At 39.2% G+C, this 216204-nt stretch overlaps 3 protein-coding genes across 6 annotated transcripts; all 3 read right to left on the reverse strand.

Annotated features, from left to right (window-relative positions):
• Positions 1-2694: 2694 nt before the first annotated feature.
• Positions 2695-13939, reverse strand: WNT16 (Wnt family member 16). The gene is made up of 4 exons (XM_036401108.1): positions 13711-13939; positions 13380-13618; positions 10940-11220; positions 2695-4473 (listed from the first exon to the last, which is right to left on the reverse strand). Exons 1-4 carry the CDS (start codon positions 13794-13796, stop codon positions 4009-4011), a joined length of 1071 nt encoding a protein of 356 aa, XP_036257001.1. The 5' UTR covers positions 13797-13939; the 3' UTR covers positions 2695-4008.
• A 16313-nt stretch (positions 13940-30252) lies between these two features.
• Positions 30253-174047, reverse strand: CPED1 (cadherin like and PC-esterase domain containing 1). Its single transcript, XM_054515002.1, has 23 exons — positions 173950-174047; positions 172989-173463; positions 160418-160604; positions 139668-139774; positions 137724-137799; positions 127681-127837; positions 125972-126137; positions 114627-114769; positions 113192-113264; positions 111488-111655; positions 110450-110554; positions 109250-109419; positions 103444-103511; positions 103072-103116; positions 101032-101218; positions 100051-100219; positions 54996-55113; positions 49669-49805; positions 39561-39781; positions 39198-39299; positions 38901-38988; positions 36937-37083; positions 30253-33355 (listed from the first exon to the last, which is right to left on the reverse strand). The coding sequence occupies exons 2-23, from the start codon at positions 173238-173240 to the stop codon at positions 33128-33130; spliced, it is 3114 nt and encodes a 1037-aa protein (XP_054370977.1). The 5' UTR covers positions 173241-173463; positions 173950-174047; the 3' UTR covers positions 30253-33127.
• A 15692-nt stretch (positions 174048-189739) lies between these two features.
• ING3 (inhibitor of growth family member 3) lies at positions 189740-206588 on the reverse strand. 4 transcript variants are annotated; one of them, XM_036401283.1, is made up of 12 exons: positions 206420-206588; positions 206182-206246; positions 202047-202147; positions 200625-200690; positions 198445-198541; positions 196218-196289; positions 195832-195948; positions 193743-193801; positions 193190-193380; positions 191866-192058; positions 191337-191375; positions 189740-190684 (listed from the first exon to the last, which is right to left on the reverse strand). In XM_036401283.1, exons 1-12 carry the CDS (start codon positions 206554-206556, stop codon positions 190568-190570), a joined length of 1254 nt encoding a protein of 417 aa, XP_036257176.1. In that variant the 5' UTR covers positions 206557-206588; the 3' UTR covers positions 189740-190567. The 4 variants fall into 4 exon arrangements, with proteins under 4 accessions (XP_036257176.1, XP_036257175.1, XP_036257177.1 ...); XM_036401282.1 differs by having other exon boundaries at positions 193743-193900; XM_036401284.1 differs by having other exon boundaries at positions 193743-193900; positions 206175-206246; positions 206420-206531.
• Between the last annotated feature and the right edge of the window lie 9616 nt (positions 206589-216204).

Below are 216204 nucleotides of genomic sequence, written 5' to 3' on the forward strand. Positions count from 1 at the left end.
TATTTTGCTCGGCGTGTTTTGCTTTCTAGATGTCTTACTGTAGCACTTAGTTTGCTCAAACATTTAATTGACTGCTAAATGCTTCATGTGTATGTAATGTCTCCTGAACTGTTTGGGTTTTCTGCAGTCTGAGTGTTTTTCAAGAATAAGTGTATTAATAAGAGGCCAGGTGGGTAATTTCAAAAGGGGAAATAATACTGCCACCATAAGTGCTGACTGACTGCTCTGTAAGGATGGGAAGGGCTGCAGTGCCTCCCTAACTGACTTGGGTCATGACTAAGGTGGATGCTAAGCAAAGGACTTTTTATTGATGAAATCCTCTTCAGTTTTAAGGCTGAAAGGCTGTAGCCTAGCCTGAATGCAAGGGGCCTGTTAAAGAAACTTGAAGAAACGAGTAAGGCTAGATGGGAACTTCGTGGCTGAAGCAGGAAGGTGCGAGAACAGCTCTTGACGTGTTCAGTGGTATCATGAGGTGTCAGTGGCTCCTGATGCTGTACAAGGGATGCAAGGGACGTTGCTTCTCACCCTCTGAGCACCAGGCCAGCAGGGCACCAACTCCTGAGCTTCAGCCACACCCTGCTCCTGGCTCCCTGGGGGCTGAAAAAGTGAACAATGGCAAGAGAGAACATGCTCTACTTGAGATGCTTCTTTGCATTTCTTGTAACATTAAAGCCACTTTTAGTTCCTCCTTGCTGCCTCTGCTGTTATCCCTTTCAAGATTCCAAAGATCTAAGGCATCCTTCATAGACTCAGGTTGAAACAGATTCCTCAGATATCATTTCCTGTGCTTAACTGTCCCTCTAGTAGGGTTGGCTCATGTGCTGTCCCCATCTTCTTAGCTGAAGATAATTACTTTTTAGCAAGTTAAAAATGGATGACTGTCCACTTAGGTATCTTTTTACATTCTTCCTTGCCCTATGGTTCTCCTCTCCAGAACACACAAACCAGTTCCTTTAATCTTGTATTTGAGTTGCTCTAATCTCTAAATCTGTAATCACCTGTTGCCTCAGAAAGGTCTGCTCCTTTCTGAGGGTGTTGTCCATAGCATGACACAGCTACAGGCTCATGCAAAGACATGAAGAAAGGCACTCCAGACTGAGGAGGAATCATGACTCCTCTTTGAGCTTGAGGGATGGCAGTAGAAGAGAGTGCTATCTTCTGTGGAACATAGCTTGCAAATGTTTTTGTCTACCAAATACTACATCAATGTTCTCTAATTATCCTTTTCAGCATTGAATGTTTAGCATTTTTTTATCAGTACACTCTCAAGTTCCCAGGTCTTTGCACCCCATTGAAATACTCGGTGGATTTCTTGATTTATGTCTTAATTCTCTAGATGCCTCTAAAGGACCTAACCCACCACATATATAACTACACCTTGTGTTTTGTAGTATATTATTTAATAAAATGAAGATCATCTGTTTATTGTCATTTGAAATATGCAGATATGAAAACTCTGTTTCAGGGAATTAGAATATATAGGGAGAGAGGTAGGGATCAGCAGAGAGCACTGTAATAGTCCAACTACATTGTCTGCTATGTAAAAAGCATGGAAATCACTCCAGCCTCTGGGAAGTTTCTGATCCCTTGAGGCAGCCAAAGCAGCTGCTTAATTCTCTTTCTCCTGCTGATCTTGCAATCAATAAACAGGAAAAAAAAAAACAAAAAAAACCTAAACAAAACAAAAGCCAAAACAGCAAACTACTGACTTTAAATAATATTTTAAGGTTATTTTAGGTGTCAAAAATTGTATTATCCCAAGTATGGTCTCAGCAGAGAGTATGGTATTGTTCTGTCAGGACTTAGTGCTGTTTGGTCATCTCCCATCCATGCTGCCAATCAGTCCTGTGGCACAGCCTGAGGAGCCTGTGGGTTTATTTTCACTGCTGAAACAACCAGGGCTCACAACTCTCTCTTCAGGGTCTTCCACAGTGAAATGTTCTCCCCATCCAAGTTTTCACAAAGAAGGTGTTGAAACCTCCTGTGACAGTGCCTTACTGGCATCCTGAGCACCCTTCCTCACAGACAGCAGATTTTTTTGTGGTCCCAAGATAATAATTTGGTCAGGCCAATGGAGATGGACTGGCCAAATGTGGAGTAAAGGTCTAAATAGCAGATAATGGACTTCATTGTTCCTGAACTGATGTTCCTAAAATAACCCACATAAGGCAGTGAAATACCACAACACAGAAGATTTTGTTTCCTTCTTCCTGACTTATACATCCAATAAAGAGTGACAGTTCAGAATCTGGTCACCATCTTTCCTGGAAAATGACTGATGACTAGGAAATGAATTCTTCAAAGTAACTTTGAAAGCCTCAGCCAAACTGTCCCAAGTTTCTAAAAACTGGCTGTTAGTATGGAAGAAGTTAAGGGATTGCAAACCCTTCCAATTTCCCTGGATTTCAGTGGGAGTACTTACTGCTGGAGCTGGGATTTCAGTGTTTGTAAAATGCATTTAAGAGAATAACAAAAAGAAAGTATGCAGAATACTAATTAACTGACCATTTAGAAAATCGTAGTGTTTCTCATCAGTGTGTACGAACTGCAATAGTTATAACCACCCTGATGATAAAAAACTCTAACATTGATGCAGTTCTCTGACTAATTTCCCCCAGCACATGCAAACAAAATTCAATTGAAGGTTACTACAATATTAACAAATATCTAACCAACAAATCTCAAGGGCTGTAGTCTTATCACATTAGTTGTGGAAACCTTTTACATAACTTGCATAATTTAAATATTTACAAAATATAAACTTTCTTGTCTTATCAAAAATAGTTCTTTGCACAATTAAACAACAGTAATCCTTTCACATGATGCTTTTTAAGCCAGGCATTAAATCACTGCATAAAAATAAACAACCTTTCACAGATGTAAAATAAAATTAAGCTAACATATTGAGACAGGGAAAGTGTTATCATTAACAGTTTAAATATTTTAGTGGTGTGAGCCAATCTATAAATTACATTGTGCATTGAACTTACTGAAGATGCAACCTAATGAAAAATTCTAGCTGCTGATTCTATAAAGAAAATCTGTTCTAAAAAATCCTTTGCTTTATGGCAGATTCCTTTGGGCTAAATCTCATGTGGTTAATTTTGATAATGATGGTGAACCACCAGTGAGATGGCTGAATGTGGCAGATTATTGCATAGAATTCAAGAGTGGGGTGACAACCAGCTGACTTGCAAAATGTGTGCTCAGATACTCAGGAAATGCCTGCAGAGGGTTTTATTTCCTTCAAATATAAAACTGAATTTCTGTCCCTTCTCAGACCTGTCCCTTGTGTGTTTGAAGGACAACCAGTTAAAAATCCTGAGGTTGCTGTTTGGTACCCCATTCACATTCACCAATCTGTGCTCCTGCCTCTCTCCCCAGGGCACAGCTTGACCCTCCTTTTCCAGGCAGACACTGCTGAGCTCTCTGCAGTCACACACGTTCCTCACTTCCCGATGCTTTTCGGCACATTTTGCAGAAGGCAGTTTTGTGAACGGCTGCAAAGCAAATGCTTCGTGCTCAACAGCTGAACTCTTTCCCTATCTTTGTGGATCTTTCTGAAGTCTGCAGAAATGAACTGTCTAGTCCCAGTTTTAAAAGCACAGACATAAGGACTATGAGAGTTTTACAAACTCTCTTGACTCTTCAGTCTCTGGCTAATGAGATCTTGAGATTTCTCCTCTTCGCCACACGGATCTTCAGGACATTGTGTCTATTAAATACTTGAAAAGTTCAGCATCTGTCTCTGCTCATGGAGTAACACGTTCAAATGTGTCATCAAGAGTCCTTTTTGGTGTTTAAGCTGTCCCTGCATGCAGCCTGATGTTTACCCAGCTGTCCTTTCAGTCGAGGCTCACTTGGACTACCCGTGGTGTGGCAGTACCTGTTCCCCCAGGCCGACCCCTCTGAAATCCCGCATGGTGACAGTGACTGCTGCCCCCGTGGCAGGGCAGCTGTGTGCAGCACACGGGCTGGCTGCTCTGGCCGTGTTTCCTGCACTCCACCTCACTTGCAGGTGTGTACATCGGTCATGGTCTCGCACCTCCTGCAGCGCACGTAGCAGCACCAGACGAACTTGCACTCGCAGCGCTCCACGTGCCGCACGACGTGGGTGTTGTACCCGCGCCCGCAGCACAGCAGGTTGCAGCCCTCGGGCCCCTGCGACGTGCGGTTACATTCTCTGCCCTGAGTGCCAGGGATCCCCAGTTTTTGGTCTTCCACGCAGTAATTGGGCGATTTGTTCACATACAGCAGGTCGTCTTTCCCAATTGGTATTTTTCTCTGGCTTTTCTCTTTCCTGCGTAGCTTTTTTTTCAGTCTGTCTGATATTTGTATGCTGTTTTCATACTTCTCCTTTAAAAACCGGCCAATCTTTTCAAAGGATGACATGGTTTTCCAACAAGTTTTCACTGCACAGGACCCAGAAACACCATGACAACGGCAATCCACAGACATCAGCTTTGCCACAGCCTGAAAGCAAAGGGAGAATGACATTTGGATGTGCTCTTTCATTCATCAGGAATGCTGCCTGACATCAGCAGCACAGAGGTCTTAAAGTATTTAATATTACAGCTGCCACTGCCATTTCCACAACAGGAAAGTCAGAGCACGTGTTAGGAACCTGGTTTCCAGCCCTGGACCCCCACTATGAGAGGCACGATCTTCAGACTTGCTTTTCATTTGCAGTTTGCAATGGCCATAATGTAGCAATATCGATCACAACAGTGAAAGCTGTGATTTCTGGATGGCTTTTCATTCTGGAGGATCCTAAATACCTGAATGACATGTCCTGTCATGGGCAAAAGGGTCTAGTGGGGAAAGCAAGGATAGGGCAGGTCATGGTACCCTTCCTATTTTGGAAGACACTGACTGGGCAAGTAAGTGTCCAGTTATGTTGCCTTTTAAGGGTACTTTACAGCTACCATGAAGACCACTAAACATTGACAACCCTGTTTGTAACTAAGGCCACAGGAATGGCTGGAGTCACACAACAGTGCCTGGGCAGCCAGTGTGGCTCAGCACCCAAAGCAGCACGGGAGGAGGCACCTGAGGGCAAACTGATGGAAGAGCAGGAAGATGCCCACATCTCCAGCCTTCAGAGAAAGTCTGTCAAAAGACCCACCATGGCTTAGCAGAGGTGTCTTTGGCTCAGGTAATCTGTAGTAAATCTCAGGTGCTTCTCACTTATAGTCTTAAGCCCTGTTCTTTTAATTTAGGCATAACTAGTTCTAGTACGAGTTCCTAGTGTTTCCAGTTTCATAATGGCTCCATTTAACACAGCTAGGTATTTGCACTCACTTTACTTTTATACCTGTCAATGTTTAAGCAAGATTTCCACAGTTACTGCCAACACTTAAATGAAATTCTTGCCAACAATAAATACTTAAATACTTAGATGAGTTACTTTTCCATGCCTGTGCAGAAGCAAGGGCTGGGCTGAACAGTAACTGTCTGACCAACAATGGGAATTGGAAGCCTGTGTTAAGCTTTTTGTACCACATAACAATTTTGGCACAGTTTATAGGATAATCAAGCCTCAAACAACTGGAATCTGTAAACAAGCAGCAACTTCCTTTATCTTGAGACTGACTCAAACACTCAGGAGACAATCAATACAATACTTCCTTCTCTAACATCTAATTGTCATCATATAAAATCATACAATTAGTCTTGTGACAACCCTCTAATGACAAACACTAGAGTTTGAAAAAGGCACTGAAAAATCACACATGTACAGATGTAGTACCAGATATCATAATTTTTGGTTTGTTTTACATTTGCATTAACATACCTTCTGGAGCCATCCTGTAGATTCATAAGGGCCATTGGTTAGTAGTGTGGAAAGCCCATGTTGCTATCTTCCATTTTACTAACCTTTCCCCCCTATTTAATTTCCACAATCAAAGCAATTGGGAAATTTAACAGTAAGTGTGGATTTTAAATTAACTCATAGTAAGTTTGTCTTGAAACTCCTCATGCATCAAGACCAATGCATATTGAAATTAATCCTCTTTGAAGGAACCAGTTTTACCAAAACATGGGGGAAAAAAAACCAAATCAACACCCCAACTACATGATGTTTATTAAATTTCATCCTAAGCCTTTGCTTATCCTACAGCCTCCACATATACTATAGACTAGCTGCTGTCAGTCTATGTCTTTCTGAAACTGAAATAAAAACATAGAAGAAAAATCTAGCATCCTCCTCTGGTTGCCCCTGAGAAAGCTGTTTCATTTGTGCCAGTTCCTAAGCCTTGATTCTGCAGTGAGATCTGATACCTGAAATCCTACCAAGCCCCACTGGCCCTCTGCAGGACCAGAAAAAAACTCAAGCCCCAGACTCCATATTGGTAACTCAGGCAGCACAAATGCCATCCTCAAAATTCCAAAATTCCAAGGCATACAGCAAATCAAATGAGCTATTTCTATTCTCTGTGCTAAACTGAGACTTTTCATCATGGTGACTGTGGTCACTGAAGTTTGGGATGAGTCCAGCATGGTTACTCCATTGGTTTCACCGGGCATTGAGGCCCCCGGCACATTCTGCCCCAAAGGTGTTGACTCAGTCTTGAGCTGGCATTTGCATAAAACTCTACAAACCTTAAAAAAACAGCATGACCAAAGTGTTTGCTTGGAGTCACATCTTTGGTGAATAAACAGGAATGATTTGTAGGTGGAGGTTACTGTGGAAGCCAAATATGCAAGACATTCACAAAAAACATTAGCAAGGAAGAGCAGGCATGTGCCCTTGACCTAGAACAGCCTTTACAAACTAAACCTGGCAAAGAGGTACTCGAAATACTGTACAGGAAATACTTCCACATGCTGTGGGCTGCTTTTGCAATGGGAGATTTTTCTCCACTACTGGAAGAAATAACAATATTGCAGCAAGCAAACTCTCACCCATGAGCACACACAGACTCTTTTAGTGGCAAATCAACTGCTAGATGGTAGATACTTACCATCTCTTCTACACAGACTAGTTTCTCTTTAGTAGACAGACTTGACCTTGCTCATATCTCAAGAATCTGTCAACAATGAAATCACTGGGTAGTCAGAATATGATTCATTAAGATGTAAGAGTGATTGGGGCAGATGAGAATTTAAAATACAAGGACAAAAAGTCTGTCAGAAGACAGATGACCTAATAAATGTGAATATCAAACACAATATCAAAAGATAAATTTTACACGCAACTTAAAAATAGAAAGGATTTAATGGCATTTTTCCAATTTTGAATGATAAGTTATTTTTGTCAAGTAACTAGAATTTCAAAGTAGTTTTAAATCATATTGTGCTAGTAGATTTGTAAGGTTACAGATGTAATCCTCATTTTCACTGCAGTATAATAAAGTACTTACTAAGGGCAGAAGGATCCAGAAATTGTCAGAGGAAGCTCTGCACATACCTGCTAGGTGCTAAGGGCCATGTGGGCAAGTAGTCCAGCAGATGACACTCAGAGCCTTTCTCTGAGGATGAATTAAACAAAAGTAGAGGGAGACAGAGTTTCGAAACAGGAGCAGAAATCGATGTTGACCTCTAGACTGATATCAGAATATAAAAATGTGGCATACATTAGCAGTGTATGAATGAACAGATGAATGAAAGAAACACAAATGTGATTCAGTGTCTTGCTTACCAGCTGCTAGGATGGCCAAATTTTAAGCTTGGAGTCCAATATACTTTAAGTTGCCAGCACAGGGAGATGACATTTTGCTTTGCCTGATCACAGAACATGCTACTGCATCTCAGTCTGTCACATAAACTTCAATGAAAAATCTCCCATAATTGAACAACTCACAAAATTTAGGGATTAGGCATCTCCTGATGGTGCAAGAAGACCTAAGATTGTACCTATAGAGCCAACATGGCCTTCAGGTGGGACACAGCTGCAGCATACCCCTGTGTCTCAGCAGTGCACGGTGACTGCAGAGTTACTGGGACCATGACTGACCACACAACCAGTGTTCTGTTTCACATTTTAGGTTCATATAGAGAATCTGTTCAGTTACTCATGAACTAGTGAGAGGATTTTCCATACGAAACAAAATTCCATGGAGAGCTTCAGAGGAGCACTGTCACAGAAACCTGGTGGATGGATGTGTCCTTCTGAGCAAGCTGGGACAGGCTTTCTTTGGTGGGCCATGGAACTGACTGATAGCTTGTGAGAAATGAGCAGAGTGGTGACTGAGCTGGGAGCACCAGCATTGTGGTCTGCCACAGACCCATCTGAGCAGCTCCTCCTGCCCCTATTGCCCCTCAGCCTTGGTGGTACAACACGCACAACAAAAGCGCAGGGTCAAGTGATGAACAGGGATGAACACTGCTCTTTTTTAAAATTAAACCTGAGAGAAAGATCATTTTTAAACTGCCTTCCTTTCACTGATCCAGTGCAATTAACAGAGGGAGCAGCATAGGGTGGGAATCTGTGGCTAGAACAGACAGATGGGGCAGAAAGCAGAGACTGATTTGCAGCAAAGAGTGTCAATGGAATCACAGTTTGACTACCCTCTAATGCCAGTTAATGCTTAACACATCCAAGCTGAGCTTTCTGTTTGCAGGCACTACTCTCAGCTGTGAGACAAGGACTGCCAGTACTTGTTTTGGCACAGGAACCAATGCCTGTAATCAAATGTCCCAGTTTCAGACACTGGTAGAACTAATATGATTATTCATGAAGACAAGCACATGTCCTACCAGAGGTGCACTTAAGAACAGTTCCAAACTTGGTGAGTCTCTTACCAATTCACAAGCATCAGTAAAAACAAACTCTCCAAACAGTTCCCACATCAAATAAATTTCCACAAGTGGAAAAGTGAGCAGAATTTTTCCAGCAGTGAAATAATACTAATACAATGATAGTGAACCCATATGTGCCTGACTCCCCACATCCTTTTGTACAAGGAGCAGAAGAGCCCAGCTCACATATGCACACCTAAGCACACTGAAAATTGCCGTGCTAAAGGATGATGAATGTTTATCTTGTAGCAGAATAAGAATGCAACCTGAACCTTCTGAGAGTTGGATTACTGGAGAACTCAAAAGATAAACAGTTTTAAAATTTTTATATGTCGATATGATAACTATGAGATGTGGAAGTATAAAATAACATTTTGTACTGAAACAAGAGATAACTAAGAGAATTCTGCACATACCAGTTCTCTTACTAACTCCAAACAAACACAGAAGTACTGTCCCTGGAAGACTGCTCTTGCAAGACACCAAACATGATAGTATTTATTACACAAGATCATCAAAAGATATCAAAACATCCTTCTTGTAAGCCCCAAAACATGAAGGCCAACATTTTCCAGCAAATCCTAGTTAAGATTTGAAAATACAAAATGAAGAGTTATGCTAAACTTCAGATAATATTGCTGCTAGAAATCCCAAGTACCAACAACAAACATTGATTTTTATTCTGGACAGTGATCAAAATATTTGATTTATCCTATATTTTGCCATTAAATTACAAAATACTTATGAATGGAAGCTGACTATATATATTTCTTCCTTAACTATCTTGCTCTAAAAATATGATAACAACTCTTTGCTCTTTCCTTAAAGAAATAATAATTGTATGTTCTGTTCCTCTTATTAACATCTCCTCCTACAAGAAACCAGTCACCTTTCCTTGGAGGTGATTTAGCTGACTGACATCTAATTAAACTCATAGCTTTTAGATCTCATCTTTTACTTAAGTTTAAAGTTTGCTTCAACTACTTCAGTTATAAATAGGGTCTTTGTCACCCAGAATCATGGAATGGTTTCAGTTGGAAGGAACCTGAAAGATTTTCTGCTTTTCCAACTATATAGTTTAAATGAAATAACACATATTACCTGTAAAAATTACTTCAAATTAAAGTAATTTTCAGTTATACCACCGTGGCTCTTATGATGGCTTACTATGGCTATTCCTTGTCTATGGCAGATAGGAAAGTTGATTGCAGTAAAACCCACTGATGCTACTTCCAGCTACAGGAAATTTCGGAGTCACAATGGAGTCCATCAATATGTGTAGTCAAAACCAGAGTTTTTCCCTTTCTTTTTTTCCCCTTTAGTTAAAGCTTGTCACTGAGCAGAACAGATTTAAAGTAATATGAGCCCAGATAGAACCATTAAGATGAAATCTCCAAGGTAAAGCAAAGAAAGTCATTTTAAAGGAAAAATAATACAAATCTCTGTCATTCCAGATGAAAGCTCCAAGCACTAGATTACAGGCTCATATCTTCCTGTACAGGCTATTGCTGCCCCCATTTTGCATCCTCTGCAGGATAGGAAGGAAAATGCAATGTCACACATCCAAACACACAGTTTTCCTCTGCAAGCCTGGGTTAGAAGTTCTTTGGACTGAAAAAAGCCACCCAAAATCAGTCTCCTTTCACTTCTTTGATGTATGTTCTAACCAATGAGCTACTTTGAAGGTGTCATTTCTATCCCATGTTTTTAAAGAAAATATTAACTCTTGATTTCTCCTCTGAACAATGCTAAACTTGCACTCTCAGGTGTGGACTGCAGACTGCAAGATGAGTAATGAGGCCCTGTGTCCAGCTGGCCTTCTCATTCAGTATTAGAGAGAATTATAAATGCAGGTCATGATAACAACAGAATAATCAGTGACAGAAATCATATCATATTATGATGATAACAGGACTATTTCAAGTTTGTAACTGAATATGAAATATCTAATTAAGATAAATTTACTATTTAAGCACTCATTTATTAATTATTTTGTGGATTTTATTTTAACATGCAGAAATCAGTTGGTTAAAACCAGCTCTGATTCTGAGCTTCTACATGCTTCTTTGGTGATGTTACTGCTGTTCTTGCCACTGGCCCCACGAATACCTGCAGCCAAGGCCCCACCTCCTCTGCCTGGCGTCGCTTTGCCAGCGAAGGTGATCGAGGGCTGCTGCCACACCCGAGCGACACCCACCTGCCTGCCAGCCTCGTTGTTGTGCAGGTCCATGGCCACCAGCCCGCTCTTGCCCGTCGCGTTCTTCAAAGGCACATCCAGGAACTTCCTGCTGAAGGACATTCCGTAGTGGATGTCGTCCGAGCAGCCTCCCCAGTGCCAGCCCTCGCTGGCGGAGCCGCCGTGCCGCAGGGTGACATCGCAGGAGCACTCGGTCATGTTCCCCGCGCTGCAGGAGCGCGTCACCGAGTGCACCAGCCCCGCCGCCGTCACCGCCGACACGAACGCCGTCTCCTTCGTGCCTGCACAGCGAGGCGAGCCAACATTACCCCACAACTGCCTCTGGTCACCTTCCTGGCGCCCACACCCCAAAACAGAGGTCCCCAAAGCCCAAACTGACCCCTCGCCCCATAATGGGATCCCCACACCCCAAAAGAGAGGTCCCCAAAGTCCCAAACTGACCCCTCGCCCCATAATGGGATCCCCACACCCCAAAAGAGAGGTCTCCAAAGCCCAAACTGACCCCTCGCCCCATAATGGGATCCCCACACCCCAAACTGCCCCCAAACCCCACACCGGGACCCCAAACCCCACACAGAGACCCCACGACCCACATGGGCTGCAGAAAGGAACTTTACAAGCCAGATGATTATTAAAAGTTAATAACAGTTAAAAGTTAAAAGTTTAGAGTCATCACAGCTTGGTCTGTAGTGTCAACTTGTTCAAAGCAGTGGATGTTCATACCCCAGAACGGCTTCAGGGCATGGCCTCTTCATATGGCCGTGCTATTAATGATGCTGTTTCTCACTACTGGTAATGGTACCAAATTTTGGTAACTTCTTTCTAAATCTGATTAGGAATTTTATTTGCCACAGAAATTTTCAAGCCAAATAATAAATGAAGAATCAAACTCCAAATGACCCACACATTCCAAACCCCTTACTCTTCACTCTGCTTTTCACTATTCATATTGATTTGAGGAAGAAAAGGTCAGTCTAAATCTCAGAGAAGCTGTCATGATCCCAGGTTACTTTGGTACAGGGCCAAAACTTACCTCATGCTAAATTTAGCAAACATTGATGTTCTTCTAATTCACAAAGGTTGCAAAGAGTCCCAAAAGTCTTAAACGAGGCAGAAATCAGCACAAAGATATTTTGGCCATGTGCTTTTCCTAGAAAAAGCTGGCCATGGGAAAGACAGCAGCATGAAAGGTCTTGTTAGACTGGCTTCTTAGGCCTGCCCCATTCTCTGAAACTTCTGGCATAATGTGGCACCCAGCCACATTTAACACATTACTGTGTAAGGCATACTCGAAGCAAATTGAATATCAATGAGTGGTCAATAAATGTAGCTGAAATTTTACTGAAATGGGCCAATTTTCACTGCTCGTGAAAATTATTCATTTCCAGTCTCCAATGTTTCTGCTCATGGGCAGGAAAATTCCTGTTTGTTTCTCCTGTTTGTATAAGTCTGTGGTGCTGGTACCATCATAAAAGGCTTCCACAGTCCACACTAGTGAAGCTGTGTGGGTGAAGAGTGGCACTCATTTATGAGTCTTCAGGAACAGTCCTTCCTGTTGAACAGAAGGACTAACACACATATGGCTCCATACAGTGGGGAAAACTCCCATTTTCTTTTTTTCCCCTTTCCTTTTTGGAATATGCACAATCTTTTATTCCTCACTTTATGTTTTCATGGTTAAAACTTGGGGGGTTTTACACTGCTTTAGTCCAAAGATTGCATGAACACAAAGTGAAGTACTACAAAACTTAAAATCACATCCATCACACAATCAGTGACCAGGGAGCTAAAAAAAAAAAACAAAAGTTGCAGAATCCTTGCAACTTGCAGGAAAGTTTTGGTGCGACATTTGATACAAAAAACCTCATCCTTGTTTCAGTGGAAATTCCAGTAATTTTATAGTTATTTTATGCAAAAAAGCACCTTTGGTTTCACTGTGCTGATCATTATCACATAACTGAGCACATATTATATATTTTAAAGCATGTCACATTGTATTTAGTGTCCTGAGCAGACATATTGCCTGCAAGTGACCTTTCTGAAACAATATGTCATAAGCCCACTTATTTAAGTAACTATGACACAAGGGGATAAACCCAACCGAAGTCTAAGAACAACAGTATTTCAATATAGCTAAGTGGATCTACCTACGGGCAGTGTCATCCACGGACGTACTACGCGAAAATTACAAGAAGCAGCAGCAGCGTTGCAAAGACAAGCGCAGGTTTGGTCCGCTCGGTGCATTTCGTGCTCCCGCGGTACCTCCCGGGACGGCGGCGGGCACCTCCCTGCCCGGCTCTGCCGAGGGGACGCACGGACGGTCCCCGCCGCGGCCCCGCGGGCTCCTGGCCGTGCAAACCCATTCCCCCGGGGCAGCCCGGTCCCCGCCCCGCCGAGCGGGCAGCGGTGCCTCGGGGCGGTCCCTCGGTCGCTCACTCACCGCTGCTCAGCTGCTGCCCGGGGCCGGCGCTGCCGCGGCGGGCGGCGGGCGGCGAGCGGCAGTCCCAGCGCTCGTGTCGGAACTGGCTGCGGCACTCCTGCAGCCCCAGGCGCGCTCCCTCCCGGATCGCGGCCATCAGCTCCGGCTTCTGCTCGCACAGGTCCTGCTGCCGGCGGCTCAGCGGAGGGCTGGCGCAGCCCGGCTTCTCGGGCCCGCCGGCGGCGGCGATGCCCAGCCACCTGCGGAGGCAGCGGCCCGTCAGCGCCGGGCCCCGACGGACACGAGGGGACGGGCTCGGCGCAGCCCTCCCACCCTGACCCCGGCTACTCACATCCAGGTGCTGCCGGCGGCGGGGCAGAGAGCGAGCAGCAGCGCCGCCCGCAGCAGGCTCGGTCCGAGGGGAGCCCCGCTCCCCATGGCAGCCGCATCCAGCCCCGCCGCGCTGCCGCCCCTGCCCGCGGCCCGCCCGGGCAGCAGGGACCGAGGGGGACCGTACCCAGGGGCACCCCCTACTCGGGTTTGTCACCCTCCAGGGACAGGGGACAGCTGGCGCGGCGAGCCCGGCCCGTCGGACGGCCCGCCTGGGGAGGCTGGGCTGGCAGGGCGGGCGGCGGGAGGGGACACATCGGGAGCGCTCGGTTCCCGTCAAGGTGAGAAAGTTGGGATTGATGTTTTCCCCGGCTCCTTCCCCGGCTGTGCCTCCCCGCCCGTGCATTGGCCGCCCGGGGGCCGGGGCGGGCCGGGGCGGGCCGGGCGGGGGCGCGGCGAGGGCTCCGCTGCACAAAGCGCGGCCCCGCACGGCTCCGCACGGCCCCGCTCCGCTGCACAAAGCACGGCCCCGCACGGCCCCGCACGGCCCCGCACGGCCCCGCTCCGCTGCACAAAGCGCGGCCCCGCACGGCCCCGCACGGCCCCGCACGGCCCCGCTCCGCTGCACAAAGCACGGCCCCGCTCGGCCCCGCTCGGCCCCGCACGGCCCCGCTCCGCTGCACAAAGCGCGGCCCCGCACGGCTCCGCACGGCCCCGCTCCGCTGCACAAGGCACGGCCCCGCACGGCCCCGCACGGCCCCGCTCCGCTGCACAAAGCACGGCCCCGCACGGCCCCGCACGGCCCCGCTCCGCTGCACAAAGCACGGCCCCGCACGGCCCCGCACGGCCGCGCCTCTGCGGTGCTGCCTCTTGGGCCGTGAGGCGCCCAGAGCGGCTGCGAGGGGTGTAGCGGGGTCCGGGCACAGCAGAGTGGAACTGAGGCAAAGGAAGGAACCCGTAGGTCTGCAGCGATTTAATCCACAGAAATGAGAGAGATGTTAACCCATCATAACATTCCCTACACTTTTTATTCCAATTTTCTAATGCTTTAGCAGTGTTAACTGAGTCAGCATCAGTATTCATTAGGACAGCATTTGTTCACTCCTGTTAACTTCAGTGAGACAGTCTTATCAACTTCTACCTTGATTGCTAGTCCTTAGTTACACATTAAAAGCCAATGAGTCAGCTGGCACCTGATGGAGAGCTGCTGTTGGCACTCTGGACTTTCAAGTCCTCTTTGATCACAATATATTGCTGCTTCCTTCTGTGTAAGCAAAACACCTGCACTAAAAATAATCTGGATAAAATGACAGATCTGTAAAACTTTGATTTGACACAGTTGTAGATTAGTGAAATAGCTCTTGTGGACTGACAATAGCTCCAAGTGAAGAACACAATAAATCATCTCAATGACAAATGAACTTTTTTATGAGTACAACATCTTGGGAAATAATCACGTAGATGTGCTGTTTTCCCTTGCCTTTTTCCCCCATGAACGTGCAGAGATGTTTTAAGAGCACAGTCTGTGGTCTATTTAGATCTAGAAAATGATGCCTCCTTCCCACTTCATGCTTATGTATCTGCTCTGAAAGTGTCTCCAAAGCATCATCAACTCTGGGCAGATTGCTCATGACCCCACTAGTTATTTGAACCTTTCAATATAACTTATTTTCCCTGCTCTGAATCTTAGTCTAGAGAACATCTGCTTGTGGTTGCAGAGGAACTTACCAGAGTGAGGGACATTGGAAAACAGGGAACCAGCCATGAAACAGGCCTGAACCAGCCAAAATGCGTGGGCTGTGTCAGAGAATTATCTAATTATTCCAGGACACATGGTTCATTTTATCCTCTTTGCTGCTTCCTGGCTCCATCTTCTAAAGTTAATTCAGAGCCTTGGTCTAGCAGACATGGATTCCTTATGTGCTGCTTTATCTGCTCTATGAATTTGTCACCTACTCTGAAATTATTTTTTCCTCCAGGTCTTTAAACAAGTTTCTTCTCTGTGGTTGTTTGTTTTGATTTTGTTGTTGCTGGGTTTTTTTAAAATTTATTAAAATTATCATAGATCTTTTGGTTCTAAATTCTTATATGTGAATTTTTCTAACGTAGCTACAGAACTTTATATACAAATAGCAATGTAAGATTTAAATTTTAAAAATATCGATTTCAAAAAGTCAATCCTATTTGTAGCATTTCCTATATGACCCCTTAAATAAATAAATCACCTTTCTGTTGGGTTCTCATGGGGATCTGATTTTATGTACATTTTTTGCTACAGTCGTCTTAGCCTAGTTAGGGAAACCCTTTGATTGTATACACTGTACAGTGAAACACTTGCAATTTGGAGGGCTGATGCTAAAGAAAAAGTAATAGTTATTGTAAGGGAATTCTTGACATCATCCAGTTCAATCTCTAGGAGTGACTGGAAGCAAACTACATTTTTCCATGACCATCTGATTAAAAAAGTTTGGGTTACAATGTGTTTGAATCCTAATCTCCCATCTGCCTTTCTTCCCATCTGTTTCCCTTACAGCCACTCCCCGTTTGCTGCCACAGCCGGGTTCCCAGCAGATCCCCATCCTCTGCCCTGCTGAGCTGTAGCTTCCTGCCTGCTCTTTACACCATCTCTCTGCTTTATTCCCTCCAGCAGCACTCTCTTCCCCAGGCAAAGGCAGCACGTGCAGCAGTGCTCCTGTTAGTCTGGAGCTCTGTGTCTGCATGCAGGTCAGTTGGCTACCAAGAGCAGAAGGGCAAACACTTTACCTTGCACATTATGTGCTTTGCAAATTGGCAAAGAGAAACAATTCAGAAATGCCTTGCTGATCTACCAAAATTTATTGTAATTTGTCAAATGTTTCTGAAGGCTGAAATTCTAATTAGCTGATGCTTCAGAGGCCTCTCTGCTGGAAGACCATTCACTCCATCACAGACAGCAACATGAGTGGGATGCAGAGACAGTGAAGCAGAATCCAAGCCAAGGTCAAGTGCCAAGATTCAGTGAACAAAACTTACTATAAATCAAGGAAGATAAATTTTACTTTCTGCTTATCTTGCTTTCTCTGGCCATGGTGGGGCTATCTATCGCCATTCATACTAAAATGCCCACATTTTTTTATTTTAAAAAAGAAGAAAATCAAATGTCGATAAAAGAAAATAAAGCTTTGAAAGCTTTGTTCAAATTATTATTCTTCTCCTGGAACTTCTGGTGCCCATTAGAGACATGAATAGAACAGAACAAACTGCATTATCCTACCTGTACATACAATGGGGTCATTATCCCCTTATCTAATAAAAATGAACAGAGGAAAACCTATATCAGTTGATACCTTCAGCTATGACTTTTATCACGTGTGGTGGCCAAGCTCAAAATCTGTACTTCTAAGACAAAAAGCACACTCTCAATCCCCCTCAGAGCTTGGCTGCACGATGTGCCACCACTCTGGGAACTGCAGGTCTTTGCATTGAAGGAACCTTGCAGGCAAAATAGTGGTACCCAGGCAGAGCCATTGCACCGTGGGGGTGGTGAGAGTACTGCCCCTCAGTGAGAAGGGACATGAGGGGAGATGTGCAGAGTCCCTGGGCTTCAGGGCAGGAGTCCTCGTGCTCTTAGTGCAGTGCTCCCTCACACTGCAGCATCTCTCTGCCAGGGGATTGTCTGTAGAGAGCTCTCAGGACTTCAATAAGGTCAGACTGGCAGTAGAAGTGAAGTTAGGAGAGGAAAACAGAGATGCTTCTTCTGCCTCACATGGCCTTCCAAGATCCCTCTACCCCTTGTCCAGGGGTTTAACATTCTTGCTGTTATTTATTATAATATTTATACCTGAAAATACGCACTTGCTTAATCAGACATTGCATGCTGAGTTCACAAATGACTGGGACAGCAATTAAAATGCACCCATCAGTGACATGTTGTCAGATGGAGACTTCACAAATAGACCTCAAAAACATGTAATGGTTCCAAAGCTACCCCTGAATATTATATTTATAGCTGCACAACACAGTACACAGAACCACACTTTCTATGTGCATGGATATATAATAAAAAAGGGAGAAGTAGCACCAGGAAGGTGAGGAAATGCTTCTCACAATCCCTTCTGTTATTGCCAAAGGATCCAGAAGAAAACCAGGCTTTCTGGAGCCCATAACTCTGGATAGTTGCTGAACCAATTGCTGAGCAGGTCTTCTGGCTGTCTGCATCTGCTGGTGATGTGCTGCCAGAAAGCTGGGGCTTAGAGACAGAGGGCTCAGTCTGACTTCAGAGTCTGATGTTTCAGACTCTAAATCTGGAGGCAGTGTCCTGGGCTTACCAATAATTACATGAGTGCTTGAGAATTGCTAATTTTCGGGGCAATCCTGGAACTAGGTGTGGGTTTCTTCTGAAGTGCTGTTAGCAAATTCCGTTCTCAACGTGGACCGTCTAAATGTAGGTATTTTCTAGAGTTACCCCAGGGAGATATTTTCAGCCTACTATTATTAAGTAAAATTCATCAAGGGAATGCTGCAAAGGCTCCAAAGCATAATGTGAAAGATGTGGGAATAAAATCCACTTAATAATTTAGATTTCACCCAGACTTTGCCTAAAGCTAAAATTAGTAGTAAAATTGTATTTGATAACAGTACCCCTATATGGCATCAATTAATTCCCCTGGTTGTTTTGACTATGATGAGAAATGCTCTTGGACACAGGACACAATGAAAAAAAGGAATTTTTCACTGACTTAAAGTTTGCTTAATGTTTTCTTTGCACTTAAAGGAAAATAATTTAAATTTTTTACTTTTTTGTTTTTTAAAAAAGTGCACGAGATCAAGTGGCTGAGATTAGAGTAGGTGCTGCTGGCTGGTGTTGCAGAACTTCTAGGGGGTAAATGTGCTGTTTGGTGAAAAGAGTAGCTCAAGTGCAGGAAAGAATCCAAGTTACTTCAGTGCACAGGGGACATCTGGAGGTATTCCTTATTTAGTTTTAAACCAGACTCCCCTGAGGATGTAATACCACTGCTTTGTTAATGTATGTGTAAGCTTCATACAGAATTTCCTGAGATAAGCAGGATCAGGTACTCTGTGTGTGTGTGCTTATGCATGTTCCTGGTGTGCACAGAAGCAGTGTGCTTGCTCCCAAAGAGGTCACTGAATTTTAGGTACAATACTGGTAGAGGAAGGAGGAAGAACTGCCCCCCTAGGAGCAGTGCTGTCTACATCACAATTTATATTCCCACCCCAGCTGATAATTTGCATTAACACTTTCCACAGGACCCTTTCAGAGATGTTTTTGTTACATCTCCTAATAGACACGATTCACACACACAGAACTGTCGCCATCCTGTGATGAGAGAAGTGAAAATCAGGGAGATATTTAATTTTCTGGTGTCAGAGGGTGCATCATCATCAAATCCATTATCAGGTACTTGGTTTCTCACTGCTAATTCAATTTCTAATGATCTACTTATTGTTTGAGTGAGGATAATGATAGAAACAAGAATCTACTCTGTAACTCTGTCGTAATACAAAGCTCTGTTTGTTATCTTCTCATTCATCACGGTATGAATATGTGCTTAATTTGCAAAGCATTTGGTCCAGTGGTCAGACTGCTTGCACCATTCATGTGAATTTACCTACAGGGCCAGTTTAAACAGAGGAAGCTTAGGAAGAAATGTGAAAGAATGATATTGTGTCAACAACCATGGAAGTAGTCCCTTTCTTCCCGTGTTGTAGTGGCAATGGGAAGAAATTAATGGGCCACTTTTTGAAGTTAAGAGCCATTCAAGTTATAGGACAGCATTTAAAACATTCCACGTTTAAATAATTAATTACACATTTCCCCCACCCCCAATTTCAATGATCTTTCCCATTTCAGTGCATGAATTTCATCTTTTGTGTCTCAGCATTTTTCCTTTATGTCCCCAATAATCCTTATTATACTTACCCCATTCCCACTTAGCACTTTTTGATTGATAAAATTGAAAAATATTAAAAAATGAAAACCATATTCAGTTACATTGTGAATAATCCAATGCCCATATAAAATTATATCTTTTCACTGCAGATCTTAAAAATCAAGGTGTAAGAAACTCCCTAGTAAGAAAGCAATCTGTCCCTTCATAAATGTTCACTTGAATATCAAATGGTTACACGATGCCTTGCACTTGCCTTGCACTTTTATAAGACTGTCAAAATTTTTGATTTGGTTAGATGACAAACATCAAATCCTTGTTTCAATCTGACTAAATCTTGCTAAGTCAGTGTTAGATGTTACCTGTTTCCTGAGCCACTTTGTTATTTCCTCTCCTCAGAGATTGCCTTCTTCTCTTTTTCTAACAATTTTTTCTTCTTTGACTCAGCCTGGCACTGGAGTGTGTGAACCCACTTAAACCTTTTAACACTGTTGTCAAAGAAAGTCTTTCAGCTTTGGAAACCTTACCCTTCTTATATTCCTGCAGCTGTGATATTCCCCCACTGTTGCATAAGACGGGGTAGTTGTGGTTTAAAATGTGTGTAGCCGTGGGCAAGATGCCAAAGTCTACAGGGTTTAGGCTGTCCCCAGCTAATTGAACTCTGCTAAACTGGCAAGTTATCAGAATAGCTGGGGTTTAACATCTCAGCAACCTTGTTATAGCATTGATCTGAATCATGCAAAAGTTAAGGGCATGGGGATAAAAGGAAATAGTTTAAATTGGTTTAAGATTTTTTTGTATTTTTTGTGCCTTTCCCACTGGTAGTTTCCTATTGTGCTTATAATTCATTACTTGAAAACTTCCTTTTACTCCTGTGTTCTGATATGTTTGAGCAGCTCAAAAACTGCAAAAACCTCCAGGGACCACCAGTGAAAATGATGTAGAGTGTAGAGCTTGAGAATCTGCAATTCCTCTGCTCCTGAGGAGTAGGAGAAGGAGTGAGGAGACATCAGTATTCCTTAGCATGGCACGGGCAGCAGCAGTCATGCCAAGGGATTCATCCTGGGGAGTAGAGCAAGGCACCTTTCAGGAGGTGATGCAGCCAGGTAGTCTTTGCTGGAAGAGACAAGCAGGAGGTCCATGGCCCAGTATTGCCCTGGAGTGTCCAGGTGATGCCAGGACTCCATAAACACCTCTGATGGAAGTGACTGAGTGCCTCAAAAGTGCAGCGGTCAACCCTGACTCCCAGAGTGGAGCTGGGCAATTTGTCACTCCCTCTGCCATTCCTTACCATCCTGCAGGGACAGGGCTGCTGCCCAGATGCCTGGAGTCTCTGGCTTGTTGTAGTTTCTAGGGCCTGTGAAAGATTCCCCAGACAAAGTGTAAAGGTGCTCACAAACACAGGTGCAAAATTAAGTGCCACAGTGCCCTAAATATCTGTTCTTAATAGTGCACAGAGTATTAAGTTTCTCTCCTGAATGAACAAATTATTTACAGCCTCAAAACCAAGTTAATGACATCTTCTGTCTAGAAAAAAGCATATTTCTGTAGTCTCAATGCACTCACAGCAAATGCTTTCAACCTCTGTTATTGCTCAGAAAATTCAGCTATGTTGTGATTCAAAATTTTTCTGCCATTTAGGTAGTGAAGGACAACTGGCAGGACCATCAAGTCCTTTAATTTTTCATTTCTGTAAATATAATCCATTCTATTTTCTAGTTATCCTCAGAAATTGCATTAGAATTTGCTTGGGCTCACTACTGCCCCAGCTGTGCTTGGTACTTTTGCATGTGAGAGTCTGACAGGTGCTTCATTACTGTTCCTGAGATTTTTCTTTTTATGTCTATGACTATTTCGGCAGAAGTGATTAGGAAATATTTTTGGATAATGAACTGGGAACATAAGCTTTGTGTTATTCCTCAAAATTATTTTCCAGTGCCAGACATGCCATTATCTGTGTTTTAATGGAACATACATCCTCCTCAGCTGCACTGTGGGAAGTGTTATCTGCAAGGATCCAGGAGAGTCCGTTTGGTCATGGACAAACATCATGATGATATACAACAGGCCTGGTCCACACCAAAAAAAAGGGATAACGAGCCTGTTTTCCAGAAATTACTATCTTCAGATCTTTACTTTATCTTGTGATTTCCAAGACTTGTTACACATCCATATCTGTTGGAACAAAGGGGAAGAAAGCCCTAGGGATTTTCTGTTTTTATTATCACACAGCTGACTTGGTTAGCATGCAAATCTAGTATCTCTGTGCACTTCCTGTTTATCTCATCCTCAGAGGATATGCCAATATCATAATATTGGCATGCTGGCCAATATTATAGGGCATTTAACTGGAAAGATTTTGAGACTGACTTGGTGATACTTGACTTGTGCTTTGAAGTACAACTTCATGGCCACATGTGATTAAAATCTTTCATGGCTGTAGAGGGAACTTGACAGTGTGATTCAGGTGCAAACATACATGAAAGGGAAGTCAATATATTTTGTTTCATTGCAGCTGTCACAAATTTTATATTATCACAGTTATGAAGAAATGAAGTACTATTTTTATTTTTACATTTGAGATTGAAGATGATATTGTTATCAATGTCAATGCTAATGTCTCCTTATGGTAAATGTAGATATTGAGAGTTAAGAATATACTGACAAAGACAAAACAAAAATATAAGCTGAATTTAAGGACAGAGAGTAAATACTGATCACATATCTTTACCAATAAAAAATACTTGTACTCTTATGGAAACTGGTGAAGGAAAAAACTAATCTAGCATAGCTCAAAGGGAATCCTAAATACAAAATGTTACGTGAATCATATGTATTCCAAATGGAAAGAAACATATTCTCAAATCTGATGATAAAATCTTCAGAGCTTGCAAATATTGCATATGGTCTCTATTTTATATCTGTTTCTACTTTCAAGGAATAAGTGACACTGTCTGTGCAGTATAAATAAAGCAGAAAAATAACTGTCTGGTGAATTAAGCTATATCAGACCATATTTACATCATATGAACTCAACAGTAAGTGTCTACTGGATTAGATCCCTGCTGCAATATTGGAGAACAAAGATTCATTGTATTATTTGTGGCTATAGAAGGGCTGTATATTAACTTTAAATTTACCTGCCTTACAAAAATAAGCAAATGGGCTTAAAAATATATATAATCAGCTGTTAAACTACTCCCTAGCTGCAGAATCTTTAACTTTCAGAAAGTGGCCAGGAACTATGGAAACAACTTTTTTATAGAAGCTTTAAGACCCTTAAAGCTGTATGCTGAGGTGATGTGTTACAAGGGGGACTGCTTTACAGTGTGACTCTTGAGACCACTTGTGCATGTGTGAGTGTGAGAGTTGGTGCAATCTACTCTCCAAATCCCAAATCTGCCATGTTACGGGAATACAGCTCCACCTATTTAAATCAGGGGTCTCCACCTCAACAAAACCAAACTTCCCTTCCTTTAGTACACTGTCCCTGTATTAGAATCGGCTAAAAAGGAGGCCATGGCTGTGTAAACTTAATTTTGCCTATACAGGCACAGGGGGTGGAAGATAAATGGACAGGTAGGACACATTTCTATGAAAATAAGAATTTGGTGAAATTAATTAGCTGGAGAATAAAATGAGGGAGATGGAGGAAGAGATGGATCTTGTAAGAGAAAATGATAAACTGAAATGCATTCCCTCCTTATTTTAGTTTTTGACCTCTTACAACTTTTGCTTCTAACAAGTTTTAGCTATGCAGTGGGCCTGTGTAAATACAGGCACCTTGTCTTGCTCACAAAGCCTTCACCCAAAATAAAGGTGATAGGTACCACAGCTCCACCAGCTGAGAACTGGACTCTAGTCAGCAGGCTAAGGTGATGTGTGGGGATTGGAAAATGAGGTTTGTCACTTGTTCAGAGACAGGGGAGATGAAGAAGTAAGGAAAATGATGGGAGTGGAAAGAAGGGCCAAAGGATTTTAAAGAGGAATATTCAAAGAAAGGCAGGAAAAGGAGAAGACTAGGAATGCTTTTGTTAGAGGATGATAATTACTTGTTGGCAGGATTCATCAAGATGTGCCAGGAGAATCCATGAATTCCTTGCATGCAGTCATGTTCATAAAGCCCGTGCACCTAAGTAAAGCATGAGCAAATCTGAAAATCTTTGGGCTTCAGAGGCTTGTCATTTTCTGACCATCTGGAGCATCTTGTTGGGGATATTTTTAAATAAAAATGTAACCAGTTGGAAAAAGGAGTCTAGACATGAACAGATCCACATATTGTACCTATGTGCAAGACACAGCATTGGATTCTTGGCTAGATGGCCGTAAAATATTTGTGGATCCAGCAAGCAGATGCATTGATTACAGTTCAATATGTGACCATAACAGGGAATCCTCTTAGGTACTTTCATAACAGTTGTTAAATCTGTCACAAATAACCTGGAAAGATATGGAGAATTTCTTCCGGATCTCTCTATTTTCTCCAAAAGTAACAAGATACCATGAATGAACAAGCCAGGATTGGACCTCAGATCACTATTTCAACTTGCACTGCCATCAATATTGATGTGTGATGAGAAAAAAAATCCCACAAATATTCCATCTGAAACAAAAAAAATAAGTCTAGATCCTTCAATATAACTTGGTGAAAGATTTGAAGACTCAAATCCCTATCTAAAACCTACTAGTGGTATGTCATAGCATTTTTACCAGAGCCCTCGTAAATCAAGCCTTGATTTTTCTTTCATTTTATATTGCAGTGCGCTGCCACTTGGACATTAGCCATACTTGTCACTTCAGCAACTTGTCTGGGGCTGAATTACTGTCAAACCATTAAATGTTCTGTAGGACTTTTCTCCTCAGATCCTCTATGCTCTGCGTAGAAAGCCTTTGCTCAGCAGAGGTAACGACAGCCTTGAACCAGGCAACAAACAGTCAGTGTGGTGTTTTCACTTACAAACATCCCAAAAAATGTGTGGTCAGGATGATGGAAAGGGACAGGACCATCCCAGCTTCCCCAAGCCCCAAAAGGAGGTAGAGACCTCATCATGGTGGACACCATGAGCAAGGCTATATCTTAAATTCCCAAGTGGAATAAACAGAAGCAAATCCACCTCAGGTAGCATTTCTTCTGAACACGAGAAGTCTTGCTAGATGCACAAGTGCTGCTCTTGTCTGGCACATGGCAGCCACTTTGTTTGCCAAAGACCGGGCTGTGCTACTGCACTGACTCTTTCCCTGTAGCTGCAGGACCATATTCTGTAGTGTTGAGATGGTGGTGCTGTTATTTGGGGGTTGAGAGCTTATAGTCAGCTCTGTACCTGTATAGAGCTCCCCACTATCAAAAGAGATTATCTGGAGTTTGTCTAGTCAAAACTAGAAATGACTGTGAACTTGAGGGCTGATATTCTGTCCTTCAGGCCTTAGGAAATAATTCCAGTGCCCAGGCTGCAGGAGCATGGAAGATGGCATAGCAGATACCAGATGTGGTAATTGCAGGGTTGTCTAGACAGACAGACACTTTGCTCCAGACTGGCTCCTGTGGAGTGATAGATCACTCATTTCGATGACTTGCATCTCTACTGAATTTTAATTAACAGAAGTGTGAGGAGCAGGTGTTAACTTGTTTTATAGATTCATTGTAGTCCCTCGGGCTCTCTAGACAGATATAGTTTCCAAACATTCAGAAGTTCCTGCTTCTGACCCTTTTAATCTCATTTACAAACTTGTATTTGTAGCAGGTATTTATTCACATTAAGAATATTACTTTGAAGCAAGGCATTTAAACCCCAGGAGGTGTGGACCAGTCCACCAACAGCACTTCAGTGGGGATGGATGAGCTTTTTCTGCATCTCACACACGGGGAGGCTGTCAGCTCCCTCCTGGCTCCAGTTCTCCATTTGCCTTTCCCCTCTATGTCTTCAGGGACATAGATTCACCCACAGATCTATAGAGCTGCCATTCACCCAGTCATAACTGCTATCTGACAGCCCCACTCAAACCATCTGATATTGCACAAGTTAGCTTGCACACTACAATTCAAAGAGGTCTCTCCTACACTGTATTGTTTTGAGCTAAGTGAGGTAGAGAGCAAGTACATGAAAAGCTACAAGCCGCACACAGAGCAGTAACGTTGGGGGTGTAATTGTGTGTGTGCTGTGCAGAGGTGCTAAGGGCACTAAATTCTTCATGGAGCCAATCTGGGGAATGTGGCCAAGGTTAGGCTCATTTTTTAATGCCTATTAGACATTTTCCTGCATAGTGGTCAGCAGTCCCTAAGTTACTTGGGCTCACAAGGTACTTCTGGTACAGAAATAAGTGCTAGAAGCTGGGGCCCTCAGATGCCAACCAGGTACCTACCTCTGATATTACCTCTAAACGTGAAAAATAATCTCTGTTGTTTCCTGGAGTTAGGTGCCTGTCAGTTTGGCTTTTCTCACAGAAACAGACATTCACCTAGCCCTCTTGTAAGGCAGCAGGTGGAGATTTGTTCTTCATTTACCCAAATGAAGGGTCTTAAACCTCTATATCCCATACTACCATGAAATGTTCTTGTCACCAGCAGGACTGGTGTCCCTCTGATCAGTGCACTATTAAACATACAAGCAGCTCCAGGAGCAGAGGTTGAACATGTTCCACATTATCCATGCTGAAAGCATCTCCTGGTGATGATGGTGGTGGCCTTGTAATCAATTTCATGCAGTAAAGGAGAAGAAGGGGGATGTAAAAACATCTCTTACCTACATAAGGAACCCCACAGACACATCTCTGTTGAACTGACATTCTTCTCTCAAAACTTTAGGCATCAATCAAAAAATCTGAGTTTCTTTAGGTTACCTTTACAGTAAAAAATACTGTAGAAATAATAGACACCTCTAGAGAATAATTCAGATTTTGGTCTTTCTGTGATAATTACAAAGAAGCCAAGTGTGACCACAACCATAATTACAATGCCTCTGTTAAATATGTAGAGTTAAGCAGGAAAGCAGGTTTTGGTTCCTGAGAACAGTCTCTAGATGCTGTTGTCCTTGACTTCCAGGCTGGCCTTGATCCAACAGGCAAGTTTTGAGTATGCCTGCAGGCTCTGCTGTATGCATTTCACAGCTGAAGGTGTGTTATTTTGATAACTCCATCAGGGCTACAGTGCTGAACTGTTCTAGAGACTGAGGAGCCCTGCATTAAGAGATTACTAGACCCTGAGTCCTTGTTATTGCACAGAAATGATGCAATGTAGAATTTAGGGATCTGTAATGGGTGGAGCAGTAAGACCTGTTATGATTTAACCTTTTACCCTCAGCAGTAAATCCTGTTGCATGTATGTGTTTTATAAGAACTGGGCAGGACACAGTATGAAAGGATGTTGAAACAGGATTTTACAGTAGCTAATAGATACCATTTGCTGCAAAGAGAACTCAACAAAGGCCCTGAGCTAAAAAAAAAAAAAAAACCAAAAAAAAAACCCCACATCAGTCCACAAAAATCATCTTTAAATTGTAATCACCCCAGTGAAAACTTGAGTAGAACTGTGATTCTCTGTTTCAAAGGAAGCTATTTGTGAGCTAGACCATGCTGGGTGCTCTAATGGCTTGCAAGGCCCAGTTTTCAAGGCTAAAGTGTTTTCTGTCCTGTTAGGATCAATAGGGATTGGCAGGTTTCTTTGAATACACTGAAGTATTAGAGCTATCATAACTAAAGCTTTTCTGTAAATATAAAGAAACTTTGGAGCTGGCATATGGAAGTAAAGGAAAAACACCATTCAGAAGTAATAAAACTTCTCTCATCTGTTAGATGATTTGACTACCATGTGGGAAGGTTACACAATCATTATCAGCCAGAGTAGAAATAGTGCTTGAAAATTCTTAGTCCCACAGAATCATAAAAGAAATATGGAAGTAGATAACAACAAGAAAAAAAGAAAATATAAAAGATGTTTTTGGATCGTGGCAAGTGAGAAACTCTGCCAAACACAGATCTGGTCTTCCAACCCTCACAATAATCCATATAATTTACTAACTTTAAAGGGCTCCTGACAACATTAATTTCACACACTTGATCTGCAGTGAGCTCTTAACTGCCTTGACTTTGTAAAGAGGTGTCAGTGTTGTCATTGTATTGCAAAAGTTCTATACCTTCTCAGTAATTTCTCATGGGCATCTCCTTGCAGCACTGACTCCAGCCCTCTTCACAGCACAACCAACAAACTCCATCTCTCTCCTCACCCAGCTAACCCACTCTTTTGTAGCACTCATCTTCTTATTGGACACAGCTGTGGCCTGTTAAGGGCAGGCCTGTTCCTAATCTTTGGTGATTAGTACAGCTGCAACTCCTCAGGTGTGACATTACCTTCTGCACTATCTTTATTTTCTTACATTCTATCCCCCCACATGTCTGAGTCATTTTTATTCCTTACTCAAGGATTTTAGTTGTGCAGTCTTCACCCAGAGTCTACTCAGCATCCTTAGAGCAGCACAGGAGCAGGTGGTGCAGGCAGACATTGAGCTGTCTGTTTTAACCACATAGACTGTCACTGCTCAAAACAGATTAAAAAATCACAATATTGAAAACACCATCTGCTGTGGGGATGCAGTCCCCACAATGAGGTATGGGAGGGAAATGCCCACTGCAGTGACTGTGTGAACACACCTCACTGTTAGGCAGGACCATGCAGAGCAGTTCACTCCCTTCATTTCAGGCATGCAATGGAAAAAAGTTTGCAAAAGCTGGGAAAACACCTCGGTATTTGAGTTTCAGCTGAAAGGGAGTGAATCCTGCTCCTCATTAGGGAAGTTCAGTACTAGAGGAAACCATAATAGATGCTGTGTTTCATAAAGACCTCAGATTTTATTTAAACATTTGCTTGATCTTCAGTTCATGGCTGCTTACTGTGGTGTCCCTTGCTAAGGCTGTTGAACATGCTTGAGGGCTTACAGGAAGGGCTGCCTGAAGGTGCTGAGAGCTGGTCCAACAGCCAGATGAAAAAACATAGAAATGGGACAAGTCCATCACAACAGAAACTTGTGCTGCAGAAGACCCTGTTGTGACCCCACAGGCTCATCTTGACCACTGCAGTTAATGACTTGAGTAGTTTTCTAGAACTCTCAGCTCCAGGTGCTGGCCTAGACTGACATGCAGCACTATTTTTAGTACAATCTAATCACAGGTGAGTAAGCCTAAAATACACAGTGTCTTTTTACTGTGTAGTCAGAGCTTTTCTGTTCAATGGATATTGTGAAGGTACCAGCAAGTACTTCAGGATATGTAGCAGCACCAATAAATATCTATGCCTGCATTTTACATGGACTGCTCTGGTGTTTGGAAGATTTACACAGGTAAAGATGGCAGTGGAGTTTGAAAGATGGATTTTTGCTTGGTAAAGGCAAGCTCCATGAAGAGCTAAGTGGTAGTGAAAACTACTTAATATAACACAGCTGTTTTAAATTCTTTGTACAGAGAAAACCACTGCCCTAGATAAGAGGCTTGCTCTACTCCTCCTATATTCTAGTGCTTTTGGGCTTGACAAAAATGTATTTTGAAGATTCAGACTGAATTTGCAACAATTATATCTCAGATTTCTAGAAGCTGCTAGTCTGACAAAACACAAATTTCTAAGGTCATCTGAAAGAAAGGCTGATGTGGAGTAGAGGAGGTGCAGATAGTCAGTGAGGTAAGACAAGCCAGATGCAAAGCTAGGAGGCAAACAAGAAGGTAAGACCATATTTTTCACGTGACCCTACAGAGACTTGTTTAGCAGTTTGGGCCTATGCCAAATAGTTCACTGCACCTCTAAAAATTGCTTTACTCTAAAAGAGTAATCTGAAGATCCCTGGACTGCAGTCAACTTAATATCACACATATCTGCATCTTCAAAGCATTCTCTCTGGCTCAACATAGCAACAGAATCATAACTATTAGTGGTTGTTTCAACCTTGAGGTAATTTGATGCCTCGCTACCCCACCCACTAGGCAAATAAACTTACTTTGATGTCCCTTTAATGTGTCACAGAAGAGAAAAATAAAGGCCTTGTATTTAACAGTGTGAAAGAGATTATTCTGAAGATTATAATTTTCAAATGAATACCACGAGTAACATTAAATGTTGTATTTGCAGCCCATTCTTTCAGCTCCCTGAAATCTGGCAACTCTGATGACAGAGAGGACTTGTCAAGGCATTTCCCTACAAAAAGGGAAAAAAAATTATTCCAAAGTCAGTCAGTTATTCTGAAGATATTTATTAAGATGGACTTGATCATGGTGGCCAGGTACCCTGCTCTAACCCAATTCACTGTTCAACAACTGTTCAACCTCTCTGGAGTTATATGAGAGGTGAGGAGTTGCAACTCACTGGACACTGGTAAATCATGCTCCAGCTGAAGGCATGCAATAATAACTGAGACAACTCCTCTGTATATCAGAGTGTTTATTTTGCAACACAGTTACATTGTTACTCCACCTGCAGCTTTAAGTATGTCCTAGTTCTGTTCTAAGCTCTGCCTGCTGCTGGGCAGACATTGAGCAGGAAACCCCACTTCTCAGAGTTCTTGTTCCCCAGCCTAAATATTTCAATCCTACCACTAATTCCAGGGCCATTCATGCCTGTATTAGGAGGTGGAACTCAATCTGACAACTAGGTCCTTTGCTATTTTAATGGCAAGTAATTGGACTAAGGTAGACATATGGACAATAGGAACACTTCCATGTTTATTCAGGCAAAATGTCACAGCAGATATAATAATTGTATAGTAAACTGTAGACAGCAACATGTGCTCTCACTGGAATTCAAACACAGTAATCCTTTTATTGTCTTAATCCATGAATTTTAATGCATATGAGCAAGCAATCCTTGCATGTGAATCTCAACTCCCATCTTTCACATAGATAGAGATACTAGATGTATTTTAAAGTTAAATAACAAAATGTAGCTTACTATCCTTTGTTTATTCCTAAGACTATGTGGATCATACATAGTGTTGGAAACAGCTTATTCAAAGAACTCATTTAAATAAAGATCAATTTGCAAATTGTACCAATGACTTTGTACAGACATATTAATGTACATAGACATGTAAAAAATACAAAACACACAGGTAAATATACACTTAATACATTTGAAAAATATCAAGATTTGGAAAACATTAAGACATCTGGGTGTACAGCACATGTAAACCATTTTGTGGTGAAACCAGAACTGATGAATTGCACATTCACTGATATCCACTAGAGTATAACAAAGTCAGCTCTTTTCTTTTCATCACTAAGCTGATGCTTCAGCAATAGATTTTTAGCTAAAAAAAAACCCATAAAAGCCCAGTTAATGGCTTAAAAACATTTGTGTACAGAACAATAACAGTAACAGCATGTGGATTTAAATGAGCTACAAAAAAAATCTTATAGAAGCAGAACTGTAATACACCTATCATTGATCATCTTAATACCAAAGACATCTGGCTGCACTTTGCATCTACTAATATTGATGATGATATTCTATCCTTTAGCTTTTAGGTTGTGCAGCTCTGGATTTCCACACCCAAGAGAATATATTACATCATTTGCATACAATTATTTTCTTTAGATAATGATATTGCTCAAAAGCAAATGTTGATATTTTCAGTATTTATGCACAGCTCCTGACCCATCTTTCACATAGATCTCCATGCCAGGGAAAACCTTACATTGAAATTTGGGGATATTTTCTGTAAGCAATCAGCAGCATATTATACAGAAACAGATATAATCACACCATTTCACTAATTTTGTCATTATCTAAGTTAGCATCTTCTTCAATATAGTGAAAGGTGCCTTAAATTAGGTATGCCAGATCCCATTTTGGAGGATATTCTCTATCACCTAGGATGCCAAACTCCATATTGCATGACAATTTCCTATTATAACTTTACATATCTTACCTGAAGAAGCACAAATTCACAAAACTACAGCTGGGCACACAAACTGTGGATAGATACAGAGTCTTAGGCAAATACTAAATGTTGTGTCATGAATTGCTAGCCCTACTTCTATACAGGGCAGCCCCTGTGTGCTACTAAGACAAATAAGATGGTGAGTACTTCCTTGCTATAATTTGTATCTTCCCTGACATTGTTTGTGGCTTCCTTTCCCAAAGAAGATGCTAGTAGAGGATTATATGTAAAATTGTGACAGGGAAACACGACACAGAACTCAGCAGATCCTTTGTTAGACTTGCGCCTACCTGGTTAAAACACCCTTTAATGCACAGTGGTAGAGTGGTGCCTTGATTGCCTGCTGTGTGACTGGGTGAATAAAAATCCATAACTGGAGAATTTTTAGGGACAGCAGTCTCGTGGTTGCCACTAGCCTGTCACCCATCTGCTGATCCTGGGCTGTGCACAGTTTCCCGTTGGGTACCACAGCTGTGAATGAGTGGGCTGCCAGCACTGCGGGAGGGGACCAACACACAGCTTCTCCCTGGGGTGTCACCCACAGAAGGCCTGCAAACTCTGGGGATGTAGCTGGGCTACAGAATGAAGCTGCAGTTCAGAGAAGGTCTGAACTGAAACTGGCTGGCTGTGCCAAGCAAGCGATGCTGGCAGTATATACTGCTGTCATCACTTCACATCACACACTTCCTATGATTGATAAATTACCTCATCCTGAGAATCTTACGTGTGCTTGAAGGGGGATTTTTGTTATGTTTGTGGTACTGGCTTCACACATTGGTAAGTATTTTATAAAAAGTCATTAAAGAAATGGCACTTCTGTGCAGGAAGAATACTTGATTAGCTTACAGGCCAAGGTAGACACTGAAGTACTTATCTAAGCATTCTTCCTACATATGGACACTCTCCTAAACTGGGACCATAAATAAATTAATGTTAACAAATTCACTATATTTACATGTTACATTGAGACAGTTTCAATCAGTCTCAAGTATAGGTAATTGATCTCCCTATTAGCTTCAGTACATGCAAAAAAATAGAGTACATATCTGTTCCATCTAAAATACAAAGAGATGTGTTTTCACTAAAAACACTAGAGTTCAAAACTCAGCATCACCAGTAAAATGCTAGTAGACATTTTCAGATTCTATAAACCAAGTGTCTAAACAGAAAAGGTTTAATATGGAAGGGAAACCTGTCCACATAAAATAAAACTCTTTCAAATGGAATGTAGTCAGTTTCTAAATACATTCAAATATTACAGTGTCTCTATAAACAGAAAACTAGATAGTGCTGAAGAACTAAAACAGCCCTTTCCAAATGTTCAAGTGAATATATAGGTCTCTTTTTGCTATCAATAATACACACTTGCTTGAACTACAGCTGTTCTAGTCTTTGGCAACAGTTCAAGTAACTTCCCCTCTTCTCTCCTTTGCAACCCTCCATCTTCCACTTTCACACAACAGAGTCATCAGGGCATATCTTAATTTCATAAGGTTTTTGGGAAAATACCACGTGTCCCAAACTCTCTTTGTGTGTATGCAGTCAGTCAAGGAAGCGTATCTTAATCCACCATGGTCCTTCAATTGTCCCTCAGGCAGTGGCACTTCTCTAGTCTTGGTGCTACATCCAAGAGAGGCTATGTGCTGACAAACTCCCTCTTACGTGCACAGAGCCTGCTGAGAAGGATTTCAGAATAAACTTGATTTATTGGACCTTGGACATGATAGGGGGACTGAGAATTTGTTGCATAGTCCTGCAGTTGTGATGCTGTGCTTTGACTGCCGAAATATTTCCCCAGCGTATAGTGCCCCGATAACGTCATTGTTATGTGTGGCCTTTCTTCAGAGGGATTGGATTTCACCACCTGCAAAAGAAATGACATATGTGAGTGCTTTCTGCCTGCACCTAGAAAGACAGACACACAGCTGTGTGTACAGAAATGCAGAAGCAGTTGTCCATGAAGTAGGTCCTGATACTTTTACTTAGAGGTGCAAGTTGCTCATAAACATTATTTTAATGGCCAACTTGTTATGTTGCAAACTAACTAAAGAGTAAGATCTTAATTTTTTAAATCTACATTCATAGGCCCATTATACTCAGTCATTTGACTTTGTAATGTCTCTGTGTATTAGACTCTGTTGCCTTCATCAGAGACAATTTACCCAAAACAAAACTCATGACTGCTCCAAATTGTAGAAAGGTTTAAATCTTGGTCTGGTACCAAGCACTTGAGGCACATATAAAGTGTCTCAGCTATGAGCCCTGTGAGAATGCCTCATTCTGACATCTTGATGCAAGCCTGGCCCAGCCTCACATTGAGATGAAAACCCTCGTGTGTTGTGTTTCTTCAAGAAGGGAGTTATGGAGCAATTTACATCCCTCTCCCCAGGACACCACAGGGACAGAACCACAACATGATTCAGTAACTTAGTGTTGAAGAATGCTTCACCTTGGCCCCTGAAATATGTATAAAGCTCTGGGATTATTGTGTTCAATTTGTATGGAATAAAAGCGTGTTCATGGGACTAACAAGAGAGAAAGTGAAAGGTATGGCTGTCAGGAGTTTAATGACTGGGGGCTGATCTCCAGTAAATGCTGAAGATCTTGTCTCAGTGAATACTCAGTCGCTGAAGAATAATGAAGTAGTTTTGAGAGAGACAGAACTTTAGAACCTTGCACATATGCAGGACAGAGGACCTCAGCCCAGGCAGTGGCAAACCCAGAGAATGCAGAAAAGGTGGTCAACTGATTTTTGAAATAGTATATCTATACTGACTTAATAGCTCTGACACCTATCAGTTTTCCTGTCAATCACAGCAGACACTTGAAAATGCAGAATTAATTTATTAATGCACATATTTATGCAGAAGCATGTTATCTTTTAAAAATATAATGTATATTTACTGTCACTGAACAATCAGAATCAACACTCATATGCAGTGAAGCTCATAATAAATGAAATAAATCATACAAAATTAGGTGTGAGTGAAGAAATAACATGGGCAAAGGCTTGAAAGACTGAGCAGAGAGACTTTGAGGGAGCTGGCAGAACTGAAAACAGATCAGGAATTATCCATGTAGAAAATTAATATATCCTCTGATCAATTTCATACAGCTAAGCCAAGGGCTATTATTTATTTTCATGCAATTACTGTAGGTTCATTTTTCTAAATTAGTGCCTTAGATCTTACAATTATTTCAAAATGATGCCACCTTGAACCAATCACCCAAACTGCATTCCTGTTAGGCATAATCTCCCAGGAATGCAATATAATGTTCACCCAGCCACCAGCAGCCAGCCACCTATTAAGATACAAAAATCCCAAGGTTGCTAATTTCTGTGTAGTGACTATTATTTCATTGCCATTAAAATAGGAAATCAATCTGAAATTTAAAATACCTTCTGTAATATTTGTATAGTGCTGACCAATGTCCATAAGCGTTTTCAAAGAATGAGGTAGATAAAAACCAAGTTCTCATGTGTGCATAGAACTAGAATTATGTTGGGCAGTAAGTGCCAGGGTTATGCAAGATATTTTGTCCCAGCTCAGTATAATCCCTTTGAAAATCCAGATCCCTTAGAAACCTGAGAAAAGATTGTAGAGTCTACAGAGATGGAGATTTCTGTGCTATCAGGGTCACCTGAGACCCTCTGAAATGGGTTGGTGGGAACTCAGTTCTTCAGGCCATTCAGAGGAAATAGCTTTCTCTTAGCCAGTTAGTGGGAGCTAAATGAGAACTGCTGGAAGCATTTCAGTTCTTGTTTTCTGACTGCACAGAATGGACAGTCCTCCATTCCTGCACAGCCATGTTTAGCTCAGATGTCATTTACACAGGGGTGTCATCTTCTGATACTTTAGGAATGTCAGTTTTTAAGAGAAAGAAAGCGAAAGTACAAAGCACGAGATTTAATCTATCTCATCTGGTTTCAGAAAACATGGAAAGTGCTGAGGTTTCACACAGTGTTCTTGGCTCTGTTCTTGGGGGCAAAATGTCATTTTCCTGGTGCAAACTGCTTCAGCACCTAATGAAACTCCACTTGCCAGGATGCAGAAATAAGCTGATGACAAAACTATTAAAACTAATGAAGTATCAAAAGAACTCAAGGACTTTATTTTTGCTTTCCTCAAAGATCAAGTCTGGTTTTTGGTGTATGATGGATTCTATTGGGCATATCTATGGCTCTTTCAGGCACAATCACTTCTCAAGGCTCATTAATAACAGCTCTGTGAGCCAAATTCTCTCCTGATCCTCCCCAGAAACACATACTCTGTTGAGATTCCTTCAGCAGAGAAGCAAACCAAATCTGCACATGAGCTCATACAAAATGATGGAGCAGTTCATGAAAAATGCTGATGACTGATCACGCCCTGCTGTTTTCTCCACAGAGTTCCATACAAAGCATTTGAAATATTTAATTTTGAAGCTCTTTGTTTCGCTCACAAGATCCTTGGAAATGGCAAACATCAGCAATGACCCACAAAAACATCAGCATCTGGGCTCTAGATAAAAAAGGCCAATACAACTGTCTTGGTAAAAAGGAGGGAAAGAAGCATTTGCTCCATGGGACTATTTATCAATCACATAAATATCTACTCTGTGACTTACTCCCTCTTTTCCAGCTTCATTTGGACTGAGCTATGTTTGTGCCTCTCAAGTGTGGAGCAGAGTGGATTAGCAGAATGGTTAACTAACCACACCTGCTGATGCTGGCCCCAGAGCAGGATAGAGGCCATGGCACTGGCCTGAAAACATGTGAGCTGCCCTGGAGCCTGAGGTGGAAACCAGCTGTGTGGTTGATGTGTGGCACATGAGCTTGTATGAGTCTGATAACACTCCCAAAAAAATTCTATAGACTTCAGTCAAGAAAGCAGGACTACCGGTGTGAGGGAGAACAATCAGTCTACACTTCTGTTTGTACAGTGGATCACTGTAACTACTGCAGATTATTTTTTCTCAGACATAAGAAAAGAGATATATAGCAGCAAGATTGGTTCTTCAATTTTAAGCTCCATTTTAGTTGTACTTATGGTATGAAGTGAGTGTGTCGAGCTGTTCAGTTAGGAATGCATCAGTCAAAAACCCATGAGACTGACTAAAAAGAGAAACTGAGTCCATGCAGAAGCAGCAGAGATATATAGCAAGTAACAAATAATACAAGAAGCAGGAAACTGTGCAACATCCTTTTATATGAGTTACCTTTGCAGAAGGGTATGGTTGTTCATTTTTATTTCGCCACTCCCGCAGTTCAGCATGTCCTTGGGTGGCCTTGCACTGGGAGCAGTGGTGGACAAGTGCCACCATGCAAACTGCTTTCCCCACAATTTGTATTCAGGCCTAAGTTTGAGTGACAGATGCTGACCTCACCATGAACCTTCTTGTTTCTAAGATCTAACAGTTAAAATATCTTAAATACCTGGGAATGATATAAGCGTAAACTATTACCTCATGGAAATGGCAGCCACACTTCCCTTGCAGGAATTCTTTGTAGCGTCCCATGGTGATGACAAAGGTGTCAACCACTTCATAGCCCAAATTTTTTGCTGTATCCAGAATAATCAAGTTTTCATTCCACAAGTTTTGCACTTCTGCCTGCATTCCAGATAAAATGTTGCAATGTCTTGTCAGAAGGACTGTTTAAAGGTTATTGCATCATGGAAAAAAATAGCAAAACTGCATTTTGAATGAGCAATTACATAATACTACAGACATGAATTACTATAAATTCACTCTCGAAAAAAGCTTCTACTCCAAGACTGATGTATGGTTTTTTTCAGAAATTATAATTACTTTTCAGTAGATGTGCAGCTTCCTTTATAGGAAGATTTCATGATTGTTTAAAATATAATTCTTGGGTAATGGTTTTTAACATGTACTTCGCTAATATGAGGTGTAATTCAGAAAAAAATTCCAATGATAAAGTTTGTCTGTAACAAATGTTGAAAATGCTCCTTTAAAGAAAAATTCAGCTTCAAATCAATTCATTGAGGCAGTTGCTTAGAAGGGACTATAGGGCCATAGGTATCTTAAATATGGTTACATTGAAGAACAGATTATTATTTCTGAATGTACTTTAGGAAGACCAAGAATAGAAAAAAAAGTTAATTATAAAGATGGCAAGGCAGTGGATTCAACGGGGCAGACAAAAGGCCTTTGAGAGTAGCTGGGTAATCCTGAAGCCTGGAGCATACAAACCACATGGGTAATTTGGCATATGATTCCAATATTGAAAGGGAAAAGAATGTTGGTTATGCACTGTAGCTGATTTCTGGAGTTTTGTAAATTTAATGAAGAAAAAGAAAAATTCTTAGGAAGCCTTTAATACTCTATCCATGCCTCACATACCCTGGATTGAAGCTCTTCATCCTACAACTGAACTTTGCTGGAAACTCTGATGGGAGCTATGAAAATGTTTCTTCATGTTGATGACAATAATTTCCTTACTTTATTCTATTGAGGTCCTCCAGGTAAGTTAAGAAAATTGTTTGAATCAATAAGAAGACCTTCAGTAGAGACAAGGCAGATAGGCAGTAGTAACAGGGCAGCCTCTGTAGCAAAGAGAAGGATGAGAGTAGCAGGAAGTCACACGCTGAATACAGCAGTGTGTTATGGTTGCAAAGAGATGTGGGCACTAGTTCCCAGTGCTCAAGGAGTGCTGTATGGAATCTGTGAAAGGCAGTAATTTTCTCTTTTCAACACCTGGGAATAACTGGAGCATGACACACAGCACTGGTAGGCATCATTTACTCCATTCTGCCTTCCAGTGCTTCTCATCCATGCATTTTGTGTGTGTTCAATAGAGAATCACTGTCCAAGTTGTAAATAAAAATAGTGAATTGAGTGAGTTGCACAGTGCATTGAAATGAGCACATTTGTTACTCTGAGAGTCTTGGGTATGATTTAAACTGACTGTAACATCTCATTAACATGCAAATAACAGGCTGGATTCACTGGTACATTCCAGCTGCTCTGTAGTGTTCTGGCTTCACAGGTGGGTTAAGATAGATTTATTGAGTTGTGCAAGCCAGACAAGTGAATTGGATCCAGCAGTAACCACGGAGGAAGCCTGGGGAGGGCCTGTGTGCAATGTAGTATGAGGAGCAATCTGCTTATCCCCAGAATGATCTCTCAATTTTGGCACCAGGATTCATACTGGAGCTTCTTCTGGTTCTTGGGACAGCTGACCACACATGGCATCTCAAATGGCTCTCTGATTGCAGCAGAATCCATGAAATAAGGAAATTGGTTTGAATCACTATCAAGCAGTATGAGCAAATACAAACATTAATCTGCCTTTGATCCACTTAGAATGTGTTCAGCAGACATAGTATATTTTGACCAGACAGCAAAATTAACAATGAAATGACAAGTCTTGCATGAAACTGCACTCAAAATGTACTGCAGCTTACCTGTGACAGAGAATGGATTCCATCCACTGGAAGGTGAAAGCCCATCCCTATGGATTTGACAATTACCAGGATATTTGATAGATTTTCCCTGTTTTGCAAATGAGGAAAAAACCAACAAGGACACACTTTTTACTTAAGACACACATCAAAAGACAATGCATGTTTTATTTTTTCAAAGTCACCTAAATACATGCCTATCAAAAAAAAAACAAATGAAAAGTTTGTATTTAATTTTTTTGTTGTTTCTCATAATTTACCATATCAAAAATTGGAATACCACCAAGTACATAGCATTACCTGCTCAACACCTTTTGGATAATTTGCAGGTGATTGGAATTAAGCCACTGAACACCGCCTACAATTAATACAGTCTGGTCTGTGTTCTCCAGGGGACGTGATCTGAAACCCAGAAAAGAAAAACATCACATGTTGCTTTAAACAGATGGCAAACATTTTAACTACTTTGCTTTGCATTTCACTGAACTGTATCTGGAACCCCGATCAGAGGCCTGATGTAATTTTCAGCTATTTTTTAACCACACAATATGATCTGTGCACCTTATGTTTTATTGTTTACTGACTTTAATTGTAAAACGTGTTAAACACATTTGTGAATAGAACAGTAATGCAAACGAGGGAGATACAGAGTTTGTGCAGTACCTCTGCAGCAGCTGTTCCAGTGCTTTTTCAAAAGTTGGTCTCTGGTTTGCATTCATCCAGAACTGAGGGTAGTAGGAGTAACTGATAAATGTTTTCCCCTCATTGATATTGTGATAACATTTAATATCATGAGTCTTCTGCCATTCCTGAAGAGTCTTATTCACTCTTTCAATTAGATAATACATCATCCCTCTGTTAGTTGAGTCACCTATAAAAAGAATCTTCAGATGGAAAAGGTATGACTTAGAAGTTGTACAGTACAGAAACCAAAAGCAAGGAAAAGAATACAGCTTGTTGGGAGGTTTTTAATGCTTCTTGTAATGTTCCAGAAATATCTTTGTGAACAGCCAGTACCCTGGCATCTTAATATTAAATTTGTCCTTTAGCAAAATCTGTGTGATTTGATTAATAACAAGCTTAATTATGTATATTAAATACAAAAAGTACAGGTCATAGATGGCTATAGCTGCAAAATTAGCCCTGCATCTTTCATCCTTGGTGATAATTTCTTTTGCTTAAGTTTATATTTATTTCTAATTGCTAGTACACAATTGCTCTCATGATTGCTTGCAGCTTCCTGATTTTTTTTTCCTACAGTTTTTCATGTGGTTTGCTCCTGCAAGGTGAGTATTGGTCTTCTATAAATGGGATTCATTAGAATTTGCACCAAACTAGCACACACACACCCCCACACCCACACACCCCATGAAGGATGCAGCTGCTGCCTTATTTGTAGAGATATGGTCTTTCTGCAGGTTCAAAGGGGAAAGAAAAGGGGGTTGTTTGGGTGGAGGATAATCTGAATGGAGTCCTGTCATGTGTGATGTGACCACCAGAAAGCATCATGGCCTGAAGGGAGTTAGAAATCCTGACAGATGTATGTTAAGTATAGCAGTCTCTGCTCAGCTACCCTGAACTTGCAAATGAATAAAGTCAAATTTGGGTTTGCTCCTACTCATTCTGTAGATTCTCTGAAAAAACAAACATCTCTGTATGGGTGACCACAGAACCTAAAGTGTTGTGGGAATTTTCTTTTAATGCTATTGCCCTATTTTGAGTGGCTAGGACCAGCATTTCCTTCTGATGAAGTAGGTAATAGAAGTCCAAAGAGTAGGAGAACCCAGGTTCACTGTAGTTTGCCAGTGGAACTGTGTGCAGAATGAATTACCCCAATCAGTTCAGACAGAAATCCACAATGAGGAGCAAACATGTAAAACTGGGATTAAGAAACCCCACAGAGCCATCACACAGTAACAGCCCTGTTCTCTGCACAGAAGAACTCAGCTTCTCCTACTTCCTCTGGCACTCAGATTGTTGGCATCCTGCAAGATGGGATTTTGTTGTTTCATTTCTTAATTTGATTTGAGTTTGATGTTTTACCACTTCCACCTTGAATATTTGATTATGCAAATAAAATTCAGACTGCACAAGATGACATGTTTAGGGATATATTTCCAAAGTTCTTTTTAGAGATTTTATGTGGTACAGGCATTTGGGACTACAATTATCTAACACATCTATCTATTCCCTTCAGGAATGTCATAGTTTTGAAAACTGATTTCACTTCCCACTATTAACCTATTGTGATTAAAAATAAGGAACAACAGGGTACCAATGATACTTCCCATAGAAGAGAAGGAATTTCAGATGAGCCTACCCTCATCTGATGTTAGGGCCAAGAACAGGCACAAGAATGCCTTCAACTTCCCATGACTTGCCTGCCCATTGTGGGCTGCAGAGAAGCCCTTGATAGATTATGTGTGGTAGCAAACAAATTAAAACTAGCACTGAGCTCACAGAGGCTCTTCTAACTCCTGTCCTGGACCTCTCAAAGCCTCTTCATAGAGGAAATTCTTAAACAGCTACTGTTCATGTTTGTATTGCACAAGCATTGCTCTCACACGCAAGGGGATTTCTGGCTTTTCACATTGTGTCAGAAGAAGCCTCTTTAAACAAGCATAACATGACTCACAGAAGTCAAGGATCCCTGGATCCATGGAAGGACTGATTGGATATCCTCTTTCCCTCTCTGACAGACACACACATGCATAAAATTATTTACAATTAGAAAGACAGTCCATGCTTAAAATATGTCCTAATTCTAAAGTAGGTTAACTTGAGGTTTTAAGCAAGAGTTTTTTTAGGTTGCAAAATCTCTTGATTCTCCAGCCTGCCTATATCCATGACAATTTAATCTCCATTTCATAAGCCCATCACTGGAGTATCTTGATGCATATCTATTTAAACAGCAGTTCTCAGATATTTGCAGGCAAGGACATCATGAGCTTGTAATGTGGGTGAGAACATTTCTGCAAAAACCCAACACATCATTAGCAGAATAACAAACAGGCCATACCAAGTTACACACATACAACAGTTGGTAGAACATGCAAGACTGCTTCTCTTCTAGTATCATATGACAAAATTTCGTTATCATAGCACATGGGAATTGCAAAGAAGCATATTCAGCTATTAATTACACAAAATTGGTAGACGGGATGTTTTTATCTCATTCTAGTGTGACTAGAATTCTCATAACTGTTTTCTCCTAACTATATTTGAACTAATCTCACCTACTACTGATTTAAAATAGCAGGACAACTTCCATGGGAAATAAAGAAGAAAAGAACCATGGCCAGTGTCAATGAACAGGATGCACAGGTGTCTTTTTTGCCAACATTGTGCATTCACTAGCAGGTGAGGTATGAAGAGTAATGCCAAACATTTCCTAAGTCTCAAATACTGCAGAGCATCAAAGATTAAGATCTCTTTCCCACTTTCTTTTTGTTATGTCAAAATTAGAGCAAAACACATACGCACATCCCAATCCACACTATTACATGATTTAGCATTTTAGGGCTTTGCAATTTTCCTATACCTACATAGGTACAAACAATGGACCCATGAATGAATTTTCAAGTCTTCCCTGGGTACCTTTTTGGCCAGGGTCTGGAGATGAAGGGCACTATGTGCAGTCATTTAGTAAACCCCTACCAGAAGAAACTTAAGATCATGTCTTAAAGGGGCAGCTCTAGTCTGGAAATGCCATGATGCTGGGCACCATATGAAAATATCAGGTGGGCCATAGCATATTACTGTTGTTGTTGTCCTGATGTTCTGAGATTGTGAAATAGGTGACAGAAGTCAGAGCAGATTCCTTTGGAACTAGATGAAACAGACAGCTGTTAAGGCCCTGACATACTTCTTCAAATACCATCACAAGACTGATGAGATTGCACTCAGCCTATTTCCAAATCAGGAATGAGAAAGACAGAAATACCACTCTGGGTAAAATACAGGTTGTACCACTAGGGAAATTAACCTAGACTTTTAGAAACAGTCAAGAATAGTCAAGACAGAGAATAGTCAAGACTTGCTTCAAGTGGGAAAGAAAGAAAGAAATGAGCCAAAGTGGACTTGTAGTTGTACAGAAAGACAGATCAAAAGGGGAGGTCATCCTCAAAGATGTCAGTCAATTAGAGTAATCAGATTAGTTTACAGTCATGAAGTCTTTAATTGTTCAAGTAGGTATGAGCCATATCAGGACTGTATCACTGGCATCAGAAAAATTTGTTTAATTCTGTCTTCCACGGTGAAATCACAGTTTTTTTGAAAGATATGAGAACTAGGACTGCAGTATGTAAAAGCTATGGTCTCTGCCCTCCAACTCTGAGGTCTGAAGTCTGCAGTCATCCTCTGGAGACTGTGTGCTAGGATTTTGAAGGGAATGCTCTCTCATAAATCTAAAGAAGATCTCAGATAGAAAGATAGGTGTGGATTTCTTGAAATGTGATGCACCCCAGGCTGGTGGATGCTTAGCACATCATCAGCACATCTGCATTCACACTGCATCCATTCATTAAGATTTGGTCTGTATCCAACCATCTGCTTATAACCATTGGTTCAACCATGACATGAGATGTGAAAATCCTGGAAAAAAACCCAAATTCTTCTTTTTCTTCTCCTCAAAAGAAAAAAAAAATTGGAGTGAACAAAGAGGAAATCTGTAGGTAATCCTACCCTCTTTTCAAACTGCCCTTGGGCAGAGCTGGCCAAATACATTTTGTTATGGTATGCAGGCCATCAGAAAGCATCTTTCAAAGTCCACCTTTTGCAAGTCAGCTTCATTTTTAGCAAATGCTTAGAAGACTCAAAGGCTAAAATAAGTGTTTAGCCTGAGGAAGAAAACCTATGTCCTTCAACTAACCCAAGAGTTCTGATGAATTAAAATAATCTCTCAATGTAATTGAACGTATGGTAACTAAAACCACATTAATTTCTATACATTTAGATGAACTCATTGTAGTTTCATGTCCCATGTAGTATTCAATATGTTCCAGGGATGGTTCTGTATTTATCTCTATGATAATAATGAAGAATTTGATGGTTTAGGTGTGTAGAGTAAGCCACCTCTCTCTTTTTACAAGTCTGGCACAAGACTTAGTCATGTACTGTTCAAGCTGATGGGGCAGTTGTCTGCAGGATGACTAAATGATCAAAGATAAGCTTATAATTTTACCATACAAAGAACAGCACTTCCACACAGACAGATGTTTTCACTGTCTTGTTGCAAATATTTCATGTGAAAAATTCCATTATAGCTTAAAGGAAAGATTGTGTAAGCATAGTGGAATTCACTTCTTAACCAGACTTATCATTAAAAATTAACCACACTTGGGAAATTTAAACACCTGTAAGTTCAAAACACTACTTAACTCTAAAATATTATTAAGAAATCATAAGTTAAAATTCCTGTTTTAACAGCTGAATTTTAAGTACTTCAGCAAATATTGCCTTTTCATATTTCCTGTTCTTAATTACACATGACTCAATGGTATTTTATTATAAGACTAAACTCTGGTTAGTATTTCTCAATGATAAGCAAAATATATATCCCTTCAGCTATTGAGACCAGCTTTCTATATACTGCTAATTGGATAAATAATAACCTGTTAGAACCCATTTTTAAAAGTACAAAATCAATCTTGTACAAAAATCAAAGCATTATCCTAATACATTTGTATATGTCTTACAGTAAAAAGTCATTAATCACACCTACAGAGAATTTTGTTAAGCCAACATAATACAGATATAATATTTTATTATGATATTTAATATTTTATTATGAAGAACAATTTATTTGATTCAATTAGGACATGTATATGGAATTCCCTAAGAATGAGACAGTCAGTATCTCATTACTCTTAAAGTGGAAGAGAAAAAAGACTACTGATATTAAAAGTGGACTGAAAGAAAATCTACTCAGCCAGAACAACCTTAACCTCAGCACTTCAATATTTTCCTGTTTACTATGTATGAAATACAAACATATGACTGACTATTCTTGCTAACACATCATAAAGCAAAAAAAGGCCTCATTAAACTGTTTCTGTGCATGTACATATTTTCTCATGTCTCCATCAGCTTGACTGTTATTGTTTCACTACAGGTGGTCTTATGTGTTTATGAAACCAAATGTCCTTGTTTTGGGTGGGATAGAATTAATTTTCTTCCTGGTAGCTGGTACAGTGCTGTGGTTTGGATTCAGGATAAGAATAATGTTGGTAACACACTGAGGGTTTTGCTGTTGCTGGGCAGCACTCACTGAGGGACTTTTCAGCTTCTCCTTCTTCCCCACCAGAGAGGAGAATGCCACGGGAAGCTGGGAGTGGACAGAGCCAGGACAGCTGACCCCAACTGGCCAAAGGAATATTTCAAACCATATGGCACCATGCTAAGCATTAAAAATGGGGGGAATTGGTTGGGAGGCAGCAGCTGTGCTCTGGGATGGGATGAGATGGGCATCAGTCAGTGGGTGTTGAGAAATTGCACTGTGCATTACTTAACGTAATTATTATTTTTATTATATCTTTTTATGCTATTACTACGACTACTATTTCCCCTTCCTGTTCCATTCTACTAAAACTGTCTTTTTCTGAACCCATAAGTTTTATCTGTTTTCTGATTGTCTCTCTTATCCCTGTGGGCAAGTGAGTGAACAGCTGTGTGATGTTCAGCTGCCTGCCAGGTTAAACCAAAACACACAGAAACAACTTTGTTCAAACAGTTTTATATGCACACAATCTAAAATAGAAGTTAATGATGATGTGAAATCAATTGGAACTCAGCAAGGGAAACAGATTTCAGTTACAGAGAAAGATTATAAAGCTCAGATGAGCTTTGGAAAACAAATAAATTTTAATATAATAAATAAAAGCGGGCTGGAGTTAGAAATTAAATTAGAAAGCATTTTTGAAGGCTTAATTATGATGCAGGTAGGAAAGAAGTGCTCTGTTTGGGTGACCATAAATATATTTCAGGAATACTGACAAATGAATACAAGACATTAGTGATCAAGAGAAATCTGTTGCCTTTTACCATTGTTCTATGAAACACGAGAAAAATAGAAAGGTTGCACTTAAAGACACACTTGATCTTCCATATTCTGCACTTCAGTCAAAAAGAGCATCCACTTTACATCTTAATTCATCACTTGCTGAAGTGAACACAGGTCAGGAACAGAGCATAGCACTGGTTAATTGTTGCATGTTTACACTTGATCTTCCATATTCTGCACTTCAGTCAAAAAGAGCATCCACTTTACATCTTAATTCATCACTTGCTGAAGTGAACACAGGTCAGGAACAGAGCATAGCACTGGTTAATTGTTGCATGTTTCCCTTCACATTCATTAAAAGTAGAAATATAAGTAGGCTTTTTTTCATATTTTTTTTCTCCCTTATAAAACTAATAGAGAAGCACATGGAAACAGCCTCCAGATAACAAAGTTGAAATCTGACAATGGCATAGAGATTAACACCTCCTATTTAAATTAAAAGACATAATCACAGACTTATGCTGTTTGTGTCCTAGCATGATCATAGAATCATGGAATGGTTTGGCTTGGAAGGGACCTTAAAGATCATCTAGTTCCAATCCCCTGATATGTGCAGAGAACCTTCCAGTAGTCCAGGTTGCTCGGAACCCCATCCAGCCTGGATCTGAGGATGGCAAGTTCACAGCTTCTCTGAGCAACCTCTGCCAGAGCCTCCCAATCCTTAGAGTAAAGCATTTCTTCCTGATATCTAAACCTACCCTCTTTCAGCTCAAAGCCATTCCCCCTTGCCCGATCACTACTTGCCCTTGTAAAAAGGTCCCTCTCTGTCTCTCTACTAGATGCCTTTCAGATACTGGAAGGCTGCTCAAAAGTCTCTCCAGAGCCTTCTCTACTCCAGATTAAACAGCCCCAACTCTCAGTCTGTCTTCATAGGAGAGATGCTCCAGCCCAGTGATCCACTCATGGGCCTTCCTCTGCGCTCATTCCAACAGTCAGCATTTTTCTTTTTTGCTGAGGACCCCAGAGCTGGACACAGGACTCCAGGCAGGGTCTCAGCAGAGCAGAGGGTGAAAATCACTTTATTCAGCCTGCTGCCCACACTGCTTCTGATGCAGCCCAGGGCACAGCTGGCTTTCTGTGTTGTGAGTGCACACTACTGCGTTGTGGTTTTTGTCCACAAACATCCCTAAGTCTTCTCACCAGGGCTGCTTTCAGTCCATTCTCTGCCCAGATTGTATTTGTGATTGGATTGCCCCAACACAGGTGCAGGACCTTGCACTTGGCCTTGTTGAACTTCATAAGGTTCACAGAGGCCCCCCTCTCAAGCCTGTCAAGGTCCCTCTGGGTGGAATCCCTTCTCTTCAGCAATTCAACTGTACCACACAGCTTGGTGCTGTCAGCAAACTTGCTAAGGGCGCACTCGATTACTCTGTCCATGCCAACAGCAAAGATGTCCTATGTAAGAGATTTCTAACTCCTGAGACCAAAGCTATACAAGCTGAATATTCAAAATTCCTGAATAAAGAGGCACATGGGTTAGTTGAGCCCATTTTGAGTGGACACATGAATGAGTTCTGTTGTTCTTAGCTAACTTCAACAAACAATGTAAATCAAACATTCCAGATCACCCCAATGTCCTCACTTGGGTTAATGATTTTTGCCCTTTCATTTGGCACTCATGCTTTTTTTTGACATCTGCTTTTGTTTCCAGCACTGAAACCTTCTGCTTATTTTATTATGGAAACTATGATATCTTCAGTTTGAGACGCCAGTGATCTCAGTAGTACTTAGAGACAAGGTATATAATAAATCAAAACTAAAACCACAATTGAGAATATATAAATATTTATAGATGGTTATGAAAATTTCTTTTAAAATTAACATGTATTTGTTCACAAGAATTCTATCTTCCTACTGCTCAATAGCTCCTTTATAAAAGGTCCAGGTTGCTTAAACCTATATAACACAAAGTCTTTTTCAGTGAGCAAATGAAAAAAAATCTTTTTCTACTACATCGCTTGGGCAGAGTAAAGTAATTCCAAAGTCTGACTTATCAAAGGCAGAATCAGGAAGATTCTGCCCAGAAGGGAACAATTTTTATTTCATCTGACTTTGGTAGGAAGAAAGCCTCTCTTAGTTTTTGAGTTGTATTGACACAAAGGAGTTGGTTTCCAGGTTCTACACCTATTCATTTGGCAAAAGAAGAAAAATGCTATTGCAAAATTTCAGACAAAAATAAAATCACTACAGAGTTATGACAAAAATAACATCTGAGAGAGATAGGAGAAATATATCAAAAGGGGAACATGCTTTAGAGTGATGACTTTAAAAGAATAAACCAATTCAATATACATCTGTGCAAAGGTAGCAGAGGCAATTCAGCAGATTTCTACAGCAGCAGAGGTTATCAGACAGTGTCAGGAGACTTCTGTAAAAGATGCAGAATGGGAAACAAGTGCTATTAGTTACAGAGATTTTTCTCAAGGTGTTAATGTAGCTCACTTAGGATCTGGCTGTCATCTGACACTAGAATAGATCAGTGACCTCAGAGAGTTAGAACATAATGAGATTTGAATTAAGAAATTAAGCTTCACAGACACTCATTTCATTTACTTGATTTTAATAAACCCTTTACAAAAGCTGTCCTGCTTTTGACACTCGTGAATATGAGTGGTCAGATTTGGGATGTGGAAATGTCAGCAAATCCTCTCAGTAATACCCTGGCAATCCACTTCCACAGTGGCATATTGTTCCTCTGCTGTCCTTCGATTGCCCGACCAAAGGGTGGTTGCTTGTCAAAGCAACTTGATGTCCATGGAAATTAAGGACCAAAGCAAAGCAATTAAATTCTTGAACATTTTTTTTCTGTGGTTAATCCAGAAAAGCTTGTTTTGTACATGAGGAACGGATGGAGCTTCTTCTCTGTCATAAAAAGCGATATTTTTTAGAAAAATATTCTAGGAGTAACTTGCAGCTCTATAGTAACAGAGAAGACCACAGGCAGAAATAAAGCAAAATGACAGTAAAGTACCTTGTGCAGGGCAAGAAATTTATCAGAAATTAAGGAGAAAATGTTAATTGAAAGACTATTGGTTTGTATTTGTCTATATGGAAATGCTCTTGGATTTTATCAAAATCCAACTTTTAGTAACTATTTTCTTACCTAGGCAATACACTTTAAAGAACTTTATAACAATTAATTACTTACTTTCTGGATACTTGTATCCTCAGTAAGGTACCTGAGCCTCAGATCAGAGCTCTCTCTCAACAGTATAACAGTCATAGCATGCTTATTAAGGAGACCTTGTATTTCCAAGCAATCACTTTAGAAGCTTCACTAAAAGAAAAGAATGTGCAAGAAGACTTGGTAAGATTAGTGTGCACAAGCAATGCCATGCATTAGGTATGCAGCAGAAGAAAACCAACTTGCATGTGAGACAAAACTCTGACAACAATGCAAATATATCCTCCATTTTCTGTCCTTGTGTACTCACTGCAGCTCTGACTGGTAATCACACACACCATAGGTCTTGAAACTCCAGTGGTGTGACCTAAGGTCCTCTGTGAAACGGCAGCAGACAACTGTGTCTGCATATGAGGCTAAATTAGGAATACCGCTGGTTTTCATCCCTGTGAACTTTTCACCCAAATATCTCTCTAGTTAAAAAGGGTTTTTTGTCACTTATCAATCTTGAAAATGTTTTGAAAGCTTCAGGACACCAAATACCCAGGTAAACAAGAATGAATGAGAATGCAAAGGCTGGTACATACCCTTCTGCCCTCCACGCAGCGCTGGAGCTCGGGCTTGGCCAGCACAGAGTGTCGGCAGCCGTGGGGCTGCCACGTTATTGCTCTCCAGTCACAGGTCCTGTTGTCAGAGCAGCTCAGGCAAGGGACAATCCATTGCCCTGGAAAACAGCAATGAATGTCAGCACCTCCTCTGTATTCTTCTGAGTGGTTTTATTACACAGGAAGCAAGATATTTTTGGATATTTTACTCATATATGAGTAAAAAAACCTCATAAGGGAGTTCCCCCTAAATTAAATGCCCTCCAACCCTTTGAAGAGACTATTTCCTGTCACTGAGTTACGCTCTTTTCATTTAGTTAGGGTGGGAGTCTTTTCCTTTCCCTGAAAGAGCTGCAAATGCTCAAATTTGACAGCCATTTGTGGGTTCATTTCTCACTCAATGTTGCCCTTCTTGTAGCAGCTTGTCCTTTTTTAACAGAAGGGATATGAGAAAGAGAAAATGGGTGAGGAGATTGAATGCAAAAAGAAAATTTTCACATTCAGACATATCTGAAGATTAATTCTCATTTACAATGAAATATCTAAAGGTTGTATGGTTGAGAGCAACTGATATAAAAATGAAGCAAGATTAAGACTTTCCTTCCAAAACACTATTTCTTTTTAATTTGTGAGAATCCAGAGGACTGTCCCAGACTACACAAATACATTTCAGAAAATGACAGTAAAGTGCAATTAATAACATAGGTGACTTATTAGAACCTGTTCTTATTTACAAAAATGATTTTGAAGATTAGGAGCACAAAGTGATCAGTGGGTTTTAGTAATCCCTTATCTAAAGTTAAATGGTTTTGTTATTTTGATTTTCTAAAACTATTCCTTTGCAAAATCCTGCAAGAAGCTTGCAGGATTTAATTTCTGAAGGAAGACAGAAAAACTTTTGAGTTGCCTTTGTATTCAAATGAACAAAAGAAACTATTTTTCTAGATCTTATAAGTACACAGTGCTGACAGCATCTCCCAGTGCCTATGTAACTGCCAGCAAAACCTTCTTTTGTTCATATTAAAGGCATTACACAAAGAAGAGTGCAGAGGCCTAAGGTCCTTGTGTCAGTGCTAGTGGGCCTTTCTACCTCAGATGGGTTTCTCACCGCAGCCCAGAAAACAGCCCCAAAATCAAATACTTGGAGGTCAGACTGGCCTTAGAATCTGTCCCCACGACCACTACCAGGCAGCTGTGTCTGATGGGTTGCTGCTGCACAGGAAGCCACAGCCAAGAAACCCAAGGCTGCCTTTTGATATTTCACCTGGCCAGGGACTGAGGCGAAGGCTCAGCAAAGAAACCCTGGAGGATCCTCATGGTCTTGGGAGAGTCAGCTGCTACCTCAGGAGCAAAAGAATTTCCAGGAGGCACCTGTGCTTCTACTTAGGCAAAAGTCCAAGTGACTATGTTTTGGAAAGTAGCATGGTGAGTAATCTTACCAGATAAAGAAGTCCTTCTAAATAAAATTGAGATTTTTTTTGTATGGGAGCCCCCACTGGTACATCTAAGGGACAAATACATCCCACAGTGCCACAACCACGCAATACCAATTTCTATGTACCCTGCAGAGCTGCCCCTATTCTGCCCTGAGCAGAACATACACCACCCTCAGATGCACTTGTTGATTTGGAGAAAACTATAGCAGACTGAACCTAACCAAGACCCTGGACACTGGCTTTGAGCATGCTGTGGTTCAGTGAGAATAACCCAGCTTTGCCTGTTCCCATGGGCATGGGTGCCTTGTGGAGGCTGTGCTGGGCAAGCAGCCCAGTTCACAGCATGGACAGAGGAAGGAGGGACACTTGGGACTATGGTGGGAGGGTGCAAGCAGGAAGATAGAGATATCCCATGCTTCTTGCTCAGAGGAGTTTCAAACTTGCGTTTTCTGCATCCTAATCACACAGCAGAAGGAAATATTCCCCACTCAATTAAGCACCACTTTAAAGTTCAAAATTCATTAGGACAGGAAAATAGCATGCTTGTAACCTGGTAATTTTTGTATGACAACAGAGATCTGAACTTTGGTCCCTAAGAGAGATCCTATGTAGAATTTTTATCAAAGGGTTAAATTGAATCTTTATCTGAAGTTACAAAGTGGATAATCAGGTTCTGGAGCAGGGAGTTCTCTTCCAAATTAATACCCTCCTCTGCTGGAACCCCAGAGGCTGAATTTAGGCAATGTCTCTTGCTGTAGCCTCCCAGTGCTAGCTGTTGTGAGTCCCTTACTCATGCTGACCCTCCCTTGGCTTTGAGGTCCCTTGCTCCAGGCTGTGGCCTCCTGGCCACCACTGGGGCCAGGAATACTTTGACCCTCCAAAATTTCTATTGCCACTTGTGGATCTTGCTGTTGGCTCCCACTTTGCAATCCATGACTGAATGGTCATTCCCAGCTTCACAGCAGTCTCATGAGGAAATATGGGTCTCCAATAACCCAGCAATAGGTACCATGCCAACACTCTTTACTGCTTTGTATCTTTTGACTAACAGAGCAGGCACAGAATGGTTGGTTGGTTTGGAGTCCGGACTCAGACCCTGCCACTGCTGTAGAGGTCTTAATAAATAATCTGAGTGATGTTTCAGGTAGTGACCTATATTTCAAAATTATATGAAAACTCAGTATTTTTTTCCTGATGTTGTAATTTTCTTTCAACCCAAATATATAAAAGTTCTGGCAATGTCTAAAACATATGAGATTCCTCATCTTATGGAATTTTCTTTTAAAAATCCCATACTTTTACGAACTGATTTGGTTTAAGCTAATAAACTAGAAAAGTAGAACTATATAAAATGAATTTTGAGGAGCCAAAATATCTGAATAATAAAAGTTTAAACCTTGGCAACTGAAGGTGATAAGTAACTTTTGAAAAGCTTCTTTTAAATAGTTTGGTTTATGTTCAATAGCTCCCTAGGTATATTAATGAAAAACATAGATCAGTTTTTGGCATAGGCTAAAGGTTAGTGGCAAATTTAAAAAAATTGAGAACATGGATATATAGAGATAAATTAGTATTTTTAGAAGCACTAGCATTTAATGTTAACAGAATAATTCCTGGTTTTGTATTTACATAGGTGTTTTAATGATGCATGAAAATTGATGCATTTTAAATCCAACTATTATGAACTTTTCCTGTTGCAATTTCCCAACAATTGGTCAATGCATTTTTAACCTTCAAAAATAGGACTGTGTTAGAAGATAAAATGAATCGCATAAAAAAGAAGACAACATTAAAAAATTGCAAACAATATTAGTTTGGAAATTAGGCTTATTTTCTATAGCAATTTTAAGTTGCTCTTACCCACTTATATAAGTCAGCAGCACATAATGCAGCTCTCAGCACCATTTCAATCAGGCAGCATTTTGTGGTGCTTCAGGCAAGAGCATTAACACTGGCTCTATCAGGCAAGGGCAGGTTTACCAACAATTAAATGAATGAGAGCAAGAGAAACACATTGTTAGTTTCATCACAAATTAAAAATTGGCATAATCAAACTTTTATGAAAACCTGTAGGTAGGAGGTTTCCACAGGAAGGGTGAAAGCTGGATTTTTGGCTCATTAGAGTAGTTATCAGTTGCGTACATAAATCTTCTGCTTAAGATATGAGATCAAACATTGCCAGCACTCCCTAAATCTGTTCTCATAAAATAGCATGAAAAGAAATATACTTTCAAAATAATTAGTTAGGATTGCTTACTTTCCATTTAAAAATATTAGCCTAAAATCAAAAGTTTTAACCAATAACAGCCGTATACTTAATTTGATAGTTTTGCTTTTTCTTTCAGCCTCTTTCATTTATCCTTTTACATTGTCATAGCCACAATTAAACATATTTTGCTTTCAAATTTAAAATCAAGACTTTTCTATAGTGCCAAAAAATTATCACTGTAAAGAGAAAATACTATTCTAGCTTGGTAATTCAATGTCTAAATATTTAACCTACACTGATGCTAATTTTTTGATTTATGACTGCTTTACTTTTGTATTTGGTGTTTATTTGGTACCCAAAGATCTTCAAAGAGCTTTTTCTCTGAGAATAGGCTATGGAAGTAGTTTTCTTTTTGTTCTAGCTGTATTTTTTTCTTTCGACAGAATAAATAGCTTTAGGCCTATGGACTTACATCCAAACTGAGATTTACTCCTTGTAACCAAGGGACTCATTCATTTATTTGGACATCAATTTATGTCTCTGCTGGATCCAAATCCAGACAGCTGTTGAATGTAGAGAAAGATTACACAGAATTATTTTAAACTAGATACATTTGTAGGAAAAATGGAAAGTGGGATATAATTAAAACATATGCATCACAGCAACAGAAAATTAGAAGTGAATCTGTGATATCTTACACACCAGATTTTGTTACTGCTACAAACCACATTTCTACAGAGTGTAGTAACCTGATTCACCTGCAGGAATTTAGCACAAGTTGGGTTCTCATAGTCTCTTTTAGTTCTCTTCCTCTCTTTCCCTCTGAGAAGTCAAACACAGTTAATGTCTGCTGACTTCTGTATTATTGGTAATGCAACAATATTGAACAAAGAGCTAATTTTGATATGATAGCCTGGTTCAAACCAGATGTGAATCAAAGGAGAACTTCTGAAAGAAAGAAGATTTTTTGGTAGGTAAATCATAATTTCATTCCGTGATGTAAAATGAAGGAAAGACACTTCCTCTGTTGTATATTCCAATTTGCATTTATTGATTATAAGAGGGACAGAGAGAGAGAGAGAGAAATTGTATCAATTAAGTGTATATTTGTTAACGTGCTGAGCTTCCTTTAAAGAACAGTGCCATGGTGACTAAGAGAGAAGGAAGTCACTTCTGTGTTTGGCTGGACCCTAAATTACTGTCTCTGCTCTACATCAAAGGATTAGAAATGAGTCATGAAACCCTGGTTGTACTGAACTATAAAGCAGCCTTCTAAATTTTAGCATTAATGTCAGAAGAAGTAAGGTGATATCTTTATCTCTGCTGCTGCACCTCAGCCCCTGTACATAGCTTGAGGACAATGTATGACATCTACTTCTGCAGAATTTTTGAGTTATCTTCTGAGGGGAAATGACATGGCTTGGCTTCTATGAAAATGTAACTTATTTAAGAAATATTAGTGCTTTAGCAGGGAATTTGCCATTTGGCATTCTTCATTGCCAGGATTGGTACATCATTTGGCTGCTACAAATTTGGAATGATTAGTTCAATTTATTGTGCATAGGTTAGTGCATGTCCATAGTGAAGAGTTAATACTGTTTCTAGTTTTTCTTTGAAAAGTGCATGAGTTAATTTTCAGAAAAAAAGGGGGATAAAATACGAACCTTTTGTGTCTCCAGCTTCACAGGTCTTAAACACTGTCTGTGAAATTGCTGCGAGGTATTCATGAGAGAGAGGCTGCAAGCCACAGGACTCCTCTGGGCGAATTTTGGAACCACAGTCCTGAAATAAATAGAATCTGTGAAAATGACAGCACTGTGCCCATCCATATCACCTTGAAATCCTCTTCAAGAGTAAAAAAGTTATTTGGGATAGTTTTGCAATTAGTTCATCCTTAGCTCTTCAATATATAGTTTAATATGAAATTTAGAATCCTTTTTCCATTCAGACAAAGGTTTTGCAATAAATTATCCCAATCCACAGTAAACATACAAGATACTACATTTGCTAAAGATATAAGAAAATTTATTAAGGCAAACAGATACCTTTCATGTAACATCATGTTGTCTCTACATATTATATAATCTCTACCTATTCGCCCTTAGGAATTTTGTATGCCTATCTGTAGTCATATGGGATTCATTTCTGTGATGAAATGCCCCAAAATAGCTTCAGGAGATACAGGTGCTTAAAGGAAAAAAAATCTATATTCTAAAATGGTACAAAAATTAATTTCACACCTGTTGCATAGTATCATTCACTGTTGCCATGATAATATGCTACATCTAAGATCCTGTGCCTAAATTACACCAATGAGCAAAAGACAATTAAGTCCTAATAGAGACAAGGTACTGACAGTTAGTAGAATATGTGCCATTGCACACAGTAATATGAACACATCTTGGAATTTTGAAAATACTGGTGGTTCTTGATTATGCAATCAAAAGGCAATGTCTCACAATTATTCTGATCTCATTGAAGTCCATGGTGGTGAAAAAAAAAATTAGAAGAAAGAAATCTTCCCAGGGGCTTCAGAGGTTTATGGTCGTATTTCTGCATAAATAAGCCATAAAACAGTGGTTATATGTGGATTGTCCTGTACTCTGCTTAATCTCTCTAACTAGGGAAACCTCTAATGACAAAATGAATGGCACAGTATCTTCCTGTATTAAACTGTGTTTTGGAGTCTCTAGCTGTTAAATATAGCTATTTAACAGTATAACTTCAACTAACATTAACATCAGAAAGTTCCTACCTTGCAGTAAAACAATTTGCACAGGAGTTCACAAGAGAGACCCAAATTCTTGAATGTGTTGCCATTGCCCTCAACATAGTGCCATAAAATGACAGGGATTTTCTTGTTCATTCTGCCCAGGGTATGTGTTTAAGCAAACAAAATTTTATTTTAATCGCATTTATTGGGCAATACCATTAGCAACAATTTTGTGTGGCTGGGTTTTTGCTAATTACAACCAACATGCAGGAACTATGTAACTGATTCCCTTTGACTTTAGTGTGCAAAGGACACTGCTTGCATTTAATTTTTAATTCACATCTAAACTGTCATGTCATGAGAGATCGTGAATCACTGAACAAGACTCATTTGTTTAATTTTTACCTTTGTAGGAGACCATCATTGATATATTTAATACAATATGCAAAATGAATTTGTGGCAGCTACAGATTTACTGCAGCTCCATAAATATATGGCACACTGAGGGTTTTTCTAAATGCATATAGATTTTTTTATTGTTTTCTTCTGGTGCTGTGGCAACATGACATCCTTTCCTAGCCCAAAGATGAAACATCTTGTGATCTTAAGTATGTTTACAAAAGATACTCATGGCAAAGATGAGAGACAGACATGTAAACTTAAATGATAGTTGTTGCTCTGTGTCTGCTCTTCCTGCCAACCTTCATTGTTAGAAGGGAGACATAAAAAGGCCCTTGTACTTTCTGGATTAGAATCAAAAGAAAAGTTCCCTTGCATTATGTACTTTAGTGACTATAAGATTGGTGTGGCTTTTTGCTAGTAAACTTCCTTTTATCTTTATGGAAGATTTTCTGGGCACTAGCAAATAAAAGAGGAATAAAGCTTTCTTCTGTACATCTACATAGCTTTTAAACAACATCAGTTAATACTTAGAGAGTGAACATTTCTGGAGTCCATCTACTGTGTGAAATGACAATTTTCTTGTCTCTTTCAGATCACACTATAGTGAACCTGATTCTTCATAATGTTTTAGTGTTTAAGAGATGAAACAGATGAAACAGATTTACAAGGCTGTTACACTACTGAGTTTTCTCAGTTCTTACCTTCAAATTATTTTGGGCTATTAGTTCATGGTATTTAATTTATTTATAGTCTGGGTGCCTAATTTAATAAGAATATTGTTTGTTTAGTTCACCTTTGAATAACCAATAACTATATTTCCTCTCAATTATGTACTTATGCATATACATATACATACATAGCTTTGATCAGACATATAAAAATAGTAAAAAAAAAATCATAACTGTACAGTTTCAAAATTACACAGGTAGAGACAGAGAGAGAAATGAACAAAGCATTATAAAGCCGACCCACACTCATGCAACTGATGTAATGGGATGAATGTTGTACAGTGAAGACCATTGTACATGCAGTGATAGTTCAGATTCAGAAATCTAATTTAACCATTAATGGATTTTTAATTGCTGTGGTACCTTTTTCACCACCTCCACCTTAATGAAAAATGATTACTCTGAAACTGCAGTAAAATAAAAGAAGGCAAGAAGCCCTTGACTTTCCTGAGAGAAGTCATACCATTAGGGAAAAAATGTCCATCTGTGTTCATTTTAACAGTTGGTGCTCCAGCAGTGACAAAGCACCGTAACTAAAATAAAGTTACTTTTAACATCTACACCTGCTGCTACCTATCAGCTCAAGAAGGCATTTTTAAGTACAAAGGAAGGCTTTTCAATACTTTTATGGAATAATCCAACTCTGTTCATTCACAGCTGTGGCTAAAACCATAATTTTTGGTGGAAGTAGACCTTTGTTAATGAATTGAGTGCTTTGGAAACTCCCACCCAGAATGCCTGCATACAGGCTCTACAGTCAGCTACTCAGTAAAAGACCTTCTGTCTTTTATATGAAAACCCCTAACAATCAATGGGAGTGGTGGGCTCAATTCTGAAAAACAGGCAATTTCTGCTTTAGTACTCATCTCTGAAATTCTACCCAGCCCAGACCACGGAAGACTACCCCTACCAGTCTAATAAGGGATCAATATATCAGAATGTTTTAAACTAAATAACAAGAGAAATATAACTAAGATCACAGGAATTTGTTTTAGTGTTGCATACAAGCAATATGTAGCTAAAATCCTGCATCTTTTTAACATCCAGAACCCATGCATGGGTGAGAACTGGTGGATCAGATAAACAGCACTGAGTGTTCTTGGTAAAGAAGGTGTGAGACCCCTCCACGCGTCAGTTCTGACCCTCTGGTCTCTCGGCCAGCCTTGCCCATCAACCTGGCAGGTCACCCAGCCACCTCCTGCAGGCACTGCAGCCCTGCCTCCTCTCAGGGTGTGCCAGGGCTGTCTCACTCCTTTTGACTGCACTTTAGACATGGCAGAATAAAACTCCATGTGAAAGAGCTAATTTAGAGCTCTTTTCTGCTGGTCTTTGTAGGCTCACTGACTGAACTTTATTGGATCTGCTTCTATTTAAGCTGACCTGAGTTTCTCATGAAATTCTTTCATGTTTCTTTAGTCCATCTTTTTTTACTATTTCACACATGACTAAAAATGAATGAAAAGTGATTAAAATGATGCTATGGAAGGACTTCTAATAAAATCAGTCAAAGAGTGAGCTCATGAAATAGGGAAACTATATCACATTGCTAGAGAATAAATTGTGGACAGATGGATTAGTTCCATTCTATCAACTTTCTTAATAAAGTTAAGAAATAAATGCAGGGACAACTGAAAGTTGTGTGCGTGCACAATAAGTCTAGAGACCTGTCATAAGGAGAGGCATTCTATCAAGAAATTTCAGTTCTCTACTGCTGTTGGATGGGCAACAATGACTATAATTAGTCATCAAGCACTGTCTAGGACATACATAAAGACATTGTCTAATCAAAAGACAAACAAAGCCATTAAACAGAGAATATAGGATTAATGGGATGACCTCATGGAGTAACATGTCCTTGTGCTGCAGTTAATTTTTAAAGCAAAGAAACTGTATTTCATACTACCACAGTATTTTCATAAGGAACCTAGTAAGTTCTATCTGCAAATATGGGATAATAGTGATCCCAAAGACTGTCACAAATAACACATTAAAAGACTATGAGATGTTCATTTACACACAGATATGGAAGGGACCATAAAAAAACTATAGAAAAGGGGTCTGAGCACTCCTGGGTGGAAAAATGCAGTGCACAGACATCAGTAGGAGATCAGGAATGATACGAAAAGCTGAGATACTGGTCATGTTGTCAGGGCATCAGAGAAGAGTATGATATATGGATAAAGTACAACCATCAGTCTTAATTGATTTTAAGCTCTTAATTGTGCTATTCATGCTGTTACTATAATATTATTGTTTCTTAAGAATAGCATACCCTAAATTGCATGACATTTTTCATTCCCAAATTTCTGCATATAAAATTTCTTTGAGAATAATGTCACATGCTTTAACCAGTGACTGAAGATTGTCATAACTACAGAGTACCTTTACTAACTGCTAAAAAATTTTGAAAATCCCAGTAGATGCCTTTCCACAAAGACTTAAAGCACTCGCTATTTATATGGACAAATAAATTTCATCCTGATAATACAGCAGATGCAGTGTCTTCCTCTGCACTCAGAATGCTAACCTCAAAGAAAGCTATGAAACTGTTTCAAGAAAATATTACAAGTTCCATAACACTAGTTTAGTATCTTTTATGTGCATGGGGAATAGAAAAGAATCCTTTTAATCTATGAAGGATTTTGATTCAATTCCATTTATATGCACATCAGTTAGACCCTATCTGCCTTCCTGCTCCCAAACAGTTAAAGTGCTGCATTTGTGAGCCATAGAACAAAATTATTCACATGAGACCTAAAAAGAATGACTCTTAATTTAGCAAAGTCTTGTGAATTATCATTCTGAACAGCTCAGAGATCAGTTGAACCAAGACAACTAAATGTGAAATCCAACTCCAACTCCATTAAGAACAGAATATCAGAAACTTAAATTTTGGAAAATGTCTCAAAATGTACCTAATTATAACTACAGAGGGATTGTTTGGGGTTTTTTTTCAGTATTTGTAGTTAACATCTGCATGGATTTTTCAAGTGCTTTCTTAGCGAACATGTTTTCCTCATGAAGCTAATTTTTCCCAAGCAAGAATATTGATGATTTCCAGCTTGTATGCTTTATAAACAAAGTACACAAAACAAGAAAGAAGAGGAATTAAAAGCATTTAGTATTTACTCCTCCCTAAAAGGAAGATAAAACAGGAACAAAGAATAATAGATGAAGAGAGGCATTTTGCTGTTTATGTTCTGGTGTTTTTTTGGTTTAAAAAGTGATACGATAATGTTGACCTGGAGACTTGAAGAGCTGCATCAGTTTTTGATTCTTGTTTTGTCCTCTTCTTTGTATCTTTTTAAGTGCAAGCTATGAATGTGAACTGACTTGAATTTTGCCAAGTCTACTATTTGAAAATGGGGAATAGCTTGAGAAAACCATGTGCTTTGACAGAGCAAAAAGTAAATGTTTTAAGTGATAACCAAAGGAATTATTACATATTTATGTTTCTCTCAATAAAGTGCTGAGGTGACCCTGAATTTTTTCCCTGGTAATTAGGTAAAAAATGTTCAATATTAGTTGGGAAATCCTACAGTCTTGTGGCTTTTTATAAGGAGCATTCATCTCTACCCTCCCATGCTCAGGGTATATGGCATTCACAGATCACACTGCAGAAAGATCTGTACTCTAAGCCTCCTAACTGCAAGAAGCACTTGAGCTATAGAATTGTCCCTTTGATTTAGGCTATGACCTTTATATCACAGCCATGACAAACACAGCAGAACTTCTCAGACTGAAAAATTGTCACTACAATCAGGAAGTATGAAAAGGGACGAGAGAAAGAATTAATTGGAAAGCATTACTGCTCCTTCAAGATTTCTTAAGTTGACAATGAAGGCAATGCATTGAAAGAGCATGTTAGCCTAGGACTTGGTACAGTGAGCTATACATCTGCCAACACTATTGTTGAAGCTGCTTTTCACAGTAAGAGGCTTGCAGATATGAACTCAGTATTTCAGGGTATACTTTAACAAAAGTACTTCTCATTTCTAGCACCAAATCCTTTAGATGGTGAAGTATATTTATTAAATTTTTTTTTTATTTAGGGCCTGGGGCACACTAAGATTAGGATTTGAAGGAGAGATTTAGGATGTTTGAGTCCAATTCACAACTCTGCCTCTTATTTTCTCTGTCTTGGAGTTCCATCCAACACTATTCACCCTTGTAATGTACGAGCTCAAACCACCATCCTCCTAAGTGCCAAATTGTTTTGTCTTGAGCATAGGCAAAGCCACCCACAGCTCACAGAGATATTTAAGTTGGCCTCTTTGGCACTAACAGAATTTAAAAATTCCTTTGCCAATAATGCTTGATAATAGGTGTTCTCAGGACATGTTAGCGGGAGTGTGCAGTGCATAAAGCAGTAATTGGTATTTCCCTCTTAGAACATTTCCCTGTGATGTAGAAAACACAGTTAAAAGTTTCACTTTGAACTGACTGGCAGCAGAGATTTCAGTTCAAGCTCCCAATGTTTTCCCTCCAGCCAGGGGGCTGCAGGGTATTCTGGTCAGTTCTGTCGCAGGCTCTCACAAGGAAGCTGGTTGCATTTGCTTTGAACACACAATTAAATGCTGACTTGTAAAGAGCCTTGGACCCACTGTGTCCATAGACTAGGTGTGTATAAGGAACATAGGCTGAAACTGGATGGAGGGAGCCTGTTAACTGCTGTGTGAGAAAGAACTGACCGAAGTAGGTACTTAGATCCCTGAGAGATCATGTGGCAATTCAAAGTGGAGGACAGGTTCTTTTGTAACCTAAGACTGGATGTATAACTCCCATGGAAAGGTAAATCTAAGATACTTTCCTTTCTTTATCGCTATCTGTGGGGGAATGTATCTGACTCCCTAATCACTTTGTAGGCATGTAGAGAGTCTTCTCAAGATATACAAATGGAACTCTTCTATTTCAGGTTTAACAAAGGGCTGTACCCAAATATTTTTTTTTCCTCTGTCTCTGCGTGTGTGTATGTGCTTTCTTCCCCCCAGTTATATCCAATGTTCTACTAGAAAAAACATTAAACCTTTCTCTGCAATCTTTATCTCACCAACACTCCCTCCACAGTACATAATGAGCCTAGTTACACTGCTTGGACATTTTCTGTTTCCCTAGACCTTAGGATTCCTAAATCTCTCTCTGTCTCCAACTGATTGCCCTGGACTCTCCTCAACATTACCTGAACATCAGAAAAGGAATGCAACACTGATTTTTTTTTCAGCAAAATATTAATTATGAATAGCAAGCTGGTGACTGCCAAACAGGATGCAAAATAATGGAATTCTGCAAGATCAGTTCAATAGGACCATTAACTCTGTTTCTTTTGCTTCCTTTATGTGATTAAAAAAAAAAAAAAAAAAGGAACATCAGTATTTCCTCTCTTACTCTAAATTTTCTAAACTGAACTTAAAGGGGCCCAAAGGGCTGAAAAGGTATTAGTGAGCCATGGATAGACTGAAAACAAGATTTCAAAATGTAATGTAATGTACATAATATTGGCTTCAGGGCAAATTAAAATGTTTTTTGTTTAAGAAATCGCTTCACACACTGTTTTATACAGAAATTCAGATCTCCATGGTATGGTATGCATTAGAATACACATCGCAGCCACACATGGTCTGGGGAATACTGAGAAAGCCATTTACACAGGCTCAGAAACACCAGGTAGAAGGCTTCTGAAACTGTTTTCCCAGACAATGCCCAAAAAATCTGTGAGTTCCTGTTGTTCGTGTAGAGACAGAGTCTACAGAAGAATGGACGCTTCACTCTAAAGAAAACTACACTTATATGTGTAGGCAACAGTAGGAATTTCCCTTTACACATCTGCAGTCTGCACTGACACGTGTTTGCAGAGAAGCCACGGGCTCTGATGCTGCCTGTCTCTAATGATGGCCCAGGGAACACACGGGGTCGGATCGTCAGAGCAGTCGTGTTCAACACTTGATTAATTTCAGTCAACTCCCAAGAGCCAAACACCCTCCACTTCAGACAACAATATCACTGGTGAAAGGACCTACTCTTGCTCACTGGTGAGAGTGTTCCAAATGGTTTGTCTGCTCAAGCACAAACTGAAAAATATCATCCAGCTACATATAGACAGTCAGGGGGACACGAGGCCCCCATTGGGTCACACTTGAGCTTGGGGACACGTTTTCTGTGGAAGGCCATCTCATCCACTACTGCTTCTCATCTGAAAGGTGTCAAGAAGAAAAGAGGCACCTGAAATAGGTATCTGCTCATTGCAATGACCCCACCCTGGGCATGGGTCATCCCTACATCTTGAGCTTTCCCAGCAGCTCAGTGAGAGGCAGGTCATAATGCCTGGCAATCCTGCAAGCAGCTGCCTTACCCCTCTTTATTTGGCTCTGTTTTTAAAGTGACCTTCAATAAAGAAGCCATCTCTGATAACGAATCAATCTCTGAGACTTTTCTGGCCAAAGATCAGACCCTTCTCTTATTAAGACATTAGGCTGTTTGCTTAAGTTAGTCAAGAGACCTTGAGAAAGTATATTTTTAGATAGAGGACATTTACACAAATCTTCCTAACTTTAACCAGCAAATACATAATGAAAAATCTATTACTGATGTACAGTTTAGGCAATGTTGCCTATACAACAAATGTGAGGGCTAAAACTAAGAATATGTAAATGACACTAGAGAAAGTACCAGCGCAAATGTCTGGGACACATGGGCAGTGCATGGATAGGTCTCCATCCAACACTGTCCATAACTCCAGCTGCAGCTACTTATATTCAGAATGTGCTGTATAAGCCCATGGTAGTGCAGAAAGTATGACTATGACTTTATGTTTGAAAGAGAGTCAGATGATGGGAAGATTAAAGAAGTGACAGGGGTTTTTTTCTCCTTTCTTCCTCTTCAGTTAAAAGCTTTGGTAAAAATAAAATTACTTGAAAGGAATTAAGTCAACATCATTTGAGACTAAAGTTTCTTGGAAAACACTCATAACGGAGACTATCAAAACAGAAAAGATAAATACATTTACAGACAGAATCTGGTTATCATTTCTGCTTCCCTTAAACCACACTGTGGCTTACCATAAAAAAATAATGAAGGACTGATTTGACTTTGAAAATCATTATGTATTTCATTCAAAAGAGCCTTTGAGTTAGAATATTTTCATTGATGTCTAATAGCTGTGACCAGCACTAAATTTCACATATTCCCAGATACTCATTTAATATACACAGCTGGGACACAGAAGTAAGATGGGTAAGTTTGTTTTCCTAGAACACCTAAAAATCTAGCTATGTAGTGATTTATTTTCTAAATTATAATGGGTTTGAAAATTACTCTAATGAATTTGCAGCATACTGGCTGCTATAATCATAGAAGTGAATATAATGCATTTTTACTAACCATGATCTCTTTTAAAAGATACTGAATAAAGGTTTGCCTTCTGGTGGACAGCAGACTGAAAGTGCAAGGTTACAGCTTGATGGCTCACAGAACAACAGACTGCATGCAGGTAGCTCTCACACATGGAAAGAAACAGATTGCAAGCAGTTAGTGCCAAATACACAGGCTGGAGTTAGAACTTGCTGTGCCTTCTCCAACAGCCTCCTTGCAGTAATTTACTACAAGTACTTTTCATTCAGCTAAAGTAATCAAGCAGTCAGTAGTTGAACATGACCTCCCTCAAAAAAACCAACTACTTCTGAAAACCAAATGATGTGCTTAATGGCTATATTTATTCTATTGCACAAGGCATGGTAAGTGATGCTGAGCTGAAGTCTTGCTTTGATAAATATTGAGATCACATTAGCACAGAGATGGGACATAGTGGAAATAGAAATAAAAAAAAAAACCTTACAAATAAAAATTTAGGCTCTGTCAACAAGGTATTAAGACAGTTAATTACATCTTATTGGACACAGAATTTTCCCAGACCTATACAAATACTTTCATACAGAAATTCACTCTCCCTTATAGGGAGACATCTGGAAGATTTCTGTGATTTACTTCAGGTCTGGGGAGCAAAGAGGACGCAAACAGTGCAGTCAGCTTAGCACAACAAAGATAATTGAATCAAAGTGACTCAGATTGTTTCCACCGAGATGTTAGAAACATGTTAACTACTGTTTTTCTCATAAGGATTGAGGTTACACTTGGATCTGGGCAATGTTCCCAGCCCAGGTGAAACTCACTCACCAAGATTCATCACTTCAAAGGAATAACTCTCTGTAGAGCTGTGGACTCCTCCACCTTTCGTAAGTATTTTGAGTCAGCCTGTGAGGTGTTTAGTGTTTAACTTTCTTGTGTCTACTAATAAAATTAATTACTGTAAATTCAGCTTTCTGGAGATGTGGAACAAGTTTTTCCTTCAGCAGATTTGGCATGGATACATTCACATCCTGTAGCAAAACCTTACACATTATTACTCACATTGTTTTTCTGATTGAAAGGATTATTTAATGTCAAGAAATGTTACCTGAGCAGCTCTGAAATAATGGATTGAATATCAGAGTTTCAATATTTTTGCCTTAGACTAACAGTCTAGCTGATGCATTGCCCAGGACCTGCCTATACTCGTAGGTTTTAACCATCTATTTTTCAACTTCCTAATTTTCCTCAGTAAGATAATGACTATCTTGAACAACAATTTTATGCAGAGTGTCTTCCCAGTAGTAAAGTGGCTCTACAAAAGATCCTAAAATTTTGAACCAATCACACAGACGAAATGCTCTCCACTGCCAGCTCTCTTCCATGTGGCAAGGAGCTACAAGAATTTACTGTGGACATTGAGACACTGGCCCTGCAGCTGACTAGGCTGTTGCAGAAAACTAAAATATTTCCAGTTTAAATCAGACTTAGAGGATTTACTACCTACAAAAGGACCGAGATAATGGAAAGGATCTATTTCAACAAATATCAGATTACAGTGTATAAAGTGCATATAGCATACATTAGGTTCCATTATATACTGCAAACTGTAATCTATATTAGATACATTATATTAATTTAAGAAAAGTTAAATTACATATTAGTGCAAGGATGTTGTCATCTTGCTTTTACTTCATTTCAATTCCTTCCTTCCACATCCTTTTTACAGCCTTTTTATCATCTGACAACAGTAGATATTGTATAAACTTTAGTCTTTTTTTATAGGATTACACAGATGTGGAGCAATTTTGTTCTGCTGATCCTCCCACTAATCCGTTAATAACCCTTTCTCTCATAAAAATGGCATATCTGCATGACTAAATCAGAGGAGGATACTTGTAGAAAAAGTACTGATGTTTGATAACTTCTTTTCTTTTTCCAATTATTTTTTCATACTACCAGCATGAGACAGACAATAAGAAATCTTGAGGGAAGGTCAGAAAAGGGAAAGGTGAAAGGTGAAAGAGAAGGATATGGGTTTTATACATACAATAAACTGTTTTCTTAGGACAAATGACTGTCCGTGATGTGCCGTGTTATGGTAGCTGAATAGAATTGCTTAAATAATTGTTTTCAACTGCTAAAAAATATTTGGAAATATTTTGAAATTCCTCTATTTTGCAATAATAAGCCTATAGTATTAAAAGAATAACATAGGAGTAACCAGCTCAAGATTGGCTGCTAGTCTGAAAGCACTGCGTTACTATTTTCATACTAAAGAGTGAACTTCAAAGAAAACATGTAGTAGATAAAATCTAGCTTACCATTTTGCACTACAAAATGTCCATACAAAGACTGATTTAAATGGAACACCACATAGTGATTGTGGGGATTAAATAAATTCCTTCTAGGCTGAGGAACTTCACAATCTAGCATAGTGGGGAATGGAAAGGTCCAACATAGGTCCAGCTAATGGCGTCAAGGTAGCTATGAAATCCCAGATGTGCAGAGATTCCAAGTGGCATTCTAGTCAGGGATGATCCTACTTCCTCCTGGTAAAACAGAATAAACCTCTTCACTCTATCAGAATGCAAAAGAAAAGGCTCATGTAAATGAAGGTTGGATTTGATGATCTTGGATATCTTTTCCTACCTTAATGGTTCTATGATTAAATGAGACTTGAATGTGCTGTAAGGCATTTCATGTAAAGCAAAAAAGCTCTCTCCTATTCTGAGAGGTCCTATTCTGCCTTTCTCACTCTCCAGTAATTGACTGAAGCAGTGAAGTCAGAGCTGGGTTAAAGCCAAACAAAAGCTGTGCTATAATTATTTATGAGTGCTGGTGGTCCACTGGCAGTGTGCTGCTCACAACCAGTTTTGAAAAGAAGTTGAAAATTTTCCCAAGATATTTTTTCCCTGTCTTCTGATAGACGTCAGTGTCAGCTGTTGAGTACAATTATTTCTAAGGTCCACAAGACTAACAAGTACCATTCCACAGCAAATACAGCAAGTTACAAGAGTAATTTCTATTGTTTCACCATGCTTTATATTGAATTTCACAAATACCTGAATCTAAAGCAAAGTATAAGTTCCCTGAATACTCATGTTTGCACCCTACTAGATACAACTCATATATATGGGTTTTTTTTCCAACAGAGCAGCTCTTTAGGTCTGTTTGTCCTTCTTTTCTGAAGGACAAGGTCCTTAATCTGAAGCTTTCCTCATACAGATATAATGGTATATAAAAAAAATACCATGTGAAATCATGATACACTGTCAGAAAAATGACAAAATAGAAGCAAGGTGATCGTAGTTTATTGCGATTTTTATCTGGAGTAACTTGCTGCCTGCAAAACCCACATGTGCAATGTTTAAGGGGTTGTCGAACCACATATTTTTGCTCCACATCTGTCAACTAATAGCAGAGATCTCTTTGCACAGTGTAGCACTCTGGAATACTATAGTATTTCCACAAGTACTTCTAGCTTATAAAGTAAGAAATGAGTTACCTTGAGGCTGTGGTGTACCACACAGTTTGTGGTAATTGGGAGTGGGCATTGACAGCAATGAGCCATGGAGTGCCCAGATGCACTGACCAACCACCAAAGGGAACAGAGGGCACACAGGTGCAATGCATGAACATGAGGGATAGAAAAGGTTGGGCTAAAGAACAAGAAGGGCAGATCCTTGCAGCCTTCTGAAGTGATAGGATGTGACTCTGTATGGTTGGATGCTTAAAGCCTTCTGAAATTGTATGGTGATACTCTGTGTATTACGGCAGTCTCGACTGCAGCATATGCTGTGATACTGTGGTATGTTTGTCTGTATTTTATATGTTACAGTGGTAACACTCTTCATATTTTATAAATAATATAATGTACTTCAAATGTCAAATCACAGAATTTCAAAACAAAAAGGTACTTCTAATCATTAATATAAGCAAACACATATAGTTTTGAATCTTTCATATCATAACAATTTGCGGCAGTCAAAGAGCACATTTGGTTTGTTTTACATCCCTCAAAAGTGTGCATCTGCTTCCATACACTTAATAGAATCACTGAGTCACAAAATCATTCCATTTGGAAAGGACCTCAGGAGGTCTCTAATCTAACTTCCTGCTTCATGCAGACTCAGCTATTAAATCAGATCAGACTGCTTTGCTATTCTGCTGTTGAAGACCTTCAAGAACGGAGCCTGCCCAAACCCATTGTGCAGCCTGAATCACAAATAAAGAAATGTTCCCTTACATACTCCCAGCCAGAAACTGCGTGTTTCAATTCATGACCATCAACTTTTATTCTGCTGTGAACCTCTTCCATAAAGAGCCTGGCTGCCTCTTGCACAGGAAAGCTGCTACAAACTCTCATGGAAACCTTGTGCATTCTGGGTTAAAATAGACCATCTCCCTCAGCCATCCTTGCTAACGAAACTGCTCCAGGCCAAAAGTGCCCTGAGGGCTTCCAATGGTGCAGCTTTTCATTCACACACTCACAGGAAACCTGATGGTGCTGATTTTCAAGTTAGGAGTGGGAATTCCTCTAGTTTAGTAAGGGAAGGCTGATTAGTAAATATCCTAGGAATTGATATGCCAGACTAAGTCCAGTAGAAAACACAACTGGAACATCTCTGTAATGTCTAAGAGCCTAATGGAAATGGCCTCAATTTGCACTAGGAGAGATTTAAATCAGGCAATGGGAAAAATTTCTTCACAGAAGGAGTTGTCAAACATTGGAGCAGGGTGCCCAGGAAAGTGATGGTGTCACCATCCCTGGAAGTGTTCAAAGAAATGTGTGCATATGGCCCTGGAGGGCATGGTTTATTAGTGAACAGTGGTGATGCTGGGTTGCTAGCTGAATGTGACAGTCTTAGAGGTCTCTTCCAAATTTTACAATCTGATGATTCTATAATTCTCAGGAGAAATGCTGAGATGTAGGAGATGTAAATTCAAATCCTTTATGTCCTATTGATGTGAGTTCAGTTAGTGGTTTAAGTAAAAAAATCTCCAATGGGATAAGAAATTACAAACTCTAAAGTAGGAGTTCATCTGGCCTAGGAATTCTGCCCTACTTTAGGTTTCATATATTTAAAACACCCAAACACAAAACAACAAAAATCTTTTTTCTATGAAGCAAAAATAGAACTCCTAATTTTATCAGCTGCGCTGTACTTGTTGTCTTATGAATGAAGTCTTATTTGAATGATTGAAAGATTGTCAAGTCCTCTATTTGTTGTTACTACCATTTTAGAACCTACTCAGATATTGTGCAGCTTCAACTGAAAAAGAAGCTGTAATTCAGCACTTGGAGTTCACAATTAACTGGTTATCAGTTCTGGTTTATAAAGAAAAGATACTTTTAGCAATACAAAGCTGAAAATATGTTTTCCTTTGTATCGGCTTCTGCTTCCATCATCAGGGAAAAGGACATAGTTTCCCATTTGCATTTTCCTGCTTTAGGATCACATGATTAGGATTGAGCACTCATAGTACTTTGCTGGGTTGAGAACAAAATACTCAGCACTTCATTGGAAGAACTGCCTCAGTTCCTGGTTACAGGAACTGGTGTTACAGGCACAGAGCCTTCTTTCTGCAGTATCTTTATTGTAAGAGTCCCTTTTCACAGATAGTATGCAGGAACCTCACAGGTCTTTTCTGAAGCTGCAAGACGGTTTGCAGAAATTATAGAAAGGCAGAGTACAAGGTCAGTGAATTATTTTTTACCATTTTCACCTAAACTATAATTATTTTTTAAAAAGTTATTCTTCTCTCTGATCTTTGAGAAGGAGAAGGATAGGGTTGCTATTGACCTAAAGAAGAGCTGTGTTCCGTAATGTGATGGCATCTGTTAGGTTCTCCACCTCACTCCCTGAAGGATTACTTTTCTTCATTCACTTTACTGAGTGGCCTGAGAGGACTCTGAAGGACTAATGTTGCAGCTCAGACATGAGAGAGATGCTCAGACAGGGATAAACACCTCCATTTTGTTCAGGGGGTCTTCAAACACACTAGAGACATAGGGAATTGAAGCAAATCTGGACATATTTAGGGTGACTATGAAATCCCAAGTTGTCTTAATTTTTTCACTATAACATTTTATGACAGAGATAACCTATTGGCCCAAGAGCATTGTGTCATTCATATTTTGGCATGTGAGTTGATTCTTCAATTCCAGCTTAATGAGGTTCTGTAAGTCATGTCACAACAGCTGAGGCCATTTTGAGTCAAAGAATGGACAGTAGTAGCTTCAGAAGTTGATTTGGACTGGGATAATGTCCATCTGCCACAGAGGGAACTTACTGTAAGTATCCCCCTAACAGAAATGCTCCCACAAAGAGCTGATGCAAAGAGAATGCTCCTGTCAAGAGGAATGAACTTCATCCAGGTCCTTAATTAAGTTTCCAAGCTTCTTGAAGTCCAGCGTTTGCTTAGCAAGTGAGAGGGTGAAACCCATATCCAAAATAAAGTGTATGATGTGCTCTTTCCATCTTCACAGAACTCTACACCAAGACTTAGACACCATACATGTCTTTGTTCTTCCCACGAATGAGACTTTTCCAGATGGCCCTTACTTCCTTTCTAAGTTGTTATTTAGGATTAATAGACACTTTTGAAGGAACCTTTTTGGCAGGCAGGAACTTAAAAACTCAAAAGAATAAAACCCGCATTTTTAAACTTCTATACTGTATGTTAATTTGCTTTACTGTTCATATTATTCTATTGCAAAATAATAAGAGCAAATAATATCTACAAGTCAGCTTTTTTCATATTTAAACAGCTTTTGACAAGTAATGATGACTTTCACACCTGAAGGTAGGGAACAATCACAAAAGTATGTGACTGGAGCAAAGCTTCATAACTTTATAAGGTGAGAAGTGAACACTTTGAATTTTTATTTCACAGAAGCAGAACCTTCATTCTTATCACTAGTGGGTTTATTTTTCTATCATTTATTTAAATTATACATTAAATTCCTAACAGATTATAAAACCCTGGATGAAGGCTAAAACCTCAAGCCATATAAAGAACAAGTTAAAAAAGGTTATGAAATTATACTTTCAAATAAAATGATTACTGGAAAAGTGGTTTGCTCCATTTCCTTCATTGCCAGTCTTTTTTCCCACCTCCTGCCCTGTTTTCTCTTCTTTCACTTCCTTTTCCAAAGCAAACCTTTATGCAAAAATCTTGTTACCTTTATAATGACTTTGCCTTTATAGGAGTTTTTTGAATTTTCATTGGGTGAAGAGCCAGATCCAAGACAGGTCAAATCCCTTAGGATCAAATGCTTTCACTGTGCTCAAGTACATGTATACAGGCTGTTCAGCACCCTGTAAGTCTTCAAGCTGGAATATCCATCATCACATACTCAGTAGTCACAAAGTGGTACCAAGAGTTACAACACCAGGTTTGAACTACATGAATTTAATGTGCTAAGGAATGCCACCAATGTCCTGCTAAAGGAGTCTATATCACATTCCTTGCCTCCTCTGCATGAGACTCATGTAACTTTGCTTGCATGACTTGTTTTAGCCAAACATATTTTATCCAGATTGCTCAAGGTATAAATTACAGAAGATAGGTTTCATCTGATCAAATATTAGCAGCTGAAACACAGACACTACAACTTAACAGCTATGCCAATCAGACATAGATAAAATAGATATTCAGAACAGATCAACCAAACTGTGCCTTAAATAGCTAATTCACCCCAGTACATAGGCCTCCAAAGGAACTAGGTCACCCTCTTGAATCCCATGCAGAGTGTACAGACTGAAAAAATACTTGGGTCACAGAAGACTCTCCCTTCCATCCCACTGCCATATTTTCAATTTTGCAGAGAGCAGGAACCAAGCAAAATGTTTGTTACAGAAGGTCAATGTAAACTGTTAGCTACAGGAGCAGCTGTCAGAAATGCACATGGTAGCTCTTCAGGTACCATGTCAATTCTCTGGCAACTTAGCAAAAAAATGTCTTTTAAGGCTGCCATAAGGCACAGAGGCAGCCCATATGTATGGCTCCATCTTTCCTACTGTAAGAATAGTAGGCAGCAGAAGATACTGCTAATATTTTTTCCTATAGCAAACCAAATATAAAACTTAACAGTCCAAAACAGGCAGCAATTTCTTTCCCAGTTTGTAGGAGAAGCAGTCAAAGAACACAAGAGCTTTGAATGGGCTTTGGAAGCAGCTAATTGTGGGCAATAAGCCACAATAATGAAAAACAGAGCTTTGAAGCTAAGCTATTTTCAATATCTTGCTTTCAGAGGGAACAATAAAATGCATTTTGAGGAGACAAAACACTTTCACATTTCTTTTTGGTGGATTTACACAATCTTCTGTGCTTCTGTCTGAAGTTCATGATTATTGGTTAAGTTTCTTGTTAAACAGAAAAATTAAATTCCTATAGAGTGTGGTGTACCTTTGATCCATGACTCAGTTTTCCGTCAGCTCTTAGGTGAAAACAGCCATGAAACACAGAATTATTGAAATCAAACAGAGCAATTACAATACTCCATTTTATTTTCCTGAAACAGTATTTTTTTTCTACCAGAAGCTTCTGCTTTTATTGATTAACTTTTCTGACAGAGCCTGATCTACAATGCCTCATCTTAATTTGGCCAATCAGGCATTCAAACTCTGTCAAACTGAAACAACAGGGAGTAAAGAGTTTATTTCCTAGCATAATCTCCTGTGGAAAGAATGAATAAAGAAGGTGTGGATGATGTATTGACTCTGCTTTTCTGGGTTTGTGCCTGGAAGAGATCACTGAAAGTGTCCCTTGGCTAAGGACAGCACAATTTCACCTACCTGGACCAAATACCAAACTTGCACAATAAAGTCTTCACCTATTTTTGCCTTCCATAGCAATATCCAGCAGAATGTTCCCATACAGAGGGACCAAGTTGACATTTTTAGATTCCTATGGCTATTTTTGAAGTCTTATGTAGTCTTAAAATACGGTACATGTTAATTTTTGTAATGAAAGTCAGCATTTTTGTTAGATAGACTAAGCATAATCTCAGTAATTGAGACTGTTTGTTCTTTTACTTATTGAAAATATGTAAGCCTTGAACCTTCCTTCACTGGATTAAAGCATCAATAGTGTGGAGTGTGTTTAGGTAAAATCTGTAACACAGTGTTATAAGAGGAAAAAAGGCAGCCTAACATACTCCTGCTGAATGATGTGTATGCAATCACAGTTCAAATTTTATCAGAAACCAGATAGATCCTGAAGCTAATAAATCATTATACTTTTTGACAAGATATGTTCAGCTCTTCTGGTATCTGTGTGTAGCAATATTAAAATTTTTAAAAGGCATAATTTCAGGATTTACGTGTGATCACAGGTCTTCTTTCTGCAGCTGTTTTTTTTTTTTTTTTTTTACTGTTTCATTTCTGTCCTATTTCTGTTCTGCTGTTTCAAAGCACAGGTTTTTATATACTCTGGCTTTGTTCAGAACACTAGAATGTAGTATAAGTTTAACAAATGTAACACAGCCGATGCTAATAGATACAAATGTGTCCTAAAGTAGTTTCCCATATTTATGTTGGAACAGATGTTTTATGTCTTTATGTGTCCTTGGACAGTGGCCATTGCACAGGACTCCAACAGGAGATACAACAGGAACTGTGTGGCTAAAACACATTTGGCCACATTTGTTTAGCAAATGCATCTTCCTTTCAGCTAGAATTACCACCAATATCAGTGGAAAAACCAGGAAAAATAGTTATAATTTTTCTTCATTGTGCACAGTTGACCAGAAATGCAGATAAAATGTTACAATTTTCCTATGAATATGCTGCAAACATGAAATATTAGAACTTTACCTCTTGTGACCATATATCACTTCTCATAACTGTGCAAAGCACTTTCTTCAGATAAAAAAAGCATTTTAAAAAAATAGTCTACACTTTCAATTTTGTTTTATGAAGCCAATATTTAGAAAAAGTTTCCTGGCAAATTGAATTTTTAGTGATTAGGCTGAATTTCTGGAAAAGCATTAGAGCAGCAATATATAGCTGGACATTAGTTTGCTAGCAAGTAAAATGTGTGAAAATGTCTTTGTTTTCTACTACATCACAGTTTGTTAATTTAAACTAGATAGACATAATAGGTTGTTTTGAACAACAGGTTAAAGTAATTGCTTTGCTCTTATACTTTTATGCAAATCATAACACCACAGTTCTGTTGACCTCCAACAACCTAAGTCTTCAGCAATCATAAATGATTATTTATTCCCAATCTTTCTTCTCAATCCTAGCTTCAACTTGAGTTGAAATCTGTATCATGAGTTCACCTTCAATTCAGAGATTCCCTTTCTCAAACTCTTCCTTCATTTCCCTAATGTCCATATGTACGGTTACATAACTTCATAACAGAATGTTTACTGGGTCAAAAACAAGGGGAAAGTCTCATTGTTCTAATGACGGCATCTGTCCCAAACCATATTAACTACAAATAATTGCTTCCTCAATTGCAATTGTTGGCAAGGAACATCCTGGTTTAAAACCCTCTTGACCTTTAATTTACAGAGAAAAGCATTTGTGAGCAAGATTTCTGCCAATAAAATGTCTCTAAATTATACTTCTCTCTTGTTTCACTTCTTTAAAATTGAAGGGAAAGAGAAGTTCTTAAGCTTAGATAGGAGAAAAATAAATGGATAAAATCATTAGCAGTTCTACTTTATTTCCAGTTTAGACTAACTAAATGTAGTAACACAGACCAGCTTTTTACAAAAAAAAAATCTGAGTTGTGAGAATCCTGGACACACAAAGCAGGATAAAAGCCCATCAGTAAAGAAATCCACAGGGTCATTTAGGTCATCTTCCCATACCAAGGCAAGATCAAGTGTACCAGCAGTTTCACTAATCTCACTTAAAGTCTTCCAGTAAAGGGCATTCCACAACATAGCTGAAAAGTCTGTGAGAAGCCACATAATCTATCACTCATGAAATGCTAGGAAAAACCAACTGGGAAAGGGAATGAGCACTAACGTTCTTTGCCAAATATCTGTTTCATATCTATTAGTTTTTCTTTACAGGACCTTCCCTTGTTTCATAGATGAATTAACTAACCATTAGTAGAAGGGAATTAATTCACAGGGCAAATAGCAATTTTCTAGAGACTTGCAACTATAAAGTTAATATTAAACAGCGCAATACAAAAGAGACTCTGACATGTGTTGGAACCATGGCTGCTGAGAATTTTAGACTTTCTGTGCTAACAGGCACTGACTCCCAAGAAAACACTTCACATTTGACTTGAGGTTGTAGAGAAAGCTTCCGAAATTGAATGACAGAACTGAAATTGTAAGCGTATAGTTTAAATAAAAGTGTGTAATATCACATAATAGAAAACTTAAAGTTTTAGAATATAGTAATATATATAAAACAAGACTGAAGTTTTAATACAGAGGCTAATCCTTCTTCTTCACCTTCTTCTTCATGAGTTTAAGTAATATTGTATAATTAGATAAAAAAATCCACATTGCGAACCACGAGTAGTTAGTTATTAAGTTAAAAGCAAAAATAATTTGTCATTTCTTAATTAGACAGCTTACCCATAAAAAGCCTTGTAGAGAGAGAGATACAACTCAATTTTTAGTTTATTAGCATAAAATACTGTGGAACTCACATTTTGTGAGAATATAATATAGATAAAAACTAATAAACATCTGAGTCCAAATGAGAAATACTGTCTCACAAATTTAATTCTGACTCTGACAAAAGAGAAGATAAGACTCAACAGGCATGAACCAGTCTTCCTTCAAGCACAAGAAGGATTCAGAAAAAAGTGAATCCAGAATTCTAAACGAAAAGACCTGCTAACAGAAAACTCCAGGTTATTTATGCTCATTTCAATTAAAAGTATTAAAAGTATGAATTCATCTAAGATACTGATTCCTAACCCCAGTTACTTTTATGTGAATATGATCAAGAGAAAAATTCTTCTGAGTGGAATGGTTGATATAATATGATATGAAGGAGTACATTGCATCCTTTGGACCTTAGTCAACTCTATCTTTCAAACTGTCAGAAACAAAAAAACAAGATCAGGGGTTTTTAATTTGAATGTGATGCAAATAAACAGTTGTTTTCAAAACTGTAAATACAACTGTGTAGAAAAACAATATTAGTGAATGTGTTCCCCTTTCTCAGGTGGACTAACTTGTATGAGAGTAGTAGGACATAACTTGTATCATACTTAGCTTCACAGTAAGGGTATTTTGGCACAGCTTCTAACTTGCTGAGTGGGGAGTTGCATTCTGACTTGGCAGACAATGCTCCTGCCTTACATTGCCAAAGGTCCAGAGGTTGGAATCTAGCTGCAGCTATGTGTGGGATATGTACACAGCAAGTCCAATCTCCAAATACACCCAGTCCCTGCTAATGAGTTCTATTCACTTGTAGGTCTGATTGCCAGCTGGCAAGCACACAGTCTTATTTCTGGGATTTAGCAAACTGGAAGGGCTACAGTCAACCCAGACCTTCAAAGATAGGTGAAATTTTGCTAGATGCAGTAGAAATATGTCTTGTTTTCATTCTTTGGATGCATAGACAAAGGAGGTGAGAAAACTCACCTGGGATTCCTGTGTACAGAAATTACAGAAAAGACATACTATGGGATGGAGTTACTGTAAAGTAATCCATGGAGCTGAGGCACTCTCAACAATCTTGACACTCAACAAATTTTCACAAACTCCACACATTCAGACTCAGAATAATTTAGGTTGAAACAGATTTTAGGAGGCTCAAAGCAGGCAGAAATGTGATAACTCATTTATTGAGGGCTCCAAAGTATCTCAACTTTCACATACTGCAGTCTAGTGAACCTGGTTAATTTTATTTTGAAACAGTGTAGGAGAATTTCTACAAGAAGTGATTTCATGTTTGCTGAGGAAGCAGTACCAAACAGCTGACAAGCAGTAACTGAAAGCAATACAGCAGAGACCTGGTGCACCCCACCAGTTTGTTAACATACCTCTAACCAAAGATATGCCAGTCAAAAGTTTTAACCTGTTCTGGAATTAATTTTCTCAATCCAGTTTTGTCTGATGTTTCTCCTTGGAGTCTCAATTTGAATTGCCATAAAACCATAAAAACACAGAATACCAGGTTGGAAGAGACCTCAAGAATCACCTGGTCCAACTTCTTTGTCAAAAGTCTACACAATATGACCCAGAACCCTGTCACTGAATCTTAGGTATCCACTGTTGGGTAATCCGCCACTTTTCTTTGCACTTTGTTTCAATAGCAGACCTCATTGAGAAAAATATTCCTCCTGTGTCCAAATGGAATCTCTCCCAGAGTAATTTATATCATCACCCCTCATCTTTTCTATGTAACTCCTTGTAAAAAGGGAGTCTCTATCTTCTTTGTAGCCACCATTAAAATACTGGAACATGGTGCTAAAGTCTTCCTTAAGTCCTCTCTTCTCAAGACTGAACAAAGCCAGCAGCCTTTCCTCTTCTGGCAGGCTTCCCAGTCTTTTCATCATCTTTGTGCTGGACCCTCTCCAGCCTGTCCTTGTCCTTTTTGTGTAGTGAGGACCAAAACACAACCTTCCAGGTGCAAATATTTTGTCTTGGATAAAATCCCAAATGAGTGGATTTTTTTCTTTACTGGAAAATTAGGTTTGCATGGTATTTAAGGTGACAGAGAACCATCTTTTTGTACATTAATCCATCATCAAAATATATAAGAGATCAAATTGCAGACACAGGTGCCTTAGGACAACTACACTGATTTGGAACTGTGGAGAGTTCCATAAACCAGTAATGGAAAGCTGCTCTGAAAACTGACTAGTCAAATATTTTGATCCAGGATGATCACTGGAATATGATTCAGAAGGAACCATTAAGACCATCAGCAGGACGATTATTTAAGGTGCTGTCACACTTCTTATGAAGGACAAAGCCAGTCAGAAGGAGGACATAGAAGTACTCATTTGCATCCATCTGAATCTCTCCTCCCTAATGACATATCACCAATTAAACTATTGGCCAGGAAGCAAATTATTCTCTCCCACCAGAGAAGAGCTTTCTGAGGAGTAATCTACCTATTTTGTTACATAGACAGAAGAACCTGGAGCAGATTGAGAACAGAAGGAGGTCACTAAGAATGAGGAAGATAGGACACAACTGAGTTCGGGGCAGAAGAAAAAGAAACTAGAAGCTACATTCTTTTTTATTTTGGGGTAAGACTGGAGGAAGCAGAAGGACATTCTTGGTTGAAAGTTCATTTTAGAAAAAACTCACCTAATTGCTTCAATTCCAGTATGCTGAACCAGCCTTCAAAAGAAGCCTCTTTGGACATTTGATAACCAAAGTAGGAGTAGAAAAACTGAAAGCCTGAACAGACAATGAATCAGTATTCCTGAACCTAATTAACACATACATCAACTAACTTCCAAAGGAATTATTCACATCTTATTGTAAAACTTGCCAAGATGATAACAAAAGTATTTCATGCCTTCTATTGAACCACTATTTATGCTTTAGCCCATTCTTTAAAATAGAATGTTTAGTTATATGCAATAATTCAAATTGCAATTTGGTGATTTCTGAAACCCTAAGTGCAAAAATGCACCTGTCAAATGAAAAGAAATGATCCTGTCTCAGACCTAGGGTTAACACTGCAAATATTCAAAGCAGCATATATATGTTAAGTTTCTTTATACTCCTAAAGACAGCCAGAGGTACAAAAAAAGTAATTCAACTTGTTTCATTCCATTTTCTGATGTGCTCATTTCAAATGGGAACTCTGATGTTCCCAGGAAAATGTTATTATTAAGGAGACTATGTCAGTCTTTCAGACAGTGAATGAATGGTCCAGTCCCTCAGGTTATTTTCTGATTTAAGATCAGATGCATTATGATGCCCTCAGTCCTGTCTTGGAACCTGACTCAGATGCCTAAACAGTTAATTAAGGTGCTAAAAGTTTGTCATAATCAAGCACTAGATTAAAACAAATACATCTTACCCAGGTCTCCAATAAAACACCCTGACCCAGGCTAGCAATGAACAAAGGTTAGGGACAGAAATGTATCAGTTCCCAGACATTTGCATTTAAAAGAGTGCTGTTAAGAAAGTGGAATATTATATATCATAAAATCATCACATAATGAAAGCAATAACAATGAGTTATGGGTTTGGCACTGATCCACCAAAGTTTCCAGATGCTTTGCAAAATGTACAAACCTCCAGTCTGTACTCAATTACAAAGCTTCAGTTACTTTGGTGGGGTTACGCCAAGCTGAAACAGCAACAGCTGAATACAGGCTCAGTCCTCATTTGCAACAATAAAATGCAAAAAGTATAAAACAGCTTAAGAAAAAAAAAATCTAAGTTTATAATGGATTACAGTAAACTGCTGCATAATTTCAACATAAAGTATGCAATATATCTGAAAAGAAATGCATGAATATAAGTAAAATAAAGAGAATAATCTTTCCCTTCTTTTACACAGAAGAATTTAATGCAGTTATTGTTGAATTCTCTGCTGGACATTTCAAGACCCTGTATCTCACAGTCTGAATTTGCTTTCAGGTCGTTTTGAATATGTGTTAGTCATCACACATTTTTTAAAAGACTTCTGAATATTTATTATTAGTTTGAAAATGCATCCTAGTCATGTCTACAAATCTTGAAATGTGTGGCCACAAAGCTGGGTGCACAATTGAAATCAGCATGTGCAAAAGTGTGTTTTTCAAAGCAGAACTAAAGATGGTTGGGGTCCTGTGAGCAAGGTATTTTCTCATCCCTCAGGAAAAATTCCTTGAAAAATACAAAAGTGCAAATTTATCCTTACTACTGCAAGATAAGAACTGCTAATAGTGAGTCATTATGAAAGTTTCTCCCACTGTGATCTACAATGCTGTTTTTGCTGTTCATATTATTCCTTTAATAGGGATAAGAAAGTCTTTTCTTCTGGAAGGTTTTGTGCCAGCTAGCATTGCTTATCACAATAACTGCTCTCTATCTGTATCGAAGTGTTAGTAATACTGGGAATTGCTGATGTATAAAAGCTTGCAGTGCACTTTATCAGGAGATAGAGGGCCTGAGTCTTAGCACCCTGCCAAAGAAACTCTGGAGAAGCCTTCCACGGGCTCAGGTTAAAGGAAATAGAGTGGCTCCCTCTGAGCCACTGAGAAAACTGGACAGCTAATATATCTGCTTAGCCAGGAATTCACAGACCATGTCCTTACATCCTGGGTCTCAAAGTCCTGTTCGCCAACAGCTTCTAAAGCGCTCAGTGATTTGGTTCAATATTTAAGAGGGCTTAACCCTGTTTGCGACACGGGGAAAAGGTCACCATTGGAGGGGGTCACTGTATTCTGGGTTTCACCACCTGTCCTAGGTGACCTTACAGTCTTTTGTACTCATCTTCCACCTCTTCTTGGACTGCAATCCAATCTGCTTGGATTATTGCAAACAAATATCCAATCTATTTTCAAGCTTAAAAATTTTCCTGACATCTACTTTCCTCTTGCAGCTGGGGAAGTGCTAGGGAGCTGGAAGATTTGGGAGAGTGAAACCTGTGTGTGAACTTTCATAGTGACTGAGCTAACAAATGTTGTAGCCCATCCCTAAGGGAAGGTGGGTGACTGGGAGCATTGGCTCGGGCAGAGCAAAATTTAACCTCATTCTCCTCAATCTATATACATGCTCAGCAGAATTCTCAAAGGAAACAAGAAAAGTGAGAAAGTTGAAAGAAAAAGGAGAGGGGGAAAGAAAGAGGAAAGTTTAAGACCTATAACATTTCATACAGGAGGAACAAAGTACCATAACCTTGTACTGGTATTATTTTGCTACTCTGGCTCTAAACACTAGCCTTAGTTTCTCCAACTCTCTGTAGCAGTCAAAATATTACAGTGGACGACTGAATACACAACTGAATAGGGAGCAGCAGTGGTAGAGGTTATCAGACAAGAAACCTCGAATACCAGAAATGAAGTTCCAGTGTAAGTGTGCATGTCAGGGACTGAGAGCTGCTGCTATAGATGGTGTTCTTACATGGCAGTTCTGTTCAGTGGATTTACTGCTTGTAGAGATAACTGGAGTATTTTCCTTTGGTCACTGTAACCCATCCATATTATTTTGATCTCAGGGTTAGTAAAACACAAATAAATTCTTTAGTTGTGTGTTCCTGCCATTTGTTTAGTGGTATACAGTATGCATACTGCAGAGCCTTGTCTTGTACAGCCACAGGAAGGGACTCTGCTCCTGACTATAACTTTCATTTAGGTTTCAAGTTTTCAGCCACAATTTGAATTTTAGCTTTAAAAAAACCCCAACAAATCAAAAACAACTCCTCTGAATCGTTCCACACTGTTTTAAGAATGGAAAAGTCCTATCCTAAGATTTTAATGTGAAGAGTAACACAGTCCTGCATGATGCATCTACACATTTTTGATTTTTTCCTACGATCAAGTTCAAATACAGAATTCTTGTTGCATTTTTTTTTCTCATACTCTATTGCAGGATGTCCAGATCTTCATGAAGACCTCAGCTTAGCCTCTACTCCCATTGCACAATCAGCTACAAGATTCCAGGTGTTCTGTTTACTCCTAAATTAGACTTGTCAACTTACTCAGTGAAAAGAGTACAAAGATTTGGCAAAGGGAAAACTTTTAAGTATTTAACTGCAAGCATAAAGAAAAGGAGGAGGAGTGGTTGATTTGACAATAATCATTAGTATCTTGCAGATTTCTAATGATTATTAGTATCTTGTAATAGTATCTATCTAATCATTAGTATCTTGCAGACAAATGAAAACTCTGTGCTTAACAGTGAATTTAGGAAAGGATGAACATAAAGTTAAATTTGGCAAAACACATAATGTGCACTGTGTAGTACTTCAGTGCATTTTATGATTAAAACTAAAAAATGCTTCAATTATCTCTTGATCAGGTAAAGCATTCTTTGTATATATTTTTTTTGTCTTGAGTAAACCAGCTACCGAATACTTGAAAGCATTTGATAAAATGTTTCTATGGAGAAATTTTAAAGGTACATTCAAGGTAATATAAAGGAACAAGGTAATATTACAAGGTAATATAAAGGAATTTATAGCCAGTTGAGTACTTTGTTACTCTGTTCATAAATGAGTCGAAAATATGACAACTTGAGGTCTGAAAAGTTACCCGAGTATGATGCTCACAAGATAAAAGATCAGTCACTCTAACACAAAAGATACAATTAAATTTTCTCCCTCTCCTTTGACTATTTCCCCTACTTGCCAAGGCTCTGGCCCAAAGGAATGCTAAAGCCACTTGAGGATTTCCAAAATTGCATGTCTTTGACCTGTTTTCCCCCCAAAATTTGATCAAACTCCATTACATTACCAGATGAGGAAGACTAGCATTTTTCATTTTCATAGTTTTTCATGTTGAAAGGGACATTGATGGTGGACCTAACAGATACTTTTCCACAAACATGCCTAAACAAAACAAGTGAATGTTAGTGATGGACACATAAACCTAAAGGAAGAAAGACAGAAAGAAAACATAAGGAATAGGAGGCTATATTCTTTTTTTGTTTGGTCTGATTATTCTAGCAGATTATGTTCCACCAACTTGTAGACTCCAGGAAATCCCACTACAAAACTAGTTCAGAAGACAGTATCCTGGACCCATATGTAAAGAAAATCCTTGATACTTATCGACTCTGTGTAATCAATGAATATGCTTCTCTGAATTAATAATGTGATAATTCACATAAAAAATTAAACATTTTTTTATATCTAACAAATGGTCATTTTTTATAGATTTCAAAGCATGTCATCATGCAAAAGAGCAAAAAGACTTAGAAGACAAAAGTCAGGAGCATTGATAGATACTACAAATGTGTTTCTGTTTTAGGAATAAATAAATAATGACTGTCCTGAACAAATGTGAACATGGATACAACTATACTCATCCCAGACCTAATAAATATAGCTTAATACTTTGGGCCTGAAAAGATGGAGACATATGGTATTATTCAGAACAAGTTATCCCACTGATTTCAGTGGAAATGTCCAGTGTGGGAAGTTAAGCATGCACACCACTTAGCAGAAAAATGCACTAGATCTTCATGTTTTCCCTCTGAAATCTCATCAAACCATGGGGATTAGAGGTCCCTGAAGTATTTTCTGTCTTTTTGCTGTTACTGTATTGTTGTTTAGTTCTTGCCTTCTATTAGTGTTCCCTTTTGTCTAGAATTTACTTGGCAACTCTTAGAGATTTTTGTTGCTATCATAACCAATTTCCAGTACATCCAAACTCTCTCACAATAAAATTCTGAAGTGTTAAACATCTGCTTTAAAAAAGCCCCCGAAAAGTATCACTAAATTAAAATTGTGCAACTTTTCTGTTAAGTATTTCATCTCTTGAAAAAGATACTATGGCATATTGCACAATAAATTTGCTTAGGAATGTTTTAGTTTTGATTAAAAGAAGACAATCCCTCAAGAATTTTTTTCCAATGTATTTTTTTGATTTTGTATCTGTAGCTCAATATTATGAAAAACACTAGGCTGTGGATCAGGAAAGGTATAGCACAATGGGGACAGTTCTCAGGAGTAAGGTTTTTGAGTTGTGACAACATACTTCATAGAAAAAAAATTATATAGCAACAAGAGGTCATGGAAATTACCTTACCCTATCAGGTGACCAGCCAGCAACATTCAGGGTTTGGTACAGGTACCAAAACACAGGTATCTAGGGTCACTTGGATGCCTTGAGACATAAAAAATTATTTTGAACATACTGAGCACTCACACAGAACTGGCAGGTATGCACAATCCTAGTCTCTTTGGGATCAGCAGCTTGAAGGAAGATGTGATACCAAGCTTCTGATTTGATAAGAAGTGAATATTGAGGCAATTGATACCTGCTCCCTTTCTCTTTGTATCTTTTTCATGTGGCAGCTCCTAGTAGGTTCCTTGATCCTTTTCTAAATTGATTTCTAAAGTGATAAAGGAACTCAAACTAAGAGATCAGAATGACTGGAAACATTCCTCAGCCCTTTTCCCAGCAGAGCCTCGTATGGCCAGGAAAAGGCTTGTGCCTTTGTAGTCCACTGAGGCCAATAAAGAGAAAGCTGACTAAGGGGTAGGGATGACCTTGAGATATCAGGATAGTCATTTATTTAAATTTTTAATCCTTTTTGGGTTCTTCTAAGGTTTTGGTTTTTTGGTTTTTTTCTGCTATTGTTCGCCATCCATGAAGAAAACATAGTAACATAGGCAATATCTGAAGGAAGAAGAAAATAATGGGAAAGCCCTAAAACACAGGAGCAATGATTCATTGGAAAGCACAGGCACTATTTTTATTACAATCTATTAGTAGTATGAACTGAAGATGTTGCAGCTGTCTCAAGGTATTTTATAAATCAAGGCACCCTACAGGACTGCAGTGGGTTTGCATGGCAAGACTTTAGTACAGGGGGGAGCTATAGGGGTGATTTCTGTGAGAAGCTGCCAGAAAGTTCCTCCATGTCCAACAGAGCCAATGGCAGCCAGATCCAAGATGGACCAGCTGCAAAATATTTCTTGTGCAGAAGTAATTGTGACCAGACAAGAGAGGACTGAGAATATGTGAGAGGAACTATGCAGACACCAAAGTCAGTGGAGAAGAAGGGAGAGGAGCTGCACCAGGTGCTAGAGCAGAGATTCCCATGCAAAACCTGGTGCAGACCATGGTGTGACAGGCTGTGCCCCTGCAGACTGTGGAGGTCCACAGTGAAGCAGAGATCCATCCACAGCCCATGGAGGGATCCCATGCTGGAGCAGGTGGATGCCTGAGAGGAGACTGTGACCCTGTGGGAAGCTTGCACTGGAGCAGGCTCCTGGCAGGGACCTGGGAAGCTGTGGAGGGGAGTCCATGCTGGAGTAGGTTTGTTGGCAGGACTTGTGATTGCACAGGGGACCCACATGGGAGCAGTCTGCTCCAGAACGACTTCACCTTGTGAAAAGGGGCACATGCCAGGGCAGCTCATGACAAACTGCGGTCTGGGGATGGACTCACATTGGAGAAGTTTGAGAAGGACAGACTCCTGTGGGAGAGATGCTGGAGCAGCAGTAAGGACTCCTCTCCCTGAAGAGGAAGCAGCAGCAGAAACATGTGGTGAATTGGTCATAACCCCATTCCCCATCTCCCTGCACCACTGGTGGGGAAGAGGTAGAGAATCAAGAACAAAGTTAAGCCCAGAGAAGGAGGGAAGGGTGAGAAGAAATGTGTTTTCAAGGTTTGTTTTACTTTTCATTATCCTACTCTGATTTTGATTGGTAATAAACTCAACTAATTTCCCTAAGTCAAGTCTGTTTTGCCAATGACAGCTATCACTGAGTGACCTCTCCCTGACCTTATCTCGACCCACAATCATTTCATCATATTTTTTCTCCCCTGCCAAATTTAGGAGGGGAGTGATAGACTGGCTTTGGTGGGCCTGGGTCAAGCCTGGGTCAACCCACCATAAAGACATATGAGGAGTAAACATAAATAAAATAAACAATTCTAATGGAAAAATAGGCAGTTTCTCACACCTAAAACAGAGATACAGGTTTCATTCAGAAACTTTCAAATCATAGAATCATAGAACATTCAGAGCTGGAAGAGTTGACGTACTGATCCTGCCCAGGGCAGCCCTTGTGTCACACCCCGTGTCTGAGAGAATTGTCCAAACACTTATTGAATTCTGTTAGGCTGGTGCTGTGACCACTTCCTTGGAGAGCCTGTTCCAGTGCCCAAACATCCTCTGGATGGAAAACTTTTCCTAATATCTAGCCCAAATCTTGGCTGACACAGCTTCATGTCAATAAAGTAAAAATGCTGGCCAGAACACTGGCCACAAGTGAATTACACATAATCACAGACCTTTAAACCAAATGCCCTAGGGAAAACTGCATCTCTTTTGCAGGGATAACACTGAGTAAGTGAAGGTGGCTTTATTCTGCAATGGCTTTCAGAAGAAATTTTTAATAGGGTTAAACAGAGGAGGCAATGCCTTCCTTAGAGACAAAAGAATAAAAGAATGACAGACTGAGACAACAGTCCACCTGTACCACATATTACTCAAATTCTTTACTGAAGTCCAGAGGACTTCTGCATATGGTGGCTCATTGTCATGGCTGTTTCACTTTTCATGCCATACTCAGACATTAAGCCTCTCACAACTGCTCCTTCTTAAATAAACTCCAGAAGCCTTTGATCTGTTTTCTACAAGGCTTCCCAGCAGATATTGGCATCTACTTTATTTTTCAGACAACACCAATGGAATGAGACTTATGAATAACTTCTGTCCTCTGAAGCAGTCTGGTTGCAAACAGCTGAGTACATGCCACTCAATGGAAGATTTATGATCAGCAACAGAAGTTTTTTCCCTCCCAAAACTTTCATATTTTTCAAGATGAGAACCACTGCCACTATGACAAACACATGAAGACTAACAGTTTTACACTGAAGATCCAGATGTGGTTGACACTCATTTGGAAAACTTGAAACCAGATTAATGCGTGAGGCATCTTCAGGTGATGCTTAAAGTAGAGTTTTAAAATTTATGCATTTTATTATGAAGTCCAAGCATTAGCTTCAGGTATCTGAGTTTGCATTATCAGTCACAAAAATACTAAAAACACTGGGGGGAAAGTCTCAGGTTCTAAAATGCATTGCTACAGCACTGAACACTGCCAGCAGCATATTGCTGTGTTTCATACAGAGCTGTACATGTAAATGAACAGTCTGAGACAACTGGAAAATATGCTTGATTCAATACAATTAAATGAGAAACAGAACTATGTTTAATCATAATGATATTAAAAAAAATCTAAATAAATAAATATACCAAAAGTATTGCAAAATAGACCACAATAATTCTTTGTAAAGAGGTCTAATGCTGCAAAACCTAGGGATCCAAACATAGCATGAGAGGAATGGATTTTTCTTCTTTGAAATACAGCAAAATATGCCCCCAACCAATGTTTCTCAGCAAATAGACTATCTTTAGCAAAAGGGCAAAGGACTAATTTCAAGAGTGGTAGTATATGTAAAAGTAGGCAAATGACCTTCAAGACTCCATTTAAAGTTCAAGCTCATTTTCTTCCAGTAACTAGTCAGACTCTAGGTCACCCTTACTGAGGTACTCATGTATTCCACTCTGTTTTCTGCAAGGCATCCCATCTTTTCCCTATGAATTTAGTTTTAACTGGCCACCAATTTCACTGCAACATTCTGCAAATAATTTTGGCAGATTATTATAAACTTTTATATTTATTTCAATTTGACCAAATAAAAAATAGACCACTGGTTATGATTTTCATTCATAATCCTTAAGTTAACAAGCACCTGTAATGGCTGGAGCTTCTTATCCTAAAGGAAATAAGACTGGACTTCATGCTGACCTGACTGCAGCTACTCTGATGTGATTGATTTAAATTTTTCCCTTGTTTATATCTACACACTCTAGCCCTGAACAAAATCAGAAACTCTTACTGTCCACCAGCTTTCCACACTCTTTTATGTTGCATTATGTTTAGTAAACACCTAATGTGACAACATTCATCACACAGGTAGTTAATTTTATTTGTGCAGCTAAATAAAATAGATTGAAAGCACACACACAAAGGATTAAATGGCCTGAATTCCAGATGGCTTGCTTGCTCCATAAAGTAACAGTATCTGCTGTGATGATCATGGTACTGTAGTTCTTTCTCCTTACCAAATACATGCAGTAGGAAGTTTTTCTCTGCTCTTTTGTCATCTTCTTTACTGCTCTCTTATTTCATGACCTCTCAGTTAATCCTTCTATTCTTCCTATTAGCGAGTTTAAGCAGGCAAACTTCAAACAGACTATGATGGGTCACAAGGTTTAATGGGCATGTAGATAATCATCTAAATTACATTTCTGCAGCTGATGGGCCAGACAGGCTTAGAGAGTAACTTTACCAGCTTTCACTGTTAACCAGCAAGGATTGTGTGTCTCAGTACATATCTGCCTTTGCCTGCCTCCCTGAGGGCCTAGGTCATACCGACTGATTAACAAAGGCAGCTGCATTAGCTTTCTTCTCCTGAAAAGTGTGGCATGGAGGCCCAAATGACTTGAAAGGCAAACGGGACCACAGTTCAAACACCAAGCACTCTTCTCATCACTGTGGAATTGCTGGCCTTCCTCTTGCAGGTTATGATACTCGGCACAACAGTTGTTGCCAATTTTCATGATCTGTTAACACTTAGGAAGCCTTATGCTGAAGGCTCTTCTTTCACATCTATTGTGGTATCATCAAGGGGAAAATTCAACAGGCTATTTCACATTTTCAGATGAATTTGAGAGCAGTGTATGAGGTGAACTGAAAAGAATACACCAATTGAACTGTCAATAATGAATGCCCTGGATTTCAGCTTTGAAACACAGACTGTAGAGGGCCAGGTAAGGAGAGTAACAGTTCTCTGTAGGATACAGAGATTTTACAGCTACAGAAATAGCAATGGATCTATACTGTGAAACTGATTTTCTCAGCAATGAAAAGTGTATCAAATCTGAGTCTCTTCTTTGTTATATATGGGTAATTTTGTTTTATATAAGTGATTGTGTTTTATACCTACCTTGAATCCAAAAGGAACAATAACAGTGGTGGACTGGCTTCCTGACTTTGGCAGAAGTTTGTCCTTCAGGTGTTAGACTCATCTTGCACAGTAAATGCTTTTCAATTACTCGTTTTACTGCTCTTTATCAAGTTGTTATACAAACAAAAAATCAGACCAATTAAACTATGATTATCCATGCAAGAAGCTTTTACCATCTTACTTAGGAGCACCATAGGCAGAAACCAGCAGTCCTTAGAACAATAAAGCCTTTTTCCTACATTTACAGCTGTGTACAGAAAAGAATCTGACAAGCTAGTTAGGATTCCATTTTGGACCTCAATTAAGAACATTCCATAAGAAGAAGCTACTGAGGAACAAAGTAAAATAATCTAGGAGACTGACTTCCTTATTTTTCCTCTGAACTTTGAGAAAAGAAGTTGGATTCTGAGTTTCCTAAGTTTTTCTAGATGAAACTACCAAACATCTAGGTTTCTGTGACCTAGGTACAACTATTTCTGACTGATGTTAGAGACATACATGAATTAAGCTAAATACTTCTGTAATCCTCCAGTCCATGAAGTATGCAATTTCTCAAGCTTCTTAACAAGGGTGACCAAATTTCCCACTTTTATCATGGACAGGCCCAGAACTCAAGAACTGAGCCATTTTGTGATAAAATCTTCAGGTTTTTTTGAGGTATTCACTGAGATATCGAATTATCCCATTTCCCATTTTTTTTGTGGTGGCCTAAGTTACTGACACCTGGAGCCACAGCATCCACAGCCCTTTCAAGGAGAAAAAAAATGGTGAAGCCTTTATATGAGATCATGAGACCCACAGCAGGATTTTGGTCATGTCCCACCCATCTTCTTTATTAAAATGGCACACAGGGAAAACAATCTGCATTTCAGACATACATTGTGATGGTATAGCTGGAAGAGGTGACAGCCTTTATGCAGTGCAGCAATAAAACACTTCATTCTTCATTGTTCTGTTGTGCCATTTGGCTGAATTGCAGAATTATAATTTTTGCTTTTATTTTACCAAATCAGAATTTTATGACTGTCATTAAAAGTCTAGACAAATTGCTATTAAGACTTATGATGAAATTACTATTACTCATTAGACTTCCCTTTATATCTTCATAACAACCTATACCCTCCACTTCACAGCTTTGCAATGTCAAAATGCCACCAATAATTTCCACTAGCATCAAAAGCCAGTGTGATCAAAGATGAGCAATTATTTCTGGAGATGCAGTTGGAGGTATATTCTTTTCTACAGCCTCATTTTTTGATCCTACATGTTAAGAAATAAGTCTAGTTAGGTTAGATAAAAATTACAAGGAAGCCAAAGGGAGCCTTTTCCCTAAAATAAGGATATTTTTCTCTTCTTTTGCTGTTATACACAGCACAAAATTGGGCACAGAAGCTGTTACTAAACCCAAATGACAGTCTACTTGGAGAGTCCCAGAACTGGAAAAGCTGAGTGTACAACTGTATAAATGACGAACATGCAACTTCTGTGTACCTCAAAAGTGGCTCCAGACAGTTTTACCATACATCCCTCATGGATATGTCTGGGAGCATGGCAGAAAGTCTTGCAGAGTAGGAAGCTCATGTACCAGAAATTGTGATATTCCACTAGCATGTAGCTGGAATGGCCTGGGTGCCAAGTAGCACAGGCACTTTGTTTATTCCTTGTACTTAGACCAGCTTGCACAGTCAGCACAAACAGCCCCTAGCTCCACTGCCACATCAGCCTTTAGTGAGTTCACCAATTCACCAAAAAAATGTAACCAAGAGAGCCCTGGTGTATCACACAAAGCTATTGAAGTTTAACCTTAACTACAACTTTTGCTTCAGTACAAACTGAAATCACCATTTATAAAAATCCCACAGATTTATACTCAACATATACTTTGCAAATACTTCACCCATATGCCTGTTCTGGTTTGTCTGTGATTTATAAAGTGGCAGTCTGATCATGCTTGTAATACTTTGTGTGCTGTCATACAGTGCAAGTTATTTCTAATTAATGAACTTTCTCTTTATGAATCAGACAGAATTCAATACATTGACAGACTGCAAACATTGAAACAGCTATTTACCCAAAACATAAGCTAAATATTTCAGTTCAGAAACTTTGGATGACCCCTTCTTCTTCCCTACCCCTTCAACTATTGTACTTATAAATGTCATTGCAATTTCTAGAACTTGGAGCACTGCTAAACTCAAACTTTCAAGTTTTCGTACTTATGTGGCTCATTCAAAGATCTGTAAGGCTTTATGCTTTACTGAGCAGTTAATTTTTAAGTCCTGATATTGCATAGCTGGAAATGGAAGCATCAAAAGATTATGGGCTTCACTCTACCTTCCTAATTGAGCCTAGTCAATGTAGGCAATGCAAATTGACTCAACATGGTGATTAAGACAGCTAAGCTAGGTTCCCTGTGGAATCATGGAAATAGCAGCTGGTAGAGGGAGAGGAGACAGAGTCCTCAAGTACATCATCTGTTCCTCTCCAGAATCTCAGGTGCCTTCACAAGGAAATATCATCAGTACAACACAGGGCATGACTCAAGAACCTGCCTCTGCTTGTCCAGTGTCTGGCTCCAGCAGTGCCTTTCTGGAACAGCCAGAAGGAAGCAACTCAACTAGTCAGGCTGGGCCAGGACCCCCACAAAGACTCTTTCTCTTGGCCTCAGGTTTACCTGAGCTCAGCATGTGGCTCCCTTTTCTCCCTAAAGGGCCATCAGTCCACCAGGCTATAGCTCTCTGCCTGAACTGCACCACAATACAGCAATGCATGGAGAAATTACTGTGTAGGGCAGAGGGGGGAAGCAAAAATGAGCGCAAAAAAAGTCTGTGGTATGAGGAATCTTTTGCAAAAGTTAGTGCTACCAGTTCTCTAGCAAAATGTAATTGATTCCAGTAGTGTTACTGGACCTGTATTATATTAAAAACATCAAAAATAAGAGCAAACAAGAACCATAACTGAAAATCTAGATATGTGGGATGATTGTCTGATAACTTAGCACAAACAAAAAACCACATAGCTGACAAAAATTATATAAAAATAGGTTTTTTGATAAACTCTTCCAGAGAACAGTGTTCTCCCAGGAGCAAAATTGCCTACCCAGCATTTACTGTCATCTGTCTCCTTTCACAGCCACCCACAATGATTTGCTGCTATTATTTAAAAAGACATTTTAATCCTTAGGTTAAAGGCAAGGAATCAGAAAAACCTGGATCTCTTCCAGTCTGTACTAGCAGTCTGTCATGGGCTCAGAGATAGCAGTGTATCTACAAAATCTGCACCCACAGCACTGTATCTGCCTCAGCATCTCCCCATCCTGCAGCACCATAGGGAACAGCTATTGTAAGGCTGAAATGTCCAACCATACATCCCACTAACACCAGTGGGATTTTGTTCACCAGTTGCAATCATACAGGTCACAATTTAACTCCCTGTTATTTTTAGTTAAGCAATTATGAGCTTCTCCTTGGCTAGTTTATGGGCAGATCTTCATCTTCTCTATCTTCAATGTGTCATGCACACTCATGGGATTACATCAGTAATTGTATGGAAGGGGAGAACAGCCTGAGCACACAAAAGAATGGAATTGTCAGGTCGTTGCGGTTTATCTCTTATCATATAATTTTCTACTAAAGACATTTTTCTGTGGCAGCATAACCAGCAAAATAACAATTCAAGTCAGGAGTCACCTAACTGAGTATCTAGGAGGGTGGGATGCTCCTAGAAGGACTGTGCTAAATTACAAACACATAAAAGAAGAATGGTAGGAGATACTAAATTTCCCACTGCTGAGGTAGGCAGGTGCTACAAACAACTCTAGTAGTGTCAATTGATTCAGTGGTGCTGCAGAGGGATATCACTCCTGACTTAAGAAGTTCTTATCCACAAGAGTGCCAACCAAGGAAAAGGAACATTGGAAAAACTAAGGCTGAAAGCTGCCTATAAAATTCTCAATCTTTAAGGCCTAATTATTATAGCAACTTAAAACTTCTTCTGCCTAATGATTATAAACCAAATTAGTTCTTTGGTGTCATCCCAGTCACTACTGGCTTTTAATTGTTGAATCATTGAATCAGTATTCATACGGATTGTCTCAAAGCAATTTATCCATCAGTAATCTGTGTAACACACCACTTCCCAAGTACAGTGCACTGTAATAATGACAAATGTAGCTGCTGCTACATGGAAACATCCATTCTCTCCAGTCTCTGCCTGAAACTTCTGGAAACATTTCCTGGAGGGAATCTGGTATTAATCTTGAATCACATGGTTAACAGAAAACTTAGCTACATAGAGAAGACTAAGCACAACAAGTATAAAATCAGGAGTGTAAGGAAAATACTGTAAACTGGAAGACTGTAAACTTTTCTATAGGCAGCTGGTGCCAACATGAACTTGAGCCTTAAAGTTTGGGCTCTGTAATGTGGCATCTCCAAAGTATTGGAGAGGAAGATGATGATCCTAGTCAGGCACAGTCTACTGGAAATACAGAATAAAACTATAAATTTTTATTCCATGCTCAGAGCAGGAGATGCCTAAATAGAAGCACATACAGACTCATTCTTTTGCTATTCTTTTCCATTTTATTTCCAAGTTGTGCCCATTTCTCTGTGTGGCCTCTTCAGAGTGCAACAGATGTCCCACAGAGAGCACTGATTATGTGAACTTGTGACTACCAGATGATAGTGCAGACTGTCTATGAAGTTAACTTTGTAGGTGAAAGATGAGCTTGACTCCTAGAACATTATATTAATTGCTTCAGATGATGGATCTATGCTCTGCTGTGGTTTTGGGACATTTCCTTAAAGCAGCAGATGCTGGCTGCTGATGAAGATGTCAGCCTAACAGCAACATCCTGGTTCTGAGATCCAGAAGGATCTCAGAACAGAACTACATAAATGTAAAGAATATCCATCACAATTGTTAATTGTTCCTCTGACTCATCTACAGAGCGATGCTTTAAATCATCACAAAAGTCTCTGGTATAATTAAGAAAATGTGGTAAGCCTTCTCTCCCCAGCGGTATAGATGTTGGCAAAGACAGAACATGCTGACTCTACAAAGTTTGCTCTGAGATACATACACAAATTAACCCTCTACATGAAAATTAGCTAAGTGTATTTATTATTTACATCTCTCCCTTCTGCATCATCTTAAATATACTTTTTAAAAGCACCAAGTTGTGTTATTAAATTTAGGTCTTTGTTCAGTTTATACTTACAGTGAATGGTGATTAAACAACCCTTGATCTTTAAATACTTAAAAACACCTTCAAGTAGTTTTCTAGATTATTCTAAGATGTTGTTTGACATAGATTTTTAGGAAAATCACTAAAAAATTCAGCAGTTTTATGCAAGTGAATTCACTCATAAGTATTGCCTGGCATATATAATGGAAAGAATTCAACTGTATATTTCTGTCAGGACAGGTATTCAATCAGTATAACTTGGAATTGCTCCCCTGAAATTAATTGAACCATGGTGACATACAGTAGTTGAAGATATAAGACCTCAGCCTTCTTTTTATGGCAGTCTCTCTCTATTAGCTCTCTATTTTGTGCCTTTCACCTGAACTGCTGACAATTTAACACATGTTCAATTTGCTACATATTTGCTCCTCAAGGCTATGTGAACCTCACTTTGTTTTCCCTGGAAAGTGGGTTGCAGTCATACAGAAACAAAATAATTTATAGGTTAATAGCAATGCAAAAGTACTTCTAGTGTTTTGTGTGTTTTCACCCATAAATCACTTTTACCATTTTTGAACATGAAGCTCCTGCTCATTTAAAACCAGCAAGAGCTTTAAACACAATCTCAATGTGAATTTCTTTCATGAAGAAAAAAAAGCTGTCTTAACAGCACCCACTAACCCTCCTTCTGTGCTCAGCAGCTCATTTCTGCCCCCTCCTTGGTGTTCATATAGAGAAAATGACAACCTTATCCTAGAAACTAGTTCATCTTAAAAAAGTTTTCCCATCTGGTTCATGAGTAGCTGCAGGCAGGGAAAGGGATGCTTAAGTTGGCATTACTCCTGGAAAACATTACTGTCATACTGTGCTCTCACCAGTGTTTCTGAGGAAAATTTAGACTTGGCTATTTCAGATCTAATGAGTGAGCTTTTTGGTTGTCCCAGCCACTCCCTCCTTGAAAAGAATTAGCATTCTGGGCTACACAATGGATAAAATATCTAACAGTTGCACCAATACAAATTATGAATGCTAAAAATTTTAAGTCAAATAGTCCTCACTGAATAAAAACATCCTCTTTTGAATAACACCACCAACAACAAAAACCCACTAAAACTAGTTTTTTGATGTCTGGGGCATTTTTATGTTGTTTTCTGAAAAACTCAAAACCACTAAAAAAAAATTTTCACCAGCTCTATACCTGAGAAGGCAGGCAGATGCAACGCATGATTGCTCCTATAATGGACTGTCTTTTTTTCCTTTAAAAGGGAAGTAAGCTAAATTTGCAAATAACATACAGTCTGGTTGCTGATATAATTGGACTGTAGTTCCAGAGATGCACTTTCCATCCCTTTTCAAGCAAAACACTCAAATTCAGAACTGCTAAGAGGGTCAGCTGCTGCTACAAAACCCCAGCAAAACCCAAGAGTCTGTTCATACCATTTACAATGTCCTTAGGACAGAAGAGATGGGTCATTTGTAAGGGTGGTCACACTGAATCTAATGAAGCTAATGGGAGATTCAGAAGGGACTAGTGTGCATCCAGCCTGTCCTACTACAGGAGAAGGTCTTTGTTTCTCTCCTAAGCTGTTTGGTTGTTTTTGTTGGGTTTTTTTTTTTTTGACATTATTTAATATTTGCAAGGTTTTTAAAATCTTTGCATGAAGGTACTAGGCAAAGAGTTAATATGTGTTTCTATAATTGACAGGTTTTACTTCTACTCTCTGGTATGAAAAGCTTTGCAATGGCAACAGCACACAGTTTAAAACAATGTAAAACCATTCTATTTTCCTTTGGAAATGTATAACTTGAGCTGAAAAAAAAAATAGGTATTCTCATTTAGATATTCTCTCTCCTGAACACAAAAATGAAATTATGTCCTTTATTTTTTTTAAGGCTTCTTCTTTCTAAAGATTTTTTTTATCTCTACTCCAAAAAGTTTATACAAAAGTTAAATATAGTTAATATGCTAGTCTTAGGTCTTAATTGCTTTTTGATCAATGGAAGTTTAGTAGACAGACAGAGAAATAAATATGTTGTTGCTAGCATTTTGTTTCCAGCTGCATTGCAGCTGTTTAGTGCTATATATCAGCAATGTTATGCCAGTATCTCATCATAAGCTCTGTTGGGCTTCTTAAGCTATCAGGAAAAGAATATGATAAAAGGATTTACAAAAATACAAGAGATAATAATACATAAGAATAAGATGTTCTATAAAAATCAGGAAAGTTTTTGAAGCTGTTCTGTAAGTATGTTCTTTCAGATCTGCAAAAGCTGTAGGACAAGCAGAGCATCAGCCCACTGCACTGCACTGATTTTGGATTCAAATGTACAAATGCACAAAAGAAAATGAAAGAGAATGAAACACACTGTGCTATAAAATATAGCATTAGCTATCCATTGCTTTCAATATAAACACAAACCCAAATAAATATCTGTATTATTAAAATACAACAAAAACCAAAAACCCAAACTCACCCACAACCCACCAACTGTCCAAACAAAGAAACAACACAAGTCATGTGGCAACAGGACACTGTAGGTACAAATAGATACAGAAGTTCACAGGGTCAAAAAAGGTTCCCTAAGCACATCAGTAGTTAATCCCCATGATTGCAGTTAGGCAAATATTAACAATTAGAGGCAGCATCCACACATTTCAAGTGAGGCACAGATAGATCTGTTTGCATTTTAAAGATAATGGGTAGTGCAAGAATGAATAAAATATTTTATCCTTTATGACAGTATGTACCTAGTCTGGGATCTTTCACTTGAGAGCGATGCTGATAACTCTGTCTTAAGAGCTCACTGGTTTTTCTGCTGACTGCCTTGGATTTTGACTATCTTCCAGATCACAGTTTCAGAGGTGATAATGAAATGGCACCACCTCTTTCAAGGAGACTTAATTTGAATATTGTCAACAATTGCAAAAAATAAAGTTCAAGAAAAAATCAATAACCTCTCCATTTACAGTCCAAACAATACTGTCAAACTACAGAACACAGAATGGAAGGCAAGCAAATCTGCTGAAGGTGCTATTGTGAGATGACAGTTTATCCTCCACTAATTTGGTTTTAATGAGGATATTACAGCTGCTATCAAAAAGTACAGGAGACAATGGTTTTTTTCCCCTTTTTAGGGGTTGCAAGGCTTGGAACCAGACACTTCTCAACTTGATACCTTGAAATTAACCCAGGATTATTCAACTGCATAAGAATTGCTAGACTGTTGGAAACCACAGCCCACACTCTGTCTTTTTATTGTAAGGTTTCTTATAGTATCATCTTGCAATGAAACCTGAATATCCTAAGGAGATTAAACATAAAAGAAAGTGAGGAAAAAAAGCTGCTGGATTAAAATTTTAACTGAACCCTTCTATGAGAAAGACCACACCACTATCAGTGGCCTTTCTCTCCTCATGTGTGATCCCGCTTGTGCCTAGTCAAGTGTCCAAGTGTCCAAAGATTCCATCAGCTCATGTTGATTTATCTTTTTTCTCCTAAAACAGGGTTTCATTACTAAGAGAACAAGTATTCATGCCACTGATGAGGGTATGTCAAACTGGCTCTGCAAGGCTGCTTAATTTTCTCTGGTATGAAGAGCAAAATGTAATGATGCTGTTTAAGATCTGAGTTTTGTGTTGATAAAAAAATCATTCTAAGCAATAGGCAAAACATTCTGTTCTAGAAAATAGAAAAAATGCCTTTTAAATGTTTTAGAATGCCATTTCTATCTCCAGCTTCAGCCTTTGTTTGTTTTTAAAGACACTCTCTGATAAATTTGCCTCTAACATATCTGAAAGTTGTTTTAGAATCTCATACTGTATCTTCACAGTGCTTATTAGATACCACAAGAATGCTTTTCATCTCATTTTTACTCTAAACTCCTGAAGTCATCCCTATCTCTGAACAACTGTATTAGTTAGAGGGTAGTTATTCACAGAGGAGCAGAAAACCAAGCTCAATCAAAAGAAATTTCTAAAACACTTCTCATTTTTATCAGTCTAGATCTCTTTGCCTTCACAGTGCTTCAAAGATTCACACTCAGTCTCATAAACGGTATCACAAAACATTAACAGCAGTGTAAACTCTCATGTCAGAAGATATTTTTGAGGTTGAATTCCTGTTCCTACACTCAGATACTTGTCCCAAGTAAGGAAACAAAAAGAACTTTCCTCACATCTTTCCAGGACAGTGTGTTCTCCTAGTAATATAACTCTAGTTCAGCTTACTGCTCTTTTCATAATGTCATACTTGATGATGTCAAGCAGGTTGCTGTACAACTGAGCTGAAATCTCAGCTATTATATGTGTTTATTATTATTATTTTATTTTAGCAACTACTAGATGTAGGGTTGAGTCAGTGCAAATAGTAAGAAGATGGTCCTCGACCTTTTGAGCTTGTAAGAGAAGTCTAAGAGAAGAGACAGAGAATAGGTGGAGGGCCAGACAACACCATAATCAGGTATTCAGGTCAGCAGTCAGTGCACTATGACTACTACCTACATTTTCTCTGGCAGTCCTGATTTGCAGATCGAGATAATTATTGTCAACATAGAATTTGCTATCAACATTTATAATCTCTTTGACTCCTGTTTTAAGCCCTAGTGCTTATTTTCTCCACAAGAAAAACAAAATCCCCACCATATAAATGTTCTGCCTTCTATCCCGGTCTCCTAACCTCTTCTGCAGTATATGGAAAGAAACCAGGGAAGGGAAACAAGTTTTGCTAAAGAATATACTAAGATCTTCATAGAGAAAATAAATAAAGATAGGATTAGATATCTGACATGAACAAGCATGACACTTTCAACACAATAGCTTTGAAAATTCTGCTTCCTGGTTGCAGAATTAATTGTGACAAAATATTTTACTCCTGGATGCTCTGGAACGAACCCATCAATCCTTTTAATCTGCCTAAAATTCCAAAGAAAAATGCACTGCCAGTGATTACCATTTATAATGTCACTTCCTGCTTTGAACTGCCTGCTTTATCTTTGCCCATCATATCAAGCAGCAGCCAAGATTTAGTCCTCAAACTCTGGAATACAAACAACTCTGATCCAGCATGTGTCCCAGGTTTTCTCTCTTATGCATAATACTTTTATCACTATAGTTTCACCAACTGGTATCTTCACTGTTACTTTCACTAGCTTTCTTCCATTTTGGAGTCTAATTTACTCTGAACTCCCCTTTCCCAGCCTTTATTAAGCCACATTGGATAGACTGCTCCTTTTTTCATTCAACAGACCCACTCCTTCCTAAGGACTGCTATTTGTTGGCAGTAAATTATGTGCATTCCCAAATTTGTATTTGGATAAATGTGATGTAAGCAACAGTCATCCCTTCCTTTGGAATTATGAGTGAGGCTTTTTTTTTCTTGTGTTTATTGATCTAGAATAAACAGTTTTCCTTCATAAATTATGTAGCAGCATTTGTCTTGAACACTGATAAATGGACTGTGGTAAGAAATATCTTTCCTGGTAAAAGGATTTCCATGGCTCCAATGCCAGAGAAAGACAGTTATGAAAAGTCATAAGAAAGTTTTGGCTGACCAAGGTAAAGATTACTTAACCTGGAGCTCTCAAATGCATGGTAACAGGTACTTGTGCTGGGCTTGCCTTTTATATTCAAAATGTTGCAGAAATGCTGAATTTCAGATAATCTCAACAAAAACTAATTTATACCATGGGATGAACAGAAACCAGCTATTCCCATTAATGTGTATAGCAAAAGAATGCAGAGATAATACCTGCACAAAGCCACACATCATGTAGTCATCAAACAAAGGCAGGCTCGGGCGGTCCTCTCGATAAATTGTGATTCTGTAGCTGCTCACAATCTCAGGGCTGGGCTGTGAATCATCCGTTAAGAGAATGATGACTTTGTTCAACCCAAGGCCAAGGGGGTAGTTAGCAATGCTGTATGACAAAACAGGAAAGAAGTGCAATAAGCACTGAAGAAACAAAGATTTACACTCTTTTATCTGTGGCTGCTAAACTTTACTTGCTCCTAGAGACTGCTACTTCTAACATTTTCTTTCTTTCTTTTACAAAATACATGAGTTTTTAAATAAAAACAGCGTAAAATAGGATTTGTAACTATTTGAAGATCTTTCAAGAAGAAAAAATATTGAGACTGAAATTTAGTGAAAACAGTGGCAGTGGCAAATATTCTGACATGAAATCTGTGAACGAAATCATTAGGGACAATAATTCCTGGCAGGCCAAAATTTGTGATGAAGTCAGCAGGGAGACAAATACAATCAGAAGTGTAGCCAGGTGCTGAAATTGTCCACTAGCCAAATGTGAAGGTGCTGAAATTGTCCACTAGCTAAATGTGATGGATTCCCAGACAAACTACCCAGAGAGACAGACCAGAGCAAAGCTGAGCTGTGCTCTTCTTCCTTTAGCAGGGAAATAAGTGCTGAAAGGCACAGAACCTGCAAATGCAGGGCTTTTACTTTTCAGTGTAAAGAACATCTTGCTATTCTTTTTCATTCTGCAAGGAAGAAATCTTTGAGGTTTTCACATATACTCATGTTGACTTGATGTTGACTTCGGTTAATACTAAAACAGGAAAATATGGGGGGAAGAATTTAATGACATTTAAATGATTTAATGATTTTATTTAAATGATTTAATTTTTCTGCCTTGGAAACAAAAAACAATTCTGGAACATTATAACATATTTCCAAAATTAAGTTTTTACACTGATATTCTGTTGCTCATACCTTGGCCCTTTCTTGTTGTCGAGGTGTACGTGGCATTGACAGTTAGAGGGTTCTGCTCCTATCTTCACTGTCACCATGTCAAATGGCACTTCTGCATAGTATTCTCTGATCTTTGGGTTAAACTGAGGATTCAAGTCCAACTGTGGACTGGTGAAGATCTGTCTGATATAAGATAGGGTATCTTTATCTGTTGCAAGAAGATATCAAAGAAAAAAAACGTGAACTGAATGAACATTTTGGAACAACGTGCAACTTCTGGCAGATTGATACCATGTACAGTGGCAAGATATTTAATGCCTAATGATTTGAGACTCATAATCCTGTTGCAAAGTTTTAATGGAGTTTGTAATGGCACTTGAGAGAAATCTGTAGGCCTTGGAGGGATTTTAAACATTCAGTGTCCAATCACTTAAGTCCTAGTCACAAAACTCAAAGCCTGGGTAAGCCTTTGAAAATGGAAGGATTAAATCTGGGAGATCTGTCTCTAGTTAGTTAATTTAAATTTAAAGAAGAGGTGGGCCAAAATTCATAACCTGCTTAGGTACCAGGCTGTGTACAGGCTTTATGTACAAGTGTAATTTCCAATAAAAATCAAAGTTAGACATACTGTTCATAAGAACAAGTCACATGGAGATATCAAGACCCATGGGGTCATTTGGAGTACAGCCGGAAGAATGTTTTATTAAAATTCCTATATCAACAAATTCCAGCTTCTTTCCTGTGTATGAAATCTCCACAATGAAATCCTATTTGCTCAAATGTGTCCTTTATTTCACAGTGTTTGCCAAATTACTCATGAGAATATTTGCTGGCAACCTTCTTATGACAAATATTTTAATCCAGTCTATGGGATTCAGATTTACAGTATAACACATTCAAAACTGCTTTTTATATAATGAATATATATTCATTAGTACATGTTTTAAACTGGGTACTTCAGAAAATATTACAGATAGAAATCTCCCTTACTGTAATAGCTGAAAAATCTTGTGGCCTAAAAGACTCAAAAATGATGCAAATTTTTTTTATTTCTACTTTGAAATATCTGCCCTGAGAAACAAAACAGGGCACTTTGAGCACTCTCTTGCATGGATTAAAACTTAAGGGAATATATTCCAATGAAAGAACAGAATTTGGGCTAGCTTTGTAAGGGAATAGAGACTTACACATTGACACAGAGAAGGTATTGATGAGTATAGATGAGTATAAACATTTCTCTGTATTCTGTGTATACCTTACTTAGAAATGTTGTCTCGCTGCTAGCTTAAAAACGAGGAGGAATTTCCAAGTAAAATTAATTTAGGTATTTTTAAAATAAAAGGATCATGCAGTTAGAATGGTGATGCCACTCAGCCAGCCCAGGAGTACTTCTGGTCTCTATCTGGCACAACAATAGTTCCTGGAGGCAGCATGAGATCAGCAGCTGAGGGGACATTTTTTTGTGGGTAGCAAAACCTTTCCACCATAGAGTAATGGCTTCACATTTACAAACACGCCCCTCAGATAATTTGAGAATGAGGAAGGTAGCAGAAAGCATTGCTGCCACCAAAAAAAAAATATTTTACATCTTTACAGATCTTTAAAAATACATCAAGTATTCTGACAAGCAGATATTTTAGAAAAACTCCTCATTTCTTAAGCAGCTCCTTAATACTCCATTATTGAGCTGAAGACACAGCTTTAAACAAAGCTGATTAAACTCCAGACAAGTTTAAAGGTTTTTCCACAAGAACAAATGTATGCTGAGGTTATTGGAAAGAGGGGGAGCAAAAGTCTATTGAAGTGTGACAAGTGATCAATGAGTTCTGGAATATTCACACTAATGTGCACATACAGCAAAGTTTAATTTTAGTTTTGAGGCTTATTTAACAAAACAGCCCATTTATTAAGTTTGAATAAACATTATTGATACTTAAAAATCCTTTTTTTCTCAGTAAAAGCCTACAAATACTCTATTCACTTACAGATAATGTAGAGAAACACAAGACAATTTTTCAAGAATTTTTTTCCCCTCTGTGCTCTAGAAAGACCTTTACTTACCATAACTGCATTGTCTTTCTCCAGTCTTACTGGAATAATGCAATGCTGAAAGATAAACAGAAACAGCTAATAATTTTCTGTTCTCACTCTGATTACAGTCCTATTGGAGAAGTAATCGTCTTTTACTCTTAAGAGATATGTATTTTTATTCTTTACAGTGTGAAATCTTCACTTTAGGCTTGCAAATGCTGCTCATGGGCCCCACTAAGCAACCTACATAAGATAAGGAAGAAATTGGTCTTTTATATGGAGTAAGCAAAGACTTTCCAGCTGGAATGCAAGGCAATGTGATCTAAATCCACATTTAAATAATAGGAAATAAGACAGATAGGAAAAGCATACTATATAAATGATCTCACTCTGAATCCTTACCTTCATGATTCTTCCTGAAGTCAGAAGGAACATTCTGCTTAGGACTCATATTTTCTTGAGAAAGTTGCCTGTCAATTCAATAGCAGACATATTTCTACATGAATTGAAGGAACAGAAACAATGAAATATTTTGCAAAAAACTTAGTTATGGTATCCCAGGGCACACAGTATTTTAGTATTCTCCATAGAAAAATTAACATTCTGGATTCATATTCCCAGCATTAGAGATATTACCTGAGTGAACGTAACAGAAAACACACATTCCATAACACATGGCAGCACATCACATCAATAGAAAAAAAAGAAATATAGTTGCATTGCTGGGAAAAGGAACAGTGGATGTAGCCAAGGAGAAAATAAACCATATCTCTTAACTGCTTCTATAATAGGGTTTTTTTTGCATATACTTGAGAATAAATTTAGACTTTGTTCAAAAAGAATTAAATAAAAATGAAGGCATGTCTCCAGGGGATTATCTGTGCTGACATTAGCATGAATCGCTAAAATGGAACCTCTATGTGTTTTGCTTTGTTTGGAAATTCAAAACAAATCCTCTGTGTGTGTGTGTGTGTGTGTGTGTGTGTGTGTGTATGTAAAATCTCTGTGAAAAAAGGACAGAGTAATTTGCAACAAATAATCAAGATGTCAGTGGTGCCCATACTGTGAACTCTGGAGATTTTTTCTTTCAAGTAGAATTTTGGTAGCATGGCAGAAAAAAATGGAGTAGGCTTCTCTTCAACCCTCTAGCTGATAAGACTTTTTTGGAGGTCCATTAGCATTTCTTGAAGCTTCCACTGGTTTTCCTCTGAGTGTTTCCTTTAGAAGTTCTCATAATGCAACTTGTTCCTGGATACTGCAGCTCAGATTTTGAAGGACACAAAGCCACTGTCTGTGCCAAGGAAGGGAGGTGGCAATACTGTTTTGTGCAATCATCCATCACTGATGTTTCAACAGGAGCTTCTGAAAGCAGTCTTGAGGTCCATCATGGAAAAAGGTAAACTGTCCAGTGATTAAAAAATGCCCAGTGATAAAAGCCAGATTTCTACATTAACTCAGTGAGATAAGGAAAGAAGCAGCTGGCAGACCTGTATGTGCAGGAAAATGCAGTTCTGAGCTTGCAGTGTCTGGACAGCCACCCTAAATCCATGCAAATTCATTGCCTACTGCAAAGGAGACACTTAACAAACTCTTGGAGGGCTTGCTTTCCAAGTTGTAAGCAATTTTGCACCTCTCTTTCTGCTTGTCAAGGAAGTAAAAGCTAACATCTGTCAAATACTGTTGCATATAGGTAAAGCCTTATAAAATAAGGGCCTTGTTACCCTTGTAAATTCATGGCTCAGGCCTGCTACTTCAGCTAAGTAGAAGAGGACTATCCCAAAGTGACTCAGCTGAATTAGAGGTAGAAAATAAATTATATAACCATTACATGTTCACACCATAGTGTTTGGTGGTTGGTTGGATTATGTTTGTTATGATTTAAAACTATGTAACTGATAAAGGCCTGGCTGCTTAAAAAGGCCTGGCTTTTGCAATAAAGCAGCTCTCCTTTGCACCTGCCTGGGGACTCTGCGTTGCTTTGCTTCGTACATATGACACCTGAACAAAATAATTTTTTTCTCTCTGCTGTTCCTTTTTTACTTGATGGTTCCAAACCCTGTTTTACAGTGAAAGTAACATGTCTTAACTCTATGCAATGACAGACTTGGTTTAGTCAGAGAACACCTCAGGAGTGCAGCAGGAGAGCCACCACAACTACACGGTCCCTGCTCACAAAAGAACAGCATGACCTGTATGAATCACAAATCTGTAGGGACTGCAATTAACTTCAGACAGCATTAAGAGACATATAATAACTATATCTGATTACAGCAGGGTAGCAAAATGTAATATTTGGAAATCATATTAGAGAAAGATACTCAGATTACAACATGGCCAGCAGGACTGAGGCAGTGATTGTCCCCCTGCACTCAGCACTGGTGAGGTCACACCTTGAATCTTATGCTCAGTTTTGGCTTCTCAGTACATGAAAGACATTGAGGTGCTGGAGCATGTCCAGAGAAGGGTAATGAAGCTGGGGAAGGGGCTGCAGCACAAGCCTTATGAGGAGTGGCTCGGTGAGGTGAGGGTGTTTAGTCAGGAGAACAACAGGCTCAGGGGAGACCTTATCGCTCTCTACAACTCCCTGAAACAAGGATGTACCAGGTGGAGTCATTCTCCCACATCATAAGTGATAGGATGAGAGGAGCCTTTCCAGTATTAATGACTCTGTGGTTCAATGATTTATCTCTGCTGTAGCCTAAGCTTTTTAATCATCAGCACCATGAAGCTTTCCTTTGTCCAAGCTCCTTGCAATCAGCAGAATGAGATATGATGCATTTATGAAGCTCCTCCTAATACAGAGGGCTTTGCAGACTCCTTTCCTTCACATGCTGTTAGTCAAGAAAGGACCTTGATCTGTTTGAGTGGGCCCATATTTACTTAGGTATCTTGGAGGTGTCAAGTACAGAGGTGCTCTTTGCCTACACACTTTGCAGTTAGCTCCAATGAAACTAATGTCTGTATGTCAGTGCCGTTGGTGAGTGCAATTTTTAACAGGTTATAAACTCAAGATTGAGACCGTATTTCAATATTCAGTAGAGTTATGAATTTTCTTTCTTTAGATTATGTTATGTAGTTCTCTCTTCAAAATAAGTTCTCTATTTTGTAGAGTGTTTGTTTGGCTTCAGTCACAGTTTCCATGAGGGCATTTGGGTCCTTAAATGAAATACCTTGTGTTGATTTTCAGAAGTGAAATAAAAAGATTCAGATGCAAGAGTGGGATTAATTTCCTGGCACTTAATCCAACTGTCTCTCTCGATTCCTCCTTCCTTCTGCCTCTTACTCCTCCCATTCTAGGTCAGTGATCTTAGCTTTGTCTTCCTTGTCATTGCCTTTTTCTCTCCCATACTACAAAACATGTTAATTTCTCAGACTTCCCAGGTAATTGACATGATCAAGTTGAATTCCAAAAAAGTATTTTCAGCCCAAATTCAGTCTGAGGGCTGACACTTCCAGTTTAACCTAAAAAAGGGCTTGCACATGAGAAGCTAGAACCACTTTTCCAAATACATCCTTTGATTTCAAAAAAAAAACATTTGCAGCTTTTTGACCTGCTTAGTCTTTTGTCTGTTTCAGATACAGAAGGGTTAGCTTTACTCAGTAGTCTGATTCTTCCATGCTATCTGATATAGCCAAATATACTTTCCATGACAACTCACTGCCCCTATTCCAAAAGGCAGCAGTTATGTATGTCCTAGTCATATCACAAGCATAAACTGCATAGAGTTGAAAAAAGTTCATCAAAAATGCTGAAATTTTTTTTCAGAGTACACAGTTAGGTGTAATATATATCTAAGGTGGTCATTTTCACCCCAGCTGTGATTATTTCATTATTGAGATGAGTTTCTAGAGTTCTTCTTACTTCTCCTGTGGAAGGAATTCAGAGGGTTCACTAATACCATATAAGGTTTCAACACTAGTCATATAGATGAAATGATTTAAAGTATAAACTACGAAACATCTTTATATCCTGCCTTCATCCTATATAGTCATGATCAGTGAATGAAGTAATTTTACAAGACCTCAGTCAGAAGTCACTACTTTTCCCATATATTTCTTGTCTGCTTGGACAGTCAGTTATGTAATCACTAGATCTGATAAATGGAAATACCAGATTTCCACAGTCAGAGAAATAAGAACCTTAAATAAATTGACTGAACAGCCTGGCCTTAACTGAAGAAATTCAGGGAAAGTGTTCTGATATACAAACTCATCAAAGCTGGGGGGAAAAAAAGATTAATCAAGGCTCAAAGAGAATGCATACCTGAGTTATTTGGGGAGTAAGTACAACTAAGCTCTTTCTTCCTTGCAATTAAGTATAATCACATGTGTATCTGACACATGCATCACCCTCACATGCATGTAGATAAGGGAGTGGAAGATTCTGATTTAGCAATGTCAAAGGACATGGTTTTTTATACCTGTGAATGAAGAGAAAGGTGTTATTAGCTTAGCCACTGCAGAAAAATAAAGAGTAAAGAAACAGATTGGCCTATGCCCTAGAGAAAGGTCGTGGTACTTCTACATATTTATACACATACAATAATGTTGAGCTTGAAGGAGAAAAAAGAGGCCAAGGGGCTTGCTCAAAGTGGATGAGTGGCACAGCTTAGATTAGAACAGAAAGCTGCTAAAGGCTGGTATGCTTTGATATGCAAACCTAAATATTTCTGCAAAAGGGCAAGGGCTTATATATGAATGCAAGCAGCTGCATCTTTGAGTTACTTCTCACAGGGAGAGATTAGAGTGGTCAGCAGTAACAACAGTAATTTAGCACTTTCATGGAACTGTGTATATTTAAACTCTAATAAACAGATAGCTAGTACAGTGATAAAGTATAAGCTCTCCTTTAAAGTAAAGCAAAAATCATAAAGATAATTATTGATTTGCTGAAATTTGCCCAATTCAATGAGGAACTGAATTAAAACTTAAATCTTACAGTTGCCTTATATATTCACTATAGCATTCTCCCAGCAAAATGTATGTACTAATATCATTCACACATTCATCTTGAGACTCAGTGGAATGGAAAATACACCTTGTCTAATATGCCTCTGTTCCCAAGCCCTTGTTTGTATATCATAAATGTCAGTAGTCAGTATGGCTTACATGTATATGAAACTTCATTAGCTAAGAGATAATGAAAACAGAAAACACATTTTGAAAAATTTTATACTATGATTACTCCTTCCTTCCTTCCTTCCTTCCTTCCTTCCTTCCTTCCTTCCTTCCTTCCTTCCTTCCTTCCTTCCTTCCTTCCTTCCTTCCTTCCTTCCTTCCTTCCTTCCTTCCTTCCTTCCTTCCTTCCTTCCTTCCTTCCTTCCTTCCGCCACTTCCGCCACTTCCGCCACTTCCGCCACTTCCGCCACTTCCGCCACTTCCTTCCGCCACTTCCTTCCGCCACTTCCTTCCTTCCTTCCGCCACTTCCTTCCTTCCTTCCTTCCTTCCTTCCGCCACTTCCGCCTCTTTCGCCACTTCCACCACTTCCTTCCGCCACTTCCTTCCGCCACTTCCTTCCTCTCTTCTTTCCTTGTTCTGTCTTTCATTCCTTCTTTCTCTCCTCAGGAAAGTTAAAATTTCTTGCCAAAAGTTAAGTGGATCTAACCTTGTCATTACAACATTTTTTCCATCTTTTCACAAGGAGTTAAAATTATGTTCTCAGAGTACTATGCTTTCTGACCTGTCATTTGTTGGACAGAAAATTTGGAGCCAATCAAAATTATTAATTATTTTGGAAAAATCTTCACCTGAAATTTTATATTTTCTGTACAGTTTTGCTTTTAATTGGTGCATAAATTAAGACAGTCTTAACCCTGGGAAATGCTCCTGATTTAGAGTTTGCAGTTGTTTAGAAAAAAAATGTACCTAATTAATCTTTCTTTTAAAAATTTACCATAGTTTTAATTAATTTTCAATCCAGAGTCCTCCATATTAGATTGAGAAGCAAAACCTGTTTAGGAACCTAGCTACAGGTCTTTGTTTAGCTACCTACCTAAACAAAACCTGTTTAGGTTCTGTTTAGGAACCTAGCTACAGTTCTGAGAGCAGAATGGCTGTCAGGGCTCTAAATGGGATGATCAACCTTCATCTCAAGGGTTGCAAGTACACTTACATCTACTGAAGGATTAAGTTTTTTGATGCTCACTGGAGATATTCCAATTATATAACCTGAGAAACTACCTTCAAAATAGATTGCAGTTATCTTACCACCCTGAAAGATTTGTATGTGCCTCTTTATTCAGGAACTGGAACTGTTGAAGGACACTGGACAGCAACCAGTGCACAGTCAGGACTGAACTAGGCCGCCTCATTGGGTCTACCATTCGATAGAGGTCACGCAGCAGCATTTGGATCTTGGGTGCAGAAGAAGGGAAGAGCTGAGAAGAGAGACACTGATTTGAGACAACACAGTATGATATTTGTAGAATGCAAAGATGTGAAAAATGATCAGGAGCCAGTATATACAGCATAGGGCTGGTTATATATTAATGCTCTTTCCCACATACTTAGAAAAGGACTGTCATGCCCAGCCTTGCAAATCAGGATTAGCAGTATTGACATGGAAGTTGATCTCCTCTGCCTCTGAACTGGCCCTGAGGCAAGCACAGTTGGTCAGAGAATGAAGCCAGGGTTACAGGTTCAATCCTTGTATTGGTTATTCACTTAAGTATTGGACTTGATGATCCTTCTGAGCCCCTTCCAACACAGATGATTCTATGAATTCCAGATCTATTAGACTTAATGCTTCCTCAGAAAGTGTCATCAGTCTCCATCCCTAATACTCATCTAGGAAGTCTCACAGAAATCCTGATATCATACAAACTTTCTGAACAACAGACTCAGTTGCAAATCCTTTATTTTCTGAATACTCACCATTTCCCTCATTAACTGTGCCTATTCACAGACACTGTTATTCCTCCATCTGTGTTCTTCTCCAAAATTGAACTCAAAGCATGAAGAACAGAACATATTCCACCTGCTTTTTTTTTTTTTTGCCACTTTTTCAGCTATATCTACTCTCTGATCATGATCTCAGTATTGTACTTTCTCTAGTCCGTCCACTCACTCCTGCTTTTGCTTTGCTTTCATTCTATTTTCTTACTACCTCATTAGTCATTTACATGGTTCACCTTCTTTTCCTTTCCTTCTATTTCCTGGTCTCTATTTCTGCTTTAGCTGTCCTTTTCAGTGAAAGCTCAGCTCAAATATTCTGTTCTATTTCTTTATTTTAAATTAAATTCAAATGATCCACCAAAGTAAAATCAGTGTTACCTCTACCTTCTTGCTTCCCTGCCAATCCAGCCTAATTACATATGCCAGAGACAGCAGAGAATGGTAATGAAGGAGAAATGTTAAGATATTTACATAAAATATATATCCAATAGAACAAAACCCTGTTTACTTTACCAGCTCAAATTGTCCAAGACTCTTCAGCTCCTTTATGAAAGTAGTCATTGAATTTATCTCTTCCAAAGAGAAACATTGCTCATCTTCTCTGTTGTCTGTTCCATCCTGGGCAGGAAAGGGCAGCATGTTTTGGTGAAATCGCATGGAAAGCAATGTGCTTTCATTATACCCCAATCCCTTCACTGATCATAGGAACAAGTTACAGCAGCTTTCCACCAGCCCTAACCTCAGCCACCTCCTAGATAGCTCATCCCATATTTCAGTCTAGAATACAGCAGACTGTGCCCTGGCTTTGTCTAGAAACAAACTCACAGAAGTTACTGGTCTCTGGAACATGGGCTGTGTAATCATATCACTGCATGCCTGGATATCTGCAGCTTTCTGCTTCATCCTGACATACATTTAGAACCATGACCCTGTTTTAGCCACATCTGTCCAAGAGGCAGAAGTTGCCTGGATAATTTAGTCCCTGAAAGTCTTTCAAGCAAGAGACTCCTCAGAAAGGCATCCTTAAAAGTTGTCAGACTGAGAGAAATACTGCTGCAAGAGATCTCAGCTTGTCAGATATGGTTTTCACTAATGAAGTAAAATTTATGCAGATTCTATAAATGCAAAAAACAATTCTGGAACTGGATCTTGCATTGAGATTAAGACACAAAGTTGTAAGAAGCAAAATTTAATTCTGATGCTCATGGACTTCCATGCATACGCTAACCAATTCTGGATGAAATTGTGAAAACACACAAACTTTATATTAAAAAAGGACCATTTAAAAAGTAGTGTGAAAATTGATTTTTAAAGCTTTAAAGATATCTTTCAATCACAGTATTTTCGAAAATTACATAATTTGAGAGTAGAATTTTTACAAAAAATTCAATTGTTAAATATAATAACAGTTTTACTCCCCAAAATACAATAAAAGATGGTTCTGATTAAATAAATCTTTCATTCTATAAGTTGGCACCAACAATTTCAGAAGTACACAATTTAAAATTAAATATTTTCAAATAATAGTACAAAAAAGTTGGAGTTAACTACCTTGCTCACAGATGATTCATGTATTTTTTGCAAAGCTTCTATGAAACTGGATGTTGAGGATTCATTAGATAAGAGAAATTTAAATGTATCTTCAAAAAGAAGTTCTTTGGAAATTTGGTCCTGAGTAGTCGATTCATTGTCAACTTGGAAGTCAAAGTTTTCATGCACCTGTTGGAAAAAAATTATAAAAATGTACAGCTTAAATAGAAAGTCCCGTCCTTCTCATAGCAATAAATCCTAAACTGGAACTTTAGAAAAAGGCAATAACAACACAAACTAACAGGATTATAAAACAAGTGCTGTGCCACATCGTCTGTCCCAAATCCATACCGCAATGTTTGCTGCTCTCCAGTGGACAGAGTGCAATATTGCAGACACATGTGAAAAGATTTCTTACCGTATTTATTTGAAATTTGATTAAAATATAAAATATCAGATTATATGCTAATATCAATCATAAAAAACTCATGTGCTAAGGATTAATACATAACATCTGTTAGTATGGATGAAAGTATAAGTTCTACAATATATAAACACAATTAACAAATTCAGTTTTTATGAAACATGGCTAAAACATTAAAAACCACAAATATAGAACCAATATGAATAGCTTGTGTGCATAATATAAATTCCAAAGTATAATATTCAAAGTCAATGTTGCATTAATTGTCAACAGCTATTTTCTAGAGATATTTGTTTTTTCAGAAGAAATACTAAATCTTACTGATTTTCTATAAAATTATGGGTAACGAATAATAGTTGAATAGTTGTTACCTTCTATACAGGAAGGTAAATGTTATGTTTTATTTTTTAATCTCTTGTGGAATAATTTTCTTACAGCCTGGTATACAATTATGGAGTTGTTATGACATACCACATTTCTTATATTAGCTAAATAAGTCTTCTTAGACTAATTAAAAATATTGTCTTCATGGACTTTTTAAATTCTGCAAACTTCCTTTCATATGTGCATTTTTCCTATGTGTTTAAAGGATTTTTTTTCCTGAGGAATGCAAAGATTGACTGCACTGTTATTACTAGAGACTTGAACAGATTTTAAGTGGGGATATATTAATGATTTTTTGTTAATATTTGTATATATCATAAAGAAACATTTTACATACCTAGGCATATGCATATTCATGTGTACACATGAGGTAATGAGAACAGCTGGAGAGCAGTATAGTAATTGCTTCAGGACATGTTGTTCTGAGGCAGGAGTGGTACAAAAACTGTCACGGGTCTCATTTCCCTGGTTTAAGGGCCTTGTTGATCATCCAGGAAGAAGGCAGCACAGTGGAGGTCAAAGCAGGTAATGAAATGAAGAAGTACAATCCAATTTATGGAGAATACGTATTAGAATCCAGTTGTGGTTTTTTAATTTCTTCCATTCATCTTTGGTCTGTCACATTTAAAACCTAACTCCACTTTTATGCAGTGCTTCCTATGGATTTTGTTTCACTGATAATCTTTTAATGTAAACTGAGAAGTTTGCACATTTTGATGGTCTGGTGAATTTCATCATGGGAACTCTGACTCTTAAAAACTGGTTTCTTCTACAGAAACTCTTCACAATCAGCCAAAATAATATTAAAGTGTTGGTACATTTCTTAGACCTTTGAGGGTACCTATCAAAGAGGTTTTTCTGCTGTATTCTTGGTGTAATTTTGTTGAGTGAAGCAATAATTTGTGCAATTTTCTCACCTTAAGAACTACTGGGTGTATGGACATGCCGAATCCAATGTCAAAGGTAAGCATCTGAAAACATTGGCTGCATCTGAAATACAACATGAAAGGAACCCTTTTCAGTGAGGGTAGGTACTGTTGTGAAATACAGAATCATAGAATAATTTAGGTTGGAAAAGACCTTTAAGATCATTGTTTCCAATCACAAACCTAGCACTGCCAAGCCCATAATTGAATCATGCCCCTATACACAGTAAAATTCAATACACACACAGGTCCAGAGAACACATGCAAGAAAACATACACACATAGGTCAAGAAACAACATGTGACACAGACTAAATAAATTTCTAAGAGTCAGCAGCATTAAATACAGAAGGAATCAGATTATGAGGTGATGAAAATACTGCTGTATAAAAGTGGTTTTAATGTTTGACATAGAGGGAGGTGAATTATGCTGAAGGAAAAAATGCCTTTTAAAGAGAGTGAATGAGGTCCTGCAAAAGTTTTGAAGATATTTGGAGGGAAGAGATGGTGAAACACTCCAGGCTCAGTTGAGCAAAGAGCTCTGCTGCAGCTATGGGGATGTTTGGAGGCATGGACCAGGAGTTATAAGCAAGTCTTGTGTTACATAAACAAGAGAGTCCATTTCATTGGTAAAAAAGGGATTTTGGACCACTGTCAAAATAGCTTCATCCCCATTACACTTCTCCCCTCTTTGCTACCCTCTCACTCACAATGTAAGCTTTATTCCCAACTTGTGTAAGTTAAATAATGAGCTTTACATTACTGCTACTAAAACACCTGGTTCTCAAAATAGCTTAAGCACATAAATTTGATAAATAGTAACTTATTTAGTACTTATCATAAAAATGTCAGAGATGGGACATAATGTACATAGAACAAATAATAATTTTATTTAGTAAAAATATTACATAATTGAGGTTGATTTATGTGTAAGAATTATAACACTAATAGTAGTGATTACACACAGAAATGTGACTGTTGGTGCCTATATTTCAGGGCATATACTTTATAAAGTGTTTTACAGTGTCTCTTGTTCAGATTGCTTGCTAGAGCCAGCTCTGAACAATCTGGGCTACTCTAGCATTAATATTTGACATATGACAGAATGCTCACTGAAAGGAAAATACAGCTTTATGTATGTTAGGACTGGCCCAATTGTGAGTGATTTCTGTTTATTTGTGCTGCCTGAAACACTTCATTAGGACAGCATCTGGTCCTAAGTATTCATCATAACCTTTTCACAAACTAGAAACACTGTAGATATTGAAGAGTTGTAGTCCTTAAACACAGTAGTCCTTACTTTATAAAGAAGTATTAAATAGATGGAAATTTTTTATTTTAAGATTCTTATATCTTCTGCAATTTTTATTCTCTTCTAAGGAGCTATCTTGACACTAGCATTACAATGACTACTGCAAGTCACTTACTGATTGAAAGAATTTGGTCCTGAGGCAGATGATTTGCTGAAGACCTCAGTTATAAGGAGAAGTTTGTTTATAGCCTCCTTCATGTTGTTGAAGGCTTGTTGGGGAGAACTGTTTCTGAAGAATATCTCAAAAAACCTTTGCAGCTGTGAAAAGAATACATATATTTTTGAGCATTTACAGTAAATTTACAATGCTTAAAACCATAAATTAAAAGACTGATAGAAATAAAAATTGCCTTGGAATATCATCTTCAATTCTTATTCATTTGTACAATAAAGTGGCATGAAAAGCTCCACACAGCACACTAATAGAGAATGACATTTTATTTACAAATAAGTATATCAGAAACAAAATCTGTATGAATGGTTTTAAAAATATTGCTCAGAATCTAAGCTTACTTTGATAAAACCTTTTGCTGTCACTGGTTATAGGCAAAAAACCTCAAAACACCACTTGTATCTTCATCAGTGGGTAATAGCACACAAAGTAAAAACTTTCTCTTTTCCTAACATACTGTGCCAAGGGCTGTCCTACTGGACCCTGACTACTCATCCTTACCCCCAGTCAAGAAGCTTTAAACAGAGTATAGAAGAAAGATGCTGGGAAAATGATCAGCCACTGCAGCCTGTGTCTTGACCAAACTCTGCAATTCTGTGGTTTTCAGACTCATGAATCCTCCCAATGGATTCATATTTACTGACCTGCACAGTACTGTCTTCAGGTGCTTTCATCACTCATGCAAATTCACCCTGATCATCACTTCAGATAGAGATTAAGGGAAACAACTGGAGCAGCACAGAGACCCAGTGAAGAGTGGCAGATAGGCAGGTTTTCTTAGCACCATGAGTCCTTGGTGCTAAGAAAGGGGCTGCCTTTGAACCATATTTCCATTAGAGTTATCACTGGGCTGAGTATACACTGTGCCCAATCACCCGGACATTTAACAAAGATGCTGAACAGGAATAGACCCAGTAAGGATCTCTGCATACAACACTAGTTCCTGGTGATGTGCTATGATGTGCTGACACCAGAACGTACAGCATTCTTCTCTACACCCTAGTCCACAGTATTTTCTAGAAAGTTTTGGAATCTTCCCTTCTGAGCATAAATACTTTCAAGCACACTGGTCTGCACTGGCACAGATGAATGGCTTTTGGTTTCTTCAGGTAGCATATTGCAGTTAAATGTAATAGGCACTTTTCAATTTCCTTTTTAAAAAATACTGTAACATTGCTTACAGCCAGCCATGAGAGATTGATGCAGCTAACATTGATCCTCCTTTTCTTTTGCTCTCTTCAGTTTCACTAACTCCATCCAGTTGTGCTGGTAAATAATTGAAGGATAGGAATTTGGTCTATTTGCCTTCCTGTTCTTATCACCTCTGTTTTTACTTCAACAAGTGATTGCCTTTCCAAGTTTTATTGACTAAAAGAATGGTGACCCATGCACAGATCTGTGCTGAAGGTATATAGTGCCGGTGACTTTATTTCGTCTTTTCTGTAAAGCTATTTCAAATGCCAGTAGGGAAAAAATGACAACAACATCTATGCCTGAAGTTATAAAATTAAACTTGTGACTGCAGGAAGTGGTGAAGCAAAGGTTGCATGTATAGCCTCAACTCTGTTTTTTTGATATTTGCATGATGCTGAAATCTTGAATTAAATCACACTGTATTTCTACACTGTAGAATGTTTTTCATGTCTACTGCAGCTCCATGAGCCTATGGGGCAAAGGAGCCCCAGATGCATTATTTAGAGATTATGCAGCTCCTCACATCACAGTCTATTTCATCCCCAAAACAGGCTGAGGAGTCCTGTTTCCCAAAGCCTAAGACCACCAAAGCTGTGTTTCTCCCACAGAGTGGTACAAAGATTAAGAACAAGAAGCTCCACATTTTTCAGATCAGTTCTGATTCAGATTCATCTCCAAGGTAAATTGTTCCACTTTAGTTCCTTGTTCAGACAAAACCAGTTAATTAAACTGTTCATGTGAATAAAGACAAAAAAAAGTTAAAATGAAGGCTCATCTCACCAAGGTGGTTAGTTCCTTGATCAGGACAAACACAGTTAATTAAACTGTTCATGTTAAATGAATTTAAAAATTAAAATGAAGGCCCATCTCACCAGGGTGGCTCTTCATCTGAATTTTGCAATTATTTCCAGCACCTCCACCAGATTCTGCACACAACTTACATTCCCACTACTGTGGCTTGCACAGAGTAACTAACTTCCTAAATCCACAGTAGGTATTGAAGGACTAAGATGTGCTATTGTGCTGCACAAGGAGCATAAGGAGTTGAAGAGTTTAATAAAGAGAGACAGGGATTAGTGGAAGGAAGAGCAAGAGTACCATTAGCTCATCTCCTCTCTCACCATCAATCAATTTACAAGTACATAAACACAAAGGACACATAATGCGTACATTTCTAGTAACAATTGATGAAGACAGGCTAGCTTGCCCTACTGGTACTCAGAGCCTGCTGCTGATGGCTATTAATAGTCAACTGTTGCCATCAAAACAGGCATTAAAATAAAACTGGCATCTCCAAGAAACTGCATTTTAGTTACAGCTCTCCTTAGCCAGCCTAGAAAAGAAACATTGCTCAACAGGTTCTCATTAGATATCAGGTTTAAAACCAATGTTTATTCTAAGCCAATGGCTGAAAATAAATATTTAGTCAGCCTGGTTCAGGACCAATAGAGACGAGATGAATACTTCAGGTTAAATTCCAATTCTTTAAAAAATCCTATTTAAACAAGTTCAGATTAGGTTTGACTTCAACAGATTCCACATGATTTACAGCAACAGATAGGAAAAATTTAAAGTATATGGATTAAGGCTGATAATGTGTGAAAATCTGCAGCAACCTCAGGTTCTTCTGAGTGAATAAAGGTATATGAATATCTGTGTTCAATTGCAAAATACTAAAGAGCTGAAGATTTCTTCAAGTGACCACCACTGATGTTGATCCTCTCCTTTTCAGAGGAAACAGACTGCTAATTAATAATAATTTTTGTCCAGCAAAATGCACCCTCACCATTGATAGAGAGTGATTAACAGAAGCATCAACAATTTAAAGAGGACAGAGTAGGAAATACTGCTGGCAATTACAGGAACCTATTCTGGGAGAAAGCTGACCTCTGGCTGGCCAATTTTTAAGCAGAGGAATAGGGTTTAAATTTTAGTAGGCTGTAAGAATAAATGCAGACATGCATATTTATTTTATACAATGACGCCACTATATCTAGAACTGCAAGATTTGTCAGAAGCTTGAAGGTGTTCACCCAAATGCTGCACTCATACAGTTGGAAATATGTTCCAAATATCTATGTAATGCCTTACAGAAGTGTGCAAATGCAGTCAAGTTACATGGATCAAGTACACATTTTCTGTAAAGGCAGAATGAACTAGAAATACTCTTCAGATTAATTTAAACTCATTGACCTTTCACTGCCCAATAAATTCTTGCTTTAGGAAAAGCCACTGGGGAAAAAAAAGGCCAACTCAATATTAATTTCATGATGCTTTTTTTTTTACCCATTTTGACATCTAGTTTTTAAAATCTGCAGTCATTAAAATTAGCCTTATAATCTCAATGACATAGATCCCTCTGGCTCCTCAAAAATACACTGAATCATCAGGTAAAGGTCTGACACATTGAAAAAATGCAATTTAATTGACAAAGGAATTCTGATTTGGAGACTTCATGCATAGAGCCATGGAGCCTGAAGAGTGGAAGAGTGTGGCACTCACTGGGATGAAAGTTATGATGACTGTAGTAGCTCCCTCAAGAAGATTATCCTCTGGCAATTTTTCTGCAAATTAATTTCTCATGAGAGCTGCTGGGGCAGCCTGGGGCAGTTACCTGAATGGTCATCTGAGGATTGCCTTGAGAAAGAGTATAAAACCAAACTGTAGTGATCTGAGATTGCCCTCTAGCTCAATCCTAAACAATCTTGCCTCCTGATGAAACAAACACGAAAGATTTTCCTTATCTAACACTGGGAATGGCCATAAATGCAAACTTAGGATACCTTCCTTTATTGACCACACTGCTTAGATCTCTGCTGATTGTAGTAGGTGTTCAGAGACACAGCTCACATGAAAAAAATTCTCTCAGGTGCCAAAATTGCAGAGGAATCCCACACTACAAGACTGCCCAGCTTATGTCTATGTACAAGCTAAACGTCTAAGTTCCCTTTACACCTCACTGCAGAACACAGATGCTTGAAGAGCATAATTTATGCCATCCTAAAGTAGATGTCTCAAAACAGTGACATTAATTGCAATCAGAAACGGCTTGGTTCCCCTGGAGAATCTAAGTGAGACACTGAAGACAGACAGGACATCTGTCACTGGAGGGCTCACACAGCCTTCCCATGGACAACACCACCTGTGTGCCTGTAGTATGCAGAACTGTCTGGGATGATGTTTGACCAAACTTAACCATGATACAGAGGAATGCGACCATCAGCAAGGTTAAACTGTAACCAGGAAATTACAAAGTGACTTTTGGAACAAAGAAGTAGTCAGCTTGGAAAATAACAGAGAAGGAGCAGGAAAATTTGCAGCAGCAGAGAGAAAGTGGAGAAGTAGAGAAAGCAGTGGTGGAGAAAGCAGCAGTCAAAACCTGGTCGGGCACTGCCACAAATCAGCCTGCTGGCACCACAGCTTCTGCCCAGACTTCAGGGAATACTGGGATGTAAGGATGGGCACAGCTCCTGCATGGGTGCATGTGAAATGGGCACCCACAGAGCAGGGGCCTCCACTTCTGCAAGCAGAGGTGCAGAAAGAAGGGAGAGCAGGACTGTGTCTAACCTGTGTTGCCTGTGAGATAGAGGCTGGATAAACATGGGGGAATGAGCAGATGCCACCAGAGCATCAGAGAGTATTTACAGAAGGATGTTTAGAAATGTGCGATGTTCAATGAAGTGTTTTAAGTGCCTGGTATAATGATTTATCTCTTCTGTTACTGAAATTGATAGAAGGTATATTATAATTACTGGCTGCCAGTTATTGTATATCATCACTTAGACACTTCTGGGTTTGGCTAGACAATGTGAACTCCTACATTTTTTCCTTGTAACTCCCATTTGGAGGCATAGATGAGCTCTGAACCTACCTCAAGGAGGCAGAAGAAAAGAGACCACTACTGAGTAATTCAATGCAATTTTGAGGTTTACATTTTGGCATTTAGAACATCCTACTTTACAGTGAATCAATTTTGAAAGACCTTACTGGTTCCTAGTAGTAGCCTTCAAAATGACATGGCAGACAAAGTTATCAGGATAGGAGTTGAAAGTAAGGTTTATGTCTGAGGAGTGAAAGCATGACCTCTGGTTTCCAGAAATTACTCTTTTTGAAGTAGCAAAGGGCGTACTCTCCAGATTGTTCTGCTGTGCACGGGAGCTGTTGCACTCCTTCTGATCAGCTGGATCTTCAGGCTCTCAAGGTCTTACAGTAATTGCCCCTTCTTGAAAATGCTTGAATAAATTCAATAAATTGCTAAAACCTTTCAACATAGACTCTATTGTCTCAGTTCACTTTTGTACATTCATTATTCTTACTGAGTCTATCTTTGGTGAAATTTCTTCACCAGGTCCAAATAGTTTTGGGCGTAAGTAGTTGTTCATAGGTATAAAAATACTGGTTTACACACAAAAAATAATCTCCTTGATTATATGTATGGAAATATCTAGATATCTAACATGTCTGCAAGAATAAAAACTAATTCCACACAGAAGGCCAGGAAGAAGCATACTTAGCAATGCAGCAATTTCATATATTTTCTGCTAGCACAGGTGGACCTTTCTACTGACCAGAGTATATAAAAATAGTCAAAGGCCATGTAATGGGAGAAAAATGTACACATGAATCAGGTACCAATGGTTCCAGAATAAAACACAGAGAAAACAGTTCAGTAATTTATCATAAGTTTATTGCATTAGCTTCAGGTAGATCTGTTTATTCCACTCCTGATTTATTGTTAGGATGTGCCCTTTCTCTTCAGTTCTAACATGGCACTTGATGAAACGGAAAATCACATTAGTGTCCGACTATTTTTTACAGTAGATTTCCCAGTTCTGTATATATTTTTCATTACATATGATTTTTAAAAAGATGATATTAAATTGTCCAGAACAAAAAATATTCAGAAAAAACCCCAACATCTTGCCCCTTAACACCTTCATAGCTTAATTATGTGGAGAAGTAAAGGAATCTGAGAAAGGTTCCTTTTCTCTAAAACTCCTTGCTCCTAAGACTGTCCAAAAGCAAAAAGCCACTCATGAGCTTCAGCAACCACGAAATTAGGCTTTTTGACTGAGTCTGAACTAAGAATGGTTTCCCATTTCAGCTCAGACTTATTAGTGGGAATGTAAAGGTGATTTACTAACAGTATTTCCCAGGTTGCTGTGAGGAGCAAAAGTGTATCATCTTGACTGAGGGAAGCTGGAATTCAGAAAAAGGAAGAATGAGAAGAGTCAGGGTAGTAGGAGGCAGGTCTAGGAAAGCTGGAAGCCATAGAAGGGCATGCTTACAGAGCTGACTGGATTGAACAGCCAAGGCAAGAGGATATGTGAACTAGAAAAACACCAGAGAGCTAAGGGCCAGGATAATAGTGGAAAAACTTATGACATATCCACGTGTTGTACAGGACATTTAGTCTCAAGCTCTTACTTAGCTACATAGGGATGTTCAGAATGAGAAAAGCAGAAAAGAACACCAGAAAGAATTTTGTTTGTGCACTGCATGACAGGTTGACATAGATGAAGAAGACAAAGAGGGAAGGACTTCTTATTCTTTCTTTTAAGACAATAATTAAGGATATGAAATCAAGTCATATTTGACTTTGCTTAAATTTTAAAGCAAACAAATACTCTTTCTCAATCGACACGTAAATAATCTGTACAGTATCATTGCTTGAAGACATTGCTAAGACCAAAAGCATTCATGAATTTAAAAATCTAGTAGAGAATTGCATGCATAAAAGCCCACTGGAGCTTATTAAACATCAAGAAATACATTCCACTTCCAGTTTTGTGTTCTAACCCCACAGGTTACCAGAAATAAATATAGTCTGCCTAGGACCACCACCAGTTTGTTTGTCCTGTTACAGAGTTTCATGATGCTCTCTTGACTGCCACAAATGGAGTGTCAGACTAAGCATGTCTTTGATTTCCCCAGTCCAGACTGACTTCCATTCTTACATCAGTGAAAAGAGAAATTATAGATACCATGAGGAAAGAAAACAGAGATGGCATTATATTATGTCCAGTCTCCCAGAAAGAAGAGCATTACAGCATTCTACAGAACATAACAAGTGAATTTAATTTTAGTCCCAAGTAAACATGCAATCTAATTGATTAAGAATTAATGGTAATTTTTCTTTTGTGTTTGCTCCTGTAAGTGACAAGGCAGTGATATTAAATTTAAAAAAATTTAAAAAAACAAACAAAAAAAACGCCCAAAAAACGTAAAATAAAGGGAAAAAAATACCAAGCCTTTCTGCTGTTTGCAAGCATCTTGCTCTTTATCTGTATGCATGTTTGCATTCTCTCTCACTTTAAATACGTGTGGGTGATACTTCAAGTAGTACCAAAGCTGGGCACTTGAGGGCAATCCTGTAACTTAATTTCCACCATGCTCGGCTCTAAGCCAGACTGCCACGTCATATTAAGAGATGGATTTCCTGTAAAGATGAGGGTCCAGTTTTATTTGCATGTGTGTTAAGTAGAAAAAAAAAAAATCTCTACTCAAGTTTCCAAATGCTTAATACACAAAGAGAGTTTCAGTTATAGTGATTCCCACCACAGCAAGCTTAACAGCAAACTGCTTTAATAAATTATACTGCACTTCACAACTGGAAAATTACTTAAGAACAGAGTTTCATCTGAGCACATCAAGGGTTATGCAAGAACACCAGTCAAGGAACTCAAGTCCAGGAGGCACCTGTCTATTTTGGATGAGCAAAAGGATGATGAGCCATAGCAGGGGCCACAGGAAGTTGCTGACAGCATAGAAGAGCCTCCCCTGATGATGCAGGATGTGGTACCTCTGTCTACAAAAGTGCATCCCTTCATAAAGCACTGGATCAGGTGGGGAAAGGTTACTGTCAGGGCAAAGGAAGAAGTTCACAGTATGTTAAGCCTTGAAATAATTGATCATAAATTACTGATTTGCACACCGGCTTCCACAAAAGAAATAATTATTAGGGGTCAGAATTCTTCATAATGCACATACATAGTGTCAATTAACACAAAAGGAATTATTGAATACATTGACAGAGACCCTTCCTTTAATTGGTACAATATGCAAAATACAAAGCTTCTATTTTATTAATAATTTTCCAACACACAGATAGTCTAAATAAGCAGTTTCCAATTCTCCTCAAAGAAATTGGGCTATTACACAAGCCTCATATCTAAACATCTGTGTGACAGAAAACCATTCTCTCCCTTGTATCTCTTGTATCTTCCCATGCCGGGCCCAAATTTGGAGTCACACTTTTGTTACCCCTTGACTGCACACAAAATCCTCATGCCAGCTCAGGTTTTACCTTGTTTTGCTTTCTGAAATGAAATACTAAAATATGTATAATCCAGAGAAAATCTGGCAGCTGGTGAGCAAAACACACTTGAACTCTCCCTGAACTGCCATTTGACCAATGCTTATTCAAGAAATCATTCTGAAATCATGCCACAATGACTATAAAAAGCAAATATGCATTGCAAAAAATAATTTACAATAGTTAACTAACAAAAAGGCGGTGGAGAATGCAGTATTCTTTTATGAAACTCCTGTTTTTTCTTTACACAGTTTCTCTCAATTACTGATATCATATAGCTACCCCATCTCCAGGGGTTTTTTAAATCTCTTTCATATATCCCACATTCTAGTAACTCCTAGCAACCATAAGGCATTGTTGTACATGGGAGATCAAATTTTAAACATACTTAACATACTGAATTTGTGATAGCATAACTAAGTTAACCACAAATGTGGATGAAATTCTCATTAAAACTGTTGTAATTATACTGGTACAAGAAAAAATTTCCTGACCAGAGGTTTACAGACACTGAGGAGATCTCTAAATTATGGTACAACATTACTGAAAGCAGATAATCAAATGGTTCTCATCGCTGCATTAAAAAATGAAACAAAACAAAACAAAACAAAGCAAAACAGATCAAAGTCTCCCCTTTATGCTTGTTGAGTACCCAGTGTGTATTCAGTCAATCAGTGGAAAAGCAGGTCTTGGAGATTCTATCTGTGTAGACTATTGACAGGTTGAAGCTTCAAAATGTGTCAATTTCCATCCTGTACAATAGAGCTGGCAGAAACTTGAAGCTTAGGAGCTTTCAGGACCAGGCTCCTTGGCTGGTATAAGCATGCACTGCTCCAGGGGCTACTTTGGGAGAGATGACTCCTGGTTTTGTATGTCACACTGGAATGTGATGGAGGGCTCAATGAAGTTTTTGAGAAACTTGACAAAATCTCTTAACAAAGGATATCAATGGCTAAATTTGCCTTTTTCCAAGTATTTTCTGGTGGGTGACCTGCCTGTTGCTCTGCATCAAGCACAGACTCTCTATATGATTTTTCCTGCAGTGCTTCCTAGCCACTCTAAGAATTCCCAGTATCTCCCCTCTGGAAGCTCCCCACCCCCTTCCATGTTCTTTACAGGGCACACTGTGCTGAGAGGCAGCCTTACATGCCCCATTTTCCATCATTTTGTTAATTTGCATTTCAATGTCTACATCATTACAAATGTGCTTTCTTTCACAAGTGGTGCCTATCTTTTGTGTATTTTTCACAGTTTTGATGAGTTTGTCTGAAGCTATGGGAAGGCATAATGCCACAACAGCAGTAAACAGATTGGAACCACTGTAGATGCACTGCTACTTCCATCTATCATCTTTATTGCTTCTTCAGCTGCCAAAGTGCTCTGTAAATGGTGGCTGGAACTCTGTTCAGCAGACTTCACTCAGTGGGAATTGTTTTCCAGAGCCATATAACAATTACTAATGACTACTAGCCTTTAAAGTAGTCCCTACTTCAGCTGCAACAGTGATGCTGCTGTATATTGTGATATTTTAATAAAAATAAACCAAAACTGAATACCAGGGTTTGAAAGCGAGTGACAATTACTCTTCATAAATGTAAATGGAGGAAAATACATGCCAAAGTAATATATCTCCATGGGCTTCCATAGCTTAAGTGGGGGGTGGAAGAGAGAAGTAGATTCAGCTCACCTAATTTTGGCAATCCAGAATTGGGCATGTTCTCTAAGAATGTCATAGCCCATAGAAGGAAACAAACACTTTCACCAGGAAACTCATTCCAAAACTGGTGTCTAAATTAAGTGGGATGATTTGTTCTCTAGATGTGTCTGTTTCTCCAATGACTAGAATTAGATAATGAGCTTAAACTAGGCACTCCACTTGTCAAGAGCTAAAATTGTAGAACCAAATGGCTGATACCATCAACAGTCCTGACAGTGATACCACAGTGATATCAGACTGATCCAAAGCCATGACCTGCTCCTACCCCAAAAGGCTACATTGCCAAAGCACACCCATCCTTTAACAGCTGCTGCAGGAGCTGATGTATGCAACCTCAAGAAATCACTGCCACATTGTGACCTTAATTCTTCAAAAGGGAAAAAGCAGCAGCACAACTATAGCTTCTTCATAAAGAGCTGATGTGTTACAAGCACAGTCCCTGCTAGAAGAAGAGAGGAATGGGAAGGCATATTTGCTGAGCAAGCAATAGGTGGAGTGAGAGGGGTATCTCCATGCACTTGGAGATGTCCAGAATTAATCTAAGGCACATATGAAATATCCTTCTTCATAAAATTGAGACCATGGGGGAACCACCATGGTATACTTGTATACTTCCTTCCCCTTATTTAGAAGTGCCCTGACCCTCCTCTAGTCTGTTGTACTGCACCTAAAAAAGAAATCTAAACAAACTGTTTTAAATATTCAACTTCCCTTTTCACAACACTGTCAATATCCCAGCAAAATTTGCTACTGCATGGCAGCACCCACACTGCTCTGCTTTAGAGAAAACTCTGACCTTGCAACTGCTGTCAAATGTGACCAATAAAAATGGGCTTGGACACCTGCAAATCCCAGGGCCCCAGTGCACGGGGCAATGCTTTTCTGCTTCATGAAGCAAACCCCTCTTGTTCTGAGAAATGAAAACTACACATTAGAAGAATATTCACTGTAGGCTGTCGGCTGCTAATAAAGAAGGAATAAAAGACAAGAAAGATATTCTCTAGTTTTCTGTCTATGTACTTTGCCTGAAAGATGGAAAACTGAGGAAATTAAATGTTTTACCTTTATGGTAAAATGCTTCTTCTTGGGTGGATGCCAGACAGTGGTGGTTGAATGAATGAATGCCCGCAGAGGTGTTAAGGATGTCACAAGCACATATGCTTTGATGATTACAGAAAAGTCTTGAGCTTTAAGAACATCCTTGTGGTCTGATGTTGACACCTGATTCCTGGAAAGTAATAAAAAATATGCAGCATTAGACATAATGCTTTTGCAAATGAGCTATAAGAAAATAGTGAAATAATGAAATTAGTGGAAATAGGAAATTAGCCCTTTTTCCCCCAAGTTAAGCAATACAGTAGGTTAAATCAAGGAGGCTGGAACAAAGCTTTACATCAAGTAAATTTAGTAATTTCAGCATTTTTAACTCTTAGTTTCCAAACACAGGAAGCAACTATATTTGGAGGGAGTGATGTTTAAGAGTACATATGGGTAACTGCATTGTGGGAATAATTAAGCATTACAAATCCAGGCTATTCAGAGTGAATGATTAAATCAAGATTAAATTAAACATTAAATAAATCCAAGCATGTTAAATAACAGAAATGCATTGTCAAGGTATCCTATTTAATGCTGATTTGTAGTGAATTCAGAAGAACATCCCCACCCAACCCTATGGAAAGACTGCACTATTGTTAGCACTTTCATCTGTAATAAAGGGACAGAAACATGTGGTGCTGCATTCTTCCCCTAATGAAAGCCATATACAATCATTCCAAATATTATCAAAGACTAGGATACGTAGAAATAACCTACAACAAATCAGTTAAACCTAAGAATTCTGCAAGCAACTTTGTTTAAGAAGTGACACAGCTCTCTAAAAACTGGCCTACAGCTTCCACAGTACACACAAAGAGAGTCTGCCATAGAAACAGAACAGGAAAGAAGCAAACCCAAGAAAAAAACCTGTTTTTTAAAAGCTCATTACTTGGGAAATCTGAGCTATACTTGTGCATATTCACAATGGTGTTATTAATCTGTCTGTTAAAATCTCTGAGCATCAATTTACCTCATAGAAAATTCAATGGGAAGATGACTATAGAAATTATGAGTCTCTAAGACTGATTACTGGTAAAAGACAAGGGGCTCTTCTTCCATTTCTGTGTGATTTTTGGCAATATGTGGCCTTTCCAGACCTCAATTTTGTTATCTGTTAAGTAAGTCTAATAACATCTATCTTAAAGAGAAATTTTTCTCCCCTCTGCAGAATAGCAGATCCTCAGAACATAAAATTTGTGAAATAGTGTGATGTGGGAAACAGCACTTGATAACAGACAAATTATCAAGTACTTCTTGGTTCTTCACCTTGAGGGGGGATCTCTGTGCAAAGGACTACATATGTGTGTCTGTGGTAGGGGCAAAGCAGGGATAGGAGCAGGAAACAGCTCAGCCACCATGAGACCTAAAGGTTCAGGGGGGTCTCTGGGTCTGTATTTATTTGTTGAGGTGTTTCAATGCCTCAAAGACTCAGATGTTTATACCCAAAACATGTGCAAACTTGCCTAATACAGAATGAAACATTCTGCAAGTATGAGATGCAATATATTCAAGTGCAGAACAAGAAACAGACATTCTGCAAGTATGAGATGCAATACATCCAAGTGTTCCATCTGCTGTGGTCTCCTCTTTTGCTGCATTCTGTGTCCTTGACTCCCAAATAACTTCATGCTGAAGCACTGGCAGTGCCTGAGGGTGGGTCATCATTAACTTACAGCTTTGTGCTCATGCTCTGCTTCCACCTGTGCTGCAGATGGGAGACACGTGCCTGCTCAGTGACTGCACTGCCCTGGGACACATTTCTTGTGGTGCTGGCCCTTGACAGTCCAGTCTGGCCAGAACAGTCTGGGGTCACAAGTGGGAGCTGCAGGTCTGAAAAAGTACCAAGGGGATGAGAAAGAAAGTCAGCAGAGCATTGAAAGCAGGGATGGTCTCCTGCTGCTAAGGATTAAATTATAAAACACAATAGAGAAAAGCTACCAACATCAGATGAAAATGTAAAATAACAAATGCTGAGACAATAAACATTTTTGGATCTGCTTCACCCCAACCAAGCACCCCCTTCCAGCTGCAAGCTGCAGGCTGAAAGGCTTAGCTGCCACTCCCACTTCAGAGGTGAGTGCAGCAATACTGCATACAAAAAGCATCCCCTTTTTCCTTCTTACAAAAACCTGAAATCCTTGATTTCCAAATACAGAATACCAAAACTTACTTCCTCATGGAGCACTAATTACGATTAATGGGGATAAGAAATTTCTTTGAATAAGGACCAAGGGACTTTGCTCCTGTAATAACATAGCTCAATAAATAAGCTCATATTCTCTATTCTACAATTTTCAGGTACTGAAACCTATAGGAGTCTTAGTTCTGCCCCCAAACACAGTGGGAGCAGGACTGATGTACCATAGTTCTCAAGCTTATTGAGGCATGTGACTATTAATAGTAATCAAAATATTGTGATGTGAGATCAGTCAAGGAGTGGCATGTATTTTCTGCTTTTACTGTGCTTGATATAAAGGCACAAAGCCCTTATGTTGTGTCATTATTTCATGTAGGGTAGTATTCATTAATTCTAACACACCTCACATTTCAAGTTCTTAAGTAATGGTCAGGAAAAATCAAGCTGTTCAAATTATCCCCAAACCTTATTGCTTTTCTTTTCATTGACATACTGCATTGTGCTATGGTATGAATTTATTTGTAGAGCTTCTTTTCTAAAGCATGCACTCTCAACCTTGGTACATGAAATGAAAAATAAAACTCAAGTTGCGTTCCTGGTGATGAGCTGTAAACAGACATTTAAGGAAAAAAACTATTCATCTATTCATTTTCCCAGAGAGCCTATTAAAATGACATTGTGGTTGTCTGTATTTATTGGCTGTTCATCAGATCAGCTTGGCTCAACCTTCCAGTCTCAACTGGGATCTAGAATTAATCTGGTCCTCTGCCTTACATGCACCATTTAGCAGGATTAAAGAATAATCAAAACCAGGCAGTTATTTAATAAAGCACGTCATGCTCAAATTATATCCACACTGACATCTTTCTGTTGTGTTATGCATTACAACTGATTGGAACTTTGCAAGTGACCACCTGGCTTTTGATGGTACAGCGACAAAAGCAGACTGCTCTGCCTATTTGACTGTGTAGTGACTACAGGAGGAAGACAGTAAAATCCCATTAAGTCATTTATTTAGCAGACTTGTTTCTGAATATGTATAGGAACCAGAACTGCAAAATCAACTTGTATTTTTTCCATATCTGACTTGATGTAAAGACAAAAGGGCATTTTAGTATGGCAATTTCTACCCTGTAGGTAGACAATGGCATTTCAACATGGCAATTAGCAATGGTCCCATGTAACTACTCCTATGCATCACTTTACCATTTAAAAGAAAGTAAACATTTTACTGAAAATAAGAACATGGCCGAGAAGGGGTGTACAGGTCATTGCTCAATGAAAAGTGTCTTTTCCTTTTAAAAACATGTTTTGAATTGTGTTGCTGAAACAACAAGTAACAACTCACAAGACAGAGATTGCAAATAATGAGATGAGGTTTCTGTACCTGTATTTATCCCTCTTAAATGAGAGTTTTAGCTGTTTCAGGGAAAGAAAATAGATGACATGAATTCATTTGTTACTATGCAGTGGACTGTTTGCTGGAGCTGGATATACCAAATTAAAACAAGTGGGTACGGAGAGATGAAAAACAAAACTTTTCTTGAATTCTCAAACTACAGGGTAGAAGATCCTTAGCATTGCCCTAAGACATTGCAAAATGCCTCAACTTAAAAAAAAAACCAAAAATAAACTGCAACCAGCCCAAACCCCCAAAAAAACCCAAAAACCCCCCAAACCAGCAAAACCAATAACAATAAAAAACCAAACCAACAAAAACACAAATAAAAAAAATCAACTGCCATGTCTTAAGGAAGAGAAGGTTAAACAAATTTCAGGGTGCTGATGATTAGCATTGAAAACTAAAAAAGGGCAGTGTTCATAAATTATTCCTCTTTTATAGAGCATCCTGTTTGTATGGTGCCTTACATCCCTTTATTGGTTTTGTGTTGGCATTCCCCATTACATGGGGACTCTAAGAAGAAGGGAGACTATCACTAGGTGCTTACTCCTTTGAGATGACTCAGAGCATGTACACCATCAGGCAGAGTCAAGAGGGAGTGACAGTCCCTCACTTGGTAAATCTACTCCTAGTAATCAATTACCATAATAATAAAGAGACATCAGTAGTGTTGAGCTGAGCACACTCAGCTGCATCAGTTCTCATGACAACTCTTCACCTGCTCCTGCACTCAAAAGCAGTAACAGTGTTTATTAGAGCTGTGTATTTGTTAATCAACTTTATCATCAATGAAAATTAGCCTGCAGTGCCTTTACTGTTTGCAGTAATTGCCATGTTTTTCCATCTTGAAATCACTCTACAAGCTGTTGTTAATTAAGCAGTCCTCTTGAAGTCAGTAAACAACATCAACATTTTATAATGAAAGAGGTGAAGCAGGCTCAGTGGTTGATATGTCAGGCACCTTGGAAAACCAAGTTAGAAAGAGTCCCAGCATCCTAATACTATTTCCAGACTACATCCCCTCTTTCAAAAATCCAAATCTTATTCTTTGTAATTTGTAAATAGTAATTTTTGTAGCAGTCTAAAGATCAAAGAAAAAAAAATAAAAGAAGATAATTTTTCTTTTTACAGTGCCTATGCAGGAATGGAAATGTTACACAAAGTACTGTTTTTCCTGAGGGGCAGCTGCAGGCTTTGCCACAAGTACTTGTTGCTGCTGCCATTTTTGATGTTCAAGTGTAAAGCAAAGGACTTATGGCTGGATCTAGGATCTGCCTTCACTTTGAAAAAAACAGACTTTAATTTCCTTTAAATTTTGGCTTGAAGAAGGTTTCTGATGCTGACATCTCTGGAATGGTACCATTGAAAATACCAACAACACCACTTTACCTCTTCCTAGGGTGTTCACCATGAGGCCATGCTGATGAGTAAGGAGGCCACTTCATGTTCTCACCTGAATTCACACAATAACCACAGCAGCAGATACAACAGACCTGAGACATAAGAACAGTTGCATGGTACATGCAAAGAGAAGGTATAGAATCCACCAAAGCAAGTCAATACCTCTAGATCAAAAAAATGGAGCACCTCTTTATCACACACACTGCTGGCAGACACTATTCTGTCAACTGCAATCTCTCAAGGTACAACAGTCAAACAGATCAGTTGACAGTGACAACTGATACCTAAAGCAGCAGCCTCACTAACATCTAATGAGGCCTTTCAAGTTTTTTACACAGCTATGACTTCTTGCTCCTTCTCCCCCATCTTTGGCTCACAAGTTATTTACATGTCTTTGGCTCAGAGATCCAAAGTGTAACAAGAGATTCAACACATACACAATAAAGAATAGCTGATTTAAGAATTACGATGTGTGGCTGAGCAAAACGTTTACCAATAGCTAGAAGTACATTTGGACAAATTAAGTATTCCTGGAGCAAAGCCAGGCTGCAGCCACCTGGACTGGTTGTAAATGTAAAATGTAAACCTAAAACACTTAGGTTAACACAAACATCTGGTGATCTGCAAAGGCAAGGAATTCAGCAGGAGAATACTCTACTGGTTAAACTAAGTAATGATTGATTGAAAGAAAAGGAAACAGAAGATGAATGAGAACATGTCCTCTTTATCTTTCCTTCTATAGTATCCTTTGATGTTACAAGGAAGGTTATGATGTGGGTTTTTAAATTAATTTCTTACTTTGTACAAGATCAAATAGACTATTTTTACACACTTCAAACATGGAACAAGGAATAATTAAGACTACTGTCTGTGAGAAAAAGGTCATTTTGTTTCTCAAGAGCCCATCAACTGTCAGATCTGTTACAAACATTTCAGGAGCAATTAAGTCACCTTGGGTGCTCCTGGTTGTTTAATGAAGCACAAAGCTAGAGATGGAATGAAATGCAACTGAAGTGCTGTACTTTGTTCTGAGCCCAGCACATTGTTGATATCTTCCATAAAATGAAATTATAAACTCAGCACATTTGTACTTGCAAGTACAAATTGCATTTCTTCTTATCAGGAAAAGCATTGCTTTAGAACCTTAAAGTACATTGATGCCTGAAACTGTACAGCAGCCTTTCCATCTGCCTTATGGATGTCTTCCTAGATTTTCATAGTGGTAGTCTCTTTCTAGCAGGAGCCTCAAATCTCTGACATGAAAAAAAAAAAAAAAAGGCACCTCATGACATTTGTCAGCAGTTTCTACAGTACAATATTCAGGAACTACTGATAACAGGTCCTCTCTGTCAGCCTTGCAGGTTTGCATTCCAATAGGGCACCTCAGTGAGCCAGAAGAACTCTACATTGCATTCTGTGCTGGGATCATCCAATTTCCTTATTAGTATGGGCTGCTGGAGCACAAAGAGCTTATCTGTGATACAGACCAGGAAACTTGTATTGCTGCAACCTGGTCCTCTTCTAGAGTTTACAGCTGGGCAATATTCCAGCCTTTGTAGGTTGGAAAGGTGTGTTTAACAGCTGAAAAGATTGCTCCACGTCAGGAGATGCCTAAAAAGCTTTCACAGATTCTTAGGCAGACTTCTGAGTTCTCCAGGACAAGGAATTTTGATCAAAATAAAACCTAGTAACCTTCGGCTCAATCAGGTACAGCAACCCACTCTAAGCTGCATAACTGTGAAAGCAATGAGCATTGAAAATGATCTTTTTTTCCCATTTTTCAGTGTTGATTTTAGAGGATGGATGATTTCACTTGAACTACTGCCACTACATGCCTTGAGACTTTTCACAGAAAGCAGATCGATTCCATTCAATTGCCTCCTGCTACCCATTTGATTTTTCGATTAAAAGATTGAAACAAAGACCAGTAATTTACTATGGCTTACACATTATGCCCTGAGGTTTCTAAAGAAAGAAAGAGAACCTTTAGCACTCAGTTTTATGACCTATGCATTCAGAAAAGTGTGGCTGTGAAACTCAAAGTAGATGATGAATATTTGAAGGAAACTAGAAACACTAGAGGCAATCCTGGCCCCCAGTGAAGTCCTGGAAAAATCTGCATTGAGCTCACTGGAATTTGGTTTCTTGCTTGAAACTTAATATGTGATGGTCTTGATATGCATTTTGAGCTTTATTTGTGATGTCAACATTGATGCAAGTCCAATATCCTGCCCACTGCTGACTACTGATTCAGCTGCCCTTAAGAGCTTTTCATATTAAAAAATGCAGTGATCCCACCCTCTGTAATACACTTAATCTCACAGCAACACACTCTGTATATTAAGGATGGAGCAATGTCAAACTACTTGTCTTTCTGGAAGTTTAAACTATCCTAAATAGGTTTAGTATTAAAAAAAACCAATTTTGTAGTAAAACAGATCTAGAGGTAAATTAATTTAAGCTGTGGGTTGAAATGCACTGAAATTCATTGTGAAGTTTCAGAATTAAAAAGATAAAATTATAACGGTGCTACATTTGTACAATGCTGTTTGTTTTTTCCTTTTAGAAACATCAGCAAATACTTCAGCTTCAGTTTAGATTAATCACTTATCATGGTTTTGGCCTCTCTGTTTTGGCAGGTGCACAAAAAACAGTATTTACATTATTAAGTATAGTGTTTGTGTCTTCATTCCTAAAGCATCCTAAGAGTTACAGTTAGAGGTGTGGGGTTTTTTCCAATATTTTTCAGAAGGGCTGCTTCTTCTGTGTGCACCCTTCAGACTAGAACTTAATTACACAGATAAGCTATAAAACTTTGGAAAAAGCAACTCAGTGTGAAAATGCTGGCTGAGTGTTGCATGATTAGAGTCACAATTCTGTACTAGTGACAGGATAGATTATAGAAGAGTATAGGCCAAGTAATTAACTTAATTTAGCTGCTTTACTTCTTTTCAAACTACTAATATTTGCTGTTACATTGCTGTTCTTATGTAGCTGAGATTTGACACTGCTGTAAAACCAATGAAATTCCTGCCCCACATAGTTTATAATCTAATTAACTGGAAAAAATCAGATGCTGGTTTTATTGGCCACTCTTGAGGCTCTTATTAACTTCAGTAGCAGAAAGGTAATAGGCACAAACCTGATCAAAACTGGTGTGCAATATCTGTAAGGGCCAAAAGAAATGCATCCCCTTTTAAAAAAGTCAAGTTCCTGTCTCAGAGATGTTGTATTGTTACAACAGAAAATAAATTTGATCTATAACTTCTCTCTTCCACAGGTTTGCTTCACTGAGTTTGCTTCCTACCCTTGGGTCATAACCTTTCATGTGGACTCCAGAGTAACCCAAGGGCACTGGGGATAGGCAGCAGGAGAAGAAAGCACAGGGTTAGCACCAGACCATAAACACATCACAGAGTGGGATGTGTCACACAGCTGGACTATCTTGGCTCTCCCTCCCATACAATTTCATTTGGCTCATGCCTATCCCAAGACCTTCTGCATGGTCAGCCCAGAAAGAGATCATGGGAGCACGCAAGGCTGGCAGACACTCATAAAGTCTCTGCACAAGTGACACTAATAAACAGAAACACAGAAGGAAGGCATATGACAGAAGTATTACTTTAGAAAAGGATCAGTGATTTGCATGGGTAGAGAAGAAGCTATGCATGGCATGGGCTGGGCACTGGAAGTGATGAAATGAGACAAATGCTTACATGGAAAGACAGACTAGTGTGGATTCCTTAGGGAATGGGGAAATTAGGGAGGCAATGCTATAAGTAGTTCCACTACTTTCCAAGGCAAAACCTGTCAAACATAGTATTTGTTGTGCATGCATCAGGATGCCTTCCCTGTGTTCTATACTGAATCTGGGCAATTCTGCTCACGTTGTGGACTTTAGTCCTCTCCATCTCTTGGCTGGGAGTAGTTCCAGGAGGCAGCCAAGTTCCAGGAGCCAGTTCCAGGAGGCAGCCAAGCCCAGTTCTAAAGCCACATACAGTGGCTTACCAGGTATGAATACCTGAAATCTGTTTGACAGTCATTCTCCAACCTCAGAGAGCTTCCAGATCTGGGTCATTTCCAGGAAGATTTAATTTCCAGATCTCTACAGCTACTGCAACTTTTGCTGACCTGAGCAGTAAATGCCAGGAGCCTTCCTTGGTTCTCCAGTAGTTATACCAGAACCTTCTCAAGGCCTAAGTCCCATTTAGTGAGCAGACATCAGGCACTTGAGTAAAAACTGGGCCAATTGCCCTGCAAAAGCAGAAGTTCAAACAATCCTCTCAGACTGCAGCAAATACTCTTCCACGGTGAATTCTAAGATCTGTTACTCTTCTAATGTCTCATCACAAATCCATTGCCACAAATGTCCACACACCCATCTTCCAGCAACCCTGTCTTCAATGGTAATCCAATTTATCCACACACAGCATGTATTTTTTCACCTTTTTTCTCTTCTACTCTTCTTCCAGACTGATTTTCCTAACTTTTCTTTCTTCCCAGCTTCTTTCCCAAAAAGCAGTCATCACTGGTAAATGCATTATTTCCCCCCACCCCACAGAGATAGAAGCAATCTGAAATGTCAGACTGACAAGAACACTTTCCATTAAAGAGAAGAGCAAAGAAACAAGCACTGGCCTGGTATTTTGTATAAATCATTTTCTTTCCTATACAACAGGGGTATGAGAATGGGCATGCTGTCTTAAATAAAAAGCCTAGAAGTTTAAGAGTTGCACAACAACAAACAAAATAACATCAAAAAAACCCAAACCACTTTACCACTGCTTATCAACATCAACACTGTCAATAGCCACAGTAAATCCAGTATACCATTTTCTCAGCCTTGCTGCCTGATGTTTCTTTCTACAGCTTACTATGTCTTTAATTAGAGAACATAATTCTTTGTGTTTTCACTTTTACAGGAAATTGCTTGGCTCCTCGATGACTGACTAAATGACAGTAATAACAAACCAACTGATCCTCTTTAAGAGGAATTGCAGAGAAACCCTGTTGACTCAAACACACAAGAGTGAATGTACATAACAGATTTGAAAGGAACAAACTGTTCTGTGGGGGAAATACTGATGAGAATTGTTCTTTCTGTGAATAATTTTTAAATTAAGGATCAAAAAAATCCTGCTAATTTGCAACTCTGCTGTTGTTGGAAAGAGAGATCTGTTGGAGAATGCAAGCAAAAGAAAGTGGAAAGAGCTGGCTTTATCAGATGAATGGAAGGGAAAGTCTCTGAAGTCTCACCTCTAGACTTGTTTGCTCTAACTTATGATTTTTTGTCCACTGAACCTGAAATCAAATTATTTACCCTTCTGATTATAATTTCACCTTTTATGGATGAGTTCCACTCATTCTAAAATTACAGGTTACATCCAGTCATACTGAATGGGATTAATTCATGGTTTGAAACCAAGGTCTGGTCTGTACAGAGATGACTCCAGTGTGTACCACAGTCTAAATTCACATTCCTGCCAGGAGCTTTTGTGCAATTGTTTTATTTCCCTTCTTAAATATGTTATCCCAGAGGTGCTACCACCATTGTTAATGGGCTTGGCCTTGGCCAGCAGCAAATCCACCTTGAAGCTGACTGGCATTGGCTCTGCTGGACTTCAGGGAAGCTTCTGGCAGCTTCTCACAAAAGCCACTCCTGTGCACCCCCTGCTACCAAAAGCTTGCCATGTAAACTCAGTACAGGAGAAAACACTGAGTGGCTTAATAAAAGGGTCATATACAAAGTGGCTTGCGCCATGTTTATGGGCAGCAGTGAAAATGCACATATTTTAAAGAGAAAGCTCTGTGTGTAGTAAGTACCTCTTTTGTTTGTGGTTTTGTGGTAGTAAAATCATAAAAACACTGCAATTGGCCTTTCTTCAAGCAGCAGGGTGAACCAATGTTTTTTGAAGGCAATCTGTTACAACGTGAGCAGGGCCTACCAATTTCTCTAGGCAGTGGTGAGACATAATTGGGTAGCAAATATCTGCAAAGACTAATTCAACACACCTATTTTAAATACATAATTTAAGATAAAAAGATGTAGCATTTGTAGGTATCTCTCTCTCCACTGACTTAAATGGAAGACTAGAATACTGCTTTCAGAAGATACATACTCCTAAATGGCTAAATGAGATGCAATGAATCCTTTCCTTCTGTGTTAAATTTAGCATGTATATAAAAAAGGGGAAAAGATAAGGAAGTTTAAGTAGACCTAATACAGTGCACAACAGCTTTTTTTCCAGTTTCTATTCAAACATGGATTTTACCCATGGTAAATTAGAATTCTTTGGAAATTTGCCCATAACCTTTAAACTTTTCTGGTTGATGATCTTAATACACAATAAAGGCTTTTTATCAGTAAATTATGTCTGGACAGGAACCAAGCTCTCACTCCTTCTCCTTCTCCATGCCACAACATTTTTGTAAAGCTGAACAAACATATTACACAAAACCCAGAGCACAGAAGTGTAAATACCAGTACACTATATTAACACAAAACAGTCCTAAAATAAGACACTTATAGCCAAATTATTTCTGCAATATGCAACAGCTGAAAAATGCAATGTCTTTACCTGGAAAGATACTGTATAATTGTAATCAATATTTAAGTGTGTTTAAAGTGGATTATCAGTCTTTTATTTTTTCCCCTCTATGCATTCATGACTAAAAATAAAATAGAATTGTAAACTGACAGTCTCATTTCAAAAACTTCCCATGAAAACTATTAAAAAATCATCATCACATAAGCATATTTGAAGAAATCAGATTACCTGAAAAGGCGTTTGCTATCTGGCATAATCCCTCTTTTCTGCAAAGAAAATGCTGGATTTCTGGAAGTAGGTTTACCTGTATGTAAAAAGAGAAGCTTTAATGATTTAATTAAAAAAGAGGTTCTTTTTTCTTCAATGGAAAATGCCTTCAATGGGTTTGTGTTTAATTTATCAGAGACACCTCATGTGCAAAACTCCCATCAGTGTCAAGAGGAAATGATGAATTTGCCCTCCCTGCGATGTTGCGATAATGAAGTTAAGGTGTGGACTCTTCCTCCGTGTTCATAGCAATGCAAAATTTTAGGCCTATATCTCTGCCTCTGGCTGCTGAGTGTTGACCCTTCCCTGTCCCCTTTTCAGTCTCTGCAGCTTTTCTGTTCTGTGCAGTTACCAACCACTGTCTCTCCCTGCCTGGAAACACCCTATGCCTCTGGAATTGCTGTGCTTGGGATCAGTAGTAAGCTAATGTAGCTACATCACAGACAGGCTCTGCAGCAAAACACTGTGCTGCACTTTGGTATGGACATGCCAGCAGCAAGTAATGTTAATTCAATATTTAAAGTTTTCCAGAGGAATGGGTCATCTGGTTTAAGTCCCTGCTCTGCTGCAGACTTCCTGAGAGAACCTGGACAATTCCTTTGATCACCTTGTGTCTCAGTTATTCATGTGTGACACATCTGGACATTGCAGCATGCTGTCAGGATTATTATAGTGCACAGCATTCGAGGCTCAGATATGGTAATATAGGCAGAATGAGAAAAAAGCAGTTTGCAGAAGCCTGGGGTGCTTTATTATCTGAGCATATTCAAAGCATGTATATTTCTAGCAAACTATAATTGCCATAAAAAATTCACTTTGCATACACTTTGATATGCATCCTGTCCCAGGGAACCCAAGTGTGCATGCTCAAAGCTCTGACTTCTGTGGACATCAGTGAATTTTTTTATCACCAGAGGCACCTTTTAAAAGCAGCTCCATTTCTCTCAGACCCTCAAGCTGGAGTGAATAATTTAGAGTTTTGCCATTATTATTATTTTAAGTACTTTTACTTAATATATGAGTCAAAGTATATCTGTGTCTTGGTCACATTTTGTCAAAGATTTCAGTTTATATCACACATATTTTTATCAACAGGTTAGGTGTTTACATAGAAATGACATATTTAAGTAACCTAAACTGTGGCCACAACATGCACAAGTGAGAAAAAAACGAAAAAGCAATCCTGAAAATACCAAGATAATTGGTACTACTGTTGCTTTGGACCATGAGGAAGAAGGTTGCAGTGCCAGAGCAAAGAACTCTCTTGAAGGCCTTGGTCCAGATTACACATTATCAATTGTAGGAGCACTGTCACTGTTTGGAGAAGTGCCTAAATTATGTTTACAAAGGAGGAATTACATTAGGTGAAACTCAGTAGTGATATAAGATATGAAGCCTAAATTCATCCATCTCTACCTTCTGTCTATACTCTCATTCTGAAATATTGCATGCATTTTCTAATCGTTTCTCACCATTTCTAAATTCTCTTTTCCAATAGGGAAAATTCCTTAAATAATTTCCCTTGTAGATACTTTTGCAGCCAGACATGCAGGTTGAGGGTGGCCAAGAATGCAAAAGTTCAAGCTAAAGAAGAGAAAAGGGAAACTTGACACTGAGTTGTAAAAATTTTCAGTATTTACACTGAAATACTTACAACCAAACTATCTTACTATGTTCAAAGGAGAAGTTGCTTTTGATAACTGGGTGTGATATAAAGAATGAAATGTTGGTACCTGACAAGTATTTCTCAGTAAATAGAAAACATGAAAAAACTTAATTTTTGCTAAAACATGTCGCTGCAGTATAAAATAAACATTTGATACTTCTCTTTTTATGAGTGAGGGCTGAAAATCTGGGCCATCCTGTCCTTACAGTCCCACAAAGGATAACATAATAATCTCATACCTTCTGGAAAAGCTCTAGATTATGCAAATCTTCTGTTTGAAAGCAGCCAGTGCCACCATTTTTTCTGGAAGATAAGCAGATGAAAAGATCCCAAGGGTTCATACCACCTATCCAGAAAGAAAAGAAGCGCTTTGAGAAAGAAAATATCATGCAATTCTTATTTGCATAAAAAATAGAGTGATATTCTGAAGAACAGCAAACTGTTGGAGAGTTAATTACATGAGCAGCTACAGGTGGCAGAAGGATAAAAGACATATTTGCTACCACAGTTCAAGATTTGGAATTATATTTAGATGTTTCACAGTGGGCATTCCCTGATATATCTGCCTACTGATGTCCAAACCCTGCTGCTTGACCTGTTTAACATTCAGAAATTACAGAAATTAAAAAGTTTGGTAACATGATGCTGCTTTATTTTCTTTTTTTTTTTTTTTTTAACTCCTCAACGTGCATGCTTATAACATGTATCCAGTACATGCAATGTGAGCTTCTGAGGGGTTTCTTTAATGGCAAGTAAGTTTTACAGGAAGTATTACTCTTCAAGCCATTGCAAACAGCAGGAATTTTGGTGTAGTGGATTCCTAAATATTAGACACTAGAACTGGTGTACAAGTGGGAATTAGATTGCTAGCTTCCGAGCTAATGTGATGCTTCCTTCCTGGGGCAAAGCTGACCTGAAGATACAAATAGGCCTTGACCTTGCTCATATCTCAGCATGTGATATGGTGTAGAAATGCCACTGTTGCTTCAAATAACCTTGGTCACATGGTCATTTGTTTTCTTCTGTATACAGCCTTTGTTATCTGGACCAGTTAGAGGTGCTGGCAGCTCACAACAGAATTATTACATCTGTTGAGGACACCGTGAATATGTTCAATAAAGGGTAAATTATTTCATTGACAGAAGACAATCAGTAATAATGAACTTCCAAACAGAAAGGGCAGTCAGAAAAGAAGTACAGCATCCAAGGGTACAGAATCAGGTCACAAAGCTCTCTGGAAAATAGCTATTTCAGGGACTGGTTGGCTCTTTTCCCCAGAGTTGGAAAGATTACATGTATTTTATTCCGTTTTGTGCTATCCATCTGTGATACCTTCTTAATTTTATTAGATTACCCTCCTGAATTTTGTCCCACAGATGGCCCACAGAGGTATTTATTTTATTTATTTCCTTTCTTTCTCCAGAATGTATTTTTTTCCTATCCCAATCACGATTACAAATGTCAAGCAAGGTAAAAATTTCACTTAAGGAGATTTAACACTCAATTTATGTTAAGTACAGTAATGAACTGATTGTGTAGAATGGATCCAGGTCTATGAAAGTAACTATCACTTTTTTATGTTTATAAGCAGTGTGACAAAGCTGAAGAGATCAATTTTCAGTTACACTGCATTTATTACTGTAACAATTTCACATTATGAGAACCAGTATTATGGCATAAAAGTAATTAGGGTATATGAAATTTAGGCAAGACAGATTCACTACATGCTTCTTTGTGAAAGAAACAACAAAAAAACCCCTGCAAGTAGATAAAAATGTCACAGATAGCAAACAAACAAAACATTAAAGAAATGTACAAGCAAATACCTCACTTTAGTGCAAAAGTTTGGCAGTGCTAACAACCTACTCAATGACCTCACCAGCTATGTAATTATCAGATAAGCAAGATGTTATGCCTCTGACTAGTAAACACCTTTGAATAAATCATTATAATTACACATAAATCACAATGGCTAGTTTGTGCAAATTGAAAGAGAGCTGGAGGGAACTCCATTTTTTAGAAGCAGTTCATTTCCTTCCCTTGTTTATTATGACACATCCTGCCCTGGGAAGAATTTGATCCCTGACTCCAGAGGATATGCTGCACTGTGTATTTGCCTTTAGGATACATCAGAGTGATCAATATGAATGCACCTAAGAGAAGAAAAGGAAAATGTACCCTCAGATCTGGTGTGCTTCTGAGCCAGCGCCCAGGAAGTAAAATAGTTCAGGAGAGCTTGAATGCCTGCCATTACTTGTGCTTTCTATTCAGAGTCATTAAACCTCAAGCCAGTTATTTCAGTACAGAACAATCAGAACTGAAACATGTCTATTTATAGAAGTCAGGAGACTTCCTATTAGAAAAACAGTGTACACCTAGTGCTGTCTCTCAGATTCAGACTGACAGAGCAGTGTGACTCCTACTTAAATGTGTTGATATATTCCTCATAACCTATAGCTGAAAAAAACATTATTGGAAAACAAAAACAAAAGAGTCATTGGTTACAACAGCTATTTAGTTCTAGAACAGGCTCCTCTAGGAATCCATTTTGCCTCAAATTTGCCCACGTCACTCCTTACAGAGCTTAACCTTTTGTGGAAAATGAACATCTATGATCAGGAAACCAACAGTCTGTCTTCCTTCTGCATATTTAATAATAGAAGAACTATATCTCAGGAAAAAAAAGTGCTACTGTGATTAGTATTCCAAAAATATCACATGGGCCATGCAAAGGGCCAAAGATCCCTTCACAGAATTTATTGTTAAATAAATTAAAGCTAGATACATGTGAGCTAAAAAATTCTACAATAAAAGACAAAGAACAAATGTGGCATTAATAATAAACACCATCTGCATGGAAGGATTCATGTTTCAAAATATTTCTAGAGATTTTATTACGAAGCTTTAGTAAAGTCAATACTATTCAATTTTCAATGTACAGAGTTTTGCTGCTTTCCTGCAGACTTCAGACCAGAAGCAGGCTTTACAGGACATTTGAGAGGGAAGGTTAAAAGAATGCTTCATATCTGAAAAATTTAATTACTAGCAATTTGCATGAAGCTTTTCCCACAGAATGAACTATGTCTCTAGTTATGGAAATCCTGCTTGCTTTATCCAGCAAACCAGTGGAGCTCAGCACACAGGAGCTGCAGATCAGTTCGATAACATGAAATCACACCTCATGGAGATACTCTCTACTCCTTGCATTATTTTGCACTTGGACAAGTAAAAGAGTGGTAACAGGATGAGAATATGCAATTGCATGTTCATCTGCTCTTTGAATATCTTTTCAAATCAAGATAGTTTAGTTCAGCCTGTGTATTAAGGCCTTGCATACACAAGGAATGCTCATCTTCAGAATTATATCTAACTATGCAGGCAAACTGAGCTTTAGGTGGACACATCCTGGCAGCATAAAGCTTTTATTCACCTTTCTTTTGCCAGTTCTTAGCCTCTCCTCTCATGGAGTCTTTGTAGCCCTCATCCAGTCCCATCTCAAAAAGTATTTGTACCAGTAATGTGCATCTCATGCTTACCTAAGAATATCAACCCAAGTTTCTACTTCAACTAGTAGAAGTACAGCATAATTTGATTGAAATCTGATGTGATCACCTTTCACTCTGAATGAGTCAAAGAACATGCTATTCAATTCAGAGAGCAATAACTTCCAACTGAAATTTGATTTTAAATACAAATTCAAATTTTCAATGAGATAGCACTGTTTTCATTGACTTTGTCACTGATTTGTCATTTGAAATAATTGAAACAGCTTATGTGGAAAAATAATTTAAAAGATAATAGTCTAGGGAGAAAAGCAAACATGCTTTTTAGCAGCAGAGGAATTAGCAATGCAGACACCAATAAAAACATTTAGCTTTTTCTGTATAATATTCTGCAGAGAGTTTTTGTATTCTGATATATTAGACCAAAGTTAACAGAAACCAAATGAGAACTGTAGGATTTAATGTGGTTTCAGATAAATTTCAAGAATTTCTGAAGGTGATCTCAAATAAGGTGATTTTATTTCAGTTTTTGAAATGATCACATTCTCCCCATGAGCTATGGCATTGGAGGCTACATTTTGCAGGAAAACTGTTGGATGCATACACCTATGTAATTTTAATCTCTCAGGTGTATATTTTTTAATTTAATCAAATTATTAAGTTTAATGTTATTACTATAGGCTGAAATTTCATTTTGCAGTGTTAAGGTTTCCATCCTGAAATTTGAAATGAAAGAACTTGGAAAATCAAATAAAATTTTCATCTTTCATGTTTATCTTCCTGTATTTCATTCATTCAGGGAAATAAAAAAGAAAAAAAAGCGCCACATGGATTTGTTTTTATTTAATCTCAAGTAAATTTGCAATTTTGCATTTGCTCACACCACTACCTTGAAATTAATCAGTTTATGAGCACTAGAGGAAAAGAAGACAAGAAACAGCCAGCATTTGTCAAGAGCATATTACATAAAAGTAGTCTCCTTTCTTCTGACAGAGTAACTGATCGAGTAACAGAAATCAGAGTAACCGATTTAGTGAACAAAGCAAATATTAGCAATGAAACAATTTGACTTTCATTTTCATCTAAGTCTTTAGACATTGCTTCAACATAACATACCTCTGAGGTGATTGCACAGCTATTTGAAAAAATGAAGTCTAATTCCCTATCAAAGTGGATTCTTCTTGGAGCAGAACCTCAAAAGGCACTCCACTATATAGTCAGTTCTGATCAAAATTTTCAGTAACAAATTGAATAATGGAATAATAAGTGCATTTATAAATAGCAAGTGATACCAAGATGAAAAGAAGTAAAAGACTTTGTAAAGCATGGTCAGAATTCAAAATAATTCTGATAATTGGTCCAAATTCAACCCAAGCAAATTCAAAACAAGTTAAAAGTGCCATAGTTCATAAGATGAAATCAAATCAAGAGGTACAATTTGCCAGAGAGCACTACTGCAGAGAAGAACCAAATTTATAAACTGCATATGAACTAACAATACAATATTGTTGCCAAAGGAAAAAACCAAAACAACCAACAAAGCAAATATAAATAACTTTTCAGCTGTTGGCAAGTAATTATTGATGCTGAAAGAGTTGAATCCACTCCCTTAAAATTTCATTTATTCCATGCCAATTCCCCACAGAATTCCAAACAATAGCCCTGCAGATATCAAGAATTGCAACCAATCCTGTTTATGAGGATTACAGTGATAACAATGATCAGGGGTTAATCCTTCTGCTTTATTTTGTGTCAGTCATATCTTTCCAGTAACACTGTTCCCAGATTTCAGTAGAGGGTTAGAAAAAGAAGATAAATTGTGGAAGACTTCCTACAGGGGCTGACTTGGATGGAGTCAGTCCTTTGTCTAGCAACTCACACAGTGATGTTTTTTTGATTTGGTACAAACCAGTTTACAACACACCATTGCTTTAACTGAATGTCAGTGCCTTCTTGGTGCCTCACGCTGACCTGCAGCAAGGAGGCTGGAAGGGGACACAGCCAGGACAGCTGACCCCAACTGGCCAAAAGGATGTTCGGTACCATATGATGCTGTGCTCAACAATAAAAGCTGGGAGAAGGAATAAGGGAGCAGGGAGTGGGGGAAGACACATCCATTCAGAGTGGTGGCATTTGTCTGCCCCACTAACCCGTTTGGTTCCATCCATTATGAAGCTCCTGTCCTGGGGATGGCTGAACACCTGTCTGCTCACAGGAACTGGTGAATTAATTCCCTGTTTTGCTTTACTTGCAGACACAGCTTTTGCATTCCCTATTAAACTGTCTACCTCAATTCATGAATTTTCTCACTTTCACCCTTCTGATTCTCTCCCTCATCCCACCAGGGGGAGATGAACAAGGAGCTGGGTGGTGCTTTGCTGATGGCTGGGGTTAAACCACTCAGCTCCTTGTTTTACCACCACTGTGTTTTACTACCCAGTGGTGGTTTTACCACCACTGAATAAAATTTTACCCATCTAAAGTAAGTTATCTCTTTAATCAGTGGAGACAGGATACAAAGTAAGCATTTTAATTTGCAGCAAAGGGTACATAAAGAACAGTTTCTGAACACATGTATCAAGTACTGGAATACCTTACTCTAGGGAGGCTATAGAAGCTCTGCTAAGGAAGATCCTGAGATTTGTACAGGATCCATTTTTAAGAGGAATTCGTGTCAACTCTAGTTGAAATATATTTTCAGACACCTCTAAGATGCATGGATGTAAACAGAAGATTTTCAGGAAAGGTTATTGTTTGCATATTGATGCACTCAACTGTATTCAGTTGTACTTAAAGCATGTGGTAATCCTGATCTGTAAAAAACAAAAAAATGTTTTAGATTAATGCAAGTTTTAGCTTCATGAGTCATGAGTCCTCAAAGTATACATGGGAAAATAAAAAGTCAACCTCCTCTGCTCCTGAATGGTAATGGAGGGAGCACAGATTGTACCAAGTGGGGTGAGGAAGCACGTATTTATGGAAGTAGTGTTTGTGCACAAATCCTACTTCAAACTGGACAGAGGAATGTGTTGGACTTCAACCCTGCTATGTAGTCAATTTATAAGAGCCAATAGTTTGCTAGCCAGGAGTTTAAAGTGGAAGAACTAACAGATGTCTGAAAGACAGAACTTCTGCCTCACTGACTGCCTCTGGATTCTAGGCTGAATTTTATGCTCTTCAGCGTCTCAGCAGGCAGCAGCATCAGGCAGGCTGTGTGACAGGGTATGGAGATTCCCTCTGACAATCTGAGCTTCACAGATAGCACTCCAGGGGAAAATATCCTTTGAAGCCTATTTCTGGTTACAGCAGTTTGGCTTTCTTGTGCAAATATCAGAATGCCACTTGTTTGACTGAACAGTTTTTCTTTCTTAATGACATGTCCTCCTGCAAGTTTTTGATATCCCTACTTCGTTTGTAAGACTTTCCCTAAAGGAATGTCTCACACCTAGGTGTTCAGGAATTTTCTCCTTAAAACAGTAGTTATTGGAAGCATTTTAATTTCTCTTTTGGTGTGGCCCTTGAGGGTCATGAGCTATTACCAATATGGACTCACTACGACAACAATGAAGAAACAATCACTCCACATGAGTGATAGCACAGGACAAGATGGTGAGGTTTCTGATATTCTTCTGAACTGTTCTGGAAAGCAGCTATTCACCTGCCCATATGCAAATCTTTCACTGTTTCAGAGTGTGTTCAGACTGACTGTACTGTGCCATAACACATAGCCCCATAACCACTAGCTTAGCTGGACAAATTAGGCTAAAATCTATTGTCACATTAATTGCAGTCAAGTACTTTAAATGTAAAAAAATACCTTACCCTACAATTGAGGCTGAGATGGTTGGACACAGTCAATTCATTCACAAAATACTTTGTGCAGTTGCTGTGTGGCTGCCAGGGAAAGGCTGAAGGAATCCTGAGGACAGTCACTACTCAGTCCCCTTGAGGATGATCAGGATTTTTTTTTTGGCTCAACTACTCCCTAACTAAGAGGGTTTGAAGTGTCAAGGGAAGCATTCTTTGTAGAGGAGAGGCTGGTGTGAACCAAATGGAACCAGTTTAATTTCAAGGACAGTTCATCTATCCCTGAACAGCTTAGGACAAAACATTGCCCTGAGCTCAAGAATTAATGCACAGTGACATCTGAGTTCAGAATTCGGGCAGTGAAATAGGCATTTGAAGTTGTTTGCAGTGCCTCTCATAAAAACAGAGTAACGCTTGACTATCCTGTATCTATTCTGCAAGTGCTGTGGAGGGATATTGGGTCTAATTACAAATGGAGAGGCATAATGCTTCCACTCTTGCCTGAAAGAAAGAATTATTTTATTCCTGTTTATTTATATCAGCGACAGGTTTCAAGCCTGCTTTCCTTGTCAATCAAAGGAAAATTTCAAAAGTAAAAAAATAGCATTACAAACCAAGACCTGCCTGTTTCTATCAAAAATAATCTCAAATGAGTAAAGATATTTTAATTTCTCTACCTGGTCTCAAACTCTAAAACTGCCTTAAGACCTAGCTACCACATCAAAGAGTTACCATCTTCCTTACTGGAACAATGGATCATACATGGTAGATGACTTTCTCTAAAAGAAGCAAAAGAAATCTATTGCAGGCATAAGTAGAAGAATGGAGAACAGACAGGACAATCCATTCTCCATTTACATCATAGTCTATGCAATAGGTTAACAATCCTTTCTTCAATCAATAAATTACCATACTGTAGCAGACAAAAAAAAGAAATTTCAGACCTGCAGCAAATGTTTTAAAGTTGGGTTTTCAATTTGCAGATAACTGTCAGTGAGACAACCAAAGGTAGAAAAAAAACCCCTAAATTGCAGTATTATTAAACCATGTCCATGTTAAACCATTAAACCTTTTCTGTGCAACCAAAGAATGGGCAGAATACTGGAAATAAAAGTGCATTCAGAAATTACATTAGTCTGACATGGGGAGAATACTGCAGTATTGCAAGGCAGGTGCATTAGATGGTTCTCAGTCTATCCAGAAAAGACATTCAGGCTAAGAATAGTTCTCCACTGAGTTGTATTACAGACTGCAACTCTAACAACCTATAGGTTTTATCATGGCATGACCTATCAAGGTATGAAAATATGCTGTCAAAATACTTTCTGAGCTCTAGAAGAGTTCAACAGCAAATAAAAGGAAAATATGCAGTTCTGACCCAATGACAAACACATTGAAGCAATTCAAACACTCAAGTCTATTATTCCACTTCTGTGCTTACACACCGTGATTTGGATGAATATTCAGATTACTTTGAGATGTTCTCCACACATGGGTATTTTCTGCACAGCAAGGCTCAGTGAAACTAAAAGCTCTTAATAATCCAATATAGTATGCTCCTAATAATCCGATATCGTATGCTCTTCTTGTATGCAAGCAAAAATAACTTACAACCCCAACTCCTCCCAAATGCTGGAATTCTTACTTTATATGTATTTAATACACAACCTAAGCCACAACAGTCTGGTATAAGCTGCTATATATGTTTCTCACCACACATTGTGGGACTTAGACCTAACCTTCAGTGGGATGGAAGTACTTGGTCCCTAATTAAAGCACAGATGTCACAGATCCACCAAAGCTCAGCTAAATCCATCTGTGTAGGTGTTTTCTTACCTTCTGTGAAGGTAGAGAAGGAAACTGCCTGATAAAAAAGACAGATGACAGGTTGAGAAATATTAGAGACAGGCTACTGAGAGTAGATTGGCACGAAGAACCAGGTGAAAACTGGAAGGAGAGAATGTGCATGTGGGAAGAAGGGTCATGCAGCTGAGATATGCAGGGACCAGGCTACACAATGGAACCCAGAGGAACTGCAGCAGGTGGGAGAATTCCAATAGCACCCTGCTCCAGCTGCTCGCAGGGACATTGCAGGAAGAGGATCTGCCCACAAAATACTCTTCTCTCTTATGCACATGCACACACACACAAAGGAGCACAGAGGCACAATGCTTGGTGGGGTAACCCCAGTAACCCTCTCAGAGACACAAGCTCCTGCCCTGGTACCCCCGAGATGTCCCTGGGGAGACTCCACCACAGTGCCGAACAGGAGCCCCAAAGCACCTTGGGGACCTTTTGGAAGCACATCCTAACTTGGATGAGTGTGTACATAGAACTTAACAAGTGGTACTGAGGTGCCCTCCCCACTAGACTATTGCAAAACCTGCAGATCCTACTTTTATAAGGAAAAGTCTGGGCTTTTAGAAAGGAATGTGCAACAAACAGAAAGAGCTGGTGGAAGGAAAGAAGATTCAATTTGGATGCAGTTCCTAGGGAGGAGGAGCTCTTCCCAAGGAAACCAAATTGCCAGCTTGTGATTACTTTCCATCCTGCATTTCACCCGAACATTTCTACCGCTTCCACTCTTTGCAACAGAACATTAGGTACCTGAGCTGAGAAGCCCTCTGAATGATGGCACTAATGAGAATTCATCATTGACCTTAAAAGGTAGAAACAGAGATAGAGCTGAGGAAACAGCCTCTTCCCTTCTGTGGATACATAGCAGCCTCAGGATAAGCAGCTAAGGAGTAAATGGGTTTATTTGTCTTAATGTCCTGTCTCATTCTAATTACAATGAATGAGAATGCCAATTATAATGTTAAAATAATGATGTTTGATCACATATGCAAGAAACAAACCCCCATATTTTAAGATCCAAATCGCAGACCTTGATCACTGCAGTTAGAGCACTCAGGCACCTATACTTTGTTAATGTGCCAGGTTCTGTAATATCCAGGAGACACAAAACAATACTGAAAAAAAAAGAAGCTTGGGAATAAAGGCAATGGCTAAAATAAACAGTATCAGGACACAAGCTCAGCCACTGGCCTGCAATCATCTACTGTGTTTGTTTTCCTCTCCCTGGGTGGCCATGCAACGTCCCAGGAGACAGCCTAGGCCAGTGACAGTTCCTAAAACTCAGCGAGAAGCAGGCCACCCTCAGGCAGGGAAAACAGTTTAGATACATGGACATGAGCCATACTGCATCACTTGTCCTTAGAACCAGGGAATTGACCCATTTTATTTATGAGTTAGACAAAACTGCAGAAGACAGTGATACAATAATTAAGTCATGCCTAATGTAAGAGTTTCCAGCTGCACTTCACAGATACTGTTTTCTGTGTATCACACCATGCTGCCTTTCACTTCTACTCACCTGGCATGCCATGGGGTAGTGGAAGTCCATGATAGATATATGGACTGCCATGTAGAGCATCCATAAAACATGGACTCTAAAGGAGACTTTAAAATTATCTCTGCAAACATTTTAAAGAAATGTAGGGACAGACCTCACTTTTGAAGATCAACAGATATCCTCATATTGTTAGATTTGCAAAAAAAAAAAAAAATTGTAAATCATATGTGCCATGGAGTTGGAAAAAGGAAGAAAACCTGATGCTTTCCCCTACTTCACATATCTTCACGTGTACCCTTAGAGCTTTTTTTAAAGCCCTAACACTACATTCCAAGGGAAAATAGGGCTAACATGTCAAGCTGTATTTATTTAAAGTCCATAACTTCAGCCTCATCTTTATAGAAAATTACCTCAATTATTTTTTGTTGAAGAATGACTTCTAGACAGGCTCCACTGATACTTGGCCTCACTGTGGCTGTGAAACCTGAAGTGAGAGAGGGTTTTTTATGCACTTGCTAAAGCCAAATGGGAAAAAAATATTTAAATGCCTAATTCCCATTTAGACAGAAAAATGCTTCTTGATTTGCTCCAAAATAGCTATATCTTATTTTTATTTTGTCTATCAGCCTGTTGAACAGTATTTTGGTATGGTGATATGTTTTCTACTTTGCCTATTGCAGAAAAAAGAAAATATAGTGAACTGGTTTTCTTCCAAATAAACAAAAATGATCTTGTCTTATTTCTCCATTTTACACCAAAAATCCTTCAATAAACAGATCAACTGAGCTGTATTCTCTCAGATCTAAAACAACTGTGGTTCTGCCAGATTCATCTTGCATTTACAAACACAGAACACTCTGTAAGCTCTCTCTATATATACACTTTTAGTAGTTGCTATAAATTAAAACTGAAAATCCTTTTTATAGCTAAATATTTATTTTTGAAAGCATTACCACGAATGTCAGAAACAAAGTCATTACAACAATAATCTTATTATAGAAACACATTATGACTTGAACAATTTGCTTCAAACTTTCTAAAATGCATGGCACTCAGCTCCTCTGTGCTACCCTCTATCAGCAGAGGACTGTATTTTATTTATGTGAAGCACCATTGAGGAAATATGTTAAGACTATATTTTTTAATCCTGCTACCAGCTAAATGTTCTCAAATCCTAATCCACTGTTACTTTTTAATCCAAATCCCTTCAATATTTTGCCTTTCTATTTTGAAAAATTGGCATTGTTTTGTAAGGAAACATGCCTGCCAAAAAGATAGAAAGTCATGATATGAGCATTTTTCTTTTTTAATCAAAGGTAGGGTGCCACTTTTAGTAATGATTTTCTGTATGAATTTTTTTTCCAGAAATCCACAGGATCTCATCATTAACTTGAAACTGAGAAATAGTTTCAATTTCTGAGAATGTCAGAGGAGCCTCTATTCTCTTTGACATCTGTGCAAACTAGGATTACCTCTAAATGGATAACCTCAGGGGCTGAGTAATAAAATATTCAATATTACATTAAAAAATCAACTCTAAGGGAGTACAATGAACATCAGAAGGGTAGAATAATCATGAAGAAAATGTTCCCTTTTGATGCAAGATAAGTCAGCATAACAACAATACATTGTGTGAAATTTTCAGAAACATGTTCTAAACCGTGGGTGGCTACTGCACTTTTGATGTCTGGAGTGGCTTTGGGATGCAGCATTCAAAAGAGCTGTCAGCTGAAAGTGGATGCAGCTGGAGAAAGTTGGAATCTGAACCTAGGAATGGCGTGGGCTGGCTGCAAATTACAATGAAGGCCTACACAGTGTATAAGCTTTTTGCTGCCTGAACCAATAAAAGTCATGGTAGCCAAAGTTAAAAAAATAAATAGTGTTTTTGTTTCAGTGGTATATAATGCCTCTACCTAAAATGGGAGCACAGTGATGAAAGGCAGCAGCACACTTCTCACAGCTGACCAGGGCTCAGAGCCAGTGGCTGCATCAAAAAGGGTCCACAGCTGCCAGCAGCCAAATCACTGAGCAGTCCTGACCAACAATCCCTTACAGAGAGTGCTCTGGCAGGACGGTGACAGGCTTCTGGCTAGACTGACTGACATTCTCCCAGCACCTATATTAGCAGACAATTATCTGACATTTAGGAACAGACATATATATTTATAAACCAGAGTTGCTGCTTGAACCCTATCAGAGCCAGGATTCATTTCTTAAAGGGAAGCATTTTAAAAATACTTTAAAAAGCAATTGTATGATGTTACCTTCTTATCTGACACACTACAGTTATAAAAAATTATCTCAAAGCTTTTTACAGGATTTGCACATTGCTAGCATATTACAAAGCAGCTATACTGATGCCTAAATCCATTGTATTTATTTAATTTCAGTAGCTGTGCACATTGCTGCTTTCCTTTGGCAAACGTGTGGATCTTCCTGGACACTGGTGTTTTTCAGATTCTGTTAACATGACATAATTTATTCCAGTAAAGTTTTAATTTTAGCTCACTGTGTAATCAGCATGTATCATTTTAATTATTGTAATCTCTAAGTCAGCCCCTTAAATACCACTCTTCACTGGACTGTATGTTCTGTTTAAAAAGTAAATAGAACATTCAGAGAAAGATATATTTGGTACGTTTAGGACTAAATGCTATATTTTGGTTTTACCTGGCAGAGCTCTATGTCCTTATACTTTTGTTATAAACAAATAAAGAATTTCACTTTCTAAATAAAAAGAGTGCATTTGAAACAGAGGATTCAGTACAATCTTACAGAGGGTTTATTTTAGTAATACAAAGAAATCATTTGTGTGCTCTTCTACAAAGCATGAACATGTTCTGCTAGTAATTAGGAAGAAGAATACATATTGTTCAGAAAAATATATGATGCATTTAGATTTTCTAACATGAAACCACAGCATCACATTAGAGAGCAGAATTCAGTTGTGTGTGTCAGAATCTTATGTCTTGTACTGAAACCAATGATGTGTGTGGCATTAGATTAATTGCTAAAAGCAAAACTAAAAAGTGATCAAGATAATGTATGTTTCTGGAATGCATTTCCTCCGCAAAACTAAATGAACTTCCATGTTATGGAAGAAGATTAAATCTGTTACATGCTTGTAACTCAGTATGCTCTGAGGATCACATTTCTACTGATTTAGCTTGTTTAGGAAGCTCCTTGTTTAACAACATACAAAGAAGTGTTTCTAAAATGTGTGTTTTATTTGTCAAAACTTAGTTCAGTACTCACATGACATATATTTTGCATTAGGAAACCAACCAGTTTTGTACACTGTTGGTTATATATTTGTACCAACAGTTAACCAAAAGGATTTTGGAAAGTTACATCTGCTAGATTTGAATGTACACATGTATTTGTATGGTAACCCACAAAATACTTCTGTGGCTAACTTCACCATTATTATTTTGCACAGTATTTTAAATTACTTACTTATGATAGAATGATCTTGTGCTTTTGCTGGCATGCTAGGATCTCCAGTCCTGCTTATTTAACCTTACCTCCACAGGGTTGTTTACACTTTCAGAACCTGATTTCAATTTACTTTAATTTTCTCAGAGACTTTTGTATTTATAAAAGCTGAGCATCTAGTGACCTCTCTATTCCTGACATTTCCTTTACTCTCCACTATGAAAAAGAACAAAAACCCCAGTGTCCCATTTCTGTTCCAAAAAAACTAAACTGCTTCCTTCAGTGGGTTGGTCCCTGTAATTGAAAATGGCAACCAGATGTTTACAGAACACACAAGAAATTTTCCTTGGGGCCTTTAGTCTTTATAATTGTTTGCTAAAGTTAGTTGGATTTCATGGAAACTTGTCTGAGGCTGAAATAAACAGCAAGTAGGGGCTCCTCCTAACTGTATTCTGAAAATTTAAAAAAAGGAAAAAAGAAAAAAGGTTAAAATTAATGTTTCCTACTCTTGTTGATGTATTTCTGACTCCACAGAAAAATATTCACTAAGGGAGAAAATTTGGTTCTCTTAGTACTTATTTTACATGCCATCCCATGAAAAACATGTGTGTTTCACAATACACTATTTGCTTTCTACTTTCTCAAAGTTCAGCAGGCTATTATCTAAGCATGACTGATTTTTGCTCCCTGCCCTTTTCCCCACTCCCATCAGGAATATATTCTCATAAATTTTGGTGGGTTTGAGAATATTTTGCACTTTAAGAAGATGCTCTAAACTACATACTGTTTGTTCTTCCAAGCTCTGAGTCACCACAGCTGATTCACACCTGAAATCTCTCCATCTTCTTTAGAAATCATCATTTTCCCTCTTCAGTTTTTTGTCTGCCTGATTTTCTCAAGGCTAGTCATATATTCCAAGAAGCCTGTGAGACCATCTTGTTGCCCCACCAGGGGACTCACTACACCCAATAAAATCTCTTTACCTAATATTTCAAGATATCAAAGACTGAATGCTCCACAGCTCCAGGGAATCCATTTGATTACTTCACTAGCTTTACTCCCAAAACAGATTTCCTAATAACAACTTTGTTGTAGTACATCATGCCCTGATTACTACAGGCATGATGAACAGATTGTTCTTTTTTCCTTGGCAGCAGAATTCATTAACACTTTGTGTTAACAAGCACCTCTGTTCACCCAAACATACCAGCCTCCACACTCACTGAAGAAAGAGCATCACTGTGTCCTCCTGTCTCCAGCACCTTCTCTCATTTTCACTAATTTTGCTGATATGGTATGTCTTGGAAAATGAAAAACTAATGTCTGACAGTCACCAGCCATGGCCCTGGGGGCCTCTGAAACCCATGGCTGCAGTTTATCCTCGAGACTAATTAGCAGCTCTGAGGAAACTGTTACTGGCTGCACTTACGAAGGAGCACTTCTGCAAGTGCTTGCTGCTGGCCAGATGTCAGCAATTAAGCTGATACTTTTCCTACTTAGCCTCTGGTCAAAAGTATGAAGAGTGAGGAAAACAGTGAGAGGTGATACAATATGCTAAAGGAATAACATAAAGATACACAGCAAAGAGCATGCATTTCATCCTAGTTCTGACAGTGACTCATACAGTTTCTAGCCTAGTTTTCTCCATCTGTAACTGATGTGGCAGCATTTTCTGGCCTTGTAACTTGAACTGTGACACAAAGTGAACTGAGTAATTTTCTTCCATGAAAAATGTAAATTTTCTTAAAAAAGTAATTTTTTTCCAAAGGATACCTAGCAAATCAAAATGAAAAACTGACAAAGACTGACTTCAAAAATTGCTTTTGGGGAAAATCAAATGAGAATTTTCCTTCATCTGTACCCCCCAGCCACTTTTTCAGTCATACAATATATAGAGAGACAGAAAACTTTGCATCACTCCACATCAACACCTGTGCTTGCTCCTGCAGCCTCATGTTCCCTGACATTCCCTAACACCAGCTTTTACCACAGGGAATGACCACCACTGTGTACAAAGAAGCAAATAAACTGTCTACAGAGAGCTAAAAGAGGGGCAGCAGAGGCCTTATGTTCCATAATAATACAATTCCCAAACCACCATTTTACAGCAAAATGAGTTATACCTGGATATATTCACGTGGCTCTATCAGTGAGGGAGTATTTACTCCTTGCTGTAATACATAGTAGTGCCACTTTAAATACCAGACAGATCTCTTGACCCAAGCACATAAAGACAAAGGCCAAGATTTGCTCAGATTTGCTCCCATGGGTCTGTTGTCTCAATCATCCCTTCCTGTTGTTGGTACAGCTCCACCCAAGCACCACTCCCACATCTGCAAAAAGCTAGATCATCCTCATAGTTAATTGCTGGAACTAGGGCTTAGTTTACACAGCCAAGTATTTAAACATAGCATGCTCTTAAAATGGCAGAAAAAAGGACATAATCCAGTGTATATTGACAATGTCAGAAAATAAGAAATAACTACAGATCTAATACTCTTTGCAATATATGTAAATTTAAGTGTCTATGTAGTATATGATCCCTACTTAAAAATGTCAGGAAAATGAATAGGACATGAAAATGGTGTTGATTTCCATGGAAGTTGACAGAAAAGGTAAATATTGAACAAAGCTAAGATGGTTTCAATACTTATCTTATGGAACAATAAATCATACAAAAAAATCCCAACCCACATCAATATTTGTACTGTAGCAATCTTTCTAATGGCATGGCTAAAATTTAATCTTCAATGGAAGTCATTCAAACTGCAAAAAGAGGTAATAGTAAATTTTAAATACTTAACTGCAGTATTTTAAAAACAGGAAATGATCATGTAAAAGCAATACTATGAAAATGGTTTATGATTCTTTTTTAAAGTCCCTCATTGCAATTGCAAGAGCTTCCACCAAATTACTAACACTCTAAAGCAGCAGGGAGCATGTAATGTTATGCTGCACTCAGTTTGTCAGAAGCCTGAATACCTGTGCTTTTTTCCATGGCCAAACTGAGCATATGCACAATCTTTTCCACTCCAAGAGCTAGTGATAATGACAGAATTTTGCATGTTATTGCTGAATGAATTAAAATTGGCCAGTCAGATTTGTAACATACAACTGCACACATTTCTTGGAGCCTGAAGTTTGCTGAGATTTGCATAACTATTAGTAAAGGTGAAGACTTGAGAAATGAAGGAAATGCCTATTGAGGGAGTGTCACCAAAGAGTAATGAGGCAGGCACATCCAGCAAAGGACAGAAAAACTGATGGCTCTGTAAGGAAAGATAAAAGTGGTTTATTTATCTTTGAAGACGTCATCTAGGCAAAGTATGGAATTCAGGAAAGATTCGGGCAGCAGGCAGTAACTAGAAAATATTATTTTTGGAGGGCAGAAATGGCTACTAGAGAAACAAATTTCTGAGATAAAACCTTCCTTTTAAAGTATGTTGTGAAAATGTTGGCAGGGTAGCACAGAGACATAGGGACACACATATCCTGTTAATCTTTACTGTGGTGACAGAGATGAGGGCTTCTCAGACTGGAAGAACAGGGAAGAAGGCAGAAGACACTGGAAAATATTTGGCAAGTTCTTCTCTGGTATTTGCCACGCTGGGAGGATCTAAGGGGGCTCTGAAGCCAGGTGGCTCATCCCACTCATCTCTGATAGAGCAACACAGCTCTGTCCTGCGGTGAGGCAAGGAAGCCCAGAGGCTTGTACAGCTCAGTATGGCAAATCTCCCCTGAGAAAACCTGGAAGTGTAGGGCTTTCTCAGTCCTCCTTCTGATCCTTTTATTATTTTCCATGAGATTGTGACACCAATTTCAACCCCCTCCAAGGTGTGGCAAAGGCTTATCTTGTTCCAGAGGAGAGGAAGGAAGACCAATCACACTACCTGGAAGACCAAACAAATGTGCCATTTGTAGATGTGCTGGCCAATTCAACCTGGTACCTTTCTTATCAGCTGTTATGATGAGCTGTTTGCTCATCAGCAATTTCCTCTGAACTGCTTACTTCAAAACAGATTTACCACAGATATTTACTGGAGACACTGACCATGTCAAAACAGATTTCCCAAGGTAGTAATTCCAAAAATTACTCTGCAAAATCTGACTATTCCATCATCTGCTACTAACACAGTTCTAATGCAGTTCCACCTCTCTATCTCCATCCTGGCAGCAGACAAGAGACATGTTAAATTTACAGCAAACTGGCTCATTTAGACTGCTGCAAAAGGAAGTCTCAAAGAGCTCAGAACAGGCACAGGTATCATCAGTCCATGGAATTTTCCCTCCATGTGGGTTTAATTGCTAAGGAATGGTGAAAGCACAACTACTTTTTGTTCAAGCAAAGCTGCTTGAGAATTCACTGACAAAGCTATTTTTCAGTGAAAAATTAGGGGTTTGAATAATTTATGTTTTACTGCAAAACACATCTGTATGGATTTTTGATAGCAAACCCATAAACCACAGTCTCTTTGCCATGATTAAAAAAAAAGTTTTTTTCTTTTTAGCCAACTGCTTTCCAGTTACCAAAACTCAAAATGGTTTTGGTTGGTTTGTAAGAAGTGAAAAATTTCCACTGAAGAAAACTATTCCCCTGATGTTTCTCTCTGACTGCAATGAACAGTGCTGCAGTCCAGGTGTTGAGGATCTTTCTGGAAGATCAGTGAGCAAAGCTGTCACATGTGGGTTTCAAACAGCAGCAGAACTGGTCCAAAAATTCTTAGCAGGCCAGCACAAAAAAAAAGTTAGGAATGTTTTGTGGTGAATTTTTTTCCATATATGACTTAGCTAGAGTCTTGGCTCTCAGCCATTCAAAACAAAAAAATCCTTTCAAATTTAGAGTGAGCTTTGAAAGATACATGAGTAAGAAAGACTGCACACAAATAAAAGCACCTAATAGAGCTGCTAAGAAATACCAAGTAATAAGAAATTACTATTTTTTTAGATTTTTCACAGCACTCATACTCTGTGTTTCTCAGTTCATTATCTATATATTTTTAATTGAGGCCTAAAGGAGCATATTTTTAATAACATTTTAGAAAAATATTATACCAAAGCATAGCTCAAAATACCCTTCTCCAAAATAAGGAGTTCTATCCCATCCAGAAGAGTAAACCCCACCATCTACTAGGGAAGAAAATTAACTCTGAATGTAATTTGCTTAGCTGAAAGAAAAGATCATTGGTTTGGTATGTAGACATGCTCTATTACTTATTTCTTTTTTTAAAACATAACCTTAAAGCTAGACACTTAACAGAGAATAGTTAAAGGCAGATTTATGCTGCCATGAAATGTCAGTAGAATCTTACTCTTTGCCTTAAGTTGGCAAGCATTTGACTTTTTTACATAATCCAACATCTGCTGGAAGCTGTGGGATGTTTCTGGAAAATACCTGACCTTTTTATTATTTTTTTTATTATTATTACTGGAAAAACACTACAGGAAGTACTGATTCTAGCCTGTAAAGTATAAATATCCACAGTTAAGCTCATTTCTGCAGAGGCAATATTTGAAGTGTAAAAACTGTACAGGAGAACTTCAATCTGAATTCAGCACTGTAGGAAAATCTAGTACAGTTTTTTTTTTCTTTTTCTTTTTTTTTAAATAAGTTGCAACTGAATGTGGCATGCCCACTTCCTTGGCCATTTGAAACAAAAGTATCTCACAGACATGGTGCACGTGGTCCACAGAGATACCAACTTTTCTCTGCAGCCCATCTGACATTAGCAAAGCCTGCAAGACATGCTGTGTCTTGTCGCTCTGAGATGGAAAGTACTCTAGGCAAGGAGTGGCTAAAGGGTGACTACAAAACTAGATTGAAGTAAGAGTGAGATAAGACAATTGATTTACTACTTCTTGGCTCAGCCTGCCAAAGAAAACCCCATGTACCTCATTTTCAAGAAAGTTTCTTAGAGAAACTTGAAATTAGTGATGGAATTTTGAGCAATCTCAAGCATGCTAAGTAACTGTAGTTTATTATCTACGAAATCATCTGGTTTGGTTAAAACTCAAAGCAAACCTGAGCTCTCTGGTAGCTCCAGAAGCATATTGCAAGCCTGAATGATGCAAAGAATACACCCTTTAGCACAAGAAATATCCAACTACACCATTTTTCTTCTGGCAGAATAGTAGCCTGTGTACTTTTTTCAGAGCCTTGCATTTCCTGAATTGACTTCCAAGACCAGATTGGCATCACAGCTTCAGTTCATACCTCTGAGATGTCCAAGAATACTCAGACATGGTCATCACACATCTAACTGGTGCCCAAGCTTCTCTATCAAGCACAGCGTAACTCTACACAATAAAGCTACAGTCCTTTGTGCGAGAGATCAGGATTCTTCAGTAGACTGCTTGAAGTGTGGGTCAAATTTCAAGAGGAACTAAGAACCAACAGTAATCTATCCCAGATTCAGCATTAAGTGCAAAATGTATTTGTTCTATATTGTGTTCTTTAACAAATTTACAGAACAATCAAAACATATACTAGAGGGAAAAACCTTCACATAAACAAGTTTTCTTTAGGAGAGAAAAGGATAAGGTAGAAAATGTAGTAGGTATGTGTTTTGTTATGAAACATTCTATTGAAAACCCCTCAGTTGTATTGATGAAGCTGTTATGAGAAGTCATCAGGAACCAAACTGATCTGATTTAGTTGTCAAGACTATGATGAACTTCTCTGCTGCATTTTTTACAGAAGGATGTAGCTAATGGAAGAATCACCTAACTGTGGGAAAATATCCACACATCTAAGAAGGGCTAGAATTTGGCTTCTATCATTACTTTTATCAGAGTTTTTATGCTTTCTGTTTGTTGAAGAACACTGGATCAATTCTACATTTAGTGATCACACTTATTAATTAACATATTAACCAAGTCCAATTATTCTTACTCTGATAAGGGCCCTCATGCCTCAGCTCTTCCACGAGTCCCCTGTTTTCAAGGACTGTGACTGTATATCCGTGTTTTGCCAGGATGCGCTGACAGAGCTGACGATCAGTTTCATGGTGAGCAGGAGGTGCATACAGAATTGCTCTTCTCGTGTGGCTTCCAAAGTACTGGAGAATGGAGGCATCGATCTAGAGCAAACACAGTGCAAAGACAATGACGGTGAGATAGGACATTCCTCAGCAGTACAAAATACAGTTGCTGCTTTTCACAAAACGCAGCTAGTAACTTACTGTGGCAACAGTGAGAATAGTTCTAGTATAATTAAGAATTCGCTTTATATCAGAGACTTCAGACCACAAATTCCATTTTGTCTGGAGATTTTTTCTATCTTCATTTTGAACCGATACTATAAAGTTTTAAAAGCTAGCCCTGGTTAGGACTCAAGGATCTTTAAAAAATGTTCTTCCCTTTGTGGAAACAACTTTCCTGAAATCTGAGCTTCTCTGGTGAGCTAGTAACAGCAATTGCTATCTGTCTTTGACTGTGGCTGTGGTCACCTGAACAGAGAGGCCTTGGGAGGTCCCATGTGAATTGTTCCAAGGAATGTGGGTCCTGTGCAGATGTAAGTGCAGACATCTGAGTTTTGCTATGCAACATTATTAAGAAAAATAAGAAGAGTACTGGGGTAAAATCAGACACAGGAATCCTAAAGAGAACTGGAGATCACTGTGCTCTAGAAAGTTAAATGTAACCTTGTCAGTCCTTTATTGACTTAATAGTACAACACCATCTAGCCCATAGGAGGACTGGCAGAGAGACTTGTATATAGGAGAAAGTGGAAAGGCATCTGATGTCCCCAATGAATCTCAAGGAACATTTGGATTATCTACCACTTACTGTCTTCCCATATAGTGCCTAGGGACAATGGCATCTAGAGAAAACACTTCCTCTAGATCTACCCTGGGGTATGAGCTTCTTGAAAGAAAAAAAATGGAAAAGAGACACCGCAAACACACAAACATAACATTCATTTCTGAAAAGGGCAAATCACTGGGCTGTTGCCATCAGATCTTTGGGTAAGGGGGATATTTTATGTCTTAAATAAATGTGGAGGGCTAACCCTGTCTGGAAGCCATGTGCCCACCAAAGCCACCCTACCATTCCCCTTTCCAACTGGACAGAGCGAAAAATACACTGAAAGTCTTGTGGATAGAGATCAAAATAGGGAGAGATCATTGATTGATTACTGTCACAGGAAAAAACAGATGCATCTTGGGGAAACTGATTTGTTCGATAATAAATGGAATTAGAGTGAGATAATCAGAAATAGAATCAATATACCTTTCCCCCACCCCTCCCTTCTTCCCAGGTTCAACTTCCCTCCCAAATTCTCTACCTCTCCCTCAGTGGAAAAAGGGGAGCTGAGACTGGGGACTTGGTCAGTTCATCACACTTTTTCTTTGCTGCTCCTTCCTCCTCAGTGGGAGGACTCCTCACACTCCTCCCCTGCTTCAGTGTGGGGTGCCTCCCATTGGAGACAGTCCTTCATGAACTTCTCCAACATGAGTTCTTCCTACAGGCTTCAATTCTTCAAACTGTTCCAGCGTGGGGCTCTTCAAGTGGGCCCAGTCCTTCAGGAACAGACTGCTCCAGCATGGGTTCTCCATGGCCTGCTGATGGATCTTTACTCCACTGCAGACCTCTGTGGACTGCAGGGGACAGCCTGCCTCACCACGGTCTTCATCACATTCTAGAGGTAACTCTCTGCTCTGATGCCTGAAGCACTTCCTCCCCCTCTTCCTTCACTGACCTGGTGTCTGCAGAGTTACTCCACTCATATATCTTCACTCCTCTCTCTGGGTGGCACAATCACTTTTTTCCCCTTTTTAAATCTGTTATTCCAGAGTTGCTACCACCATCATTGATGGGATCAACCTTGGCCAGTGGCAGTTCTGTCTTGGAACCTGCTGGCACTGACTGTGTGGGACATGAGGGATGGGGAAGCTCCTGGCAGCTTCTCACAGAAGCCACCCTAGTAGCCCCCCCCTACCCAAAACCCTTGCTGTTCAAACCCCAATAAAATAAAGCATAAAAATAGGTTGCTCAATGTGGGAATAAAAACACCATTAAAAACCAAGACTTTGTTTTGGTGAAATATATTTATCTTTAGCATTGAAATGTACCAGCAGGGATTAAATTCAGGTCATTAAATTACTTCTGTGCAAGTTTGTGAATTTCAACCTGACAGTTGTCAGCAGTTTAAAAGTTAAGTTATTTCATAACTCCTAATTTTAGTAAGCTTATCACTGGAGATAGGAAGTACTACACAAACAAGTCACCACATTTTTTGCACAGTAGACTAGACTGAAAAGAGACAGATGCTTTTATACAAATAAATTTCATTCAAGATGTGTCCAGTTGTATAGGCCTGGGATCTAGTGCTAAAGTCACTCTGCTCAGCAGTGCATCCCCTGAGTGTGAGATGCAGCTTTACATTGTGCTTGGCTGAAGAGTAAGCTATTCTGCAGCAGTAAAGAGCACAAACTATTCCAGAGCCCTTTGCTTCTAACAGCAAATGTTCTTTTGCTTCAGAGCAGTCATTGCACATGGAAAGCGTCAGAATTATTGATGAAAGGACCCTGAAAAAATCTCAATACAACACTATCAGTCTTCCACATATACTTGCTAAATGTGCAACCCAAAGCTAGTTTAGAAACTGAGATATTCAAGTAAAGGCTGATCACTTGCTGGCCAGAGTAAGCACACATAGCAGAGGGTGAAGTCATCGGAACTGTGTTAGGTCACCTGTTTGACAGCGTTCCTGACATCCCAGAATTTTTAAAACAGCGTTCTCAGATGGCCCTTGCCCACCACAGCAATGTCACTCTTGTCCCCTTCTCCCTTTGCCCCTCCTTCCTCTCCTCTTATCTTCTCTATTTCCTGTTCCCTCGCAGCGCCAGCAGCTGCTGGCAGCCCTTCCTCTCCATTTCCCTCCCTCCCTGTTCCTAAATCCAGCCCTCGTCCCAGCCCCGCTCTTGTGCTCTCTCTCTTCTCTTCCAGGCATTCCAGCCAAACACTTCCTACTTTTTATTTCACTTGCATCGTGGAAGAAATCCAGAAGACAGAGACTCCTCTTGCTTTATTTTGCAAGAAAATTCCATTTTCCATCCCACGTGTGCTGCAGGGGTGAACTGAGGACACGTGGGGAGTACACAGGGGCTGCGGACCGGACAGTCTCTGCTCCAGTTCCATTTTTGCTGGCGATTCTGCCTTCTCCCGCTGCCGTCCGTCCCCGCGCCGCCTGGGCTGAGGGTCCTGCCTTGAATGTGGCGTCACTTTGTGTGCCCCCTCCTCGCTAACGATTCCTGGCACTTCTATTATGCCAGGAAAACACACCTTTCTGCATGGAAGCAAAGCCTCCCGCAGTGTCACCTCAAGTATTTTGTTTCAAACCTTAAGAGGTCCTGCCTCAAGCACCCAGCAATGGCTCCGTTCCCCTGAGGCCAGTACTCCAGGGCCAGCATCCCAGGGCTCTCCCACTGGCACATCTGCTGCAACAGGCCTTGCTGGGCCTCGGTGCCCTCTGGGCCCGAGGGACGAGGCACAGGGGACAGGGACCAACCAGCCCCGAGGGGTCCCCAGAGGCTCAGCCCGCCCGCCTGCAGCGGGATGTGCCGGGGAAGATCCCGCCTCAGCTTCAGCCTTGACGCGGAAGACATCTTCCTCAGGTCTCTGGGGAAGGGCTACAGTGTTGACAACGCTCAGGCAGTGGCAGTGGCAAATATTCAACAGAACACTGATAGCAGCATAGGAGAGGAAAAAAAAAAAAAAAAGAAAATGAAAAAGAGGAAGTTCAGGCAGTGGCAGTGACCTGGGTCATTTCCACAAAACACAAAGGCAATGGCCCGGAGCGGCTCCACGGGGCCCACACAGCCTCCGGCTCCCACAGGCGCCGTCCCCGGGCTGGGGGATCAGAGGGCTTCGACAGCCCTCACAGACAGAGCACAGCACCGGCTCCTCCGGGGGCTTTTCTTGGGACACTCCGGAGACACGCAAATGCCGCTGGGGCAGCTGCAGTCCGGAGCCTGCTGCCGCAGTGCTGGGAGGGACCGAGCAGGGACACACACCCACCTGGGCCCCAGCCCCCTGCCCACCGCCCGGGCGCTGGGTACCGGCACTGGGTACAGGCTCTGGGTATCGGTGCTGGGTACCGGGTACGGGCACTGGGTACCGGCGCTTTTATCCACTTTATGTGGTTCTAATGCTCCCGAAGAGCCACAACGGCGTGTGCCATAGAAGCAATTCAACAGCCTAAATTTAACAGCTTGACCTGATGTCTAATCTGGTACTATTTAATAATATGATGTATCTCCACACCTTTTAGGGTACTTGCTTGAGATCCATGCTTAGCGTTGCCAGATTTATTTTCTCTGCCCTGTCCTTTCATAGCTATTTGCAGTCCAGGTTATACATGCCACATGTCTTCTGTTGTTGCCAAGCCCGTGCAGTGTAGGGTGGGTTGTCAGCTACACAGAATTTTTTTTTAAAATCTGGCCAAGTGCATGCTTGTAGCAAATAATTCCATACTTTTTTCCAAAGCTTTATACAAGATGCCTTGCATTTCTGGACATGCTGATCTAGTTACTACTAGATGTTTTTCAGAATTTCCAATATTATACCAATAACAGTCATGTTTATATATTTAAAGAGTCTGCTGGCTTTCATAAAATGTTTCTCAATCACAAAAATGAGGTCTGGGCAGAGAGTTAGTACAAGAGAAGCAGCATACAATAGATGAAAATAAGCTGTTCACATATTTCCATGTTTTATGGTTCTGATTTTTTTGGCATTCCTATGATTTTAATGCACAGCAGACTCAAACACACACAAAAAAATGGATGCATAACATTTTAAAAATTTGAGAATAAGGTAAACGGTCAAATGTTCCCATGTCCCAACAATTTTTTTAGCTCTTCCTCAGTTTGAAGACTCAGACTATTTGTTAGGAGGTCAGTTTATTACAGATTCAACATATCCTACGTGAAAGGGATTGGTAAGAACATCTGCAGCCCATGTCATACCTAGAAAATGGTGTGTTTGTCTCCACAGAAATTAATGAGGCTTTACAGCAAGGCTGAGATTTCCCATGTGATTTTGGATGAGACCTATGTCAGCTTTGACATGATATATGTGCTCTTACAGCTTGCAAAATATTGCACTTAGCTGAGTCACTGACCTCATTTTAGGGCAATTGGCTGTTACACAGATGATCCACAGCCTTTTAACAACTGGTCCAAACAAACCAGAATGGGCTGTAAAGTAAATTTAAAAAAATGCATAAAAATGAATTTTGTAGTTTTGTTTTCACTTTACTGAATAACATGAAAAACACAAAAGAAAACAAATTGAGCTCCATTAAAATTTATTAAAGATCTTTTTTAAATTGTATCAAATGTATACTCCTTTGATGTCTTAACAAACAAGATAAAAGGCCCCGTTTATATAATATAAAAGCTGAAGAATTATGTATACATCCTTTTGGAACTGAAAATAGACATCCATTTTCAGAGTTACAATTCTTAGTTCAGTGTGTCTGCAACTTCCAGGGAGCTGTGAAGTTCTCTATTAAAAAGAAAATGTTTTGACATTTCCCTTGAAACTGGTATATCCAATTCTAGGTTATTAATGTATAAGGATATAATTGATTCTACTAGTCTCTGAAGCTTTCCTCTACTGTACAGAATTTCTGGGTTGTTCCAAAAATCTAGAATTTGGTCAGTAACTGAATCTTATGATGTATAATTACTGTTTTTGTTTTGGCCAAGAAGAAAATAGCGAAGATATTTCAAGTTGAAGAGAGCAAAACAGTTCCTTGGCAGCTCTTTCAAATTCCAAGAATATTACATAATTCCATAAATATTGATGAATTGTCTATGCCTGGAAAAGAAGCAAATATACAGTTTGAACTGTTGCCACATGCTATTGCCATAGAATTTCACTGACCATCACTTCAACTGCAGAAACAAAATTCTCTATCCTAACATAATGGCCCTACTCATGTCAGCCTAAGCTTCTCTCAGGAAAGAACTCAAAAACTCTGAATCATCTTTTCAGCTACCCAGTTCTGGTGTCATTAGTCCCACATCAGCTTGTGTGGATTACAAGCAGCCACTTTTCACAGTGAGCTAGCCAAGACTGTCAGAGACTTGGTCCAGTAGCTTCAAATAACTTGACTGCAGCTTACTTTAACCCCACTTCTTCCTGCAGGTACTGAGCAGGTGCAAAAGAGGTGTACGAGCCACTGTGCAAACCAAAAGGCCTTTGCATGAAAGCAGAGTGCAACAAAAATACCACAAAGGAAAACCGGCCTTATAAAAACAAGGCCAGCACCATTAGCAATATTCACAGGCAGTGAACAGCCTAAATTCCCATTTAACTAGCAAAGGAAGTCAGCATCTACTTTTGCTACTAAATACCACCTAGCAGAACAACATTACAAAAAATACATGAATGGCACTCCAGAAAATACTGCACTATTATTGAACAGCATCAATAAGAAGAGTGATAATAAAAACTTAGCATGTGGTTCTAATGCCCCAAGCCACTCATTTATGGGACTATGCAGATGTTTAAGATGTTTATTAGCTCCAAATGTGACTTCTAAATTCCTTTTTGTGTTTGCATAGGAGTTCATAGAAATAGTAAGTTGATCATACTACCATTATATTTAAAAGTGTGCATAGCTGCTGTATCAAGAAGTAAGACAGAAGTTAATTTCCTGTTTCACTTTCTGGAGGATATTCAAATGAGTTCGCATTATGTTCCATTGAATTTCCTAATCAGAAAGGACTGGGTTGTAGAATGAAATGGCTGGAATGTAATTCTGCTTTGGATTGTTTGTTGGATAAATACAGAACAAGCAATTAGATTATTGGCATTACTTTGATGGCTGTCTTCTGATGATATTATAAATCCAAGAGCAACACTGGAGTTATTTGCACAGTCATCACCGACACTCTGAGCAGTAAGTGCAGAGCTATTTTATCAAAATGCTTTTTGCTTTATGCCTGCATGTAGTACATGGTACCAACAGCCCTGTCTTGAGAACAGACAATGGAGCCAATCCTACCACTTACCAAAACACCTCATTTTGGAGGAAGTTGCAGCAAAGTATTGGAGTGAGATTCTGCCTCCATTTGCTCCTCATGTGTCCTTCTCAAAGTTCCCTTCCTGCAAAGCCTCCACCCTGCCCCGTTTTTCCTGACTGCTACCACAATAGCCTTGCCCTTTATCATCAGAATATCTCTAGCTATCTGCTCAGTAAAAATAGTTGTTTCCTTAGTGCCATTTCATTTTACATTATAAAAGGGGAAAACAAATGTCCTGCATTCATAGGGGCACTGTGAATGTGGTATCATTCCAAGGAGATCAGTCATACCATACCCTCCTATGTTGATTGCTTTCTAGTTGCAACAGGTTTCATACTAGCAAAGTTCTTTGTTATTTTCTGAAAAGTTCTCATTCCCTACTTATTCTACAAAATAGCTTTTAAGTTAAATTTATTTAAAAATGTATCAAACCTTGAAAGTGGATCAAACCCTATTATGCATAATGCAATCTTTTCTATTCAGATCTCTCACCACACTCCATTCTGCATAATAGCAAAAATCATCTTTTCTCATTCTATCATCTAGCTTCAATTCTCCTTTTTCAGATATTTACATTTCAAAAGTTCTCATTAGCTTTGTCTTCTCTTATTTCCACTTCCATTCTCATCTCCCTTTCTCTTCCCTTGCACAAATTCAACCATCTCTGTACTCAATCTGTTCTGTACTTTCTGAGGTTACTGTTACTTCGCAGCTGTAGTTCCCTACTCTCCTCCATCTGCTTCCTCTCTCTTCTTCCATAACAGACTCAGCTCCTATCTCCTTTGTTGCCTGCTTATTCTGTCTGGAGCGGGCATATTCCATTAAAAAAAAAACAATAGAAAAGGAGATGTGTCTTTAGAGGATGAAATTCACTAGAATTGTTTTTAATGTCTGCATTACTTCATGATGAATTTTGCATTAGACACAGTCTGATTTCCATTGACTGTGAAGTCCAGCTTTTTGCCTCTGACAGAGTGGAGCACTCATGTAAAGAGAGGGTAATTCCACTCTGGGTGTCCAATGTTCTAATGTTCTAGTAACATTTTCTCAGCTTTTCAGTAATTTCACTGTTAATTTTCAAATATAGATGCTTGGCCCAGTAACCTATGCAAGATGTTCAACTGGATCTTCCTCTAGATGTTGGTTAAGACTAAACCATGATGTTTCCCTTTTTTTCCCCTTCTTTTTCTACACAGTATCTTTCAGATATGGCCACATCAGACTATCATTATCTTGAATCTTTCATACTGTCCACTCCTAGGAAATGATATCCTATCCTGTTTGTTCAAAATGAAGCCATAAAAAGCCTTTTCTTATCCTTGCTGTTTCCTCACTTCAGTATAGCTCCTCTTTGAGATATGTCTTTTACACAAAACATAAGTTGCAGGTTCAGGGCCTTGAAAGGAAGGCAGCTTTTTTTTTACACACCTGTGGTATTTAATTAATTTGGATGCCAGCCTAACCCACTCATCAAGTTCTCACATAATCAGCTGTGTATCTTCTCTGTTTTCTTGTTCTCAGCTGGCCTAAATAGCCAGGGGATATGAAGCAAAAGTCTGGTGAGTATCCATGAAATAATCTCCTTCAGAACCCAGTTTAAAATGGGAATTTTTTTGTTTGTTTGTTTTTTTGTTTAAATACATTCACAATGGCTGGAAAGCTAGTATGCCCAAAAAAGTGCCTATCACAGGAGTAATAACTATAAAAGGTGATTAATAATTTCCTCCTCCTTTTTCTCCATCTGTGGAAGAAATAAGGAAAAGAAAGAATCTTGCTTTCCAGGACCAAGCAGAAATTCCCATTGTCAGTATGGTGAACCAGGCTCACAATTTGAGCCAGGATGTGAAGCTTAATGGCTTGAGAATTGGACCTTTTAAGAAAAAAAGGAAAAGTGTTTTTGGGTCTTCTCTGACTGGAAAGGCAACTCAACACCAGGTATCTGCCCTCCTAAAAGCAGAACACTCTAAATTCCTTCTACCTAGCAGAGGTACACCATCTACCTGGGCAAAATTACTTGTGTGCAGAGACATCTAAATTGCCTCTGGCTGAATTAATTCTGTGAGTGGAAGCACAGCTTAACAAGATAATTAGCTCTTCTCAAAACTGGCCAAGAAGCAGAGTTAAATTACTTAAGATAAGTGTAACAGTATTAGAGCTGGCTGGCTGGTACCAAAAGTATTTCTGGCACAATACAGTGCCAGGAAAACCACACAGAGGGCTTGTATGGGGTTTTTTGTTATTGTTGTTTTTGATAGCTATTCAAGTTTTGATGCTACAGCACCAGCTCTTCTCCCTACTATATATATTCACAAATATTTCATCATTCCTGCCCTGCTAAACCTGCAGACAGCTTTCTGCTGGATGTGATATCACTCTCTACTGCCTTTAATGCTGGAGAATCAGAAATAAGCCTTCTATTTTTCATGCTTAAGATATTAACATTTAATTTTGTACTAGAAAATGTTGACCTCTGTTTCTGTGAATTTAAAGCTTCAGGACAAGATCTCAGTCAGCTTTTAAAACTATGTGATACCAGAGAGAGGAGTACTATGAGCTCTGCCTGGTTTTCCTGGCTATGAATGAAATCTGCATTTTTGCAATTTTAAAAAGACAGCTTTGCATTATGTGCCCAACAGGAAGGGCTCCATCTCAGAGCATCCTGGATGACACATTTACAGATGTAATTGACCATGTCCATCCCCATGCTTCTTCCATACTTGTCTGTAACTCTCCAAAATGAGGTGAAAGTTGATATCAGAAATCATCAGATATCAGAAACTGGCAAAGCTGGACTTTTGCTAAGATCTCTTCCTTTGCTTCCAACATATGGCTCATACAAGATGCCAGGGTTTTTTTGTTTGGTTTTGTGGGGGATTTTTGAGGCACTTAGTTCTATGCATACTCTGAATGAAGAAATTATTACATTTTGGAAGGGCATTTTTCCCCTGTAATAGCAATCAGAACCAAATTCTCACAACAGGTTCACAGTACCGGATGTTTTTATGAAGGAAGCAAGAACAGAACCAGCCCCTACACAGAAGAGAATCTACAGTGTGACATGCTATCACTCAAAACCCCTAAACACTTTGTGCTACCTAAAAAATACTATCTCCAGCAGGGTCTTATTTTCCTTAAAATTTATTAATGAACTTTGATTTCATAAGACATGCTGCAGTGTTTGCTTTAAGTCACTGTTTAACTGTGTAATAGATTCTTTTTAATGCATTTAAATTTTCTTGCTGGACTATTTACTGAATAAGAATAATTGTATGAATAAGAATAACATGTATGAATAGTTAATTACAGACGTGAATAACTATATTTTAAAGTATTTTTCCAGGTTCACACATGAAGATTTTAACCAGAGCTTTAATGAAAAGTTGTTTCCAAACTAGCTCCAGTCAGTGGGCACGTGACTGTAAAATAAAACAGTGTAAAGTTTCAGCAGTGACATCTGTCTTAGATGTTACTGAGTGCCCAATAAAATCAAGCCAGATAACAGTTCAGCTATTTGAATAAGCAGTGGATGAAAACACACAGCTCAAGAACACACTTTCAAAGCAAAGTGGTAGAGATTTTTGGTGAGGTTTGTCTTTTCTGTTCTCTGAGATTATTATTAAGCCCACACAACCAGCAGAGAAAGTTGGGAAACAGAGAGCAACTTAGAGCAACATCCCAACATGTGCAAGACATTTTGTTCATCATGCTCTAGAGGAAAAAATTCAAGACAAACAGGGAGCCAGCTATGGGTGGTCTCAAGAACTTGAAAAGGAATGTGTTAAGGTAGCACGGCCCTGGAAAACATATCTGTAAGGGTTAATATAAACACATCTGTACTACAGGTCCAGCATGTGCATGTCATAGTCACATTCAACCACTTATGCTGGAGAGGAGTAAATACAGCATGTTGTAAAAACAAAAGCTTTCTTCTCATTTCAATTGGCCAGCACACCAAGTTGGATGTCAATCTGTATTTTTTCTCAGGCAATTTGCAGAAGAGGACACTATAGAGATTTTCAGCCAAGCAGCATACTACCAAATACTTTGCCATTATTTCACCAATTCTTGCAGACATTGAGTACTCCAAGGTATGAAATGTTCTTTGCCATTACAACAGCAATGAGTAAAAAGGAATGGACTGTTTCTATAGATGTAACACAATGCAACCCACATGTCAGCTGTGCTTATTTCCATTTAAGTTGTAATTATTTATGCCATACTGCAGATCAGATCTGAATCTGGGTACCTAGTGTACTAAAAGGTCATTAAAATATAAAATTATGACAAATGCAGCATGTGCTGTAAGAAAAACACCCAGTATTTTAAGAGTTAAGGTTAAAGAGCTCATGCCACAGTTATTCCCCATATCTGTTTTTGATTGTTGCAAAAGATGCACTTTACAGCTGCTCTCCTAAAATCAATATTGCTGACCTTTTAGACTATGAACTCTGTCTAATCAAAGAAGCAGCCTGGTACTTTTTTTTAAATTTTTTTTTATATTTGAACTGCTTTATGTGGGTGCTGTCCATAATTTGTGAGGTCACAAATCTTTTACAATTCTGCTGAAGTTCTATAGAAAACGTTAGCATAATTATAATTTCAACGTGTGCTATCTGCTGCACTGTTAGCAGCTCCTCTATAGGACTGAAGGAAACCTGAAACATTTGTGCTAGTGCTGATCACAGATTCCAGAGTAAAAATAACTACCTCAGTCTGGAGACCATTTAACAAACTACATTTTCCAACAAAAATAACAGTGTCTCCATTTGTTAGGTTTTAACACCTATCCTAGGAACCCTATACAAAATAAACATGAAGTCAGGTGACCTATGAACAAAGTAAAATTTGTGGGACAGAGATTCCAAAGTATACAGTGTGATTTGAAAATATTTTTTTTTATTTCTCAAATGCAGTTTTGCATTTGAGATGCTGAATTTAACTTTTATTTCTCAAATGCAGTTAAATTCAGCTTCTCAGAAGAATCCCAGTAAAGTTCAGAGCTGACAAGCAGATAACTTTAATACAGGGCAGCTGCAGTCCCTGTGCCAATTAACAGCCTCAGTCACTTCCACGAAACCCCACTGGCTCCTGATTTACGTGCCTGTACTGTAAAGCCTCTAAACCAATTCCCAAAGCCAAAATAAAGCATGGTCTGTGCAGCAAACTGAAATCTTCTTGGAGTCACAGAGCAATGCCACATTTCAGTTGAAGATTTCAGGATTCCTGTGTTAATAACAGCAGACTGAGCTGGTAATGGGAATGTGCTTGTGCATATGCTGCTGTCATTAGATCACCCATTTGTTTGTATACAGATCCCAGACTTCCAAGCTTCAGCTAATTTTAGCTGGACTCAGATGATCCTGCCAGACTTGCTATCCCTTGCTTTGCTAATTATTGCTCAGCACTCTGCCCCAGCTGACTTACCTTTTTCACTGTCTCTGAAGTGCTGCCAGGGAGGAAGCAGTGAATGGTGCTTGGGGAGACCTCCTTGTATCTTCCTCGCTGTGTTTTAACCAGTTTGTTGGGTGCAATCCCATTAACAACTGCCGAAAGGATGCTGCTGGTCATGAGAGGAGTCAGGGTCTGGCAGAACAGACAGAGGGCCACCACTAAGGCCAGAAGGAAGGGACGAGGGCGACAAAGCCTGCGGCATCTGGGGACTTGCCCACACACCATGGCCTCTTTGCCCACCTCACTCTGCCCTTTGCCACATTGCCGATGCAGTCCAAGCAGCCACGTCTTGCCAGGGTAAAAAACGTCAGAGGCACACTTTACCCAAAACTAGTATGAATTTTCCCATTTCTGCTGCTGAGCGTTTTCCTGGTGCCAGGCAAGAAGTCACAAGTTCCAGAGAAGCAGAGGTTTGGGGAAAACCTTCCCATGGAGTTACTGGAACAACCTGTGGAAAAACAGCAAGTGAGCAGCAGCAAACAGCAGCACACCATGGGGCATCCTGCAAGGAGCTGTGGAGAGCTCTTGCACACCATGCTCTCAGGAAAACAAACCTGCCAGCAGACAGGTGAGGAGCAGAAATCTTCACCCCCTTTGCAAAAGGAACTACTTACTCAGCCAGACAATAATATTCAAGAAAGCAAAAGGTTAAAGCTTAACATGTCCTGTCCACAGCTGAAAAAAGTAAGAGAGTGTACCAACTTTGTGAACAATCGTTTGCTGTTTTTTCTCTCTTGCATTCTCAATTCCCACTTTGTTTTTACAGTTTCCTTCGTTCCAGTCCTTTTAAATTTCCTTCTTCCTGTTAGAAGGCACAGCTTTCTCTCTAAAAGTGATAATTTATCTGAAAACTGACAGACTATGAAGATTTTAATTTGCATTTGTTTTGTCCAGATTGCAAGTTCAAAGTTAGGTTTACTTACTTGGTTCTTACCCTGTTTGAAGTTTTCCGTTCTCCTCTAATGGGCTGCTGATTAAAACCACTTGGAACAACCCTGGCTCATGATCCCAGCTCGTCTCACACACTCAGGAGGCAGGCACACGCACATAACACACACCATCTGAAGCCAGTTGGACCACAGACTTCATATAAATAAGGGCTGGACTGCTCAGAGGGTGGAGCTAAACTGGCTCTGCTCGGAGCAGGCACAGGATTTGGAGACACAGCCTGAAGTCTGGATGGGGAAGGAGAGGTGTCCTTGCTCACGCTGCATGCCTTGAAGCCACCATCACTGTAATTTTTAGAAAACTGCTGTTACAGTGATTAGCCTAATTGAAACAACATTAATACCTTTCAGGGAGAAGCACCTGCAGTATTTTAATCCAGATTAACAAAAAATGTTGTAAACTAAGAAGATTTACTTGGACATAAGCATTGCTGACAAAGCAGTTGTCAGTAATTTTCCATAGTAGATATAATATCTCATAGCAGAATATAAATAAAACTTCTTGCTGATGTAAAATAGGGAGAGAAAGGAGGGTGGACAAAAATACTCTGATGAAAGCACTTAGTATCTAAGCCAGAGAAGGTCTTAGTTACTACTTCCCCCTACTGACACAGGGACGAGACAGATGGGAACAGTTCACAAACTCTGTTATATTTATAGACCAGAACCTCTAATATAATCAAGTTATTTTAGCTAAAAATATCTGTTTATAAGTAATCTATTTTATCATCCATACTTAGTTAACAATTTTTGAAAAGACAGTTCTTCCTACACTGCCTCATATATAAGAAATTAATGTTGTTACAATAACTTTGAGCCAAGCTACACAGTTTGGCAGCTGCAGCAGCACTACCACATTAGAGGCCTATAAACAGCAAGGAAGGGTAGACTATATATTTTTTTAAGCACTGATTTTTATTCAGCTTTAAAATTCCTTCCCCCCCCCCCCCCAACAAAACCTATCAGTTTGCAGAAAAAGAAAAATGCCATCAAAGTGATTGAATACCTCATGCAGGACCTCAGTGGTCACACACACTGCATTTTAGTTTTATGTCTGGGATTGTAGTTGCCTAAATTAGACTCCTGGGTTATCCTGAGCAAGAAGAGACTACTCCAGTTGCCTGTACCCTACTGTGATAGATGCTTATAAGCCACAGAGGAGCTCCCATCTTTCCTCTCTGGAGACATTCTCTTGTGCTCCCTCCTTCCCAGCATACCAGTTCACATCCTCAGCTGCTCCACTCAGCCTGTGCTGCAAAACCTCTAGCAAGCCAACAAACCTGGCTAGAGCACATCAGAAAACCATGGTATTCCCTGCAGCTGTCTGTGGGGTAGGTCTCTTCCATCCAATAGAGAGGGATACTCAGGGAGCTGATACACTCAAAGGAGGATTGCAGAGACACTACTGCCAGCCTACCTGGGAGCCACAATGACTCCATCAACAGAAGAGGAGACTTGCTTTACTGTTCTAAGGTATTGTCCTACAGATTTTGGCATGCCCTGATTTCTGGGCCCACAACCACCAGCTGCGTGGGTGGCATTTGCATGGTTGTCAACTTCTCTCAGATTCTTAGTGAGATTCCATGTTAGTCAGAGCTTTATGGGCTATTCCTAGAAGACTTGATAAAAACCATTTTATAGACATTTGGCTTAATGATTGCTTCATAATGTGGAGTTCATACCTCCTTGGAGAATTCCACACTAGAATAAAGTAACCTTCTCTGTCCCCACCCCTGGCTCCCTCAGTTACCTTCAGCACAGCAAGTAACTGTGCTCTCCCTCCAGCCCAACATCCTGCTCCCCTTTCAGGTATTTAAGTGGAGTCTTTATCCTCGCATTTTGCCCAATGTCTCCAAGTCAATTCATCCTTCCTGCAACCCCAAAACCATTCATGGGTCCCAAGACTTCAGGACAAGCAGGAGACAGATGAAGGAATTATCAGCAGGGAGCAGGGGGATCACTCTACCTCCTGTATATTCCTGGGAATAAGCCTTTTATCCATCTGCTTTCCCCAGATGTTCTGAGGAGTGAGCTGGATTTTCCTCTATAACTTGTGCTTTCTTTCCATGACAATAGCATGTAATGCTCATTTCTTAGGATGTAAATACTTTCCTCAGTCACAGTTTGAATGCAATGGACACCATTCCTGTTATCTTTTGAATCAGGATCCCATTACATTTCTGGGCTTACATGTCTACTGACTTTCCTGGCCCCATTCTGGCACTTCAGAAATTAAGTCAGGAGTATTGCATATGGGGACTACTTCCCTTGACATTAACAAGTCATTTAGGAAAAGGATATAAGTGGATAAAGTGTCAGGCCTCCTGGGGCTCAAATTCACAAGAAAGATTCTTTAGTATCTAATATTCAAATAACTGTTGGTGAGATCAGAACTATCCAGCTAAGTATTTATATTCATAGGTATATGTGTGTATTTCAGAATTTCTAGCAGAAAGGTAAAAATCTCTTTCTGAAATACAAAACAAACTTAGTATTGACTTCCTGTTTGAGATTCCCTGACCTGTTACTTCCAGTGGCTGCTCCCATTGCATGGATTAAGGGCTCTCTAGTCTGTTTACCTCTTCCGATTTCTGCCTCTCACTCAGGACTTCTTGCCTGGCTGCTCCCTACAGCAGCCAACTACTGTCCTGCTCAGCATGAGGCAAGGTTGTACCAAAACCAGCAAGCCATGACTGTCAAAAGTGATCTCCAGTGCTTGCAGACAGAATCCCAGTTCTGAAAAGAAAAGGTGAGAGGAAAGTCGCAAGACTTGCTAAAAATTCCCAGGGACTGGGATTTGAGAGGACTTAGCCAAGGTGCCATGCAGGCATGTAATGTTCACTGTTCATCATCTCACTGGGCTTTTAAGCAATTTGGCTCATACACACACAGCTTCCATTTTACATGAGTCTCCATGTTTGTTCAGTGGTGAAAGCTACTGACCACTGAAAAATTATTTCCATGATCTAAACAGTAACCTGGAAACATAATTGCCAGGAGCAAGGAGAAAATATTAGGCACAGAAAGTTAACAGGAGTTTAAGGTCAGCTGAATACATATGTCTTATGCATGCTTAACTTCACTCAGAGATCTAACATAAACCATAAATTAAGTCTAGGTATAAGTGCTTCTAAGATGAAGTCTTGATATAAGGAAACCATTTAGCATCAATAATTTCACCATAGAGAGACTGCCAAAAAGAAAATACATTTAAAGAAAACCTTTTCACAATTGCTCTTTTTCTGGAGAAAGTTTCAAATTTCAAAGCATAACATCATAGCAACCATTTCTGTGATAAATGAGATCACATGAAAAATAAGTGCAAACTGATAATTTCTAAATTAACTGATACGCAAACTGATAATTTCTAAAAAAAACTGATACGCATTGTAATCATCTGTCATCTTCACAGAGCAAACCTACATGCAACTTTCATTGTTTATGCTCAACTCTTTAATTTCTTTTTTATTTTCTAGTATGCTAAAAATTTTGCCAAGGGCCATAAATTCTCACTAACTTCAAAAATTAGTTAAAAGCTTCAGGAAGAATAGGCCTCCATAGCGCTGTAAATATTCAAGCAAAGCATCTTGTGAAGCTGTGTTGGAGAAAACCAGCTTAGCTCCACCCTCCCTGATTTTTTACTTCTCCTTAAATTCATTCCAGACTGCAAGTAGATTTGTAGTGTGTTTAATCCTGCGTGTGGTCCCATTATAAGCAGTAAATGGGGAAGAACAGAACAAAATTAAGAAAACAGTAAAAATACATTACTGTTCTGTACATTAGAAGATTTGATACCACGGAAGTTAAAATCAACCCCAGCACAGTAAAACCCAGATTCTCTCTCCTTGTCCCATTCAAACCTATAAACGTTAATGATAGTGTGATTTTACTCTGCTCTACAGAACAAAGATTCATGTCTTAAGTCTACTTAAGCTCAGCTCTCTGATTTTGGTTCACAGTGAAAGCAGGCAAGCAGAGAATCACTGAATCTGCTGCGTTGGAAGGGACCCATAAGGATCATTGAATCCAGCTCCTGGCCCTGCACAGCACCATCCCCAAGAGTCACACCATGAGCCCAAGAGCATTGTCCAAATGCTTCTCAAATTCTGTCAGGCTGGTGCTGTGACCACTTCCCTGGGGAGCCAGTTCCAGAGCCCAAACACCCCCTGGGTGAAGAACCTTTATCTAATATCCAACCTAAACCTCCCTGACACAACTTGAGGCCACTCCTTCAAGTCCTCTCACTGTTCACCACAGAGAAGAGATCAGTGTCTGCCCTTCCTCTTCCCTCACAAGGAAGTTGTAGATTGTGATGAGATCTCACCTCCATCTCCTCCAGGCTGAACAGACCAAATTCCCTCACATGCTCCTCATATGGCTTTCCCTCAAGGCCTTGACCTTCCTTGTGCTCCTTCTTTAGGCACTCTCCCACAGCTTTGTATCTTTCTTATATTTTGGCACTCAAAACTGCCCCCAGCACTTGAGGTGAGGCTGCCCCATCTCAGAGCAGAGCAGGACAATCCCCTCCCTTGCCCGGCTGGCAATGCTGTGCCTGATGCTGATGCACCCCAAGACAGGGTTGGCCCTCCTGGCTGCCAGGGCGCTGCTGACTAAAATTCAACTTGTCAGCAACCAGGACCCCCAGGTCCCTTTCTGTGGTGCTGCTTTCCAGTCTCTCATTCCCCAGTCTGTCTTTACACCCAGGGTTGCCCCATCCCAAGTGCAGAATGTGTCACTTTCCTTACCTCTGCTCCTGCTCTTTCCCTTCCTCTCTTCCTACCTGGTGGTGCTGCTCATTACATCTTTCAGGAGAAAGCACAGCTGGGCTGTTTTCTGCCATGTGAGGGAATTGAATTGACAGCTGGGGAGTTCCAGTGGGCCCTCATGCTGGTACAGATTAAGCAGCAGGAGAACATTATTGAAAGATGATGGAAAAAGAGGAAAGGAACAGGATCTTTTAGGCAGTGGCAAAGCTCAATACTCAGTTTATCAGATTATCAAACCCACCAGCTTCCCTAAAGTTTAGGTAGAATCTGGGCCAATCGAGTTATTTGTTCAGAGGCATCTCTGTGTCTCAGGCATAGTCTTCACTACTGTGTTTTGGCAGAAGGGTTACAGTGAAAGAGAGGTATCTTTATTTATAAATGTTAATTATACAGCAAGTTGCTTGACATGAGGATACAGGAAAGCATTTGAAGACCAAAGTCTTATTAATATACTGGTTCCTGCTTAAACGGCAAATTTGAATGTCATGAGGAAGAAATCAATCAGCAAATTCTCTGCTTCTCCCCGTCTACAGTTATTTGCTGACATAATCCCCTTGAAGCAGTTATTCAGAGATAAGAGATTTATGGATTTTGTAGCCAGTTTGATTGCTCAGATTCACTGGTTACTGCTGAAAAATGGATAAGAATCACTGGTAATCAAAAAGTGCCCAGATTGTCTGCAAGAACCCAGAACAAAGTGAAATGCCTTATGACCTCTGACATCATCTGTGTTCCTTTTTACTTTAAGTGATTATTTTATTTTGTGATGCTCCACATAATTTCTCTGTCATCTTGTTGGTCCCCCTCTTCTTCACACTTCAGAGATTAAAGTATTTGAATTTCCATTCTCAGGTCTTCCTACAAACCGTTTCTAATCTCTGTATCTCTGTTGTCTCTCAAGATCATTCTCTTATTTTAACACAGTGAATAATCTCTTTGCATAGGTGATCTCGATCTTTCTTATTGTCTTTCAGTTACATTTTCTGAGTTTATTATATGAAAGGCATTTGCACAAATACTCTTACACTTTCCCATGCACTTCTGTTGCGAGCAGAGCTCTTCACTGCTTCATACCTGCAGAAGGGCTCTGTAGTGCAAAGCAGAGCTTTAAGTGCACAATAGTATTTTCCTTGCAGTATTTTCCTAGCTGTATATATTCAGATGAAAATGTTACCAAATGACCAGTGGGAGTGGAAAGTGTCATGGTTTGAAAGGAAGTAAGTTTTCTGGGATAGGCTATAGGTGTTCAGATTTTAATATTGGCACCTGGTGTGGCCACTGGGGACACTGGATACGCCTCTGAGAACACAGGGGTTAAAAAGCAGAGCACTCCCGGGAGAAGATCTCTTGGGTTCCGGTGGGGAAAGAGTTCGGATCTCTCCCCTGTCCAGCAGCTGCCGGCTGGGCAGGGGAGGGCAGCCATGTGGCTGGGTGAGGTAGGCTGGGCCTTGGACAGAGATGGGAGGTGAAGAGGCCCCCCGGAGGATGGAAGGGTGGGAGAAGCACCGGGAGGCATCGGGCAGCCCCCCCAGCAAAGAGAGAGAGTACAGCCTGTGCTACCTTGAAACTTGATAACATGTGCCGGCAGCATGGCTGAGAAGGAGAAGAAGCGGGGGGGGGGGGGGGGACCACGAGAAGTGGGCAGAGCCTGAGCTTTTAACCCTTTTTTCGGACAATGAAAACTTTGCAGAACATTAACCTTTCCTAGAAGAGACAGATGAAATAGAAGAAGGAAATGTGCAAGTGTGAAGGTCCGGGCAAGTGAAAGATGTCGGGAGAGTAGAGAAGAATCTTAGGTGGGAAGAGATGATAGAGTGGCTTTAGCTGGACTCTTCTTGTTATAGCCATGGACAGAACCATGTTCCTTGTGACACAGAGACTGCATCCAGGGGGAGGCAATGGCTCAGAACCAAGAGGGTTCAGTGTTGGTGCCCCTCGGCCCCAGGGGGTGGAATTTGGGGGGGGACAGGTGTCCCAAAGGTGAGACTGTGCTCTTTTTGGAATGAGACAAAGCATCCTTAAAAGGACAACCTAGAAGCAGCTCTGGTCCGTGTTCAGTGGTGAGAGCACTGGACATGAAAGGAAGAGGTCACGATGGCAAACATTCTCCAGGCGGTGCCACGAGTGACACAGAAACACACGAGGCTTCAACAGTGTTTCCAGGGGAAGCCTATGGTACAAGAAGGACTCCTCTCCTCTTGATGAACTGAGGATTGATTACCTAAAGGGTGGTGATGGACTGAGAGTCAGTGATTTTGGGGGACAGACTTATTGAAAATTTGGTGGGGGGAGGAAGAAATGTTTTTGGAAAGTTTTCATTTTCCCTGTGTGTTTCTTGTTACTTAGAGTTGTAGTTTAGTTAATAAAGTTTTATTTCTAAGTGGGAGCCTGCTTTGCTTATTCCTGGTCACATCTCACAGCAGACACCAGGGAGCATATATTCTCATGGGGGCACTGGCATTGCACCAGCCTCAAACCATGACAAAAGAATATGAGAATACCAGTGTCATTGACTGTCCTAGCCACTCCCTGCTGGCTCAAATGATGTCTGCAATGAGAGTATCCCAATTCCTCACCAACTGTTGCATGTATGGGAACATCTGCCCCACACCAGGCCTGTGTCCTCCTTCCTTAGCACCAGGTCAGAAGAGCTCCCATAAGAAGGAGGTGGGGAGAAGGAGAGCAAGAGGCAAGTATACCAGTTTGGAGGCTATTGGAATAAGATCCCAATATTACCGGGTGGAACGTGCCTGGGCTCTTCTGGCCCTTGCTGCTTGACCAGAGGCAGCAACTGTGGTGTTTTCAGCTCAGAGACACCCCTGGCTGGCTGGATGTTGCAGCTGGCACTTGGGACAAGTCTCAGGAGAGAAGTGGCACCTCGGTAGCCCAATGACCCCAGGGCTGAGAAGCATCTTTTGAACTTTGCCAATCAGACGATTGCTGGTCTACTGAGATTGATGGACAGCTCTCAGCAGGAGGCAGGGGGAGGGGAAGGGAAGGGTATTGGCACACCTGGGAGGGACTGGGATAGCTGAAACAGGATATTGCATCACACTGCAACAGGAGCCTATGGCTGAAGGGAAAGACCAATTCCTCAGCCAGAGCTCCAGAGTAAGAGCAGGATGAATCCTAAGTAGTGGCCTATGCAGTGGGAATGTATGATGCTTGCAAGCCAGCCATGGAGTTGTTTGAACAAAAGCAACAAATATGAAGGAAAGAACCATTCCGTAAGGGCATTTTGCATAGGGAAGGGAAGCATTTACAATTGTTTTTAATTGTGATATTTAACATTCTGCATTTTGCTTGTTTGTTTTTGAAGTTAATTGTTCTAGATTCTGTTTCAGTAAACCCCAAATGTAGAATTGAAATGTCATAGTCCTCCAGGTCCTGTCACAAGATCTTTCCTCTTCTTCTGTGTAAACTAAGAAATTTCATTGCCATGTTCCCTTTTCACTTTAGCCTGGCCTTATTATGTCAGTATCCAAGACCAGTGGATAAAAAAGAACTGTTTTTTATATAGTTGCTTCTCAGAAGCAGTGTTAGTTTCAAATAAACTCACTTTAGGAAGATGCAATAGAAAAATACAATTAGACTCCTCATTCCATAAACACTCATCTTCCAATTCACCCCCTAAACTGTGTTTGATTCTGTCTCCTTATCTTTGGCTGCCTTTCTTCCTTTTCACTGCACATATGATAAGGAACATCCTCTCTTTCTTTGGCAAAGTAGTTGCCTTGCAGAACCAAACCACTTCAACTTTTCACATTACTATCTCAGTATCTTCTAGGTTCAGTGGTCCTCTGATGCTCCTTTGCAGCATGGAAACAAATGAAAGTCTCCTACAAACAAATTTTGTCACTTGTATTGTGTCCATTACACAAGGATGTAATGCTCTCAGGTAGCCACAGCTATTTGTGCTGTCCTGTAGATGATTTAGTCTGTGCTGGTGCAGTTAGGGTGCCTGCCACCAGCAGGCTTGACAAACAAGCTCTGTAGCTTTGCACCAATTTTTCCAGGTGCCAATCATTCCAGACATTCTGGTCATTACATTTTTGTTCATTTCAGAACAGTTAACATCCATGCAAACATAAAACTTAAACCACATCATGGCCTCCACTGAGTTCAGAGGATATGTGGATGTTTTAGGCACAAGGGAACAAGAACTCGATTTTTTCCCTATCAAAAGGCTTTGTACTGATGGATATTAGTTTACCAGAGCACTTCTGTTAGCAATGAGAGTTTTAAGACAACCACATTTCACAGAAATGTTGACTAAATGCTCAACAGTGCCTCTCAAGCCACCCATAGGTTTAACTAACCCCATCAAGGCCAGACATTATTATATATGCCAGAGTATATAACAGTTTGTTGCATTCTCTTGGTGCTGCCAGAATATACAATGAACCAGCTCAGAAATGTGTCACCCGGGGCACTCCACATATTGTGAATGTATATGAGAAATTACTGTACAAGTGAAGATGCAAAACATGCTATTTTGTTGTTCTTATGGATAGGCAGGAAAAGATAACAGTATACTTCTTAGCTTCTCGATCTAACAGTACAGCTTCTCTCACAAGTCCAGCTGCCTCAGCATGATTGCTGCAGAGCAAGATAACAGCAACCACTGTGGCACAGAAGTTACCTCAGAAATACCTTTAAGTACATTACATCTTTTAAGCATTGACTTTTGACAACCTACTCAACATGGTATTTCTGAAAGTAAAGCTGGAAATTAGATTTAACCACTTTTACATCTTCCAAAGCCAGGTGGCCTGAATAAATGGAGTGAAGGAGGCCACACAGAACATCTGCATTGCAGCTGGCATGAGTCTGATGAGTTCTTTGTGTCCTGCCCCATGCAGAGTCACTACACTGCCTCTCAGTTCTGGCCTCATGGGCTGCACAGCTTGCTCAAAACATGCCTGATGGGCTTGAAAGCTGAAAGTGGGGAGGGATGTCATGTGGAACTGCTGTGGTACAGCTGGGAGAAGGCTGAACATCACACTGCCAGTCGGTGATCTTGACCACTTTGATTAAACAGGTCATGTATAAAACTAGCCTTCCAGGCAAAGGTCAGTTGAAAAACCAAGGTTTAAGGAAGATATTTTTCAGGTCTGAGAAATCTAAAATGTTTTCCTGTCATTTTTCAATATTTCACACATAACCTGAATTGTCTAGAGGGGCTGAAAAGCAAATAAAAGCATTTTTGTTCTTTGTCTCATTACTGGTTTGTTGGAGCCTGTTTCTTTTATGGGTTGTTTTGTTATATTTTTTAATTATAGAGTTATGTTCTAGGACTAGAAGTAGATGTACTTAGGATTTGATTTTGAAAAAAATTAAAACATAAGCAAAATATAACCAAACCCGAATTGCTCTGAAATACAGTATGAAGTAGCTGAATAGCCTCCTAATACACTTTTTAATTTAATCACTATTTCTATATAGCTATTTTTTGATGAAATTTTAAAACTAAAGCATAATAAAGAGACTCTTTACTTTGGAAAATAATGTACAACCAAGTAACCAGGTAGTGCCAACACTGAAAATTAATAAAATGTATAAAAGGCTGATAATTAATTCACTTTATAAGAGTCTTCGCAGACAGAATTACAGACAATTTTTGGGTTTGATTTAAAATCACACTATCATTTGCTAAATAGGAAAATCAGGTTACAATTTTATGATGTGCTGGTGTAATTAGGAACAATATGTTTTGATGTCTCCTTCATGAGTTTAAATATGACTGCTTAAGATTCAAACAATAGGGAAGAGGAAAACTTAGAATCTTTTGTATTATAAGGCTTGTCAGCCTCCAGAGAGACATTTTCAGTACATTCCTTTTACCCTCTTAACAGAAGTCTTTAAGTAAACAGCTGTGGGTGAGTGTTTGGAAAGCACTTCCAAAGTGAAAAGTACTTCAGCACTGGAAAAGCTTGAACATTTATGCAGATAATAAAAACACCTTGAAGTTGGATTTTCATCTCTTTTCTCTTTTTGAGAACTGTCTTTCCTTTCCTTGTCCTGGGCTAAAACTTCACTGAGATGTTTTCCCAGTACGTATTTTAGATTGTATTTATGTCTTACAAGGGCAACCAACAATGTGATAGAAGAGATGTGCAAAACTGTTCTGATGTGACACTCTCAAAAGTAATCATTACTTCTGAAATCATCACTTCTGCATGCAAAAGCATGTAAACTGTAAGTCTTTGTCTAAGAAAATTTCTGCTCTGGTTTAAAATGATTAATACATAATCTAGATTTTTTTTTAAGCAATATTAAAGTAACTCCTACCTTAACTTTTGCTTATTCCTCAGTTCCTTAGCCATTCCAATAGTATTAGGCTACCAGCAAGATCCCTGGGATGTATGGGATACCGTCCTAAATTAAAATAAGGGGTTAGTCAACACTACTGAACTGCTTTGTTTTCCAGCCCTGACTAAGGAACACATGTTTTTATGGCCAGTTCATCCAACTATTGGTTAATCCTTCAATCTACGGAATCTGCTTTCGTTAAAAGCCTGGGATTAATCTAGCCTTAAATAACATGACACAGAGATTAAACACACCTTTAAATAATATTGATCAAGAAGAGCATATCCAACTGAATTCATCACAGCAGATGACACTCTAGCTTGTCATCTTTTCATGCAAGCTACCTAACTGAACATTTATTAGAACAATTCTTAATTATGATGAGCACTTATTTTTACACATCAACCCCTAATAACAATGTAATTTGTATCTTATTAAAAGATAACAGAGCTGTAAACAAAATTTCTTTTATTATCACAGGGAAAACTACTCCTCTACATCTAGCAAAAAAGGATTCCCTGATTCCATAGCACTTCCCTGACTGACCCCTTCCAGCACCTAACTACACTCACACTTGGAAAGTTTATCTAAACATCTATCCCATATGCCCTTTTCTGAAAGCAAAGCATAAAACCTGATTTGAAATTAAAAGGCTAAAACTCTGAAGGCAGAAGAAACATAAAATTATCTTCACATTGCTCCCTGTTTCTATTTCACTAACCCTCATGACTGCAAATACAGTATAACTATTATATATTCTTTGAGGAAAAAAAAGCCTTATACCTGTCATTATTATATTGCAAGAGTTCTATAGTCATTATATTACAAAGGTTCCATATTGCTAGAGTTTCATACCTCCTTGATGTTTCTTGTAGGCAGCTTCTCTAGGCACTGACTCTTCCTTGTCCTCATAGTAGCCAACTGACTCCCAGTTCCCCTCGATGAGCCACTCCACTTTTATAACCCTCTTATTATTGGCTACAGCTGTGGCCTGGTAAAGTCAGGCCTGCTCCCAGTCTCTAATAATTGGCTCAGCTGCAACTCCTTAATGGGGTAAGATTACTTTCTATACTACCTTTATTTTCTTATATTGTATCCACCTACACATACCACCTTAAATAGGAAAACCAAGTTAACTGTCAACTACCTGACTAACTAAATCTGTTCAGCAACATGGATTCCTCAAAAGTTTGATATTTTTAAAGAAAGATATAAAAATTGTAGCTGAACAACTGCATCTAATCCCCTCATTGTTCTCTTTAACTTGAATAAAACTTTTTTTTTATTGGTAGTAGCCAGTTTAATAGATGTGAGCAGACACCTTTGATTCAATTACTATAACACTGCTTAATAAGTGTTCAGAAAGGAATAGACCTGCCACAATACAGAGTAATCTTCATAAAGTAAGGTACAAGGCACAAATAGATACTAGGTCTTTAAAAATATTAACACAGTTGTGGATCCTAACATTGTTTATCATTTTCTACTGCTTTAGGTAGATTTCTTGTACAGTCACAAAGCAAGTATTTCTCTATTCTAGCTGGAATATGCTAGGGCTTTTCTTTTCAACACCTTCAGGATTTTTTTTGAGGACTGAATAAGGGAATTATTCTTATCCCTATAAAAAGAGAACACAGCATGCAGTTAAAGTAATGTTTATAATCAAGACTTTATATCTATAATGAACTAATGTAGGAAATCACTGGGGGTTTTAAAATATAAGACCAATGGAAGGACAAACCTGAAAGCAGTAGTTATGCAACCTATTGACAACTTTTGCATGCTCAAATAGCTCCGAAATACAAGATTTATCTAGAGTAAAAAGCTGCTTGTTTTTGTCTTTATTGAATATTATATGAGAATAAAAGCAAGATGTGGATTTGAAAGTGCTAAGAGAACATTACTGTAAATTGGCATAGATACACTGAAGTGTGACATTTTTCTCCTTTTAGTTACATTGTTCTCAGAGCATTTTAGTCAAATCAGGGAGGAGTAACAAAATTGAAGGGACTATGTTCATATGGTGTAGCCTAACTTTATTCATGTATACCCTGAAGAGAGTGTAAAAACTCAAGTCTTACTCCTCTTGCAATTCTGCTTCTTAGAGATTTTAGTCTAAAAAAATTGAACACTCTGCTGTCAAGGTAAAGGCTGTCTCTCTTGAAGAAGAAAAATGTATGGCCCAGACATTCCAGCAGAATGAGGAGGGAGATGAAAAAGCTTGCCAAGAAAAGCCAACTCACAGTGGAAAGCACCTCCCTGGTGAGGCAAAACAGAAAGTGAAACAAACCTCAGAATTTCTGACCTTTACTGTGTGTGAATAACATTTTGCAAAGTTTGGTAAAGAAGAATGCAAATTATCCCTTCCTATCCAGAGAGACAACCTAGTGGGATTTTCAGATTAGTATCCATTAAAGTATTTTCTCCCCCTTTTTCATTTCAGATCTAGAATAAACAAAAGTTGCAGCTCCCCAGTGCACACAGACAATAGTCTTTACAAGGAATAGACAGTGTTTTGTTCCATTCGAGTGCTTAGCACATTGGTTCTCAGTTTGTGGTACTACAAATACCCCTCATCCTAAAAGTTCATCCAAATGCTGGAACACTGACATGAAGCTAAAAGAAACTGCACTGCCTAATGCCGGAGGTCGCCTAACATAGTGTCTGGTATCAAATAGCTTTCATTGAGTGCCAGAGGATTTTAGAACTGTCAGAGGCAACCTGGAATACTTCCTTCAATAAGCTCTTTTGACTCCTACTGATCAATCTTCAGTGAGTTTCTGATCCAGGGATTTTAGCTATATATTCAATTTTGTAATGTAAGCATGCCACATGTGAAAAAATGTTGCTCAGTTTTCATTTTGGACTGGCTTTCTCCATACCACTACTTCTATCAAAACACACACCTTTTTACATCACTACTTAATTTACAGATCCCTCTTAAATTCTCATGAAGCTGCCTCTTTCCCATCCAGAAGAGTCCCAGACAATTAATTTGTTCCTCAGCTATGTTGTCATGATACAGCTTTGACCCTCCAATTTGAACGTTTTCCTAGCTGTGCTGTCTTTTTGTAACAGAGCAGACCAGAATTTTACACTACGTTGACCTAACTGCAATTCAATTTACACAGTGTAAAAATGTTTTCTGTTTTATATTTTATCTCTTACTGAGTCATTCTTAGCACTTTTGTGACCCGCTGCTGAACAGTGAGCTGAGGTTTCCATAAAATTACTAGATAACTTCCAAATCATTTTCCTACATAGTAATCCCTACTTCCTACTTCAGGGGACTCAGCTTCAGGTAAAGTGAAATCTAAGTATTGGGGATATTGCTTATTTATTCCTTTACTCTTAATTGTTCAATTTTCTAAATAGCAGTGTGGATGTCCCAATCAAGGGATGCCCCTTTTCCACCAGTGCATCACTGATTTTAAAGAAGCTTTAGTGAGAGACTTTGCACCTGTACTTGTCTACCTAGGAAGTGTCCAGCAGCATTATTGACCATGAGGCATGAACTCTCTCAGTATGTAGCTACTCACACTGCTCAGAGCTTTTACAGTCTAATCACCTCCTGACCTGCGAGCTTCTTTTACAGGCTTCCTATACAGATAACAAAAGAATGAACAGGTTTTATTGTTCTACATCTTTGACTTGGGTATTGCATTTTTTTTCCACATTTGTCCATTTCTGTTCTCTTGACACAAAATACTAATTTACTAACAAGGACAAGTTTTTTCTTCTTGTGAGTTCTCTAATTTCTCAATGAAAAAAATAATTTATATTTCCCAATGAAACAGGGATCCAATATTCACACTAAAATTTGAAATTTATTTTGAATTTGTAATTTTGGTACCATCTTAAGTATGGTTACCAGCAGAGTGAGAGGTTTTGCTGTATACAGTCTTAATTCTCAAAGGACTTAGTTCTTAGCCCTTAGGACAGACATAGAGTTTAAGGAGAGCCTAGATTACTGGTTGCTTATTTAATTTCAATTTATAGCATGGCACCAGTTTCCCACAAAACAAACACTTCGCTACCTCCACTGTCTCAAAAGCCTCACTTAAAACCAGATATTCTAGTCTTCAAGTGTTTTTTTTAGACTGAGATTTCCACAGAAATATATACACAGTGGGTTGACTTCCCAGTTTCAAGGGAACCTTAGTTAACTGCTTCTTGCTGTTTATTTTCATGAACTTCCATCCTATTCTTTTGCCAAAGTCTATTTATCATCCATAATCACATTTCCCTTCTTTCACATATACTTTTCCTGAGTTCATGGACTTTAAATGCCTACTTTTTTCATTTTGAAAAAACATGGTGTGACAGAAGCCTGGTTTCATTCTCTGCACATACTCTTATTCCTAATGGACCTATCTGGTTTTATTCCCTTGACACTATTTGCACGGTCATGCAATGGAACTGCTTCCTTCTCTCCCCCTCTTCTCTTCATGGGTCTGGAAAGCTACCACATGACAGCCACAGTCTTTCAGCCTAACACAGAGCTGATATAAAATCTTTATTTCAAAAAGAAAGCATATTTTTTAATAGAGGAAAGAAGAAGGAAGGAAGGAAAAAATAGGCATAAACCCCATCTTTCTGTTCAATGCTCCTGCATTTAAGAGCCAGGAAAAAAAAAGGAAATTTGTGAAACCATTTCAGTCAGAAATCTTTTTTTTGACAAATGTACAGGCAACATTAATCTGAGGAGTTGAGGTTCTTTTATTTTACACCTAATACAATTCAAATTTAAAGGATTACTTGCACAAAAAAATAAACACATTTGGTATAAAAATTTATCATCACTTTAACACCTTTTTTTCTTCTTATGGCCCCCGCCTTCTCTGGAGCAGAAACATATAAAGACTAATGGCACAAGTTTGTTGTATTCTACAGCATTTTTGTCTTTACATACTCAAGTACCCTAAAGGACAACAGCCCGCTGTATACAAGAACCATTTTCTTCAGCCTGCTGAATTAAGTTTCATAAAGAACCAAAGCTATAAAGGCATTTTAAAAACCACTGTCTCTTTTTCCTTTCAGAAGCACTGACTTTTTGCACTATTAATATACATAGTGTTACGTAACAGCTCTTGAGTACAGTACATGCAGCAGAATATATCTGTTGTATATAAAACATACATTTAAAATCTTGCCTTATCGGAATTTTTGGAAGATTGAGTACTTGTAGAATGCCCACTGCTTAGAGAAAATGCTTTGATAGTACAAATATCTGCATATGCTGGCCACTGGAACAATCCAAGGCTCACTGGAATAGTATCTGTAGCACATCAAGGTGCATAAATAATTTACCTACAATATTAAAACACGACTTAGCAAAACCAATGGTTCAAGATCTTATGACTGGGGGCTGGAACTAGAAGATCTTTATGGTCCTTTCCAACCATACCATTCTATGATTCCTATGTTACTCTTCAGTGGTTGCAAGGAAGTGTGCTGAGAGTTGCCCCTCCCCTCCCAAGTCCTTTATAAAACCTTTATTATGCAACTTTTTTCCAGATGAACAAACTTATTTATGTCTACTGCCTCTTCTCTTCATTGCAGCTGTACACTGTGGACAGTACCATTTCCCTTTTGGTGCTTCTGTCAGTCCAACACATCCATAGTGGAACCACTCAATAGGGCACTATAAAAAGAGTTAAAAGACAAGGTTTGTGAACTGGGTTTTTTTTCAAAATGTGTATCACAAATAGAGTTCTATGAAAATGGAACACAAGCAGACAGTGTAGATTCTGCATTTCACACCAGTCACAGGACAAAACAAGGAGAGGGGAAGATCTGCAACATACACTCAGTACACTAAGAAAAATGGTAAGAATTCTAGGAGTCATATATGGACTCACATTACAGAGCAAAATAAGTATGTTGTGCTTTGAAATACTTGTTTGAGAAGGAAATCTCAATCAGAATCACTTGTTTAAATGTAGTTATCTCAGTAAATACATTATTATATTCAACTGTTCTTTGAAAATGCAACTGTTCTTTGAAAACTTTTTTATTTGAAAAGGACAACTCTTATTAGTAGTGAAATAGCTGAAAATTCACAGGAATAAAGGATATTTTGAAGCAGGGCATTTTTGAACCTAGCAAAGGCTGCAGGTTTCTAAAGAATCTAAGCTGTGTGAAGACATGAGAAGTTTCCTGAAGGATGGTTCAAATCATATGCACTTTACTCTAAAAAACTCTACTCAAAAACAAACTCTAAAAAAAAAGCAACTCCTACATGCAATAGTTATATGCATAAGCCTCTCATGAACCTTTTGAACTTTGTTACTTACATCTTGGTTATCACAGCCTACCATTTCACCATAGGACACCTAGTAAAATAAGAAAAAAATCCCTTAGCAATTACATTTTGAAAGGGCCACCATTCAAATTTCTTCCTTTGAGGAGTTTTTCCATTAATAGCAGTAACAACATTTTCATTTTACTTTTGTAACACAACCCAAACATCATCATGTTCATAGTAAATTGACTTTCCAAAACTGTTTATGCAAAAGAAGATTCATCTGTGTATTTCAGATAGAAAACTAAATTCACTGTAAACCCTCTCCATTTTTTTTAAATTTAATTATTCCTGAAGTCTCCATTACAAGATTTAAAACTCTCCAAGGATATCACATCACTTAAAAAACGGACTGTTTTTAGCTTCAACAGTTCATTCAACACCACCAGTAAGTAAATAAAAACAGATCAGAAGTTCAAGAGTAAAAATGCAGTTTTTTCAAAATTATCATTCAGAGAAAGAAGTTCAGCTACATCGAAACAGCATCTGTAGTTGTATTTCAATTTGGAGGCCATCCTTACCTGATTACAAATACAGTAACGTGGCTCATTTGGATCATAGGTCCAATCAACCTGGCTATTAGAATCAGACTCTGGTATTACTGCTGTTTGCTGAGACAGTTCTTGTGCCAGCGCAGATGAAGAAGAACATGATGATAGAGAGGAAGAAGAAGATGATGATGAGGACTGCTGACTTGAGGATTTGTTGTTGTTTCTGAGGAAGAGTAAAAAAAAAAAAGGAAAAAAAGTGTGTAGATGATTTATTTTCTGCCAAGTGAAAGAATCACTAAACAAGTACTTTGTTGACTCTGAACTGCTGCAGTATGTAAATGCCACAGCTATCATTCACCATCACATTTCATTCAACCACTACAAGCACTGGAATGCACCCACTGTATGCTCTTGGAAAAGGAAACAAGTCCCACCAGTTTACAAGTGCAGGACGTGCTGCTCTAATCAATGGAATTTACAGCTCTAAACTGTCAAGTGGCTTTAACAAATGCTTTTCTTCACAAAGTTTTCCATCAATAGCTTTGGTGTCCTTACAAAAATTGTTACCAATAAAACAGGAATTTCCATACAAATAATGTCATATGTCATGTACAATAGATAACTGCTCTGAAGATGACTGATTCTCTGTTAATCTCCACTCAAGCATCAGCAATCACTCCATAGGAATGGTGCCAGAACAAAATTTCTCTGCTTTTGCTTATAGGTCAGACCTGACACCCAAGATATTCATAGATGAAAAATGCTTCTCAAACAGCATTATTAACTGAGTTGTGAACACACACAAATTTGAATGAAGAAAAAAACTCAAGACAATTTAAAAGGATGGGTATTTTGAGATAAATTCTTTCAAGTACAAGTTCTGATTGTTGAATGTGTTGTGACGCTGTGTTGTTAAAAATGTTTTAAAACTTCAATCAGAAATGAAATTCATTCCCTGTTCTAGACGGTCAGTCATTAGAAAGTGTCATGTTTACATGGCATCAGACATCTCCAGATTATTTCAAAACCATCTACAAACCATTGCACAGTAATTCCCAACAATTGCTGTTACATCAATCCTCTCTATAACACAGGAAAGTGAGCGAAGAAACTTGATTGTATCTCAGATAAAAAAGCAAATCAATAGAGTGAGTTTACTTAAAGAAAAAGAAGTGGGAGGACAAAAGAACACAGCCCTGCACAAAAAATGGCCAAGAGGCAGTAACTACCTTCTGCTGATTCCCCCCCACAGATACGAAATACAATGTATTTCTATTATGGCCCATGACCTTTTAAAAAAAAAGCTCATCTGCTTTCAAAGTTATAATTGAAATCAACAAGTAAGAAAACCTACTTGCTTTTTCTGCCACTTCGTGAATCTGTGGTTGATGAACTTAATGTCTGAGTTAATGTAGATGCCAGAGCTGATGATGAATATCCAGCTGAATCTCTGGACAATGAAAATTCTCTTCCAAGCTGAAAATCATTGTTCTTAAATGCTTCATAGCTGGCTTTTAGACTGGATGTTCGTCTTCCCTCCTTCATCTAAAAGGAATGCTGATATTGTATCAGATTACGCAGTAAAGCTCCTACCTAAGGCTGCTAACTGCTAATGATATGCACAGGTTCAGTCGTTACCTTGTTAATGAAATTATGTACAGAAAGTAGTGAAATTTGTGAGAACATCTTGCAGGAAAAGTCAGAAAACAAGCTGTCCCTGTAGGCAAGCTACACACGATGAAACTGTCGCATATTAATAAAATTCTAATATAAGAACTGAATCACTTCAGCTGAACGTGATCATGGGAATTCAGATTTAAAAAAAAAAAAAAAGCAGAAAAGCAGTCACTAGCCTTTCTTCTTAATCATAAGCAGATGGCAGAATGACAAGAATAGTTTGACATTACCTGTGCCGTGGCTTGCACTGCTTGAGCTGCTGCCATGGTAATAGCACCGGCCCCGGATCCTGAAGATAATGAGCCCAGGTTATATGATGCCAATGGTTGAGAAGAGTTTGTATTGTATGCATTGTTTGAAGAGGATGATGAATTACTGTTTCGACACCCTTGATGAACAGAACACATTTATGAAATTCAAAATGAAACTAAATTCCTTTGCATTTTAAGAAGAGTTATATGACAGCCAGTGAAAGAGTAGGAACTCCATTTACGCATCAAAGCAGTCTAATCATTTGGAAAAAAGGTTTTAAAAGTAATTAGACACAGCCAGTATTTGTTTATGGAGAGGAAAAAAGAAAAAGAAGTTTGTTCCCTATTTATCCTCATGGGCAAGGAGTCCTTTTAGAAAGGACTATGATCTCACTATGATGCTCAGCTATTGAAGAACAGATGCAGCTGCAATACCTGTGCCTATATTGAAACAATTCTCACAACTATAATCATCAAGAAGAGGGTAAGAATGATTACACACCTATACTGTTTCTGAAGTAAAACTTTGAACAATCTTAACTCTAAAAACTACAGATCAGTTTTAATGCAACACAATTTCCAGGGTCATCTGCAGGATGATAGCTGCTCAAATATAGCTACATTTTATTTGCAGCCTCAAGTGAGGTTGCTTCAAGCTAAAACTGAAATACACATGACTGAAATGACTTAAAACTGACTTAAAACATGACTGAGGTAGCTGATTTACTATTTCAGAAAAGAAACTATGAAACACCTTGATATTGAGAATAGGCAGAAAGGTTTAGGTTTTTTTAGTCACTATATACAAAAAAACTTTTGACATAGACAACACCTGAAAAAAAATTTATTTTCGACCAAGTCTTAGAAAAAGGTGTGAAAATTCTTTTCCCTGTCTTTGGAAACTGTTGTATGCATTTTCTTCCCGAAAATAATGCACTGATCTTTTATATTTGTACTACTAGCTGAAACGAAACTGTACCTTCATCTTCTTCAAAGTGTAAATAAAAAGAAACAGCCATCATACAGCTGTTGAATGACAACAAAGCAGACACACTTCATGGAAAACACAGATGACTAAGAATGCCTGCAATTTCTCATGTTTCAAGTGACTGAAAATCCCAGGGAAGGGGGTATCAGTCTCTGATTGAGGACTGGGTAAATGGCAGATCCCAGAAGGTCTTTATTGATGGCACAGGGTCTAGAAATTCCACAAAGGAAAGTGCAGTGCACCTGGAGAGGAATAACCCCAAGCAACAGCACAGGCTGTGGGCTGACCTGCTGAAAAGCTACCCTGTGGAGAAGGACCTTGGGGTCCTGGTGAACAACAAACTGTCCCTGAGCCAGCAGTGTTCCCTGGGGGCTAAGAAGGCCAATGGTGTCCTGGGGAGCATTGGGAAAAGCATGGCCAGCAGGTTGAGGGAGGTGATCTTGACCCTCACTCAGTCCTAGTAAAGCTGCACCTGGAGTGCTGTGTCCTGTTCTAGGCTCCTCAGTACAGGAGACATGGAGCTCCTGGAGTGGGTCCAGTGGATGAAGAAAAGGTGATTAAGATACTGGAGCACCTCCCTTATGAGGAAAGGCTGAGGGAGCTGAGCCTGTTCAGCCTCGAGAAGAGACGACTGAGAGGGGACCCCATCTCTGTCTGTGAGCATTTGAGGGGAGGGTGTCAAGGGGATGGAGCCAGCCTCTGCTTGGTGGTGCCAAGCAACAGGACAAGAGGCAACAGGCAGGACCTGATGCACAGGAAGCTCCACCAGAATATAAGGAAGAACTTCTGTACTGTGCAGGTGGCCACACACAGGACAGGTTGCATAGGAACAGGCTGTCCAGAGAGGCTATGGAGTCTCCCTCACTGGAGATATTCAACAACTGTCTGGACACAACCCTGTGCCATGTGCTCTGGGATGGCCCTGCTTTGGCAGGGAGGCTGCACCAGATGACCCACTGGGGTCCCTTTCAACCTTACCTATTCCATGATTCTGTGATTTCAGAAGACTAACTCACAAATATAATTAAGTTTGTCTTCTTCTGACTAAAAAGGAATGAAATGAAAGACAATTAGGATTACCTGGTGTGTTTTCTTTAGAAGCATCTGATGTCAGGGTAGATAGAAGAGCTTCAGATTTAAACTTCTTTTCAGGAACATGATCTGTTGTACTATGGTGAGATGGATTGTGTTTCCTTTCTAAATGAAATAAATGAAGAAAAATGTAAAATCTATTCAGAAAGTCAAATTATGCTAGCACTTTCAACTAATTCCCACAAGCAAAACCTATTTCGTTCTTGCACTTCTTAGCAGATATGATTAGTGTTTATTATGCTTTGTTTTCTCCTTGCAATGATGGAGGGGAAAAAAGTTCTAAACCATCTTTTCCCTCATACTTCTCAACAAAAAAAAAAAAAACCCAAAGGAAACCTAAAAAGTGGCCATCTTTATAAGTTTCAAATACTTACTCTCTACTGGAGTGTGGGAATGGGAGTGATGGTTATTCACAGGCTGTGCTGGTGTATCCAGCTCCAGAGACCCTAAGAAGGAGGTAAGAAGGACACGAAAATTGAGACTTACTACCATTTTAACTTTTACATGCTAAAGGGATCTTTAAAACATTAACCAAATCACAATGCAGTTATATTTATTTTAATCAGAAGAATTTTTGCTGGAGTTGAAACCCTTTCTACAGTACAACCACGAACCAGTGAGATTAGTTCTCAAATAAAGATTGGTGACTGCTACTGTCCAACTGTTGAAATCAAGAACTTAAAATCAAGTCAAATAAGAAGAACCAAGAACATTGCCCTCACCAAGCCACTTAATCAAATGAGCTGCAGAATGGCTGCACCAAAAGTACTGACAATCTACACCAGTATGAACTGAAGACTGAACAATGTAAACTGTATAAATGAGGCATCTTGTTCTATCGAGTCTACCGTGTCACATTCAGTCAAAACTCAAGAAAACAGCAGTTTCATCTTTAAAGAAGATTTAACATTCAAAAGAAAGGGCTGCAGATCATCATCCAGATTTTCTTAACATCCGAAATACACCGAGCAACAATACAAATAAAAACAAAACAAAAAACCCCAGAAAACCAACAAAACAACAACAAACCCCACCCCCATCCTCCCTCCCAAAACAAGAAAAAGTCAGACAGACGTAAATCCAAGTATATGTCTAAGAATAACATTTCTTGTAAGATGAGGCTAAATAATCACAGCATAGGAGAGACTTTGGCTATAAATTTGCAACAATATACAGTATTTTGTTCTCCAATCTCTAACAGAAAGATTTTTAAGTAGGTGTAATACCTACCAACTTGCATTTACACAGAAGACAAAACAAGAAAGCAATTCATATTCGTTTTTCAAAATCTGTATCCTCAGCATTTCTTTACCTCTTCCAGTGCTTTCAAGAAGCACTGAAATACATGAGTAATATATAATTATTACAGAAGTTTAAATATAATTATTCTTGAAGAGGATCAAAGCATAAGGAGCTATTTTGGCTGAGAGAACTTCAATCACGTTATGAACTTGCCCAAAGGCTGCCCTCTGGTGGGACTTCAACCTTATGTATTTACTTACTCTGAAAGCTAGAAATGTTACGTCTTGTACTTTTAGCTTTATTTAAAAACAAACAAGGAAACAACACCCTCAAACCAAACAAACCTTAGAGATGCAACATGCAGTCTAGTGCTTCTCTATTTTGATTTCTTGAAATTCTATCTAGCAACCTCTCCAAACACGTGGTTCTAAAGAAGGTAGGACTGCATCCTAAAACCAACTGGTATTTAAACTAAAGTAAACTAATCCTTTTCTGTAATTGCTTGTTAATGAATAGGACTTAATTTAGCGTTTTCTTATATTGTGTGTGTTATTTGTAATAGCAATTACAAATAAAACAGCCCCAAACTCCCAGCTTATACATCTCAACCACAAAAAGTTCCAAGAAAGAATGCTTATTCTTAATATCCCCAAGTGACTCAAGTAAATTTTCACTGGTTTTGGCTATGATTAGAGCCACTGCCTCCCTAATCACAGCAGTTATATCAACTCAGAAATTTATCACATTTGAATTTGATGTCTAAATGCTGATACATACAGAAAAGACACATTCTTCTACACCAAGCTGGCAAAAAGCTGTAACTTTACATTTTTATTCACATTCTAAATATCAGCATGTTTGTATTTAACATGCAGGCATCCTACCTAAAATACTTTTCCTTCACTGGCCGATTGTAGAACAAACCATTCTTGCCCCTTTAAAATAGAAAACCACCAAGTACATGGAAAACTAAAATAATGACCCTCCTTAAGTTTGGTGGCAATCAGTTCAAGGAAGAAATGTTACCCTTGCAACTGGGCAGGTGGCACGCTTAGGCCACAGTACTTGGCTGAATACATAAAACCATTAAAAACAGGTTTAAAGAATTATGTATCTCACTGTAGCAATTCACAAGGACAACAGCTGTATGAAAAAATTATTCTACTTACTCAAATGTATTTTGATTTCACTGGTATAAATAAAGGTTGAAACTAAAATTTGAGAGTGGGTTAAACTAAAATTTCAGTCAGTTAAAACATGGGTAAAAATACTGGCAGCCACTAACAAGTCTATGATACTTTAATTCTGCAAATTGACCGAAAGTTTGTCAAGTTCTCAAAGAAAATCATGCATACTTACGTCTCTCTAATATTTCTGTAATTCCAGCATTATCTGCTTCAAGTTCCATTTTAAATTTAGCGAGTTCCTGGTCCAATTTTCTCAAGTGACGGTCTACCTGTTTGTTAGACAAAGCAAAAAAAAAAATAGCATCCAGTTCTGGAACATTAATATCTACATCCTTAATCTCAGGCTTGCTAAGTATTTCCCTTCCAGCAATTTTGTGCCATGCACACTAAGCACAATAATGCACAGAAGGGATCTTCTTGGTCACCTCCATTTATCTCACTCAGAAGAGACACTGTTGTTAATACCAAAATAGCATAGGGACAGCTCCAAGACACTTCTTTTCAGAAATAAAGATGAAAAAGACTTGGAGGTGCTCTAGTTATGCAAACTTAAAAGGGAAGAGAAAGAACAGTACATGACATGGACTTTAGTAGAAATTGGGCTGCTTTGGGGAAATTGCAAGTTCTGAACTGAAACCTGTGTGCAATTTTTGTGCCACTATAAGCACCAATGAATTTGGTGTGTATTGAGTCTCAACTGGAAGTGGAGACTCCTGTGCATTTCAGCAAACTATGACAGGCTGGTGGGTACTAAAAATTAATTAAAAAAATTCTCAACTCACTATCGTGAAAAGAAACACTACATTCCAAATGCTTTCTACATCTGTAATCACACAGCAGAATTTGCCCATCTTTATTAAAAACTGGAAGTTTTTTCCAGTTATCAGCTAAGCAAAAGAGAATGGGCAGTTCCAACTTCTAGAACAAACTTTTGGCTAGTTGTAGTGCAACTAAAGCAGTTGTTTTATGTCTTCTATATTTGAGTGTAGTCTGACTTGCAGGTTCTGTTCTTTTGAGAAATGTAAAATAAATAAACTTTAAATCACATGCCATCCCTCTCTGGGTCTGGCCATCCATCTAATTTTTCACCCAATGAAAAATGCCCCTGCCCAAGGCATGAGCAGCCAGTTTTTCCAGGAGAATTCTGTAGGAAACAGTGTCCAAGGCTTTACTAAAGTCCAGGTAGACAACATCCACAGCCTTTCCCTCATGTACTAAGCAGGTCACTTCATCACTGAAGATCAGCTCAGTCAAGCAAGACCTGCCTTTCCTACACCCCTGCTGCCTAGGCCTGATCCCCTGGGTGTCCTGCTTGTGCTGTGTCATGACACTCAGGATGATGTGCTCCAGGACCTTCCCCAGCACTAAGTCAGGCTGACAGGCCCTTACTTCCCTAGATGCTCTTTCTGACCCTTCTTGTACATGGGCATTACATTGCTGATTTCCAGTCAATTGGGACCTCTGGGAAACACCCAAAAGGGGCTCAGTGACTTTTTCAACCATGGGGAGGATCCCATCATAGGCCCAGACTTGTGTGTGTCTAAGTGACACAGCAGGTTGTTGACTCCCTTGAGTTATGAGGACTTTATTCTGCCCCCCCACCCACTTGTTCCAGCTCAGGGGGCTGGGTACCCTGAGAACAACTGGTCTTGTTATTAAATATTGTAGCAATGAAGGCATTAAGTACCTCTGCCTTTTCTTCATCCTCCATCACTGTGTTTACCACTGTATCCAGTAAAGGATGGAGATTTTCCACAGCCCTTCTTTTATTGCTGATATATTTTTAAAAATATTTTTTGTCTTTCAAAGCAGCAACCAGATAAAGTTTGACTTGGGCTTTGGCCCTCCTAATTATCTCCCCACATAACCTCATAAAAACCTTGTAGCCCTCTCAAGTTGCCTGTCCATTCTTCCCAAGGTGATATACTCTCTTTTTTTCCCCAAATTGAAGCCAAAGCTCTATATTTAGCCAGGCTGGTCTTCTTCTGGCTGGCTTCTCTTTGGCACAGGGGGATGGGCTGCTCCTATACATTTAAGATTTCCTTCTTGAAGAATGCCCAGCCTTGGACTCCTCAACACTGCATCACAAGGGATTCTCTCAACTAGTCTCCTAAACGGACTGAAACCATGCATTAAAATCTTAGGATTTCTAATACTATTTCTCTGGTTTATATTTAAGTGACACTTACTACTTACTAAAATATAAAATGTTTCTTTCACTAGCAAAACATCTGTATGCAGACAACATAAAAGTACAGCACACTGCAGCACGACTGCAGTGCTTATCAAAATGCTTAGATATTCTCAGGGCATAAATTTAGGTAATTCACCACAACTCTTGTGTCCACTTACCAGATCATATATTTGATTAGCCAGTTGCACTTTTTCATCTGCATCTTCCAAAGCTTTATAATAATCCTGTTATGAAGAGAATTTAAAAAAAATATTAATGTAAGAGAATTAATTTCAGTAAGTTTAAGCTGCTGTTAAGAAGCACAAAATATAAGTCAAAAGGACAAATTTAAGTCAGTTTTCAGAAAGACTGAAATTTTACTGTAAACATCAACCATCTGAATTTTAAATGAGAGATATAATATATATCAATTTATTTTCTCTGTGTTAGAAAAAGCCAAATTACAAGAAGATACTTCTTACTAGAGTGATATTTAGATGTCTGCAAGAAATTAAACAATCTTGGATTTATTTTATATTACACAGCATCATGTTATGGACTTAAAATAAGAGTGTGTCTTTTATTTCAGGACCACCACAAATCCTACTGCTCTTCAAAATGATACTGAAGTACTCTGTGGGGAAGCCTTTCCAGCACTCCAGTTAAACACAGATTATATTGTATATAATTTAAATTACTTTAAAAAAAGTTTCTCTAACTCATGAGTGCATTCTAAATAATTTGACTAAAACTATCTAGAAGTCTCCTCTAATCCATGAAAATCCACAGACAAAACTTTAAAAAAAGGTATGTTTTCAAATGCTTTTAATTTAGATTTGAACAGATTTTACTGCCTTTTAATTCTCAATTTCCACTGAATAGTATCTTCTGTGAAAACTACTTGAAATTTTGATTCAACAAAAGTCAACAGAAAAATTTCCTTTATTCCAGTGGAGTCAGAGCTCTGAGCTTTTTCTTTTTCAGAATTTAAAAACCTATTTGAATTAATTAAAGAAGAAAACAACCCTTACCCAAATTAGGGGCTGAAGTAGCCACTGTAGGAGACTACAAAGGAGTTTCTCCTGAGAAAATGATGGACTACATTGCTAAAAATACCATTACCAATGCTCAAGTACTGAAGGATAACACAGAACACATTCATATTCATGTTCTTACTCCTCCCTCTCTCAGCTAAATAGACCATATGTGTAATGTGTAGAAGGACATAGGCAGAAAATCACAGGAAATGCTGAATCTAAGCTTGAAAAATATCCTCTAAAAGAAAGCACATTAATTTGGGCAACTTCACGTCACACAAACAAAAACAAGAAAATCTGAGCTCCAAATTTAGGAGCTCAGGCTTCCTCACCATTTCAGGACTACATTTTTTTAAATGCTAGCAAGTGCTCTGTAAAACTTCAGAGAAACTCTTGATCAAAGAAACCCTTCACTCACTTTTCTCCTCCAAGGTAGTTCCATGAAAGCCCAAAGGAAGGCACAGTTCTGAACACTTAAATCTCCCATCAATCATAAACTATTTTTTCCCAAGGTTGTCTTAGTTTGCAAAAGAAAAATCTGACCCACTCTTATGATATCCTTACTTTTTTGATTGATGTCATTTGTTCTTCTCTCCATTCAGGTTTGTTTTTCTTTGCATTCATAAAAAATTCATTTACCCTCTGCTCAAGCTGATCCATTGCATCTGTAGCATAGGAAAAGATTGAGACAAATGTTATTTTCTCATGTACATAAAGATTAGAAAATAAGGGGAAATTTTTTTCTCAAACAAAGTTGACAGGACTGAGGTGTAAACTATTAGAGAGAAAAAAAAAGAAAAAACCAAAACAACCAAGCAACAGTGGACAGTGGAGGGAAATATTTACCTTAATTTCCAAGAAGCAGAATTGCATTCTGGTGGGATTCTCATCAAGGTTCTTGTGCTCTCCAGCATGGGACAGGCAGGACTCCAAGTTCTAAAGGTTTTTTGTCCCTAAGAGCAGTGGTAGTGACTTAAAGCACGACCCAAACTCCTCACCCAGGGCTCTAGACTGCTGACTTTGGAACATTCTAGCCAGTTACAAACTGAGCAGGAAACAAAATGTTCTCCTAAGAGAAACAGTCAAATACAAAACCAAATAATTGAAAAAAAATTAGTGTCTCAAAAAGGTAGACCAACTGAAGAGCAAAGTCACTGCCTTTAAGTCGAGGGCCTCTCCATTGTTTGCTAGGAAGATCAGGGCAAATTGAAAGCACTCACAAATTATTCCCTCCACCCCCAGAGGAGTAAGTGCACTGATGAACTATTATTTGGACAGGATTCTCACTTTCATAAAGTTGAGAAATATCATAAGGAGGAAAAATAAAACCACCCATTTTCTAACATTAACTATCTCTAGAAAGGAAAATGTCAACCACAAGCTATTTTTTTTCATTGTTTATTGAGACATGAACAGGGATTCCCTTCCCTTTCCCCTCCACCCTTCTCCCACTGAGTTTACTATTTCAACAGCTGGACACTTGTGCACTCAACAGCTTGCACATTTCCAAAAACATGCAGCTGCCTCAGTCAAACTAGCTTGGACAGCCTTGCTAGTGCCAGGATAGATAACAGTACTGAAGTTTTTTTCCCAGCATTCTCAGTGACATTTTGCCCAGCTTTCAGTTTTAAATTAAATGTGACAATGCACGAATCACCTACAAACTTCAGGCTCTGGGTGCAAAACACCGAAGAAACTTTCCAGAAACCACCATTAAAACTGGATCACATCTTACCAAAACAAAATGCAAATTATAATTAGTTCAAGAAGCTCATGAAACCCTAAGTATGATTTACTCTGAAAATCCAAGAGGCCAAGGGTCCTCCCAACTCTGTGAAAATTCACAGCTTGAACTGTTTATATAAATAACCAAAAATCATTCATACTCAGTGATCGAAAGTATTAATCAATTGTCTTTATACTGGGAACATTCAGGACCAAAACCAACAGGAATCTAACAAATGACTAGACAGAGCACTATTAATCCCAAGCCATAACACTTGGGACATAAGTTCATATCAACTTTATTTAGATCCAGATAAAGTAGTCGAACAGCCCTGGAGTAAAACAGGCTAAAGTTGGAGAACCTGAAGAATGAGCATTTTCCACTTGCACCATGTAGAGAACATTAAGAAGCCTGAGAGGCAAACAAGAAGCACACACTTTATATGGAGGCTTCTAAAATCATTGTTCTTTGACCAAATGACTCGGTCCAAAAAGCCAACAGACAAAATGTTCTATCTCCTATCCTGAGCACAAACACCTCAAGTGTTATTCCAGTGGCTCCATAAAGAAGAAAAAATTAAAGAAGTATCTTCCCTCTTCACTTTTAATGGAGGGCATGTTATCAGTCTGTGCGAACCTGCCTAGAGGAAAATTTCCACAGAACCTTGGTCTCTCCTGAAAGAGCAGTAAAGGAAAAGGTGAGTTCAGAATTCAGGTCAGATCTATCCAATTATATGGAAAGTTCTCTCTGCTACACTCGACTTTATCCATTTTTTCTTGTGATACTATATTCTGAGATACTCATTTCTTAGATCAAATTTCCCAAGAGAGTTGCCAAAACTGTTATGAGAACAGAGTCCTTTTTCCAGATACTGACATTTTACCATGAAATTCTGATAATCCATGATTTTAACTTAAACAGAGAAACACATTTTATGCTTCATGTGGAGCTCAGTTAAAGCTCAAGAGTCAAGTCCCAACTCAGATGATCTTTGCTTTTTCCACAGCAATCTTATCAGAATATATAGCAGGCAGACCCAGTTTAGTGTTTCTTCCAACTACAAACAGCAGGACCTGCCTCATAGGAGTCAGTGTGGTCCAAAAAGGACAGAATACAAAGTCAACAATGATACTAAAGCAGAGCAGCAGAGGCATCTCTGAATTACAAATCATGTAGATTTCTGGGACAGCATCACTCATCAAAGTACTGCTTTCAAGTACTTCTGAGACAACCTCCAGGTTTGCACGTAGTGCTCATCATGTAGCTGGGCAAGTGATGCTGATGAGATACTAGACCAGAAGTTTCATAAATGTCTTTGGATACACTGCCAATCACTGCACAAGAATCACAGAAGTACCAAGGTCTGAGAAAATTTTTCTCTACACCTAAGGTTGGTCCTAGTATGCCAATATTCACTGTCATTTACTATTTCCAGTAATACAACACAGAATGTTATTTGTCATCAGTTAAAGCAGAGGAAATTTCAATCTGCTGTCTTGGCCCAGCTAGCTGCCTCAAGTTCTCAAACACACCTAAAAAAATCCCTACTATTTTCTTTGTCTTCTTATGGAACAGAAGTAAAATCTGTGAACTTATTCCAAACTATCCAAGTCAGGGCTCACTTCCCCTCATGATACTGCCTGGTGATAGTGACTTCAGAGGTTCTATGTCCCAGAAGGAGCCATGACAGCTCCCACAACTTTAAGCATTGAACTCAAGAGAATATTTAGGTGATAATACACCAAAAAAATCCTATAGACAGTTCTACATGTATCAATAAGGCCTGTTAAACAGACCTGCTATGTCCACTGAAGTAAATATCCAATGGAAAGCACATTAAAGTATTATAGAACTGTTCCCACTTAGTGCTGCATTTTGTATTCCTATACAGCATTCCCTTGTAATTTCAATCTCTGCTCTTTCTCTCCTTCCCCTTTACAATAACCTGGCCCTTCCATATTGATGATTGCTCTCATCTTTTGTGCAGTAGCAGTTTCACTAATGAATACTTTTGGATCACAGTTATAGATAACCATATTAATTGTGTGTTAAATGACTGCAACAGCTACCCAGAGTGTTACAGGACACCTAAGTCGCAGAGGAGATTGTATTAGAAAGGATGAAATGGCAATGCAGCCTGAAAACAGCCTAAGGCAGTGCATTACATTAGGATATAAGCAGAGATAGTGATCCACAAAGAAACTTGAAGCGTATTTATATTTTGTATAAAATACATATTTATACAAAAGTAGGCATTTATATAAAATATAATTTGAATAAAACGGGAAGTATAAAGTATATTTGTTTGCATGTCAGCTAGGGCACAAAGGGCCGAGCAAATGGCACCTTCCCACGTTACTATTAGGGAGCTGGCTGGAAAGTTTCAGGGAGAGCATGCCGCTGCCTACTGGAAGGAGTGGGACATAACTCATGTTCCAAGCCACCATCACTGCTCTTAGGGATCAAAAATCTAAAGACTTTGGGACGTGCCACGGAAAATGCCTTCGGGAGCAGCACAAGCCCGGGAAGGTAGCTCTGCTCGGGCCCTCCTTCCGCCGAGGCGCGGCGGGCGGGGGCGCGGGGCGGGCCGGGGGCTGCCGCGACAGCGCCAGGGGCGTGCGCCCCGCCCCTCGCCTCAGCGCTCGGCTCGGCTCTCTCCGCCCGCAGGAGACGACGAGACGCCCCCGGGCCGAGCGGCGGTGCCGGAGAGCCGCGGCAGGGCTGGGGAGGGGATGCGACCGCCCCAGGGCAGCGCGGGAGAGCGGGCGGAGCTGCTGCGGCGGGCCGGAGCGGCGCCGCTTCGCCGCCGCCGCCTCCTTCCTTCCTTCTTTCCTTCCTCGCCGGCTCGGCCTTCCCGGCCGTGCCGCCCTGCGGCGGGGGCGCGGCGGTGGGGCCGGTGCCCGCGGGGCGGAGCGGGGCGGGCGCGCAGGGGGCGGGCGGAGGCGGAGGGGGCGGGACTCACGTACTCTGCACCTGCAGGTCCATCTCGCGCATCTCGGTGAACCTGTCGCGCAGATCCATGGGAAGCTGCTCGATCACTGCGGGGACACGGGAGAGCGGGAGAGAGGGGGGAGGGAGGGACGGAGGGAGCCAGTCAGTCACTCGCTGCCGTGGGGGAGGGGGGGGCGCCGCCTCCTCGCCGCGGCTTCCCCCGGCTCCCCCGCACCGGCCGTGCCCGGCCGCCCGGCGCCCCCGCCGCGCACACACTCACTCTCCAGATAGTCCTCCAGGTACAGCATGGCGGCGGCCGGGCCCGCGCCCAGGGGCTGCTCGAGAGCGGGCGCTCGTCCCTTCCAATATGGCGCCGCCGCCAACAACACCAGCGCCTCGACTCAGCGAAAACAACATTGGCGGCGGACGGCGCTCGCCGCGGCCCTGCCGCGATTGGCTGCTCGCGCCGCTGACGCACACTGCGGCCCGCGCTCTGCCGCGAAGCCTCACGGGAAGCGTAGTCTGTGCTGGGCGAGCTGTGGGAGGCTGCGCGTCCTGCCCTGCGTTGCCGTTCCGCCGGTTCGCGGTCCGGAGCCATTCCCAGGATCCTGGGAGCATTCCCGCGACCCTGGGAGTGTTCCCGCTGTTCGGGGCCGTTCCCGCGGTCCTAGGGGCATTCCCGCCTCACAGGGGCCGCCGCACTCTTGTCCCGGAGCAGCTTTGGGCCCTCCGGAGCGTCCCCGGCGCGACCGCAGCGCCTCAAGTCAGGCGAACGGCAAGGAAAACTTGCAGCTTCTTGACCAGTCTCGAGGCTTTTGTTTGCCCGTTGTTGTTCTAAATGTTCGCAGCCGGCAGTAGTTCATTAAAAGCGTAAGAAACGGCAAAGCTAATGAATTTGTTTCAGTCCGTGACCTCTCAAGGCACAAGGTAAAAAAGCTGTTTTTTCAGCGCAGGTCACAGGGACGGACTGCCTTACGAGAGTAGAAACGAACGTGGGCTTTGGGATTGCTGCTCAGAGTGTGACCAGAATTGGCTGACAGCATTGATTGCCATCCAGTTACAATACTCCTTGCAGTAATTCACTTTCACGTGTTTGGGACTGAGTTTTTTCACACAGTTTCATTCCCCCAAATAGTCTTTTTCATCACTCTTCTATTACTGTTATTTACTGCTTTAAGCATGGACTGATGTATTTATCCAGACGTGTTTTTTGCCCAGGGAAAGAAAATTTTGGGGCTTGCATGATGCCAGGTGTAAGTATAGGAGCCTAAGAACTGTGGTAGCAGATCAGGTTTGCTTTCCACCCTGCTTTTTATTTCCATGTCTTTATCTGTGCCAGATGTATCCAAGCAGAAAGGAAACGTATGCTTAAGCCAAGTATAAGTAAAACTTGCATGGGATGTTTTTGAGGGACAAGACCATTGGAAAGTGGTACTTTTCTCATTTCTGAAGTTCATGTATGGTGAGTAGTTAGTTAAAGATGACTGAATTTTGGGAAGTGAAGCATACATTTTGTATATAGCCTTTATGAAGACCGATGGTAGTAATGTGTTGGATACACACAGTATAGCAAGCATGTTGAAGGGTTTTAATTCCTTTGCCATTAAAGATGGGGGAGAATGAAGAAGGTGTAATAATAAACCCTCAATAACTCTGCAACTTTGTGAAAAAAGTGTTCCATCAATGTGGTCACTTTCCATACTCACTCCATCATCAGCCATGTAGTCTGCCCTGCCAAACCAGAAATATCAACTACTCTCATATATAGAAATGAGAACAGGTTTTAGATGGTCATAAGCACAGTTAGCCTTAGTAGAAATAATCTCTTACATTATTGCTCATACAGATCTCTTTCCTGTAGAACTTCTGACTAGTGTAGGCATAACAGTAATTTTAGAGTTTTGTGTGGGAAATTACTTGGCCCAGTTTGGTATGTAAAACACAAGATTGACCTTTGTGGGAAGGTAAATGCCTGCACTTACTGAAGTGAAGGGGTTTGATGCAGCAAGAGACTTAATCCACGCAAAAGCACAGCAAAGTAACGACATCCTATATTCATTAGGAGAAAAGCTAGGTGAATTTAGGGGAAATCTGAATCAGTGGCATCACTTTCTTTTATGCTTAGTTGCAGCTTTAATGATTTTCAAAGAAAAAAAAAGTTGTAGACATGTTTGGGCAGAACAAATAAGAACAATAAGAACAATACTGTAAACAAAGACAGCACTATTAGAACCACAACTGAAATATGGTCACAGAGTAAGTCCCTACCATTTGCCTCATGACCAGAATCCCAGGACAGCACAGACATTGGGACATTGTGATTTCTCTTCTCATCTTTGCAAGCTTGGGTATAGCTAGCAAATTCCCAATAAGGCCTACTGTGCCCAGGTATTTTATGTGCATTGTGGTGCCCAGACCAATGAGACCAAGGAACACAGCTCTTGGGGCTGTGTCTCAGCCTTTGCCATCAGTAATGGCATGTACCCTGTGTCTTTGAGTGAAACAGGAAAATGAAGGTAGGCTATGCCAGCAGAATGACCAAGTACTAGTGGGGCTGGCTGCTGTCTGCAAGGTATGAGTTCCCCCTGTTTATGTGTAGTGGTTTATTGTAATGTGAGAGTCTCTTACAGAAATAGAGACCTGCTCAGAGAACTGTTCACTGTAGCGCTTTACAGTAAGGGATGGCAGGGGATTGTGAGGTAAACTACAAAGGAAAATACAATTAAATGTGTTCACTATCTATTGAAAAGAAAAAGGAATTTATTTATCTATCTGTAGTCTTCTTTAGTATTTTTTAGACAAATGAAGCAGCTCATATTTTTCATTTCTGCACATATTAATTCCTGTTGTATAGTCAAATGACTATCCACACCACCTTCAGCAGGATTGCTTGTGTAAGTGCTGTTTATCATGACATGCCAATGGCATACCAAACTGAGTTTAAGCTGACATTTAAGAAGTGATAAGCCAAAAGACCATAAAAAAGAAACTGTTTTTACATTAGAAAACTTCCTGTTGCTTATAAATGCAAAGAATTAACTCTATTGATTAACTCAGCTTTTAGAACAACCTAATTAGAACAGCTCCCGATAAGGAAACAGGGATTAATGACTGTTTATTGGAATTCAAATACAGTGAAAAAGAACTAAACACCAGCTGTGAACTCAAGGTAAAACATTCAATTTGTGAATTACAATCAACATTGCTCAAAAAACTCTTTTGCAACTACAGAGCTGCTTAGCACAGGAAGCGAAGGGAGGCCGCAGGAGCTGCTGTTTTCTCCTGTTTATATAATGTTATTAATGTTGATGGCTTTTCTCCAGCAAATGTTTCACATAAATCATGTTTCATCACTGTGACGGAGTGATGGCACAAAGGAATATTACAGATGCCCTGTGATCTACCTAAAGCTAATTGCTTGCCTAGGTTTCATTAGTTTTCAACTGACAGGAAAAAAAAAAGCTGAAACATAAATTTATGTTCTGATGTGCGCTTCTCAGATAGGGGTTAAGATTTTCAAATCTCCCTCTCCTGCACTTACCCATTCCATATCTCTGTAATGCCCTTTTTCTATTCTAATTGCTTCTGTCTGTTCCCATGTGTAGAGCTGTTTGACACATCTAACTCCCATCATTTCCATCTTTGTGTTGCAGCTGCTGTCTATCTGTTGATACCACCCTTTCCTTCTCCCTTCCAAATCCATTCTATCTTCTGAGTTGTATGATTGCTGGAACTTTCTGTACCCATTCAGGACTGTCACAGTTTTTTATTTACTTCAGTACTCTGATTTTTAACTCTTGTCTAATACAGTGTTTCTGGATTTACAGACCTTATGTTTTGTTTCTTTGTTTTCCAGAAGGACACATTTCAAATGATACTATTTGAAAAAATCAGGAAAGACCTACCTAGCGCGTCTCTAGATTGTTATTCCAGGTCTCAGCTGCTGCTGGTAGGTTCCTGTGCTTTGGTTTGTCACAAGGGAACCTCCCTGCCTGTGGCACACAGAGGTTGCAGATGTGCATCTGTGTGTTTCTCAGGGCTCTCACAGAAAAACTTCCAGAGTGACAGCTAAGTGGAATCCACCAGAGCCTACATAAAACCGTAAGCCTGGGTAGCTCTTAAACTACCAGAAAGGAGCAGTTTGCTTTTCCTTGGCACCTGCTCCTGCTGCACTCCAGCAGTCCTGCGTGGCAGGCCAGAATCCATTCACCACGGTGTGCTGCTGCCAGCATGTGTTGTGGATCATGGCATTCCCAGCACTTCTGGCTGCTGTTGGCACTGTCAGGCCTGCTGGTCTCCTCACATGCTTTCAACTGTTTTATTGTAATTCCTCCTCACATCCCGTTTGTTGCCTGCTATTTTTCTGCTGTTGCAGCTGTTTTTTCCATTCTTTCCAGTCCACCCAGTTTTGCAGTCCAGCTGTCCCTCCCAGCTGCCATAGACTCCACCATCTCCCAGATTCCACCCTTTCTGCTGCTGCAGGGGCATCACCCACAGCTTCACTCTCCCTCTGCAGGAAATAACTATCATTCCTGCTGTACTGCACACCATGGCTATTGGGGGACATTAGTTAAATAACTGAATTGTCTTGAGACTGAGCACGATGTAAGGATTACAGCATGATTGTATTTTTTCTGAGCAATCAACTTTATGTAATGGGAAACTCCATCCAAAGCTGGATCTAGGAAAAAGCTGTGTCAGAGTTTTAAGTACATAATGTTACTCTGATCTAGTGCAGCACTATGCAGGAACTTCACACTTCTGTGAAACAGTCCCTCAAAAGGGAAAATTTGGCCCAGGAATATTGTGCCTGGATGGTAATCTCTCTTGAGAAATCAGCTTCCTTTTCTGCTGATTACAAACTCTTGCATTCTGAGACTCACATTACTGTTTCTGGAAGAAAATCCATGACCCCAGATAATTAATTTGCTTTAACAGTCAACAGGAAAATGGAACTGCCATTTATCTTTCAGCTTGACTTTGTGTACAGACTTAAGCAATTATATCTCCATCTTTTAGTTAATTTTATCTGCTACAGACTCAGTTAAATTTGCTTGCAGATTTCAGTTATTTCCTGAAAATCTGCAGGATATGAGCAATTGCTGTTTATATATTAATCACTGAAATGTTTTATCCTGACTTCCTAAGGAAATAAAGCTTACATGAGCAATCCATATGTTTGTGTGAATATTCTTTATCTGTTTTTACATTCTGCGCTGTCTCTATAGAATGGACTAATTTCAACCTAACCGAAAAAAAAAAAAGTTGTTATTTTAGAGATTAATTGTGTACTTATTAGATTCTTTCCTGCTGCTAATAGTTTTGGATATTTTTCTCCCTTTCACTGAGGAGAAGATTGCAGTATGAACCTTCCATGTATCAGACTCAAGGAAATCTATTCAAAAGCCATGAGTACCCAAACCATAAAAAAAATCTTCTGCTGATGAACATAATTTATGCCCAAGGAACCAACATAAGCAGTTCTGGTGCTCATAGAACGTCCAAGTTTGTTTGCTTGATTTTCTTGCCATCCTGGATACTGAACTATATGGCAGTAAGTAGGAAAGTGATTATCTTAATGATTACTTAAACATTTTAAGTAAAATTTGACACTTCAAATGCCTTTAACTATTTATCTGTAATGAAAGACATTTTCTGCCTTTTTCTTTTCAGATTTATACAAGTATTTTTTCCATGAGCCCAGGACATGCTTGTGCCTGGAATTGGGTCATATCTACTAGTTTCCACAAAGAAATGCTATAAATTTCTGGTATGCCATGAGTGGCACAGAAGAATGTGGATTATGACACCATCTATACCCTGTGCTGATCAGAAGATGTGTCCTCTGAGAATTGAGGTCTGCAGATAGAGCAGGTAAAAAAATAAAAGAGCTGAACAGTCTTGTGCTCAGAGCACACATCTAGGAGATGACAATACAATTGTATTACTCTCCACTCAAATTTGTGCTCTTGTAGCCTTCTTTGTCACTGAGGGAAATTCACAGAAGTTGCAAGTGGCAGCAGGGGAAGGAAATAACTGAGAAATTTGCCAGAATAATGGCATTATGACTGACTGAAGTAGCACAGCTGACCCAGGGGAGGATGCAGACTTTGAGGGCAGGCATGAATCTTCACTGCCTCTGGGCTTACACTGTCAGATACCTGAGTATAATCCAGGAATCACCTCTTTCATGGTTTCAAGAGCTGTGCAGAGACTGAGGCACTCGAGAAACTGGAGCTCAGACTCAGAGGAGTTACAGGAAGGACAGGCCTTCTGACAGAAGGCAAATACCCTAACTTCTTACCAGGGAGAGAAGATGTACTGCAATTTAGCATAGGAATGAGTCTACCTCTTTGGTTTGATAATGTAAAGCAAAACTTCGGGGGAAAAAGGGAGAACAACCGAGTTCCTTGAAATTTTATTACCATATGTATTCAAGGTGGTAATAACATTGTAGCTGTGATACTTTCCATGATACAGCAAATGGTCTTTCTGGGGAAGCTAACTTTTATGATAATTATTTTATTAAGATGTATACAATTGATGAAAATACAACTTGGAGAGCACAGAAGTTCCTCTCCAACTGTCCTATTGACTTCTGTTGTCTGATTTTTTAAACTTCCACATGATCTAAATGTACCTATTTTAGAAGTATAGCTTAGCTTACAAATGAACTAATCCTATTCCTTACTGGCTTGCATCAGCATACTTTAAGGCTGTTATGGTTTATTATTTTTGTTCTGAAATGTAAATTCATGGTCCCACATGTGGTGAGCCCTGTCATGTTAGTTCCTACAGAAATACAGAATAAATGGTGATGACAGGCTAAGTTAATACCTAATTTGTTTTTCATCTCATGCATTGGAGGGGTAACCTTACCATATTTTTTACATGAGTTCTAAAGGTTTGCAATCAGCATATACCATAATGATGTAAGAAGTTGCCTCATTTTTGCATATATGCAAAAATCCCTAATATCAGCATCTACAAGGTTATTTGAAAATGCACTGTGAAAGCAGATGAGGCAGTAAGTGCCATTGCAGTCCATTTTAGAAGGATTGTTTTTCTTCCAAGTTCTCAAACATCTCCATTATTCTGATACATTTCTTTCCAAAAGAAAAGTCTAAATCTTAAGCCTTCAATATTTTTTTAGTGCATGTGGAGAGTTTGTTTCTCTATGTGACAGTATTATATTTCAATAAAATATGAAAACAATTACACAGTCACAGTCACTTTGGACTTTACTGGCATAATAATAGTTGCAATGAACAGCCTAGTTTCAGAGTAGCAAATGACAGGAATGCCACAGTTTTTCTAACATGAAGGGAAGATCTTACAAACAAAAGTGTTAATTTTGAGGAAGAGGCTCTAATTTAGAAATTTTTCACCTCTCATTTTCATGAATCTTGCAGAACTGTCTGGTCTTTTATATTTGCATGTTATATCTATTAAATATTTTTGTATCCCAGAAGTTATAAGAAATAAGGGCTTTACCAGAAAAAAAAGTTACTTTGCAGGAGGCCACAAGCTGATTTTACAGAAACTCTGAGCTAATGTGGCAAGGGAATGTATTTTTTAAAGGGAAAAACTCCTCATTGATAATTATCTGTCAATAATCTATACGGGAATTACTAAAATCACTGCAATTTTTTATATCAATGCAATTTGAAAACAGAGCTAGTATTTTTTTTCTTTTAATAAAAATCCTATATTCCACTTAGTTACAACCTCAGATCTTCTTGGCTCTTCTATGTGTCTGCCCTTAAAGATTAGTGCAAACACTTGGGAATGCAGTTTACTGGGGATTCCTCAATGAAACAGTTTTTTAGCTGTAAAATACTCTGTATAAATGAATATGCTTGCAAGAACCTAAGTGCTTCAACAGGGCTTTTACTGAAAGGCAATACTCTAGAGAGTGAGAGCATAATAGGTAATAGCCTTGTGGTCAGGAAACTCCTGGGAGTTAAGCAACAAATTCACAAGTGTCTTCTGTCTGATTTAGGTTGGTCCTGAGATTTTTTCCTTCTTGATCTGCCTAGTATGAGAGAAATCACTCTGGAGCTAGTCCAATATTCTGTCTGGTTATGATTCTGGGTACTCAGCTTCACAGCTTTGCTGCAGAGAATTTGAACAAAATACACAAATACCGAAAGTCATAATCCATCTCTAGAAAAAACACTGTAGGGTTGATTTCCTGGTGTCTGGAGCATATTTCTAGGACAGCAGGAAATGGCAGACCTGCAGACTGAATCTGAGCCTTTCATATCCCAGGCAAATTCCTCTTACTGCCAGGCTATTACTTGTGCATCCATAAAATTGCAAGTGCTTAGTGATATTTAATAAAGACAAGGAACATTTAAGAAACCTTAAAAAAATTTACAGGATAAAAAAGCCCCTTAAAAAAATTTACAGGATAAAAAAGACCTGATACTGAATATCTTTCATCAATAGGGAACAGATTTAATTTAAAAAGTCTTATGAATTATTAAAAACTCATTTCAGTTTGACTGTGATTATATTCTGATAGAATTAACATTAAGAATTACTTTTGTTAGCAGTGAAATCTGGTACTCCATGATTGACAGTGTTCTCTACAAGAAAGGGAGAATCTTTCTTGAAAAAACTGACAGAAAGTGTGAAGAACTAACTTCATATATCTTCCAAGACAATGTTTTACAAATTTTTGAGAAAAATGCAGTGGCTCCTAGATTCTGTGCCTAAGGCATAATGTTAAAACAATCAGGTCACACTATGTTGTAATTCAGTAACAACTGCTAATAGCAGTTGTAAGAGATGAATATTTGGTGATGATAGAAAGAGGTCTTAATTTTTTTTTTTTATTGTGTATGTCTACCTTTCTTTACTGCAATTATGTCTGGGCTGTTTTTCCATTTTGAGGCTAAATGCAAATTCAGATTATAAATGATTCCTTCTAAAGAATACTTACTGGATAAAGAAAAGCTTAAAACAGTATGTCTTAGCAGTTATTTTCTTTTGTAAACAGGATCAACTCAAACCGTGCTGCCAGACGATAATGATTAATGGTTCAAAACACTATAGATCTGCATTATGTAATGCATCTCATATCCTTGAAATGAGGATTGTAATTTGTCATTGTTGTCTAGAGCTAAAATTACAACAGGTAATTTGCAAGAATAGATTGTAGTGTTTTATAATTGCTTTTTAAAATTCATATGGTCTTATATTTGAATAAATATTAGATCTCAGAGCAATGCATTAGTTTTCTGTGTAGTGACGTGCAATGGCTGGAAAATCAATTACACCTTTTTTTTAGCTAAAATGACCTTTATCCTATTTCTCATATGGTGTGGTACCCTATAGGTAGTACCAGTATACAAGCACAGTTCTCCCACCAAGAAGTATTCATCTTCTACTTTTATTTCCTTATCTCTACTCAGCCATGTGACCAGCAGGTTTCACAGCTAACCCTTCAGGTTGGAGCACATTCTGACTGTTCAGGGGAATTATTTTTAGTCTCTTGTCAACCCTTACAGGGGTCTGTTTTCTCATGGACCCTCCCCAGCACCCCTCCTTGCCACGGCTGCATGCCCCTCTTTCACACAATGGCCTTGGCTCCTACCAGATAACATGGTTTTTTGTAGGCTGTAGAGTTCATTAAAAGGCACATGATAATTCATACTAAAAGAATTTCTCTCTCTGAGCCTGTCTGTACTCAATCACAGAATTGCAAAAAAAAAAAAAGTTATGTAAGAGATGCCAGATAGAAAAACCTGCTTCACAGCAGTTTGTTTGTTTGGGGTGTTGTTATTGTTGTTGTGGGAATGCAATAAGAAACCAACATTTTGTGTTGTGATATGGTCAAATGTGCTGTAATTGTCTGAATGGGAAATTCCATTAAATCACTGACTTGTGGTTCTGGAATTGCTCAGTGACCTCAACTACTGGAGGACAGCTGTAGCCTGCCTTCTTTATTTACTGATGCTGGCTCATAAATGTATCTTGCTAGCTTGGACAACAGAGACAGGTCCCTTGTGGTCCACTTTGTTGAACTTGACTGAGGAATGTCTGCCCCTGCAAAGAAAA

Source organism: Molothrus ater, chromosome 5 (genome assembly GCF_012460135.2).
Source record: "Molothrus ater isolate BHLD 08-10-18 breed brown headed cowbird chromosome 5, BPBGC_Mater_1.1, whole genome shotgun sequence".
Lineage (NCBI taxonomy): Eukaryota > Metazoa > Chordata > Aves > Passeriformes > Icteridae > Molothrus > Molothrus ater.

Bases quoted from the DNA above. Each gene is read 5' to 3' on its own strand.
- CPED1 (XM_054515002.1), bottom strand. From the start codon at position 173,240: ATGGTGTGTGGGCAAGTCCCCAGATGCCGCAGGCTTTGTCGCCCTCGT. The intron at 103,117-103,443 runs GTAAGGATTCAG...TTTATCTTTCAG, and splicing joins CTTCAGGAAGAATCATGAAG to CATTGCATTATTCCAGTAAG. The intron at 100,220-101,031 runs GTATGAGCAACA...TTTGTCATACAG, and splicing joins GACAACAAGAAAGGGCCAAG to CATTGCTAACTACCCCCTTG.
- ING3 (XM_036401282.1), bottom strand. From the start codon at position 206,556: ATGTTGTTTTCGCTGAGTCGAGGCGCTGGTGTTGTTGGCGGCGGCGCC. The intron at 198,542-200,624 runs GTAAGTGGACAC...TCTAACAAACAG, and splicing joins CTAATCAAATATATGATCTG to GTAGACCGTCACTTGAGAAA. The intron at 193,381-193,742 runs GTAATGTCAAAC...CATTCCTTTTAG, and splicing joins CAGTGCAAGCCACGGCACAG to ATGAAGGAGGGAAGACGAAC.
- WNT16 (XM_036401108.1), bottom strand. From the start codon at position 13,796: ATGGGGAGCGGGGCTCCCCTCGGACCGAGCCTGCTGCGGGCGGCGCTG. The intron at 13,619-13,710 runs GTGAGTAGCCGG...CTGCCTCCGCAG, and splicing joins GCCGCCGGCAGCACCTGGAT to GTGGCTGGGCATCGCCGCCG. The intron at 4,474-10,939 runs GTGGGTGTCGCT...CTTTGCTTTCAG, and splicing joins ACAACGAGGCTGGCAGGCAG to GCTGTGGCAAAGCTGATGTC.